We start from the raw sequence: 288,358 nt of genomic DNA, 5'->3' as shown, positions 1-288,358 counted from the left end.
TAAGAGGATCAATAGAATCCTTAAGAGACGAGAACGAAAGTATATTAATTGGTGAAAACAAAACATGGAATCGGACACGTTTAAGTATCTTAGCGAGCTGAAAACTAACAGAAGGAAAGAATGGTAAAACGACCAAATTCTTAGTGATATAAGTTCTTTTTCGAACATTACTTTGGGATCTTTTAGAAAGCTTTTTATAAATGGAATCAATCAAAGTGGGCGGATAGTCTCTATCAATTGCCACAACTCTAAGATAGTTAAGTTCAACATTAAGAAGTTCCTCTGAAGAACAAGTCTTTAAAGCACGATCAACAAGAGCATTAAAGGCAGAATATTTTTGATTAGGTGGATGAGACGATAGTCTATGAGGAGGTAAAGAAACAGCAAAAAGTTTGCGATAAACAGTAGTTTCAAAACCTGACTTAGTTCGAGAAACGAGAACATCGAGAAAGGGAAGGCTGTTATTTTGTTCTAGTTCATACGAGAACTGAATATGAGAATCTATAGAGTTTAAAATAATCAAAACCTCATCAACATTAAGATCATTATGGTTCATAAGAACAAAACAGTCATCAACATAGCGAACATAAAATTGAAACTGTAATTTTTGGAACAGCTTAACTTCAAAGTAATGCATGTAAATATCACTAAGAATGGGGCTAAGTGGGTTTCCCATAGCCAGACCATCAACCATAGTATAAAATCTACCATTAAAAACAAAAGAACATTGTTTTAAACAAATTCGAGTAAGAAAAATTAACTCATCGATTTCCTTAGAAGTAAAATGAAATTCAGAAAGTCTACTCTTAAGAACCTTCTACTCAATGAACCTTCGACTCCTAAGTGGAGAAAACACTGAGACTAAATATTTCGCAAGTTTGTAGGAAGCCGTACCAATATTGGAAACAATTGGCCTTAAAGGAATACCAGCTTTATGAACCTTAGGCAAAGCATAAAACCTAGCACAATAAGCAATAGAAGGAATAACAGAGCGCTTAACTTTCAATGGAATAGATTGGACTGACTTGACAGCCGAAGTAATAGCCTTTAACTCATTATCACAGGGATCTTTAGAAATTTCTAAATATGGACCAGAAGAAATCAAATCATTAGTTTTATCAACATAAGATGACTTGTCAAGAACAACAATTTGACCACCCTTGTCAGCTTTAGTGACAACCAAATCTGAATTAGAAACTAAATTCCTTACACAACGACTAACAGTATTGGCAAAAACAGGTTTAGAATTTTTAGAATTGAAGTCAACATTAGAAGGAATCAGATGTCGAATGGAATCTTTTTGAGTTGAAGATAAAGCACTAAATTTAAAGGCCTTCTCAATGGGAGCAATAAGCTTAGAAAAAGAAGGTTTACTAACCACAGCAAAATTATCATTGCACTTAAGAGCGTTCAATTGGGAACAAATTGAAGAAACACTGGAAAGATTAAATCCCACATTTTTATTAACTGCGGGTAAATTATCTGAAAGAACAATTTGCGAATTTTTACAGAGGTGTGTCAATTTCTTTTTTAAAGTTGCTTGATGCATCTCAGAGGAACGAAGGGTTCTAGACCAAGAATTTTTATCAATAACATCAAAATCAGAAATAGAATTGGAAACAGAAAGATGTAAATCATAAAGCTCTCGTTCGATAAACGATAGACGCTTTCTGGTATCCTGGATCGAAGCTCTAAGTAGAGCCAATTTCGACCTAAAGAGAACTTTATTAATTTTGCTCGAACTAGGTAAACTACATTTTAAAGAGATAAATTTCGGAATAATTTTCTTACGCCTACACTCTTGAAGAAATTTCAAATGGTTCAAAAAACGAAACTTTTTAATTCGGAGATTGCAAAATCTATTAACTTGAGACAATATTTGTGCTAAACAACGTTGGATATTTTCTGTTATTTCTCAGCACAAAGGTATTTATTTATTGCTTAATTTACGACTTAAACGGGCCTTACGTTTCCATTTTTCTGTATTTTTTCATTATTTTGTTGATATTTTGTTTGATTAGTGACTTTTCACATCTTTCTTTTTCTTTTTGGTCTTTTGGTGTTTTCATTTTTAACATTGGTTTTTGGTATGCTTTTCTAATTTTTACTTACGCTTGTATTATGTCTCAAGTTAATAGATTTTGCAATCTTTGAATTAAAAAGTTTCGTTTTTTGAACCATTTGAAATTTCTTCAAGAGTGTAGGCGTAAGAAAATTATTCCGAAATTTATCTCTTTAAAATGTAGTTTACCTAGTTCGAGCAAAATTAATAAAGTTCTCTTTAGGTCGAAATTGGCTCTACTTAGAGCTTCGATCCAGGATACCAGAAAGCGTCTATCGTTTATCGAACGAGAGCTTTATGATTTACATCTTTCTGTTTCCAATTCTATTTCTGATTTTGATGTTATTGATAGAAATTCTTGGTCTAGAACCTTTCGTTCCTCTGAGATGCATCAAGCAACTTTAAAAAAGAAATTGACACACCTCTGTAAAAATTCGCAAGTTGTTCTTTCAGATAATTTACCCGCAGTTAGTAAAAATGTGGTTGTTAAGCTTTCCAGTGTTTCTTTAAATTGTTCCCAATTGAACGCTCTTAAGTGCAATGATAATTTTGCTGTGGTTATTAAACCTTCTTTTTCTAAGCTTATTGCTCCCATTGAGAAGGCCTTTAAATTTAGTGCTTTATCTTCAACTCAAAAAGATTCCATTCGACATCTTATTGCTTCTAATGTTGACTTCAATTCTAAAAATTCTAAACCTGTTTTTGCCAGTACTATTAGTCGTTGTGTAAGGAATTTAGTTTCTAATTCAGATTTGGTTGTCACTAAAGCTGACAAGGGTGGTCAAATTGTTGTTCTTGACAAGTCATCTTATGTTGATAAAACTAATGATTTGATTTCTTCTGGTCCATATTTAGAAATTTCTAAAGATCCCTGTGATAATGAGTTAAAGGCTATTACTTCGGCTGTGAAGTCAGTCCACTCTATTCCATTGAAAGTTAAGCGCTCTGTTATTCCTTCTATTGCTAATTGTGCTAGATTTTATGCTTTGCCTAAGCTTCATAAAGCTGGTATTCCTTTCAGGCCAATTGTTTCCAATATTGGTACGGCTTCCTACAAACTTGCGAAATATTTAGTCTCAGTGTTTTCTCCCCTTCGGAGTCAGAATTTATTCACTGTGAAAAATTTGACTGAATTTGTCGAAAAGATTCATAATTTTGCTCCTAATAACTCTTTTATGGCTTCATTTGATGTAAATTCTTTATTTACGAACGTACCGGTGGAAGGTTCATTGTTATGCCTTAAGAGTAGACTTTCTGAATTTCATTTTACTTCTAAGGAAATTGATGAGTTTATTATTCTTACTCGGATATGTTTAAAACAATGTTCTTTTGTTTTTAATGGTAGATTTTATACTATGGTTGATGGTCTGGCTACGGGAAACCCACTTAGCCCCATTCTTAGTGATATTTACATGCAATACTTTGAAATTAAACTGTTCCAAAAATTACAGTTTCAATTTTATGTTCGCTATGTTGATGACTGTTTTGTTCTTATGAATCATAATGATCTTAATGTTGATGAGGTTTTGATTATTTTAAACTCTATAGATTCTCATATTCAGTTCTGGTATGAACTAGAACAAAATAACTGCCTTCCCTTTCTCGATGTTCTCGTTTCTCGAACTGAGTCTGGTTTTGAAACTACTGTTTATCGCAAACCTTTTGCTGTTTCTTTACCTATTCATAGACTATCGTCTCATCCACCTAATCAAAAATATTCTGCCTTTAATGCTCTTGTTGATCGTGCTTTAAAGACTTGTTCTTCAGAGGAACTTCTTAATGTTGAACTTAACTATCTTAGAGCTGTGGCAATTGATAGAGCCTCTCCACCTACTTTGATTGATTCCATTTATAAAAAGCTTTCTAAAAGATCCCAAAGTAAAATTCGAAAAAGAACTTACATCACTAAGAATTTGGTCGTTTTACCATTCTTTCCTTCTGTTAGTTTTCAGATCGCTAAGATACTTAAACGTGTCCGATTCCATGTTGTGTTTTCACCAATTAATATACTTTCGTTCTCGTCTCTTAAGGATTCTATTGATCCTCTTAATGATTGTGGAATTTATAAAATGGATTGCATTTGCGGCCTTGCCTATATTGGACAGACCCGCCGTTCTTTGAAATTTTGTTTAAAAGAGCATACAAATTATGTGAGAAAACAACAATTCAATAAGTCTAGTATTGCTCAACACTGCTGGGATTTGAATCACTCCTTTGATTTCAACTCATTTAAAATTATACAGAAATGCCCGAATTCATCAGATCTTGATTTTTGGGAGTCTTTCCACATTCTGAAGAATCATTCTAATCTAGTTAACGATCTTAAATCCATTCCATATTTTTCTGCAGTGTGGCATCCATTCATTAATTGGTAATCTTTTTTCGCCCCTCTTCCTTGATCTCATATTTTTTTCTTCGTTGCGTTGTAGGTGGTTATGGTAATGTCTTTCTTTGGAACTTTTTTTTTCTGTCTTTACGTTTCCATTTCATGTTTTATTTTGTACTTGTTTAACTTTTTGTTGTTTTCCAACCTCTTTCTGTTTTCCTGAATTATGTTTATTCTTCAATTCGCTATATTGTGGCTATTGTTTCGTAGTTAAAAAAAAATAAAAAAAATTTCGGACATAAATTTATTGCTAATTTATTAATAAGCGGTTTCATTTTGACAGCAACATGTATTTTATGGGACTTTTTACTGAAATTAATTGCTTAACGGTTTTCTCTGGGTGGGAATCATGCAATAAATCTTGACTTTGAATTCCGTTTTGTCTTGTTTTGCTTTTGTTATTGCTTATTTTGATATTAAAACTGTCTGCTGTCCATTTTCATTGCTTTTACTGGGTGTCTTTACATCTAGAAGCTCACACCTTTGAATTGAAAAAGGGGTTCCTTGAAACCTCGAAACACGTGTATTCTGAAATCTGTTTATTTGTGCTAAACAACGTTGGATATTTCCTGTTATTCCTCGGCACAAAGGTATTTATTTATTGCTATAATAGGAGGGTTTCCTACAGTCAAAAGTACGACTTTTAGTCACTGAAATTGATAGAATGAGTAAAAAAAATTACATAGATCCAGAAAATACTTTATTTTCCCAACAGTTATTTTTCAATAAATTTTCTAAAATGTCCGATTTTGAAAACAAGGCGTGTTCTTTATGACGTCACAAATGATGCAATTTGGCGCATGTTTCTACCACGTTTCCACGTTATGATGATCAAGAAGGGAATTAAATATTGCGCTCTACGCTTGCTATCAACCATATCTCTGCCAAAACACTTGAGTAAAGATGCGAACTAAATACTTTGCTCTGTGATTGGCAACACTGAATGGTATTTCATCACTTGTAATGTCACAAGACAGAAGCGTAAACAATGAAAGCGCACTGATTTAAGTATTGTTCTAAAAATATTAAACTTAAACAAATTATTTAAAAAATGATCAGATCCTGCGTTTCAAGCATGCTCATTCAGAAAAAAATACTTTTAAAATTTTGGAAACGACCCCATTTGCTCAATTTTGTTTGCGGTCACGTGTAAAGATCTTCGACAGTATCCTTTTCCACCTCTCTCTCTCTCTCTTTTTTTTTTTTTTTTTTTTTGAGGTTTTTAGTGCAGTTTTAATATTCAACATCTAGTATTATACCATATGTATTTTGATCAGGTACACTTTTGGTATATTTAATAGGGTGTTTTTTTAGCAGTATAGAGCATATTTTAACTAGGGGTTCTATTTTGATATTTATTTCAAGTCTACCAGCTGACGCAAGCAGCTAATAAGAAGATACTCTGAATATACTTATTCGTAAGTATCAACATTAGCACTCCAATGGAAAATGTAGAATAGCTCGCTTACGTCAGTTAGTTGGATGTGCCACTTAACTATAGTTTTCGAATTGACATAGAAAATAAATTTATAAATAATGCTGTGAAGGACTTTCAAATGCAAAATGAAATATGAAAAACGAAAGAATTTTTAAGGAAAAAAAATAGAACTGACTTTAAAATGTAGGGGATAGCGAGAAAATCAAATAAAAAAACTTCCCCTGTGTGTTGAATCCAACGACGAAACCGTTTAACACCAATCAAATTCAAATTTCGGACACGATTGTTTGAAGACATGTGCTGGAGATTGCAGGACACAGAGCCTACAGTGAAATAATTTTAAATGTCAACGTCTGCCTTTTCCTTGCGCAAATTAGTCGGCGTATTGAAAAACCACAAATGGCATTGGGATGATTAGAGAGAAATGAACTTTTATTACTCTCTCGGCCGGCGGAAGCATTTTACAAAAATCTTCTGACGGAGTAATGACGGATCATCAGTTAGTTTTTAAAAAACAATGCTTTGTGATTGTTACTACAACTGATTTCTCTTTGATTAATGCAGAGCGAAAAAAAGTTCCTTTTCCCCTTTCATTATAAGAGCCAAAATATTGGCACTTTTGGTGAAGTACCGTTTGAGTTTATTAATTTGGAAAATCTTGGGAAAACAATAGATGTAAAAGAGTCTCGGATCGAATAAATTTTACGTTTGGGAATAATTTAAATTTATATCTTTTAGCCTTGCGTCAAATAATATGAGGTAGTGAGAAGCAAAGGGATGCATGTGGCAAAATTAAGAATTTGGAGAAACCAGTACAAATAGTAGGTGAACCTCTCCTCTATCTTGGGACAGGAAATTGTACTAGTAGCCCTGGTAGGTGATGCTGTATAGCATGATTTAGAAAAAAAACTCAATGAAAGCCTACCTAGGATCTGATCTTTAAACGCGTTTTACTCGAAGCTTAAAATAGTCCACTTGCATCCCTTGGCTTATCACTGCCTCATATGTAAATAATGGCCTCAAATCATGGTTTATTTCAAGTTTTTTGTTGTTGGTTGTTTTAGAAAGCATATTATCTTACCTAAATGGGAAAGCAGGGGTTGGATCATGAGGGTGAGGAAACCTGATGACCATCGATGTCCCATTAAAGCTACCAAGTGTAACCTAAAATTGTGTTTTGAAGACTTCACTTACGAAAAATTATCGGCGAATGAAAAGTTCTTGTCGCCCAACTTATACTTGAAAAATCCTTATAAAATCAAAGCTTTTCCCCATTGGTTCAATAAGTGCTAAATGTATGTAAGTGGCGCTAACATCGAAAATTCAAAATAGCGTATAAGAAAGAAAAAACTACCAGCTGCGTCACGAGGGGGGTTTTAAAGGTCAACCCCCCTCTCCCTCCAAAACGTTTGGTTTTAACACATTGCCAATATTAATATGAGAGTTTATTCCCGTGTAATGACCGTTTTGGCCAAACCCTTATCCCCTAGAAGGAAAATTCTGGCTGCATGAAGTTGCAACTGGCATGAAGTTGAAAACCGAATAAGTCTTCTCGGAATTACGAAAGGTGAGCAGGAAGAAGTATATTAACAATGTAAACAAAACTTCTTGGGATAAAGATGAAAATAAAAGGTTGTGTGTGTGTGTGTGTGTGTGTGTGTTTGTTTGTTTGCTTGTGTGTGTGATTCGACATCTACTGCAAAAAAATATGCTATACGTTTGAATTAAAATATATATATATATATATATATATATATATATATATATATATATATATATATATATATATATATATATATATATATATATATATATATATATATATATATATATATATTGTTCTTCTAAAGTAAAAAAAGAAAAAAACGTTCGTTTCTAGCAGTAGGTACATTAAACGATAACGATTTAAATCTCACTGCTGTGAAAATGTCAAAAATAATTTCAAATTAATATTTCGTTGTTCCATTTTTTTTATTTAGAAACAAATTCCTTTAAATATTAAATTTAAGGATATTCTAAAAATGTCAGTGATTTAAACGGAAAAAAAAAACATTTTTTTTCCTCACAGAGTTTCTTTTTATATACATATTGAAAACTAGAATTTCTTTTCCATTTTTACGCTTGAGAAATTCTTTTCCTTGCACACAGTTTTTTTTAAGTAAAAAAAAAAAAGAAAAGAGAACCTAATATGGATTACATTTTCTACATCAAACTTTTTTGGGCATCTGAATTTAAAATAAAAGCCTTTTTTTTTATTTCAAAACGAGTTATTTTGATATATTGTACGTGTTTATTTAAGTTTCATTCTCTTTGTAATCCATTTAACTAATTTTACGCTCAGTTGCTTTCAATTTAGTTTCTAACAGATTTTTTTCCCCTCCGCAAACAATACTTTAAGTTCTTTAAATATTAAGAAAATCATTTTATCATGATACAACTACTGTCTCGTAATGAAAATAATGAATTTCCATTTCACGGTCTGTGAACATTGAATAGTTTCTTTCCTGGTAACATGGTGGCAAACTTATTCTGCCGTATAAAATTGAAGTTTTTTAATTATTTTATACTCCGAATTTAGTTTAATCGCAGCATTTGAAATTAAAGCAAAGTGATTTATTTCTTCATGCTGTTTTTTGCATTTTGGTAATCACGGTGGAAGAATTATATTTTTTCTTCTGTAACAAATATTTACGAAATAATATCGTTAAATGACTTTTAGAAAAGATGCTTTTTAAATTGACGGTTCTGAATATAAGTTATACTTCTGTACTGAATTTTGCGTAATACTTGATAGTTTCAACAATGTTTATTTTATTTTGATTTTGATTTCAAACAATATCCTCCAATAATTCCAACAATATAATAGCGAATGCTCGAGAAACGCTCCTGACGTCATCAACAATGAACCTCGTTCCACGACATGATACTTTGATAATATTTTTTCATAATGTTTGACAAGCAGGAAAACAATTTATTTTGACAAGGCTGAATTGGATCCGGTAAAAAAGCTTTTGTACTTTACAACATTCTTTTTGGCCATTTTAAGGAAAATCAAACATTTTTTCCTCTGCATGTAGTAGCTCTACATTTCACTACAAAAAGAGTAAAAACTTTTTTTTTTCTTTTTTGACCCAAATAAACATACATTTATGTGAGGTTTCGTAGGCAAAATATTTTTATTTATAACACTTTGAAAAATTTATTTTGAAAAAAAAAAAAATAGGGCTGTTAAGTGCAGGACAAAATGATTGACTTTCATAGTAATAGCTGCCTTTTGAAAAAAAAAAGAACCGCTAAAAACTAATCATTAATAAAGTAAAGTATGTGTTTACAAAATTACAGCAATGGATTCAGAGGATATTTTTCTAGAATTGAAAAAGCTAAAATTTATGGCGAAAAGTGTGTCCTGCATGTGCAAATTCATTTAAAAAAAACAATCCGAAAGATATTAGAAAAAAATTTTTTGCTTAACAAATCACGCTAGTGAAGTACTTTCATTAGTATATTCGCGATAACTGAAATTTTTCAATAACTCTATTTTTTAATCAAGTTCCATTCCCTTTGACTTCACCATATTGTAATCATTCCCCCATATCAGAATTTACATTTTTGATTCGTTTTTTTTTTAAAGCATGACTGGAAATTTGACAGCAAAAATAACACAAAAACTTACAACTCCAATAGTATATTTACTTCCCCATTTTTTTTTTTAATTTAGAATTATTGTTCGTTTAGGTTTACCCTGAAATATTGCTGAGTTAGTTTTACATTCATTGTGCTGTTCTAAATTTTGAACCCCTGGTCAAATAAGATAAATAAATACCTTTGTGCTGAACAGTAAAGTAAGACAAAATCAACGTTAGAAGAAGCACAATTTTGTAAATTACAGCAGACACGTGTTTCGGCGTTACAGGGAACGCCTTTTTCAATGCAAAAAATAATGAGCTTATGGATGAAAAGCCATCCGACAAAAGCCAAAAGCAGATAAGCATGCAGCTTAAAAGATAAAAACAACGGAGTAGCCAAACACCAATGACAAAGTTATAAACCGATCAGGAACCAATAGGAATGCAAGCAAAGGCCAAGAGCTTTTTTCTTAGGTACAAACCCAGAAAGAAAGAATTCAATTTTACAAAGATTAAGCCGAAGCTTAAACAAAAAGAAAAGAAATTGTCAGTAATCGTGAACCGCAAGAAAGGAAAAGCTGAATGGAAAACCATGAAACAAAATAAACAGAAACAAAAAATATTCGAAAAAAGGAAAAATAAAGATAAATAGAAGAAAATGGGGGGGGGGGGGTCAATTAAGACAAAAAGGTAAAAATAAACAAAGGAAGATAGATAAAAATGAATGGGAAAAAGAGGGGGGGAGGACAGTATTAAAGATATGGGAGCCAAATGTTAGAAAAATATGGAACTGCACTAAGATCGTTAACTAAGTTAGAACTGTTCCTCAAAATATAAAAGGATTCCCAAAAGTCAAGATCTAATGAATTGGGGCATTTTTCGATAATCTGATAAGAGTTAAAATCAAAAGAGTGATTCGAATCCCAACAGTGTTGAGCAATACTAGACTTATTTAATTGTTGTTTTTTCACATAATTTTGATGCTCTTTCAAGCAAATTTTTTAAGAACGCCGAGTCTGTCCAATATAGGCAAGTTTACAACTACAATTGATTCTATAAATTCCACAATAATTAAGAGGGTGAATAGGATCTTTAAGAGAAGATAATGAAAGTTTATTAATAGGAGAGAACACCACCTGGAATTGGAAACGTTTTAGAATCTTAGCAACCTGATAGCTTACAGATGGAAAGAATGGCAAAACAACCAAATTCTTTCTGATGAAGGTTCGGTTAAGAACATTAGTTTGGGATTTATTTGAAAGCTTTTTATAAATGGAATCAATCAAAGTTGGCGGATAGTCTCTATCAATTGCCACAGCTTTAAGATAATTAAGTTCCACTTGAAGAAGTTCCGACGAAGAACAAATATTAATTGCGCGATAAACAAAAGAATTGAAAGCAGAATATTTTTGATTTGGAGGATGAGACGATAGTCTATGAGGAGGTAAAGAAACAGCAAAAGGTTTGCGATAAACAGTAGTTTCAAAACCAATTTCCGTACGAGAAACAAGTACATCAAGAAATGAAATGCAATTATTCTCTTCTTTCTCACAAGAAAACTGAATATGAGGATCAATGGAGTTTAAAATAGATAAAACCTCATCACTGTCAAACTGATTCTAGTTCATTAGAACAAAACAATCATCAACATACCCAACATAAAATTGAAACTGCAGTTTTTGGAACAGCTTAACCTCAAAATAATGCATGTAAATATCACTAAGAATGGTGCTAAGTGGATTAAAACCCATTTAATTTTAAATTTACATTATTTTAATTTTTTAAAAATACTAAACTTGAACAAATTATTTAAAAAATGGTCAGATTCTATGTTTTTAAGCATACTCTTTCAGAAAAAAATACTTTTATAATTTTGGAAACGATCCCATTCTAGACACTAAGCATTCCAAAAAGAAAAAAAATTTTAATGTAAAATATGCTTGAGTGAAGCCTTGAATGAGCGCAGATGATTTGTAACCATGACGGCAAAAGTTACTCTCTCAAGATAAATATTAATAACAGTAAATATGAAGTATCTAGAAACACCAAAAACGGTCAGATGATGTAAATAAGCAATTCGTCATTGCTCAAAAAAACTATTTGAGTTTCTTTTTTTTTTTTTTTTTTTTTTTCAAGCTGTACTGTTGTAATTATTTTTTGTGAAAGTAGTAATTTAACGAACATTTTATCTTGTAAAGAAATAAATGTATACCTTTCTTGTGCAGAAAAGTAAATGGAACTCATCAATGTTTTGACGCACAAAATTAGCAAATTACTGCATACTGTCCACCTCCGACCAGTTGAGCTATGGCCCTGAGCAAATCAATTTCTTTCAAGGGAGAGCAATCACTAAGAAGAGGAATTGTTAGGTGCAAAATTGGGCTACCATTGCAACCGTTTTATTGGCGAGAAAATCCTGTATTACTTGCTACTGCTTACCTGAATTATATTGTTCGCCAAATGGGCAATAACACTGCAAACTAAATTCGCAAGTTCTTAAGCCATTTTTCCTCACTCCTATTTTCACAAATGGAATCGTTTAATCGGTCAGGCAGCGGAGATCAACTTGACAGAGGTGGACAGTACATGTCGATGTGTCACTTGGAGATTTAAAGGACGTCTTTGTATCCAAAAGCTCCCCATTTTGTATTGTAAAGGGGTTCCCCAAAAACCCTGAAACGCGTGTATGCAGAAATCTCCTCATTTTTTGCGTTTAAACGTTGTTTATTTTAATTTATTTCATATTGTTGTTGCATTTCTGAAGGCTTTTAAATTTAACTTAATATTCGTCTTCTTGTTCTAAAATATTTTTTTCACATCTTTTAAGTAATTAAATGTGAACAAACATTGGGACTTAAATTTACACAATTTAATAAAAATCAATAAACGCTTGATTATTAGGTGGTAATTATTAAAATTAATTAGAGAAATTCAAAATTGTCCAACATGATTCATACTTTTTCGTAAGAGAAACTCATGAATGTTAATTACTTTAAGTTTTACAGCATCTAAAATCAAAACGGCTACTGAACATTTGATGATTCTTTTGTATTTATTCTATTTTTCATTTTTAGAAACACGTTTCCGCATTTGAACTCTTAAACTGTAAATTGATTTATAAAATAATTCCTGAACTCTAATTTCTCTTCTTTTGAATTCCACTTAAATACAGCGAAAATGTGTCAAAACTATTTTTTCATATTTCATAGTAAAAAAAAAAAATACTTTAATACAATTTCGTTTCGAAGTTAATATGATTGTACATTTTTTTTTCACTGCAGGTGATATACCTGGACGATTAGTTTTCACCCCGGGAAAACTGATAATGACATCTAGTAACGTGCTGTAGCGTAAATGATGATTGATGAGAAATTAATTATTTTCGTTCACGATCGATATTACGAGTTCTTTCCTCAAATTGGTCAAAACCAAAACTAAAATCGTTGCAGAATGAATAATTACTGCTGCATTTGACAAGTTTGGGTTTTGATGAATAGTTAATGTATAATTTGATACTAACAATAAAGTTTGAAATACAATAAACTACGATATATAGCATGCTTTTAGCTAATTGGATGTACGAGTAAAGTTAGATTCAATCTCCTTAAAACTAAACACACTGGTTTTTTTTTATCTCAAAAAAAAAAAAAAAAAAAAGTTGAATGAATCCTGAGCTACTTTTAATTTTCAAGAAAAAAAAAAACGAAAATTTATTTTTAATGATGTGTTGACTCCGCAAAGGACTTATTATTTGCCTAAGAGCAGGTTATTTTTATTTATTCATTTAAACCAACCAATCACCACTGTACCTAACTAGGTGAATGGTTGACAGGATGTGGTGGCTAGGGATTACAGTATTAAGTTCGCGATTGCTCACCAACTCCCATTCACTGTAGGCACTTCTATTCGAATTCGCAGTTCTGAAAATTGAACTCGCCGCATGGTAGGGATTTAAGAAATTATTCATAGAGGTAAAACATTCCATGCTTCTTGATTTCTCATATCTATCTAGATAGGACAGAATGTCCATATAGCTTTAAAAAATCTCTTTCAAAAGAGTACGAATGAGAAATCCCCGTAAACAGGCAGAAAAAGTATTGTCCTTCTCAAAGCTTAAAAGCAAATCATAAGTTGTTATGATTATTTTAACTCCTTTAGCAGCCAGAGACGGCAGTGCACCCTGTAGGGTTTTTTTAATGGGGTTGTTTACTTCAGTCAAAAGTAGTACTTTTTGTCACTGAAATTCATAGAATAAGTAAAAAAAAAAAAATAACAAGGACTCAGAAAATATTTTCATTTTCCCAACAGTTATTTTTTTAATTAACTTTTTAAAATGTCCAATTCTTCAAACAAGGCATGGTCTTTATGACATCACAAATGATGCACTATGGCGCATCTTTCTACCGCATTTCCACGTTATAATAATCAAGAAGCGAATTAAAATTGCGCTCTACGCTTGCTATCAATCATATCGTTGCCAATACACGTGAGTAAAGATGCGAATTAAATATGTTGGACCGTGAATGGCAACACTGAATGGCATTTCATCATTTGTGATATCATCGGCAGAAGCGTTAAACGATGAAGGAGCACCGATTTAAGTTTTTTTTTTTTTTAATATTAAACTTAAAGAAATTATTTAAAAAATGGTCAGAATCTATGTTTTTAAGCATGTTCTTTCAGAAAAAAAAATACTTTTAAAATTTTGGAAACGACCCCATTGTAAATCGTTTCTTGATCCATGTTCGCTGTGCGCGTTTTTACATCATTACAGTCTAGCAGATAAGGGTAAAATAGTACGCTGCAAAAAAAAAAAAAAAAAAAAAATCCGAAATGTTCTTGGAAAAGAATAGGTAAGTAATAAGCTTTCCTAATTTCTTCCAGTAACATAACTGTCAAAAAAAAAAAAAAAAAAAAAAAAAACAGGAAGACTTCTTGCTAAAAGTCAGTAACTTTCCTGAAATCTGAAAGCTTTCTGTAGAATTCAGGAATTTTTCAAATAAAAGCTAGAAATGTTTCGGGAATGTATCAGGAACCTTCCGAGCAATATTATTATACGTTTATAGCAATAGTTTTGCACCTTCCCAGTTTGTCAGAAAAGCTCCTAAAGCCAGTATGGCCGAAGCTAAGAAAATATTCACGATATCGACTAGCTTATTCTCATGTAAAGCTACAGTATCCAGAGGCTACATCTCATTCTTGTTTAAGGCTCAATTAATCATGGAGGGCCGTAACTAAGCTGAAGACGAAACATCATATTAAAAGCTTAATATATTTTCACACTGATACTTAAAAATATTTTTGAGAAGTGTGCATTTATGAAACTTGTAGCGATTTGGGAATTTTTTTTTTCGTTAGTATACTAGCTTTTCACAGGGAAATGGTGGAAACCTATGAAATTCCGGAACGTTGCCCTTAAATAATCTGTGAAGTTTCGAAATTTTCTTACAATATACGTTCAAATTGGTGATACATTTCTTCGACCTTGTTAATATTAGAAGCTGATGCCAGAACGAAATAATTACCAAAAATTTGCCAAAAGTTCAAGGGTGCACTTAACTTCAATTTTTCGACAGGCGGAACTCTCAATTTGCCGAAGGGAACACCAAATTTTGCTGAATGATGATAATTTTTTCAAATGAAACTTCAAGTTTTGTCAAATGGAACTCCAAATGTATCCGTAAGATGGTTATTTTGCAGAAAAGAACTCCAAACTTTGCCGAACAATGACCTCGTTACCTCCCATTAGGGAGTCGCTGCAAACGTTGAAGACACGTGATCATTTGCTACGTCGCACATAGAAGTATTTGGCTAGTAAAACCGGACAAAACCAAAATTCAAAAGTTCGATGAAAGTTGTTTTAAACCTATTTTACTTCAAGTCATATAACTATTTTATCAGAGGATAGTAGTAAAAGTCTCACCTGATGCATTTCCGTTGGTGCACGCTAGTCGGAACTTAGACATTATTGGAATCTCTCGCTTTTGTTTTCGACGCTTTTCATGTTAAGTCTTTGTTTTCTTGTTATTGTATTTAAATGTGATGGGATGCAGAAAACAAATTTTTTAACATGGACAAGAAGTTCTTCTGTCTAGAACTAGACGAGCCTACTTTCCCGTATACCCATACTACTTTCTTGTACCTGATCAATATTCTCAAAAATAGCTAAAATCAAAAATGTTTTCAAACATATTTTTAAAATACTTTAAGCTGATTTCTAGGAATAAAATATTCCTCACTCATCTAAAAAAAATTAAATGCGTAAAAAAAAAAAAAAAAAAAAAAAAAACTGAACAAATAAAATAGCAGCAACTTTTAAACAAAGCAGCTAATACACTTCTTTCCATTAAAAAATATCTTTAACAGCTTTCAAAACGAAAAAATAATAATTAAAATTAATAAGCTCATTAAAATAAAAACATCATATTGAAAAAAAATCGTTTCTTTTTCCCTGTTGCCAAAAACAATTTTTTAAATGAATTAATGCACATACCAAAATAAATAAAAACAATAAAATGTCAACTTAAAAAAATAATTTTCATTGTCAAAAAAAAAAAAAAAAGAATCGTCTGCGCATAATTTTATGTAGAAACATAAATGACTTTATTTCACAGTTAAAATAATGGCTGCGGAGTCGGAGTCGAATATCTAAGAATCGGAGTCAGTCATTTGTCCTTCGTGTATAAATTTTTGCCAAAGATACGAAGTCAGAGTCGAAGTCGGGGAGTCGGAGTCCGATTAATTGTCGGGCACAGGAGTCGGAGTCGGAGTCAAGTGCCCCTAAATTCTCGGAGTCGAAGTCTGGAGTTTGGCGTCAAGAGCTATTTCCAACAAAATTTGTTTGAAGTAAATCCGCCTTCAAGTACGGAATCTACATTGACTTTCAGTTTCCCCGTAGGCGCTAATGTTTAAGGATTTGAACTGTTCAAAATTGAACGGAAAATTGTTCAAATCAAAAAGATATTTTATATACAAGTTTTTCATCAAAAGCTTTTTCCTACAAAGTTTGTTTGAAGCAAATGCGCCTCACAGTTCGGAATTGCCTTGAATTTCCCCGTAGGCGCTAATGTTAAGTTTTTTTGAACTGTGCAAAATTGAACAAAAAATAGTTCAAATCAAAAAGTGAAATATGGGAATGAGGTGTCCTCGCCAAGATCTTTCGAACAAAAAAAAGTTTGTTCGAATCGGACTATTCATTCGAAAGTTATTAGGGGGGGGGGGGGCAGACAGACAGACCGACAGACATTTTTCCCCATCTCAATACCCTACTTTCTAATTTTTAATTTTTCGACATTTATTTAATTTTTTATTTATTTTTGCCTTTTTTTTTTGTTTTTCGCTATATTTTTAAGATGCATTAAGCCTTCTTTCGTGCTTTTTTCTTCTTTTTCTGACTTTTACTGGGAAAGTAGGCTAAAAAGGGAAGAAGTGGCTCAATCAAAAATCTTATTTCGTTGAATTACTGTAACATTTGTCATTTTTTTTACTGTGTGAAATTAAGTCAAAATTGGGTGTTTATTTTTCACTAAAATTTTTAGATATTAAGGTTTTTGTTTAATTTCCGTGTCGAGTCGGGCTATACTTTTGCTATGGGCATAAAATTTAGGCTATTTGCTATGATATTCAGTGAAAACATCTTCCGCCTATTTCCGCCATTTTGTTTTTTAGGAGCTTGAAGTTGGTGAGTAAAAAATGCTTCATAATTTCAAGTTTGGTGTTTTTCTTATTTCTTAATAAAATCTTCTGAAACTGTGAAGTCTTTTACCAGAATAGGATTACATAATATTATGAAAGAATTCAAAGCCATGGTACTGGATAAAAAGTTTACATATTTGGAGGAAAAGCTTGAGGAATTAAAGAACTAGGCAGATTATATAGAATCGTGTTTTGAAATATTTTTAAACCGAGCTCAAATGTAAAGAGGCATCTGAATGCTATATTGAGGATCATACCTTGAAAAATAAAGAATAATGGCTGAGATATTCTTTTACTGGTCAACAAAATCTGCACTATAAGCAGAGACCATCAAAGTCCTTTCAAGAGCTAAATTGTAAAACTAAAGAACTACAAAATCAGGTACTTGTTGAAGAGATGACAAGTGCAGCTGTTATAAGCCAGTGTAAAAACATTGATGAATCCAAAATAATGAACGAACTAAATTCTTGACCAAACGGATCAACTAAACTTCGAAAAAACTATTATTTCTTCTATAATAATCTAACTGCTACTGTGAAACAAACACACCAAGAGGCTCTCACCGTCTTTGCAGACAAAGATTTGCCTAGAAGGCAGTGAGAAGTAATAAAAAGTATAACAAAAGCACTTACCCCTAGATGTTCCATTGCAGAAAATGTTTAGAAGGAATGTTATCCGGATGAGGACTCAGTACGAGTAACAGATACCTTCCCCGAAATTCAACTTCATGTACTGCTAGACCACGATGGGATGAGAGTGCATATATATATATATATATATATATATATATATATATATATATATATATATATATATATATATATATACACAACAAAGTGTAAGAACGTCGTCAGAGGTAAAAAACAAAATATGGAAATAATGGTACTGATATAAAATTAGGGCTATGATGAATACCAACAGACACAGTATAAACAAAAATTTTAAAACATTACCAAAAACGATGAAATAAACAAACAGAGCTGATTTGTTCCTTTAGTATACTAGTTGTAATTATTGATGGTGAAGGAAACAAAATTACAAACTACTTCCTTTCTCTGTTAGATTTTTTCGACCGATACGAATATGGTTATCATCTTATGCCTACAAGTATATATAATTTTTAGATGCCCGGTGCTGAAGTTTACCTCTCTAGCAATATAATCAATTGTTCAGTTTTCAGAGAAGACAGCTGTAACCCGCAATATACCATTGAAGCATCACCGATTACATTTTTCGTGATAATTTTCACTAATAGATTGTACACAGACTTGCTACACATACACTTACGAAATTCTTACCCCTAATACTTAAGAAGTGGTAGTAGACCAGGCAACTCTAAAAAACAGAGTCGTTTTCCCTAGAAACAGTAAATATTATGATCGCAAGACGCAAGTACGCAGTAATAAATACCATAACGAGCAATTGTTTAATGGCAATAAATATATAAAAGAGAAAAATAATAATAATTTTCTAAGAAACGTCTTTTTTTCTTGAAATAAACACCTTATTTTGATCGAGTAGCACGTTTCAATGCATTATAAGACAAAAAAATGCATCAAATGATTTTGTCCGGTTTTTTTATTCAAATGCTCCTCCAGGGTTCCCCGAAGGTCCCCTGTACCTATTAGGCAGCGTCTTACCAGATAAGGATTCATAGGGAGAGGTTTTGGCTACAGTTGCCTCATAGTCATCACCACTGCACTAAGCTTTTGAAGCTAACAAAATTTACTGAGAAATCATATAGACTACATAGACTACTTTTATTTAGGAAGCAGTTAAAATTTAACGCTATTTTTCCTCATTTTAAGTGTAACGAGATTTTTATTGGACTACTTTTTACAAAAACCACTTAAAACCTTAAAATAAAAAAAAAGCTTCCCAAAAAAATTCTTTTGGATTGTTTCGGTTCACTACAAGAAATCTTCTTTCTTCCATTCAAATGAACCGACAGCAGGAAGAGAGGACCGGGGATTCCGTTTTTCTCCAGTTTGTACGCGCCCTAATGACATCATCCATCGTTTCCCTTTAAACGCAGGAAGAACATTCCTTGGAGTCACTATTTAATGATGATGGAAATGGGGTGACATTGTCTGCTTTTTCTCTTTTTTTTTTTTTTTTCCTCTCTTTCGACAACTTTTAAAACGATTTTTCAGTGAGTACTCTGATAATGGAGAGTTATCCATTTTTATTACTTCCAATGAGCATGAATGGAATGCATGTAGATTCAAAAAGTGTGACCTTTTGTTTGATGAATTGAATTTAATTTTTCCTTTAAATAAAAAAGACGAGGAATTTTACGCTTGCTATGTTGTGTAAAAAATTTATAGAAACCATTCTAGCTGGTTTACTTGTTCTTAAATGTGAAACATCTTGTTTTTAAAAGAACTTATCACAGTTGAGTACATTCAAGTACATGTCTGATACGCATTATGTTTGTAAACACGCCTTAGTAGGCTTTGTTTTCTTACCTTCATTGGATAACTAGGGGGCTACGGTCTCCTTATCTGTCACTCCGAAGCAGATTGAAATCTCTGTATAGTATAAAACGCGTCTCCAAAAAGCGTCTGTTAGTTTAAACGCGCAAAACTCGAGAACTACCTGGCCGAATTCGCTGAAAGTTTCACAGTATCCTTCTTTCTGCCCCTGAAAGGTTTGCAGACCGGTTCGAAAAAAATTCGATGGGTAGTTAGTTCCCTTTTTATTCCATTTTAGGCCCGATTTTCACATAAATTCCCAAATATAGGGGTGAAAAATTACTTGCACATATTAATATTACATAACGTTGGAAAGGGTAAAATTTTCCACGTTTTACGCAATTTGTTTCAATGCTCTAACTGAGTTCTGGCGAGAATTATTCGCGTTTTTAGCTCGATGTTTTTTAGGCTTAGCTGAAATTTAGAACTGCTTTCTTCATTAAAAAAATCAATAAAATTTGAAGGAATTGTCTCACAATTTTCGTTTTGACACCATTGGAAAAAATATCAATTTTGACACCATTGGAAATCGATATTTTTTACTCCAGAGCCATCTCGACCTATGGTCGAAAAACTAAGCCTCTATTTCGAAAGGAAAAAAAAGTTACAAGCCTTTTTTAAATCACGTTCAAAAAATTTCATTTCCATTCAAATTGTTAACCATTTTCTTTCGCATTTTAGTTCCTTAAACTTATTTTATTTGTTTTTCCATGGTTACGCTTTTTAAATCCATCTTTCTCGATTTAATTTCCTAAAAGCACTTTAATATCTGTCGTCATTGTTTGGGAGGGAAATTTTGCATGACTTTTTTTTTTTTATTTATTTATTTAAGCCTGATTGTTGAATATACCGTCACTTGATGCAATTTTGATTTTCAAGGTAGACCGGACTAAGGTCCCTATATATACGAGCCGGCGTATCAGCTTAAGATTAGCCATTTTGGAACGGAGAGCGTGTTTGAGTAGTTGTCTTTTCTGGCGAGTTATCGCGTTTGGTGATTGTTCACTGATAACAATTATTAGCGACACGTGAATTGTTTATTGAATAAAATATTATTTTCAGCAAATTTAGCGGAATCTGAAACTTTGCTATGGTAACCCTAGCAGTGCAACAATGAAAAATCCGATCCAAAATGGCTGAACTTAAACTGATGCATCTGCCTACCTATATAGCGGCTCTAGACCGGGCAAAGTCGGGCAACGCAGCTAGTATCCCCTATTTGCTTCATTACTAACTGATATCTTTTGCATTATTTCGCCAGGAGGGGGGGGTAGCTTATTTCTTAATTACCCGAGCGGCAGCTTTGGTTTTCAAAATTAAATACTACGAAAGCCTTATCATTTCACATCTAAATCTTTTTTTAAAAGAAAGCTCTTTTTTTATGTAAAGATTGAAGAGTTTAATTTTTTCTCTTACCGAATGGCAACGATATTATTGCCGTCACACCCAAACCACTAACTTCTATAATGCAAATTTTTTTAAACGTGAAGAAATGTAATTATTTTCTTGCGACGTCACATTCAAAATAGTTCTCTTAATACTCAAAAAAGGAAACTGCATGAAACTTGAGAGGAAATGATGCAAAAAATATCAGTTGGTAATGAAGCAAACAGGGGATACTTCGATAATTGCAATTTTGGCGAGATAGCTGAACTTTGAACAATAACCGTTTTGCTTTAACAATATACGCTTAGCCGAAACATATATTTCTATTAGTACCCACACGGCTTTGGTCGTAGTTCAAAATTGAAAGGTCATTTGGTTCGCCTGTATGTTTATAAATAATGGATGATGAATTTCTCACCAATTTGCTATGTTCATTTGCTCGCCTCTGTAATAGTACCACGTTATGATAATTTGATCATTTACTCGTCCACGTTGTGAAAATTCGCTAGGTAAAATTTTCTTAAAATTACAATCGAAAAAGAACAAAATCAAATTTTTCAAAAATCGCTTCGAGGTGCGCATCCTCATTCTGTGCCAACTAATTCTGTGCCAAATTTCGTGAAAATCAGCAGAACGGTCTTATGTGTGTTACAGAGATCCTGACAGAGAGAGATCCAGACATCCAGGCAGAGAGATTTTCAACTTTATTATTAGTAAGGAGTATTTGGTTATTTATTAGTACCTTAGTATTTGGGGCCAAAAAAAAGCAGCATATGAAAACTTTCCAAGGATCCCAATTATCGAAATCTAGAAAGTGTTTTCGATTAGTTTAGAGGTCTTAATATGAAAAGGTTTACAGTAACTTTTTTGTACGCATGTACTTTACCGATTGATATAGCATACCGAACAAAATGGGTGTTTTAAAAAAGTTGTGGAGTTTCGAACATTTATGTTTCTAAGAATAAAAATAGCACAAAAACGGATTTTTTTTTACGCACCTAAAACATTCTAAAGATTGGTAAATAAAATATAATATTTAAATAGGCACAAATTTGCAGAGAACTAAATACACGTGCTTCGGGGTTGCAAAGGACCCACTTTTCAATGCAAACGCAGAAAGCTTGTGGATGCAAAGACAGCTGACAAAATGATATATTTATGTTATTCCTTACAAAAAAATTCACGAATTTCTTGGAAATGAATTTAATAAATTAGAACGAGACATACAACACATTAAAAGTATTCTCTAAGATTCAGAACATTCGCAAATATTTGTAACAAGTGGGTGAAAAAAGGCCCCAATTAATAGAATCGATTGAAGGAAGAAAAACATGACCTTTCTCGGATTTAATTTACGTTCGTTCCTTGGGAATTTTACGAGTGGAATAACGCCAAAATAGAGTATCAGGTGATGATCTATAATCCAAGATATGTTGCTTATGATTGAACAGTAGGGTGGAGTGAAAAAAACGAAATTGAGAAATACGTTTAGCCTGTATGTGGAAAAGTTGCCTCTTACCAAGCCTATTTATCATACAAAATTTTGGCTAAATCAAACACTATCTTTCCATTTGAGGCTCAAATTTAAGTATTTAGCCTCATTTTTCACCAAACTCGCAAAAATGAGCTGATAAAATATAATTGTCTCCCATTTGAATCTACGAATGGTTGAAATTAAACTCTGAAGGAATAAATATTTATAATGTATAGTTTCTTGAATGACCTAGGTAATTGCGAAATGGCTTTCAAATGTGCATCAAGAGCGCCCATCGCATATGCTGTCTCAGCTCTGGTTTGTCCTTTCTTTGCGTTCACCGCTATTGACTGGGTTATTTGTTCTAGTTCGTTGTCTTTCTTATTTAAAATGTTCTATTCAGTTTGAATTATTTCAAACTATTAAGTTATAATTTCAAATGTAAGTGAAAAGGCTGTTTTTACATATAAACTGTTTGAAAAAAAAAAAAAAAAAACACACACACACACACAAACACAACTACAAGTCAAGATTTTTCTTCACCAAAGTAAATGATATAAACGTCAATTTTTATAATTGCAGCTGAATTCCATTGAAATTTATTGAAGTAATCTTCAATTCTTAAACATAGTTATCGATTTTAGCCATTTACCCTCCTTTAAAACTCTTGAAGGCTCAGCTCTCTCACGCGTTTTCTATTGTTGGCCGGCATTGACCAATATAGTTTTCTCGACATGACTATACGTTATTCTATTACACTGTAAAAATATTTATTCCAATAATATGTGATGATTTAGGTTTAATATAATCAAGTATACTCTAATAATATAATCTGTTGAAACTTTCACGTTCTCTGATGGGCATTTTCTTGAAATATATAACCGAAAAGATTTATTAGCTGTCATTAGCCCTCTGCAATGACTGTATTCTTTCTTAACAAACTGATTGAAATATTTCAATTTGAAATTATATTCCATATTTCGTAGACATACCACTGATCTGTACAAAGTTTACCACAGCCATCTTTTCACATTACTCTAGTTTATCCCCAATTTCTAAACAATATCCCTTTGGCCCAGCTGTTTTTCCACCCTAATGTTATAGTATCTGGCGTAATGGTAATTCATTTGTATGTAACTAACAAAGAAACCACTGCAATGAACGTCCAATGTAAATCTCAATTTTCCTTATAACTCCATTTTCAAAAAAAAAAAACAAAAAACACGTATTGATCACTGTTTGCACTTAATCCATAGAGCGTAACTTAGAAATATCAATATTTTTCTTTCAAAATGCTGGTATGCTTATTTCAATCTTATGAGAGCTACCAGACACAGGAGGGTCAATTACATCATACTTTGATCCAGGTTATAAGAGTAAAACAACTTGATCTTATGTGATCTTCCTAGCTTTTTTTTTTTTTTTTCAGTTCATAATTTTAATCAAAGTACTGCCTCTTCGACCGTCAAAGTACATCATATTCTGCTGAAGAGTGTTATTCTTCTGTTTTCTTTTCAAGTCAATTACTTTTTTTTCTTCTTTGCCTTCTGATTTTGCTACGATCGACTACCTTGACTTAATCTTCTGTGGTAATTATTCCCATATTTTTTAAAGCAGCATTTATAACAATTGAGGCTGATCTATCGGACAGGGGAAGGTACAGACTACCACATTAGGGAGAAGGATTCATGCTGAAAATTGCCCCCCCCCCCCCCCAACACGAACATACGGTCTTGGATACGAACAATTTCTGAAACTGCTTGGATGTCAATAAAAAGCATTAAATCGGCCAGGAATAAGGCACTTAGTAGGGCACAAACGTTAGTAATTGATCTCATAAGCAATAAAAAGAAGAAATATTTCAGATATTTTATTTAAAAAATAAAAGAATGGGAAAAATTACTGAAATTGTTTTTTTTTCCCTTTAAGTTATTACATGTAAAAACAATGTCTGTATTTACATTTGAAGTAATAATTTAGAGTTAAGAAAGAATATAGTCATTGCAGAAAGTTAACGACAGCTAATAGAACTTTTCCGTCATATATTTCAAGAAACTGCCCATCAGAGAACGTGAAAGTTTCAACAGAATATGCTGTTAGAGTATACGTTATTATATTAGACCTAATTCATCGTGTATTATTGGAAGTGAATACTTTTACAGTGTAATAGTATAACGTATAGAATAGAATAGAATAAACGCCAAGAAAACATTATATTGGTCAATTCTGACCAACAATAGAAAATTGAGCACTAAAGGGGAAAAAGGCTAAACTCGATAACTATACTTAAGAATTCAAGATTACTTCAATAAATTTCAATGGAATTCCGCTGCACGTATAAAAATTGACGGTTATCTCATTTACTTTGGTGAACAAAAATCTTGACTTGTAGTTGCGTTTTTTTTTTTTTTTTTTTTTTCAAACTGTTTATGTGTAAAAATAGCCTCTTCATTTACATTTGAAGTTATAACTTAATAGTATGAAATAATTTAAACTAAATGGAACATTTTAAATGAGAAAAACAACAAACTAGAACAAAGAACCCAGTTGATAGCGGTGAACGCAAAGAAAGGACAAACCAGAGCTGAGACAGCATATGCGATGTGCGCTCTTGATGCACATTTGAAGGCCATTTCGCAATTACCCCTAGGTCATTCAACTAACTATACATGAAGTATTTATTTCTCCATAGTTTAATTTCAGCCATTCGTAGATTCAAATGGGAGATAATTATACTTTATCATCTCATTTTTGCAAGTTTGGTGAAAACTGAGGCTAAATACTGAAAATTGAGCCTCAAATGGGCAGCTAAAAATATTGTTTGATTTAGCAAAAATTTTGTATGATAAATATAGGCTTGGTAAAAGGCAACTTTTCCACATACAGGCTGTAAACGTATTTCTCAATTTCGTTTTTCTCACTCCACCCTATTGAACAGCAATAGTTATTCTGAAACATGAATTGAAAGAAAGATCTCTTGCACAAGAAAAACAGTTATTTTTCTTCGTAGACAATTATGACTTAAAAGAATTCTAAAAGGTAAATTTTCAAAAGATGAGATTCTGTGTTTGAAAGAATCCTCAGTTTTAAGATGTTTTACACAAAAAAAAAATTGAAATGACTTGGAATGGATGAATTTTTTTGATATCAGATTTCACGAACAGACCTATTTTTTCTTACCTCAAATATTTGAACAAATTTTAGAAGTTATTTCTTATAGATTATTCTCGTTAATTTAGCTATAAATCTATTCAATCTTTTAAATGGAAAGTTGAATTCATAATTTAGCTTTCGATAAAAACAGGAAAGAAAAATATTACTCAGGCCGGATGGCCATTTATCATAATTATCGAAATTTGAGAAATAATAATTGTAAAAAACCATCCAAAATTTGTTATTTATAGCGTTTACAGTTGCGACTTAAACTACACAACTGCGACTTAAGGAAACTTTAAATCATGTGATATATATATATATATATATATATATATATATATATATATATATATATATATATATATATATATATATATATATATATATATATATATATATATATATATATATATATATATATATATATATAGGGGAATCTGGGGTGCAGTGAAATGGTGAAATATTTACTCTGCTATTAGCGTCACCTATCTGGTAATATTTTGACTATATAGTATCACATGTAATCTATTTCAGTCATTAAGAAAATACAACCGAAGATTAAAAAATATGATAATAATACGCAATTTTCCAAAATGGATGCTCATTTTGTAAGTCAAAAATTATTTTTGTTATTATAAAATGATAACGTTCTTATTTTTAACATTTTAAATATTAATTGAGACCTCCTAATACTCTGAAATATTTATTTAGTTAATATTAAGCTTATTTTTATTTTAAATATTTTCTACAGTCAGTCAAGTACATGCGCGGCAAAGTGGATGGGAGCAAAGTGAAATATTTGATTTTGTTTACTCGCTCATTCATTTACTAAGTCACTTACGTATTAATTTATTAATTCATTCATTTACATTCCTCCATTTAGTAATTCTCTGCTTTATTCAAGTATTTTCTTATTTATTGTCTATTTTACATGTTCATTTATTTTTCTTCCTATGTTAATTAATTAATTTAATTTAATTTTCAGTTTAGTGTTTCAGTATATTTTCGTTTACTCATTAAATCTTTCATTTACTGATTCATTTGATCAAGAATATTTTCTATTACTGAATAAAAAATATTTCATTAAAAAAATATTTCATTTTTCACTTTGCCCCATGGAAAAAAAAGTGAAAATTTTCCCCTTCTTTTTGAAGGCGCAAATTTATTGCCAAAATCAAAAAATACTGTTTCAATCTGAGTTTTATAATGAAAAAGAATGTTCTTCTTTTATGCATTGCAATTTTCAAAATAAATATCCAATGTGCTCACTTTGAAGAAGCTCAGTACAATTTCACGTTGCCCCACATTACCCTACTAAAACTTGTTTTTGTACGGTGGATTGGGACCGCATTAAAAAAATCGACCAAAACTTCGCGTATAAAAAATCGTTTCCGCAACACAATGCGTGCCTGCTATCGCTCAGAAAGTAACAAGTGGAATGAAGCAAAATTTTGCCCATATGTTAACCCTACAGTACAGTTGATGATTTAATTTTGGTACCAATAGCTCAAACGGAGTTTGAGCAATCGACTGTTTCTTCTAAGATACTTGTAACTGCTATATATCCAGAAGAAATGAACGGAATGAAAAAAATCCATTAGTAGACCTTAGAAGATACAAGAGCTGATTCAATTTTGATGCCAATTTCTCAAAGATACGATCGAGCATCCTTTCTTGTCAATTGCGAGAGCTATATCTCAAGAAGCAATTCAATGCTTTTGATGTAATTTGGAATAAATGTAAACCTACACAGAAACAGGTGCTGATTCAATTTTGGTGCTAATCGCTGATAGGTGTAAGATTTATTTATCCTTTGCTCAAATAAAAATAGCTTAGTTAATACACAATGAGGAAAAAAAATGATATTAAATTGTTTTCTGCTCGAGAAAGAATTTCACGCGATTTAATTATTGTCAAGTTCCCTTTGTTCTGGTGAGTTTTGGCACAAAACAGTGTGCGCTGAGTCCAAGACAGCACTTTTTGAGAGTTGCGGAGTATGAAAAAGTAACTTTATGACTTTGTTTGGGAATGACACCGTGTTCCGTTTACTTGCTGTTGAGGTAATAAATCATACACAATCAGTTTAGAAGCTTGTGAAGATCTACACCAACAATACTCAATATGTGCCCTGAAGGTCACATGCGACCCGCTGAATCTTCCAATATACCTTATTTGAAATGGGAGGAAATATTATTTGCAACGAAGTGCGTTCGTGACCTATTCAATTAAGATCAAAAATTTAAGTTTGAAGCATATTTCTCATTAAAATATTCATACACTATGTTTAGAAGAAGATGAAGCATTAATACGAAAACATACATCCTTAACCTATTCAAATAAGATCAAAAATGTCCGTTTCGAACACATTTCTCATTAACACGCGACCGCAGTTCTTACCAACTGTAACAATGTATAACTCCTCTTTTAAAACTTCTTTAAAACAAACCAAACGACGTTTACCTAAACTGCTATTTAAGCATAATGTGTGCAAAAAAGAATTCGTAAACCATTTTAAAAGAAGAAATTCTCGTTTCTTTGCAAACGGTCAGCATCATTTCTAAGCTCTAAGTTTTGTCAGTAATATCGATTTAGCATTTGAGCGCAGTTAATGGAGAGATTTAGAAGATTAAATGTCGCGACTGAGCTGATAGAGCTATAGTGAGGTTAAAAGATATGGATCGGGAAGATATGTCAATAATGAGAAATGGAAAATCAATTACTTCACTGCATTTTAAGGGATAATATTATGCGCATTACGAGTGCAATTTAACGCTTTTCTTTCACTGATGATACATTAATTTGGTTATTTTGAATAACAATGTCACATTTTGCGCCACGTATGTTCATCAACTCAATATGCATGAATCCGGAGAATAAGTTCTGTCCGAAACTCGGAAATTAAGCTAAATTAAAATGTATTTTTATATTGAACTGAAAGAATATTTGTACTTGTATTGTTTTATCATTAACTGCAATGTGCTGAAAGGCCGTGGGAAGGTAAAGCGTAGTATCTGCAGAAATGCGGTTTTGAGATGTTTTTTAAGAAATGTGTTTTGGATTCCATACTAACCATAGGGAGATGTTGGACTTTGACGTTTTGATAGAGCTTTACTTTCAGTGTAAACCAAATACAATACAATATACACAAATACTTGCACAACAAAGCGAAACTATAATAGATGAGAAAAATGCAGAAAAAATGATAAACTTGTAAATACAATCAAACCCCGATTTAGTGCCCATCCTTTAAAGCGCCAATCCAGTTATATTGCGGTAATTGTGTCTAACCAAATCTTCTATATAAGAACTTTCATGTAATCTGTCTATTGAGGCTCCAACTTGTTACAACGCAAACATGCTCCGAAAATAATAATAATAATAATGATGATGATAATAATACTAAGAAGAAGAAGAAGAAGAAAAATTTCTTTTCAAAAATTTAACTTATTTTTACACTAAGCTGACCATTATTTAATTGCGAATACTGTTGCTATTCTCTTCAATATCTATGGTGCAGTAAGCATTCCCAGTTATTCGAATGTAGAGCACTCGAAAATATTTCCAGGCAAAAAAGCGCTCTGTTGAGAGTTCGTTTGTATTAAACTTGTTGTCTACTCTACTCTACCGAAAAACACTATCAGCGGTAGAACAGGAAAAAGGATGTATTGATTTGTTAACTTGCAACTGCATTTTTTACATAAATTTGGCACAACCTTTACAACGGATGGATTACAGTTGGATGAAATTACACCAGAAACTTTTCAATAGCTGGAGATATGGTTATTTAGTTGAAGGTGAAAAACAGAGAGTGCAAAGTAATCTATACATACAATAAAATAAGATGTTTGTTTGTGTGTGTGTGTGTGGCGCCCATCTGGGGAAAATGGTAAGGCCTACAAAGATGAAATTTGGTATGCAAATGTATTTTTTACCGACGGTGTGCACCTCGGGCTTCGATTTTTGATATTTTAACTAGAGAAGTGTTATTTAATGTTTTATGTGATTTTTAGCACTTTTTAGTACTTTTTACCTCACAGACCGCGAACCAATCGTGCCAGACAAATAATTTTTGTACTGTTGGGTGACGGCACCAGTAACAGACAAAAGGGTCCAGTAACAGACAGTAATAAGTTTGGATTCAAATAATAAGAATTTTAGGCAGGTTAAACTGATGTTGCTGAGGCCAATGAATACGGTACAACCATCTAGTGTTATCAGAGTGAAATTCATGAGTCAGTCGGTATTTACAAGACAGTAGTGGAAGGTTATGAACAGCTAGCACGAGGTTAGCTGATGTTTCATGCTGCAGCTAGCTGTTTATGTTAAGAAAGTGAATGTTTTCAACCATCATTTTCCATTGTAAAATGTCGATATGAGTGCATGCTGGAGGTATTTTCAATGTTTGAACTATGATCTTTTTTCGGTTTTCAAATCGTTTTTCACGTGCAATCACTTCTAATGTGAGTTTTATCTATGTATGTTACTCATCCCGAGAAAAAACGTTTTGTTAGTAACAGACACCCATGTCCGTTATTGGTCCTTGAAGCCTTTTTCATTTTTTCCTTTATTTTTACTAAATGCCTCCAACTCACTTTTAACATAAAGCAAGAATGAACTCAAAACGAGGACCAGTCAAAATTGGTACGGAGGCCACTGCCATCTATAGAAGGTATTAGAAATTAATAACAAAGAAAATAATTGCTTTATGTCTAAACTTAAAATTCGAAATTAACCGATTAATAATTTGATTTGAATTGTTTGGATCCATCGCCGCTTGGTAGCGTTGTCTTCTGTACCTGAAGTTAACTCTGGCGTTGACGGAAGTCACATTTTGAGGCAAATACGATAGGCACTTAGTATTTATTATAGTAGGGTTGGTTTATTAAATTCTTACATTATTCAAAATTTCATATGTTGACGCACGTTTTTGTTCAATTCCTCATTGAGTCACAACAGCTCAGAAAAAAAAAGAATATCTACAGTAGACATTGATGGAAATTATTAAAACGCTCTACATTTTTGTCTTCGACTTTTGCCCCTTATTTCGTCAAAACCATTATACTTTCATGAATTCGCCGATTAGGCTACTTCCATGCCATACCAAAGCAGACATTAAATATCATTACTTCGTGTCCCCGCATCCCCTTTCTTCTGCTGGGCGCATAAAGGCGGTTAAAGAGCTGTATCTCAATGTGGGCGGATGTGAATTATGCATCCAATGGCTACAAGAAACATTCCAAAAACTAAAAGAAGTTTGGTCTGATGGATCACCCATCCTTATGCTCTTTTTTCCGGATGAAATCTTAGCTCTTCCTCATGGAACTAATGTTTCGCCAGTTTGCCGGAAAGTATTCAGGAGGTGAAAGCTTGAAAGCTAGCAGCACGGGTGAATAAACCTAGAAGTTACTTTTATTACTTTCATGTATCAATCTGCACTCCCAACAAAAAAAGAACATTAATTTCATTAATCACAGATTACAAAATATTGAAAATTTGTTTCTAGTTTAAATCTTAACCACAGAAGTTAATTACACTAATAAGAATCTTCATGAGTTCCAAGATTTCCTTTTAAAATGTGCACAATATATAAAGAACATAGGGACTTTTTGGCACATTTTTTATTTCTTTATTTCTCTAATTACTTACTTATTTTTATTTTGAAGTCATAGTAGAATGGTGGCCAAATACATCTGAGATGACCGGATAGATAAAAGAACTCTGTCCCCTCTTCTCCTATACATCATTTTTTAGCCTAGTTTACCAGTAAAAGTCAGAGCAAGAAGAAAAAAGCAGGAAAGAAGGCTTAATGCATCTTGAAAATTTCGCGAAAAACCAAAAAAAAGGCAACAAAAAAATAAATAAATATCGAAAAATTAAAAACTGGAAAGTAGGGTATTGAGATGGGGGAAAATGTTTGTCGGTCGGTCTGTCTGCCCCCCCCCCCCCCTAATAACTTTTGAGTGAATAGTCCGAGTCGAACATTTTTTTTTTTTTTTTTTTTTTTGCACGAAAAATCTCGGCGAGCACACCTTATTCCTATATTTCACGTTATGATATGAATTAGTTTTCGTTCAATTTTGAACAGTTCAAATCCCTTAACATTAGCGCCTACGGGGAAATTGAAAGTCAATGTAGATTCCGCAATTGAAGGCGGATTTACTTCAAACAAATTTTGTTGGAAATAGCTCTTGACGACAAACTTCTGACTCCGACTCCGAGAATTTTGTAGCACCTGACTCCGACTCGAAAAAGTTTTGTTTGAAATAATTTGCGATTTCAGCTATTTTTGAGAATATTGATCAGGTACTAGAAAGGATATGGATATGCGAGAAAATAGGCTCGTTTAGTTCTAGACAGAACTTCTTGTTTGATCTAGAACAGGAGCCGAGCAACCAATAACTTCTCACCGCTAAATGCATTGATTTGGAATGGCAACTTGGGGTATTTTGTGATCACAACATATTTCATGTGTCCCAGTCACCATTAGCGAACACGAACTATCTTCCACCTGAAGGCATCGAACCCAGGATCCTCTAGTCACAAGTCCATAGCCTTACCGGTCAGGCCACTACTGCCCAGTTTATACCGACGTTTGGATTACTACATTCAGATACTACAGTTTCACTCATATTATAGCTCATGTCAGGAATTTTCATTAACGAGTTAGAGAAAGATGTTCTCTCAGAGTTGAGAGGAAATCTTCCTCCAGCACGTTACTGGCTAGTTTACTCTGACGATCTCTAATACGAATAAAACTGCAGTATCTGGACGTCCGTCGTAGACGAGTTTCCGGAATCCGGTTGTCTGTGAGACCTCTCAGCAAGTGATTACTGTGATCAGAATAAAAAAATAAATAAATAAAAGCGTGGAGCACATTGTAGCTCAAGAAGTGATTGCGCAGTTCTCTGATTTGGATGCTAAGGAATTGTAGCACAAGTTATTTGTAAGACTGTTATTATAATATATTTAGAATTAAATTTAAATGAAAAGACAAGTAATTTTTGTAATTATTATAAGTTAATAAAAAACATATGAAAGATCACAGAAAATTAAAAATTAATTCTGAAATTAACGTAAAAATAATCGTAAAATTTATAGGATATTACTTTATTCCTATTAATAGATATTTGATTTTATCTGATTTATTTATTCATTTTTCTAAATACAGATACTCTTTAATTGACTCAGACAAATAAACGCGGGATTAGCGGTTAAGAACCAACCACTTCCAAAACACCTTGTTTTAACACATGTTGCTAATCATTTTATACGGTAGTTTATACACCTATAAAGGCGATTATGACCAACAACCCCACCCAGATGGTTATTTCCGATTGCGTTTACTGCCCGCCTATAGATAGATTCGTGTCAATATATTATTTATTTATTTATTTATCAATGGGGAAGATTGTTTAAAAACAAAATTCCAGGCTAAATATTTCGTCTTGAATTTATTTAGAATACTTTTTAAGTAGTTAAGAAATAAATAGTTCATTTAACATTAAAGTTTAGTTTCATTAGTCATAACTTTTTTTTTTTTTTTAATAATTACTAGCTGCGTGCCCGGCGTTGCACGGGCTACTTAAAAAATGAAAGATGTCCAAATGATGTTTTTGTATTACTCTGACATCAGTTTCTAAAACGCTAAGGAGTAAATAAATACGCGTAATGCAAATTTTGTAAAACACCAGTAGAGCGTATTTTTGGCAAAAATCTCCTTAACGTTAATCATAGTTATCAATGATACAAGTTATGAGTATTTTTAATTAGCACAAAAGATGAAAATATATGCATTATCAACTATAATCTGTGCTCACGTTAAAATGAATTACATTTCATAGACTATATCTGAAATATTTAATTACAATTAGAATCAGCTTTTTACATGAAATGACACACACGTTTTGGTTGATTACCTGAAACTAAAGCACCAAGACTAAATAAGCACCAATAAGCATTAATTTAATACCAAGTCATCATATTCCAATTTAGCTTTAGTTAAAATCCTTAAAAACAATATTTTTTTTCAACGCTATTTCACTTAAAGAAATTCAAACAATCTTAATTTAACATGTTCTTTTAACGATACAAACTGCATTTCAAAAATAGAAACAGGAAGGAAAAAGAGAGTTATAACAATTCGAAAACTCACCCATGTGACGGGAAAAAGTCCAAAAAAATAAACATAATTAGTTGCACATCCTAAATGTACTAAAATATGAGGCCGGTGAACGATAAACTTACACTACAATCAATAAACATAGCTAAAGAAACAACTTTCATATGCTGAAAAGAGTTAAGAACGTTGAATGTAAAAAATAAAAAAAGGACAGACGATGAAATAAAGGCTATGTCCGAATAGAGCAACCAATTTTAAACTAATTTAAAATGAAATTCTAGATGGACACGTTGTTTTAAGATTTGGACAGCAGCCGAAAAAATCTCTTTTTAAACAATAATTAGAATTTTGCTTGCTCACCCATATGCAAAATGGCAACAGAAAAGAAATAAAAATTCCTGAATAACGTTATGTTAATTAACGTTTTAATCAATATCTCCGCTAACTAAAGTCGCACAATTACGAGAATGGTCCTATTGTTTTCTTTGGAAAATTTTGAATTGATCGGTATCTCGTTAGACTCTCGATTCGCAGCGGTTCTAAAGAAGATCGATCTTCAGACAGACAGACAGACAGACACGAACAGATTTTAATATTATAGTGGATTATTATTAGATTTAAGATGATTTACTATGGTTGGGGCAACAACCTAACCTAGCAGCGTCGTAATAGTGTGATTAGCACCTAGCGCACTAAGCAGCACAATGCTGCTTAGTGCGCTAAGTTAGGTTAGCGCACTAAGTCTATTGTTAGGTTCTCCGCAACAATAGACGAAATTGAATCTAGCAGTTATGAGAACGAAGAATTTTTTTCTTTACTACATATGAACAAAAGATTTGAGAATTTGATTTTTTTTCCTCCCAACTTCGAATGAATCATTCGCACGAATCTGCGCTCGAATCCATTCTTGGGTAAACCCCTGTGAATATTAGTGCAGTTTAATGGGGTTGTTTCCTTCAGTGAAAAGTAATCCTTTTTGTCAATGAAATTGATAGAATAAGCAAAAAAAAAAAAAATACATGGACCCAGAAAATATTTTCATTTTCCCAACAGTTTTTTAATTAATTTTTTTAAATGTCCGATTTTTCAAACAAGGCGTGGTCTTGATGACGTCACAAATGATGCATTTTGACGCATCACGTTTGAAATCAACCATATCTTTGCCAATACACGTGAGTAAAGATGCGAATTAAATATTTTGCTCTGTGAATGGCAACACAGAATGGCATTTCATCATTTGTGATGTCATCGGACAGAAGCAGAAACAATGAAAGCTCAAGTAATTTTTTAAAAACATTAAACTTAAACAAATTTTTAAAAAAATGGTCAGATCCTATGTTTTTAATCCTATGCTCTTTCGGAAAAAAACACTTTTAAAATTTTGGAAACAACCCCATTATTGTACACATAAACTGAAATGCTGTGTTCAGGGTTGAACTAAATTGACCAGACGTATTTTTATCTCTTTCACAAGCTTATTTCACGTTTAAAAAAAACATAAATACGATTTAAACATTTATTCAAGCTTATATACACGGTTTTTTTTTTTTTTTTTTTTTTTTTTTTTTTAATGCATTACAGTGAATGCTATTGTTTATAGCATACAAAATGTCAAGCATTTTAGACATTGAAAACCAAAATATTGCGCCCCTCTTTTTTATTTCATCCTTCGAAAGCTATTTTTATTGGAGAAATCACCATCGTTATCCTTTAAAAAATAGGGCAAACTTTGAAGTGTTATTGCAAGTATTTGCATTACAATATTTCAAACATATGTCAAATGCGCCGTTTCAAGTCAGAGCTTCATCGTCTTTGATGTGCCGCTTCAAGTCTCATGAGCAATCCGCAATGGGTCTTCTCTGATGACTCGTCGACCCCCGTGTCTAATGAGGGGAATTCTTAATCGATCGGGCATACGAGTCGTCGAGTGTGGAGACGCCCTTATTTTGTCCCATCTGGACGACGTTAAAGATGACTTTTACGGACTGGAGCTAAATTGCGGGTGGCCTCAAAGGGTTGATTTTTTGTTTCCTCTTTTTTTTTTAATATATAAGAAACTTCTACGTTTTTCTACTTTTTTTTTCGAGATCACATCCGAGAAATTTTTTTATCATTTACGAAAAACGCGAAAACAAACAGATTCCCTGATGAAATGCTAAATTTTCCCCGACGGGGGGCAAGGCGTTTCCGACGGAGGTGGCAATTGCCCCCCTTGCCCCTCCCTTGGAGCCACGTCTGTGTAACAATTAAGAAAGGTCCTTGTTCCAAGGATGATCGATAGTCAAATATCAGGATTACAATTGTATACTTTTTTAATTTAGTTATTTTGATTCTTCCACAACTTAAACAATATCTTGAAAAAGCAAGTTTATTTAAAACAAAATGTGAATGTGCTCAGAGATGTTCAAGTGCTTAATGTACAAATGCTAACGCATAATGTACACAAAATATGGAGCTCAACGATTTGCAAGTGCTAAGTTAATTTTCAAATACTTAAGCATAATGTAATGAATAGTAATGGAAATAAGTAACTTGCATTAAAAATATTCCAAACCAGACCAAAACAGTTACAGATGAAAATTCTGAAATCGGCATCAATGTTTACTAATACTTTTTGGGTAGCCTCGCAGAATTTGGCACACGTGATGAAATACGTTGCAATTTCGTAGCACAAAGTTCTTCAGATAAGTTTATGAGTGAGGGGATTGAAAAAATGTAACAAATTTTGCAGTAAAAATAACAGAATTTTTTTACTAGTGCATACATACAGTATATAGTACAACCAACCAATCTTTATCTAGCCATCCTCGTTGCAGCAAAGAAAGCAATGTTTTCACAAGTGTGCCCAAATGTGACCAAATATGCTTTGAAATGTGTTCACGAACCATCTGTTGTCTGGACTCGTGTATTGCCACACGAGGTTCATAGTCCAGTTGCATACTTAAGGAAAAAGACCCTCCGTGGGAAATTTCGTGAGGAAATTGTGAGATCAATTGTAATACATTCCTTATGGCCTATATAACTATGCCTAATCGGATGTTTTGCTTGAACTTGTGTTCGATGGCCTGTGCGACGTCATTAATCCAAGATGGCGGCCGCACTAGATTTTGATGAAAATCTTCCGATTTTAACTGATTTTTGGGGCATATTATGATATTTTTTCGACTTATCTTATATATTTAATATTTTAATACTATTATATTTCAAATTTGAAAGCTAATTGCCAATTCAAAATATTTTTTTTTTAGTTTTTTTTCTTTAGATGCAGATTTTTAGTAACCAATAACAGCTAAAAAATATTTTGGAAAGCTTGTCGATAAAATCAAATTTATTATTCCAAAAAACCTGCAAAATAATTTGCATACACGCGTTTCGGGGTTATGAGACGCATTTCTTTTTCAATGCAGAAAAAAATTACAACTTCCGTTACTTAATACTAGATAATAATGATAATTTTATTTATGTACTCAAATAATGAATGATTGACTTCATCATCTAAACTTAGATTTTGATTCAAAATATAGATTTAAAGGTAAACAGTTTTTACTTGAAGATCTTCATCTGAAGCGTTATCAATATCGCTTTGTTGGCTATGATTTTCAAATAAGTCCTCATTATCTTCACACACAAAGTTCAGTGCATGAAATATTTTGAGATTTGCATTTACATGAAACAATGAATTTTTCCCTTTACGCAGCTGTATCGAACTAGTTTTAAAATGGACTCAGGAGCACAAAAAATTGTACAATTAACTGAAACATAGAAGTTGTCTTTCTCTTCCCATCCGAAGTCAGACGATGATGTTATCGGGTGCTGCTGGTCAGAAAGATGCCGTTCCAATACCTGATTATGCGCTCTTAAAATGTAAGGGTACAAAGATGCTCTTGCAGGAGGCAAATTTTCATTTTGAGTCTCCTGCTTGGAAAACATGAACCGAAGAAATTCTCCAATATCAGAAATCTTTGTCAGCGGCACATATACAGAACAAATAAAGCCTTCTTTCAGTAACAATTTTATAATTTGTAATGAATTCTTCAGTTGACCCCCAGATGAGTCAGAGCGTCGAGAGTATCTTTGTCAGCCGTCTTATACATTTTTCAAAAAGAAGGTTTTCCCTTCTAAGCAAGTGAGCTTGTTCTATTACTTCCTAACAGAGCATAGAGTAATAATATTCCTCCTGTTTTATCTAGTCCTAATGCGGTCATAATGCTGGTCATTCTTCGGTTGCTACCTACCCCAGTCAAAAATGTGTATGGACAGTGAATTGATTTTAACCAGAACAATGCTAGCAAAAATACATCGGTGTCAGACGAATATATATGAGTACTGGTTGCTCTTTCTCTAGAAGCATGAAGATAGTCCAGTACTATTTTAACATCCGAGTTTCCATGACTGCTTTGCAGTACAGTCACATCAACTTTTAGTGATGATTTAGCTTCATTCCTCCAACTTACGATTAGGTTTTTTTCAATGCTGCGTGTGTATATTAACGCTTTATTTGCCAGATAAGCTGTTAAGTTATCCTTTGTTTTTACGTGAGAAAGTAGGGTCTTCATGTGTACGTTTTTAATACTAGTACAATAGGTTATTTTGAACTCAGTGGGTGTTAATGCACTTCTTTTTTCCGTATGGCAGATTTTAGCGAGTTTCAATGTATGTGTCAAACACTAATTGTGTTTCATCATAATTTAAAAGAATTTCCTTGATTTTATTATTAAATTATGCAGCTAAATCATTACATGTTTTCACTTGCTTTTTTTTTCTTCTGTGATTGTAGCTGCGCCATTTCATAAAGAACAGCAACACTGTAAGATTCTCTGTTCATTTGCTTCGATATGCTTGAGTCTTTCATGGGGTTCGGCAAAGAATCTTCGATGCTGCTGGCTACTTTTTCTGAGCCACATTCTTCTAAAACCTTCATTAACTTTGATTTGTTTTATGACAATTTTATCTACCCATCCGGATTAAACGTAGACTGTGGAACAGACTAAAATTCATATGCGGTTTTTAAATCAATATCTGCTCGACTCCTCGATACAACTAGCAGTAAGTTTAAATAACGATCGACTTTAAACTGTAGAACAGTGCCAGCTATATTTGTTGCAACTTTCTTCGTGCTATTTTTACATAGATTTAGCTTTTCTTTTTTCATTGTGGCCCAGAAATTCGTGTTTTCAGTTTTAATTCTCTCTCGTTTGAAAGTGGCGTACATTTCACGGCCTTTGTTTAAAATGCCTTAAATACATCTGTTTGTATGGCTTCAATATGTTCAGACTTTGATGTGTTAATAAGTTCACTTCCCTCATATATTATAAGGCTTGTTGGTACTCTGATGGCACTATATATACTTTGCACATCTTCATGTATAGTCGCTTTCCTCTTGAACCTGTCAAATGATAATATTTACTCTTTAACGTTAAACTATTTTTCTATTTGAGTTATGTATTTACTGTTCTACCAATTACTTTCATACTCCTTTTCTCTTGCTCCAAAGCTTCGTCTGACTCTAAAGCACAAAACGGTACAAAAGACTTTTTAACAGCCCAATTGCCTTCCATGAATTCATTCCGAAGATTTTGTTGCTTTACTTTAAGACGCTTCATATTAGTCAAGTATTATGATATCACACTTGCATAATTTGTTAAATTAAAAGCAAAGAAATAGGGAACGGAACCTTCGAATGAAGAAATGTGTAATTCCCAATTTCCTGATCTAATAGACCGTATAAAAGTAACATGGTATCCATCATATGCATGTATTACAAAGCAAGTTTAAATGTTGGTCTTCCAATTGATTCTGTGTCTTCAAATCTTTCTTTTTTTCATGTATTTTAGAATCTAGTAATATTGCACTATATTTGAGGAAAGTTCTTTTCTTTCCTCATACTTTTTTTTTGAAAGCAATTAATTTTTGCACTCTATCATCGCATTGAAATTTCATTTCTTTATTGTGTATATAAAAAACATCGAGGGTAACATTAAAATAGTGCAACCCTTAATGTAGAATGTGCTTCTGTAGCCCGTCTAACACACTTTCTTGCAAGAATTTTTGACACTACAGATTCACTGTATAACTCAGTCAAATTGTCGTCAAGACCTGTACAAGTTTTTGTTTGACAGGGCAAGTTTTAAAACTGGTTTTTATAATCCAATATCCAATCTCAATCCCTGTTGAAAAATTTTACCCTAAAATATATTTAGTTACATGTACCAGTTTCTGTATAAACTTAAACTACGTTGATGAAATGAAACGATCGTTCTAAAAGATGCAAGAAAAACTCCTAAGGCATAATTATACAGGTTATAAGGAATTCTGTTAAACGATTATACAGTCGAACCTTGTTAAAACGAACTCAAATGGACTTTAAAAGTGAATTTGTCTCTACAGTAGCTCGTTTTATTTGAAAAAAATATTTTAAGTGTAAGTACAGTAGGACGGGGATCGCAAATATAGTTCGCTTTAGCAGTAATTCGTTATAAGCGTGTCTGAGTTAACGAGGTTCGACTGTACTAATGTTTAATGATTTTATCCTGAAAATTAACAGTATTTTTTAATTGCAAAAACTCACCCGATGCACTTTTAAATTAGCTTATTCTGAATGCCAAAGTCAAAAATGAAGACTTCAGAATTATTTTTTTTAAATGAGTTAATAAACAAATAAATTAAGTATTTTACTTTCAACTTATAATAAGAAAAGTAATAGAATATTAAAAAAGCAAATTCACCAGAAAAGTATCACAAAATACCCAAAAATTGAGTTATAATTGCAAAAACTCATTACAGCCGCCATCTTGGATTGATGACGTCATACAGGCCGTCTGACACAAATTCAAGCAAAACACCCGGTGAGGCATAGTTACACAGAACACAAGGAACATAATAGAATTGGTCTTATAATTTCCTCAAGAAATTTCCAACGGAATGTAGTATGCCCCCCTACTATCAGTTTCCAGAGCACATTCGGAACACTTATGAAACATTTTCCTTCTGTCGGAGTATATTCAGAACACGTTATAGTGCATATTCACACATTAGAATCACTTTTTCTGAAACAAAGTGTACCAAATTGTAAAGATTTATTTGCAGTGTATTTTTTTACAAATTTTAAGCATTTTTTTATCTTGATTTCTACATCCCAAGTTCTCTTCGACGTCGCTGTCCGTTACTGCCATGCTAAGCGCAAACGTCGTATCTGCAGCTGAGTTTAAAACGAGAAATTGCTGTATAAAGTTGTGCGGCTCCATGTACAGTAAACCCCTTAAATGCGGACACTAAGGGGACAATCTTTTTTGTCCGCAATGGAGGGATGTTCACAGGATAGGGGTTTAATAATGTTATTTGCTTTCGAATCGGGGAATTAAAAATTGTCCGCATAAGAGGGGTGTCCGTTAGGAAGGGTTTTACTGTATTTGATTCAGATGGATTTTTCAAAAACTTTTTCTAAAAAATACTTCCCATTGGCATTTGACCATAAAGTATTGTATCTAGGTGAAATCTGTGGCAAAGAACCACCTGGTGACCATAACTCAATTTGGATTAAAAGTGCATATACTACTTTTGTGCTTAGCACGGCAGCGTGCAGCTCCGTTAAAACTTAGCAAACCGGAGAAAAATATTGTGTTTTTAACGGAGAGTATATTTTTTACAACAAATTTTGAGCACTTGAGCTTGACCAATTTTTTCCACATAAAACACAGTTCTTAGTGAATATACGAAATTCGTTTCCTTCTTTGTTTTGAAAACGAAAAAATAACTATCTCGAAATAAGAAAAAATAAGATAAGAGGTTCCCTAAAACCTCGAAACACGTGTATGCAGTAATCTGCTAATTTTGTGAGTCAAAACATTGTTAATTACCAGTTACCATTAACTATCTAGATTTGTTACTATCAATAATAAATAGTTGATTTGAATCTTGGACTTGTATCTTTGAAGGCTAGTACTATCTAACACACATGGATTTCTTATTTGTTGCACCACGTACGTAGTGTTCCTCATGGATGCAGTCAATGTCATAATGACTGGATCCAGTTTTAGTGAAAACAAAATAAAATCCCATGTAGTCAAACTTTGGTTGCTGCTGTCTCAAGCCAAGACTCGAATGCTAATCCTTAAGATTTAAGCGAAGAGATAGGTAGTTATTGGAGATAATTTAACCTTAAAAATTCTTCAACTAAATTGTACTAACTTCCTTTCTGACATTGAAACTTGAATGAATAGAAGTAAAGAGAAGATCTATTTAAATATTTTAGCCTGTATGCAATGATAATTGAATGCTTCGATCTGTATTTCTTTCTTTTAAATCAGCTGCTTGTTGATGCCAGAATTTCATTGTCCTCCAGTCTAATTTAAAGTAGCTTAAAACTTGCAGATAGTTTCGAAGAAAATGAGCAAATAAATATCTTTCGAATTTTATTTCTCTTGTTTTAGATTTTGTTCGGAATATTTTTTCAAATTGTGCGAAGACTCCAAATCCCATTATGAAACTTAATTTTTTTTTTTTTTTGCCACGCTACTTTGGCTGCAGGTGGTCATTGAGATTTCTTGTTTTTTTTGATAAAACATTTATGGAATTGAATTTTTTTTTTCAAGGTTTCTTTTCCTTTATTTTTTTTTGCAATTATTTTCATGAGATTATTTTCAATTTCGATTGTGAAACATTTCAGCTTTTAGATAACTTTCAATATTTTTAAGCACAAATAAGTTTAGAGGCGAAGTTTTCTTTTTTTTTTCCTAGTTAAACTTCGAGTTACTTAAAATTACTTTATTTTGCAGTATAAAAAAAGCCTTTTAAATGTAAGAATTTTGATTGAAAATCGATATTCCATTACCTCTTTTCCTAAAATAAAGCGTAATTTTATTAAAAATTTTTAGATTGGAAGTCATCTTTTATCCAATTTCATGTTGTACATTTCCGTGCTCATTATTTCACGCCAAACTAAAATGTTTTTTATTTAAGCAGCTCAGAACCACTTGTTTTTTAAATACTAAAGTTTTATTCTTAGTTATAACATTGAGTTATATTATTGTTTTAGGTCGTCAGAGTGGCGCAGTGGTTAGGCATTGGCTTCTTGAAGCCAAAGGCGCTAGTACAAACCCTGCTGCATTCGGTAAGTTTTTAATCTGCAGAAAATCATCAGCGGCCACGTCGTATGATTAATTACGTGGTATGTAATAGATGTCTTTAATATTCGTTTGGTTTTGAATACTTCCAGTGAAATTAAACTCCTAGTGCAGTTTCAGATCTTGAGAGCACCCTCTGGTGAGAAAACTGGTCTCAAAAAAACCTAGTGGTAATGGCTATTCACACCGATAGTAGTTAAAAATGAAGGAACCGATGCCAGCTCTTGAAAAATGTACTAGGTCTGCTAATGGTGAGGAAACAATTTGCTGCCTCATTGTAAACAAGAAAACAGCAAATCGTGGTTGTTTGTAAAAAATTGTCAACAAATTTGCATAGCTTGACCATGGAGAGATGGCGGATGATCTGGAAATGGAAACGGACCACTTCATTTCGTAACAGGTAGTATCAGCGAGAACGCGCCGAGCAGTAAGAACTTAATTGCTTGGCGCGTACTCGCTGATCTTACCTCTTCTTTACTAATAATAAAGCTGAATGTTTGGTTTTCTGTCTGTCAGGATCTCTGTGACGCGCATAGCACCTAGACCATTCGGCCGATTTTCATGAAATTTAGCACAAAGTTAGTTTGTAGCTTGGGAGTGAGCACCTCGAAGCCATTTTTCGAAAGTTCGATTTTGTTCTTTTTCTATTCCAATTTTAAGAACATTTTCCGGAGCAAAATTATCATAAGATGGACGAGTAAATTACCAAGTTTTCATAACGTGGACGCGTAACATGGGCAAGCCAATTGGCGAGGAATTCACCATACATTATTTGTTTGTAAATATACAGGCGAACCAAAACCCCTTTTAATTTTCTACTACGGGCGAAGCCGTGCGGGTGCCACTAATACAAAATAAAGTGGTCCGTTTCCGCAAAATGCGAGAAATTTTGAAAAAAATGCACAGAGGTCCTTTGATGCTCAGGGATTCACTTAGGGGTTATTTCGACCCCTATTGGGATATAGGGGTTTACTCCAGATAATGCGTAAAATGAAATGTCTACGCAAAACTAGTGGGGGAGGGGGCTACTCTCCTTGCTTTGCTCGCCAACCCCTGTGATTGCTCAATGTCGTCTGCGGCGGGTGACAATTTTTAAGGATTTTTACGCCGGGATATACAATCGCTTAAGGTTTAGAGGGGTGAGACAGAGCAGAATGGCTCCCCCTGGATGTTCTGCATCCAACAGTATTAGTATTGACAGTCCGGAAAAGATAGGATTAGACGCACAGCCACACAAACAGGCAGACGCAAACAAGTAAATAATGTTATCATCTTAGCCCTGTATCAAGTCAATCAATCTCCTCTACCACCACACATTACGTTTAGTCTCATTTTTCATGCACACACTTCTAGTAGTAAATACAGATTTTGCATAGCTTTTATGAAAAACTTCCTAAAAACCAAAAAACATGCTACTCCATAGCAGTAGTATAGCAGATGTTTGGAGAAAACTGCTCGCTGAGCATCATATGAGGCAATGAGAAGCAAAGGGGTGTAAGTGGCAAAATTAAAAATTTGGAGACAACCAGTACACAAACAAAATAAGAACATCTCCTCTGTCTTGGGGCAAGAGATAGTACCAGTAGCCCTGGTAGGGGCTGCTGTACAGCATGATTTGGAAAAATAATCCAATAAAAGCCTACCTAGGAACTTATCTTTAAACGCGTTTTACTCAAAACTTGAAAATATCCACTTACATCCCTTTGCCTTTTACTGCCTCATATGTCCATTTAGTAATTAATTTACTCTCCGATTTTTCAGCTGTTCTTGAATCTTATATCTTTAAACGAGCAATTCTTGTGGGTATGTAGGGGAGACCGGGGCAAGATGACGAGCCGGGCAAGATGACGAATGCCTTAATTTTTCCGTTTTAAACTAGGTAACAGCATCAACTGCATGCTACTGGATCTCCTATCCACTGTTCTTTCAGCAACAATATAAAGAGGCTGAAATCGCCATATTTGTGTTAGTTATGGAGCTTTGATTGTTTACCGTTGCCACGGTATTACGGTTATTATTTATGCGTGTGTAAATAAGCTCTGCTATAGATACAGATAGGATATATCGCGTCTCTTTCGTATTTATGAGTAACTTAGTTTAAATACTACCTATTACCATGAATAAATGTCAATTAATCGGCTTCTTTTATGGCTATGGAGAAGAATCCGTTCAAACAGGCAGTCCGGGGCAAGATGACAGGCCGAAACGCGGGGCAAGATGACGAGCTCTTGCCAGTGTTTTGGGATTTATTAAACTAACTATTCTGTCCATTTTATTAAATCCTGTTAACGCTTATTTGTCTGTGTGTTTGTCCACGCGACCTTGCGCTTCTCTTCTATCTCCTCTACGGCTAAAGGACGCATTGAATCAAGGATGGTATCGTTCGAAAGCGTGTGACCAGAGGCTATTGATAAACTAGTTGACCAAATGACTAGTTGAATGCATTAAACAAAGCAAAGAATTTCCTGCTCTGTTGATTATTGACAATCATAAACCTCACATAACTTTGCAGACTATCTTATATTGCAGTGAAAAACCATTATCATGGTTGGGTTGCCACCCTTCTATTGGTGAGCTTTTGAGCACCCCTTACTTCAAAGCAGCTACAATTGGAAATGCCGATAAAGGGTTTCAAGAATGAGGGATCGAGACTCTTAATTCTGTTGTTTTTAGCAGACTATGACGTTGTTGGCGTTGAAACTGAGACTAATAGTGCTAATCCTCAGACCTTGAAAGTAAAAAACCAACATATAAACCGTTCAGACGGAATGGCAGAAGTTATGGCAAATACTGATTCCGATGCACCAAAGAAGCATATTAGTGTTTCTGATTTCAGTCCTAAGGCAACACAATGTGAGAGAACAAAAAGGAAAAGCAGAAAACTGAGCTCAACATTCTTACAAGCACACCCATCAAAGAAATGTCAGAACAAGGAGCAAATCGGAAGAAAAAAGGATTATTTACAAAAAAACAGGGAAAATAATCTCATAAAGCTAAAAAGGGAGTAAAAAAACTCAAACCAAGTTCCTGTAGGCTCAAGTCTATACAAGTCATGCCAAGCAATCCAGTTGCATCAACTTCAAAGAATGGTGTTATAAGATGCCCTGCTTGGAAAATGGAATATTGTGACCCTCAGACAGAAGAATGCATCCGGTGCTGTAAAAGCCAAGATTGGTGGCATGAAGAATATTCCAATTATGAAAATGGCGTTTTTGTTTGTGACTATTGCTAGCTGCACAACTTAACACTTCAACATTACTCTTAATTTGATACTTTGTAAGATGTAAAAACACAGTTATCATTTGTAAAACTAGGTAACATATTCAAAACATAAAATATGTACAACCTTTTTCAACGTTGTCATCTTGCCCCAAGGTCAAAGTCATCTTGCCCCGGTACTGGGGCAAGATGACGATTTGTTAAGGTTATGAAAAAATAAAAATATCCATCATTATTTTTATTTGAAAAATTAAATTGTAATATATATAATACTACAAAGGACTACTCTAACAGCGCATGTAAAATTAATTTTACTATCCTTAAAAAATAAATTAATAAACCACAAAAATTGTTAACATAGTCATCTTGCCCCGGTCTCCCCTATATATATTTTATATTTCGTATCTCAGAAATGGCTCTAACGATTTGGATGAAATTTTGGATTTAATTGTGAATTAACATTCTATATATAAGTTCATCTACATCAGCGTTTTTTTCTGTAAAAATGCGATTTTTTACAAAAAAGAGTTTTTTAATATAAAGTCTAATTGAGTTCAGGCCTGAAAAAAATTGCGAATTGATACATAAGGCAGACGATTTGCAACCATAACAATGAAAATTTGTCCCTTCTCGTTATAAAATTTTAAACTTGCTTAGGGTTGCCAGGTTTGGCTGATATTAGCCACTTTGACTAATTTCAATCGCACTTGGCTAAAAACAAATTCAAAAGCATTATGTAAGTCGATGTTATCTTCTTTTTAACATTTCAAATAATTTTATAAGTTTTTTTAAATCACGCATCGAAATTTTATTTCGAAAAAACAAATGTCTTGAAACTGTTTATATTTTGTTAAGACTGTTGCTGTTATAATTTGTTGGTGTGGTTTGTGGATCATCAGTTTTTATGGATAGCATGCTGTATGTAGCATTTTCTGGCGTAAAGTGACCAACTACACTAAAAGTACTTATTCCAAGTGAAAATCTCGATTGGGATAAAATCGTGAATCGCAACGTATTATGGAAGGAGGTATTGGGTTAAAATCGATTTCACCATAGTAAAATTGGCTCCAAGTTCAAAATCTTTTAATTAATGACAGGAAAATTGTATAATGGGGAAAAAATGTAACAGATAGTTTAAAGCAAAATGTTGATTTAATTGCAAGCAAAATGTTGATTTAATTGCATTCAGAATCTTTGTTTGGTACTTTAGTGTTATAAGACGGTCGCGGCGCATTTTCAATCCTAGCAATTTTTTCATAATTATTATCGCAATATTTGGTCTTAGTTTTGGCAATACCGTGCGTTAAATGTGTATACGAAACCAGCTCAGAACTTCCCTATGTGGATGACTGTGGGGGAGAAGAAACCTATATTCAGTAGCATACTTCTTTATAGCTGAAATGATCATAATGCTGATGAAGTGATTATATGTATATCTCTCGTTTTTCGGAAGCATATCCAACGACTAGCGAGAGCCTTAATATTTCCTTAACGTGATGCTTTTCAAGCATATTTGAAAAACTATCGAACCTTAGAAAAAACACGAGTTGACAAAAAAAAAAAAAATACTTTTAAAGCCGAGCGAGGCTCGGTTGTTCAGGTACTAATAGATAAAGTTAAACAGTCAAGGTATGGCAGGTGGAAAGTTGTTTCTACATTTTAATGCATCAATTGCCTGTTTGATGATATTTCGGCAGTTGATGTTTTAACCCTAACTCCAGTAGATTAACCCTAAACTCCAGTAGATAGCGGTCATTGTTGACCATTTTTACGTTTCTTCATTCTCCTAATGACAGTCTTACCAGTAAAACAGTTAAGTAACTGTATCCTGTTCAGCCCTGTCAAAATAAAGCATCTTCCTGCATGTCAAATATTACCAAGAAATATTAATAATTTATCATGTCGCGGCCCGAGTTTCATTGTTGATGACGTCAGCGGTACTCGATCATTCGCTGTAATACATATGAGGATTCTTCTCATAAATTTTCAGTTGAAAACAAATACATGCATATATTTAAGAAATACTGTGTAGTTAAACCGCTCTTTAATATAAAACGGCTGAATATACGTTTGAGTTAAGAAACATCCAGAAAAAATTTATCCAAGAATGAGTTGTACAGAACAAATTATACTATCTTGAAAAATGGAAATCCAGACAATTTCCTAACATAATAAACTAAACAGGGAGAATTTCGTTCCCGGTATGGATCGTAGATTTGATGGAAAAAACAACTTCGTTTCTGTAACAATATAAATTGCAAGATTATGGGATGAGCAATAATTTTCAATATGTAACCTATTTCCGGAACATTTTGTTCTTTTAATGGAAAATTGCTTGCAAGCATATTTTATTCTCTTGCAAAAGGATTGCTTGCATATTTCAATTGGAGTGCAACATTATTAATGTTCAGCGCAGCACATTAAAGTTAATAATAATAATAATAATGATAATAATAATAACAGTAATCGAGGAACGCTCTGACGTCACCAACAATTCAAATAATCGTCTGCTCTGAAATTGTAAAATTAGATTCTCAATGAAAGAAAAAAAAGAGTGAAAGTTACCTCTCTCTTAATAAAATATCGTCTGTTTTGTAGTCATAGTTATTTGATGAACACACACAATGATTGAAATATTTTTTTATTTATTCAAAAAAAAGGGATTTTTTGTTCGTTTTATTTTATTTTATTTTATTTATTTATTTTTAAATATTATCTGCGCTTTCTTGCCAGTTTAATTAGCTTTTGCGGAACACAGTAGAAATTTTCTGTTTCGTTAATATACGTTAGTTCGGAAATTACTTTTACTCTACGTTTTCAAATACTTTTCTGAAATTTTAAGAATTTAATTCATTAATACGGGCTGCTGTCAACATGGGAAGATCGCGCCAGTGCTGATGTGAATTAAGTTTATCTTCATGCTTGCTGATGATATATATTTCAACTTCATTTCTGTTTTTAGCAAAGAGTAGCAAAATAAATATCGTAATCTAGGTTTATTTATTGCAATCGCGATGATACACTTTAACAATATTTTCTGAAAATGTTGACGAGCTGAGAACAAGTTTATACTGATTATGATTCCGAAAAGGAAATCCTAAAAAAATTTAAAACGTTTGATGAGTTTCTAATTTCATGATTTTATGAACAGAATGCTTATTTAACTTTGTACATACAGTTATGTATAAGGTTTTAAACATTTCTCTGTCATATATCTCTACTTTAACGTCATACTAACGTGTTCGAAAATCATTATTTTCAGGTTATTACTGCATTGCATGTAGAATACTATTCCGCATTAAACCAGAACAACGTAATTATGTTTTTTTTTTTAAAAAAAGGCTTTTATATTTCTTTATCAGCGTTTTACAAGCTTGAGTCTCAACCTTCATATACAGTAAACAAATGTTTTTATGTGAAAATGTGATTTACGCTAGTCTGGCTATGAGGCACAGATATTTTTGAAACGCGTCAAATTTGATGACCAATCTTCTTGATAAAAAGGCAATTTGCCCCGTCACGACGTGTTATTTTCTATAAATAATAATAGTAAAAAAATAAAATGAAAGAAAATGAAAAATTAATTTGAATTTTTGACATCTGGAATTCAAATCATGTTTTTTGCAATCACGAGTGTGTGCGTGTTTGTATCTGTGTGCAGGCATGAATGTGTGTATGTGTGTATGTGTGTGTATGTGTAGATGTATGTGTAGATGTATGTTTTTGTGTGTGAGTGCGTAGGAATGTGTGTAGATGTGTGTGTGTGTCTAGGATATGGACGCAACTTGGAGACTGTTTTTGCTAGAGGAACAGCATCGTGAGGCCGGTCGATGGTGGTGTTGCAGAGGAAGGCGAGGGGAAAATTAAAATCATAGGAATTCAAAACAGTCAAATAAGAACAATAAGCAATGTGATTGCTCAAAAAAAAAAAAAAAACCGCGGCTGTTGGAAACTGAAGGAGTTTAAAATGAGCAATTTGTTACTGATAACACTACGTAAAACGAATTTCGTTCCTGGGTAATCGATATCTTTTAAGGAGGGTTACTATCAGAAAAACATGAAAATACAGGATTTTTCCGGCAAGAACTGATTTTTTCGGTCCAGGACAACGAATAGAAATTTGAGTATTGTTGTTAAGCAAATGTAAAAAATTTTGGGTTTCCCCTTTATTTAAAAGCAAAAATGTTATCTTTATTCTTTGAAAAAAGATATTTAGCTGAAATGCTACAAATTGATGACTAATCTGCCGTGGCAATGTAAAGCGCAATATCTGCAAATTTTTCGTTTTACTTATTTATTTAATGTTATTTATTCTCATTTCTTCATGTATTGCCCCTTAGCTTTATAGTACAAGCTTGCTTATTTGTTTTCCATTAAAAATAAAGCAAAAAAAAAGTATATTTCCAACGTTTCCCTATTGTTAGTATAGAATCCAAACGCATTTTTTTTTTCAAATATCCCAAAGCTTCATTTTTGTAGATGCTGTGTTTTCCAATGCCCACGGTAGAATTGGTTACACTTCGAAATGCGCAATATTGTGGAATGCGCGTGCCATGTTCAAATATATAAGATTTACGAAAACTTATATCAAGTTTCCATCGATTCGATAATCGATATTTATTTTAATTAGTACTTTTCAACGAGTGTATTAAAATAATAAAAAATTCTATTAAAAAGTGCTAACAAATGAAAAAAGAAAAACAAATGTAAATTCTATCTGTGTAAATCTATGTAGATTTCACAGTTAAAGTTACAAGAGCGAAATGTCAGAAGCATAAATATTCAATTAAACTTGATATTTAATTAAACAAAAACCAATGTTGTCAAACCAAAAAAATATAACACGGTGTTATTTTTATCTTATTACTTATAAAATGCTGATGGTTGCTTATAATTAATCACGTCAATCCTATCTCTCTCTGTCTCTTTGCACTGTAGTTCAATAATATTGCAAACAACCCTTTAGAAATAAAATAAGAAATCAAAGAATATATTAATTTACTACTCCTAAAAAGGTATGTATAATTATCTACACTCTAAAAAATAAGAATTGACTATTTTTCAATATGAACAGAAAATGTGTAGCAGTCTACTATTAGATATTTTTTTGCAAATAATATTGATTATATTAATTAAGAATATATTCATAAAAAACTGACTGAAGTCTAGCACCGGCGACACAATTTGTGTAAAAAATTAATTTTAAACCGTATTAATCACAAAGATTTTATCCTGCAAAATAAAAATAAAAACATTTGACTTCTTTATTACAAAAAAATCTCAATTTATACTTCACAAATGTTTGTTTAACAAGAGTACAGATCTTCAGTTAATTTGTTTCAAATTGTTTATTTTTTTTAGCGTAAATATATTTTCATTCATTCAATTTTCAATAATAAATTGAAACCCAAAACCTTATACACTATCGATTTTTCTCAAAGTAATTTTTAAGTAAAATAATCCTAAAGTGCTCAGTTTCACAGAACATTAAACGATGGTTGAAACAGCCGATTAGATTTGTTTTCTTAGTGTCATTGAAATTCAATAGCTAGGTTTTCGATTTAATTTTAATGGTGTTAAAACCCAAAATATTTTTCGATTTCTCAGAAAATTTATGTTTATTTGCAAAAACTTCACAAAAAAGAAGTTTTTTTCTTCTTTTCAAAAAACTTCAGAAGCAAAATGATTCATGATACTTTTTATCAAAGCATAAAAATAGTTTATGCAAAATGCTAAGCATTTATATAGATGATATCAATAGTCCTTCGATCAGAAAAGTTTGAAACTGTTGCCACTCCTTTCTGAAATCTTTTCAAGATCTCCTTTCACAAAATGGTGCATAATAGATTGAATAACACTGCGAAGTATTCGTCGATCATAAATGAGCTGCCATTGCCATTTCTTGAAACGAAAAATTGAAATCAGTTCGATCATCATTTAGAAGACTGTGGACGCGTAAAAATGCAAAAAATTTTCAAACAAAAATTTTTATTTAGGGTTTCACTCCATCTGTATGTCAGAACCAGGTATGGCAGTTTATTTCAGAATTCCTCCGCCTACCTTATTAGTTATTTTGTAGATTTTTTTTTCATTTCATAATTGTAAATATTAGTTTGTCTTGCAATTGTATGTTATGAATGGTTACAATTATCTGATAGTGTTTTGACTCAAATATATAAGCTTTTGGGCTGAAAATTGGTGCATTTACTGTGCAAAAAAAAAAAAAAAAAAAAAAAAACAGTACATTCAATTAGGAATTTTGAAAAAAAAATCCTTGTTACGTACCTTATAATACAGTAAGATAAATCTCCCAGATAAGAACTGATTAAAAATTTCAACCATTAAAAAAAATCTAGATAATGCGAGAAACGTGGAAAAGAAAGGATCATCACAACTACGGTTTGCTAGTCACAAAAGCAGAATCAAGTGGAAAAACGGAAAATCTCATTTAAAGCTGTTTTTATATAGGGCAAACTGATCGAATTCTGCGAACATAACTTCACAGAGCTGTAATACCTTAAATGTAGTCACAAGCTTTTTTATTATTAATATTATTATTATTACTGTGAAAGTTACATTGTGTTAAAAATCATCTGCTTCATTTCTAAGCAGACGATTTTTTTCAAGCAGTTTTGACTTAGAAATAAGTAAATGTCAAATTTAAATTCAAGAAAGCAGACCATCTCGAAAATAACGCATGCGTAGAAAGGAGGGAGAGAGTTAAATTTCTCAATGTTTCTCACCGGAGACTCACTGTTGTGAAAAATATTTTTAGCTCCCAGTTTAAGGATTATCTGAGCGTACTTATAAAGTGCATCGGCTATAGTTCGATTACAGCCCGTCCAGACTGTTTATGCTCTCAAAGGGAGCGAATAAATCCATGGACTACTTAGCTTTGCAAGAATGACAGGCGAGCAAAATAACATACTTACGAATGGTACAACATGTGCTTATTTTTGACACATTCGTATTTTCAAACCAATTCGACATGTTTTCATTTTAGAAACAGCCCTATTCTCAGATATGGTACCGTCTGTGCTTATTTCTGAGTAGATAGTCCGGTCAATTTAGACAATGGAAATAACAAAAATTCCGGGAAAGCTAAATTTTTGTAGAGACCTTGGGTTTAGCATTACAAATAAAGTGCCAAAAGTCCCCATCGATCCCATGTGCGCTAAAAAAGTTATTCGGGGTCAAAGGTCAAAATTTTAGGTTTTTCGGATTTTTCTCAAAAACGGTAAGTTTTATCGAAAAGTACCGCAGACCAAAGTTGCAGATCTCAAAATTCTCTATAAAAATGGTCCTTGTGATTTTTTTTTCCCAAGACCAAACCTTCCCAGATATTGCGTACTCTCAAAAGACAGCCAGTCATTTACAGAATCCCCTCTATTTGCGTGGCCTTGAATAACATCTAGCTATTCTAGTCCGTGTGGCATCGTTCACGTACCCAGAGGTGCCCAACCCACGAAGAGCAAAGGCGCACCCCCCTCATTTTCGCGGAAATCCCCCCCCCCAAAAGCATGCTTCCCCCCAAATGAAAAATACCCCTCAAAACAATCCCCCTAAAAATTTCGATGGCGCAGTCTGGACCATGACCCCTCCTGGGGCGGGGCACCCCTGACGTACCTGCTTCTTTTAGAGTTAAACGTGCAGTCCGAGTAAATAAACGTATTTATCACAAGCGTCTACTGTTGTTTGTGCTGATCAATATGTAAGAAAAATGTCACAATTTCGCTTTATTTGCAATAAACTTTTGACTGAAGGTGAAACTGTTGTGCTGGGCAGTTGTGGAATGCCAACTTTAATCGATGCAAGTCTCGGGAGAAGTTATAAGAATGCTGATTATTTAAGAAGTCAAAAGTCCGTTGCAATTCGCGTGGATTGCAGAAAATCATACACCCGGAAAAGTTCAATCTCTGCAGCAACGTGAGGATGAACAGGACAGTACTTCAAAAGTAAGTCCTCCTCGTACTGTAGCGCGATTAAGTGAATTTGAATCCAGCTTTTGTTTTTAAAAACACTGCTTATTTTGTGACTGTAAAGCGGATGAGGAGGCTGAGAAGAAGAAAACGCAGAAAAATGAAAGAAAAATTCATAAAGCAGCGAATAAATCATACTCATAATTAAAACGTGCAAGAGCAGCTTTTGACCCACCTCAGAACGATCTTTAGCTAATTTTAAAAGGGATTCTTTGAATGTAAGTGTGGAAACTTTAAAAATTTTTTTGCGATAATTCTGCGTTTTGCTCTTCTCAGCCTCTTTATCCTCTTCCTCGCCACAAAATAAGCAGTGTTTTTTACAACAAAAGCTGGATTCAGATTGACTTAATCCCGCTCTTGTTCGAGGTGGACTTACTTTTGAAGTACTGGTCATGCTCATTAGGGTGGATTGAAAAAAATCAAAATCTGATAAACGCTAAGTAATAGCCCGGAAAAGTTGCCTTTTGTAGAGATATTTGGTTCAACAAAAGGAGTTCGACCGCAAAAAATATCTTGAGGTGTCGCTCGCGCCTCGAAGTTGACCATAACTGCATAAAAAGTGGAAAAAGTTATAATTTCATCAAATATCAAAACTGGAGAAATTTGATGTTTAAGAGCAGGCTTTTTGTGTAGATTACACATTGCATAAGATCATTTTAGTAATAAACTGTATTTTAAAGTTTCACACATGCGTTGAGTCTTGAATTTGACCAATATAGTCAGAATTGAATAACATCGTGTTGCTCCGTACTTATAGAAAAAATATTAGAAGTTATGATTTGTAAAAGTTTGCTTTCATATTAATTAATTCTTACATAGATACGAAAAAAAATTAGTAATAAAAGCATTTCTTATCTAGTAAAAAAATGTTTAATTCTCCACTTAGCAGATAACTTTGGCTCAAAATGTCAAATTTACCTAAGATAGAGAACAAAGGTTAAGTATAAAAATTTTAAAATAATGTGGCTTGCAACAGCCCACATCAGTCCACCTTTGAAACAAAAGACGTTGCTAAAAAAATTTTAATGGGTTTTGAGCCCTCAAACTGTAACCACATTGATTACAATAAAACATAAGTTTGGCATGCGAGTTGAACTATTTTACTTCTCATAATTTTCAGTCTTGATTGAAATTGTGGCTTGATGGTATTGTGGCTTAATATTTCTAGATTCTAATCTGACTCGAATAAAATCATCCCTTTTGGTTAGGCAGCAAACTGTATCTGACATTTATTTTTCTTATTTTACCTATCGTCTTACTGCATTAGTATGACATGTGAGGTTTTGAGTACCTGACACTTCTTTTTCTTATTTTACCTATCGCGTCGCTGCTTTAGTATGACGTGAAGTTTTGAAAACCATACTACTCAGTAGGTACGCCACCAAGCAATTTCTTTCGAAGTTTTATCGGAAGTCCCCTTTTTGAAAGAGGAAGCTGCCGAGTTTTACCAGTTCTGCTTATCGATGAGCTCATAGCAGTCTCTCTGCTTCAAAATTGAAATCTGGAATTATACATGTTCATTGTCCATCTTAGAACTGATCGTCGTAATTCGTCTTGAAACAAGTTCTCTGATGATGGTCATCCGCAATGCCTAGTGTTATATTTTTTAGATTCTCAAAGTAACCAGTTTGCATAACAAGAGCTGATGATCCAAACATAGTACGATGACAAGTTTAAAAAATTCGATTGTATAGCAAAAATTTACAATTTCAGATTTCAACTTGAGTTCTTTAATAAGCAGAAGTGGGAAAACTCGGATCATCTTCTTAAAAAAGGAATATCAGATAAAACTTTAAAAGAAATGGTGCTTGAGGGCGTAACTACTGAATTATATGATTTCCAATACCTCACGTTATACTAAAGCAGTGAGACGATGCGTAAAATTAGACAAAGAAGCGTCAAACACAGTTTGTTGTCTAACCAAGAGAGATGGATTTCTTAGAGTCAGATTAGAATCCAGAAATCTTACTCACAATGTATCACTAAGGCCAAACATTTTTAGGAGTCAAGATAATAATGCGACTCGCCTATCGAAACTTTGTTTTATTGTATGAAGTTTGAGAGCTCAAAAAACATTTAAAAGGGGTTGTTTTGAGGGGTATTTTTCTCAGTTTTTGGAGGGGGACTCTTGCTTCTTAGGGGGGGGGGCTCCGCGATATTGAGGGGTGCGCCCATGCCCTTAGTAGGTGCCCTTAGTAGGTCCGGCCCCTTTGGGTACGTGAACGATGTCACACGGACTAGAATAGCCAGATGTTATTCAAGGCCATGCAAGTAGAGGGGATTCTGTAAATGACTGGCTGTCTTTTTTTTTTTTTTTTGGGGGGGGGGGGGGTTCTGGGAAGGTTTGGTCTTGGAGAAAAAAACCATAAGGACCCTTTTTATGGAGAATTTTAAGATCTATAACTTTGGTCTGCGGTACTTTTCGATAAAACTTACCGTTTTTGAGAAAAATCCAAAAAACCTAAAATTTTGACCTTTGACCCCGAATAACTTTTTTAGCGCACATGGGATCGATGGGAACTTTTGGCACCTTATTTGTAATAGTAAGCCCAAGGTCCCTACAAAAATTTAGCTTTCCCGGAATTTTTGTTATTTGATCACTATTTTTATGTCTAAATTGACCGGGCTAAGAGCAGTATTTCAAAAATGAGAACCTGGTGAATCGATTATGAGAAGATGGTATAAGTGATGTTTTCAGAAACAAGTGATTTTCTCCCAGTTTTAAGAAATCTGTTTTAACAATGTAAGACATCCAAAATTTCCTACACAAAGCATCTGAGTAATTACTTTCATTAAAACAAATTCAGAAAGTAACAAGGAGTTCCGTCCAGAACTCAACGAGCCTATTTTTTCGTGTACCAATATCGACTTTCTAGCATTTGATCAATATTATTTTGGTTAACTAAAAGTGCGAATTATGTCAAAGGTACCTTTTTAACATTTAAAGTTGATTTCTAAAAACATATTATGCGTCTCTCATCTGATGAAGTAAATGCGTAAAAAAAAAAAAAAAAATTAAGAAAAATGGAGGAACGTCTTTCAAACGATGCATTTAATCTTTTTTTTTTTTTTTTTTTTTTTTACCGTTAAAAATTCTTTAATCGTTTTACAAAAAAAAAAAAGACGTTAACTATAAAAAAGCACATCAAAATAAATACTTTTTTTTTCAAAAAAAAAAAAAAATGTTGGTGTTTTTATTTTGGGGTAAAAATAGAAGCTCTCGGGTTTTACTTTAAGAAGAAGAAGTATACCTTAGAAAATAAGAACAATATAACCTCGATTTAACGATTCTCAAGTAATAGGGAAAAGTTATTTTTAAATCGAGGAGCATAAGGCATTCAATGCAGTCAAATCCGGACCAGTGAAATGTATCCTTAAATTGAGGAAATCGTTTATTCGGATATCGTTAAATCGAAGTTATACTGTATGCGGAATACTGTTATTTAATTTTCACACCTTGTATCTCATAAGATACGTCCATTACTGGGCCAAAAACTATCACTTAAGTTGTTTCTAAAAAATTTTCAAAATTTATAGACATTACATAGAAGTAGGTCTATATTCGTCATAAATTTTACGCATTGAAGCACTGGACTAAGTCTCTGTGAGATGTTTTGTGCAAAAATTGATACTTCTATTAAATTCGAAGGAAAAGTTTTCATGAGATCTTTTGTTAAGTGTTTTGTTATTTTATTTACTTCGTTTGCATAACCGAAAATATATAACTATATTGTAAAACCATTTTTATTAAACTTTGTTAAAAATATAAGTACCTACATACTGACCTATAAGTAGAATTTTAGTCTTAAAAGAAATGCGAATCTTATCTGAGTAAACCCAGATCTGTCAACAGACGATTCGTTACAAAAATATATCCGCTTCGGGGAGAAAAATTCTGAAATAATAAAATTTTCCCGAAATCTTTCCCAACACTAACAGCAATTTAAATTCTTTTTACTGAGAGAATGAGGATTTCCTTCTGTAGTCGTATTCTTTCAAAAGAAAATGAATCCAGGATTCAAGTTGCAAATCTATGCTAATTAGGCTTGGAAACCGAACTTCTAATGAATTCTCTGCTCAGCCCCTTGCGAAAGTTTTAAATCGCAAATTCTCTTTTCTACTATTAAAAGATGAAACCTTGAGCGTTTGCAGTCCCCGTAGGAAATTTGTTTTACTTCCGCGAAACTCATCACTAATTTCGTAGCAAAAGTTTAATTTGAAAAATATATTTCTGTACGGTTCGTATATTTGAAGTACTTAACTGTAATGAGCCTTGACAAATTAATCTGGTAATTTCGGATGGAATCCAAATATCAATTCGTCTATCCAAATTAATTCCAAGAGCTCTAAGAATGATAAAACTTTGAATCGAACTTCTCTCTTGTTGGCCAAATTAATGCCATAAATTATCACGGAAGTATTATTCATTGGCATTCATTTGTCTACTCTCACACTGAGATGTCATAGAATGGAGTTGTTTCCTTCAGTAAAAAGTACTACTGGTAGTCACTGCAATTGATAGAATAAGCAAAAAAAATAACATGGACTCAGAAAATGCTTTCGTTTTCCCAACAGCTTTTTTTGGGTAATCACGATTGCTTATTGTTCTCACTTGACTGTTTTTGACGTTCCTTTGATTTTCCCCACCACCACCCTCCGCACCATCACCGTCGACGGGCTCCTCACGATGCTGCTCCTATTGCGAAAGCCGTCTCCAGGTTGCATCCATGTCCTACACACACGCGCATACATACACAACTACACACAAACACAAACACACATACAAACACATACACACACGCATACATACAGACACCCACACATACACGCATCAAAACATACACACACACATACAACTACCCACACATTCATGACCGCACACAGACACAAACACATATGCCTACACACACATACACATACCCCCCCACACACACACATTTATACACACAACTACCCACACACTTATATCAGCACACAGACACAAACACACATGCCTACACACACATATACACATACCCCCTACACTCATACCCCCACACACAAACACACACGCCTGCATACACACACTTGTGATTGCGAAAAACATAATTTGAATTCAAGACGCCAAAATTCAAATTAATTTTTTTTAATTACTTTTTTAAAATGTCCGATTTTTCAAACAGTGCGTGGTCTTTATAACGTCATAGATGATGCACTTTGCCACATCTTTCTACCGCGATTTTACGTTATGATAATCAAGAAGCGCATATAATATTGCGCTCTACGCATGCATGCTATCAACCATATCGTTGTCAATGCATGTGAATAAAGATGCGAATTTGCTCTGTGAATGATAACAGCGAATGGCATTTCATTATTTGTGATGTCATCGGCAGAAGCGTAAACAATAAAAGCGCACCGATTAATTTCATTTTTTAAGAAAATTAAACTGAAGCAAATAATCTAAAAAGTAGTCAGATCCTATATTTTTAAGCAAGATCTTTCAGAAAAAAAAAAAAAAAAACTTTTAAAATTTTGGAAACGACCCCATTCTGTAAAACAGTTTTCTTAGCACTATTGAATATTCATACGGAAAGCAACATTTAAAGAAACATTTGCACTGAAAATTGTATATTATAGTATGTACTTTGTAAAAAAAAAGAAAAGAAAAGAAAAAGAAAAAAAGCAAATGTTCAGAACAAATCTTTTTATGAGAAAATTCAAAACTCAGTGGCGAGCAGTTAATGCTAAATATTACTAAATTGTCGACAAATGCTTACCAATTTATGACGCACTTCTGTCCCATTACCTACACGTGATCTTATTACCACTGTACGCTTTTTTAGCTTTCAGGTTTGTGAATTTCAGAACCTTTTTTTTTTTTTTTTTCGTTTATTTAACTTGGTAAGAACAATTTATCAACAAGAAAATGTAATATTTCATAAACAGTTGAGTCTTTTTATTATAACTTTGGTTAAAAGAATATGCCGGTTAATATAATGCATTCTCAATGTACCAAACCAATGTAATGTTTTACTTCGATCCCTGTTAAGGGTATATATATATAACGCTGATTAAAATAGTTTAAGTGGCGAAATGACTATTCCATTAAGCGGGCTCGGTTGTAAATGCATTCAATAATAATTACTCTAACACTAAACCGTAAATTGTATAAACTCTCAACGAAAGATAAAATAAACCTTTCCTCCTTGAATTTATCCGAACTAAAATGTTTTCATTATTTAAAAGAAATATTAACACTGTAAATTATAATCAGATATAATTCGGAACTCCAGCGCTCGAATACGCTACCTTGCGGTGATTTACAAAACTGCCGATGAAACTAAAACATTGCCACGTTGCGTTCCACGTGTGTCTGTTGACGTAAACACAGGCAGTTTGTTCTGAGTATTTATTAACGCAATCGATGAGTCTTAGTTTGCTTTCAGTTACAGAAATTAATTCGTCCCTTAGTAGTATTCTCGAGCATCTCAAAATAATGTTAGTTTTCCTTATTTCCTTCTAAAATATGAGTTAATTGAAAATGGTGAAAGCGAAAACTGGATTAACAAACTTGGATAACGTTATACAAGGTAAAAAAATTTATTGTTTTGTATGAATTTGTAAGAATATGAGTTTTTTTTAATCTTAAATTAATTTAACTAACCATCTTTTACAGCAGCATTTAGTTGGAATGGACGGTATGCAAAATATTTTCTTGAATATATTATCGTAGAACAAAATGAAAAATGTTTCACCGAGAAAGAATTTACTTTATTCCTTTTATTCTCAGCTGAAAGGTTTCGCCAAATTTGTTTAGGGTTATAGTTTTAGTATTATGCGAGCAAAGTAGCCTTGGCGAGATTTCGCGTTTTTAGTTAAACCATTTTTAATTTTTATCATGAGTGGAATACAACAGGGGCGGACTGGCCACGTGTGAGATGTGGAAAATTCCACATGGGCCGTCCTTAACTCGGGCCGTTTTCTGTGCATTCAATGTGTACGTGCCGTTTTCCTCAATTTTATTTAAAAAAAAAGTTTTTAACTAGGCCGGTCGTTCTTGTGTCGAGGGCTGCAGCCAGAACTGCTCTTTTTTGGGTGGGGGGGGCGGAGGGAGAGGAGGACAGCCGCTCCTTTTCCAACGGTCACTTTCAGGACGTTACTCGTTAATTTGTGTTCTTGCCTAACTATTACCGTATCTTGTTACGTAGGGAAAACGAAACAATGTCTTTGTTAGGTGGTCTTCGTCCGAAGCGAAGCCTTCAGGGTCCATGGGTGTCTCTCGTATTTGTTCAAGATTGATGTTTCCTGGAATTCTGGTAAGGAGTTTTATTGGGGGTGGGGATCTTTTTTTGTGGCCATCTGAGACGATCTGAGACTGTCTGGGAAAAGATTACATTGAACCTTTTTCAAATGAAATAAGAGAAAGGCGCCATCCTAAGAATAGAATGAATAGGAGCAAAACGTCTGCTAAAAAGCTTTTTTTTTTTTCCTTTTCATCCTTCGTTTTTTTTTTTTTTTTCCTTCTGTTTCCCAGCACTTTGCAATAGATAGATCCACGACTTTCTCAACCAATTAGATAATTTTGAGAACTCCACAATTTTGTCTCCGAGGAAAAAAACGAGTCATTTGTTATACACCGTGTTGACTGCTCAATGGGATTGCATGTGTTTTAAATTCAAGGGTGACAAGAATTTTTTTTAGGTAAGTTTAATATTTTTAATCATCATGTGTTTTTTTAATTTTTTTTTTTTTTTTTTTTATCATCAGCACTTTAAATAATAAGAACTTGAACTGTCTGTTATAATTATAACAAATTGACGGTGTTACACAAAAATGGGTCAACCCACTAAGCAGTACTTTTGAGTAAATTGAGTTCTAAACTAAACTTCATAGATGGCATATTAATAGAAATCGTCTTTGTATCCCCGTAGTGTATCAGTTTATCTGCCAACCTATGTGAATAACTCATTATTTTTTTGAAAATTTTTGTTGGATAACTCATTTTTGTATAACACCGTCCAATTCATCTATTTTCGTTTAGCAAAGATAAAATTTATAAAAGTACAAACAGTATAAATATTTAAAACAGTGATTTCCAACATTTTTTTATCCGTCGCCCCCTTACCTTTTTCCTTGAAAAAAGCAAATTTTAGAGGAACGTAAAATCGATATTAGGTATTTTTTGCATACAGTGAAACCTGTGTAAGTTGACCACTCGCGGTGCAGTACTTTGGTGGTCAACTTATAAAGGGCAGTAATGGTTTTTTGAAATATTTTTTGTCATTTGTCGCACCGCGTATTCATTTTTCGAGGAATTCACCCTTATTACTCTTTCTGTTCAACTAACTTTCATTGTTTAACATTATTGAAAGTGAAACCATAATTAAAAATACTATTCAAATAGTTTTATTATTTTTTCCTTGTTTTAAACTATATTAGACGCCGTAGTTTTAGAAATTCCATATGTGCCAGCTAATTTTCTCTGGCTTTCTCCTTTTTGAATTCATTTTAATATTTCATACTTTTTATTAATTTCAAGTTCAAAACTTTCTTTTTGAAGCCTTTTTATGTAACACTTACAGCCCAAAGAGCAACAAGCTGGACTCTCTCAGTTCATAAAGGCAAAATTAAAATGTCCTATATCTTAATCCCTTACACTCGAAATAAGCCAGAAGGGCTCTTTAGCAAGCCCATATCTGCGTATCTGCAGTGCGGGGGGGGGGGGGGCTCACTTCCTCAAGGGGCTGACGGCCCTAGAAATTGAAGGAAAAAAACTAGCATTGAAACTTATTAACTTTACAAATAGACACTGTGCCACTAGGGAGATGCCCTACCCATTTTGTTGCAGAGGGCCCAAAATGTACAGATCCGGGCTTTAGCTCAATTCCAGAATTGCCACAACCTATTGCAACTGGAAGAAAACACTTTGTACTTTTCTACTGATACCTATTTTTATTGAACAAAGTACAAAAAACTATCTCAAATAGAACAGCAAATGAAAACCAAGTTTGAAGAATAAAGAGCAGCATAAGCTTTATGCTGCTGTTTAGTTAGTAAATTGCTAGTCCGTCATCAAAGCATTAAAAACATTCTTAGAAAGCTATCAAATAATAATACAATAATAAATTAATAAATAATAAAATAAAATAATTTACTGAAGAAAGTTAAAAAAAAAACCAAGTGATAAACTTACAAAGGTTTTTTTTACATTTGCTCCAAACCAAATTTGGCGTACATTAGTGGTCAAGATAGACAGGTGGTCAAGTTACAGAGGTTTTCCTTCATTATATAAGATAGGACTAATTCCGTTCCTGACAAAAGAGGTCAACATAGACAGGTGGTCAACTTACAAGGGTGGTCAACTCTACAGGTTTTACTGTACTTAATTTTAATTTAAAGCCTAAATACTGTACCAATTTTATCGAATTATTGTTACACACATTTTTTATGTTTTTTTTTCAAGAGTAATTAATTTTTGAAGGAAGATAATAAACTAAGATTATTAATATACTTCTCAAAGACAGCAGAACATTTTTCTCTCCCTCCAACCCTTTTTTTTTTTTTTTGGTATGAAATTTAGGATTTGGAAGAATTAAAAACTTGTGCAGTTTAAACTTGAAGAAAAAAAAAAAAAGAAGAGAGAGAGAAGGGTTTGTTCCGGTATCCAGAACCTGCCCTGAGTACAATTCGTAGGCTTGTCCAAGATATGAGGATGTGCATGGCCCTCCTGAACTTAATTCATTTCTTTTTTACAGTCATGATTTTTTGTGTAACCCTTTCTCAAGAAAATTTAGAAGCTTTCATGTTGATGTCTGTAGAGAAGGACACTTTAAATCAAATAGATTCAGAGGATACCATTGATGCTGTTGCTCAACAAAGTAGACTTTTTGTAAGAAAGATTAATGTTGTAGAAATGTGTTTTTTTCTCCCGATTTCTTTTATTTTTATCTTTAGTACCAAGTAGTCTTTAACGGATATTCATTGTAATCTATTACTTTTAAGGAAAAAAATGTAAGTTACATGCTTTGAAAGAAATGTTTTGATAAAATTAAAAAGGAATGTTGAAAAATTTAAGTAATTATTATGTCTTAAATACTGTAAAATTTTGTTTCCCTGTCTTTTAAAGGGATACACTAAGTTACAGAAGAAGAAAAAAAATAGGTTATTTAACCATATTTTAAGTATTTAATATTTCATCAAATAATCTTTATTTTTGAAGTTTTTTTCCTGTTAACTGATTTGTAATGCTTGTTTATAGATTTTTCTTTCTTAGCTAGATTGATAAGTGTGATTGCTTTAAGTGTTTTTGCCCATTTGAATCATAAATAATGTATCTATTTTTACTTATATTTTTAATGTTACAATCTTAAAAGCAAATCTAAAATTTCCGAATCTGAAATGCAGTATTTCCAGAAACTATTAGTTTTTAATTTATTAGTAGCACTACCATATTGCAACTAGTACGAAAAGTACATTTTTAAAAATCTTATCATCATATACTTTTCAATTTTAATGTTATTATTCAGTGTCAAATTGATAAATGCAATGTTTAAATTCGTTAAATAGCATACTTTCAAATTTCGGATAAAATTTTTCCGGATAAAATGATAAGATTTAGCATTAATTTGAAATTTACAAAGTTATTATTAGATTTTTCAGTTTGACGAAATTAGGGCCTTGTATGAAAACATTTTCACTGATTCTTGAAGAGTAATATTAATTTTGTCATTTTTAGTTTATTACTCTTGAGTAACTTTTTTCAAATATTACTTCGTTTTCATTAATTTCGTTTAATTTATGTCATTAAAAAGGTTTAAGTCGGACCATTTCTGTGTTGTGCTTTCTTTCGTTACTCGATTATTATTTATTTTCAGCAAGCATGTAAACTCGTACAATAGAAGTATAAATAGTTATATTTTTGGTTTAAACGGTTGAACGGTTGAGTTTCACTTTGTTGAACATCTTCGTAGGTTAAACTCTAGTTGAACATATTTACTTACGAAAAAGAATACGGACATCTTATTGCTTTTCCCAATACATTTCTTCGTTTTCACTTTAAATCTTGGAAGCTGATAAATAAATTGTTCTTACTTGAAAACGTTGTGTCAGTGGAATATTATTATTAAAGGCAAGTTAATATGTAGCATAGGCCACACATATACCATAAAGCACAAGCGCTGCCAGAACTTGCTTTCTGTGGAGAGGGGAGGGGAGTTTGGTCATAACCATCTTTACATGCATATAAACTACCGTATTAAAATTATTGGCAATATAAATCTACGTTAAAACCAAGGGCTTTGGGAGGAGACCGCAATCTCCCCACCCCAAGTGTATATCCCATGATTTTCACTTTAGTTCTTAGAACCTGACAAATAAATTTCACTCACTAGATAACATTTTGAGAGATACCTTTGAAAATCAGTTTTTTCACTGAGACAAATGGCGACTTTTTCGGGCGAAATTCTTTTTTTTTTTTTTTTTTTTTTTATTTTTTTTTTTTTTTTTTTTTGTAGATTAATTCGAGCTTATCCGATATTTCCGATCAGTTTTCACTGTCTCATGATCTGTGATGTATTCATTCTGAACGGATATATTACGTTTGGTTTACATGAAAATTTTCATTAGTTTGAATACGTACAATACAATTTTAAGAAAAGACTTTAAGAAAAAAAAGAGTTTTTTCTGAAGGGTAAATAGTACCGCTCATGGCCAAATGAGGTAGTGAGAAGCAAGGGATGCAAGAGGAAAATTTGAAAATTTGGAGATAACCAGTACAAATGGTAGGTGGACCCCTCCTCTGTCTTGGGGCAAGAGATAGTACCAGCAGCCCTGGTAGGTGCCGCTGTACAGCATGATTTAGAAAAAATTCAATGAAAGCCTACCTAGGATGTAATCTTTATACGAATTTTACTCAAAACTTGAAAATGTCTGCTTACACCCCTTTGCTTCTCACTGCCTCAAATGTATTACGTTTTGTTTTAAATAAGATTTTTATTCACTTTTACATAAACGAAATACTCTTAAATGCGGATTTTCAAAGAAGCCACACAGTTTTCCCAGTAGTTTTTTATTGCGTAGAGCAATTTAAGCTTGCAAATATTTTTGAGAAAGTTAGATCCTTGAAATATCATCTGTATATTATGGGCGTTTGCTGTATGCTTAGTTTAAATCAATCTGCCCACTAGTTTGCTTGAAATGAAAAGTTAAATAAGGATTTCTGAAAAAAAAATCTAGGTATTTCAGCGGGGGGAGAGAGGTGAGGGCTGCTGGGGGGGGGGGGAGGAACCTTTTTTTTTTTTGAAAAAACACATTAGAAACTTTTTAGGTTTGGAAAACTACAGCCAAACGTTTTTGGATGGGGCCGGCATGAATTTTTTTTTCCACATTAAAAGTTTAGGGCCAATCCGCCCCTGGAATACAATGGTAGTAAGATTACAGAATTCGATAAGTAAAAAAAAATAATGGTCAATCAACTGAAAAGAAAACTACCACCATATATCCGTAAGAATTCTGTAGATGATTTGCATAACTTGACATAATTAAATCGTAACTCAGAAATTAGAAAAATCGAAACAGAAAAATTTTAAATTAACCGATTCGGGAATTCGAGAGAAATAACTCAGCAACAAATGCAAAACAATAAGCGCTAGCCAAGCAAGGGAAAGAAGTATCATCTTCTTCCGATAATAATTTGTAATGTCATATTGAATTTTCTAGCATTAATTGTTGTTCTTGTCAGGCCACAATTATTATTTAGTTTTATCAAGAATTGATAAATATCGAATTCAACATCGTGGAAATAGCTGCTTAGAACTACGAACTACGTAGTTTGCATTAATCTTTGACGTTTAGTAATGCTTCTTGAATTCTCATTTCTTACTACGTGGGCCAAAATATCCACAAGACTTTGAAAATTAATTTAAAAAGAATAAAGCGAAAAATATCATACATACGAACAAAAATCACAACACTTTTAGCTTTTTCTTCGTTACCACATGCGTTTGTTTTAGTTTTTAAGTCGGCCATTAGACAGTGACTGCAGTGCCCCCTATAGTTCGTTGGAGTTGCGAATAAAACGACATCGCGCAAATCAAGAATTTTCAATCATAGTTACGATTAAAGTACGATTAATTTAAAGTATAAAAGTAAGGACAAAAAATAATTAAAATTTTGTTGCCCACAGAAACATGCAGAAGCCTTGGAGCTAGCTTTCCCTAAAAAGCAAAATCCTACATTTTCCCGGAATTCAACACTTAAGGAAGAACGTTGCAATTCGCAATTCCAGTAAACTAGGGGGGGCGCTGTCTAATGGCGGATGAAAAAGGTGAAACAAACAAATGCCGTAACTTATAACTTGGTTTGACGCTTAATGAATGACAGTAATTTTTCATCGTGATTGTGGGAAGTTTTCTTTTCTATTCTTCTGAAATTACATTACACCACAAACTGTCTGAAACCTGTAATTTACCCCAAAGAAAACACGTGAAATGGAATGTTTTATCTCTTTCTTTAGTATTGGTAATCACTGCAAGGTAGCGTAATCGAGCTCTGGAGTGCGAATAGCAAATTTAATAATTTACTGAACAGGATTCGCAACTCCAATAAACTATAGGGGGCGCTGCAGCCACTGTCGTATGACGGATGAAAAAGGTAAAACAAACAAATGCCGTAACTTATAACTTGCTTTGGCGCTTAGTGAATGGCAGTAATTTTTCATCGCTTTGGTGGTAAGCTTTCTTTTCTATTCTTCTAAAATTACATTATAGCACAAACTGTCTCAAGCCTGTAATTTACCATAAAGAAAACACTTGAAATGGAATGTTTCATCTTTTTCTTTAGTATTGGTAATCACAGCAAGGGAGCGTATTCGAGCATAGACTAATAATAAGAGTAGACCGAGCTTTCTCATTCTTGCTGATAAAGAAAATTGGTTCATAGATGTATCATGTGACTAGTGGAAGGGCTTGGCAAAGACTTTGGCAGCATGGTTGCTAGATGGCAGCATTATCTATAGTTTGGCACTCGACATGTATTTTAAGACAATGTGTTTTCATTAAAAAAAACTTCCAGGTGCAGAGATTGAACTGTTTTTCTTTTAGTCATGCATTATTTTGACATTAGTAATAGTTTTTGATCAGTTTTCGGTAACTTTTATTTCATTTGGAGCTGTCAGCGTTGGCGTGAACGAAATGGCGTAAACGTTTTGCGTTAACGCAAAAATGTACTAATCGGTATCTTAAATTGAAACTGTACGTAAAAATCTTACCGTTTGCTGATTCCTCTTGGTCGCTTGCATCTTTTATTGCTTAGAGAGTTATTGAAATTGACTAAAGAAAATGCATAATACTATCTAAACGAAAAACTCACTATATTAACAAAATATTTACAACTTAGAATAACAAATTTACAAATCGGACTCCATAAAAGATCATTCTTCCGTGTTCCATCAATTCTATTTATTTTATTTCGCGCTGGCGTTGATCGTCTGCTACGATTAACGCCCGCTGTTGCTAGGATATCCACCAGTCACATGGTTTGGTTTATGAGCAGCAAAAGGGTTGCCATCATAGACTAATAATAAGAGTAGACCGAGCTATGGCAACCCTTTTGCTGCTCATAAACCAAACCATGTGACTGGTGGATATCCTAGCAACAGCGGGCGTTAATCGTAGCAGACGATCAACGCCAGCGCGAAATAAAATAAATAGAATTTATGGAACACAGAAGAATGATTTTTTATGGAGTCCGATTTGTAAATTTGTTATTCTAAGTTGTAAATATTTTGTTAATATAGTGAGTTTTTCGTTTAGATCGTATTGTGCATTTTCTTTAGTCAATTTCAATAACTCTCTAAGCAATAAAAGATGCAAGCGACCAAGAAGAATCGGCAAACGGTAAGATTTTTACCTACAGTTTCAATTTAAGATACCGATTAGTACATTTTTGCGTTAACGCAAAACGTTTACGCCATTTCGTTCACGCCAACGCTGACAGCTCCAAATGAAATAAAAGTTACCGAAAACTGATCAAAAACTATTACTAATGTCAAAATAATGCATAACTAAAAGAAAAACAGTTCAATCTCTGCACCTGGAAGTTTTTTTTAATGAAAACACATTGTCGTAAAATACATGTCGAGTGCCAAACTGTAGATAATGCTGCCATCTAGCAACCATGCTGCCAAAGTCTTCGCCAAGCCCTTCCACTAGTCACATGATACATCTATGAACCAATTTTCTTCATCAGCAAGAATGAGAAAGCTCGGTCTACTCTTATTATTAGTCTATGTATTCGAGCTCTGGATTTGCGAATTACATAAAACTGAGAAAGTAAAGCAGACGACTTTTTATACACTTAAAATATTACAATTTAATTCTTTTAATAATATAAAAAGGCTTTGGTCGCTACAAAGTAAAAAACATTTTTTTAAAAATGTTAAGAATCAAAGAACGAACAAAAGGGAGAGAATCAACAAAACGAAGAAAAGGACTAAAAGACATAACCATCGTAAAAAAGCAAAAAGTTCATTTCTGTTGCGAAAATCAATTCCATTCATCTTTAATTTCTGATTTTGATCGCAACTCCAGAGCTCGAGTACGCTACGTTGCGGTGATTAACAATACTATTGAAAAAGATAAAACATTCCATTCTACTTGTTTTCTTTGGGGTAAATAATAGGCTCTAGACAGTTTTGTGGTGCGAATTGTGATTTTAGAAAAAAAGAAAATGAAGCTTCCTACAAACACGATAAAAAAAAAATACTGTCATTCACTAAGCTTCAAAGCAAGTTTGAATTTACGGCATTTGTTTGTTTTACCTTGTTTCATCTACCATTAGACAGTGGCGACAGCGCCCCCCATATGTTACTGCAGTTGCGAATTCTTGAGTTCAATCATTAAGAATCGTCTTGAATTGTGTAAGGTAAGCCTCAGATTCTGGTTTTCTAAAAACAATTTTCCGCACTTGAGAAAAACGTCAACGGTTCAAATTTGGAGATTCTGTTCTATATATATACTAGTGGTACCCGCACTGCTTTGCTCGTAGTAGAAACTTAACAGGTCTTTTGGTTCGCCTGTATATTTACAAATAATGTATGGTGCATTTCTGGTCTGTTGGCTTGCTCATGTTACGGTTCCACGTTATAATAACTTGGTAATTTACTGGTTCATCTTATGATAATTTCGTTCGGGAAAATGTTCCTAAAATTGGAATAGAAAAAGAATAAAATCGAATTTTCGAAAAATCGCTTCGAGGAGCATATCCCCATGTTACAAACTAACTTTGTGCCAAATTTCATGCAAATTGGCAATACGGTCTAGGCGCTATGTGAATCACAGAGATCCAGACATCCTGACAGAGAGGCTTTCAGCTTTATTATTAGTAACTAGTGGTACCCGCACGGCTTTGCCCGTAATAGAAAAATTAAAAGGTCTTTTGGTTCGCCTGTATATTTACAAAAAATGTATGGTGAGTTGTCTCGCCAATTGGATTGTACCCATGTTACGGTTCCACGTTATGATAATTTCGTATCTCGCCAATTGGCTTGTGCCCATGTTACGGTTCCACGTTATGATAATTTCGTAATTTACTCGTCCATCTTATGATAATTTTTCTCGGGAAAATGTTCTTAAAATTTTAATAGAAAAAGGACATGATCGAATTTTCGAAAAATCGCTTCGAGGTGCACATCCCCATGCTACAAACTAACTTTGTGCCAAATTTCATGAAAATCGGCCGAACGGTCTAGGCGCTATGCGCGTCACAGAGATCCAAACATCCATACAGCGAGATTTTCAGATTTGTTATTTAAAAAGAAAAGAAAAGAAGAAAGATAAAGAAGTAAAGAAAAGAAAGATAAAGAACGATAATTTTCAGATCAAATTCTTTCCCATTTTATTAAATTTTTGTGAAAAATGGGCTTAAAATTGGAATAGAAAAAGAACCACATCGAATTTTTGAAAAATCGCTTCGAGGTGCACACCCCCATGCTACAAACTAACTCTGTGCCAAATTTCATGAAAATCGGCCGAACGGTCTAGGTGCTATGCGCGTCACACACATCCAGACATCCTCCAGACAGAGAGACTTTCAGCTTTATTATTAGTAACTAGTGGCACCCGCACGGCTTCGCCCGTAATAGAAAAATTAAAGGTCTTTTGGTTCGCTTGTATATTTACAAATAATGTATGGTGAATTTTCTCGCCAATTGGCTTGTACCGACGTTACAGTTCCACGTTATGATAATTTCGTATCTCGCCAATTGGTTTGTGCCCATGTTACGGTTCCACGTTATGATAATTTCGTAATTTATGATAGTTTTTTTTCTTAAATTTGGAATAAAAAAAGAACCACATCGAATTTTCGAAAAATCGCTTCGAGGTGCACACCCCCATGCTACATACTAACTTTGTGCCAAATTTCATGAAAATCGGCCGAACGGTTTAGGCGCTATGCGCGTCACAGGCATCCAGACATCCTCCGGACAGAGAGACTTTCTGCTTTATTATTAGTAAAGAAGGTAAATGTTTAAAAAAAAAAATCGCCAAAAGCTTCTAATCATTTGCAACAGAAGAAGGAATTAAATTACAACACCACACATTTTTTATGGAAATTTAATGCAACCATGTTAGCTTTGCAGCATTACTCATTATCGTAAATAGAAAAATGCTTTTTTTTCTTTTACTAATTTTGCTAAAACATCGTAAACAACATTTGGTCGAAACTTCAAAGTATTTGCGGCAGATCCAGAAATTGTCCAAAAAATGTCCTTTTTTTGGTGCACTTTGCTCTACCAATGGCACCTTTTCCCCACTACCCGATCATCGAAATTATAAAAGACGTTTATATCAGCTCACCCTGTCGTCCAGTAGCCATTTTTTGCAATTTGTCTACCTTTAATTTGACTGTGGAACAAACCTAGAAACTGATTTACAGTCGAACAAATAGCGAATTTGCCCCGAAAAAGTATGCTATTAAGTGGGGTGACTGTTTCACTGTTTGGATCTTTATTTTTGGTCTGAAACTTTTACCTTGCAGTAGAAAAGTCGAAAATTTTTGACTAAATCACCTACAGTGGCTCCCAAAAGTGTTCGTACACCTACGACTTTCAATGAAATAGGCCCTTATCCATTGGTTAGAATTAATATCTCGGAATAGGTATTTTATTATAAGATCTATGATCTATTTTTAACAAAACTACATGAAAATTTTTAATAAAACATTAAAACTTCATTTTTTAAAAATCAAAAACCAAAAAGTGCCGGAAATATTGTCTCACAAAAGTCTTCGTACACTTTGAAAAAATGTCAAAAAATTAGTAAATAATTTAACTTTTTAGCAAGTTATTATTTAGTAGAATATCATGCAGTAACAACAACAGCTTTTAAACGTCTGGGAATAGATTTCATTGTTTTTTCTTTCTTTTTTTGTGCAATTTCTGAGTTAGTGTTCAGCCGTACTACGAGTCTTACTGTTTCTAGTTCGCTTTTCGTTTCAATGGTGTATTTTCGTAATCTAGCCACCAGATATCTCTAAATATGTTCCATTAACTTTAAATCTAGCGATTGAGGAGATATTTCTAAGCTTAGGGACAAATTTTGAGGCACCAAACGCGAACGTGTGCTTCTTATTGTTATCTTGATAAAAAAACAAAGTTGTTTCCGATTACCAAATTTTGGGTTAATAGTTTAAAATTGTCTTTTAAAGTAGTTAAATGAACAGCATAATTCATTATTTCACGAAAAAATTCCAAATTTCTAAGTCCTGATGCTGAAATGCACCCTCACACAAGAACACCTTCATCGTCCTGATTAACTGATCCAACTACGTTCTTAAGATTAAATTCCTCATTTTTTTCTTCCATTTACAATTATACAACAATTTAACCCAAAATGTTGAATTTATTCTCATCTATAAGTAAGACGTTGTTCCAAAACGTTTTGAGCTTATTTATAATTGATTTTACGACGGAAAGCGTAAGCTTACTGTTTTTCGCACGAACAAGAAAATTTCTGCGGGGTGAGATCCCATTTAATCCAGCTAATCAGAAACTTTGGCGAACAATTTTTGGTAAAAATTAAACGTAAAATGTTTCATTCAATTCTGCAGAAACTTTTTCAGTTCTGAAATGTGCATTTTTCATGTTTTTTTTAACTGTAAAATTCCGATCACGCTTTGTTAACTTTGCCAGTTGACCTTTCCTTACCTTGTTTTCTATCCGATTCTTGTCTTTAAAGCATTTTATCAAGCACTTCACTATAGAATGGTATAAATTAACCAATTTAGAGACATTTCACACCAATTTACGGCTGCTGTTAGGGAAAAAATCATATTTCGAATCGTGTTTGTTGTTTTTTACGCATACCTGCCAATTTAAAATAATAAGCAGAATATTAGAAAATAAATACACAAAAAATTAAAGGCAAATGACTTTATAGTATCATTAAAATGCAAAAATAGTAAAAAAAACCACATACGATAACATTAAATAAGAATTTATTCGAAAATATTTAAGTGTACGATGACTTTCGTGGCGTATCTTTTCTCTGTCCCTTCGTTTTTTGACAAATTTCAAAAATAAAATCTGGCAATATTTTGAAAAAAACTACTGGGTTTTATTTAGAATGGCATAGGAATGGTGTGAAAAAAAATTGGACTTCATATTCGAATTCAGTTTTGCTTTATTTTGGTTTTACTACAAAATTTCAAGGTGTACGAACACTTTTGGGAGTCACTGTATATGCAAAAAAAATTGATTTCAGTTTTCCATTTTGCCGCAAAACACATACATTTGCGAGTAAATGCTGCTGCCATCTAGATTCAAAACCTCAAAATATTTTTAGGCCGCTAGAACCTGTGGATATAAAAGAGTGTTGTAAGCTAAGTTAGTCGATGTTGCGATTGCTTAAAAAAAAAATTTTTTTTAAGCAAAAACTAAGGTCTACTTTTAAGAGGAAAACAAAAGCTTCATGTTAAAGTTGTACGGAATTAGTCATGCATTTTCGAGATAAATGATTATTGTATAATTTCGCCATTGCACGATATACTGTTTTAAGTTATTCGTCATTCATCGATCAAAAAGAAGTGGTATCTTCAGTTACAGGAGGTCAATAAGTGTATAAACTGAGATATTTACTGCAAGGGCAACTTCTTTCTTTCTTCTCGGAAAAATGTAGTTTCCTTGCTATTCTATTTCAGCAATACAAATTAAATTTCGAATTCTTCTGCTTGCTTTTAATAAAACTGTGCTGCCCTCTGATGGTCAATATAACATACCAAAGCGATACGTCATTTCGTTTTGTAATGAAAAAAAAAACTAAAACTATCTTCCATTAAATAGTGTAATATTTTTTTATTTTTTCAAATCAGAACGGTCGAGATTTCTTTTTCAGCAAATAACTGTTGCTATCATTTTCATTGAACACCTTGAAATATAATTCAAAGGAATAAGCGCTGTGAAAACGCCTGCTTAACGAATGCTTATCTCAACAATTACGTGGTGTTAAAATGTAATAAAATATTAGTTTAAAATAGTGCTTTTTTTTTGTCGTAGGCGTTTGAGTGCAGAAATTTGATTTGTTCCCATTTGCTTTCATGGGAACCGAGCTGTAGGACCCGAGCATATCGATCTGAAAGTTTTGAGAAAGGGAAAAATTCTCAGTTTGTCTGATGTATTACCAAATTTTGCCGAATGTTAAAAAACGGGTACTCATACGCACATTTAATAAAAAGTGACATTCGAACATTTCAAAGTTGCGATCTTGCAATTGTGTCTCCAAATAATGTGTCTCTGCCTAATCGTCGTTTAAAATTTGCCAAGTAAGGACATTTTTTGGAGGTCACGGTGACCTCCCGTGAGCTCTTAGCAGGGCACCCTTGATTGCTATGCAATCGTCATTATTTTCTCACGTATCAAGTTCTTTCAACAGAAGGAAGTTCATGAAACTATTGACTTATGTATTGCTGAAGAATTAGCTTACTATCAACATTAATTCATTAAATTACTTTCAGTAAAACCTTGTTCATCCAGACTAACCAGGACTAGAGCCGCTACTAAAAAAAATCTTAAGTTTAGCCCTTTTGGATCGGGTTTTTCATTGTTGCACTGTTAGGGTTATTACAGTAAAGTTTCGATTTCGCCAAATTTGCCAAAATTAATATTTTATTTAATAAACAATTCACGTGCCGCTAATAATTGCTCACAGTAAGCACTAAACGCGATAACTCGCCAGAAGGACAACCACTCCAACACGCGCTCCGACCCAAAATGGCTAATCTTAAACTCATTACTCCAAAAAAATATATTTTGTAACAAAATTACAAAGAAGTAGGGGAATGTCGGGCAAAGTGAAATGGTGAGATATTTACTCTGCTTTTAGAGCAACCTATCTTGTAATATTTTAGCTATGTTGTTCTTAATGCAGTCTATTTCAGTCAAGAAAAAAGAATCTCTGCATATCAAAAAATAAAAAGATAATAAAAGAAATTTTCAAAAATTGATATTTATACAGTATTGTATAATATCAATTTTTGAAAATTTCGTTGTACGTCATATTTCGTTGTACGTCAAAAATTATTTTTGTTAAAATTCAATGATCAAGTTCTTGTCATTAACATTTTAAATATTGATTGAGACCTAGTAGTATTCGGTGCAGTATTTATTTGTTTAATATTAAGTCTATTTGTATTTTAAATGTTTTGTAGTAGAGTTAGTCAAGAGCATGCGGGGCAAAGTGTGTGGGGCAAAGAGAAATAGCGCACTTCATTCGTTTACTTATTTAATTCTTTATCAAATCACTAACGTATTCATTTATTATATACTTAATTTACATTCCTTCATTTAATGATTCATTTATTTTCTTATTTGTTCACTATTTTATTCACTCATTTATTTTTTCTTGTTTATTATTTAATTTATTTATTTATTATTTTGTTATTTCATTTTTTTATTGCTTTGTTCATTTCTTTGATCAAACATATCTTTAAAAATCGAATAGAAACTATTTCATTAGAAGTATATTTTATTTTTCACTTTAACCCATGAAAAAAGAAAAATGCAAATTTTACTTTTTTTTTCTTTTTGAGGCGCAAATTTTGTGCTAAAAATAAAAGAATGATGTTTCAGTGCAAGTTTTATTGTAAAATGTATTGTTCGTTTTTTATGTGCCGTAATTTTCAGAACAAATTTCCAACTTCCTCATTTTGAAAAAAGTAAGTTAACTTTGCCCCACATTCCTTTACTTACAAGACGTTAAACAGAATTAAACAATTTTTCACATAATTTCCTAACAAAGACTTGGTCTGATTAGTTCTTTTTTTAACACGTATGAGCGTATGATGCTTGAATAAACCACGGTCATCCAAACGTTTCTCATTATAGTTCAGCTGTAGTGGTGCTTGTTAAATTGCCACAATTTATAGCACAATCGATGCAGGAACTGTATTTGTAAACAAAATACAATTTTATCTGTCATAATTTAAAATTATTTCTGCTAACAAATTTCTTTCAAAGTTTTCAAATTTAATCCAGATAACCCGGAGATCCGGATAAGCAATGGCCGAATAAACGAGGTTATGTTGTATTTCATTTCAACAGAAGATCACATAACATCTCAGAAGAAATGAAGAGGAGATACTATGTAATCTCCCTAGAAGTAAGAGTTAAAACTAATGACTTATAATTAAAATGAAAAAATAAATAATCTTCTGAGTCTATATCATATCAATGGACATGCAAAGCTTTTTAAACACTTCACGCCATGTCCATGATTGCCAAAGTTTGATATATATATAGGAGACTCCGAACTTCGATTTTCGAAACTTTTTAACAACCATCGGTTTCGTAGAATTTTATTTTTATTACTAGTGGTACCCTCACGGCTTTGCACGTAGTAGAAAATTAAAAGGTCATTTGGTTCGCCTGTGTATTTACAAATAATGGGCGATGTATTTCTCGCCAATTGGCTATGTTCATTCGCCTCTCCCATTCCACGTCATGATAATTTCGTAATTTACTCGTCCATTTTATGATAATTTTACTCGGGCAAATGTTCTTAAAATTGGAATAGAAAAAGAACAAAATTGAATTTTCGAAAAATTGCTTCGAGGTGCACATCCTCATGCTATAAACTAACTTTCAAGAAAAAATTTCATGAAAATCGGCCAAAAGGTCTAGGCGCTATGCACGTCACAGAGATCCAGACATCCTGACAGAGACTTTGAGCTTTATTACTAGTAAAGATAAAGTTTATTGTTTTGGTCAGAAAATAATTTCACTTCAAGTTCACTGAACCAAGTTTTCCGTGCATTTCTATCATTTCTGTGTTTTTTTTTCCAAAAATCGTTTTCAATTTTGTATTTAAACTTAAAATGAAAAGCAAAACGTAGTTAGTTACATTATTAATAAACCCAGAGCATGGTGGTAAACCTCCTGGGCAACCTGTTTGTTTACATTCAGTCTATCTTTTCCGCGAAAGCAGTATACTTCCCGAGAAAAATCAACTTTTCTGTTCTTGTTTTGTCTTATGCTAACAAATTTCCTTCCATCAACTCGTGTCAAAAGTGAGAAAGTAGAGATAACTGGTGGCACCATATCTCTGGTGATTAAGGGCAAAATTACGCTATCCATTTGCAACACAACAAGAACAACGTAAGCTGTAAATAGCCGTCCCAAGTCGAGGCTTAAGCAGAGCTACAAGCATATACTGACACCACAGTACATGATTCCCCGTACCTAATACGTGGTTTAATCGATTGGACGCGGAAGAAGATAGCTCTGTTTTTTGATCCAGAACAGGAGCCGAGCAACCAATAATTTCTCACCGCTAAATGCATTGATTTGGAATGGCAACTTGGGGTATTTTGTGACCACAACATATTTTACGTGGCCCAATCACCATTAGTGAACACGGACTATCTTCTGCCTGAAGGCATCGAACCCAGGATCCTCCAGTCACAAGTCCATAGCCTTACCGGTCAGGACAGTACTGCCCAGTTTATACCAGCGTTTTGATTACGACATTCAGATACTGCAGTTTCATTCATGTTATAGCTCATCAGTGAGGAATTTTCATTAACGAACTAAAGACAGATCCTCTCTTAGAGTTGAGAGGAAATCTTCCTCCAGCTTGTTACTGACTACTCTGACGATCTCTGATACGAATCAAACTGCAGTATCTGGACGTCGTAGACGAGTTTCCGGTATCAGCGCTACCTAACAGCGCCTTACTACCTATTTCATGCTGTTTTTTTTTTTTTTCTTTTGCTTGTTTCCTTATTATTTTACAACAAATCAATCTTTTCTTTGCTAATAACAAAGCTCAAAGTTTGTCTAGATATCTGGATCTCTGTCAGGATATCTATCCAGATATCTGTCTGGATCTCTGTGACGCGCATAGCGCCTAAATCTTTCCGTCGATTTTCATGAAATTTGGTACAAAATTAGTTCGTTGTATGAGGGTGTGCACCTCAAAGTAATTTTTCGAAAATTCGATTTTGTGATTTTTCTATTCCATTTTTAAGAAAATTTTACCGAGCAAACTATCATAACTTGGACGAGTAAATTGCCATAACGTGGACGAGCAGATTACCATAACATGGGCGAGCCATTTAACATAGCGAACTGGTACGAAATTCATCATCCATTATTTGTAAATATACAGGCGAACCAAATCACCTTTTGATTTTTCTACAACGGGCAAAGCCGTGCGGGTACCGCTAGTGTATCATAAAATAATCAGTATAAATTTTTTATGTTCTAAATAGCCAACGAAACTTAGTACTTGGGTCTGTCTACAAATGATGTCATGCGTTGAGGTACAGAGAGAGAGCGTTCGTAATATTGTGACATTTTGTATCAAGGGGGGGGGGGAGAAACAAAAAGTGTAACATCACCCATTTTTTCATAATATTTTCAAGAAAACAACGTGACATGTGTCAAGGAGGGGGAGGAGGAAGAGTGCAGGGCCGAATTTAGTCCGTGCCGCCCCTAGGCAGATTAGAAATCTGCCACCCCCTTCCCCTAAAAGAAGCACAGACTCAAGAACACGCAAAAAAGTGTTCCCAAAATTTAAACTGCAAAGCTTTTGAAGAAACGTTGACGTTTCACATTCAGAGGAGCCTTGATAAGAGGTCACAACAATCTTCTAAAAAATTCCTTATTCAGCTAATTTTTCTGACGATTCGGAAAATTTGGAGATAGTATTGCAACATATTCTTTTTCTTCTTTAAAAGTTTTGAAATTCTTTTTCAATGATACCCAACGTTTCGTTTCATTTCCGCTTTTGAAAACTGCCCATTTGAAATGTATATATATATATATATATATATATATATATATATATATATATATATATATATATATATATATATATCAAGTTAAAAACATTTTTGAAGACTCTTTTTTGTTCTTCGATTTTTAATTTAACATGTTTCCTTTATTTGAAACCATTCGGCCCTTTTCACTTGTTACTCATTTTCATTTGCCTCCGAGACTTAATGTTAACATATAACAATTTTTAAATATTAATAATGTAAAAAATAAATAAACGTCAATAACTCAAAAAACCAGTTCTGAATAAACTTTAGTATAGCACTAAAAATCTTAGTCAAACTCCAATCTTGTTGCGACTTCTGGTCAAACGCAACTACACTTTCTGGAATTGCTTTTCGTCTTCACTTACTGATTTACGCTGATCAATTACCATGATTATAATATATTTGATTTTCGTAAGATGTGTGAAAGTAATCATTATTAAAGTACAAGAAAAAATTGTCTCTCAAAAATGAAAGAATGCTGATGATTTACATTCAAGAATAAAAGGTTCATTTTAAAAACGTGTGGTTAAAACAAAATTTGCCACCCCTGAAAATTTTGCCGCCCTAGGCATCTGCCTAATCTGCCTATTGGGAAATTGGGCCCTGGAAGAGTATGACACTTTGTGACAAAGGCGAAGGGGGTCAAAAATGTTGAAAAAAAGTGTGATATCATTTATGGACAGCCCCTTTGTATGAATTCATGCAAACTATTTTTGTTACTTCCAAAGAATGTTAAATAGATGAATAGAAATGCTTTCGTGACGCCTGTCGCCACAAACAAACAACCCTTTCCGTGGGGTTGACAGAAGCACACATAATGATGAATGGCTCATGAAATGAGCCAGCTTATCGATTTACTGCTCATGTTTATGCATCGCCACGTTTTCTGGTATTCATGAATAATTTCTCAAATAGCAACTAACCCAAACTACGTCGAAATAAAGAGTTCGATGCAACATTTACGCTATTATTTCTCCTCGTTTACTAAATGAAATAATTTTCTTGAATATCGGTATGAAGTATAAAAGTTATAGATAAACTGAACTACCTTCCAACATAAGGCTAAAAATATAGTTCAGCTATTCACTACCTATTCACTATTACGAAATTCTTTTGAAAATGGTTCACGAACTAATATTTCTTCACTATTTTTTTTTTTTTTTTTTTTTTTTTTTTGAATGAATACCTACTTCAGATGGTAATGAATACAAAATTTTTATGAAACTACTCAAAAGCAGTTTATGATTCAGAAAATTTAGTTTTACTCTGTCCGGTAACACTGAATCACTTTTATTGAACTAGTATGAAATGGCTATCACAAATGTTTCTTCTATATCTTTCTTATGAATTTTAGAATTTTATGTTTGCAACTAATAAACTTTGTTACAACTAAAAGTAGATTTAAATAAGGAAAATTCAAAATGCTTTTACAGTATTAACCTTCTATATGCGCAAGAACCAGTTAGATATATTTTATCTGATAATAAATAGAAAGTGACAACACAAAAAAATTTGAAGCTTTTGAGCATTCTCTAAACGCCTGCCAACATTGACAAACTACCAATCGTGTAAAAGTCTAACAATTTTAGTTCAAATTTACCAAAAAAAGGTTATAATTTTAGTTTGTTCTATATTACTTGAAACTTCCAAACAAATTGAAATTCTATCACACACGAAATAAACTCGCTATTTCGATATTTATTTTTTCAAGCGTTATTCAAGAAATCATCAAAGGTATTTACTTACTTTTAAAAAATATGTCTATAAAAGTTTGTTTTAGTTCTTTTAAAATTATTTTATTGAATATATTACTTTTTCTTTGTTTTAACTTACTTATCTATTCTAATTGTATTTTGAATGCGAACGACCTTGATGTAAAAATTGCAGTTCACGTTTTTGGAAAAGTTTTTCCTACTGCATTTAAAGTGTAAAAAATATTTAAATGTTCTAAAGTGAAGTAGCTTCATAAAATCACGCAATCTATGTTATGTATTATTGCAATGCATATTTATTTAGTATTGACGCATTATGCAATTGTATGTTATAATAGTACAATACGTTTTAAACATTTATTTTAGTTTTATGTATGTCCAAAATATTTATTAACTTTATTTTTTCAAAATTTGTGAACTATTTTTTTAAGTCTGCGAAGTTTGTAAAAGCCAGTATCCTCAGTTAAAAAGAAGTGATGTATTTATATTTCAACAAGAAACAGTTATGTGTACACAATATTCATATTTTGGTTCGCTCTAAGGTGCTGTTTAAAATAGTCATAATATATTTTTAAATTATATTCTTGATTTTATTCACATAACGTTACAAAGGGACTGCTTACAAAGCATAAACAATTAGCATACCAATGATAAGGACTTACATCCTCTGAAACTTCATGTTCACTTGTAAAAAAATTTGCAACCGAAAAGAAATTTGCAATAAAAGTGAAAAACGTCATTACAGTTATTGACAATTGATACATGTGATCTTTAAGAAAATATAAAATTCTTAGCGGTCCAAAAGCTGCATGAGCTACATCATGGCTTTTTACTACGGCATAGCACGAACACCAGACGCCATCTACTACAATGGTACCAGATTCTGTTAAAGGAGCGTAAACCCCTATCCTTTTTGTCCGTCTTATTTCTCTTACTAATGAAAGTGACGGCGAATTGTCGTGAGAAATTTTGTAGATGAAAGTACCAGTATGAACTTGATCTGCGGGAACTGCTTCGAAATTACTTGCAAGTAAAGAATGAAGTCCGAATCCGGTATGCGAATGAAATTTGTGCAGGTAATTTGAAGATCCAGAGATTCGTACTGCATTGCGAATTTTGTTTCCAACTGCATCATGCCGGCTTGCAAGTCTTTTGATTGAAGTAGTATTTTCATAACCTTTTCTTCTGATTTTTGAAACACTTACTTTTTCTCGCGTTACAGATGAATGCAGTCTTCTACCGTTTATTGCGACGCTTTGTACTGGAACTTGCTTTCGTTTAAATCTAAATCCAAAAGATCGGCACTTAAACTGTCTAACTGTTGTTTTGAAAATTTTAAAATCTTCACACTTTTTATCAGGATTAGTATAATTAGTTCCGAGTCGAAGTGAAACGTTTGACATTTGCTTTCTTGCTTTTTTATAACAGTTGATTTTCAGTTTCACACTGCCAAATCTCATTTTTCTGTTCCCTATTTCAGGTGAAGGTTTCTGCTTTTGAGGCACATTAAAAAGCTTCTCAGCATTTGACTTCTTTGGTACATAACGGAAAACTAAATGATTTCCTGTCAGTAACAAACTGTTGCCTGTTTCGTCTTCCATTTCAACGAAATCTGTTTCAAGCTTGGGATCTCTGTGCAAAAAAGCGATAACTTTACTGTAAACGGAAGTCCCATTCGGTCCAAAGCTACTCAGCACTTCGTCTCCAACTGTCAAGTTACTCATCAATTTGATGCCATCGTTTGTGATGACCTTCGAGCTTCCTTGAAAACAGCCAATAGATTTGCCTTCAGAGTTTGTTTCTGAAACAAATAAAGTCTCTCAGGAAAATATTCTAGTAAAACATAATTGCAAGATTACAGTGCAGATAGCATTTTGAGCAAAACCTTTCAACTTAGTATTAAAATTTACTTCGCGACGGCTAAGATGTAAATTGTAATGTAGCAAGGTCACCCATATAGGGGGGCAAGGGGGGTCTCGAGCCCCCCCCCCCCCCTTAGAAATTAGAACTTTCTTGTTTTAGTATTTTTTTCTTTGCAAAAATGTAAAAATATATCTGCTCCAGCCATTAATGAATAAGTAATTAAAAATGTCCAATTTTAATGACTCTAATCTATCCTGAAATCGGTTTTCATTTGGAAAATATCATGCTAAACTTTGGTTAAAATATTTGAGCCCCCCTTTACAATTTTGCATATGGGCGCCCATGTAATGTAGCAATAAACTCGATTAATTTTAAAGAGAACACTTATATTATTCCCTCTCCACTTTTTTGAAATTCTAACTCTCCTCCTAACTGAACATAAATTTCTATATATTTATTTAATTTCGTTAGTTAAATTTTTATTCCATTCTATTTCTTTCTATTTTAGTTTGCTTTATTTGGTGTTGGTCACTTTAAGTGATTCTCCTTCAATGAAAGTACCAAATGTTTTGATTGGTTTGCATAGCTAACACGTTGATTCAACTCTTCTTTTATGGACTTGAGGTCATTGTCTGATGACATTCACGTACAATATGTCTTGAACTTTAACTCACAACGCATCGTTTGCTCAAAATTTGCACGAATTTAAAATACAGGGCGCCCAGAAAAATCTTTGATACATGTAAAAATTCATAGGAAAGCAAACATCTGTCGTATGAATATGCGGTTTGCGCCATAATACTTCGCAGGTTCAAAAATTTCTTATGCTATCACATTGAATGTGATACTAGTATTGTTCAATTCACTTGCACGGGTGTGACATGTTTATATATACAGGGTGTTCCGGTTTAACCTGCAAGACCTTTATTTTCGTAGCCTTACTCCTAGATGTATACTTCCAATTGCAAAAATGTTCAAAATCAGACGCAGGGTTAAGATATTGAAAGTTTGAATCGAAAATAGAAATGGGTCAAAAAATACAAGATTCAGCTTTTTTAAGGGCTCTAGGTCCCCTTATTTATGTTTAGGGAAATAATCTCCATTGAAAAATATTACTTACACAAAAACTTGACATTTGTGCGACCAAAACTTAAGGAGATGTTCGAGTTTAAAGTTTTAAGGGATCATACAGAAAACGAGATTGGTACAGAACCAAAACAGAAAAATAACAGGTTGTCGAAGTAGAAAACAAAGTATAAATTTTATTTTTCATTGCTGTTCAATAACAAATGCAACGGTTTTCCCATCATACGCGAAAACACACTACAAAACCTCGAACAATTTGAAAAATCACACTATACGCGTATGCACTCATATAATTTTAAACCCTTGTTAACTGCTATATTTTCCCCTCAAAAGGTGCTATTGATGACGAGTGTAAAGTGTTGTAAGTCACAAAACGTTGTGTTTCATAGCTCGGTGAATATTGGTCGTATCAATATCAAATGTTTTCTGTTGGAATAATTTTTCAATGGAGAAAATTTCTCTAAATAAAAGAAAGAGGACCTATGATCCGTAAAAAAATTATATTTTGTATTTTTTTGACTACTTATTTTTTTTTTTTGCTTAAAACTTTCAATATCTTAACTCTGCATCTGATTTTGGACACTTTTGCAATTGGAAGTATGCATTTAAGACTAACGGTTGCGAAAATAGAGGTCTCGCAGGTTAAAACGAAACACCTGTATATTTGCAATTTGCTTCAGGAATTTTAAACTGTGGCTTTCAGTTTTCATTTTGTTGAATATAAACAACCATTATGTATCACAATATTAAAGCATCAACATTCTAAAAAATATTTTGAGTTTAAAAACTAATTATTCGTGCCTGTTGCGGGAGTAAATGTACAGTCCCGCCCGAAACATGTGGACATCATTATTTTTTATGTATAAAAATTTCTTTCAGAAAGTTAATACTTTATAGTAGGATACATAATGGTTCCTTCAGTTCAAATATCTGTACCTCAGAGCCAGAACAACGTAAATCACAAAATCGCTACATTACAGGAGAGAGGGAAAACGTTGATTTGGCACATTCAAAAGATGAGACGAGCGCTCTTTCAGCTCTGGTAAATAATTACAAAGGATTTTTTCTTAAATTACGTTCACATGGATCGACGCGGAATAGCGTTCTCCATACAATGCACTAATAAACTGAAAATCGCAAATTTTTGAACTTAGGTCAGCCTGGCTCTGAGATACTGATAGTTGAAAACTAAAAGCCAAAGTTTGAATCCCGGGAATAGAAGGAAAAATACATGCGTAAAAAGGTGACATTCTGGCAAATGGATCGAACAATATACAAGTAAATATTTCCTGAATAGAATACATGTGCAAATGCTCAAGCATTAACGAATTATTCATCATTTTCACCTTAAAGTGTCAAGATGTCACAGAACGATCCTGTCTGTGACCTTAAAGTCACACGAATCCCTCGACTGCTTACTGTCGAGTCGCTTACAGAGCAGTACCAGCGTCTGCTGGGTACAGTTGGTGCGTTAGAAGGTTGTTTTATTTTTAAAATACAATAATGAAGTTTTTCTTTTAAATATTTCTAACGACAAAGCAGGTTACACTTAAAACAAAAACATAAAAACATGTAGAACAGTGAATAAAAGTACAACGAAAAAAAAAGTAAAAAATATTTAATCTATCAAGAATAAAACATTTTGTTTATTGCCTAACATACCTAAACAAAAAAAAATGCTATAATGAAGGAAAAAACAACGTAATGCGCAAACTGTTTTCAGGGCTACGAAGAAATCCCTTTTTAATGTAGAAAATACAAGCTTTTGTATGAAAAAATATCCGAAAAAATCCAATCGATTTTTTGGATGTTCTTTCATGTTCTTAAATCGATCAATTAATGATTATATTCGTAAGTGAATAGTTTTTGAAATATGAAGCGAAAGCTTTAAAATCCCACCTAAAATCAAAGGTAACAGCCTTATTTTGACAGATAACTCGACAAAAATATTCGCCCAGTCATAATTACGTTTTAAAATAGTGTTTAGTTTAAGACTAGAATTACGGGATGGGTCTTTTTACCCCAAGTAAACTTTTTTTACAAACTGCTCCTCTGTATTTCCCTTTTCGATTTTTCCTAAATCATCGTGCTGAGTTATAATATTAAGTTTTCAGAAAATTATTTTAATTATTTTTTTAACCGAACTGAACGGTTATACCTAAAAATGAGGGAAGATGTCATTTTCGCCCCTTTGAGAAAACAAGCTAGTGTGTGCATCACATGACTTCCTTTTGCTCTAATTTAATGTCATTTTCTCATTCTTGGCAGTTTTAATGTGATTCAATAGTTTACTCTCTAAATACCACCAACAGTGGCCAAATTAAAACCAGATTTTTAAAAAAATTTAAAAAAACGCCAAATTTGTCGCCAAGTTGGCGTCAAACCTTGGCGACCAAAAGACTGGCGATGTATCGCCGTGTCCGTCAAATTATAACACCACTTGAGTTTACATCGAAATTAACAATGATTTCCCTCCAAAAAGGGACAAAAGACGCCTTTTGGAGCATTAGAATGCAACCAAAACGAGAGGTGCACAACTAGACCCCACTAGGAGTCTACGTACCAAATTTCAACTTTCTAGGACATTCCGTTCTTGAGTTATGCGACATACATACGCACATACATACGTACGTACAGACTTCACGAGAATACTCGTTGTTTTCTTCTCTGGATTCGTCAAAATGGTTATTTCGCGTGTCTACACGTTCGTAGGCATTTATCCACGTGTGGTCGAGTCGAAAAAAAAAACTCAACATTCATTCGGGGGTGAGCAAAATGGAAATTAAGGTCGATTTTTGAGTGAAAATTTTTTCGCGAATACAATACTTCCTTTTTTGTAAAAGGAAGTAAAAAGAAACACAAATACATTTAATGATGCTGGAACAGATCATAAACTCAAACATGCCTTTTAGAACATATCATTGCAAGGACTTGAAGCATGCATAATGCTATGGCCCATAAACGGGAGCTTTAGCAGATAGTTTCTGAAATGCAACTGGTACAGCGCTTATTATTATATGGGTATTTTAATTTTTTCTAAATACCTAATTATACCCCTGCCGTGTTTCTAGGCATCCAAAGATCGCCGTAATTCTAGTGTAAAAAAAACAGGTGGGAGCAGAAATTTATTTTGGTTTTTTGTACTCTTACACCAACCTGATTTTACAGAACAATGAATGTGCGTCCTCGCCTCGTAGTAGACCCAATCGAATCCAGCCAGCACGGCTAATTTGGCTAGCTGACCGTATTTTGCTGGATCTCTGTCGCTGGTGGTGATGTCCACTGCACGACCCTCGTAGTGCAGAGAAGAAGGGGAGTGGTGGCCTTCCTCATCCCATCCTTCTGTGACTCTTAAGCGCACCCCCGGGTATTGGTTCATCACTGAGATCGCCAACGTGTCCAACTTCTCTCGGCAACGCTGAAAGGAAACATTTATGAAAAAAGTTACGCCTCAGAAAATTACAGTTGTCGAATTTGGTAACACTTTATTTTATTCATTTACTAGCTGCGTTACTCGGCTTTGCCCGGTCTACCTTGAAAATAAAAATTGTGTAAAGTGCCGTATATTCAACAATCAGGCTTAGATAAATTGAAAAAAGTACATCATGCAAAATTTCCCTTCCAAACAATAACGACGGATATTAAAATACTTTTAAGACATTAACTCGATTCGCAACTCCAACGAACTATAGGGGGCACTGCAGTCACTGTTTAATGGCGGAATTGAAAACTAAAACAAACACATGTGGTAGCGAAGAAAATGCTAAAAGTGTTGTGATTTTTGTTCGTATGTATGATTTTTTCGCTTTATTCGTTTGAAAAGATTTTTCAAAGTCTTGTGGATATTCTGACCCATATAGAAAGAGATTAGAAACCAAAAAGTATTACGAAAGTAAACAATTAATGTAGAACACACAGTAAGTTGTTCTGAAGCAGCCATTTTCACGATGTTGAATTCGGAATTCATAAATTTTTGGTTCGCTTCGAACGGCATTTTCATTTTGTACCGTTTTTTCTATACGTTAGTACATATTAAGTTCAGTTTCGTGACATTTCCAGCAGTTGTTGACATTTTTGTCACATAGTGCACATACGTTGCGGACTGTCAAGAGTAACGTTTAACACTAGATAATTTATTTCTATGACTATATGATTGGATATCCAAAGAAATCATGCATTTAATTCATTCGTCATGGAAATAATTTACCTGATATGCGAAATCTTGTCAAGATACATTATTCTTTCACATAATTTTAAAACCATAACACTATAAACAGATTTTTGGCGAACTTTTATTTTTTATTGTTCAAATTCTTAACGTTCTTTCTGGATTTTTCAATCTGTTCTGCGATAAATATTTTCAAGAAAATTTATTTGCATACTGTCTATTTCAGTAGGATACTGTAGTAACAAATTTTATTTAAATCATTTATGTGGAATTAGGTTAAAGAAAAGTGTCCAGTCAATGTTGTTAAGTTCGTTTTTTTTTCATCGAATTGAAAAACTGATATTTATTCAAATTCACTCAGAACAAAATAAATAAAATGTGTACTCACAGTTTATATATGGTGGTAGTTTTCTTTTCAGTTGATTGACCATTATTTCTTTTTACTTATCGAATTCTGTAATCTTACTATCATTTTATTCCACTCATGATAAAAATTAAAAATGGTTTAACTAAAAACGCGAAAACTCGCCAAGGCTACTTTGCTTGCACAATACTAAAACTACTATAACCCTAAACAAATTTGGCGAAACCTTTCAGCTGAGAATAAAAGGAATAAAGTAAATTCTTTCTCGGTTATTCATTTTGTTCTACGATAATATATTCAAGAAAATATTTTGCATACTGTCCATTCCAACTAAATGCTGCTGTAAAATATGATTAGTTAAATTAATTTAAGATTAAAAAAAACTCATATTCTTACAAATTCATACAAAACAATAAAAATTTTTACCTGGTATAACGTTATCCAATTTTGTTAATCCAGAGTTTTCTTGTTTACGCTTCCACCATTTAATACTTTTTTGAAAGAAATATGGAAAACTAACATTATTTTGAGAAGCTCGAGAATACTCTTAGGGGACGAATTAATTTCTGTAGCTGAAAGCAAACTAAGACACATCGATTGCGTTAATAAATACTCAGAACAAACTGCCTGTGTTTACGTCAACAGACACACGTGATGCGCAACGTGGCAATGTTTTAGGTGCAGACGCAGTTTTATAAATCACCGCAAGGTAGCGTATTCGAGCGCTAGAGTTCCGAATAAAGATGAATTTAAAAAGCGTAACCATGGAAACACAAAATAAATAATTTTAAGGAAGTAAAATGCGAAAGAAAATGGTTAACAATTTAAGTGGAAAAGAGATTTTTTGAACTTCATTTAAAAAGGCTTGTGACTTTTCTTCCTTAAGAGATAGTTTTTCGACCATAGATCGAGATAGATCTCGAGTACAAAATGTTGCTTTTTCCAATGGTGTCAAAAAGGAAACTGTGGAACAATTCTTTCTCTTTTTATTGATAGTTTATTGAAAAAAGTAATGCCTAAATTTTAGCTAAGTCAAAACAAATTCGAGCTAAAAAAGGCAAATACTCCCCTCGTGGGTAGGTTAGAGCATTGAAACAAATTGCGTAGAACGCGAGAAATTCTACTCTTACTAGAGATATATAATATTTATATGTGCAAGTAATTTGTCACTAATTTGTCTCACCCCCATATCCGGAATTTACGTGAAAATTGCGCCAAAATTGGAATAAAAAAAGAACTATTCATAGATTTGTTTTCGAACCAGTCTGGAAACCCTTTCAGGGCTCAAAGGAACAAACTGAAAAATTCAGCGAAATCGGTCGGGTAGTTCTCAAGTTTCGCGAGTTTAAACACATAGACCGGTGATTCTCCAAATTTCTAACAATATTTTGTCCCAGTAGCCTAACACAAAAATTGTTTAACTCAGAAAGTGTTTTCATTTTTTAAGAGTTAAAAATAACCTAACTGCTATTATTCTATTATCATTAAAACAATAACTCATTTAAACGTTTCTACAAAATAATTTAAATAACCAGAAAGTCACACTTTTGGCGTGTCCGCAGCCGTATTTCAAATGGACTTAAATTGTTTAAAAATGTATATCAACATTTCACAAATTCAATTTGTAGTACGAAATTAAGCATACTTAAAGGTGTAAAATAGTGTTCTTTAAATAAATTGGATTATTTAAATCATCAATGTACATCAATTTAAACGTTGTCCCCAGATTTCATGTCATTCTCCTGTCCTAAGAATGAGTTCAATTATTATAGATTTAAAAAGGAATTTTGCTTTGCTATGCTTCAACACTTTTTATTAGCAGCATTTTGTTAGATTCCTTAAGTATTAAGTTCATATGATTTGGCTGCTGTTCTTACTAAATTTTTGAAGTTCAAAAATGGGTATGAAACATTTTTGCTGAAAATTTCTGTGTTAAAAAAAGAAAAATAATAATTCTTCTCATGGTGTGTAGTTGAATTAAGAAGTTAGAATCGAAAAATAACATTAGTTACCTTAATAATAATCCTGGGCTTACGCAACAGGCAAATTCAACGGAAAATGTCATACTCCTTTCCTAAAAAAAGTGTCATACTCCTGTCTTAAAAACGTGTCATACTCCTGTCCTAAAAAAATCACTCTCCCAGCACTATTCCTCAAGCACTGGTAATGCATCCCGTAGAATGGAAGGATTTATTTCCAATACATTAATTGGAAAATAAGATTCGCAACTCCAATAAACTATAGGGGGCGCTGCAGTCACTGTCTAATGGCGGATGAAAAAGATAAAACTAACAAATGCAGTTACTTATAACTTGATTTGACGCGAAGTGAATGACAGTAATTTTTCATCGTGTTTGTGGGAATCTTTCTTTTCTATTCTTCTCAAATTACATTACACCACAAACTGTCTGAAGCATGTAATTTACCCCAAAGAAAACGCGTGGAGTGGAATGTTTTACCTTTTTCTTTAGTATTGTTAATCACCGCAAGGTAGTGTTTTCGAGCTCTGTAGTTGCGAATTTATTGAAAAAAAGAAAGTTAAATTTGGCAATTGATAAATAAAAAATTTATCAGTAGAAGAATTCTATTCATTTATTTTATTTTTTTTTTGCTGTCATTCTCCTGGACAACATTTCTGTGTTAAATAAAAGAAAATAATAATTTTACTAATATAGTGTATGATTGAATTAAGAGGTTAGAATTGAAAAATAATATTAGTCAGGGTCACCCGAGACAATTATGGGTCACTCTCTTTCTTGGTAAATAATGGTCACCAATTTTTTACTGTTAAAAGTTTTGTTACAAAGAAACTAAATTATGCTAAGTCATCCTAGTACATTCAATTTTTCTATATCAAAGTCAAAAACAATGTAACAGTGAAGTAAATAATAGAAAAAAAAATAGTTTTCACACTTCTATAAAAACATCTTCAAAAAAGATTGTCTCGGAAAATCGTGATTTTTTTCAAGATTCGTGTAGGTGAAACACTTTTGAAGAAACAATTTTGTTGGGGCTGTTTTTTTAATAGCAAATGGGTCTTGGCTTTTCATACCAACATACATTTTTTCTTCTTTTTAAAAATAATGCGTATTAAAAGTATACTTATTTATACCTCAGTTTAGTAGGGTAATTCTGGGTCACCGGGGTAATTCTTGGTCAGTATATGTTCTGATATTTTAAATGTTTTTCTTATTCATTTCTATGTGAATAACATCAGTATTAATTTCAACTTACCCTTTCCTGTGCCAAACTTTCTTTCAAAAAGAAATTTTAATTCTCCAATTGCAGCATTGGATGATATATCATCTTCAATTGCTGCTGAAGTATGGAAGTATGCCCTATTGGCTAGCAAATCAATTAAAGCTTTGAAGATAAACTATTTCAGCATGCAATAAGGACACTTATCAAGTACCAAAATAAAGAAAAAAATTAATATGAATCCCTAGAGTACCAAATAAGGGGATAAATTCAATAGCTATAACAAATCTTGTATCTTGGAACTGCAAGAGAAAAAGAAGCAGAAGAAAAATCAAATGCAAAGCACAGATGTAGTCATCGAGAAAAACCCTGCTTGCAAATAATAATAATAATAATAATAATAATAATAATAATTAATAATAATAATAATAATAATAATACCTTAACAAGCTGATATAGACAGCCCCTAAATGCAAGATGAGTTTATTTTGGAATTGTTTATGACAACGAGAAAAAGGGGGAAGACTCTGCAAAAACGCAAGTGCAAATATATTCATTCTTTTAATGTGTTAAAAGATGGAGCTACAACCGAATTCATTCTGTACTTGAACATCAGATAGACTTTGTAATGAATGATAATAGCGACATATTCTACAATGCGGAAATTAACTTAAAATTTGGACAAGGAAAAAGCAGAAATGAATTTTCTAGAACAAGGTGTCGGAAATTTTATTCGTCCAAGCAAAACATTTTTAGAAGTAATTTGAAATAAGTGCATTTTTTCAGTCTAGTTAATTGAAATTGCAAAGAAAAAACCTTGCAGTTGACAGAAACATGATTGTTGAAGGTAGCATACAAACATTAAAGAATAATTTCTTCACGGAATCGTAGACTTAGAGCAAAGAGCAATAACTAACTGTACTCAACTAAGTAGGAGTAACATCAAATTATTTCAACTATAATGTGTTATTTCTTTAATATAAAAATTTTTACCATTAAAAAATCTCTTTATGGGCTAAGAAACAATAATTTAGAATGGTTAATTACTTTTGATAAGGATTACTTTAAAAAAAAGGGGGTGTCCCATATTTACCCCATGTGTGATCCGTAATTGCCCTGATCTGGGGTAAAACTTGGTCACTCATTTAATTTAAATAAAAAAATAATAATGTAAATTTAAATAAAGGGATTATTTGAATAATTTCTATATTATTTAAGCTTACTCCATGACAAATTAAATCATTTTATCTTTTATACTTAAGAAAATATTAAGGTGTTATGGTTTTTTAACCCATATTTCCCCCGTCTGACCCTACCTTAGTTATAATCCTGGGCTTACGCAACAGGCAAATTGTATGGAAAATGTCATGCTCCTGTCTTTAAAAAAGTGTCATACTCCTGTCCTAAAAAATCACACTCCTAGCATTGTTTCTCAAGCACTGGTAATGCATCCCGTAGAATAGAAGGATTTATTTCCAACACATTAGTTGGAAAATAAGATTGATTGAAAAAAAAAAGAAAGTTAAATTTGGCAAACGATACATAAAAAATGTATCACTGGAATAATTCTATCTATTTAACATTTTTTGGTTGTTCTTCAGACAAATCGTTCCAAAAGAGCTTTATTGGTGAGATATTTGTTCGATTACTATATTATATATATATGTATATATATTGGTTAAATATTATACAGGGTGTTTCAAAATGAATAGCGGGGTTTTAACATGTTATAATATCTATTACACCAAACTTACAGCCACAAGTGATATATCAAATGAAAGAAAAACTCAAACAGTTTTACATAATAGCCTATAAGTACATGAAATACACCGCCAGCTCAGTCAATTCCAGCCGAGGACTTCAGTTTCGTGCTTATTAGCACTCATCAGCCCGGCACAGGAAAGTGACTGAGCTGGAGATGGAAAACATCTTAAGGAAGCCAAGAGTGCCAAATAAACTGGTAGCTAATACAGAATCAGCACTGACCAGACGAGTGACCGAAGCTTGTTCGATGTGAGCACCATTCGTCACTCGGCACACGTCAAGACGATATGCAAGTTCTTCCCAAACTTTGATGATTGTCTCATTAGTAATTGCTGCAACAGCTGTTTCAATCCTGTTCCTTAATTCGGGAAGGTCGGCTGGCAGTGGAGGCACATACACACGGCCCTTAATAAGCCCCCAAAGATAGAAATAACACAGCGTTAGGTCGGGTGACCGTGGAGGCTATGGGAAACAAGCCCTGTCATTGGGCCCCTTAGGGTCAATCCAGCGGTCGGGTGCAGTTTGGTTAAGCCAATCGCGTACCTCATTACGCCAGTGAGGCGGCGCACCATCTTGCTGAAAGATGAAGTTTTCTGATTCATCTTGTGTCAGTTGAGGGAAGAGCCGTAGCTGTAAACTATCCAAATAAGAAGTACCAGTTACAGATAAGAAGTACCGGTTAGCATGCGCACTGATGCCAACAAACAAAACTGTTTGAGTTTCTCTTTCATTTGATATATCACTTGTGGCTGTAAGTTTGGTGTAATAAATATTATAACATGTTAAAACCCCGCTATTCATTTTGAAACACCCTGTATAATCTAAATGTTGCTCGCATAGGTTAGTGAAGTTGCTATAAATTTTGTAGTTGCTGTAAGTGAAACATATTTTCTTAATATTGCTTGTTCTCTTTTAGTTTTATGTTTGTATTTCTTGAAATATAAAACAATTCGCAGTTAATAAGAAGGTAACGTTTCTTTTTGTAAATTTTACCATACTGTGTATGGCTAACTTAAAGGAAGTTTTAATGTAGCAATCGATATATGTTTCATTGAAATGAATGTCCGTTAGTCGAAATGGTGCTACTTGTCATTTTCTTGCTGTATGAAAATTTGATCTCTCTTTTGAGGGTGTACCGTAGTTAAAATGAATTCCCTTTAGTTTTCTCTTAATAAGTTCCTAGCAAAGAGTAAGTATGATTTTTTTCAGATTTTTTTCACCAGTTTTATTTTTTTGAAAAATGTGATTGGAAAATGTCAGGTTTTTGGAGAATCACTCAGATGCATTTTGGTGACTTCATTTTATACTATGTGGAGAAGAGATGTTGAAAATATTTTAAGAAGATTTACAGCATCTGTAGGTATCAGGGTTTAGTTTTACAAAGTAGGGAACACCGGAGATTTCATATGAAGGGGTAAGCATGCGAATGTGCAAAATTTTCCTGTTTTTTGTTTGACAGCTCTGAATCACCTGTCACATGACCATGTAGTTGTTGCGCTGCTGTGAGTATTTTTTGGGTAGGTCTAGAGTTGGGTATGGGTTGTGAGGGAAAAAAATGAACATTTTCGTAGTATAAGTGAATTTTTATTTCCTTAGTTATTTTCTTCCACAACCTATAATAATGGAGTGAATTCCCGAAACTTTTAATATTTTGCGGCCCTTTTTATTGTCGCAACAAGTAAAGGCTTGTTTAGACTTTTTTTTATGAAACCTTTTCCTGTTATTTCTCGGCACAAAGGTATTTATTTATTGCTTAGTGTAACTTGATTTTACTTTAGCGAGGTGGGGCAAGTATGCGAACTTTTTTGGGGGTAAGTGAGAATTTGTTTACCCCAGCTGCATTTTCACTGTTAAGATACTAAACAATTGGAACATAAATTATGTAAAATGCTAATTTAGTGAAATAATATCTTTGGTTGCGTAATTGAGCTTATAATTTCTTACATATACGTTTTTTACAATCTTGCATGCGCGCCTGAAGTCTACATACGCCCTGATCTTTCAGGAAATACTAAACTCAGAAGAAAAAATACCGAGGGGTAAACTCCACCAGATGTAATGCTGAGTGCAGCAAAAATTTCATAACCATAAATTTGTGTCTTAAGCATACACGCTGTAAAAATATTCCGAAACGTTACTGAGTATTTCCGTGTAACATATCGGGATTTTAACGCTTTTTGTCCACTTCCTGGAAATATTCAGTATCATTGTCAAAAAGTTTCCTGAATCGCTACAAATTGTCTGAATGCTGACCTCTCTCTGATGTAAAAAATAATTTTAGCTCCCAGTTTAAAGATTAACTGAGAGTATTTATAAAGTGTATCGGCGTCACCTCTGTTACGGCTCGTCCATGCTGATTAAACTTCCAAAGGGAGAGAATAAGTATGGACTACGTAGGCTTTGCAAGAATTACAGGTGAGAAAAATTCTCGGTACTTACTTGCAATTCTGGTTTAGCTTTGACCGTGTTTGGAATACTGCTTATGGAACTGCCTTGATAAATCAGGAAGGTGCCAAGCTGTAATATTATACCTGAGATTACTCTGAAGTTTCAGAGACACGACTGACCTTAAACGGGAAGATATCTAGATTATTCAGGGAGGTTACTGAATTTTAGCGGAAAACGTTCCTTGTTTTTGTGAGATAAACTACTGGCAGAAATTGGGCACATCAGCTGTCTATTGTTTTCCAGGAACGTTTCTGAATCGTTTTCACAGTGAAGATCTATGGAAATTCTACAATTAGTGGTAAAGGAAACTCTTACAACATTGTAGTTATTTAAACACAGTTAGTACAATAGAAACAATATAAAACGAATCAATTTCGCCTACGATTTCTACTGATTATCTCTAAATTTTTAGTTTCGATACTTACATCCCTTTGATTCTTACTGCCTCAAATGTTGAAGTTATTTGAATGTTTTTATATTTTAAACATGATTAAAAGTTTTTTTGAAGAATAATTTTTGAACTTCATCAACATTAAAAAATATATTTTTTTAATTAGCTTTGCACAAGGGGTGTCACTGGAGGTAAATTTTAGTTTGTAAGAAAAGGAATAAATCTTCTCTCAGTTTCATGAAAACAAAGTGCATTTTAAATCCTGAATTTTATTCAGTCGACCTAAAATGTAAAAAATAGACGCTAATGATCATAAAGCTTTGTGTACATTTCTGTGTTAAATCGTTTATTTTCATATAGCGCTCAGAAGAGCGACAAAGAACTAGAAAAACAGTTGAAATAGCTCAAGTGCCTTTTTAGAAGACAACAGACTTTGTTCGAAAAGTTCCTGGTGTGAGGAAATTTTGAAGCATCATTTGCTCAAAAATATTCGAAACAGACTTTTAGTTCCTTTCTTCAACGGCTTTAACGTTTCATTTTATAATAATGGAATGAAAAGGTAATAAATAACTGTCGGTTTAAAATCGCTTCTTCTGACAGCGCCAACGATAAATTTGACCCGAAAAGCTTTTGAGGTACGTAACACGTATGTGTTGATATGAAAAAAAAATATCTCAATGCTTTTAGCCGTGTCTGCTTGCATTGGAATGTTTAGAAGGCACTTAGAAGATGATAACTTCGATAACGATGATATTTATGACGGAGCATTTGCAGATATTACATCTTTTAAATAGGTCCACCGAGACACTTTTCAAAAAAAGCATCAATCTTCTCTAATGATGTCATTAAAAGCATAAATAGATTTTAAAGTTTTGTGAATAGGATTGCGTGTTATTATGAAAGACCCAAAGCGATTTAGTTTTCTTAGTCTCTTTGTATTCTTCGCTAAGGTAGTTTCTTTAAAAGATGAGTATGGGAAAAAAGCAGAAAAGACGAAGCAGATTCCTTTTGCCTTTGCTATGGAATACACTATCGCAAAATAGGAGAATTTTTGAAATCGCTTAGTAATAACTAGTTTCTCGTTTTCAAACAGTTTCTTGTTTTTGGCCAGTAGAATATTATATGTTTCATATTTTCGATACATTACTTACAGTTGTGTAACTGATGCTGTAGCTTAAACATAGTAGGAGAATATGGGACGAGATGAAATAGTTAAAATAGCTTTCAATTTTCGTTTTTGATGAATTTTTAAATAATTTATGAGGGAACATCCCCGTGAGTCTTTTAACTTGCTACAAATGCTCATGCTTTCGAACTTTTGCCCTCTCTAGCCTCTTTGAAGAATGTTAATTTTCAATAGAGTGCTGCCCTCCCCCTCCCCAAATAAAAAAAATCTGACGTGGACCCCACACTACTTTCTTTTACGTCTATTAAATGATCGATGTGTTTTAATAACTCAAAAGATTGGGTGCCTGTACTCATGTGTTAGAAGCAATATTTCTGGAATGAATAGCTTTTGAAACATTTTTCTTTACATGCAAAAGTATAATCCGTGTATAAAACTAGCAAAAACTCATTTTCCATAAGGATCAGCAGGAAATATGTCAGAAGCATTTTGAAGTTTTTTTTTTCTTTCAGTTTCAACATTGTTAAAAAAAAAAAAAAAAAAAAAAAAAAAAAAACTGTGAATAACTAACAGCGAACAGTTGGACAGACAACCACTTCACGTGATGTCATGTTGAGGAATGACTCCTCTCCCATCCTCCCTACCCAACTCATTTGATCGACCCTAGGGTTTTGGGTACAAAAAATTCTGAAACTGCTTGGGTGATAAAAGGCGTCAAATCGGCCAGGAATAATAGGACAAAAACATTACTGGATAAATTTATATGCAATGAAATCAATCAGTAATGTTGAATATCAATGTATTGAAGTAGTATTTCAAATATTTATTTTAAAATTTGTTCAATGATTTGTAAATATTGCTGCCATCGTTTGCATTTCATTCCTAAACTGTTTGAGCACAATGTGGGTGGATAATACTGCCAACGATTTAAGGGTGGTCATGTGACCCCCCATGACTCTCCTCTTATATCCACCGCTGTTTCAAACGTGGACTTACAACTCAGTTAGGAAAGCAAATGAATAATGCCGAAAGTTGTACAATTAGTTCTATTGCTTAGTGGAAAACTCATATCAGGTTCTCAAAAAGTCGACCACTAGTGTCGTTGCACAATTGATACCGGCGATGTTGTGCCGTTTTTAAAAGACAACATTTGCTCTGATCGCTTTTCTCCGGAACCAACTAAGAGCAAAATTAAGTTTCTTCACAGCGGAAAGTTGCATGCGGTGAATTCTTGATAGTGTTTGGGTAAATATATTACGTTTGCAGGTGACGACAAAGGAAATTGCTTGTACTGCTTTATCTCGTAGAATCCGTTTCTAATTTTTCAGCCTCTCAGAATGGAATGCGGTCCTATGTTCCATGTAATTATTGGTCATTTGGATGTGTACTATCGCCCCTCTGAATTTGTAAAATCAATGTAAGAGCACTCTGTGTACATATAAAGTGTTGTAATATAGATAAAAAATTATCTAAAACGAGATGATCATATACCCAGCAAAAGAGGTGTTCCTCTGTTTTAACTCCTACATGCAGGTTCTTTAAAGTATTAACAACTTAGAAACATAAAAATGTTTAACAGAAGCAACATGAGATAAAATTTCTTCGTTTTAAATTATTGAGCTTATTGCACAATAATTACCTTTAAAATATATTTAAAAAGAATTAATGCATATTGAATGATATTTATTCCAGAGTTTAAAACATTTTTCATCAGTTTAAGCCCTTATTTTTAACTCTCAATGCATCAGTGTAACTGTTGTTTACGCTTTCTAGATCATTACCAGTTTGGAAATGCTTATCTGCCCCTACTCAATGATAAACTAAGATCGTTAAATGCTTTCAAGACCTATGTTACACGCTAAATTTCCAATTATCCCATTTTCTTTAGAAGAAGGGTGGGGGGGGGGGGGAGTGAGGAGATGATGCAGCTGAAGGCGGAAATGAATCCCCTTTGTAATCAAGTTTGTCTTTTCTGTGCACAATCATATGGAAAAATCCTATACAGATGTTTGAAAGAAAAAGATTGCCATTGTTAATTCTAAGAATTATTTCTCAGAGAGACTTCATAAGTAGGTATGGAGACTGTACGCTGTGCCCTCCAGGGATTCCCGCTACCTGTCTCGACTAGGACTTAAACGGTTTGATGAGTCTCTGCGGAGGTTTATTTAAAACTTTTGAGTTAATACAGGGCACCATACATTTTCAAAGCAATTCTGAGTGATACAAACGTAATAGATAAACAGTTGTATAGTGGGAAGTCTATTATACAGTAATATTAATTATTGTTTTAAAGTACAATGGGAAGTACAACAAAATACATGAAAGTACATGATGATCATATTTACAAAACACTCTGTTAATTAATTTAGAAATAAAAAAAAAATGCACAAAATGAAAATAGTGGACGTAAATAGAGCAAAATATTGGGGAACCACTAAGGGTTGAAAAGGAGAGATAAAATACAATTGAGAGATAAACGGAAAAACAAATAGCTTACTACTATTTGATAGACAACAGTTCTTTAGACGGCACGAAAATTTAAGTGCCCGGAACTAAAAAAAAACATCTTTAGATAAGATGTGAGTGTGTATAGACGAGTGTGTGTCTGTGTGTGGGTAGGGCATAGAAGCCACCGTCCAGAAGTGGTTCCATTCGCGGAGGGCAGTGGACCGTGGAGTTCGCAGCGTTAAGTTTCATGCTTCAGTTAAACCCTTGAATTGCACACGATTTGCAACCATGACGACGAAAATTTTTCCCCTCAATAATAAAACAACGAGCTAAACTAGTTCTCGTTGTCATGGTAATCTGAAAAATCCGAACAACTCCAACTTTGGTCAAGTTAGGCTAATAAGCAGTTCGTGATTATTCAAAAAAAAAAAAACTTAAAAAAGAACTCAAATTTTAGTAAAATTATATTTTTCAGAAAAAAGATGGAACACCTGACTGCTATTCTTGATTGCGCAGACTTTCAATTTATCAGAAGCAAATTTAAGCTTTAATATTTATTTTACGTTTAGTGTTTTTTCTAATCACCCTTTACATCATAACTACTTTCAAACTTCCATCTTCTTTTGGCATGTTTGAGGAGTTGTGTGAAATGCTGCTTTTCGCTCGCGCATAATCCTCTGCAGAAAAGGGCCCCAGCAGAAGCGTGTGCTACTGAAAGCTCGGATTATTTTAATTTGGATTGAGAAGATTAGCAAAGCGTACCGTTTATAAGAGAATGCGCTGATAAATGGAGCATTCCCCATAATTCATAATTAATTAAACTTGCTATGAGGCCAGATTCATCCTTCCAATTGGCGCTTCTGCGACACGAAGTTAATGAGGCAGAGATTAAGAATTTCTCGCTTCCTAAATATTTCATCCTCATTCATAAATTGAGGGTAATTGATAGTGCTAAGGAGTTGCCGTAATCCGCATTGTTTTAGCTTTCTTGCGCTGGAGAACTGAGAGATTATTTCGGAATTTTAAATATTCCTGCTTTAAATAAATCTGTTGATGTAAGGATTATTAAATTCCATATGCTCTGCAATTCGCATAGTACAAAAAAAAATTTTTTTGAACTCTGAAATTTTGAATTCAAATTATGTTTTTCGCAATCACGAACCGCCCTATTCATTGGAGTTATTGTTTCTAGAAACGGTTCCTGTCCCCCCAAGCCTGCCCCTCCTCCTGGGCGGTTACGTGTGTATAGTTGTGTGTGTGTGTAGGCTTGTGTGTGTGCCTAGACCTGTGTATGCACCTAGGCGTGTGTGAGTGTATGTGTGTGAAGTTGTGTGTGAGTGTTTGAGCGTGCGTGTGTGTAGGACATGGACGCCTCTGACCAGGAGAAGCGGATAGCTCAGGACCGGAGGAGCTGCGCCTGCAGAGGAAGGGGGGCGGTGGTGCTGCAGCGGCCCCTGGTCCAAGCTCAAAAAGGAACCACAACATCAAGGACGGTCAAGTGAGGACAATAAGCAATCGTGATTGTTCAAAAAAAAAAGGAAAAGTTGCAAACCAAGTAACAGAATGGAAGTAGAAGAGTTTTGCCAAAATTGCATGACCTTGTTTTCTGGTTAATTTTGTTTCTTCTTGATTCACTGTAGTGTACTACAGTGGCCGCTGCCTATATGAGTCAAGTTTGTTCTAAATAGTTTTGATTCCATAAAAGCGACTAATTCAATAAAGCGGCTAATTCAATACAGCTGATTTTTTTCCAGTTTTTGACGATTTGATTCATTAAAGCGGTTGAATTAACCTGCGTCCACTGCAGTATAAAAGAAGTTGTCAATTTTTCTTCAAAGCGCCATTTACGTTGTTTGCGAATTCGCATAAAAAAAGTCGCTGTGTGCCGTCACTTTTTCCAGTGATTTTACACAGTGAAAGTTAACTGTAGCCCAACAAAACCATAAGTCAGTTACCATGACCCAATAAAACCATAAGTTCAGTTACCAAGAAGTAATAAAAGAGTTTTGTTACTTCTTGGTGGATGCAGCGACAACACGTTTGCAAACCTACTTTGTCACAAATTTGCAATGAAAATAGCATGAACAAACTTCAAGCAATTACAATCATTAAAAAAAAAAAAGAAGAAGAAGAAAGAAAGGGAAAGAAAAGAGAGAGAGAAAAAATGAAGATTTGCAAGAAAAATAAGGTAAAAGTGCACCAAATAAGGTCACTCTAAGGTTCAGGGCCTAATATCTCGAGCATTTATGATTCAACTAGCTCCGATTTTTAGTACTTTCATCAAATGACTCATTAATAGCAAGAGAAAGAAAAAATCATTCCTTGTAAGAATTTAAATTATGTTTAAACAAAAATTTGCGAATTGGCCTTGCTAGGAACAGAGGTCCCAATAAGGCCAACTTTGAGAAAACGCCAACAATTTTTATCAAACAACAGGAAATTGAAAAAAATATTTATTTTCAATATGTTACATTCAATATGCATGTTAAATCAGGGCTGCAAAGTCGGAAAAAAAACGGCCGCCTCCGACTCCTAAATTTTGAAACGTTCGACTCCGGCTTTTTTTTTTTTTATTCATTTATTTTTATTTTTTCAAATCCCTCCACCTTATGGGAAGGGGGAATACCCCTAAACAGAGATTGAAATATTAATTTTTTTAATGAAATTTTCGCGTTATATTTTATTGTGCACCTAAGATGCGTACAAAGTTAAAAATTCAATTTGAAAATCAAATTATCCAATAGTTGCGATTTCTAAAGTGAGATTACTTAAAAATCCCATTTTTAAAAAAATTGAAAAGGATTAATTTGGTTCCCTTTAATGTTTAACAAATAGATGTTGATCAAATCCTGTGCTTTCAATTTTGGAAAGCTGAAACTTGAGAGGAAAAAAACATTTTTTGCTAAGTCAAAACACTTTTCTTGAGAAGGGCACCCCCCCTTTCCCAGAGAATACCTCAACTTAATTTCAGAGTTTATAAAAATTGCAATACTTTAACTCTAAAAAATTTCCCCAATTATAAATCTTAAATTTCATGTTAAAAATTTCAATGAAAATATTGCACTATATTGCGGGGAGAGGTCGGGTACATGTACGTCTGGAGCAATTTTTCACAAAATGCGGCGGTATACAGCTTTGTACGAATAGTTTTTCGAATAGCCTACGTTTCTTGGTTCAATTTTTAATTTTAATTTTATTGGCAGCTTTAGAAGTAACCTTAATATGAAGATTTTAGGATTAAATACAATAATTGAGTGTTGTAACCAATAAATCGTGTACTGGTTTTATTTTGTACTTTTTAGTGATAACCAAGCTTTCTTAGATAAAGTCTTCAGATTTAAAAAAACATTTATATTTTATCGGATCTTTTGGATTTGCGCTTTCGTGCCAATACTTATTTGAATTTATTTTACACAACATTTATTTGAATTTGAATTTACCAAGCACCCTCAGAAGTTTCCGACTTGCTCAAGCGATACATACATTCCTTTTACTATTTTATAACTGAGATCGAGGTAAAAGAAAAAGTATTATTTTTGTTTGAAGGTGATTACACACTTAGAAAATGTTAGACAACAAAATTGTTTGCTAACAGTTGCTATCAGTCAAATTAAGTTAAAAAATAAGCCAACTACGAGACGGCGTAGGTAGCTGTTACAGAAAGTTCGATAAACAATCAAGCCAGCTGGTTGCCACAATGACAGTTAATTTCTTATTAGTAGGCATGGATACATGTAATCAAATTAATTGGTAGGCAGTTTTTTAAAACGTACAAGGACAGTCATAGAAAATTTAAAAAAAAAAAAGAAACCTAGAGTCGGAGTCGGCATGTTTTCAAACGACTCCGACTCCTTTACCCCAAATTCAGTGCAACTCCGACTCCACATTCTTTTGTTAAACTACATTTGAAAAACCCAAAGCAACATCAAAGTTTCCATATTTCCTTTAATGAAAAGAAGTAAGATCAATAAACACCTTCTAGGCCATAAATCGTTATTTTATGTTTTTTGGTCACTTCTGTGCACAGTTTGTGCACAGATGTGCAGAATATGCAGCACAGGATCATATCCTCGACAACATTCTTCTACTTCCATTCTGTTATTACTGTTTTTACACCTTTTGCCTTCTGTCAACAGACTGCTTGTTGATAATGTTCTATCATTAGCCAGACTTTCTGATGAAGATAAAACCACGAACTAGCGAATCTTTGCTATCCTACATAGAAAAATGTTCCCACATATGTATCTTACGTAGAAGAAGTGATTTTGACTCACTGGTCTACACAACCTGATTTGACGCACCTACCTTAATAACACCATTATCATACACGAACAAATCATCAGCGAAGCTGATTTTAATAATCGTATAACGCTCTTTCGAAAATAAAATTATTATAGTTTCATCATCAAACGTATTTTTCTTTAATGATTTTTTTTTACTTGGATGTTTTTTTTTCTCTAAAGATAAGCGTACTGCATATTCATTTCGCGAAGAAAGATGTGCAAGAAATGAACAACACCATGAAGTTAATTTTTAATCAGTGTTTTGGCCCAAAGAAAAGCTAGAAATGACATTAAGGAGAATGTTTAGAGGAATACAATCAGTACTCAAAACATCTATTAAAATAAGTAGTGAGCATTTTTACCGGATTAAAAATGAAATTTTGCTACGAAAATATGGATGTGTAGAAACTAAAAGTAAATTTGTTATTAAAACGGAACTGAAATGTACATACATGAAATTTTTTTTCAAATTCTGTTTCACAATGTTGGTTAAATTTAAAAAAAAGAAGGGGAGGGAAGGGTGCGTGTACATGCCTACACGCTGTCATCGTATTATCGGGTTATATTTTGGGTATAAATCTTTTAATGACTCTCCACACTAATTTTCAAAAGCGGACTAAGATATATCTGATATTTATTCAGGAAAATGCTTGATCTCTTTGACCTATAAAATATTTCCATCCATAATTTACCAACCCGTTCTCAAACACTTTCTGCATACAGAATTTTGAGGCACGAGCCTTTTTTTTTCCCTACTTACCATTTTTTCTGCTGCTGTTTGGGACAGTTTTTTTGCATGAAAAGGCAATAAATTGGTTTTTCTTTTTCACTCTATTGTATTCAAAAGCAGTTTTTCACTTTATATGGATGAGAAAGCTCTCCTAAAACTCAAAATAGAAACTCTGCTAAGGTTACATCAAAAACCTAGCATTTTTGAACTAACTATTTTAAGGAAAATATTCTAAAGAGGGCGTAGCTTTAAAAAGTAAAATAAACATTAATTTAAATACATGAAATACGCCTTTTTGTATTTTGGAAAAATTTTCATCTCTTTTTTTTTCTCTTGTTTATATCTATTTTTAAATTCATTTTTTTAATGTACTTTCTAATTTCTTTAATTAGTTACTGCTATTATTGTTATTATTATTAATAGTAATTTTTCTGGTTTTGGGTTGCTGTAAATATTATTATTGAAAAACTTCAGCAGCAAGTACAATAAAAAAAATACAAACGAATGAAAACTAAAGAATAATTTTTAAAAAGATTTGAATAATTAAAAGAAAATAATGGCTATTTGTTTATATCTTGTTGATTTCCTTTCTGCCAATCTTGTAAGGGGTCTGCCTGCACTAAAAGGACTATTTTTACAAAAAAAATTTTTTCACTTTATTTTATTAAAAAATAATAATAATAATAACTCAGAAAAAAATTAATTTTTGTTGCTACAATAGTTATAGACGAAGTTATAGCCGATTGAGTACACCGGAAGTGGTATCGTAGGAATCGGAAGTCGAATTCAAAGACTCCAAAGGTCCCAAAAACCAGGGGGGGGGGATGCTTTGAAAATATTGGTTGACATATTGACAAATATGGACAAAAATGTAGAAACTACTAACATTGAGAACTTTGGCTTCGAAAATTGTCTAATCTAAAACATTCTTATTAAAATAAGAGAAATCTTTCAATGCCTTTTCTGAAAAACTACTTTTTCGACAGTTTCATTTGCGACAAAACTCATAGCCTGTAAAATTTTATACTTATTAACCTGAATTGTTTTACGTAATGTTTCTCACATCGCTAGATATGTTTTGTACTATAATTCAAAGCTCTATGTCAGTATTTAAAAGTTTTATGGATGTTTTACAGTGAAATATTGTGGGTTTTTCGGCATAAATTTTTGTATTTCAATGAATTTTTCTTATTTTTGGAACTGCTCTAAAACACTACTTCAGAGCACAAGTAAGTGACATAGTAAGTTACATTAAAAAGGACTTTGAATATACCTATTGAACTTACATGACAATAAAATGTGTGGCGCGAACTGCAAAATTAGCTGAAAATTTCCCATTTTTCGTCATTTGCTCCAGAAAGGGGGTTCGATTCTCCACCTCCCCCTGATTTTAGAAACAATATTATTATCTATTTTTTGTTTTTTTTTGTTTTTTTTCCTTTAAAATCCTGAGAATATAGCTCATTTGGAAGAAGAGTGCTACAATAAGAAGAAATGAAAGTTTACAGGAAAAGCGTTTGAAGTTTAACTCTTCAGAAAGAGTTTAACTCTTATTGCTGTAAGAAAAATAAATTTTCTGTGCTCTAAAGTGGTTAATATTAAAAAAAAAATCTGTCATTATTTTCCAAAGAAGATAACGTCATTTGAAGCCCTTTAAGCAAAAAAAAAAGACAAAAATTTGTATTGCGGCACTCTTTTTCCATACGAGCGATATACTCTTATGACTCCTGGAGAGGGACCCTTGAGAGCGACCGGCCGGAGAGGAGACACTTTTCTGAATTTAAACCTTTTCACGGTGTATGGGGGGGGGGGGCATGGGAAAACGCTTTTGCTAAAGAAAGAAAACAAGTTCAGCGGAGTTTGTGGAAAAGGGGAAGTGTTTATCGCTCTCTTTTACCTTGCATAACGTTACTAGTACAGCGATATTGCGACAATAAACCAACTGAATACCAATAACTTTCCCTTTTCAGCGAGCTCGCAAAGCCCTTTCCAAATATATAGCCAAGTTACAAGATCCCTAGCCGCTCGATAAGTTTAGAATTTGAATCAACCGTGTAACAGGGACTGATACAAAAAAAATTTTAGGGGGGGGGTCAAGCTGAAGAATGCCCCCCCCCCCCCACATGCACGAATCTACACTTTGGGTATGAAAAATTTCTGAAATTGTTTTTGATCAAAACAAAAGCACAAAATTGGCCAGGAATAAGGCACCTAATTGACGTTGCAAATTAATTTCATAAGCAATGAAACGAAGTAGTAGTTCAAATATTTACTTTCAAAAATAATTAACGAGTTGTAAAGATACTGTCATCGTTTACATTTTATGCATAAAGGGTTTGAACGCAATGTGGACGGATACTGTTGTCAACAATTTAAGAGGAGGTCATGAACCTCATGACCCTTCCCTAGCATCCGTAACTGTCGTCTAGCCAGTATACTTTTAAAAACTTTTGTTTTTTGATTTCGTTTGAAAAAAAAAGAAGATGGAGCAGTTGCCCTCCATTGCCACCCTTTTGATGCACCCCTGATCTGGATTCTATGTGAAAGATACTAGAATATTGATAAATCCGTGCATTTTGAGGTGAAAAGTAATCAACACGAAAATAAATAAAACAAAATTTCCAAGATAGGTTTTAAATATCACTTAGGCTGGTAAGTAATACGAGTCCGCCACTGTGCGATCAGGTGCTCCTCAAGCGGAAATATCTGTGACGTCATAGCTTGTAGACTCTATGCCAGGAAGTGTCAGATTTCATTGAAAGGTAGGCACGGCAGATGAAACTATTGCTGGAAAAGGGGATTAGAGAAAATTCAGTTATTGCCTCAGATTCAGTTTCCTCGAACTCAATTGTCTAAGCGCAGAAAATTGAATTTTCTTGTAGATGACACATTAAGTAACGATGATATTAATTTCTTATGAGATTAGAGACAATTAGGTGCCTTAGAGCTATTTTATCAAGATCGTTTACAGGAAGTTTACAGGAAACGGGTATTACTGTGAAAATTTTAAAAAATAATCTTGTTTAAAACGAGAAATCTCTTTTAAAGAATTCTTAAGAAATGAAGTAACTTCTGTTTTATTTTTGAAACGAGCAATTGAATTTTTATTAGTTGGGGGACTAAAATGCATATAATTAGATTACTGAAATGCCTTTTGGGGTTCTGAAGGGTTTTCTAGGCATCCTCTCTACCGCAAAACAATAGTTTGAGATCATTGTAGAACAGAAACTAATGAAAAATTTCACTACTTCCTTCGCAATTCACGTAGTTAGTGAATCTATTGAAAGCAGTTATGTAGGAAATACCTTAAAGAAAAATAAATGCTAAAAAGCGCAAAAATGAGCAAATATCTATAGTCGATTTGTTTTTACTACTGGTTTTAGTACTCACGCCAAAAACAGTTTTAACGGGACATAGTTGAAAATATAATCTGATAAACCTATAGCATAAACCTTTTTTTTGATATTTCAAATTTGAAATGCACTTTAACAACAGAAATTACGGTAGAATACCTTTATAACGATCACCTGTATAACGCAATTCTCTATAAACCGCACAACTTTTCAGAAGTAAACAATAAGTTTTGAAGTTTAAAAAATCCATCTGTTTTGCCTTGCAAACATAAAACTTGTTAGGAAAATTAAATTTTGAATCACTTTTTCATCTTTTCATCTTAATTCAAAGCTTTTAAATGAAAATTAGCATTCACAGTAAAATGAAAATACCAGATGGTTCTTGAAAATGCAGCTGCTTTGCAAACTATGAAGCTAGCAGAAGTGCAGGATATTTCACTTTCTTGTAATAAAGAAACATATTTATTTGTGAATGACTCATAGTATAATTAGTGCTTTAATACTCACTACAGATAAAACTCATTTTGAAGTGCTAATATATTGATATATTTTGAATATTAGTTTAAAAATTTGTGAAATGACCTATATAACACCAAAGCCTGTATAACGCAAAAACTCTGATCCCAAGGTGTGCGTTAATGGTCTTCTGCTGTACAAAAGAAAGCATAATACAAACAAATCATCAAATTTATTAATAAACCAAGTTGAAGTCAAACTACTCCATTTTCTAAGACTAGACTTCCATTCTTTATGCAGTGAAACCTCGTTGCAACGAACTTGAATGAGCCGCAAGCTCTGTTCGTTGCAACGGAAATTTCGTGGTAATGGAATTCAAGTAGTGTAGTTAAAACTAAATCAGGACTGAACATTTATAATTTGAAACAGATACTTCGTTGGATTGGTATACATTATAAAGAGATTTCACTGTAGTATATATATATATATATATATATATATATATATATATATATATATATATATATATATATATATATATATATATATATATATATATATATATATATATAGATAGATAGATAGATAGATAGATATAGATATAAATGAAATTAAAAATAAATAAAGAAGATTGAAGTAGACTGGTTGCGCTCGCAATAAAAATTCTATGCCATTTATTAAAACAAAAAATGAGCTTTAGAAACTACAAGAAGGAGTAGGGGAGAGTGTTGTACCTTGAAACGTTTATACTTTGGGACACTGCTCATTTCTAAGAATCTGTTTTTAGCAGCCATGGTTTTGAAATATCTAGTAGTAACCTGCACCATTAAATGGTGCCACAGTAAAAATCGTCATCAAATAAGTAAATTTGACAATTTTGTGAGAAAAAGAAAGTTTTTTTACTCAAAAGTGAATATTTTCTTCATTTTTATTTCATATTCTGTCTTTGTATTTGTAAATTTAATAAACTGAATTTTATTTTGTTATAAAAGAGAAGTACTTTAAATAACTTTCGTATGTGAAAATAATGATAGTGCATCTAGATTGACCATTATTTTGGTTTTTCTTAAACCACATGGTGATTGTACCTTGGGACAGCCAAACATTTTGTACCTTAGGACACGTTCTAAGGTACAACATATGCATGGTTCTTAATAATTAAGATATGTTTAGGAACATGGAACAATGTTCTAATCTTATGTAGTCTTTTAAACACATATAATGTTAGATAATAATTCATAATTAATTATTAATAATTCATTATTCATAATTCATTATTAAATACTCATGATTTTATTCAGTAACATATATTTTTTTTTTTTCTGGTGCAAAATTGGTTTAAATATATGGCTGTTTCCTGAATCATGAAGACTTTCCCATAGTACAACAGGATGTGTCCCGAGGTACAATAGGATGTTGTGCCTTGAGACAGCTTGGAACTTTTACTTTAAATGGCTGACAACATTTTATTTTCAAACTCTATGAATTTTAAAAGATGTATTGCATAGAAGTGTGTTGGGGGTATTTTAATGCGACTTTTAGAATTTAAATTTGATTCAAATAATTGACGTTAAAAATTAAAATATGAAAAGTGCCCCCAAAGTACAACACTCTCCCCTACATTTTGCTTAGAATTTTCTAAAATTTAGCTAAGTAAATGGTAAGTTCTTAAAAATACTCAACGACGTGTCTCCTCTCACAAGAGAATAGTGATGGGCATGATTGAGTTCTCATAATAGAATCACTCGATTATTCAAAATCATTCTACAACTCGATTATCATGAGTTCTTGATTATAAGATCTCGAGTCCTCAATTATCAGATCTAGAGTTCTCAATTACTCGAAATCTCGGTTTCGAAAGACCTCGATTGTCAATCCCTGCGATTATAAGAAGTATTAGATTCCCGAGATTTTGACTATCAAAAGTTCTTGATTATGCCCATCACTACAAGATACGTCCGTTACTGAGCCAAAAAATATTACTGAACTATTGTTCTTGAAAACTTTCAAAATGTGACTGCAAGTAGATAGAAATATGTGCAATGTTCTTCAAAAAGTTCATGCAATGCAACAAGGACATAACACATTTCCAGTCTTTTCAGGATGTTTGATGCAGCCATTGATACGTCCATTAAAATGGAACTGCCTTATAGCAGACTTCAATGTAAAATAGATTTACAAAATTTTGACAATGTCAAAACAATAACTCGAATTCTTTTACAGTTATCTGGAAATGTCAAAGAAATGCTTCATATACGGTTTTTATAAACTTGTTACTTTCACTATCGTAGAACGTGTTCGAGTTCAAAAATTTAAGCGCTTACAAGTTTAAATAATTCAGAAAGCACGCGCATGGATCCAGAAATCTTATTTAGCTGAGTTTTCTTTGTCTAAGCGATAAATGCAATTTCTTTTTAGAAGGCAGACTTCTAGAATTTCTTCTGCAATTTTGATGAAGGAGATCTGCAGTTCTCTCTTTTTTGGAAAATTGTTTTGTTTTTATGCTTATTCTAAAACATTTGCTTTTAATTTTCAACCATTTTAGTTGAAATTTTAATCGGTAGAGTATTAATTAACAGTATTATTTTCCCGTTTTTCAGTTACTTTAAATACGTGCACTTTAATTGGTATTACATGGGTTAAAGCTCTAAGAGACAATGATTTCCATCAACTATCTTTTTTGCTTAGGATAAATGTTGTCCCAAAATCTGTTGATGTTTTAGCAAAATATTCATTTTATTGAGAAAACTCAAAATTTTTGCATTACTAGAAAGTGAAGTTTAAATGTTTCCATCGAAAAACTGGGTATCTATGGATATGCCTAATTTTTGACTGCCGACGACTCGACGTTATTGATGAAGAAATTTTTTTATCGAGCATACTTTCAACTACGCCGGTTATGACTACCCTAAAATAGCTGGGTGACCGTGGTTCTTTTTCTTTCTTTCGCAACTTAGCTGGTGGACTCAATTGCACCGCTACGTAGTAAGAGGACGGATTATAGACATCTTTTGGAAATTTCCCGGAAGAGCAGCTTTTCTGAAATTCATTTTAAGTAATTTTAACTCGTTGTTTAAATGCAGTTAGCATTATTTAACCTCAATGTTCAATGATGATTGCGTATTAAAAAGATTACTCTGCACCACCGAAAAAAAAATGGCGGCATGTTTCAAATATTAATTCATTTTATGATAACCTTCATATGCTTGCAAGCTAAGGGGGAGGGGTGAGTCTAGTGAAACTAACATGCTTTGGACAGACATCCAACAAAGATATCAATGGGCTGCTTTCTTAGCCACCAACATTAAATAGGTTTTTGCTTGGATGTTATGTATCATTTAAACGAAGACCACCAAATTTCAATACGTATGGAAAGCCATATTTTTTACTGGGAGGGGGGGGGATGCTTTGTATAGTTGCATAACTCGGATAGAAATAATAGGGCGGACAATAGGTAAATACGCTCTATAACAAAAAAAAAAAAATCGACGTTCCAAGAAGAAGTTGTTCGAATGAAACTAAATTTTTCATTCGTAAGGACAACATATATGGTAAAGTGAATACAAAATAAAAGCAAGCCTGTTAGTTTGATCAAATTAGGAAAATCGTTTACAGTAATTGTGTAACGAGATGACTTAGAACATTGTACAAGACTTTCATGTATCATAAACTGCCTGTGTCTCCTTGTGTTCCCAAACTGGATATATGTTTTTATAAAACTAAGTGTTTTTATTGAGGGTACAGAAAAAAAGGGTACATGGGCTGGAAAAGGTGCCAAATCCCTTATTCAACATCATTTTAAAGCAGATACAAAGACTCCAAGCTCATCTCATAAAGTCTTCACTACAGCGTTTCCTTCTTTATCAGCGTTTTTAATTGCTTCCTCCTTTATCTCGGGGTGGGAAGAGTTTTCCCATTCTTACGTCGTCAAATGCGTGAGAGTTTACGGTTGGTAAATATTTACTTCGTATATCAGCGTGGAAAGTAAGACTGATATAATTAATGAAACTTTGACATTTCCCAATGTTTAGTCACATGCGAATTTGTCTGCATTCTGTCAGAAAAGTTCATTGGTTTTAATGACAATAGATGATTGGCTTTTTGGAATGCAATTTTTCGAAAGCTTTTTTTTTAAATGAAAAAGCCAGTTACGATTCTGTACCGAGGAATAACAACTCTCAAAGATCAGTTTTACAAAAATGGGTCACAAAGTCTCAATTATTTTCTAGCTCTTTCTAAGACGTATTCAAAAATCCAGAGAAATTTTGATATTGGTAGAAATTATTGTTTCCAGCTACCGTAGGAATATACGTACGTTTTTTAAACAAATTTTAACTATACATGTGTACTTGAATTGAAGTGACATTGGTCAATTTTGCTTTAAATAAAAACATTTTATTGTTGAGAAAATAATGATTATAGGACCTATGCTTAGTGATTATTATTATTCAATATTCGGGAGTGGCATCGCATTGGTTGTTGATGCACCGAGTGTTTAAAACTTCGTGGACAGATTTGCATTTTAAACTAAATTTGGTCCAGACGATTTCTTTTCTTTTCTTTTTTTTTTTTTTTTCTTGCAAAGAAAGATAAACCGAAGAAAGTATCATGAATAAATATAGCACTAACTTGAAAATTCTGATCTTGATATTATTAGTACCGTAAAACGGGGTAACTTTGGTACTGGGTGGCTAACTTAAGGAGAGTGGGTAATTTTTAGTTTACGGGGTTATCTGTGGGACACACTGCTTTGGTTTAATCTGAAATCACGTGCGTTGAGAAGACGTGCCTTGTGCTTTACCTGACGGCAATCGTACCAGAACCCTAGTCCACTACACTTACTGTGACAGCAAAGATATTTTCGCAATTTGTTTTTCGAAATTCTTGTTTTAGTTAAACGTTCGCTAGTGCCTCAAGAACTGCGCACACCAAATTACATTCAGGTCTGTATGCACAACGCATTGATGAAGATCTCTTCAAGTGATTAACATAGAAGTAACCATGTTATTATAAGTTTTATTTTTTATGACCTCTACATTGTAAATTTTCATCTTTTCACGAGGTAACTTTCGGAATGAGGAATTTTCAAAGTTAAAGAGCTGCAAGTTTACAGCAATATTTTGGCTTTGGTTGACAAAAACTAAACTTCACAACGCATTTAAATAATGTTAATTACACTACGTGTTTGTTTAGTAACATTTCAAAGCACAGTTTGAAATAATACCTGTAATTTTGAGTTTTACCCATAAAGTAGTATGTATTGTTCTTACGACCGGCTAAATATAATATTCTAAGATTGATTTAAAGTCTCTTCTCTTGTTGTTTCTAAGGTGCACCTTTATAAAAACAGTATTGACGTCCACGAACTTTCAAAATTTATTTTCTTTCACAATCTGATAAATCTAGGATTACACTATCACGCTTCAAAGCGGTTTCTAACGTTTATATATAACGGTTTTATTTCTGAACTATCTCGATCTGTTCATCCACTGAACTATCACTTAAAATTGCACGGGTAACATCAACAACATTGTTATGATAAATTGCCCAACTCACAAGTTTGGTTTTACAGGCTAGTGCATGCCATAAAAAAACGCATACATTTATATGAATTCAAAAGTTAAATAAAAAATGATTTTTTTTTAAATACTAGCTCAATCCGAACTATTTTCATCTGTAAATAAATTTATAATCTGCTAATGTGAAAAGGAAAACAGAAATGAATTCCTGTATTGAAATTTACTCAAAAAAAAAAATAATAATTCATTTGGAAAAATCTAGCGTACAGAGCGCGAAATGTTTTCTGTATCTCAGCAGTTTTAAAAAATGAATTAAGTTGCTTTTTATGCTAAACACCTTAATTGTTAACTATATGATTTTTAATATTTTACGTAATTGCAGCTCATTCAATTACTTCATCGTATAAACTTTCAACATTAGTAATAAAACAATTTGTATTACTAACTTCGTTTTTTTTTCTTTCCTTTTTTTAGAAAAAAAATTTGAATTTAAAAGAAAGTTTTTTTTTCTTTTAGAAAAGTAAAGAAAAGACGAAGTGAAATAATAATAACATAATTACTTTCTCCGAAAACTTTACATACAGTCATTAACGCATTCTTAGTGATTTTTTTTTCATAGTTGAATGAAACATTTATGAATAAAGTTAGCTTTGAAATGTGCCATAAACATCAAATATTAGAAGCTTTAAAATGCTGACTTTTGTTTCCATAACTAAACAAATAGTCCGACGGATATCCATCAAAATTTTTATCACAAACAAAGATGTCACCAAGCGATGTAAACCTATGTTCCAACACATAGAAACGAAGCCAATAAAGATAGCTATTCCAGCCAGAGTGACAAAGCTTTAAGAAATGTCAAGACGAAGGCAAATATCGACAGTAATGCGGCAAATAAAGACGGCCTCACCTGAAGAGTGTAAAGCTGAGGAATTGATAAGAATGTTATTTAATAAAACGGAAATCTGCGCAATAACGTACGATCCGTATCCGTATTGAGTTTTATGTTTATGCAGCTGGTCATAGCTATAAACGTTTTTATTTCTAAGAAAGAGAGAGAAATATAGTGTCAGAAAGGTAATCTTTCCATAGAGTTGAAAAGATATTGCTCGGTATATTCGAAAATTTTGTGCAGCATATGTTTCTTAGGTTTGTAGATAATGATGGGAAACAATACGCTTAACATGTAGAAAGCACTGTTAAAAAGAATGTAAAATGTTTTAAAGAAAGTTCTACTTCTAATGTGAAAAAAGTAAAACTTACCACGAGAAAAAAAGATGCCAAAATGAAAAAAAAAATAAAAATACAGAATAACAACATATTTTTGGTCCAGAATTAAAAAATTCTGTTTTTTTGAATTCTTAGTACTTTGTTAACGGTTTATTATGAAACAAGTAAAATATTATTTGCAAAAAATTTACTTTACTATAGAAAAAAAATAAAAAAGAAACTATTAAGCCTTAATGTAAATTTCAACATTTTGCGCGAAGGAAGTAGTAAGAGTTAAGAGTTTATTTGTAATTTCTGCAGGGAAAAGGAAAAGAAAAGAGAGAAAAGAAAACGAAACAGAGAAAAATTGCAGGAACATATCCTCAGAAACTTTTAACTGCTCATAGTTGTTTTCAAAAAGATGAACCACATAGCTGTCAAAAGGATTTTTGCACAATGTTTGCTTCAAACACAAGAAAATTATTATGCAAATAAATAACGCAAGACAATTTTCGATTTTAAAAAAATGTGTACTATGTCAACAATTTTTGGTTTTTGAACTATTTATCACATATATGCCTTAAATTTCCTTAAAACTCTTGTAAAATAGAAAGAAAAAGGTCTTTGGTTATTATCTCATTAATAAAACTTTCAACCTCCCACGCAAGCCAAACAAGCATTGGTAGGGTAGACCGGGAAACTTTTAAGTGGATTTTTTTCAATGAATTTTATATTTTTTCTGTTTTAACTTAGGAAATTTTAGACATTGCCATTTTATGGAGCAGTTAATGGAGTCAAAATTGGTATATTCAGTTGTTGCTCAGCTTGAGTTTTTAACAGTTAAAAAAAATTATTTTTGAGTCCAAGTCGGTTGCATAACTTGCCTCGGACACGGGGCACGTTTACGCAAATTTATTTTGACACCTAACTTGGTCCTGTTAGTGTTTTGAACATAATGTCTTACCATCGCTAAAATGTATTACAGACTGAATAGTGTATTAAGTTAAAGCTGAAGGGGCATGAAGACAGCCCTATAGGATTGTAAGCTATAAGATACGAATGTGTAACTTAATTAAAAATGAAATGGTAATTTTGAAAGCTTAATAGCCGGAAAATACCAAAAATGTTTGAGGCAGTTGGGAGCGAAAAAAGTGTCAGGGGCATATTTAAGTAAGATACAGTAGCAACGATCGTAAAGGTGCTCCGACGTTCAACGCGTAAACTTGCCTTGTCGCCCAGTTTGGATTTATTTTTAACGCACAAAAACATTTAATAAAATTTCAGTTCATACAAATACAGTTCTCAAAAAAAAAATTCTTCTAATTTTGATGTATTTGTTTTCTATTAAATAATTATTATTTATTCACAATAAACTTCAAAATGTTCAACGCGAAATTCACTCAACTTGGTAGAAAACAGATTATTCTTTCTGTATGCTGGACCGATGCTCGACTAAGGCTCATAAATTTGTGAGAATATTTGCTAGAGAACAGCCTCAATCTGGTATGACTGTTGGCTCTCCAGTTATAATTCGCTTTGAAAAAAGGGCCCTGCGTAAACATTCCCCGGTCTACTCTACATATTGTACAACTGACTTAAAACTACCTAAAAAGGAATAACTAATAGTTGTGTATCAGTATTTTAGTTTTATTATAAAAACAAATAGTATTAAAATAAGTAAGAGTGCTTAGTTGTAACAGTATTACTTGCAAATAAAATAAAATAGAGGAACCGCAATTTACCTAAAAATTCATTGACAGGAATAAAAAAGATAAAAGAAAAATTGTGTGAGTATCAATATCTAGACAATAGATTTAAACAATGTGGAAAAAAAAGAAATGGTTAATGGTATTTTGTCTTTGTAAGTAACGATGAAGCGACATGGAAAAGGAACGCAGTCAAGAATTAGAATTTGTTCTTTACAAAGGTCATATGCTCGGTTTAACAAAATACAAAATTATATAGCTTGAATCTATCCAGGACCAAGTTAATAAAATTACGCACTGCGGGAAAAAAAACGAAAACAGAAGTTGGTTTTAATTTTGTCTTCGCAAGTAACGATAGAGCGACATGGAAAAGGAATGCAGTCAAGAACTAGAATCTATCTTTTACAAAAGTCATATACTCGGTTTAACAAAATGCGAAATTCAATTGCTTGAATCGATCCAGTCAGTACCAAGTGAATGAAATTACGCACAGCAGAAAAAAAAAACAGAAGTTGGTTTAATTTTGTGTTCGCAAGTAACGATGAAGCGACATGGAAAAATAATGTTATCAATAACTAGAATTAGTCTTTTACAAAAGTCATATGCTCGGTTTAACAAAATACAAAATTCAATAGCTTAAACCTATCCAGTCAGTACAAAGTGAGTAGAACTACGTGCTGTAGAAAAAACAAAAACAGAAGACAGAAATGGTTTTTCTTTGTAAGAAATGGTAGGGAAACCTGGAAAAGGGAATGCAGTCACGAATTAAAAGTCTGAATCCAAGGCTTACGAGAGGCTCTCGGCGGCCCTATTTAATTGTGACAAGAATCATGCGTTTGCTTTCGTAAAATACAAAATTCAATATCTTAATTCTATCCAACAGTTGGTGAATAGATTTGAGCAACGCGAAAAAAAAAAAAAAGGAAAGGAAAGGTTCAATTTTGTCTTTTCAAGAAATGGTGGATCGACCTGGAAAATGACTGCAGGCAAGAGTTAAAAGTTAATTTTGACAAGAGTCATGAGCTCGCTTTAACAAAATACAAAATTCAGTAACTTAATTACATCCAGTTAGTGAATAGAACTAAGCAATGCAGAAAAAGCAACTATAGAAAAAAGCAGAAATGATATAATTTTGTCTTTGTAAGTAATAATGGGGAGAGCTGGAAAAGGAATGCAGTCAATTATTAAAATTTAGCTATGACAGAAGACATGTGCTAAGTTTCACAAAGTAAAAAATTCAATAGCTGGTTTCTAGCCAATACTAATGAATATAAATAAACATTAAGAAAAACGCAGAAAAAGCAGAAGTGGAATAATTTTGTTTTCGTAAATAATGATGGGGAGTCTGGAAAAGGAATGCAGTCAAGAGTTAGAATTTGATTATGACAAGAGTCATATAAACAAAATGCAAAGTTCACGCCGCGTCCATGGTAAAAATTGCTTACTGTTCAAAATAAAGAAACTCAATTAACCCCCTTTAAAAGCACAACACACCGTTAAATAATTACGCTGCCGCAGGAAATATTCTGCTAGAGAGTTGTGAATGAGATGGTGTTTGAAATAGAAGAGTAATAAGGAAAAGACATGCAAAAGGGAAAACTGTTTAACGGGTATTAAACTTAGTTAATGTAGCTGAAAAAACAATGGGCTAAGGAACATTTTTTCAATAGGTATAATGATCTGGGATCTTAGGAGCTTATGTCACTGCATTAAGAAATTACGTGTTTTTAATGTCCTATCGTTTTATAGACTTATAAATGTACTATCGTTTTATAGACTTCTAAATGCACTAATATTTATATCAGTTTTAAGTGAAGAATAGAATTTGTTAGCAAAACTGAATAGGTTTTCATTTATATGCAAGCCCCTAAACCAATAAAATTTGGTATAGTAACGTAAGTGAAAAATTCATTATATCAACAGTAGGCATTTCAAAATTATCTGCTGATATGTACAAAAGTTAAATAAAGAGAAGATGTATAAATATATTTTTAAAAACAAATATAACTTCAAAATACATACTTCAAGTATAACATTGTTCTGAACAATTCCAAAATATTTTATAATATAATATTTTATAGTATAACATATTTTATATTTGCTTTAAAATTGGCATACTTCTTTCAAACATTTTAACATTTTTGGTTTTTTCCATTTAGGTCACACAGTTTTAGCAAAACTATTTTTAAAAACATTTATGGTTTAATAAGTTTACTGATACCAACCAATAATCGGTTATAACGTTAATTAAATGCCGATGCCGGTTCATGCAGATTCCCATTGCATATCAGGATAAGTCACGGAATGAATTCATTATCTTTGTAGAATTAGTTGAAGTCAAATTGAAAGTTTTACCTAATGCTTTTCTCCGGATAGAAGTGTAAAAATTTTCTTCTAAATAATGAAATATTTTTTGCGCTTTTTTCTTAACGTACCAAAATTCCGAAAATGATATGCGCAAAAGGATCTTAGAATTATATTTACCAGAAATATCAAATTTGTATATCAATATTCGTTGTTCATGATTTTAAGATTAACCCATCCTAATAATTAGTGCTGAAGTGCGGTGGGAGGGGGGGACACCAGCTTCTAAAATATTTGGTATATTTCAAAACCAATGATACAGATTAAACATAAATTGGAAACCAGCCTTTTTTGAAATGCTTTTTTCTTTTTAATTAAAGCTGGCATAAGTAACCTGGGGTGACTTTTTTTTTTTTTTTTTTACTTTTCGTCAACAATGTAAAAATTTTCTTCTAAATAATGAAATATTTTTTGTGCTTTTTTCTTAACATACCAAAATTCCGAAAATGTTGTGCATAAATGCAAAAGGATCTTAGAATTATATTTACCAGAAATATCAAATTTGTATATCAATATTCGATGTTCATGATTTTAAGATTAACCCATCTTAATAATTAGTGCTGAAGTGCGGTGTAAGGGGGGAACAACAGCTTCTAAAATATTTGGTATATTTTAAAAACAATGATACAGATTAAACATAAATTGTAAACCAGCCTTTTTTGAAATGCTTTTTTCTTTTTAATTAAAGCTGGCATAAGTAACCTGGGGTGACTTTTTTTTTTTTTTTTTACTTTTCGTCAACAATGTAAAAATTTTCTTCTAAATAATGAAATATTTTTTGTGCTTTTTTCTTAACATACCAAAATTCCGAAAATGTTGTGCATAAATGCAAAAGGATCTTAGAATTATATTTACCAGAAATATCAAATTTGTATATCAATATTCGATGTTCATGATTTTAAGATTAACCCATCTTAATAATTAGTGCTGAAGTGCGGTGTAAGGGGGGGACAACAGCTTCTAAAATATTTGGTATATTTTAAAAACAATGATACAGATTAAACATAAATTGTAAACCAGCCTTTTTTGAAATGCTTTTTTCTTTTTAATTAAAGCTGGCATAAGTAACCTGGGGTGACTTTTTTTTTTTATACTTTTCGTCAACAATGGCAACCACCCTATAAAAATGAGGTGCGTTCCCTTTAAATATTTTTTCCAACTTCAGCATCTGCTAATAATGCTAGATAAATAAATATGGAGTTCAAAATACAGAATAAAGATAGTTTAAAAGCTATCGTTGAGGTATCTTTACTTTGTACCTTAGTTGAAATGCTCTGAAGGCTACAAAATGCTGAATTTTCATTTATTTTTATTACGCAACACAGTCAATCTTTTTTACTGCTCAGTTTAGCTAATGCTAAATAATTATGCTTCTAATAATTCCCGTAGCAAGGCTATAGTATCGAATAATGTACATCACAATTAAGAAAAAACTTGTTTTTACAAATGCAAGACTGCTCTCAAGAACTGCTCTCAAATGCATTAATACTTTTTAAAAACTTGAAAATAATCACCGATATATTTTAATCATGTGACAAATAGAAAATTATGTTGAACATGACTCAATATAATTTTCTATTACACACTCTATTTCTTATTTTCTATTATCACACTCGCTAGCGAACGCTTATTGCTAGCGAGTGTGATATATTACGATAATGCATACGGTTCTATGTTTTAAAAATAGATCCGAGCGTTGATAAACGTAAAATGTGCTCATCATGTTCATGTAGCTCTGTCATACATTTTGGAAAGTATGTTCTAATGTATCAGATAATTAACTTTGCCCACTTACTTGTGTCATCAAGCGGTCTGCTCCAGTTCCCTCTGAATCCTTAAATACAATGTCCTGATTGTAGTTAGGAATCAAATTCTTAAACCTCTCATCGTTTCTTGTGATGCGTCCGAGTGCTGGCCCACTTGCTCCATAACTATTCTCTGGTACGTTGGGCACATGTTGCTTGAATACGAGTGGAGTTATCTTCGTGCTGCTTCGTCTTCTCCCACCACCTCTCCCTGGCATACATCCCTCTGACATGTAACTGAAAATCAGCGTAAGATGCACCAACACCATGAGAATGTGATAGCAAAGTTTAAAGAGTATTCCTCTCATCGACAAGCTAGGAATTTATGTTGGAGATAGCTCTTTTTTCTGTAAATGTGCCTCATGTCTGAAAATAATTCTACCGCACCGTTTGAAGAAAGTTATTCAGCAACACTGCTGAGACATTAATATTTTTCTTAATATTTTAAAGGGATCTTGTGTTAAAAGTAGAAGAGGGTTGATAACAAAATGCTTTTTCTGTCATATCGTTCAAAATAAATAGTGGAAAAATAAATATACTTTAAATATATAATCATGTTTCAATATTGATTTTCCAGTTTACAGTCAGATATCCTTCAAAAATTCCAAAACTAAAAATAAATTCTTTTCATGGACTATAATTCACAGTCCTTAACATAAGTGATTGAAGACCTGTATAGTTTCATTTCACTGGTTGTCTTTTAAAAAAGGTCGTTTGTTTAAAATGTATCCTGCTTGATAAACTCGAATAGATTGATTCGCAGAGATTTTTTAAAGAAACGTTCCAAAAGTAAAAAGAAATTAACATGCATAAAATTAATTTTCTTCTCACACTTCTCATTTGTTTGAGCTGGGTCCAACATAGCTTGGTAAATATCAGAATCAATCTGCGACTGCCTGTATATTCTGAGGCATACTATCCAAAAGCAATTTCCATGCAGTTTTGGTCCATAACCTGATATATATTTGAAAATAAACAAATCAACTTTTAAATGAGCACCCAATCAAAGAGCAAAGAATACGATAAAACAACATTATACAAGTTCAGAACCTAGCTTTCTCTGACGACATTTAATATTTTTTTAAGTGTATAACTTAGCTATGTTTAAAAACATATTTATTTGTTTAAATGAATCTGGTAAAAATCAAGTTGCAAGTTAGACTTTCATACTAGATATTTAAAGACACAGTTCAAATAACACACATATTTTTATTTTCGACTACTTGCATGCTAATATACAGCTTTTTTAAAACACAAGGAAAATTTTCATTATTTAAATCATTAGCTTTTTATGACTTTATCCGAACAATCGTACACAAATCCGAATTGAAATTGCTTCTTAATGATAACTGGAAACTAGTTTTTTTTTTTTTTTGAATAATATCAGTGTTTTCTTCAAGAAGTGAATTATTTCCTTAAATATGATTAAACTGCACACATACCTGATCTGATTTGTCAGAATCTATATTTAAAAATCTCGCATGCCTGTAATTTGTCTGATATTCCATGCTAAAAATAAATAACACAATGCTTCACAGGTTAAATTTTTCACAAAGTACTAAAATATCCTCCTTGTCCACATCACCAACAAATCTTCATGTTCGAAAGTATTTTACTGATATTAGGTGAATTGTTAACGAATCCACTAAACGTCCAAAAGTAAATGGGAAAAAATGAGTTCTTCGATGAATTACTTCCCATAAGTAGCATTCTATGAAATTTTTAAGTCTTCTAGAATATCAGCCGTCACTTTTCATGCGGTGAATAAAATAGAAAGATTTTTTTTTTACCTCTGCATTACAGCCGTTTTAGAAACATTTGGTCGTACCTTGGTATTATCGTTCCTTAGTAATCTGTCAATCAAATATCTTACGCGTCATACAATCCGCTTCAATTGGCTGCTTTTAAGGACCGCCTCCTTTTGTTAGCTCTCCAGACGATATCCTATTTATTCGTCTGATTTCAGATAAAATGTGAGAATGTATACGGAGTGATGGAATATTATTCATTGCTTTCTAGAATTTCTTTCCCGTATTGTAATTTAGTTTTCTTTTCTTTAGGAGGAATATTCAGGTCCACCTTGTAACATGCGCCTAAGTAGAAGCTTTCTTTTCTCAGATTCAGAAGATAAGTTGAAAGTATTTCAAACTGTCACGGACAATCTTTTGTAAAAATGTTCTACAAATTTTGGAAATGACTGAAAAGTGCTTCTATTTAAACGCCGTGGTAAAAGCGTACTTTTAGTATCGAACTAGGGAACAAAGTTTATTTTAAACGAACGGATTCTAAAATCAGCGTAATGACCAACCAATGAGGTAAAACACCAATAATGACCACTTCAAGGTTTAAATTGCACAAGTAGTGGCAGCAGTGAAGTACATTTTTTAACTGTAGGTCTACAGTATAAATTGCCACTCGTAAACTCAATAAGCATTTTATAACCCAACGCTTTCCCAATTTCTAAAAATGCTAGGATTTCAATTTGTTCAATTTCTGGGTCATTCCATACAGATTCAACGGATGAGTGCGCTCGACCATTTTTAATTCTTTTGAAACTCATATCCCAAAAAGATGCATATGAATGATGTTTAAAACCACTTTTATTTTTTCTCTAACCTTAACCCTTGATTTTTCAGAGGTCATCAAAAGTCATTTTCGTAGTCACAAATGGGACTTTTAGACCTTTGCATTTTGGCCCAAATCTAACTGAATAACAATCATGGCAGAACGTTTTACATTTTGATGTTAAAGTACATTAGATAATAGTCTCACACACTGAGTTATGTAGCTGTAACCTAATAATTAAAATAATGGCAGCAGGTCAAAGTTCAAGGTCAAATATAAAAATTTTACTCATTTCAAAGGGTCATAACTCGCTTAGGGGATAAAAACACAAAGTTAAATATGGCAAAAACTAATCACTGGAGTCACACTAATGAGAAAATATTGCTGTAATTGTGTGTTTGTTTACCCTTTATAACTTACAACCCCTCAAAGATCCGAAAATTGAGAAAAATGACATTTTTAGACCCTGTAAACCAAAAGGGGATGGAATTAAAAATAAAATTTCTTGACCAATTGAATATTCCATGTAAGTACTATACATGATATATATATTGTTTTGTGTATTTGATTTTTTAAAATAAAACAGGTCTTTGAAATTGAGCAGTTTTGCTGGTTAATTCACACTCTAAAACAGAAATAAAAAGTGTGAAAACTTCATTGCACTTTCTGAAATGGCCTATATAATATATTATACTGAAAAAAAAATATTTTAATTTGATAACTTAGAAATATTTGGACATGAATGAGTAGTTCATACTTGATTGACAGCTTAAGTAGTTAATTTATAGACTGTCTACACACACACAAATTTTCAATACAAACAAACATATGCTCTGTACATTAACATATCTAAATTGCCTTAAACATATGCAAAAATACTATATATACAAAATTTAAATTTTAAAAAGTGCGTTTTTTATTTCTTGTTTGAGTGTAGTTTTGAAAAAATGAACTCACCTAGTAGTCCTATAGTTGTAATAGTGACTCAAGTATATGGCGTTTTGAAATGCTTTACCAAGGCACATTCATAATTTGATACTTTGAAAATGTACTAGGAGCAAGACAATGACAGGGGTTCTAAATTTAGTGATCAACACAAGCTATGCAATAACTTTTTTGACAATAATGGGCATTTTCTTTTAATAGTCTTTTTAGTAACACACTATTCTTCATTCCTATTGCTACGGGATAATAATTTTACAGTGAAAATATTTAAATACGGTGGCATAAAGCAGTGATTAAATGTTGTATTGGGAATTTTATTTGCAGAGTTAAACCTTTAAGCTGTCAAACATGTATGAACTACTCATTTATGTCAAAATATTTCTAAGTCATCAAATTAAAATAATTATTTTTATACTTAAAATATCTTTTTCCAGTATAATATATTACATAGAGCACATTATACGTGTAATTTAAGAAAGTGTAATAATGTTTTCATACTTTTTAATTCTGTTTTAGTGAGTGAATTAACTAGCAAAATTGCTCAATTTCAAAAACCTGTATCTTTTTTAAAAACCAAATACACAAAACAATATATATAACATGTGTAGTACTTGAATGGAATATTCAATTCGCCAAGAAATTTTATTTTTAATTCCATCCCCTTTTGGTTTACATGGGTCTAAAAATGTCATTTTTCTCAATTTTCTGATCTTTGAGAGGCTGTAATTTATAAAAGGTAAACAAACACACAATTACAGCTATATTTTCTCATTAGTGTGACTTCAGTGATTAGTTTTTGCCATATTTCACTTTGTGTTTTTATCCCCTAAGCGAGTTATGACCCTTTGAAATGAGTAAAATTTTATATTTGACCCTGAACTTTGGCCTGCTGCTATTATTTTAATTATTAAGTTACAGCTACATAACTCAGTATGTGAGACTATTATCTTATTTACTTTAACATCAAAATGTAAAATGTTCTGCCATGATTGTTATTCAATTAGATTTGGACCAAAATGCAAAGGTCTAAAAATCCCATTTTTGACTACGAAAATGACTTATGATGACCTCTTAAAAATCAAGGGTTAAGGTTAGAGAAAAAATAAAAGTGGTTTTAAACATCATTCATATGCATCTTTTTGGGATATGAGTTTCAAACAAGTTAAAAATGGTCGAGCGCACTCATCCGTAGAATCTGTATGGAATGACCCTTCTATCAATTTTTTCCCAAACCTCAAATTTGATGCAGCAGTAGCTACTCCAAAATCTGAAAATTTCTGTATTGGCCATCTGACGTTCACCCATCCGAATTATTTACATTACTTACTTTAAAGTCAAATAACTAATGAATAAAATTGATTCAATATGATAATTACATTAGGTGCCGACAAAAAATCACATTTTTAATGTTCATTTCTTTCTTCAAAGTACAAAGGTAAACTTGAAGTGACCACCACTGAAGCGCTGGCCACTGCTCGTGGTTTACCCGTCTTACTGATCAATTATTAAAATCTTTTATCACAACTTTTGTATTATTATCTTTGTATTACACTATCCAATTTTCAAGACATTTATAATTAGTGCCTAAAACTTGCCATATTCAACTATTATTTTGGTTTGTAATAGATGTGATTTTTCTCTACGCCACAGATTCTTAACCAGTGATCTGGTAGTCGTTGGGCTGGTACCATTCCTTGCACAAGATTAGCAGGTCCGCAGAGAATTACACGTGTCTTCGTCAAAAATATTTTTCTTATTCAAAATAAATAAATAAATAAACACTTCATTAGGTTTATACTGCAAAAGAAAGAGTACAAAAAATATTTTTCCATAAAGTTCAAAAAGTCGGGGGACCTTTTGGTTTTCCTCGGGTTGCCCAAATTTTTTCTGCATACTAATATTGCACATACTATTTTTTGTGCATATTATTGCAAAAAATAAAAAAATATTTATCCGAACAAAAAAAGCTGCAAGAATAGAAAAGCCATCCATGTTTTATTTCAGATGTGATTTTTTTTTTACTTTCGTGAATACAAAAAAAATTAGTGAAATTTTTTTAAATTTTTAGTGCATATTTTAGGAATTTTGGCGCACATCTTGACTTTTTATGCTGTTCATAGAATCCGGGCTCTAGTTATAGTTTTGCATACATTTTAGTTTCTCTTTCAGAGTTTTATTTATAACCAGATAAGCATAAGTTTATTTTTCGCAGCACCTTATTGCATCAATTTGATAACATTCTTTTACTCGCCTGAACTGCTTTTAGAAAAAAAAAATAAAAAGACAGAAATGATTTAGTTTTGAATTGGGAAAGTGCTCTTATTTTTAATGTGTGATTTCCTTTAAAAATAACTGCAGAACAAGTTGAGATATTTTCTTGAATCTTGAAGACGTTGATAGGCCGAAAGTTTGCAAATTTTTTGTGTTATGATATATTTTTTGGTGGTTTCGTGGTGAAAAGATATTATAGACTGAAGGGTATCTTTTGTTACAGTGGCGTTGTAGATACAGCGTATTTTTTGTTTCGTAGTTAATTTTTTCTTTCTTAGTTAGTTGGTTATATTTTTTAAATCATTTGAATTTTTTTGTGTGCAAAAACTAGGGCTAAATTCTGTAATTATTTTTGAACCTACTATTCACTGAAACTAAAAAGGTTATGAGACGAATGACCCAATCACAATGGCATGTAAAATATAAACATTAGGATATGTAGAAGTGAGAACCTTAAGCAATCTTCTTTATTGATCAATAAATAACATATTAGGTCAAAGTGAAGTCCACAGTTAGATAACTATCGATAATTATTTTTAAATGTTTTTTTTAGCAATCACGTTTGTTTATTGTTTTCACTTGGTCGTTAAATGACATTCACGTCCTTTGATTTTTGCTCAATGGTCCTGAGCAAGCACCACCGTCTCCAGGTGCAATTCCTCTGGTCCTGGGCCTCCACCAGCAGCACTATCCACCCGAATCCGCTCCTCCTGGGTGGTTGAGTCCATGTACTATGCAAAATAGCGCCTATACAATTACACACACACATACACTCCTACGCACACAACACGCTTACCTATATCACATCTACATTCACATATGCCCTTACGAACTTACACACACGACGCCTACGCGCATACACACAGGTCTACGCACACATGCCTATATACTTGCCCAACACACTTGCACACACACACACACGCACACACATACTCGTGATTACGAAAAACATCATTTGAATTCAAGATTACAATTTATTCATTTTTACTTTTTTCACTAATGGTTTGATTTATGGATCGGAAATTTAACATGTTTGTTTGAGATGAAGTCTGAAGTTCAAGCGTTTTTTGTTCATCATTTATTCATTTTTCTCATGCACATTCGATGTTCTTTGGATGCAAATGTTAGTAGGGGAATGTAGGACAAAGTAAAATGGTTAAGATGACTGAGTTTTTTCAAGTAAGAAAATCGGAAATTTGTTTTGAAAATTACAGTACATAAAGAAAGAACCTTGTATATTATAATAAAACTTGCGCTGAAACAGTACTTTTTAGTTTTGGTAGTAAATTTGAGCCTTCAAAAAAAAAAAAAAAAAAGTGGAAAATGTTCACTTTTTTTATGAAGCAAAGTGTTCAATGACAGCGAATTTGCAGCAACCGAGTTAGAAATTAAAAGTCTAGATGAGACTGCTCGCCAAAGTAAACACGCAACACGTTCGGTGTAGCTGTGCAAGATGCACAAGAACAAGGTACGGATAAAATTTATAAAAGTAGCGGGGAATCAGTGGTTAGTTCTCATCAAGTTATAATTATTGGATTTATTGATGATTTTGTTAAGGTGGCACACACATTACCTTTGCATAAAAAAATGAAAAGCAGAAAAAGGAAACTTACTTCGGCAAAACGTTCAAACGTCACCGCCGTAGAAAAAGGACACAGGACATAAAAGGCCGCAAAAGAAGGAGCAAAAAAACCGCACAAAACAGCTGAACTTGAAATATTTGCCATAGAAATGAAGTGCAAAGCATGATTTAGTGTATAAAATGCCATTAGTGGGTTCATTAACACTGCGCCAGGTTGGCACAAAGCAAAGGAAGTTCTATTGCAAATCCTGTAAAAAAACTGCACAGTTCAAATGCAAGTTATTATATCACTTACTGTTACGGTCCAAATTTATGAAACGCATGGATCAATATAGGCGCATATACTCCTAAATTGGTCTTTTGCAACTTTGTTAAAATTAATTTTTTTAAAAAAATATCGTCATATTTGTAGAAACTGTAGGGATTTATGGCGATTCCTAATTGAATATGGCTTCAGATGCATTAATTTTTGTTTTTGTTTTGCTTCACATTTAGCGACACGGGTCTCTTGTTCTTAGGGGGTCCAATATAGGCGATCTTCCTCTATATAATTAAAATAATACCAGAATAGTGAAGCTAAAAGCATATTAAATATTTCACCATTTCACTTTGCCTCGCTATTTCACTTTGTCACATGATCCCCTACATTTGCTGACTTATTTTGGAAATTTAAAGAATAAGGTCATGGGATTTTACCGTTTTCAAAAAAGTCCAACTTCTGAGTGCAATGTATTTAGATGAAACGGTTTGGTTTTCTCAATAGCCTTCTGCAGGAAATTCGATTAAACTTGATAGAAACATTACATGGAGTTATGCGAACATCTGAAACATCTTAAATCAATTTGCGATGCTTAGTTTATTTACCACTAGTGGCACCCGCACGGCTTTGCCTGTAGTAGAAAATTAAAAGCTCTTTTGGTTCGCCAGTATATTTACAAATAACATATGATGAATTTCTCGCCAATTGACTTCCCCATGTTACGGTTCCACGTTGTGATAACTTGGTAATTTATTCGTCCATCTTTTGATAATTTTGCTCGCGAAAATGTTCTTAAAATTGGAATAGAAAAAGAAGAAATTCGAATTTTCAAAAAATTGCTTCGTGGTGCACAACCCCATGCTACAAACTAATACTGGGACAAATTTCATAAAAATTGGCCGAAAGGTCTAGGCGCTATGTGCGTAACAGACATACAGAGGTCCAGAGACACAGACTTTCAGCTTTATTTTTAGTAAAGAAATCCTCCACAGTTAATTATTTCAAGACTATTTTCGTCATCTGTAATACAATTTATCTTAAACCGGGACGTGAAGTAAACCGGCCGGGACACTGGGATTTTGTCTAACAGCCGGAACTGTCCCGACCAAACCGGGACGTCTGGCAAGTCTAATTCTAGCCAGAGCCGGATTGAGCCAGAGGGGGGCCCGTAGCAAATGTTTCCAAGGGGCCCTCGTTTTTGCATGATATAGTAAACAATAGAGCTCTTCTTCATGGAGATGGGAGGTGCACTTATAACACGCATGAATACATAAATGTGGATATAGTTTTAGAGCTTTACGACGGTTAGGACCCTCTTATGTTGCACCTCGTCTTCCCGTTACTACATGTTTTCAACTTATAATTCCAAAAACGCAATTTTTGGACGATATAAAGGATCTGGGGGTTTACCCCGGGAAAATTTTCGATATTTCAACACTAAAAACTCACTTCTAACGACTCCTGGTGATATTAGGAAGAGAAGATTCGGAGGTCATCATTTGGAGAAACTGAAGTCAAAGAACGCGATTGCATCCTATCTTAAGTAAGATCAAAGGAAAAAATTTGGGTTCACAGTGACTCTCTTCAGGCAGTTTTTTAAAATTGAAACCTTAAATAAAAATGTAAATTATCTTTAATGATGCTGCAGAGAGAGGAAAGAGGGGTGTTCAATGAGGTCCCTTTGGAAAATTTTCGAGTTTATTAGGTATTATTAATCTAAAAACACAATTTTAAGAAAAATTCTCGAAATTATATAGTCTGAAAAGGTAGTTTTTTTTACCTTCTTTGGTGATTTCGGAGCGGAGTTGACGAAAGCCATCCCATGGAAATTTCTCGAATGTAAAGTTGTGAAAACGTGATAGATTGAAGGTCATCGCGGGTTACGTTTTGGTATGGGATGGGGTTCAGGCACTCTCCAAGGCAACCCGGAAAATTTTCAAAGTTGAAATCTAAAAAGTACATTTTGGACCATCGTTAACAATGTTGAAGGGGGGGGGGGGGTACACTCCCATAGAATTTTTTTTTAAATTCTAGTCCAAAATACGCACCTGTAGGCCATCTTATTAGACGACGTTATAGGACGGGATCGAGTTCGGGATTAAACCCGTGGAAATTTTTCGAAACTGAAGTTCCAGAAAGCAGTTTTAGCCGGTTTTCGATTATGTTAAACTATTTTCTTCCTGAATTTTTCTAAATATCAAGTTCGAAAAAAAAATTTTTGGCTACCTTTGGTGGTGAAAAAGAAATGGGTTAGGTTCGGGGTATGGGCGACAGCATTTTAGTTCCCTCCCACTCAGAGGAAAAAATTTAAAACGATATTTAAAGTCTTTCTTCCACCCATAATTATTTTAGTTCATCAAAACATAATATCCTCTTACCAATTTATTTATTTCGCTCAGCATAAGTGTGAAGTATCAGAATCTTTTTCTTTTCTTCTATCATGATCACTTAATTTTGCTTGTTGTTTACAGTGCCGGATCTACGGGCTCGTATCGCGGGGGGAGTTAGATTTTTGAGGGTGAAAATTGACATGAAGTTAAGTAACCAAAGAAGATTTAGAATGACTAATAATTAACTTTTCAGGACTCCAATTTCGAAAGCTTTAAGAAGAAAGACACTTTCAACCAATTTCTGGATGGTAATCCTTTCCCATCTTTTTTCTAGCATCGCCAAAGAGAGCTTGAAAATATGGTTTTAGGATTTGTGCTTTAAGAGTTTCAGCATCCTTCTTCTCCAGCTATCAACAAAAATTGCTTAAATTTTTAGACCCCAAATTCCGAAAAATTCCGGAGAAAGCCATTGAACCATCTCGATTTCAAAATTTCAAAAAAATTCCGAAGGAGAATAACACCTACTTGCCTAGCTTCTCAACATTCGGGGAAAAGGCTCCAAACCACCACTCTTTACCTAAAGCAAAAAGTAAAGATAGCCTGCGTCTCTTGAAATAAGTCAGTTTCTTATATTTTGCGAAGCAAACCCGTATCCACCCCCCCCCCCTGATAACGTCTCCAGTGAATCAAAAACCGTGTCAGAATTATTTCTGGGGGAGTTCCCTTTCTCAAATCTTCCCACATAGCTTGAAATTTTGTTTTCAGCTATACCATGGGACGATCCCTCAAACCCTTTCCTCCCAAACATAGCCTGATAATGACTTCAGTTTTGAACACAATTTCAGGAAAAAATTCCTTCCCCTATCCTCTATTGTCATCAAACAACCTAAATTTTCTTTTTTCTAGGCTTGAATAGCTGAAATTTTTAGGACCCTAACTCCCTTAAATTTCTTAAGTTACCTTAAAATTGACTTCATTTTGAAAAAGAAAAAAAAAATCTAGAGAAAACCCAATTTTCCGTTCTCCAAACATTGCCTAAAATTGTAATTTTTAGGTCAGTTTTGAAACTTTTCTGACCCAACGGAGCTTTTTCTCCTTCCACTAAGAAAGGTCAACTAAAATTGCGTTTTTAAGACTTCAATTGAGAGAAATTTCTGGAAAGCAATCCAACGAAAAAAATAAGATTTTTAATTTACCTCAGTATTTAGAAAAGCTAGATCTAAATAAAAAGAGAAAGATAGAGATAAATTTAAACGGATTAATGTGCGGAAAGTATTTTTTTTTTTCAGGAATTGTTCTCATGGCGCGAGGCCCCCAGAAGCGCGGGGCCCGTAGCATTTCCTACTTCTGCTCTATGGCTAATCCGGCCCTGATTCTAGCCCACTTATATATAACCCACTTATATGTAGCATATCCATATCTAACAACTAGATTCGTAGAACTTTTCAAGAAAATATAAATTTACAGAGCTTCCTAATTTTACTGGAGGAAAAAAAATCATTTTGTTGATCTGAAAGAGACATTTCCTCTAAAAGGTATTTTTAAAGATCATTTTTCAATCGACTTATGAGTCAGTGTTGCAAATAAATGCACTGTTGTGTCAGAAAGAGACATTTTAAGTTATATTATCCCTCTAAAGTATATATCCCTCTTAAGTTATATATCTTCCCTTAGAAAACGTTTCTATGTGAAAAATGATTTGCAGCACATAGAGATATATGCAGAAGCAACAAAAATGCTGAACCTAATGTAAGACCGAAAGTGTCGGATATTTGAGTCAAACTTTAGGCTTCTTTATTCCAGAACTATCTCATTAAAATAATTGTCAAAATTGACTGAACTTCAAAGAATTGTCATTGGGTTTGTTCTCTTGAATTTGTTTTGCAATCATTTACTAGCTATCATTTTAACCAGTAGCAATGTTTCCACTTCTATAGTTGGCAATCATTATTGTTGTCCCTGTTTCTCTTTCTCAAATTAAAAAAACACCTTCCCAAATTTGCTGTGTGTGTGTTTGTAGGCGAGGGAAGGCGGGTTGGGGGGGGGTTGTTACTTATTACTTACTTAGTGCTCAAGAAGTTCGCCAACTTTGTTCAGAGTTTGGAAAAGGTTCACAAGGGGAAACAGTTTGGAAACCACTGTAAGTTAATGAATGTAGCAGTTCTTCCATATCTAGTCAGGATTTATCCAAAAAAAGGGGGGGGGGAGGAGACCAGTTCATGGGGAAATGTTTTCAAGCTTTACTGGTCCACGGGGGGACCAGTAATACTTGAACGAGGAGGGGAAACGCTGCTATACATAATGTGCTTATCCCCCCTTCTATTTTATGAGTAAAATCAATAGTCCATTCTTAATTGTTTTACTATATCGTGCATCTAAATTACATTTCTAGTAGAGCTATTTAACGATGCATCGTGAGATTTTTTTGTCTACAGAGCTAGGCTAAATGATGCTTTATTTTTCCAGCACATTATCACTGATATAAGTATTGAAGCAAAACAGCAACATTATATAACTGAGCTGGAAATTATCTGTAAATGACAGAATTCAAATATTTTTTTAATTGAAAGGGGTTCAGGAAAGAAGGTGACGCGAGCAAAGGCATACGTCGTTGAAAGTGATTTTCGAAGTTATCTTGTATTACTTTGACTTTCAGAAAAAAAAAAGGTGAAACAAAAACTGATTTTTCCGAAGGTGTAATCGACACTCTAAACGTTTCTTTTACAGTTTTCAAATTCACTGGAGAATTTGATCTTGACATTTAAATAAGAGCGCCTGCATTTAAGGCTCCAATTTTAAAATTGCTAATGCTTGACATTAGCTATTAAAGCTACTAGGCACTGCAGGCTGTCTATTGCACAAGCTCACGATATCTAGAGAAAAATAAATACATAAAACACCAATTTACTAGCTATTATGATGCATAGGAGAAATAAATAATTATAATAACTCAGAATCTGAAATCAAACCAACTGCAAAATTTTGATTTGCTTTTTTCCGAATACATTTTTCAAATACGATGTTCTGAAACATAAAAAAAAATGCACATTCATGTAATAAATCAGACAGCAGTTATTTACCGTAATTTTTCAGCACCTTACAGTATAAAATACATGTTTAAAAGCTTATCTGTTTGTAAACACTGCAGTTCATGTTTTTAAAAAAAGTTTATCCTCTCTACCTTTTTGATGATAAAACTTCTCTTCATAAATCAAAAGCTCTGCTCTCCTTCCTAATCTAATACGTAGCTGCGATAACCCGTTCTTTCAAAAAACTAAATTTCATATGATATGTTTGCATTTTGAATGGAGTACATTGCAATTTTCAAGCTGATTAAGCTTCTTAAGGTTTACAAGAAATATGAGTAAGTATTCTTAGAGCTTTATCACAAGTTAAACTTTTCTCAAAACTTTTAAGTTAAACTTCGTTCTCCAAAAAAAAGTTTTTCTCTCACTTATTAAGTGTGCCCTGTTCTAAGGATCAGAATCTTGCATGTGCTATGTGTGTGTGTGTGTGAAATTTACTTCAACGATGTTCTTGCATTATGATCAGTTACAGTCATTCAGGTTATGTTAACTTTGCACCGCTTCAAACTTTTCGATATATTTGACTTGATAAAATAAAAACACTAGAAAGTCTAGAGCCGCATTTTGGATAATCCTCATCTATAAGTAGCCAATGATCGTGTAACGCTCCTGACGTCGTCAACAATGAAACTCGAGTCACGGCATAATAATTTGATAATATGTTTTGGTAATTTTTAAAATGCAGGGAAATGCTTTGTTGTGACAAGTCTGAACTGGATCCGGTAATTTAACTGCTTTGCTGGTAAGACTGTGTCATTTCAGGGGAGAGATGAAATGAAAACGGGTTTAACAATGAACGCTACCTACTGTAATTTGCGGTTAATCCTCGGGAGTTAGGGTTAAAACTTAAACGATAAAAATATCACCAAACAGCAATTGATTAGTTCAAATGTAGAAGCAATTTTCACCCGTCATATCTTGACGGGAGGTTTCCTAGTTCTAAAGAATTCTAGAAGTGTTCCTTCCTATTTATACCACACTAACCAAATACACTTAAACTATTGAAATATGAGTGACGTAGTTTTAAACAGAAAAATGACGCTCAAATTTAACCTAAACGACTGTAGTTAATCCGATTTCTGCTGGAGTTTTAATACTATGTCCTTTTCTACTCTAAAAAAAAAATCAAAAATGCCGAAAAAGTACTCAAATTTGAACATATCTTGAGTCAAAATGGCTCCGACTACGTGGTATTCAAATTTGAAACATTCAAATGCTCATCAAATACTAAAATCAACAAGTGTGCTCATTTTTGAGGTATTTGTGCTAATTTTTGAATGTGTAATAATTTTAAAACTGAGTATTATGTACTCATTTTTGAGTATGAAATAATTCAACATATTATTTGAAAGCACGGGCACCCATATTTGAAACAAAAGGTTTCAAGAAAACTTGAAAGCATGAGTGTACTCATTTTTGAAAACTTCATTTTTCTCAGTGTTCTATGAAGAAAGATGTTCGGCATGGATGACGTGGACATTGTTTCTCTGATGGATTTCAAGACAAAATAAAGAGCATTTTCTGGAAAAAGTTGTTTCAATGTGGATGAACCTTCGAGAAAAAACATTTAATGTAAAGCGATAGTGGAAAGTAGATACAGCGAAAAGTCTACTACGTTTTGCATGTTTTAACTATTTTACAGGAGCGTGGTTCGTGATTTTTTACACATTTTCGTAAAGTTTAAAGTGCAGCCTGATACGTTTTAGCGTTTCTCTCACGAGTATTATTTTTTTGTGTTTAAATTCTGGGAAAAAATCATACTTTGTCCCTCCCTTCCTTAATATTTTGTGAATTTCTTACAAGGCAAAAAATAAAGCAAAAACGAAAAGAAATTATATAAAAAATGACCATAAAGTAAAAATAAAAAACCTGACTGCGTAAATACCAAAAAAACTAAAAAGAAATAAGCCCAGTAGTTTAGAATGTTTTTAAATACTGCTGAACAACTACACCGTTGAAATAATTTTTTGATCGAAACACACATAAGACAAATCATAAATTCAACAGGAGAATAGAAGGATCAACAGTCGGGCCCAATTTTAATTTTACGGTATTCCTTGATTGGTCAAAACGGAATGGGCCCCGAATGTTGATCCCTGACTGTTGAGCAAGCAATAGCTTTGAAAAAAGAAATAAACTACTAGATAATGATGAAATAAAACTTTATTTATTCCATATTTAATATAATGTTCGTATATCCACAATATATACATTAGAAAATATAGCTCAACGCGTACAATAAGGACAGACAGCTTCTTATGTGCGGTTGGCTGCATTTCTGTGAAATTACTGTTGAAATATAGGCTGCAAGCTAAGTTAGCAAGAAAGAGACGGATTAAAATAGTTCCATAGAAATCTAAGAAATTTCTACCCGACTGAAATAAGCATTTTGCTGCTAGCAGAAAACTCTCAAGCATATTAAACTTCACAGGATAAAAACATAAAATGTGTATAATAAATATCCACGTACAGTAAAATAACATTACAGCAAATACTGTGTCGACTAAGTATCCCTTATAACGAAATAAATTTTCATGCCGTTTCAATTACCATTACATTGCTCGAATCCATCAAAGCGAAGTTCTCGATAGAGCGAATTAAATTGACCGCTCGCTGAAATTCGTTGTAACGGCATTTTACTGTATATGTCACAATTTTTAGGTCAAAATTTGGGAAATAAAATTTACAGTGAAGTATTTTTATTTGAAAATATTTTTCTTAAAAAAATCATCTATAGTGTGACAAGCAAACTTTCGAATTCCAATGTTTATATCTATTGATAGCAATAATTAACTTTTTAGAAAGAAAAAAAATGTCACTTTTGCGCAAGAAAAAAAACTACAATTTTTTAAAGTGGTTTTTATCGAATTTAAAAAAGGATGAATAGGGATAAAATAAACAATTTGATTTTAAGAAATCTATGTAAACGTTAAACTGTCGATTTTAAGAACGACATTAATGTTTTATATTTATTATGCTTCTTTAGAGAAGATTTTTTTAAACTTTAGTTTTTCATTATATATATATATATATATATATATATATATATATAGTACGAATAATGTAAAATTCCCTCAACTGCTAAAAGTTTGTGTTCAAATAAACAAAATTTATTTTATAAAGGTCTTTTTGTGTTATTAGATGTAGGTTACAATGGAATTCAAACGTTTGCTTTTCTTACTAAACGCGTCTTTACAATAACAAAATAATTACATTAAAGCTGTAAGAGATAGTGTTGAAAACAACATTTGGTCCATAACCCTTTGGCATAACATTTATATATTTTGAATTAGTAAAACTTGAATGTGACACGTGAAAAGTAAATTCAATAAAACAAATGAAGCAGTTTTTTTCACTTACGGGTAAATATTGAAACAACTCATATTGAGCCAATTAAATGGCTCTAGTATTAAACGTTTTTTAAAGAAAATTTTTTTTTGAACGAGTTTCATTCAGTTTTCATAAAAAGTAAGTTCTTACATAAAATTACTTTTTAATGATCAAACCGTAATTATGTATTTTAGGAATCACTAAATTAACTAATACTGCCTTTCTCAGTCATACATAAAGTAATTTCAAGATTTCGATAAGTTTTTAAATATTGATAGTGAAACAGAAAAAAATTAAACAACTACGTAGTTCATGAAATTTATTTTCATATTGATAGAAATGCGATCATTAATAGTTAAATGCTAACTTTCTTTACACTGTAAAAAAAATCCGTAAAATTTACAGAAAAAAACTGTCAGCCAGGACGCCAGTTTTCTTCCGTTTATTTTACAGAAATCTTCCGTATTTTTATTATTTATTCAAACTGATTTATTATTTTATGAAGATTAAAAAATGATACTATACTTTCATAAATCCATTTCAATATTTACTATACTACTACGAAATACATGTATACAAAGGTAAATTTCCGAATATGCCTCTGTAACAGATGACAAAAAAACATAATAATAAAATATTGATTAGGATGCAATGAAATGAAAGTTGCAAACGATTTAAGACTTACTCGCTTTAAATAAATATAAGATCAAAAACTCGAGCACGAGAACCAAAATCCAAACACGCGCTCGAAATTTCGAAGATTCGAAGAAAAACAAAGTATAACCGATTACAGATTCAAAAAAACAGAGAAATCCTGTATTTTATTACGAACAGTTTTTTTCTGTAAAAAATACGGATAACTTCTTCAAAATTTACAGTTTTTTTTTACAGTGTACCCTCATTAGAGCCCGGGTTTTGATGACCAAAAAACGCCTAACAAGGTCTCCTAAAAAGCATATTCAAAAACGTAACTTAATCAAATAAATTTATTGTTTTAAACAACGTAATTAATTTCTAAATTACCATTTCACATCCTTGTTTTACTAACTCAAATCAGAAACAAATACTATAGACAAAGTATTCACACAAACTGAAAGTAAAATATCATGTAAGCAAGCAACCAATGCAGCAACGCATGACAAGCATTGTGCAGCTCGCTTTATAGCACAGCATTGTTTTGTTCACATAGTTGATAACGTTCACAAGAAGACATATCAACTGTAACGCATGAATACAGAAGCAAACATTAACGGAAAATGTCTTGATACACATTACCCTATCGTCAGAAGAAAAGCTCTGGGCCGTAGCTACTTTTATAAAGCGTAAAAGTATATTCTATTTTAGTTTCAGAGATATACGTTCGTAGATTATTTTTTACGAAAATACTAAGGACATTGAAAAGGATTCAAAAATGTTCTTTATTATCTCGTCAGCTGAGTACCACAACTAGGTAACTACAAATTAGAGGAAAACAGAATGTTTCACTTTTGTTGAAAATTGTTTGCTTGCAAGATGGCATAAATGCTTCTTATTAAACAAAATAACTTAGAAATGGTAGTTTAAGGGGAGTCGGTACCCTGTACATAGGAAATATTGAATTGCTAAACTTTATGTATCTTTTTCTCAAATGGTTTTAATGATAGAAACTTGCAATTTCCAGTGTTTTCAAGAGATACCTAAAAGTCAACTGAAGTGACATTTTAAAGTAATTCAGTTATCCCACAGTTTATCAAATTTTAAACAATAGTCACTTTTAAAAAGGAAAAAAAATACCATTAAAACAACTGTTTAGGTAAAAGTGTGAGTCCTAAAGCAAAAGCTTCTATGAGTTGAAATACGTTTTCTTTTAAACTCATATTAGTGTATGGCGAATCACAACAATTTGTGGTCAAGCGAGCAAGGAGCGTCAAAATTTCTGAAAAAAAAAAAAAAAAAAAAAACAGAAACTATGACCCCATTTATGGACAGCCTCCAACTTAAGATACAAAATTACTTAAACTCATAGAGTGAAACATTTGTATACTTGAATCATCATTGGTGGTACTAAAGCACAAAATGCTTCTTGCTATGAATTTGAATATTTTTTGTATCTTGAGCTAGAGGCAGTTCATAAATGATATCATAGATTTTGTATGTAATCCGGGCATGTAATTTAGTGCAAATCGTTATCTGATACAACAGATTGTGACGTCACTTTCATTTTTCGTTCGCTTTCAAAAAATGAGGCACCGTTAAAGAAGAGGCACCAACTCTATCCAGAGCTCTTCTTCTAATGGTCAGATTGTAAATATATATCATTTTCGTAACACTTTTCCTTATCACAGATAGAAAAATTTTCATGTACAAGAAGAAATTATAAATTTACTTCATAGATTCATTTAGTTTTAAATGCAAGCAGGAACAGTAACGAGATTAAAGCTTCGCCATGTGCAAGCGTTTGCCACATCATTCCAAAACTTTGAGCAGCTGTATTTGCACAATTCGATGAAATCTCATGTTCTTAAAACGTTCGTGCTTTCTTCTTTAAATGACATAGTTAAATTCGATTCAAAATCAGTGCATCAAACATTTTATTTGCATTGTTTTAGTGTTTTGAAACTGCGACAATCAATATTTTTTTAACGATCTCCAAATAAGTGTCAGAAAAAGATTATTTAATTCATAAAATATTGGTCAAAAATAATACAACACGAACAAATTGCTTAAGTTTGTGAGCTAGTTTATGCAACCAAAATAACACTTAACACACAGGAATAGCAATAAAAAAATTCAGACACATGTTTTGGGGTTAAAAGAATCTCCTTTTTAAAAATGGTAATGACAATGTCCTTATTGGTGGGTTTCAGAAGATCGTGTTCCTCCAAAAATGACAAACCGGTAAAATCAGTTTTCAAAACATGGTAAACATTTTTTGAATACGTTGTTTTTATAATCTGATACAAGGCCTTATCATTCTGTCGGAAACGGAGGCATCTATTAGTTTGCAAGTACACCAGTTTCTCGAACTCGAAGCGGAGTCACATCGAAATGTACGAAACACGTGCATCAAAGCCCCATCGTTATTTTTCCTTTCCCCCTGCTGGACTCATTAAAATGGAATCGTCCTAACTATCCGTTTGACAATTTTTCTGGCAAATATAGCCAGACAGTATGTACACAGGGGAGAAAGATTGCAGTCAGCTTTAAATAATCACTCGATTGCATGAGTAAACTAAAAAAATATAGTTATAAAATGTAAATTTTTAAAGATACATTTTGACTAGACTTAAAAACAGAATGATGCACTTGGCGACACTTTTGAGCTCGTTCCACTCACTGTATACTAAAATATATCTACATTAATTAATGTTATTTCTATTATTATCTACATATACCTATAATAACAAATTCATAATATAAGTAAGGCTATTTTTAGCTTCTATATTAACATCTAAACTCTTCGTCTAACTTAAAGATAATCTATTGGAGTCAAGTATGTTTGGCTGGAATTACTGAATGACTCGAATATATAGAGTATAGAGTAATAAGCAAATCTATTATTAACTACGCACTTGTGATTCAGTTAGACCGACAGCAGACGTAGAAATATTTTAACTCTCAATTCCTGAGTGAGTATCTTTATTGTAATGAAGGAATTCAGCTTTAAAAACTAAATGAAATATCCTCCTATTCTGTTGGGATTTATGACACTTCTGAAATTTTCAAAGGACCATTTATGCTTGTTTATGTACTTGGGGCCTATACTGTAAGCACACTAGCATTATTTTGGATTAAAACATTTAGGCTTTTTATTTCAGAGTATCAACTACATTTTCTTAATAAATAAGTACTGATACTTATCAACTGTTAGAATTCAGGGGTGTCCGCCAAGTTGGGTCATAACACAGACTGCAACATTAAAACGTTTTGGGGATGCTTAGAGATTTTTTAATTTTTGGGTAGAAGAGGGCTCTTGTTCTGGGGGTCATACTGGTATTTGAGGGTGGTGCGCCACTGATCTTGGAGGGGGGTGTTTGGTTTCCCACGAAAACTAAACATCCCAACGCGTAGATACATCTAGCTTCTACCTATCACGAGTGTTCCAAAAACAACGATCCATTTCAATGAAAACACTAATGAAATTACTTCCTTCACACATGTTATAAGAAATAATCTCCATAGAAGGAAGGATATACATTGTTTCCTGGAAACTCTGTGGTAAAACATATGAAGCGGTGCTTCAGTTGTGATAGTGAAAATACGGAAAACAGCCGCCAACAAGGGTCAATAACAAACAGGGTACTTGTAAACAAGTGCAGAGGAATTGGTAGTCCAGGTTGGTCGTCCAAGACATTTTTCATCCTCCGGGTTACCGAGTCGTCAAAGGAACACAGAAATAGTCTGATGTTGACCCTTGTTGGTTACTGTTTTCCATATTTTCAATGGTGCAGCTCAGGCACCTCTTATGTTTTACCAGGGGTGCTCCCCTAGGAGGGGCCTGGCGCAGTCTGACATTGAAACTCTTAGGGAGGTGTTTTGAGGAGTTATTTTTTTTGGGTGGGGTCGTTGCTTTTAGGGGCTTCATCTCATTTGGTGGAGAGTGTCCTTGATCTTGAAGGGGGGCACTCTTGGTAGTACCACCAGCTTTACAAGACACGATAGCTATTGCTTATTTTAAGGAGATCATTTCTTCAAATACCTGTAAAATAATTCAATGTGTTAGTGTTTTTATCGAAATTGATCGTTATTTTTGGAAGAACCTGTATTGTAAAGTGTTGCTATTTACAAGCACAGGCAATCTCGTAAACAAAGGCTAGCTTAATTTTATATCATTTTCATAGTTTGTAAAGGGTTTCAACCGCATAATGTCGCCAGTAGTCCTAAAGCAACGGCCATTACATCGTCCCTAAACCCAGAAACTTGGAAATACATTTGCAGAAATGTCATAAGCATGTCATTTAACAAGCTGTCAGCTAACCGAAACCACAAGATATTTTTGGCATTTTACCTACGTGTCTGCAATACTTCAAGGGCTAAAATCTTCTTTGTTAACGAAGCAGGAGAAAAAGATTTATAAAAAGGACGTGTTATATAGAAAAAGTAGCAAAGTCGATATATTACAATTATCCATTCAGTAAACCATGATATTATTAATTCTAATCACAAAAACGCCAGCATCAGTTCATGCATATTTTAAAGTTCGATTTTCAGTATGCAATACGCAGTCAATGTTATTTGACTAAACACGGATTCGTAAGGATAAAAGTACAATATTTTGAATCCCAAACCTTTAAAAAACTACTTTCCTTTTATTTATATCTTGATTTAACTTTTAAAAAGTCAAAACAGTCTCACTAGTAGAAACATTTCGTGTTTGATTTTTAAATTTTTAGTGCAATTTTTATTTGAAGAACTGTTTAAAGAAGAAAATACATTTGGCATTTGTAACACTTCCACCAATTCTTCGTAATTCATTCTAAGTGCAATATTTTATGGAAATTAAGACAGTTCGCGGAGGAGCAATCAAATTATTAAGTTGGCGTCTTACTTACTTACTTAAGTTGGCGGTTACTTAATTTGGCGATTGAGTAAAGGTGCCAATAACTTTCTTAGTGTTGAAATAACTATATTGTTTTATTCCTTTATTCATTTCGTACTTATTTATTGTTATAACTTTAAACGATAAACACCTATACTTTTAAAACCTGTGCGCGTCTGTCTGTGTCAGTGTCTGTGTGCCTGTAACCCTATCTCCTCCGGACTGTGAATGTCTACCAGGTCGATACTGATAACGATGGATACAGAACATCCAAGAAAAGCAATTCCGCCGTGTCTCACCCCTTTGAACCTTCAGGGGCCTAACCTCCGAGTTGTTCTAAGGACATCCTGGGGTAAAAGCATCAAAATCATCAGTTGTCACCCGCCGCAGGCAGCATTGAGCCATGGCAGGTGGCAAACGAGAGATAGTGAGCGAAGCGAGTAGGAGACGAAGTTCCCTAGTTCTCTTATTATTACTTGCAATACTAAATTTAAAGAAAAAAACTTTGAAAAGTAATGTTCGAAATATTTTTAAGCGTTTCGCCTCTTTTTTTTAGGGCTCGTGATTCTCGCAGCTTATCTTAATAATATCATATTTTTAATTTAAAAAAAATGAAACTTTCTTCGATAACTTAAGCATAACTAAGCACCGAATCAAGCATAGTTAACTGAATTTTACCCTCGAGTTTAACTATTAGGATCTAGGAAAAGTAAGATAATTTTCTTTTCTTTTTTTTGTCTAGAACATGGAACATGTAAAGCAGTTAATAATTTTCGCACCTTGAAAGACATGCATCATCTATACCGAGAAAAAAGGGTCAAAAACTCGAACTTTCACAACCTTGAGCTCAATACAGTCAACTCTCGATAACTCAAAGTCTCAAGAAACTTACTAAACCCTTCGAGTTATTGGTAGCTCGAGTTATGGAAAGTTCCCACGGTCGTTTCAAGAGTTTAGGACCCAATAAAAATTCGAGACAAAGGAATATTCAAGTTGTAGGGCTTCGAGTTATCGAGACTAGACTGTTTTACATTTTTCTCACAAATATTCAAGAACGAAAAAATACTTAACAAATGAACTTAGCCTGCAATCATTTGTAACACTCAATCTTTCTTTGAGCTCAACCTGGTGAAACTCCAAGTTTTGGACATAACCCCTTTTCATGAACATAGAAGACATGTATATCATTTTTTTGGGCTGCTGAAATATGCCATGAACTGTTGCAACAAATGAAAAACACATCCATTTGTGTTAGTTCTTAGCACTATATAGTCTTCTCGCTTGCTGCACCTTACTCTTCCACTTGTAGAAGGACTGGTCTCAGAGGAGTTGAGATGCAATCAGGCTGCTCTTGGCAAAGACACTGAGGGCGGTCATGAGCAGGATCATCAGGAATGTGGGTGGCCTTAGAGATGGTACGGAATTGCAACTGTCACCTTCGCAGAAACACATGTGGCCTGTTTTGTACCCATCGTACATGCAGACGTGGTCTACCATGAATAAATTTATAACGATGTTCTTCGTGCATGTGCGTCGAATTACTTCATTTGCTAAAGAAAAAAGGGGAAAAAACATTATAAAGTTGTGGTAAAGTTCCATGGAAATTCATTCATTATTGTCAACAAATAGAGAAAAATAAATAGACTGAATAGTGGTGTACCTGGTGTGGGTTAGATTACGAACTTTTATTTATAATCAGACTGACATAAAAGAAAAAATGCATCAGCAGTTGATCGAAAAAGATTTCCATTTTAATTTGTATAAAACAGAATTCGCACTCTTTAAAACCCTGCAACGCTTATGTTTTGAAAACCGAATCTATATTTTGGAGAAATCTCTTTTTTCTCAGTATTTTTATTTTTCAAAAATGTTTCTATGCGTAACAATAAATATTTTCTTAATTTGAAAAAAAAAAAAAATCTGATCAAAATTTTTTCGTAAAATAAATTTTGAATAAGGCATTGATGTTAGAACATAAATTCAAGTGTTATCTATGCTTGTATGCAAGGTATAAGCTATCAATAGTAACACAAATACAGTTTTTTTTTCCTCGGAACAAAATACTACTTCCCTCCCTCTACGATTTGTTTCAATCAGTTTACAACTGCATTTTGGAATAAGGTCCTGTTCCGTTTCTTAGAGCTAAACTATTATAAACTGTTACAAAGTAGGGGAATATTGGGCAAAGTGAAATGGTGAAATATTTACTTGTTTTAGCGCCACCTGACTGGTAATATTTAAACTTTATACTAAAGCATGTAGTCTTTTCCAGTCAGGAAAATGGTTTCTCCGAAAATATAAAAAGCATATGACAATGTAAGAGAGTTTTAAATATTGATTCTCATATTGTAATATTTTGTTGTAACTAAAAAGATATTTTTGTTAATATAAAATGAAAAAAATCTTGTTGCTAACACTTTAAGTATTAATTGGGATTTACTAATTTTCGGGCTTTATTTAATTATTTATTACTCAGATTATTTTTAATTTTAAATGTTTTGTGCAATTAGTGAAGTGAATGCGGGGCAAAGTGGATGGTGCAAAGTAAAATAGTTCATTTCTTTTATTTATTCAATCATTTATTAAACCAGCAACATATTCATTAATTGGGGTGCCTTTGTTTAATAATCCATATTTATTCATCCATTCACTTATTTTCTTATTAATTCACTATTTTATTTATTAATTTTTTTTCTCAGCTACTAATTAATTAATTTATTTATTCATTAGTTTATTGTTTAATTATTTATTTACTACTTTATTAATTCATTATTTATTTATTTATTCTCTCCATTACTCATTATTTGATCAAAAATATTTTTTAATAATCGTTTAAAAATATTTCATAAAAAAGTTTCGTACTATTTTTTATACCCTATGGAAAAAACAAATAAAAATTTTGTACTTTTTTTTTTTTTTTTTTTTTGAAGGTACGAATTTAGTGTCAAAAATTAAAAATAATGTTTCGATGCAAGTTTTATTACAAAACACAGCATTCTTTCTTTATGTACTGTCATTTTCAAAACAAACTTCGTATTTGTCCATTTTGGAAAAAAAATGAGCTATCTTAACTATTTCACTTTGCCCGACAATTGACTTACTGACCCTACCGTATTTTACAAAAAAAATAAAAATGAAAAATCGGAGAAGTGTATCCCTTTCATTTTGAAATGCAGCAAAATCATTTCTATGTTTGAGAACTTACGCTTGCTTGAATTAGTAACAATCTTCACGCAGCAACCATCACATTGTTTTTGTTGGGGTAGTTCACTAGGCAGTGCGGTCCAATTGAATGGGTCTTTGCACCGAGGATCAGACCAAGTATCACACTCATAGCACCAATAACTTTTCCCACCTGGAAGTGGAAAGCAAGAAAAAAAATGTATATATGGGTTACCATACGCATGCACAGTGCGACTCTATTTTGAGATAATTGATCTCTGATTCTGCTTTAGTAATAATTATTAATTTTCTTCATGCGTAAAAAACTTGATCAACTTTGATTTAAGATTTCTCTTTAAATTTTTAAAATGTGTATTTGAGTTATATATAATCCTAAACCAAGTGTTTTGTATTGCTAATTTTATAAATTGAATATTATATTGATGCACGGTACGCTCGTCTAATTCCCGACGAGCTTATTGAAGAAAATTATGATGTGATTAAGAATTTTTGAGTTCGATTTTAATAATTACAGTACTTTGTTAATTGTGAGAGTCAAACTGTATCATTTTTGGAAAAGAAGTTCTGATAACTCATATATTGCTTTTGTTGTTTCTTTTTACAATAGCAAGGAAAATCATTATTTTATTTCAATCCTTAAAAAAATGTATTAAAAATACATTATACCTAAATCAAGTAAGAGATTATGCATTCCTAATTCTATGGAGTGACTATTGAAAGTGGTTGTATGGTGTGCTAGTGCAATTATGAACGAACTTTTTATTAAAGATTTTTTATTCAGAGTTTTTTAACGTATTTTTCAAGAATACTGTCCTTTGTTAATTATAATAATCAAGCTGTTTCATTTTTGAAAAAAATGTTTTTACTTGTGTGTAAGTAAAATAATAGGAAATTAATCATTATTATTCCACTTCATATTTGAAATTTAACCCTATTGGAAAAACAATTTTACAAAGAAATTCACGTAACGCCTGATTATAAATTCAGAAATGTTTGAAAGTCTCTTCAAACTGTTCGTTTTCTGCCATTGAAAAGGGGTATGTTGCTACTTAATTTAATATTTACGACACAGATTCTTCCTCCCTTAGCCCGTTGTCCCTCTCTCTTTCACTCACTTTTTTCTGTAGGTTCCGTAGTCTACGTCTATATCGATCAGTTTCCATTAAAATTATAGTAGTTACTTTAAAGATTAATTATTTATAGCTCAGTTAGTCATCCAAAAGTTTTTTTTTTTTTTTTTTGATGTAACTAGATTTTTTTTACTTGTACTTACCAAAACAAGCTTTATGTCAAGAAGCAAGAAAATTATTTTGAGCTCCACAGTCGATACAAATGTTATTGGTGCTGCCATCTAGGCTTACATCAAGTTACTACAAAATTGGTGTTAAAATTCTTTATTTGCTCCGTTTATATATTTGTGGATTATTTTTTTCTGGATTTTTGTTATGGTTATGAGTTTATCACTTTTTTTATGTTAGATTTTGACTCCATAGTTTTGACTAAAATATTTGTCCGTATAATGAAGTATGAGTGGTGTTGCTAGAGAATACTGTTTTGGGGTAAGCCCAGGCGACCAAGTGCTTACATTAAAATAACCGTCACATAATTTTTCATTAAACCGCTAATCAAATAGACTGCATGCTGATTATCGATAGCTTCCAATTATAAGTTAACGTTCAGGTATTATGGAATACCGTAGTTGATTCTAAATATTTTTAAAAGTGATAATCAACCTCAAAAAATTGGTGTATGAGTAATATAATTAAAATATTTTCTTAACTAGAAGATTTTAAACTTTCTCTATACTGAGCATTTACAAAAGCAGTTCTTGGAACTCAAACATAACCTTTTGTAATACCATTTCGTAAATGCTACGGCTGACCTTCAGTGCAGGAAGCAAGGGTTGATCAAACTAGCACGCGGAAAGGGAAAATTTGCCATGTTAGAGGCCTGATGGATCCTTTACTGACGGTGAATAAAAGTTTTCGGCAGGGGCTGACGCAGAAATTATTTTTGGAGGGGCCCAAGAAATTGAAAAGCTCATCACCCCCTCCCCCCTGCCCCTCCATGAGGGATTCCTATCCCGCGAAGAAATCAGTCCCGCGGGATTTCGGGATTGTAAGGAGTCAATACCGGGATCCCGCGCGATTGACTTTGTTCTTTTAAAAGTTAAAATTTTATGTCAAATAGAAAGTGTTGTGCTTTTTAGGAAGGACTGATTTTATTATACTTGTGTGAATCAATAGTCTTTTTGAATTCAGTACAGCAATTGTAAAGCACTTAAAAGTCAGATCCTCATTATCATTTGGTAAGCAAAAGTGTGCTGCTCGTATGTGATGTAAATGATTTTTGCTCTAAAAATTATGCGCTTGATGAAAACATGTGTTGTGGCTCAACTGTAATTGGTTTTACTAAAACTAAATAATTGTGGATATTTAGAGAATAACTTCATCACCTTCTGAAATAGATTTTACTTTCCTAATGCTGGGTTTTTGCTCAAGAACTTCAAGTTTCGGACAAAACCGATGCCTCTTCGATATGTGTTTTGCTGTATCCAGTTTAACTTGCATTGATAATACGGTTGTTGTTTCATTAACGTTGGTCATTGTATCAGTGAATTTGATTCACTACAGCAAGGGGGTGAATACTGCTTAATTTCACCATTTCACCCAGTCGTGGTCTCAGTAAAGGTGTTTAGATAATTTCGGTAATTTCACCTCTCACTTTAAAGAGGAATTCAAAAACGTGAGCAGCTTAACTTACTGCACTGCCATGCGAGTCATCCCGTGTTTCATACAACTTTCTGTCGCTTCTTTCAAAGACGTGCCGAATATGTGAATAAAGTCAGATTTTTCATTGCTTTCTTCTTTAGAGAGAACTTTTTTGTAACTTAAAGGTTTTGAGGGCATTACTAAAGCTTACAGAAGTGCTCATACATTGCATTCAGTCTACTCCAGTGGATTTTGGTATATGAGACAGTGAGAAGCAAAGGGATGCAAGTGGACTATTTTAAGTTTCGAGTAAAACGTGTTTAAAAATCAGATCCTAGATAGGCTTTCATTTAATTGCTTTTCTAAATCATGCTGTACAGCAGCACCTACCAGGGCTACTAGTAGTACAATCTCTTGCCCCAAGACAGAGGAGAGGTTCACCTACCATTTGTACTGGTTATCTCCCAATTTTTAATTTTGCCTCTTACATCCCTTTGCTTCTCACTACCTCATATGTAATAACACTTTCTCTGTTTTTTCTAAAGCGTAACTTACTGGATTTAAAATGTCAGTGATGGTTTTAGAAAATGCTTATAAGTTTTACGCATTTTCTCTATTGCTGAACGTTAGCAAACTGAAACCTCGAATGAGAATACCAATTCATTCTCAGAAAAATATACTCTATTTTTATTGTGTTCTTAAATGGTGTACTCATCGTTGGACATATGAGACAGTTTTTCTTTTTCTTCTTGCAGATATACGATTAAGAAGATTTAAACTTCAGATGATGCTTGTGAAAATAGTCTTTGTATGAGCGGCAAAAGCTGTAAAATGCTTGAATGTAAAAAAAAAAACAAATTGCGGGATTGGGAATCCCGCGGGATTTTGCTCTCAATCCCGCGGGATCAATCCCGCTAAATATCCTGCAGGATCCATCGGGATCGAGATTTCGGGATTGGGAACCCTACCCTCCATTTTCAATTTTTCATAGCGAAGTTTTTATAATTTTATCTTCAAGTGTCCCCCCCCCCCAGGTTTCATTAAGGTGAATGAATCTATACCTTTTAAGTACGTCAATACTATGCACTTTTTTACTTTGAGTGTTGATGCAAAATATCTTTAGCATTTCAAGCCAATTAAACAATAAACGCAATATAATTTCACCGAGATGCTGTAAAATGAGCAGTTTTAATTAGGAACATTTTCATAATGATTATAACAAGAGGACAAGGGTATTAAAGAAACCAATACAGTTTCCATTAATATTATGGTTTTGCCAAGAAACTATTATGTGATTTATTTCATTTTGCATTTTTCATAAGCTGAAAAAATAAACTATCTTTTATTTCGCTAACAGTTTCCTGGATTAAAATCACTTTTTTAGGCACGTCTCCAGAAATTAAAAAAAATGTTAATTATTGATTCCTCAAACAAAAAGGAATTAATAGACGGTAAAATCACGGTAACGTTCCTTTGAGGTCGAAACCAGTGTAAGTCGAAACCCTTTTGCCGCTCTGGTCTTTGACTCCAGTATAACATTTTCAGCAAACAAGAATGCTTTTATTCAAATAAGATTTGTGTCTTTTGTGTTCTTTTAAAAAACTGTAAAACATTTTTCCATGTTATGTAGAGAATTCTTTTTTTTTTTTTTTAAATGAAACAGTTAAACTGATTTTTCCTTTTCGGGGGAAGGCGAGCCCCCTCGGACCCCCCTAAAATCCGCTACTGGTTTTCGGGTATAGCTTGAGTAGCTACTCTTTATTGTTTACTTAATTAGCTCCTGAGTTTCCCTCAGTGGGAGATGAAAAATAATTGTTTTTGAACTTTAAGAAACGGGAAAATATTTTTAGTGGTCCTGTAACTTAGTGCATTGAGGGTCAATACGGATCTTGACAACTGAGGTAGTGAGAAGCGAAGGGATGTAAGTGACAATATTAAAAATTTGGAGATTACCGGTACAAATGATTGGTGAACCTCTCCTCAGTGTTAGGGGAAGAGATGATGATGATAAGAATAACAACAATAATAATAATGACAATAATAATAACAAAAATGATAAATAAATAATACAAATCATTAAAAAAATGTTCAGCTTTTGAAAATTGAAGAGGTTTGAAATAATAATTTGGTACTGATTAAACTACACAAAACGAATTTTGTTAACGGGTAATAAATGTATCATTTTCTAATTGAGGCAGTGAGAAGCAAAGGGATATAAGTGCAAAATTAAAGATTTGAAGATAACTAGTACGAATGGTAGGTGAAATTCTCCTCTGTCTTGGACCAAGAGATGGGGCTAGTAGCCCTGGTAGATTCTGTTGTACAACATGGTTTAGAAAAACGCCACTTGCGATACTCCTAGGGTCTCCATACCTACCACTATTTGTGGTTTAACCTGTTTTATGGAACCTTGAAGACAGCTCTGTTTAAAGATGACAGTTTACCCTCAGAAAATTAAAAGAGAAAAGAATAAGTTTTCCTAAATTACGCTGAAACGTCGCTATGAACTGACAATCACAAGTTTATGTATTCTTCGTTCTTAATTTTAGGTAATTAAAAAGAAGATGCTAGATTTTGTCTTTAAATATAAATTGGAAGTTGACTTACTTAGGCACTCTTCTTCTGCTTCTGAAGTAGTTAAAAAGAATATTCCTGAAATGGGAAAAGAAGAGGGAACCATTAGCTAAACGTTTTAGAATTAAAAGAATCTTTTTTAAGTAAAGAGAAGAGAAGCAACGTAAAAACATATTTCAATCTCACAAAAAGTCAAATACGAAACTTTATTAGACGCTTTAAGAAAAGTTTTTTTTTAGATCTAAAACTAAAAAAAACTTGCTATTTTTAACGTGTTTCTGTCACACATTCGAGTTTGGTTATCTGTTTCATTTTTTATTGTTATTTTTAGTTTCAGGTAAAAGTTTTACATTTAAAAAAACGTACGGTAGGGTATGGTTTCCTTTTAAGTTTATAAGCTTTTTAGTTGATACAATTTGTAAAAGCATCTTTTTTTTTCAATTATTATTTATTTATTTTTATTTTTTATTCAAAAAGCATGGCATATTTTATTTATTTTTTTTTTTTTTGTATTTCTTTTAATTTAAAAGGGAAGGTAAAGTGAGAAGAAATAATAATCTTAGAAACTCAAAACCAACTTCGATTAAGTTTAAGATTGATGTGTTTTCCAAAACAATTTCTACTTTAAACTTTGTAGTATTTACGCAGCTTGTAAAAAGTGATCATCCCTTAAATTAAGTTGGGAGTTCTACGCACCACTTATTTTACTGAAAGTTGTACTAAATGACAACTCAAATGTAAATATTTTCTAAATTAATCACGCTAAACTCCTTTTTATATTTTAAAGAAAAACTCTTTTTTTATGTTTTAAAGAAAAACTATTTAATATGAAGCATATACGTATATACTAATTTCATTGAAGAGTTTGTAACGTATCTTATACTGCGACAGTTTAAATTGTACAGCAATTGTGTCAGTATGAAAATATTTTTTTCAGAAACATTTAACTGGTCATTGTCAAATTTTAAAATCTCGTAACCTGTTCTGATTACTTGATAGACATAAAAAAAAAACTTATAAGAATACATAGCACAAAGAATTTTTCATTATGTAAAGATTATTCTAATTACACAGTCCAGTCACATTAATGTGACCATCTGTCAAAAGCCAGAATAACCACCTTTCGCAGAGCGGACTGCTGCGAGACGTGCAGGAAGAGAGTCACTTAGGTCCCTGAAGGTGTTCACTGGGATGTTGAGCCATGCCGACTCTAATGCCGTGGCCAGATGCGCTAGATGGCGCGAGCAACGCGATCGAGATGGTCCCACAAATGCTAGATTGGGTTTAAGTCAGGTGAGTTTGCTGGCTAGGGGAGGACGGCAAACTCATCCTGGTAATAATAATAGGTAACAATAAATCCACAATATAATTATAAAAAAATATTAAGAATAAATATTTATACATTTTTCAATGTTTATAATATGCATCACTAATACAGTTGGCTCTCTATTTAACGACGCTCTATTTAACGACTTTCTCTATATAACGACAGCTTTCATGGTCCATTGTAGTGTTAAAAGCATTCAATTTAAGGACGATTTTTTGTGGTCCCTTGCAAGTCGTTAAACAGAGAGTCAACTGTACTAATATTACGAAGGGGATATGGAAACTGTTCACATGTGCCCCTACATGCTGTGTTCCCGAGTACCTCACTTTTAAACTAATTAGTAAAAAATAAAATTCTTAATTTATTTTTTTTTAACAAAACTCAATAGTGCTATGAGTTTACTTGAATGTTCATATAATGATTTACAATAAAATTAGTTCAATAGTTCTTTTAAAATATCTTTTAGCTGGAAAAAAACATATAAAATTAGCAACTTTAAAACAAAGAAGTTAACACCACATAAACATAAATGGCTCATGGCTCTAAAAGTTTGTCCAAGAGTTACGACTGGAACTGCCATTAATTGAAATTTTTGCTTGAAGTAATTTTAATAAAACATACCATATTCACATGTGCCTGTCTTTTCCCAAAACATAAAAATTTCAACATTAGATTTGAAAGACTTTTTGCTTGCAGATAGCTTTGTAAACATCCCATGTACATCCCTTTCCCCTAGACAAAAAAATTTCAACGATTGATTGATAATCTGCTAGAAGTCACCTAGAGAAGTCAAAACTGATGTCCCAAAGTGTGTCCTGCATTTGACAGGTGAGCTTCATTTTAAAAAGTAACAATTAAAGATATTTTGGAAAACATTTTGCTTAAAAAATCAAACACGTAAAGTAATTTCCATAGGTCAGCAAAGTATGAACTTATAGCCCTAAAATATTTTATTCCTAATATAAAAATTTAAGGAAAAAATTAATCCCATTTGTCCCCCACGTGACGATGAAATCACCCTAAAGCGGGCATATAACAGTTCTGTGGATTACTTTTACAGAAAGAATGCTTTGACAATCAATCAACAAACGCATAAATAGAAGAAAAAAATTTATAGTTTCGCCTATGCGCAAACTTCAGCAGTGCCTGGAGCACCATTAAGAAAAATAAAAAAGATGAACACTGGCTGAAATAGAGAAAAATAAAGTGTTAGGCAACAATGCGAACAAAGTGGCAAACTAAAAGAACTGCGCTTGAATCGTATTGCTGACTTTGATAAATTGTCGAGAGAATTGCGGCTTTACGGATTTTCGCCAGAAAAGAAAGACGATATGTCAGCAAAGAGTTGTTTTACGCTTAGAAAAACTCTGCATACTGAAGAGTTATTTGTAAACGATTTAAAAAAAATTCCTAGCATCGCTTTAGCTTTGCCTTTGAGATTGAAAGATTTGCATCAAAACATTACAAAAATCATTAGAATGAATTTATACCAAAGAACTTATGCCAACAAGTAAACTCGGATGATAGAATTTCAACATATTGTTCGTATTTTAGAGAAATGATGATAAATCATGAATATATAGGTGGAATCATGGCCTCACTTAATTCTTATAGGCCGTGACAATCGCTGAAACTCATGGCAACAAAGAAGGCGCTACAAGGAACCCCTGTTTCCATTACGTTGCCATTGATTGGTGGATGCAGGGGTTCCGTTCAGCGCCTTTTACGGTCAAAAGGGGTGACGTCCAATCAAAAATGAACAAACATTGAAGCGTTGACATTGATTGGTGGATGCATGAGCTGCATTGGTTGAACACAGAAAAGTCATAAACTGTCAAGGCCCTTTAAGCGTCTGCGTCATTTAGTGAGGCCATGGTGGAATATAAACTAAAACCAGTACACATTAAACACACAAAATATTGCCGTCATGATAAATTGCGTAATTGTTTCAACTGTTTGCTTAATTTTGTGGGTGTATGTGATTTTAAACTTTGATGTTTCCCTCTAATGCCATTCCGAAACTTTAAATTGTTTGCAACTAAAGACTTCAATACAGGGTAAAAACTCCCGCTATATAAACAGTGGCGTAACTACGCTTTCTGCCGCCCGCGGCGGTTTTTCAATTTGCCGCCCTTTTTGGGAAATAGTTAATACATTTAAGAGTCAGGAGTTTTTTAATAAGATTTTAATGAAGATAAAATATTTTATTTTTCTTGCAAAAGAAAAAAAAAGAATTCAGAGTTCCACCGAAAAATCGCAAAAGTTAAATCAAAATTCGGAATTTTAAGCAATTTTTGGTTACGCTCGTAGAAAAAGGCTTTGAGCTCCTTCCAGATTTATTTATTTATTTATTTATTTATTTTTCAGAAATCTGTTTTATACTTTTTTTGTTGACGTTAGGGGGTTGCGACTTCTCAAGGAAATGTGCCGAAATTGAAGTCTTGAAAAAGCAATTTTAGGCGATCTTTTGATTCGAACTCCAGAGCTCGAATACGCTATCTTGTGGTGATTAACAATATTAAAGAAAAAGGTAAAACATTACATTCCACGTGTTTTCTTTGGGGTAAACTACAGGCTTCAGACAATTTGTGTTGTAGGGGAGACCGGGCTTAGTTGGAAGTAATTTTTCTTTCTTCTGGTAGTTTTCTATTTGTGACGAAGTGGTAGCAGATAACGAATTTATTTCTATACCATGTGAAAGCCTACATTTTCAGGTAAGTGCTAACATATTTAAAAGATTTGTACAAATACATAATACCAGTAATATGTGCCAAGAATTAAAGTGGCGTCATATGAGGCAAGTTATTATATTTTTGTTGGGGTTAGTTGTTACAAGTAACAACTTGCCCCATGCAAGTTTTAATTTAATATTATGTTTTCTTTTTAAATGTGATATGGCGGAGGACTATAAAAAAAACGGACAGGGGCAAAACACCGAAAGGAACATACCTGGATGTGGCTAAAGAAGTAATTGCAAGTAGTTCATTACGAAAGGCATCCGATGAATTTCATGACACTAGAGAGATTCTGCAGTAAGATGAAAAATGCTAGTGGTGGTAAGTAGTATTTCTGATCTGTTTTATTGCATGATTTAATTTATATAAAATACTGTTGTTGGATGACAATAGTAGTAATAATAATAATAATTCTGATCTCTTTCATTCTATGATTTAATTTATTGTTAATATGTATGGTTGAATAAATAATAATAATAATTACAACAATGATAATAATAATTAATTATGTATTATTCAAGTGTAGGTCTTTCTCCAACGCTGCAGGCAGTGCAGAAGTGAAGACGGTTCGCAAGCGGAAACCATCGGTCAGCGCCACTTTAACAAATACACCAGTAAAAAATGTTTTGCAAGCCGAAGCTGGGAAACAAAAATCCCAGGAAAAAAGGAATTTGTGTCTAACAGAGAAGAAATCAACAGACACAAAGGCAAAAAAAAGGGCGAAAAGGTGCGTCCAAACAGAGCGTCCTTCAGATGAAGATGATGAAGACTGATTCTGCATAGAGTGCTCTAAACCGTACTCGGAATACAAAAATCCAACTGAACGGCTTCAGTGACGTAATTGTGACAAATGGGCACATGACCGGTGTGCTAAGTTTGATAAATTATATGCTTGTAAAAGTTGTAATTCGTGGACAGTGATAATAATGATGATAGTTTATTAGAATAAGTCATTAATGAAGTAAATCTGTAAAGCCAAAAAGTTTTTGATTTTTAACGTGGTTAAGAATTTTTAATATTTAACAGAATAAACCACAAAATGTGTAAAATTCATTTTATTACTAAAATATACCTCATGTAACAACTAACCCATATACTGTAACAACATGCCCCGTGGTGGGGTAAGTTGTTACAATCTACATATATTCAAAAAACTTGAAATATTTTGGAGTAGTGGCTTCTAATCATTTTTTTAAAAAAATGTGCTATGAAGGTTAAACGATCTAGATGCATTTAAAAGTTTCACGCGTGTAAATAATTAAAATAGCTTAGCGTAAAAAAAATATTGAAAAAAATTGTAACAACTAACCCTGGTCTCCCCTAATGTAATTTCAGAAGAATAGAGAAGAAAGCTTCCCACAAACACGATGAAAAATTACTGTCATTCACTAAGCACCAAAGCAAGTTATAAGTTACGGCAATTGCTTGTTTTACCTTTTTCATCCGCCATTAGACAGTGGCTGCAGCGCCCCCTATAATTTATTGGAGTTGGGAATCTTATTTTCCAACTAATGTATTGGAAATAAATCCTTCTATTCTAAGGGATGCATTACCAGTGCTAGAGAAATAATGCTGGGAGAGTGTTTTTTTTAAGACAGAAGTATGACATTTTCCATAGAATTTGCCTGTTGCTAAGCCCAGGATTATTATTAAGGTAACTAATGTTATTTTTTGATTCTAACCTCTTAATTCAACTACACACTATTTATGAGAAAAACTATTATTATTTTTTCATTTAACACGGAAATTTTATCCAGGAGAATGACAGCAAAAATGTTTCGTACCTATTTTTGGACTTCAAAATTTTAGTAAGAGCAGCAGACAAGTCATATGAACTTAATACTCAAGGAATTTAGCAAAATGGAGATAATAAACAGTGTTGTAGCACAGCAAATCAAAATTTCCTTTTTTTAGTCTATAATAATTGAGCTCATTTCTAGGACAGGAGAAATACATGAAACCTGGGGACAAAGTTTAAAGCGATGTACGTTGATGATTTATATAATTTAATTTATTTAAAGAGTGCTATTTTACATCTGCAAGCATGCAAAATTTTGTACTACAAATTGAATAGGTAAAATGTTGATATGAAATTCTTAAATAATTTAAATCCCTTTGAAAAACGGCTGGGGACACGCCAAAAGTGCGACTTTCTGGTTATTTAAAAATTTTTGTAGACAAATCTAAATGAGTTATTGTTTTAATAAGAGTAGAACAACATCAGATAAGTTATTTAAAACTATTAAAAAGATGAAAACACTTTCTGAGTTAAACAATTTTTGTGTTTTAGGTTACTGGGACATAATATCGTTAGAATTTTTTAGAACCATCCAAAGGTTCTTTCTCAAAAACTTTCAAATCACAGCTGCCTTGATTAATTGAATTAATTATTTGCAATTGATATATTGATCAAATGAGTCATTTATGAACTTTAGAAATCCTGTATAGTTACCGATTGAAAGCATTCGTGTATATACTCTATTCGGTCTTCAGAAAGACGCACTGACAATCATTCACGTAACAGAAGTCTTTCGGGCGGATTTCAGACACATGAAACTGGACGAACAGTTAAGTGGGTACATTAGCGAAGACATAATTGAAAGAGGAGGAAGAGACTTAATTATGTAATTCTGCATGTGGTTAACGATGTAGATATTAAGTCACTAGTCAAAACACTGTTCCATCTAGGTGCTCGCTTTCTAATGTCCCAGAAATGCAACCACAGTTGATAATGATGATAGCTGTGCGAATTTGCTTCATGATTATGGAGAACATTAGCGCATAAGATATAGCTCATAATCCTAAAGCTCATGATTTTCTTTCTTTTTCTATTTGAATTCTTAGCCTCCTATTCAATTCTATACCAGAAACAACAAAGGTTCCTTTTGGTGGATTTTACACGTGAATGTTTCAGAAACTCGCACAAAAAAAAAAAAAAAAAAAAAAAAAAAAAAAACTTTTTTTTTGGATTCACTTTTTTTAGGGAGCTAGTAATTTCAAGTGCACTGCTTAAAGACATCAGTTTCCCATAATTCAGTACACAGTTCTTAAGTGGAAAGTCATTTCAACCTAAAACCACTTTAGTACTTGCTCGTTCTCGCTCATCTTACCTATTACAAAAAAAGTGTTCTATCCTCCTGTCTCTGCCTTTAGTTCGACCGCCATCTTTCCATGAACAACTATAGTTTTCAACAATAAAAGGTCACCGTAACAAAAAAAAACGTAAATTAATATTTGTTTTGACATAGATTTATATGTATGCCTTTTACGTAAAAAATAACTGATGATTCTTTTCGAAAGCAATATATTTAATGCAAAAGAGATTCAGAAATAATCCTCTCACAAAATATTTTTAGTGGCATACAGTAAATGTAACGAAAAATAAATTTGTGTGTGCAACAGACTAACATTTGATTCAAAACTGACAAGCAACGAATTAACTGCTAATATATATATATATATATATATATATATATATATATATATATATATATATATATATATATATATATATATATATATATATATATATATATATATATATATATATATAAACTAGAGTTTATTGTCTAGTTTATTGTTTTTAGTTTAGCAAGTAGTGCTTTTGCCCATTGTTACTCTATATTGGAGTACTGGAGCTTAAACATTCTCTTTTAGTTCATAGTTAAAATTTTGGTCTTTTGACCATAATTAATGAATCCTCCACGGCTGATGAGCTCTGGATTCATACTTCATCTTTTCCTACTTAATAGCTGTTTGCAATTTTCCTTTTTATCATCAGTAATTATTTATAATTTGTTTAATATTTAAAAGTCTGTTTGCTTAATTTTATATATATATATATATATATATATATATATATATATATATATATATATATATATATATATATATATATATATATATATATATATATATATATATATATATATATATATATATATATATATATATATATTTAATGTCTACGAACAGTTTCATATAAAAATTTCGTAATCCACATGATACAACTGTTTGTATAGTGTTTCTCACCAAAAAGGAAGAATGAAATTTACTAGTTATCAAAACGCCTTTCAAATGTCACAACGTGATCATATGTGACAACCATGAGATGGTTGTCCCATATGATACGGAGTGTTGTCGCATTCATTTTAAAAAGGCAAAAGACTTGAACATGATGCTTAGTTTCTATTCATGAAATACAGCATACAATGCCACGTGGCACATTGCACATTTGATTGCAAGTGCCTTTAAGTTAGATTTTCAATTTTGTCACATACACTGTAAAAAAAAAAGTGAAAAAGATAAAATAATTTGAAATTTGAATTTTGGCTTCTTGAATTCAAGTTACGTTTTTCGCAATCACGAGTGTGTGTATGTAGACGTGTGTGTTTGTGTCCAGACATGAGTGTGTGGGTATGTGTGTGTGTGTACATAGGTATACGTATATATGCGTGTGTTTGTGCCTGTGTGCAGGCATGAGTGTGTGTGTGTGTGTATGTGTGTGTTTGTTTGCAGGTGTGTGTATGTATGCGTGTGTGTTTGTGTCTGTGTGCAGGCATGAGTGTGTGTTTCTGTCTGTGTGCAGGCATGAGTGTGTGTATGTGTATGTGCATGTATACGAGTGTATGTTGGATATGGACGCAACCTGGAGACTTTGCTCGCTAGAGGAGCAGCATCGGGAGGGCCGGTCAACGGTGGTGCTGCAGAGGAAGGCGGGGAGAAAATAAAATCATAGGAATTCAAAACAGTCAGATTAGAGCAATAAGCAATGTGAAAAAAATCGACGCACCAAGAAAGGGCTGTGAAAATAAAACGAAATTCTCCCACTCCATAGGTAGTAGATTTCGTTAGAAGCATGAGCTTAGGAAAGAACAATCACGGTAAATAATAGCTAAAATGACAGTCCTCCAATTTAATTTGTTAACAAATGCGCATGGGAAACATTCAAGACACAATAAAAAATAATTTTTAGCTGGAATATAAATTACTCACACGTTATTTATTTATTTTTTTTTCCCCAATTGTTGCAACTACCAACTTCTTCACATCCACTCACTGACAATTCACTACTGACACTAAAATACAACTGCAAACGATACTTCAGATCCATGAGAGCTCTGTAGGTGAAAATACAAAGCATGTGAGAACCAATCCGTATGACTACCATGCCCCACCTCTCCTACAACAAAGCAGCAATGCTCAACCTAAGACACATGGGATGCATGCGGCCCGCCACGTTTTTTGATATTATGTGACGATTTTGTTGCTGCCTGACGCTAACTGCTACTGAAAAGCTGCATGTGATCCGATGGTATGTAAGAAGAAGCTTGTAGCATTTAGTTCCGAAAATGTTATGAAGATAGCACTAGCTGAAACGATTTTAAAGCTACAGTCCTAAAAACTTGCGGGGGGGGGGGCACTGTGTACGTTCCTAACTACGTTCACTCTGTCAGAAATACTACAAGAATTCCATGTGCCAAAGTAAACTGGCAGCTTTTTGCAGCCTTCCCAGTTTTGAATTAAAAAAAAAAAAAAAATATCCGGGTTGCATTTTCGCATGTTACCACAATTATGATAGATGTAATGGTAAAATATTGAATTATGTTCTTCCTTATGCGAACCCCCCAAAAACCAATATCAATGCATTAATGGTTTTTTATTACCGGAGGCAGATCACAAAAATTTTTTTGCACGTCATAAACATCATTGTTAAGGCAGCAAACTAACACACATCAGTCGTGTCCATTTAGCGAAGAACATATTTGGCACCTGCCAAATCAATAAGAAAAATACCATTCATTCTATCGAAAAGCTGGTTTGTAAACTTTTTCCAGCAGGTAAAAAGACATCAAGGAGAAAGAAATGCAATGCAGGCGTCTTAGCTTTTAGGCCAGGGAGAAAGTCTGCCACCGACATTGACAAATCGTCCGACAAGTTCCGATAACCAGGTAAATGAAAAGATATGTTAGATAACACGCGAAGGAAGCTTTCTTTTTTATGTGCATGTTTTGAAAGCTGCTCTCCCAAGAGATCTCTATCGGAAATCTTGCCATTTGACTCGGGTTGATGGCTTATGACAAGCGAGTACTAGATACCATCTTCGCGAAGAGTAAAGCATACAAAAAATGTCACGATATTTTCATTTGGAAAAATGATTTTTTGATAAAGAAAACTCTAGTTCCTGTACTGAACATTTATTTTGCGTACAACTAGCTGTACCCGCACGGCTTTGCCCGTAGTAGGAAATTAAAAGGTCATTTGGTACCCCTGTATATTTACAAGTAACGGATGATGAATTTCTCGCTAACATGCTATGTTAATTAGCTCGTCCATGTTATGGTAATTTGCTCGTCCATGTTATGGTAATTTGCTCGTCCATGTTATGGTAATTTGCTCGTCCCTGTTATGGTAATTTACTCGTCCATGTTATAGTAATTCGCTCGGTAAAATGTTCTTAAAATTGGAACAGAAAAAGAACAAAATTAAATTTTCGATAAATCGCTTCGAGGTGCTCACCATTACGCTACGAACTAACTTTGCGTCAAATTTCATAAAACTCGGTCGAGCGGTCACTATGCGCGTAAAAGACAGAAATCCAGAGATACAGGCTTTCAGCTTTATTATTAGTAAACATAACATGTATTGTTGTTTATTTCCAATAAAAAAATAAAAATCCTTTTTAATGTAAACCAGTTTATTTAGTGGCGTATTAAAGCTATTTTTATTCAGATTCTTATTATGGGAGTGTTTCGTTCAATCAAAAGTACCTACTCCTTTTAGTAACTGAAATTTGGTAGAATAAAAAAAAAGATAAAATTAATTAGAATTTTGAATCTGGAATTCAAATTAAGTTTTCCGCAATCACAAGTGTGTGTATACAGGCGTGTGTGTTTGTGTTTGTGTGCAGGCATGAGTGTGTGGGCCTGTGTGTGTATGTGTGTGTGTGTCTGTGTGCAGGCATGAGTGTATGGGTATGTGTGTGTGTATGTATGCGTCTGTGAATATGATATGGACGCAACCTGGTGTTTTCTCTGGAGGAGCAGCATTGTGAGAGGCCGGTCAACGGTGGTGCTGCAGAGGGAGACGGGGGGGGGGAAATAAAATCATAGGAACATCAAAACCGTCTAGTAAGAACAATAAACAATGTGACAGCTCAAAAAAAAAAAAGAAACCAGAAAATACTTTTATTTTAATCAACATCCAATTTTTTAAATATTTTTTTAATGTTACATTTCTAAAACAAGGTGGTTCTTCACGTGACGTCACAAGTGAAGACAACTATTATTAGCGGGACGAGATTTGTTAGTTAAATAAAATATTCATTTGGCGAAATTTGCCAATGTCTTGAAACTTCGTTCTGGTAACAATAGCGACTTGTTCACTTGATACGTCAGCAGCAAAAATGAAAACAGGAACTGAACATCTTTTCAGATCATGTTTTTAAGACTGAAAACAAGACAAATTTTTTTTAAAAAATAAGTAAGTCTTCCCATGTTTTTGACCATGCTCTTTCAAAAAAAAATTTATTTTTGAAAAGTGGGAAAAACAACTTTGGGGATGGAAACAACTTAATAGGGCAAGCTTTCTAAACGTTGCCAAAAACAGAACTGAATAACAGAAATTATAAATTTAATTTCGTTGATAAAATTAACGAATTAATTTCAAAACTGAACTTAAGCAAAAATTTCGTAACTTGTTCAAATGATACAAGTTTTTTGATGCTTTCTTTAATTCGAGTCATAATTTTGAAAGCGTTTTTATAGTTTTTTTTTTTTACCGTATAACTTTTTCACCACTGAAGCATTTGTTAATGTGTCTTTGAAAACAGTGCTATGGCACAGGTGCAATTTTTTTTTTCTAGATTTGCTTTGTTTATTTTCATTGTTTTTATTCTTTGAGGAAATATACCTCTGTTTATCAGTTTTCTGCAGAACTCATAGTAATTTATAAAAAAATATCAAAAAAATGCATTTGGCAAATTTCGGGAACATCAACTTAAAAAAGAAAAATGTTAAGGGTGACTAATTAAACGTAGGTTGACTAAATTCGCAATCATAAAATACGAAGAAAGAGCTTTCTGCAGGAATGCACAATTAATGAAATGTACGATTACGAGAATTAGATAAATAAGCTTGATGTAAAGTAATAATTCTTCCGTTTTTTCTTAAAACAATAAAATCCCTCCTTTATGAACACTAACGGGACAAATTGTTTTGTCCGCAACAGAGGGGTATCCGCAGGACAGGAGTTTAATAATGTTATTTGCCTTGGAATCGGGGAATTAAAAATTATCCGGATAAAAGGTGTGTCCACGTTTGAGGGTTATCCGTTAGAAGGGGGTTTTACTACTTTGAAAGTTAAATTTTATTTCAAACATTTTGAACTCCACTTACGTGCAAGTGTAAAACTTGTAAACCAACCCCATGCCCTGCCTATACCAACAGCCTTTGCTGTTTAACTTGGAAGGGTTTCTAAAAATTTACAGCCTGGATGTCATCATATGTTATTTACTTGTAATGTAATTTTTTGGTTCAAGAAACCATTTTGTTTAAAATTTGAAATATTTTCTAAATTACACTGGTTAAAATATATTTAAACTATCCATACCAGTTTTCTTTATTAGTTTTTAATTTTACTATCGATGTTCTAAAGTGGATTTGTTTATTTTTGAACACAAAGATTCCATAAGTGATCTAATCAAACTTGGGGGGAAAAGGTAAGCAAATATAAATCTAAATCTGTATGGGAAAACTTAGCTTCTACATTCTTTTGTGTTACATTCGACTCTGTTGCATAAAAAGGTATTTTCTTTGCGCACGGGAGAGTTGGCGAGTGAGGCTTGACTGGAGGCAATCACAAACAGCTTTTAAACTCAGTTAAAAATAAAAACGACATAGAAGAAAAAACTTTGCTTTTATTAACAACCATATCATTCGTGAAATAAACCGCCAGCTCAGTCATTTCCAGCCGAGGATTGCAGTTTCGTGCTTATTAGCACTCATCAGCCCGGCATAGGAAAGTGACTTAGCTGGAGATGGAAAACCTCTTAAGGAAGCCAAGAGTGCGAAGAAACTGCAGTCCTCGGCTGGAAATGACTGAGCTGGCGGTGTATTTCACGTATTTCTGCTTCAGCCCTGGCTAATAGGCGGTAATTTACTAAACATATCATTATTTAAACCATATTTGTCTTAACTTACTTAATTTTATACTACCTAGTGCACAAAGATTTAATAAAAATTAGGAATATATCATTTCCCATCAATGTTATTTATTTTATTTATAAAATAAAAGACTCCGTTTTAAATTTTAAGCTTTATTTGGAAATGCCAAGAAATATTTCGAAATTTTATCAAGAATTTCATTTAATAGGATCTATTTCAACTTATTTTTCTTTCTCGACGCCAAAGCATACACTTTGATATTTTCCCTCCAATTACGGAACTCTTAAATGTCTTAAGGCTAAGATTAGAAAAAACGAACAGCGAGAAGGGAATTCTTCCGAAGACTATCGATTTCTGACACTTTCTGTTTCAGATTTTTTTCAAAGAGCTGCTGTCTCAAATAGGCTGTAGGCGAAGGAAAGCAATCCCATTGGTGGTCTCTACTAGATGTTGTTACTCTACTGCTAAACTCATTTTCTGAGCTGCTTGCTTTATTTATCATAATGAATTTGTCTCTCGAACAAGCATTTTGATGTTTCCTTGTACTCTAAAAACAACAATTTCAAAAATGACGGAAAAGTACTCAAATTTAAACATATCGCACAGTCAATGACTAGAACTATGTGGTATTCAAATTTGAAACATTCAAATACTCATCAAATACTCAAATCAACATGTGCTCCATTTTGAGGTATTTGTGCACATTTTTGAACAGGTAATAATTATAAAAGTGAGTATTAACCGAGGTATGTACTCATCTTTGAGTATGAAATAATTCAGCATTCTGTTTGAAACATTGGTTACTCATATTTGAAACAAAAGGCTTCAAGAAAATTTGAAAGCATGAATGTACTCATTTTTGAAAACTTCATTTTTCGCAGTGCGCATTAGCATTGAAAAATAGTCTCAAAATTTGCCATTGGGGTACATCCTGATGTTCCGCGAGTCAAAAATTGATTGGGGAGAAAAACATAATAGAGCACTTGAACTAATTTACTCACTGCGAAAAATGAAGTTTTCAAAAATGAGTACATGCATGCTTTCGAATTTTCTTGAAACCTTTTGTTTCAAATATAACAACCCATGTTTTCAAATAATGTGCTAAATTATTTCATACTCAAAAATGAGTACATGCATGCTTTCAAATTTTCTTGAAACCTTTTGTCTCAAATATGACAACCCATGTTTTCAAAATGTGTAATAAATTATTTCATACTCAAAAGTGAGTACATAACTCGGTTAATACTCAACTTCAAATTAATTCAAAATTGAGCACAAATGCCTCAAAAATGAGCACGTGTGGAGTTGGGTATTTGATGAGTATTTAAATGTTTCAAATTGGAATATATATACATTGATTTGAACCACACATAGCAAGAGCCATTTTGACTCTACGATATGTTCAATTTTGAGTACTTTTTCGTCATTTTTGAAATTGCTGCTTTTAGAGTGCGATTGGTAATTGAAAAGGAAATGAAGAACGAATATGAAAGGAAAACAAGAGTAAAGTCACCAAATATTTTGCAAATAATGAAAAAGTAGTCTTCGGCGGTTTTTGCGGGAATGAAAACAAGACAAGTCATCAAATATAACACAAAGATAATCTTCGTTACTTTTTGTTGGATACGGAAATAAAACTAGTCATGGAACATAATGGAAAAAGTGCACAGATAATCTTTGTTACTTTTTGTTAGATATTAAAGCAAGATTAGTCATATTAATATATAAGTCATAAGTCATAATGGAAACAGTGTAAAGCTAATCTTCGTTTGTTTTTGTATGAAATGAAAACGAGACAAAAGTCACCAAATGTTATGCAAAAATTGCAATGGCAACATTCGTCAGTTTTTGTAAAAAATGAAAACAAGGCAAGTCATCCAATATAATTCTAAGATGTTGTAATACACGAAAGCGAGACTAGTTAAGGGAAACCCGGGCAACGCGAATACCTTAAGCTTTTCTTGATTATTGTCGTTTAGTTATAAGTTAAAAAAGTGAAACAAATGTTTATACTCAGTCTTCATTTAATGAACTTACGTAATGCAGTAACAGTTTTCCTTAATATTAATTACACTATTAGATATAAAGCCAGTTTTCAACAATGGCATAAATATCCGCTTTGCCCTACACCCCGGGTAAAGTGGATTCGGTACTAGTGCAAAGCGAACAACAACATTATTTGTCATGAAACTAAACATTAAAAATAAAATAACTATCGAAAATTAAAGAAACATATCCAAAAAATGTTTCTTTGCTACAATGCTAAATATTGTAGTTATTACAGACAAAGAAATTGAACTTAAAAAAGAAATAAAACTTGAAAATTAAAGGAACATATTAAAAAACATTGTTTTGCTACAATGCTAATTATTTTAGTTATTCCAACCAAAGAAATTGAGCTGAAAAATAAAATAAGCATTGAAAATTAAAGGCTCATATTAAAAAGATTTTTCTACAATACTAATTATTGCAGTAATTATTATAACAACAAAGAAATTAAACTAAAAAAAGTCAACTTCCAAAATTTAGGAGCATATTAAAAATATTTATATATATATATATATATATATATATATATATATATATATATATATATATATATATATATATATATATATATATATATATATATATATATATATATATATATATATATATATATATATATATATATATTCTGCTACAATACTAATCATTGCAGTTATCACAAACAAAATCATTACCATTTTCTAATGCTGAACACTCTTTATGACACCACTGAGAACAAATACGACACTGTTTTCCGTTGACTGATCATCTTCTTCAATGAAAATTTCACCACAGAAAATGCACCTTATACACCAAATTTCTTTACTTCCTTCCTTTTATCGTTCTTTTATACAGTCTTATGTTTTGTAACAGAGATTTTTGATTTAGTCTTTTTGGTAGTGGTCTTTTTAACAGTCTTCTAAGATGCTTTAGGTGAAGCATCATCTTACTTATGGCAGTCTTTTTTGATTTTTCAAATTTTTATTTCTGATTGTCCTTTACTGGAGTACTTGTCAGCAGTGTAGATCTCTGTAGCTTTCAATTAAGTGTTGTTATTGGTTTAACAGGCTGAGGAATAGGTTATAAAACTGAAAGACTGTAGTAGTTCTTAGAACATCCAGGTTTGGGTGAAGCGGCGGGAACATCATTACCTTGGACTTATTCTGCCGTTTCAGATCACATGGGAGTATAAGGACAGTGTTCAATGGTAGTATTGGCTTGAGATCTTAAAATTGAAGGACTTCCAGGTTCGGATGAAGGGACTTGTCATGACCGGGCATAGTGAATATGGTATCCACTTTGCCCAATCCGCTTTGCCCTTAGGAACATTTTTGAGGTTACTAAAAATTACTAAAAAACCAGAGCATCTAAACTCGTCGTCTACAGATAGTTGAAGGCTACATAACCGTACATCAAATCCTGTCACAAATAGTATTAAAGTTATAAATGGAACACTAACCTCTGTAAACTTATATTGTTTTCCTCGAAACATACTTTGTTCGGTCACTGGCGTCGCGTGACGCGAACTCGTCTTGACGTGTTTGCCGCACACGTAGCAACAACAGGCGACCGTAGCTGTGACAACGCAGATGCCGACCAACTAATTATTTGGGAGTTATAGGCAAAATTCGCTTTGCCCGGGGTATCCACTTTAGCCGGGTTTCCCCTATAGGATGTAATGTATATAGTGACAATTTAGACTTCGTCTGTTTTTGTAAGAAATGAAAATTAAGCTAGTCACCAAAGATAATGCAAAAAATGTTAAGGTAGTCTGCGTCAGTTATTTTTAAGAAACGAAAACATATTAAGTGACAGGACGTAATACAAATAATGAAAAAACAGTCTTCCTTAGTTTTTGTAAGAAATGGATGAAGGAAAAAGAAAAAAAAAAACAAGACTAATGACCAAATGCATAGGTAGGTGTGTGGAAAAATTTTACTGATCTTCCGATACCTTTACCAGATCACGCTACAAAAAAAAAAAAAAAATCTTTTGCGAAAAAAAATAGTGATAACTTTCAGATGATATTTTTTACATTAATTTTTAATTATAATTTACACAGTTTTATTTATTTATTTTTTTATTTATTGACTTATTTACTAGTTTGGAAAATTTTTCACAATTAAAAGAATTTCTTACATTTGCGTTTAACTTTTACTGTAAGTGAATCATATTTTAAGTATTTTAATTAACTTGTGTAACAATTATTTCATACCTAGTTTTTATTTTTTTCAGGTCATTTATTTATTTTATTTATTTATTTATTTATTTATTTATTTATTTATTTATTTATTTATTTATTTATTTTGTAAAAAAACTTTTACCTGAACCTAATGATACCGTTTTTAAAAATTTTTTTTATCAGTTTGTGAATTAAAAAAAAAAGAGAAACGATGTTTTAGAGCACATGGCCACAGCTTCACCGCCATTTATTGTTTCCATTGATTATTTTATCGGAAAAACACTTTATCACCGCCAAGTATATCCTTTTCTTTATCAGAAATAGAACTTTATGATATATTATTCAATTTAGCAAACATTATCGTAACTTTTTCTTTTCTCTCGCTGTCAGATTCTTAGATAATCTTTGTCTATTCTTATCCTAAGAGTCTGCTTTTTATGGATCTTTCTTTTGTGCAGGCTCAATTGTATACATCTACGTGTAACTAGTATTGTTTCCGAGTATCAAAAGAGTATCTAGAAATGTTGAAAAAGAATTCGGGTGAGAAACACCTCATGACGTCCGTGTACACATATTAAATAATCAATTATGTTTTGATAATTAAAAGAAATAAATCTGTGTTCTCCTATTTATACAAAAGTACACATATCGTGCGAACAAGAGTACACACATTCATTTCTTTTAAATTATCAAAACATTTAGATTTTTGATTATTTAAATCAATAATCTGTATACAGTAGAGTCTTGAAAATCCGAAGTAACTAGTGATGTGATGGATCGTTAAAAAAGTACATCCCCGGGTACGGATACAGACCTCAAATTCTTTTTTACCCAATTCAACTATTCAAGCGTAAAATTTGTTGTGGAAGGTATTTTCGTCAGAACAATGGCACAGTTTCTTCAAAAAATGTCATCCACGGCGAAAATATAATCAAGACTGATTCACTCTTTGAAGAAATCTCCGTTAAAATTAAGGGAAAGTTGGAAGGAATGGGTCAGCTCTGCATTAATGCTTAAATAGAATATGAAAAATTATTTCTAGCTTGCTCGGTATGTGTAGGATCCATGAGCAAGAGTGTAAATCTGCTACTGGACAGGATAGAAATAATTTTTCGCATTTTATTTCAGTATAACGTAGCGCTGACCCATTCCATCCAACTAACTCCGACCGACGAAATAACAGAGCCGGGAACACCTTTACAAACAGTAAACACAGAATTTAGTCTCACTTTTTTTGAAGGATGCCGAGAAAAACCAAATGAAGAATAACAGAAACTCCAAATCAATAACAAAAACAAATATTAAATTAAAAATTAAAAAAAAAACATGTCCCAGAGGGCCGACCTCATATTAAGATGAGTTTTGCGGGTCAGAACACACACTGTTAACAAATATGAACTGACAGCAGATAGAAATTTTAAATAATTGAGCTTTTTCTCCTTATTTTCCAAATATGAAATCGCTACAAATCACGCGTATAAAGGCTCAGAATTGAATTTGAAATTTACTTAACAAGACTATATCTCCTACTTTTATATATCTTGGAAGTTCCAAACAAATACCAAACGCAGAAAACTTCGTTCTTTCAATTAGGGCCAATATTTTTAACGTACGGGGAAGTTTTTACTATCATAATTGTGAAAAATGTTAAATCGGTTTTTAATTAATATCTCCGGTAATTAAAGTTCTACAAAAACGAGGAGAAGCTATGAACACTTTCGATCAAATCACCTTTTAAACGAAAAAAGAGCTATTCAATTCGATTCATCTGTTTCGGAGCTACGATGCCACAAATAGACGCACAGATACACTTTTAAAACTTATTACACTTTCTTTTTTGCGACGGCGGGTACAAATTGGCTTCTGAAATAATGCCTTATAATATATGATTCCTTATTATTTAATAAGGGAATAAAACCTAATTTAAATGGACTTTAAGAGTCCTTTATTCAAATATTTAAGAATTTTTAAAATAGAAAAAATCCGATTAAGATGCAGTTTCGCATCAACTAGAGCTCAAGTGCTTCCACCTGGTGGGGAAAGTAGACATCAAAATTCTCGCAGTAATTGCATTCATCGATAGTAGTGCAACATGAAACAAAAGATGCAATATCAGGGGATCACACTTGGTCTGCAAAAGGTACCGCTTCTAACGTAGCCTCATGAGAAAAAAAAATGGCTGCATGGGCTTGTCATTTCATCTCTGTGATTTCGGTGAGTTAAGTAGTACCGCCTTAAGTGATTCTTTACAGTCATAAGTCGTTATCAGAAGGAGCTCAGATTCATTTAAGAAGTAGAATTATGCCATATATTTTTAAAAGCTTATGAAAGGAATCTGACAAAATTTGGTACACAGATGTACCTTGATAAAACAAAATGAGTGAAGATTCCGTACAGAAAACACATGTGTTTCATTCATTCTGCAAAATTGATGTGCGTAATTACATTGGTCTCTTGCACAGAGGCGTGTACAGAAATTTTGGGGCCCGTCACAACTGACTTTTACGTGCCCCTTTCACATTGTTTACACCTACGCCCCTGAATATATTTCTCTAGTATACAGTTAGCGCATTTTTCTTCCTAACTCCCAATATATCAGTGAAGGCCGAAAGTAAAATTTTACTTTAAAAAAAGAACCAAATTTAAACTAGCAACTCTTTTGCTAAAAAATTCAAAAAATCGGAGAAAACAGACAAGATTTCTGGCATAAATATTAAAAGGAAGTTTGCAAGTGGTTTTAATATTTCATGACTTTTCGTGAATTTTAAAATTCTTACACTTCTCTCTAAAAACTATAGCACAAATGATTTTTCTGAGAAACAGAAAAGAATCTGTCTTTATTGAAACAAACATAAAGTATCAATGTTTTCCTCTTGTAAAAATGTCTTTTTCATGCTGAAAATTATCACTATTACTTATCCTTGTGGCTGAATTTTCAATGCACTCTTTTTAAAAATAAAGCTGAAGCTCGATTTTAAAATAAACATTTCAATCTAAGATTTCGTGTAACATAACGTATTTTAAGCGTCTCTTTTTGCTACAATAAATATGCACATTACGCATGCAGATTGCTTATTGAAGAATCTCTCATTATTAAAGATTGCGTGTTTTGATGGCTTCTTTTGCATAAAAGATTTTTTGTACGTATGAAAGATTGGAAACAGACAATTGCACATTCACAAGCAAATAATAAAGCATTGCATTCATGAAAGAAGCGAACTAGAAGCTGAAACATTGATTTTTCTCTTTAACTGTAAATACTTACAAATACAAATGCAGCCATTTTTATTTGTAAACTTGATTCTTTTCTTTTGAACGGTATGCATAATTGTCACAAAAATTATTTGTTTTCAAAGCTTAGAGCAAATTTAAAGCATCTTAGAGTATGGTACAAATGTATTAATAAGGTAATCTTTCCATAAACATTTTTTCTTAAACCTAAAGCAATTAGATTTAAAAATTACAATCACCCTTTGAGACAAAACAAGCCTTCTAGGGTCTTAATTGAATCCAAAACAATATAGGGTAACAGCTCCAGTAGTCGGTCATTTAAGAGAACGATTGCTGTTTTTTGTTAACCTATAAATTTCAGCAATCAACACAACATAAACAATGGAAGACTTTAGGCTATACCTTTCTGATAATGATTCACTAAATTGTTTCAGAAATAAAAACATTTTTATAATATAACTGATCTATTGTTAACAGGAGAAAATGCTCCAGTTGTCGGCCATAGAAATCCAGTGCTCGACCACGTATGAGCTCAGTAGTCGGCCGTTTCATTTTCATTATTCTTATGGGGTATGAGTGAACAAATTTAAACAAAATTTAATGCGAAGCTTAAAGCACAGCATTGTACGTTCAACATTAATTATTTCAATAATTACTTAAGAATTCTGCATTCTTGATGTCTTCGTAACATCTATGTTTATATTATTTTTCAATTTGCAGCCAGTTTGTATATGCATCACATGCAAAACATTTTTTATTATTTTCTTCTGCAACACGTACTAAAGTAGTATCATATACTGCAAAAATAGAAATTAAAGAATGGAAAAGACACGGGTTTTTTGGGAAAGGAATTTTTAAAACCTGAGAATGTGGATTCCCCCCCCCCTCCTGGAGCGAAAGGTTTCTGTATTAACTGTGTATGCTTAGAAAAGGACTGAATAAAAGAGTTGATAGAATTCATGATTAGATAGAGATGAAGATCATGATTAGATAAGAGTGAATTAATGATAGATATGATTGACACTTGACTGGTCCATGGTCATTAGAACGTAACTTCAACATATGTAACATAAAATTAAAATTGTAGTTTTGGAAACAATTTCACCTCAAAATAAAGCAAGTAAATATCCGTTCGAAAAGCATTTAAAATATTAAAATATCGGCAATCGTTGGCACTTCTAAAACGAAATTTATCAAAAATAAAGGGTACTTTTGTTGTGAACGAACTGGAGTAATTGGGAAATGGGGGATGTCATGAAAATAATCTTTCAGCTTTCAACAAGAGCATTAATAAACAATGAATTAACTAAACTGAAGTGGGTAGCTACGTAAGGCAACTTTGAAACCATGTTATTTAAAATCAAATTCAGCATACTTTTAAACAAAAAGTAAATTTTGATTAACAGTTGGAATAATTAGTCCAAGTAGAATATACGTTTTTTGAACCTTCGGTGAAGGAAATAGTTCAGCAAAATGACATATAGAAAGCATAATAACACGTTTAACGCTGATTGAAGTAAATTGAGGTAACGTAACTATTGAAGTATTTTAAATTAGTTCTTTACAATGAGAACGTTTATTAATTGCCGAAAAAATACTAACTGCAATCAGATCAATTGTTTTATCATTTTAATCAACGTATCATAATTTGATTTAAAAAAAAAACCTCGATAAATTACCATTTGGTAATGACAAGTTGAGTATTAGAACTTATATTCTAAACGTAACTACGGACTAAATTTACTACCTGTTTTCAGCCCTGTTTTTGAGAATTCTAAACTAGAATCAACATTAGAAGCAGTAAAATGATGAAATGACTGTTTTAATCAAAAAAAGTTAAGGCAGAAAACTTAAACATTTTCTTTAGAAGAAACCACGTTAGAAAGGGAATTTTTACTCAAAACAACTAAATTGTTGCTGTATTAATACTTTATTTTAATTACTATTTAATGAACATTAGAAAATCCATATTAAGTACGCGGTCGACTGCTGGGTAGATCAACCAAACAGTATAGAACAAGTGATCAATCTGACATGGCCGACTATTGGAAATGCATGAGAATTCTGTACCCAATGGTCGGCCAACCCTCTAAAAATAATTGAATCTTCAAAGGAGTTTATTTTTTAATTGAAACTTTATGCTATACAATCCATTAAAACATATGTAACAGCAAATTTACAGTAAAACGAAAAAAATAAGGGCACTAACATTTAAAGATGATGTGTCTTCTTAACAAAAAATAAGCAGAATCGCAAATTAGGATGATGGGCACACCATTTAAAATAAAATGACTCATTGCTACTTAATAAAGAGTACTTACAACTTGAATGTTATTGGATGATAGTTGGGGATAGGTAAAGGAATGTGAGAATGCATCATATCTGATTTTGAGTTATTCATATTCTATTTATAAGCAGTTTTATGTCCTTGTGGCCGACTACTGGAGACTAGCCGTTTACTGGAGCACTTACCCTATAAGTTATTTGTTTAGAACGTTCGTAATTTATGAATTCCATACCAATGCAGCTGTAGTTATTGTCAAAAATATTCGCAACACATAAAGTGTTCTTTTGTAATTCGTATACGTTATGTAACAGCTAGAAAGTCTTCACGATATGAGTCTTCACGATTTTTTCAAAATATTGAAATCGTTATAATAATTTTTACAACATGGTAAACAAATACCCTTTTTTGATTGAGTTTGGGTGTGCATAAACGAAGTACAAACTAAAGTCTTGGCATCCAACACCTAAACTCAATTGTTGCAGAAGACGATTTATCCGATTATTACAATTTCAACTGCCTTTTAGTACACATTAATAGTTTATCTTACTATTTGTTGTTCTTCCCCTCTTTATTCCTTTTTTTTGCATAAATTATTCTTTATCAAGTGCAATCTTCTTTCATTATGATCATTTGAATGCTATTATATTCGAGCAAGTTCTCATTTGAAACTGTTGGGCTCCTAAACGAAAAATTATTATTTTGTCCCGTACTTGAAGCTTCATACTATTCATTTGAAATAATAACTTCACAAGGTAATGAACAAAATTTTGCTGTTTAAAAAATCACAAACATATGTGTGATTTCTTAAACAAAAAACTTCGTCAATACCTTTTAAAATTATTTATTTTTTATGAAATGTAGGAACCGTCACGTGCGGGACAAAATGACCGTTTTCAGTGAAATGGCAACATACATATTTTTTTTTTCAGCGGTTTAAATTATTATTTTTGAAGAAATAAGATATGTTTCCTTTACTTGTTGGGACCTTAGCTTTCAGAACCTCATCTTGTTTTGTCATTGCTATGTTAATAGAACAAAAATATTGAGTAATCAACACACCCAACTACAAGAGGTTGACTTTGGATGTCCTGCACGTGACGCATGCAAATAAAAAAAAATGAGATAACAAAGTTATGTTACAAAATTAATACTGTGTCAGGAGCATATTTGTATTTAATGTAAAGAATAAAAATTGTGCTTACTCCTGTTTAATTAAAATATTAATATCTATAACGAAATGTTGGTGAAATTATCGAGTCGGATTGTCCAACACGTGACGGTAAAATGGCCAGTTTGTTATAACAGATACTGAATTGTTGCTTATCTAGCTCTGATTTAATGACTTCCGTTGGGGGCAGAATTAAACAATTTAATTTGTTTAAATATGAGCGAGGGATTGCGGTTTCTTTTACTAACAACGGATCTTGGGGTTGAGACAGTCTAAGAATTTCTAATTTTCCAAATCAAACATCAATGAACTAGTCCAAGGTCAAACTTCATGTTATCTGAGCCGTACTATCATCGGGTGAATCTGCAGCAAACGATTGGTTTTAGATTCACTTTCTTTATTAAATTTAATTAACAAAGCTCAATGATTAAATGATTTGTCTGTTATTTTAATTTTACTTACTTCTGTCCAAAACCCACCAACAGTTGATCAAAGAATCATAAAAATTACTAACTGATGCTTTCGGATCAGCACGGATTTCCAATGCAACATGTAAAAGAGACGAAATGAACAAAAATTAAACGAAAATACCTAAAAAAGCCTTTTTTCAGGGTCACTGTCATGACAACAAGTGGAACATTAATGTGCGTTTTGAACAAAGTTTTCTTTGGTTATGTCGCTCGATTCGTTTAACAACACTCATTTTCAAAAGGATCGATTCTATAGTTGCTGTGCAAAAAGCAAAAAAAAAAAAAATACATGCTTAACGTGAATTTGCGTGAAAATACTCTTAGTCATTTGCCCAACAAGACGTAAATATTGTCAAGGTCAAGCTGCTACTTATCAGTCACACTATGTATCGAGCTGTTTTGGAGAGAAACAGCAGGATAATATTAAGTAAAGAAATGGGTTAAAACATTAAAGGTTGTTTAAAAATGCCTAAAATATGTTTGTAAAAAAACAGTACTCCTACTCTTTTCTACAACGTGAAATTTCGACTTAAGCGAGGGGTCTTGGAATGTATCCTTCGCATAATTTCTAACTCGACTGTACTTGTACTCTTTATATCATAGAAATATGTTTTCTTTTTGGCTCACTTAGATACTACTAAATTAACTACAAGGATGATTTTGAAATTATTTTCTTCTTCCTTGTTTCAATAAGACTATACATTTTCCAAATATTTCATTCATTTTCCAGTTATTGCACAATCAGTGGGAATTTCAATAAATAATATAGTTTCTGTCCAAATCTTGCTTCTCTTTCAAAATACAAAGCGAAAATTTCTGAAAATTCCAATGAATCAATTTTGTACGCTCACAAAAGAAATAGAAATTAGGAGATTGTAAGAATATTTTGCATAATAATTTGCAATTTACTGGAAGAAGCGAATTCATTGAGAGTGTTTCTGAGAATTTAAACTCTTGAAAACTTGCTTTCAACTGATTTCACTGACATTCCGAGTGATAAGATTTTCAAAAGCATTCTTATTCTTCTTAGCTGTTTTAAACACTTTCTCTTAACTTTGAAATAGCGAAAAGAAAGTTTCATCTCCAGAGTGCATCTTCAAAATTTACTTAATTATTTTCGGCTTCCTGGACTTCGTATTTTTATTCAAAGAGTGCGATACTAAAAGCTTCCATTGATTGGAGTTGTGGAGTTAAATTCATTAATGATTTTATGTGAAGAAAAAGAACTTCTCAGCAGAATTCCTTGGAATAATTGATGTCGTCTCCCACGCAATGTGAAGAATAAGAGTGCAGCGTTCTTTGGAAAGCAGAAAGCTCTTGTCACAAAATAAATTCAACATCGTTTTAGTGATCGGAAAATGTTAGCTTTGTTTCCGACATTCTTGAATTAAACTAGCTGCAAAATATTCTTTTTTTTTTAATTAAAGGAATGAAAAATCTGTTAGAAAAACTAAGTTGGCTTAAAATCTTCCAAACTAATCCTCAGAACTTTTTTTTCTGACGAAAGTATAACTTTTGTCATTAACATTACCTTTTTTTATTTTGAGTTTACTTATTTACTTATACATAAAAGTGAAAAAAAAATACAAAATGAACAAATAAAAGCAAACATTACGTATGACAAAAAAAATAAATAAGATCATGACAGAATGTCCCTTAAAAATAATATCTAAAACTAAAGTCGTTGAAATAAAATTTGTAAAACTGTGTAATGTATAAAAGAGCTTGTCTGCATCTGTATGCATTCATATGTACTTGAATAATTTGAATAAAATTTGGCACAAAATTCAAGGTTTTCTGAAGAAAAAACGCATGCGGTTCCATTTAAAAATTCGTTTGTTTTTCTTAAATTATCAGCTTTAAGTTTTTCTTCAACAGCATTGATAGTTTTTTAAAAATCTGATTTTCTCCAATTTTAAATCATTTTGAATTGGGGAATAACATCTATATCAGATGATATTTTCTCGAAAAGTAGAATCAATAAAAGATTATTGTTGTTATTAGTTTTTTCTATTTTTAAGACAAATTACTAAAGTTCTAATATTTATGAAATTTATAAGGAATGTATTACGACTGGTGTTTAACAAATAATTTTTACTTTTTTAATTCAAACGATTCTTTGTAATTATAGTTTAAAAATACGCTCTTGAGTTCTAATTTAACCTTTATCGGCTTCATTTCAAGGATGGTACTGCTGATGCGATGTGTTTAAAAGTTTCATATCCGAATTTGGAGAGTGAAGGATTTAGCACCAATTTTTTTTTTTTTTTTTTGGCAGTAATAATGCTGCTTTGGCTAAAATTGGACGTTCGTATCGATTACACTACAAATTAAAATCACTAAACGTGGCACCCTGAATGTCAAAGATAACGTACAAATTCACTGTATGATTAGTCGATAACAGATCTGTTACTTACGTCAGCAAAAAAAATATACCTATATATATATATATATATATATATATATATATATATATATATATATATATATATATATAGTAATTTTAAATGGTTAGCACCGATTTTTTATATATACACGAATTCTTTTTTTTTTTTTAGATACTTTTGTATGAACAGCCTGCAAACATTATTGTCAGAAATTGAGGTGGAAGGCCCACCATTATTTTCCAAAATCAGATGAAGAATTAATAACTTAAAGTGACATAATTATCTTAAAAGGGAAACCTATTTAAAAAATCATTTTTCTAATTCACCAACGACATGAAATTAATACGAAAGTAATTAGTTTTCGTTAAACTAATTAATGGTACCTTTTTGCATTTCACGATTAATTGGGAAGCATGCATTGATTAATTAATTTTTCTCGCATTATTATTTCCATCCCCAGAGTCGTGGAGAAGGTTCGATAGTTTAATAAATATTACGGATCATACGGATACGGATCATGATTTTTCTTCGGTGGAGAGCGTGAGCTCTTTTGCCGGGTGTGAGGGTATAGGGTCATAGCATGGAACAGATCATTGATGGTATGAGGGGGAGGAGGAAAATATATATAAAAAGGAATCTTTTCAGGGCCACTTGTGTATATACAATATTTACAAGCACATGTGAAATAATTGACAAGTATGAAGAACGAAGGATAAATATAAGTGGATAAATAAGGATTATTTACAATATGTACAGCGAAAATCCAATGGAAGATCAGTGCGGGTAAGGCCTGTCCAAATAAATATTAAAAACAAGAAAGTCAACAAAGATTGTTCTGAGATGAGTAAATTACTGGTAGGTATCAAAATAATGGAAACACTCTGTGACAAGTTCGTTGGGAATCGCTACTTTGCCATAAATGTTCTGTTGATAAAGGTGCCTTTTGACTTTTATCACTCACACTGGTGAATCCAGATGGTAATTGAGTTCTTTGGTTATTTTTGCTGATATTGTTTGCTTTTTAGACATTAGAATCATCTTCAATACCGTCGGTTTCTTTTACTAAGCTTCTCTTTCCGTCCACTACTTTGCTTTGCCGAGCTTGTCTTACTGCGCTGCGTGTATGCTGTCATGACTTTAGATACTGTACCTCTAGAAACACCAAAAAGTTGAGATGTTTCAGTTACACTTGCTTCAGCGAGACGCACTCCATACTGTGAAACCCATAAAAATCATATACAGGAACTTCGAAATTAGTTTTAAAAACTGCCAGCAGGTGGCGCTGCAAAATGTAATTGCAGTAGGAGTCTCTATAAATAGTGCTGCGAAGAGGTTAGTTGTTTCAGCAGTAGTTTAGTCTCTCAGATATGCTTACATATACGCTACACATTATCGTCCAACCTCTTCGCAGCACTATTTATGGAGACTTCTATTGCAATTACAGTGTGCAACGCCACCTGTTGGCACTTTTTTAAACTAATTTCCAACTTTCCGTACATGATTTTTATGGGTTTCATAATAAACATACCAGTTTTTTTTATTCCAATATCGTCCTTTGTTTTCAAGATATTTAATTTTGAAACCAGGGAGTCCTTTGCTGGACACCCTGTATATCAAAAAAATAAACAAATAAAAATAAAATTTTAAAAAACAACAGATTTTTAGTTTTATTATTTATTACGTACGAAGTACATTCAAATATGTCACTTTTATTCACAGGTGTTTCCATTATTTTGATAACTACCTGTACGTAACTATGCGTCTATCAGTGCGCTCTGCTCCCTGCTCCCACGTTACGCATTTGCGGGAGAAATTCCATCAATTTTCTCTAAAAAACTAAAAAGAAAACCAAAAGTTAAATTAATACCTTTTGCAGTAATGTGCAATTTGTGCTTTTTTGATGCTGTTATTTTTAATAATTCCAAACGTTAATTTTAAGGTGACTGCTGATATTCTAAATGTTGTTTTGGTTTTTGTTTCAAGAAAGCAAAAAAAGATAAACAAAACTCAATCTAAATTTCACCGTAGATTTTCCGTTTTTGAAAATTAATGTTGGTACAAGATTGACCAGGTTTAAACTGTACTAAAGTCTTGTAGGGCTTTTTTTTCGTTTTATTTCACTTTGAATTTTTATCGACAAAATTCACATTAGAAATTTGGGCTGATGTGTAAAAACCGAAATTTAAACTAACCATCTATGTAAATTAAATTATACTAAAATCATCTGGTACAATACATGAAAAAAAAATACAGCCTTATGTTTCGAAATAATTTCGGAAAAATTAATTTAATAAAACTCATTAATGGAATTTGGACCCTTCATTATTTGTTTTCCATTTTGTATTCCATACCCAACATTCATGTGCTTTTAAGACTTCCTTTTTTTTAATTTGAATGTCATTTGAACTAATTAATAAAACTTTTCAACATCATTTTAATTAAAAGGCTAATAAAATTTCCTTTTTTTTTTTTAACAAAATTGTTTCGAAGCATTTTTTCTTTTGAGTATGTTTCCAACGCAAGAAAAAGTGGTGCAGTAAAATATTTAAAATGGAAAATGGCTTGTAGGAGTGTTCATTAATAATTAGGGAAAAAAATAGTTCTATTGCTATTCACGAAAGACATAAAACCTGAGCGAGAAAATTGAATAAGTAAAACGAAAAAAAATGGTCTCAATATTTTTTACAAGTTTGTGCTAAAAATGAAAGAAAAAAAAACAGCTTTTTCTAAAGTATTTCTTTCTGACCAAAAAATAAATAAATAAATAAATAAATAACCGCTTGGATATAGTTCGGAGGAAATGGTAAACGTTGAACTTACTAAAGTAAAGAGAGAACACTAGCGCCGACTCCATGCGGCTTGTGGGAGGCTCTCCCCCCCCCCTCAAATAATTTGTGCTTGTGTGTGTCACTTTTTAGAGAGAGTGGCGATTCCTTTTGCTTGAGGAGTGCTTTATGAGAAGCCTAGTTTCTTTTTTGTTTAATGAGTGTCATTGAGAGTTACGACATTTTTGATAAACTTGCACCGCCTTATGAAACTATGAGTCGAAAATGAGGGAAGAATTTGGCTTTCTGAAGGAGAACCTCCGTGCCCCTGTTTCTGTGCAATGTTACTTTACGTCTGAGATCTTGTTGCTAATTGAAGAGCTTGCTCCAAAAAGGAGTTAGCTCCAAATTTCAATTTTCAAAAGGTCAAATTTTAGATCATTAAATTTGAAAACACTATGTTACATGTTTCTGATTTGAAAAAAATTGCACCAGAAAATATGCCAAACTAGCTTTTTCAAGGTTCAAATATCTGATTTGTTTTTTTTTTGGGGGGGGGGGGAAAGCCCCATAGGATTACATGCCCCCTAAGACGCTTGAAAATGTCTAGCCCCCACCCCCACCCTAATAATTTTTGTAATTTGACGTCGCTGTGAGAGAGAACAACATTATGGCGCATAAACTGAAAAATGTATTGTGCATGTCTCTTTTATTTGTTTTAAGTTGGGGAAAAAAAACTTGTTTATGCGAAAAAGTTATAAGAATGGGAAGCAAAAGCATGATAAAATGTAAAAAATATAGAACTGAAGCATTTATGCTCGTAGAATGACTACAAACTTATAGAAATGACACTTACTTTTATGAACAAACAAATGCGAAATCGAATAGTACATTCATGGCGAACATTCCTTGTTTTGCTAAATAAATTACTGTTGCCACACAAATAATTTCACAAAAATAATACCGTATACTAGTGACTGAATATTTCTTGCTTCAATCCTGGGAGAAACTGATGCTGACTAATTTGGCATCCATAACTTAAAGCTATCTTAGAATGTTAACAGTGGCTATTTTAACGTTTATCTTTACTACTAAGAAAACTGAATGTCTGGATGTCGGTCGGGACGTCTGGATGTCTGTGACGCGCATAGCGCCTAGACCGTTCTACCGATTTTCGTGAAATTTGGCTCAAAATTAGTTTGTAACATGCGAGCAGGCATCTCGAAGCGATTTTTCGAAAATTCCATTTTGTACTTTTCTATTCCAATTTTAAGAACATTTTAACGAGCAAATTATCATAACATGGACGAGCAGTTTATCATAACGCGGGCGAGCAAATTATCATAACATGGTCGAGCAAGTGAACATAGCAAATTGGCGAGAAATTCATCATCCATTATTTGAAAATATAAACAAAATGACCTATCAATGCTCTACTACGGGCCAAAAGCCGTGCGGGTACCGCTAGCTCTATATAAATTTGACCGCCTTTTAAACGTCACCCTAATTACAGGCCTCGTATTTCGACAATGGAGGTACGACAGCAAACTATTCAAGTAATACACCGCCGGTTCAGTCAATTTCAGCCGAAGACTGCAGTTTCGTGCTTATTAGCACTCATCAGCCCGGCATAGGAGTGACTGAGCTGGAGGTGGAAAACCTCTTAAGGAAACCAAGAGTGCCAAACAAACTGGTAGCTAATACTGTTAACTGGTAGCTAGTGTCCACTAGTTTTCCGCCTCCAGTTCAGTTACTCCTATGCCGGGCTGATGAGTGCTAATAAGCACGAAATTGCAGTCCTCGGCTGGAACTGACTGAGCTGACGGTGTATTTCATGCATTTCGAACCTTAGCCCTGGCTATAGGGCGGTAAGTTACTGAATATAGTACTTGCCTTGTCTTCAATATTCGAGTTGAACCGAACCATTGCTTCGGTTACTCGTCGGGTCAGTGCTAATTCTTCATTAGCTACCAGTTTGTTTGGTATTCTTGGCTTCCTTAGGAGGTTTTCCACCTCCAGCTCAGTCACTCCTATGCCGGGCTGATGAGTGCTAATAAGCACGAAACTGCAGTCCTCGGCTGGAATTGACTGAGCTGGCGGTGTATTTCATGTATTTCTGCCTTAGCCCTGGCCATAGGGCGGTAGCTTACTGAATAAACTATTCATGTGTCAAAACACATGTTCCACAATTATCTTTCAACTGCTACTTTAATTTAAAAATTCATTATTGCACAAAAGCGAGGCTTCCTGATGAGTTGCAACCGATACTTTTAACACAGTTCCACTTAGCAAAAAGTAAAAAAGTTCCCCCTCTTATACACTCAAGTAGCGTTCTTTACGCAATAGGATGTCGCACTGATCCAAAAGCAATTTTGTCACTCAGTATTATGAGGCCACACGCGAATCAGCTATCATCCTGCTCCTTCGCAAGTGAACTTAAGTTTTTGTTACGAGACAAAAGTCTTATCTTGACAAACTTTTTTTCTATTTTTGATATTGATCAGTTTTGTCAAAATTTTACCTGATATTATTTTTAGCCTTTACCTACATTTTTAGAAGTTACAGGAAACTCCCGATTATCCGCGGAATAGGGTGGCACGGTAACCGCGGAAATCGCTGGTAATTCGAATAATAGATAAAAAAAAAATTACTATTTATAATAGCTGAGAAATGTGAAATACACTCCACACATGCATTTAAATTATAGCTAAAAATATTGTAACATTGAATCTACTAACACTGTATGTAAAAGATATAATTATCAGAGCAACAGTAAGACAACAGTGCCTCAAAGCAACAGTAAGATATCTAATCCTAGAAATAACACTAAGATATCTTACAGTTGCTCTGAGGCGACGATATGTGAAAGAAAATACGAGCAAAAACCCAATCATAAGTTTCAAAAACATTTAATGACCGTTAATAAAATCTTATATAATTAAAAATGGAGCGTATGTGTCTATGAATGAACCTATGTATCTATGTATGTACCTATGTATCTATGTAGTCATCTATGTATTTATGTGCAAGTTTCTTCTCCCGAACGACAGTGAACTGACCATCGAATCAAGTATCGATGCATTTGTAATCTTCCCGTCTTTATGTTTCGCTATTTAACATAATCCACCGATAATAATTAGCGGAGATATCAATTAAAAACTATTACTTACTAGCTGCGTTTCCCGGCTTTGCCCGGTCTACCTTGAAAATAAAAATTGTGTCAAGTGACGTATATTCAACAATCAGGTGTAAAAAATGAATAGAAAAAACATCATGATTTCCTTTCCAAACAATGACGACAGATATTAAAATACTTTTAAGAAATTAAATCCAGAAAGATGGATTTAAAATGCGTAACCATGGAAACACAAATAAAATAAGTTTACGGAATTAAAATGCGAAAGAAAATTATTTCTCAATTTGAATGGAATCAAGATTAAAAAGGCTTGTAACTTTTTTTTCCTTTCGAGATAAGAACTTATTTTTTCGACCATAGATCGAGTAAAATCTGGAGTAAAAAGGTCTTTTTTCAATGGCGTCAAAAAGAGAGCTGTGGAACAATTCCTTCACTTTTTATTGATTTATTTAATGAAGAAAGTAGTTCTTAAATTTCAGCTAAGCCTAAAAAAATTCGAGCTAAAAACTGAAATAACTCCCGCCGTAATAAAGTTAGAGCATTGAAACACATTTCGTAGAACGCGGAAAATTCTACTTTTTCCAACGATATGTAATATTAATATGTGCAAGTGATTTTTCAAACCCATATTCGAGAATTTATGTGAAAATTGGACGCAAATTGGAATAAAAAAAGAACTATTCATCGAATTTTATTCGAACTGGTCTGCAAACCTTTTCAGGAATTGAAGGAACAAACTGGGAAAATTTCAGCGCAATCGGCCGGGTAGTTCTCGAGTTTTGCGAGTTCAAATACACAGACGCTTTTTGGGGACTTCATTTTATACTATGTAGAGATGACACTTAGGATTCGACATAAAATCCCTATTTTTCGAGGGCTTTCCTCCATTCAAATTATTATTCTGTGCTTTATCTCAACTTTCCGCAACAATGCTTTTATTAAAATGTATAGCGTGAAGAAAATCATTGAGATGAAAGATCTGTTGCCATTTTTTTTTCTCGAATATGAACAAGTAAAATTCTTGTTTTTGTTTTAAAGGCTTTTCCTGTAATTGGGAATTAAAAATGTTTACTTTTTGGTTATTTCTCCGCAATCTGCCGCAAAATTTAACTGATTTTTTTTTTTTTTTTTCAGGCCTGAGTGTTGAACTCGCGTCACTTGACATAACTTTTATTTTCGAGGTGGACCGTGCAAAGCCAGGCGACGCAGCTAGTGAATAAATAAATTGTGAAAAGACCCGCTGATAATCCGACTGCTGGTAATCGGGAGTTTACTGTTGCGTCGAAATTTGTTAAAGTATTCAGTAAGCTTTGTCGTAAAGTGAATCACTTTGGGACACATTGGAGCACCTTGGGACATTTAAAAACAGAAGTATGCAGTAATCGAATCAGAATATGCATAGAGCTTAGTTTTCAGGAAAAAATGAATGTTTTGACATATTTCACGTTGTGTTTGAGACAAAGTAAAAATATTTACTTCAATAATAACAAGAAAAAAAAATCCGTAGTTTGAATGCACAAAAGGTTTCTTACATTTTTTATAAAATACTTTGAATAAAAGTTAGCCTGGAATATTCTAGGGTCCAACACTGCAAAAAATACTAATAATAGTTTGAATTTTTAAATCCTGAATTCAAATTATGTTTTTTCGCAATCACGAATTGCGACAGGAGCCTGTTAGTAAGGTTTCTTGTTTCTACTAATGGTATTTATCACATCCGTAATTTGAATTCAAGCCGTCGAAATTTAAATGAATACTAGGGGCTGGATGATGTATGCTGGATACTGTTTTCGCGTAAAAAGAACTGTTAAGTCGAGAAGGTCGTTTATAATGATTACGTAGGATTACGTAATTGTTATTACGTAAAGGTAAGTGATGAGGTTCAGTACAATCCTTCGAAATTTTTTAAAAATTGAAAATTTAAAAGAGCAAAGAGTAAAAAAATCGCCCCCTCCTTGAACACTATGAGGATCTGCCCTAGAACAGCTTTTAGTGACATTTCACGAACGAAAAGTGTAATTTCGCCAAATGTTGCAGGATACTCGCGCCTGATCATGTGTCTCTAAAGTATCGTTTTTACTTCCTGTTACAAAAAAGGAAGTATTGTATTCGCAAAAAAAAAATTTAACTCAAAAATCAGCCATAATTTCCATTTAGCTCACCCCCGAATGCATGTTGAGTTTATTTTTCAACTCGATCACACGTGGATATATGTCTAGGAACGTACAAACAACCGAAATTTCCATTTTGACGATCCACGAGTTAATTACAACGAGTTTCCTCGTGACGTCTGTATGTACGTATGTATGTGCGTATGTGTGTATGTATATCGCATAACTCAAGAACGGAATGTCCTAGAAAGTTGAAATTTGGTACGTAGACTCCTTGTGAGGTCTAGTTGTGCACCTTTTTTTTTATTGCATTTGGATGCTCCAAAGGGGCTCTTTTTCCTCTTTCTAAGGGGGGGAATCATTGTTAATTTCGATGTAAACTCAAGTGGTGTTATGATTTGGCGGACACTTGGCGATATATCGCCAGTCTTTTGGTCGCCGAGTTTTGTCTCCAACTTGACGACAAATTTGCCTTTTTAAAATCTGGTTTTAATTTGGCCGCTGCTGGTGATATTTAGAGAGTAAACTATTGAATCACATTAAAACTGACAATAATGAGAAAATGACATTAAGTTGGAGTAAAAGGTGTATAAATATGATAAATGTGTATTTTAGTTACAAAGATTTTTTGTCTTTCTTTTTGCATGAAGTTCAAGCCTTGCAGTTGATAAAACTCAAAAACATCTTTTTATACTCGAAATATTCTTGTTAGATTCGTGCTTTCAGAAATAGTTGAATATGAAGTTTAACAAAAGTAAGCCTTATGATTGGTTTAGGGTTGTTTCTCCAGATTTTCAGTAATCGCATCTCTGACATTCGTAAGAAAATGAACAGTCAAACCAATACATTTTTACATTGTGCTGGATTCAATAAAAACACTGGTCAGAACAGAGAGCTTTAAAGTTCAGTTTGTTTTATCCCAGAAGAACGCATTGGAATTGTTTTTATCTTTGAGAAGGATAAAAAGGCTTAGTCTTTGGGGAATCGCCTGTTTCTTAAAACAGTCTTATCTAAAAATAGTAACATAGAACAATTTCAAGCTTTCTAAAACCGTCTTTGTCTTCAGTACATGTTTTGGTACTCTGCGAAGTGATGTTCAAATAGCAACTTCCATCACAAAATGCTGCATTATACATATTCTTTATTTTATTTTTGTTAAAATGATTGTGCCTCACCGGAATGTATTCAGTTTTATCTACTGTTAATATTTCAGCTTTGAATTTCGTTCTATTTTCTTTTACTATCAGTTATTTTAATATGTTGAATACAAAGTAATTTTAAAACAAAAATTAATTCATTTCCTTATTTTATCCAATGATTGATTCTTACTTTAGTAAATAAAAATATCAATTTATTGTAAAATGCTATGCGCAATACAGAAACGTGAAGGCTTCATTAATAGCAGATAATCAGAAGAAAAACAAAATAAAATTTAACAGGATTCCGTCGGAATCGGGTAGAAATTCATTGGAATTGCACTACGATGTCTTATAAAACTATATTTATGGCAGAATCCATGTCAATACAACCAGAAGGTTACTTTAATGGTCTCAGGTTTTTTTGAATTTAATATGTGTTAAAATTCATAAAAAATAAGGAAATACGTGTTTTTTGGTTTTGCTCAAAAAAATTCCTAGGCTACATAGCGAAATTTGCATTTTGAGTCTCCACTTCCCCTATGCAATCTTTCAGCGTAAGCGTCAAAAGAATCGTTTAGCGCGGTGCCATTTTGTTTTCACTAAATTCAATATCCTAAATAAAATGGAGACTCGAAATGAAAATTTCGACAAATAACAAAATTAAAAGGGTTTCCTGATCACTTCCTGCTAAATACAATTTTGAGTTTTCAGATCTACCTTTACTTAAAGAGTTCCTTAAAAACACTCATTTTTTTCAAATGCCTCTAAAACCTGTTAAACGAAAAAGTAGGTCTCCTTTTCAGGGAATGTAGGGCTCAGTCGTACTAGTAAACAGTAAAAAATAAAAATTTAAAATTGGCAATTTTTAGAAAAATTCAAAAAATGATTTTTCCCCCCAAAAGACACAAAACTAAATCGCATATTTCAAAGTGTTGCATATTTTTTTTAAACAAGAAAACAAACTCCTTTCAAATAAAACAAACCGCAAAAAAATATATTGTACCGTTATTGAGATAAAGAACGTTAAAGGTTCTGTTGAAATTCGCAAGTGGGAAATAATGACAGAGCCGTCACCTTTGGCGGCCTGTATCTCGGCCCAGGATTTTTTTTTGGGGGGGGGGGGGCGAAACCAAAAAACACGTACTTTTTAATTTTTTATAATTTTTTAACATACGTTAAATTCAAAAAAAATCTGAGACTATCAAGCATCAACGTTACCCCCTGGTTGAATTGACATGGATTCTACCTTATGAAAAAAAAAACAATATTAGCGGCAATTTATAGGCAGATTTCAACTATTTTTTCTATGTGAAACTATAAGTAAAAACCTTTAAAAAAATTTCATAGAGAAGTTGAATAAATACCTCTGCGCATAAAAAGTAAAATAAGAAATAACAACGTCAAAAAGCACAAATTGCAGATTGCTGCTGACACGTGTTTCGGCATTACAAAGAACGCCTTTTTCAATGCAAGAGTTTATGGATAGCGCATTGAAAAAGTGTTCCTTGCAACGGCGAAACACGTGTCTGCAGTAATCTGCAATTGTGCTTTTTGACGTTGTTAGTTCTTATTTTACATTTCATAAAGAGTTTTTGGTATAGTTTAATCATACGTATGCTTATAAAATAAATTCTGGGCATTTTTAATAATTTGCTATGATATTTACGAACAAACTTTTGAATGGATGTTTAAGAATTCTGAAAATTTCTGTCAAGGATGTTATATTATTTGAACTCATTTTTGAAATTGGAGTAATTGGAGTAAAAGAATTGGACAATGTTCTGAGAAAAAGACTTCTAAAAGGTCAGGCAAAATAATTTTAAACTGTTATTCTTTGACTTTTTTTTTCTTTTGTAATGTTCAGCTGTGCGTTGTTAGAAAAAACCCCTTAATCTTGAAAATACTCCGGAGAAAAAAATGCATTTGTTTTTCATTTTTGTGTAACAGATTTAAAAAGTATTTTTCATGCACGGCATATTTACAAAGGAAATGCAAGTGTAATGCAGGAAGCAGCAAATTTCGATAATATTTATACATTACAACCTGCACTTGACCAATAGTTTTTAAATGTTTAAATGTTTAGTGAAACGGAAGACGTACGTTAACCACACTCTGCTAAAATATCTTTGAGTAAAGTGTTTTGCGTGTAAAAGCGGGAGAGAATAAGTATGTTATTACGTTAATTATATCCGATAAAAGGAAAGAAGTAAATATCTACTAAAGGAAGCCAATTTTTAAATTTTCTGACACGATCACAATCAAGCAAAATAATCTTTCCCCGGAAATTTGAGAAATTTATTGCTGCGTTATTATCTTTGAAGTGATTAATTTTTGATGAAAGCGTTGAAGGCCAAAAGAAAATTATTTATTAACTAGTCATTTTAAAGATATTTAAAAATCGTCTTTATAATAATAAAGGTTTATTAAAGTACGCATTAATTTACAGACTTAAAGCACTTCCTTTTAAAGGAGAACTATTAAGAAATAAAAAACACATTTTCAAAGTTTATTTTTAAGTAAAATCTCTCAACATATACAGTGCTGGCTAAATTATTAGACTAAGACTGTTTAAAAAGCAAATTCTTTATTGATTACTTAACTATAGACACATTAACAAACAGTGAAATAATGATCTAATATTTAGCATGCATTCCCTTGTTCTTGATGAACATTTTAATTCTTTTTGGCATACTTTTCACAAGGTTTACACCATTTCTTAACTTTTTAAAAAAGGAGGTAAAAAATTGCTTATACTCACTATTATATATACTCACATACACATACTCACTAATTACCTAAAACTAACTTTAAATATAACAGAACACACTAATAAAAAGAACTAAAGAACTATTTAAACTGATTGAGGTTATGTTCCTGGTAGGTAGATAAACAAAGAACATAAACAAAGCTGACAGTGCTGCTACCTGCAAACATTAAATTATGGTAAAATAACGTAGTAATCAGTGTACAGTATGTACTGTACTTTTACAGTAAAATAAATAGAATTTTAGTACAAATAGTGTACAAAAAACAAAAACAAAAAAACTCTAGTCTAAGAACTTGGCCGGCACTGTAAAGCGATTAATGATTGAGTAAATAAAATTAAAAAAAATAATGAATAATATGAGAAAAATATAAGAAAAAAGAGTGAGAAAAAAGTTTTAGCAGTTGTGTTACATAAATCACACTGCGATGGGGAGGTCGCGGATTCGAATCCCGGCTCGGGCATGGATGTACTTTCTCTCTGTCTTTGTCCTTTCTTTGCGAATGTGTTGTTGTGCTGTAAATGGTTACCTACTCTATAAACGGGTCCTTATGGCTTGTGTCTACAGTGGAAGTCGTACTTCACATCAAATTACGGTACAGCAGTTGGAAAAGTGAAGCAGAGACCCCAAATTACAAGACAACAACAAACTATCCAGTTCAAGTTCTTGACAAAACTTTTTACACAACTGGAACTGCAATTAAAGCATGCACCTTTCGAGAATACTTTATAATAACTATTCGAAAAGGGAATTTTTCAAGTTTGATGGTTCATGAGAAAATTTATTTTTTGAAGGAGCGAGTTAAATTACTGTAACACTTAAAAAAAAGATAATTTAGTTAAAAGTAAGACTTGCTTAATTTGATTTTTCTCAACTGTCCATGCTGACTTCGAGGTCACATCAAAATTCATCATTAAACATATCCCTATGGGGCTGTCCATACTAGGTGTCACACTTTTTTCCTAGATTTTTTAACCCCTCCCCTTTTGTAACAAACCTCACATTTCACCTCATCTTCCCCCTCCCCTCCACCTTCGTCACAAGTCTAGCTATTTTTATAAGCATATTCTGATCAAAAAATGAGTAATGACAAACTTCTTGCTACCTCCTGGCTATGCCTTGTCACAAACTGCCACTTTTTCTCGAAATCCCTTTCCCCCTCAAAACAAGGCATCATTTAAGGCTATCCCCTAAGAATGTTACTATGAGTCACAAAACTATTTTTGGAAACTTAATAAAAAATTAAAAACAAAATGCCACCTTATATGAGTTAATTACAGAGTTACAATATTCTTTAACATTCTTTAAGTATAGACTTTTATTTCATCGGGAAATAATGATTTGGGCAGAACAGAGTTAGCTCTGACGCCCATCGATATTTTACAAGATATTTTGTCTGAATATTTTACACGATATTTTACAAGAGTATAAAAATAAGATGGGATTAAGATGATGTGAGTTGGGTTTTCTCCCTTTTAATATGCCCACTAAGAAATAGTATATCGACTATGTTCAAAAAAGGCAGGAAAAAGTTACTTGGGCAATTCACACCAAATAGGTCAAGTTTAATGTCCCAAGCCAATATCTCATTAGTTTATCATTATTTTTAAAATAAATTTAACAGGCATGCATAATATGATGTTCAAAACTTATTTTGGCAGTTTTATTATTAAGATTGTTTATAAATTAATTAATTCTGTAATTAAAATTAATCATTTTTCACTCCATCATAATGTCCCCGCACATAATTTCAATTTTTAAAGTTATGTTTTTGCAATGTTGAAGTATGAAAGCATTACTCACTTTTTAATAATTGCATTTTATGCTCAAATGGAGACTATTATATGGCATTCTTATAATTTATTATAAAAAAATATTATATATTTATTAATAAATATATATATGAGAGAAATATTAGTTTTTTCATATATATATTTATTAAATAATTATTCTTACCCCACTTCCTCACTGACATATCAAAGATTCTCTAACTGCCACTAGAGGGCACATAAAGCTAGCTGACGGAATTAGAATGCTTTGGTAGCCTTCACAGCACATTCAATCAAAAAAAGGGAGGAAATTTTGACAAAGGGAAATTTTGACGGAGGGAAACTTAGGCAAAAAGTGTAATAAAAATTATTTTACCTCACCACTCCCTCATCAACCTCTATTGAAACATTAAAAATTTCTTATTAATATTTATTTATAAGTGTTTAGTTACAGTTAAAACCCACCAAGAATAATGTTTTTTCAGATAGTAATAAAAAAGTAAACGGCCATTTTGTCAAATTCGTCACTCCCTCACATTCCCTTATAAGTGAGGGAGTGATATAACTTATAAGAGAGTGATAGATTTTGCAAATTGTTTTATGGCGTTAAAATTAAATTATTGCTCTTATAAAATAAATACTTATCAACGGAATTTTTTTGTGTGTGTTTTACAAACAAAATAATACAAACAATAAAAGTTATGATAGGCCTCACTCCCTCACTGATATAAAAACAAAGAAAGAGATTTTGTGCAAAAAATAAATATGATTGATCATGGCCAATATTTTTCTTAATATAGATGAGCTCATATTAACTCATGAAAAACAAATCATGTGTTTTTGATAAAGTTGATAGAAAAAAATTTCTAAACTCTTATTTGACCTATTTGGGGAGAATCACCTATTCGTGATTTTCCTTAAATAGGCCAAATTAATGTCCCAAGCCTACATCTCATCAGTTTGTCATTGTTTTAAAAATAAATTTAACAAGCATGAATAATATGATGTTTAGAAGGGGTTTTTGATGGTTTTTACAGGGCCGATCCTAGGGTGTCGGCCGCCCTTGTGCAAAGACCTAATGTGCCGCCCCTCAAGAGTAATTTGCATATTTTGACTCATCTTTAACATCCATATAAATCTTTCTTCAAATTTCTATACCAAGTTCTAATTAAAAAAAAAAAGAACGGAAGAATGATGAACTTATAAAAAGGAAGAAATGTTTTATAATAAGAAACTCCTTAGGTACAATTTATATCTTTGAAGAAATTAATAGATACCAAAATTTACTGATCTTAAAAACGCATTTTATAGTCTGTCTTCGGTGACATCAGAGGAAAGACGATGGGGGGATCAGGGAAGGGGGGGATTACTCCGAGAAAATTATCGAAATTGGCGTATGAAAAATAGTTTTAGTTAATCTTTGGTTGTGTTCGGTTGCAAGGACAAAAGAGTCCGGTATACTCAAGGTGCATGGAGAAATTTTCGAAATTGACGTCAAATATCGCAATTTTAGGAACTTTTTCGAGACTTCAGGAGATAGTAATGTTGATGTTCTTTCCTAAAATTCTTTCCACATTGAAATCAGTCGGAAGCCTTTTTTTGTGACCGTAGCGTTGGAAGGATCGACGCTCTTTCCGAAAATTTTCCAAAACTGAAGTTTTAAGCACGCAATTTTGGGTTACCTTTGTTGACGTTGCTAGAGGGAGGGAGATTCAATCGTCTAAGGTTTTCGAAATTGAAGTTCAAAACGCAAATTTATGCTGTTTTGGTGATGGTAGGGGATCTGGCGGCTTTCCTCCGGTAATTTCTCGGCACTATTGCTTCAAAAACCCATTTTTGGCTATGTTTGAAAACGATAGGGGAAACGTGAAAATATTCCGAACCGAAATATTTTTCAGAACTAAAATACATTATAGGCTATTTTTTAGAAGGAAGGGTTTTGAGACCATAAACGGATGTTTCTAAAAGCGCAATTTCATACTATTTTTGGTGACGTTAACGATACTGGGAAGCATCGGCGGATCTTACGGATATTTTTCGATATTAATACCTGAAAAATACAACTAGTATACACCCTTTTGTCCACCTTACCTCGACGATTGATGGGTATGTACTAGCGCGGCGAAAAGTTAAATAAGCCAAGCAGTTCTCCTCCGGAACTTTTTAAAAAATTGAAGTCCCAAAAACGTATTTTAGGCATTGTTTGATAACGATGGGACTAAGAGCGGGCGGGGGTTCAGTGTGCCCTCACGAACTGTTTTTAGAAACTGAAGTCAATTTCAGGCTAGTTTAGGCAGGAAGGGTTCTGTGGCTCCACGGAACCGTCTAAAAACGAAATTTGGAGGTATAGTTGGAGAAAATTAGTTTGGAAATTAGTTCGGAAAAAATAGTTTGGAGAAAAGCGGGATACGGGGTCCTTCCCCGAAAGTTCTTGAAACTAATGTCTGAAAAACGCAATTTTAGTTTGTTTTTCAATAAATTAAGTGAGAGGGGGTGGGATTAGAGGCTTCTCTAAAGACGCTAACTGAGACTGTCTTTGCTAGTAATATCAAAAAGTCCATCGCAAAAATTTCGAAAAAGAAATCCGAAAAATGTCATTAAGCAATTTTTGATGAAATTAGGAAAGGCTATCCTCTAAAAACACATTTTAGATTTCGGAGCCAACATTTTTAGGCTATGTTTGATTAAGTTAAGATGGAAGAGGTAAATCAGAGACTTAATTGGAAGCTTAAGGTCGGTGGTTCAACCAGTGAAATGTTCCGAAATTATAGTCTTAGAAACGCAATTTTAAACTTTCTTTAGTCTCGTCAAGGAGGTCATGGCATCATTTTGGATCTTCGTTTAAACTTACTACCCGGGGCAAGAGCCCTGTCCTCCTACCTGATCTGAAACCGGGCAGTTCATTCGGGATTTTAATTAGAAAAAATTGCCGTAAAGGGGGAAAATTACAAAATTTTAGTTTGTCATTCATATATATGTTTGACTCTCAAATGAGTGGCAATTTTTTACTTTCTTCCCACGCATCCACGATTATTGAACACAGATTTTGTTGTTTGAAATGCTTATGATGAGAGTATCTAATCAGTATAGCTTTTTTTTTATATAAGTAAAAAATGTCTTCATTGTTTAGGTCTATAAACGCTTGGGAGGTAAACATTAGTGGCCGCCCTCGGTGCTCCTTTTAGAAGGCACCCTTTCATGCTTCAGGAGGGGGCCATTTTCCTCATTTTCCCTCCCCTGTATCCATGCCTGATTACCGGTTCTGTCACAAATTTTGCAACCAAATGAAGCATGTGTGCAAAGAGTAAATATTAATGGACAATGAACTAACACATTGGTCCCAAACATTCTATTTTTCTTAAACTATGCTATATGCTGTCAAGAAATCGACACTTAATTTGATAATTGAACATTTAAAATTTAGCAGATTTATTCGACTTATTATAAGTGATCTTGTGAGAAATTCTTGAGTAATTTTTCTTTATTATAAGAACTACATGATGCAGCCTGCGGCCGCCCCTTGCTTCGGCCGCCCTTGTGCGGTGCACACTCTGCACACCTGCTAGGATCGGCCCTGGGTCTTTATCAATTAGATACTTATAAATTAATTAATATTGTAATTCAAATCAATCATTTGTCACTCCCACATACTGTCCCCGCACAAGATTTCAACTTTAAAAAATATTTTTGGCAGTATTGAAGTATGAATGCATTATTTATTTTTTAATAATAATATATTATGTTGAAATAGGGACTATAATATGCCATATTATAGTTTATTATTAAAAATATTAACTCTAATATCATTATTAATTGTTGTCCCACCTTCTTACGTCACTCCCTTACTGACCTATCAAAGCTCCTCTGACTGTTACTGGAGGGCACATAAAAGTAGTTAATGGAACTTGATCGAGGGAAATGAGTGTGCAGATGCCCTAGCAAAGGAAGCACGTGACCAAGATCAACCTCTAACAGCCACCTTCACAGACGTGAATGCTGTTGCCAGGCGAAGGATCTACGATCAGCTTTTCAGCAAGGCGATAATCCCCGACCTTCACTGCCCAAGAAACCTCTCTTCTACAATAGCTAGGCTACGCACTGGACATTTCAAGGACATGAAGATATTACCAACTAATGATAAATCCTATCCCATCTGCAAGCACTGTCCCCATTTACAACTCACCCCGGATCATGTTTTTAATTGTCAGGCCATTATTCGCTCCCTCCTCCAACTTGGAGCACCACCAATTGAAATCCTGTACAGCCATCGGGCTTCAGAATTAGCAGATCTTGTTATCAAGACTTTTGTAGACATCTAAACCTTTCGCACTCTGCACGTCATCAGACACGACAACAACAACAACAACATGGAACTAGAATATTTTGGTAGTCATCACAGCACATTGCATCAACAAAAATTAACTTGATTTTTAGTTCTATTGTTCTCAGATGCAAGATTTGACACATAGCGGACGTCAAGTTTTTTTCTTACCTCATGACTCCCTTCTCAGCTCCTACTGAACACAGATATATTTTTAAAATATCTTATTACTAGAGGAAAAGTTGTAAATATGGGCACACTCTTTTGTTTTTGTTTTAAAAATACTTTTAATTTTAAAAATTCTAGATTTTTGTCTATAATTAACAACTATAACAAGTATCCTAAATGCGAGAAGGCGAAACAATAATCAATATGATTTCATTTTAAAAAAGGCGATTTACGAAAATCTTTAAAATCAGCACCAGCAAAAATGCGCTGTAAATATAGGCATCAGTGGCGTTCACAGGAATTTTACAAGGGGTGGGTCCAAGGCCAAGAGCCTCATTCTCATATCATACCCCAATATGCCGTCAAACATATTGGCTTGATTTTATCGATTATCAGGAACGAAAAACAGTAAAAATAAATTATTGAAATTAAATTAGCATTTTTAAATGAAAATACTTAAATAAATAACCAGAGAGCAAACTAATGTATGCTTTTATTTTTAACATATTTGAAAAATGGATTCAAGTTTATAGATTCTCTTTTTAATCTGTAATTACAAAACTGAAAACATGGTTATTGCAGTGTATTCATTTATAATCACCATTCTGCTTCTTACAAACAATTCGTTTTAGGAAAAGTGCACAACATTTAAAAAAATATTTTAACATGAGGATTTTATTTTTTCACATATTACAACTGAAAGTATTGTTACCTTTGTTTGAAATTATTCCATGTACAAAATAAATAGAATCATAATCAATCGGGGGGAAAAAAGCAAGATCTATGGGAGGGGTCCGGACCCCCTGGACCCCTCCCTTGTGTGCGCCACTGATAGGCATGCTTAAAGAAGTCACCAAAAATAGTTAAAAAACATGATAAAACTATACAAAATTGTAGAGAACTTTTATATTACGTGGAAAAAAATATTTAGAGAAATCGCAAATATAACTGGCTCTTTTAGCCACTGCACTAAGTGTGCCCACATTTGGCACATAACACATTTCATCCACACATCTTCCCGTCTGTCTTCAGAGAATTTTCTATCACGAAAGATGCAAGTTGCATCGTTTGAGAAATAACTTTTCTTGTTTTAAAAGAAGAGATGGTACAGTTATGGGCACTCTTTAAATAGAGGCCCATGTTTAAACAAACTACACCTAAGAAAGATGGCCACTCTCACATGCAACGTAAAAGCGTGTGTGACTAATGATGTGCTTCAAAAAGTAGCTTAAGATCTTCGCTTTCCGTATATCACTGTGAAATTGTTTTTAATTAAACTTAAGCAAATGAAAAGAAAACGATTTCACATACCTCATAAAAGTTTGTAGCCCGAAGAAACACCAATTTGAGCAATAACTCAAGGTGCATCCACACTACTTGAAAGAATGTTTCCAACTGCTCTCTGTTATCTTATATTAGAAAATGGCGCCACATACATTCCTCACCCCCAGTTTTCAGTACTTCCCTTAGCCACTAGGGAGGGGCACCCATATTTACACCCTGTGCCTATTTTTACACCTTTTCTTCTATTGATTTTTAAGTATCTAGGTAGGGGAGGGTGGCCTAAAGCTGGTAGGTTAACGAAAATCCCTCCAAAGTGGTAGTTTTTGGATTTTTATCGCAACAGTTTTGGATTTACTTCCTAGCAGGGTTCTTGAACTTCAAAGTAAAAAGTGATTTTTGCATTATTTCAAACCCAATATTTATTTATTATCAAACATTACAAACACTTGAAAAACCCGCTTTGTCCTACCAGGGGACCTAAAGCGGGTAAGCCATTCGGGTAAGGTGGGTAAGCTTAATTAACTGTGATTTGGTACATTTGCCAATCAAGTGTGAAGTTTCTAGCAAAAATACCCGGCGTTGCTTGGGTCGGTAATAATTGTGTTAATAATCACTACTTTCATTCGTTTTCTTTTTTAACTGAAAGAAATCAAAACACATCGCTTTGACGGGATTAAAAATCCAGCTTCTTCCTTACCCATAAAAGTAAAATAGCAATAAGTATAAAGAATAAAATAGTATTCAATTAACAAGAAGTTCTGTCTAGAACTAGACGAGACTACTTTCCCGTATACCCATACTACTTTCTAGTACCTGATCAATATTCTCAAAAATAGCTAAAATCGCAGATTTTTTTCAAACATATTTTTTTAATATTTTAAGCTGATTTCTAGGAATAAAATATTCCTTACTTTTCTTTAAAAAAACGAACAAATAAAATAGCAGCGTCTTTTAAACAAAGCAGCTAATACACTTCTTTCCATTAAAAAAAAATCTTTAACAGCTTTCAAAACGAAAAAATAATAATAAATTCATTAAAATAAATACATCATATCAAAAAAAAAAAAAATCGTTTCTTTTCCCCTGTTGCCAAAAATAATTTTTTAAACGAATTAATGCACTTACCAAAATAAATAAAAACAATAAAATGTCAACTTAAGGAAAACATTTTCATTGTCAAAAAAAAGAAAAAAAAAGAAAAAAATATCTATAACATAAATGACTTCGAGTTTATTCGCCGAAAACTGAATACCTAAATTAAAACTTTAGCGTGAAAATAAAAACAAGTCATATCAACAATAATTATTTCACAGTTAAAACCACAGCAGCGGAGTCGGAGTCAATCTCATTTTAGGATAAAAGTGTCGGAGTCGAATATCCAAGAATCGGAGTCAGTCATTTGTCCTCCGTGTATAAAGCGTTCGTAGCGTTTGCCAAAGCTACGAAGTCAGATTCGAAGTCGGGGAGTCGGAATCCGATTAATTGTCCCTGTCGGGCACAGGAGTCAGAGTCGGAGTCAGGTTCACCTAAATTCTCGGAGTCGGAGTCTGGAGTTTGGCGTCAAGAGCTATTTCCAACAAAATTTGCTTGAAGTAAATCCGCCTTCAAGTACGGAATCTACATTGACTTTCAGTTTCCCCGTAGGCGCTAATGTTAAGGGATTTGAACGGTTCAAAATTGAACGGAAAATTGTTCAAATCAAACAGATAATTTATATACAAGTTTTCATCAAAATTTTTTTCCTACAAAGTTTGTTTGAAGCAAATTCGCCTCACAGTTCGGAATTGCCTTGAATTTCCCAGTAGGGGCTAATGTTAAGTTCTTTTGAACTGTTCAACATTGAACAAAAAATAGTTCAAATCAATACGTGAAATATGGGAATGAGGTGTCATCGCCGAGATCTTTCGAACAAAAAAAAGTTTGTTCGAATTGGACTATTCATTCAAAAGTTATTAGGGGGGGGGGGCAGACAGACAGACCGACAGACATTTTCCCCCATCTCAATACCCTACTTTCCAATTTTTAACTTTTCAATATTTATTTAATTATTTTACTTATTTTTGATTTTTTTTTTTTTTTTTTTGTTTTTTGTTTTTTGTTTTTCGCGATATTTTTAAGATGCATTAAGCCTTCTTTCATGCTTTTTTCTTCTTTTTCTGACGTTTACTGGGAAAGTAGGCTAAAAACGAAAGCACGACATTTAAACATATCAAAATTTGAAGAATTTCCAAAATATTTCACTGGTTTAAAAAGATTTATCAGTTAATATTTCTTCCTTCCCTTTTTTTTTTTTTTTTTTTTGAACATAGTCTCAAATCACGTTGTCTATTCAAGAAATGTACCTTGTATTTTTTTTAACTTATTGAGGTGCTTCCAATGTCCATCTCACCAACCTTGCAGCCATTTTCACATAAATAAAGTTCATGGTTGGTGTCACTCCCAACTTATGTCAAAAAAGAAAGAAAACAAATTTGTGCAAAAAAAAAAAGATTGATCATGGTCAATATTTTTCCTAATATACATAGTTGAGCTCAGATTAATTCATAAAAAATATATTTTTAACAAAGTTGATTAAAAAAATTCTTAACTCTTATTTGGCCTATTTGGAGATAATCACCCGTGTAGCAACAAATTCGGGAAGAAGGGAGTAATACAATTTTACTAACGGAAAGAAGCTACTAATCAGGCAACCCTACACGAATAATGTAATAATGAAGAATGTTAAAATAGGTTGCAATCCAAAGAGCATATTGAGGCATATTTTTGGCGCAAAAAAAAAAAAAAAATGTCTTCGTCAGCCCATTATTGAGATATAAACTATTAAAGCCTGCAGAATTTTTTTGAAAAACGCTAAATTTAAAGTTTTGGCGAGAAAAATATTGCGAAATTTCACCGTATGTGAACTGTATCAACAAATCGTGTGAAGAGATGTCTTCCATTATTCCCTGAAACTTGCTAAATTTGTCAATTTTTCATAAAACTTCGGCAGACTTTTGGAGCTCATATTTCGATAATGGGGACACAAGGGCAAATAATTTATGCACACAGAAATGTTTTACATTGCTCTTCCGATTGCTTCTTATTTATTATTAATATTATTATTATTATTACACTATCGGGTGTTTTCTTGGTAAGTGAAATGAAAAAGGAATCCCGTGGTATTAATGGAAAATTACTTGTTGCTGACAGTTAAGAGCAAATAATTTATAAAAATGATAAATCAAAGAAAACAACAGCTCAGGGTAGTTTATGAAAATTAATCCTTCTCTAAGTACAAAAGCAGAAACTAAAAGAGCGCTAAAATATCAGGTAAACTAAAAATTAAGTAACACGAGTAATTCAATTCAAATGTAACAGGTTTTACTACGACCTGGGTTTCTTTCCATAGCGAGCTATTTTTAAGTGAACTTATTGAATCTATTATACCTCATTCTTAGTTTGAGCTTGCAAGGGAGTCTCGCGAAGTTGTGAAATATCCCCTAGAAACAACAAGGGCAACAGGCCGAAAAAACATTTCGTGTTTCTGCCAAGTTTTGTTGTTAGAATGCTTTCAGCCGTAGCCTTGACAACCCATAGCGTCAGGAAAGAAACATCAAATGTGACTCAGAATCTAATGTTTCAAACTTGACACGTCAATTGCGACGTTTCGGAAAAATTTTATTGCTTTTCACATTCAAGCTCTAAAATTTTTTCGTTAAAAGTCAATATTTTCCTCCCGCAAAGGTACCAGGGTCGTGTGGTCGTATATTTATACATTTGATACCTCTGGTAATAGTAGTTAAACAATATTTTAAACACGTAATATCATCTTTACTAATAATAAAGCTGAAAGTCTCTCTGTCTGTCAGGATCTCTGTCCGGATCTCTGTCTGTCTGTCAGGATCTCTGTGACAAGCACAGCGCCTGGACCGTTTGGCCGATTTTCATGAAATTTGGCACAAAGTTAGTCTATAGCATAGAGATGTGCATCTCGAAACGATTTTTAGAAAATTCGATGCGGTTCTTTTTCTATTCCAATTTTAAGAACAAAATTATCATAAGACGGACGAGTAAATTACGAAATTATCATAACGTGGAACTGTAACATGGGCACAAGCCAATTGGCGAGATACGAAATTATCATAACGTGGGACCGTAACATGGGTACAAGCCAATTGGCGAGAAAATTCACCATACATTATTTGTAAATATACAGGCGAACCAAAAGACCTTTTAATTTTTCTATTACGGGCAAAGCCGTGCGGGTACCACTAGCTCATAATACAATAATTCTTAGTGTAAAATTCAATGACAAAGTACCGAAATTTAATAATGAAAAAATATAATTTCTAGTTCTAGTAATGAAATAAATTAATTCATAAGTTAATGAGCAAGCAGTTTTGTAACCTGTAACCAAAGTTTATAGACCAATATCGGTTTAATATGACATCGTTGTGTCCAAGCCCTTATTTAGTCTAAATTGATGAATACTCCCCATTTTTTACTTTTTTGTATGAAATAAAGAAAATATTTTATTTCCAACAAACTTTAGACTTAAACTTCAACTTAAATTCATATTTTATCATCCCATCACTCAATTTTAACTAGTAAGAATAAATTTTGACTATTTTTCGAGCCGTAGAAGGTTAAAATTTCGTATGTCGATTATGTATATCGTCTAGTTGTATGCGCATTTTTTTCGTTGCTATCGTATGTTCTTTTAAAACTCTTAACTTGCTTTGTGAGAAAAACTAATATTAATTTAAAGTTATGTTTTTACATCAAGATGTTTTTTCTCAAGGCATCACTGAATCCATCTTTATAGTATAGGATCATTTGGCGAGAGTAGGCAACTAATACTTTTCACTACTTTTTTATTACTTAACTAGGGGTACCCGCACGGCTTTGCTCGTAATAGAAAAAGTAAAAGGCCTTTTGTTTCGCCTGTGTATTTACAAATAATGTATGGTGAATTTTCTCGCCAATTGGCTTATACCCATGTTACGGTTCCACGTTATGATAATTTCGTATCTCGCCAATTGGCTTGTGCCCATGTTACGGTTTCACATTATGATAATTTCGTAATTTACTCATCCATCTTATGATAATTTTGTTCTTAAAATTGGAATAAAAAAAGAACCACATCAAATTTTCAAAAATCGCTTCGAGGTGCGCACCCCCATGCTACAGACTAATTCTGTGCCAAATTTCATGAAAATCGGCCGAACGGTCTAGGCGCTATGCGCGTCACAGAGATATTGACAGACAGACAGAGATCCGGACAGAGAGAGATCCTGACAGACAAAGATCCGGACAAAGAGACTTTCAGTTTTATTATTAGTAAAGATTGTCGACAACTAAAGAAGGTCGGGAATAGTTTTAGTTCACAGATTTAAGCGGTAACCATTCTTGAAGCTATTTTCTTAAACTTCCTTCGAACAATGAAGTAAAAGTTTTAACAGAAGATGGAATAAATGAAACGAGATATAAACTAAAAGGCTTATGGAAACCAGCAAACATTTGACAATTTATCCTAAAATTGGCGCAAAATGTCTGTGTATAAGTCTGTGATGTTGTAGTTATTAAAAGGATGAACCAATTATGAAACTTTTTTTACTTGAAAGATGATAATGGTCTTAGTTAATTTGAGTCGCTGTTTTTTTTTTAAATTTAATGTTAGTTCTTGTAATAGAATAAAAAACAATAGAGGAAAATGTGTAAATATGGGCACCCTCTTTTGTTTTTTATTTAATGTTACTTTCAATTAAAAAAAAAATTCTATAGATTTATGTCTTTCATTAACAACTATAACAAGTATCCTAAATGCGAGAAGGCAAAACAATAATTTATATCAATGATTTCTTTTCAAAAACGACGCTTTACTAAAAGCTTTAAAAAAGTCACCAGAAATAGTTTTTAAAAAGTATAAAACTATACGAAATGGTAGAAAAATTATTTATTGAAGGTTTTCAAAACATATTTCAAGATATCACACACATAACTGGCTCTTTCATCCCGGGGGCAGTCTAAGTGTGTAGACATTTGGCACATAACCTATTTTATCCACGCCTCTCACCGAGTGTCTTCAGAGAACTTTAAATCACAAAAGATGCAAGTTGCATCACTTGAGAAACAATTTTTGTTGTTTAGAAAAAGAGCTGGTATGTTCATGAGCACCCCTTTAATTTTTTTTTTCCTTCCCAATGGGGCTGTATAAGAGACCCACCTCGAGGCGTCTGGGCCATAACCAGGCCTAGCGCGCTCCCCAACAATGCATCAGTCTTTAATGTGTCACCATTAAGACGCTGATACATGACACAGTAGTGTTTTTGACGCCCAGTTTCCACCAGATGGAGGCACCTGGGCTCTCATTTGATGCGAAATTGCACTAGGAATTTAATTTAGCCAAGGGATATTCTAAGCCAAATGAATACCCAAGGGATCTTTTACATGCCGCATAATCATACGACATGGGCGCTGAAGATTTTCTGCATTTTGAAAGTCTACCGACTGGCCATCCAAGTCAGAACCTGGGTCGCACCCCTTTAAATGGGGGCCCATATTTACATCAACTACACCTAAGAAAGATGGCTACTAGCACATGTAACCTAAAAGCGAGCGTTACTAAAGGTGTGCTTCAAAAAATGGATCTCTACTTTCCCGATATCACTGTGAAATTGTTTTTAACTAAACATAAGAACATGAAACGAAAACGATTTCACTTGCCTCTTAAAAGTTTGCAGTCCAAAAAAAACACCAACTTCCACAATAACTCACGCTGCATATTCACTATTTGAAAGAATAATTCCAACTGATCTCTGCTATCTATATTAGTAAATGGCACCATCTACAGTCCTCGTCGCCAGTCTTCAGTACCTCCCACACTGTAAAAAATTTTGTGTTACCTTACTCCATAAAACCGGTGGCAGCCTAGCTGCGTCTATTACTCTGGAGTTACTGAACTGATATAACTGGTGTAAAATTACACATCGCTTGTGGCAGGTTACTCCATGGTAATGTAACTCTAGCGTACTGTCTCACACGTTTTTCTGCGTAAGATTACATCAGAATTTTCTGTATGCTTAAGGGGAAATAGCTTGAAAGATAACACATTACTAAAAATTAAGCTTTCATCTGACTTTCTTAAAATCAAGTTCATGCTTTTTAACAACCAATTATTTCAATAAACGATATCCATTCATTTAATTATAAAAAACAAGACATTTTTATTGCACTAAGAGGAAATTACCTGAGTCAGGTCCGAACTCAGAACGCGAATCTCACTGACTCACAAAGCAAGAGCTTTTACCGCTCGGCTACCAAGGTCGGTATACGTTCCGCTTAATAAGAGTTTACCTTTTCTGCGCCAAATCTGATCTTTACGCATGCACTTTGAATTCTACTGAAACCATAGTGCAAGGTTCCACCAACAATTTGAGTTTTTGAAACAATGGTACTATACACTTCAGAATTCGTGTAACAATACACCCATTATTACTGGTAACCTTACACATTTTTAACAGTGCATAGCCACTAGGGAGAGGTGCCCATATTTACACCTGTGCCCGTTTTTACATTTTTTTTCCTCTGTACAATAGTCAATATTTACACTATTACATTTACAAAATTTACACAGTATAACTTTCACTCTAACATCAATAACGAGTAAAATTACTGATTGTCGAATAACTTCAATCAAACACAGGTTCATCTAAAATCAATATCATTTGATCTTCTACACTTGTGCACATCGCTTTTTTACTAAGATTAAACAGCCAGAAATGACCAATGAAAACTTAATTTCTCGGGTTAATAAAGGCTTTTATCCTTTCAGTAGTGGTACCCCCGCACGGCTTTGCCCGTAACAGAAAAATTAAAAGGTCTTTTGGTTCGCCTGTATATTTACAAATAATGTATGGTGAATTTTCTCGCCAATTGGCTTGTACCCATGTTACAGTTCCACGTTATGATAATTTCGTATCTCGCCAATTGGCTTGTGCCCATGTTACAGTTCCACGTTATGATAATTTCGTAATTTACTCGTCCGTTTTATGATAATTTTGTTCTTAAAATTGGAATAGAAAAAGAACCGCATCGAATTTTTGAAAAATCGCTTCGAGATGCACACCCCCATGCTACAAACGTTGTGCCAAATTTCATCAAAATCGACCGAACGGTCTAGGCGCTATGCGCGTCACAGAGATCCTGACAGACAGAGATCCCGATAGAGAGACTGTCTGCTTTATTATTAGTAAAGATTTATGGAAGATATAAATAGTTTGTTTCAAAGTCGCCAACTTAGCGATAAATTTCATCGTCAACAAACCCCCAGTATGTGAAATCTCAAATAAAACATGCAATTGAATTCTGTAAAAGGTTTTTCTCTGCTAGAAGAGTGTCAATGCAGGGAAAAGAGCCACAAGTGTCTTGCCGCTGAAAATCATTGAGAGTTTTTTTTTCTTATTACAAATATTCCTGATATTGTCCAACAAACACAAATATTTGTTTAGCCGAAGAACCGAAAATTTTCAGTGCTATTTTATTAATACTATTTTCATAAATCAGAAAGTGATGCAATCTGTTATCAAGTTAAAAAAAAACTAATAACGTTTACAAGATTGGTTTTTCAAAAACCAAAGAATAAAATATTCTTTCGTGACCGCCATTTACTTGAAATATAGTTTTCCTTCAACGAAAAAATCTCCAAATAATTAGGTGGATGTAACTTTCGGCGGGAAAAATATAGCTCTAAATAGCAGAGAAATTAATCAATAAACATTTTTCTTGCGTACGATGCCACTGTGACAGTAGTTTCATTGCAAGAATAAGTAAAAATAATGATTTTCCCGCAAAAAAAAAAATCTCTAATGGATTCCGATGAAACGTTCTTTTTTCCACGCCCATTTAATTTTATAATAAAAATTCCGTAGTTCATTTTTTGAAAAATGAAAGTTTTAAAACGTTTTCGAGAACGAAAAGTGAAAAGCAGAACGCAAGTAAATGGTTTCCCCTCCTTTTCGCCTACACGAAATTTACTTCCCCCTGTTTTTCAGTTTCAACCTTTCCTTTTAATAAAATTAAGGGGGAGGATTTTAAATGTCCCGCGAAAAGTAGAATAAACCAAGCTAATAGAGTGGCTCAGGTTTTAATTCTTCTGCTATCAAGTCAAAGTTCAAAAATCGATTTACTATGTGCATATTAACAATAAAAAATAACACAAAACTACTTACAAGAATATGCAGATAGTAATTTTCAATTGAAATCTTTAATAAACTGTAAATACATATTGGTTAGTTACTTTGATTTATAAAGACAAATTTATTTTTTAGTATCTTATGAATATAAGTTTAGTAGGGACGCTTCACGGGTCGCTTATTTACAACAAGCAGTAGCTTAACGCAGCTCATTGTTAACTTATAGGGGAGCATTGGAAAATATGGACCTCTCAGGGGAAAATTTTTGCAATATTTTTATGTTAAAACACACCAATACCTATTCTTGTATACATGTTGATATATAAATTATATTAAAGTGATTTTTAAAGACATAAAACAGAAAAGCAAAAATTGAATAGTATAAGACATCCCAAAAACCACAAATGTTATGCGAAACTAAGATTTTTGGAGCAGAACGTTGATCTTACTAATAAAAAGTAGGCATTTGAGATACATTTTTTTCATATTTTTCATTCCAGTTGGTAAAGTTATTTTTTCACAGAAATAAAACGATGACTATACTATAATATTTTCACAAACTTTGAATTTTCTTCAAACTTTCCCCAAAATTACAATGATTCCGGGTAAATCCACATTTTTTTGAAAACATTTTTATCAGTCCTACTCTTAGTTTTAAATTTTATGAATCTATCAGAATAAAACTTTACAGTTATCCAAAATCAATAAAAATCAATTATAAAATTCATTTAAGATATTGAAGATGCCCTTTGTCCATGATACCCTAATATGGCATGGTCTATTCCACCCAAATACAGCATGTTCCAAACTACACACAAAATAACGATTTGTGTGAATTATCGTCTGAAGCAAAGAAAATTACATCGGCAACTACACAAGCAAATAAGGACAACCAAACTTTGTAAATCGTTGAACTGAAAATAAAAAGGTTTATTTCACAGAAAACGTGGCACAAATTTCCTTTAAATGCCAAATTTGTCACTATTAAAAATTCAGGAAGATTTTCCGATAATTGTTACTGTAGAATGGCGGACTTAACGCATCGCTGATTTTTACGGTAATTTATATCGGAAAAATAAGTGATCCCAGCTCCAATTGGTTGCTGTGGCCTACCGAGGAAACCGTAAAATTTTACAGTAACATTTGATTTTTACGGTAATAGTTACTGGTAACATGGATGCCAGTAACAATTACCGTAAATTTTCCGGAAAATTTTTAACAGTGCACTGTTATGAGGTGAAACGTATAATGAACTTAAATAAAAATAAAAATGGGCAAAAGTATTTTTTTTCTCCAATGAATGCCTCTTCTTAAGTGATTTAATTGATCGTGTGATCCGCCAACTCTAAACCAAGAAACGTCCCTGTAGTTCAATCGTCTAATTAATATCCATTTTCAGTTTGCGAAATGTAGTTAATTATTTACCACTGTCCTTATCTGCAGCTACATATTACTAGGCTTGCCAGCCGTCCCGGTTTTCAGACAAAGCTCCGGTGTCCCGGCCGGTTTACTTCATGTCCCGGAAAAAGATAAATTATATTACAGATGACAAAACAAAAAATTGAAAATAATTCCCCTGGAAAGATTATTCAAGATAATTTTTTTCTCATTTGTAACATTGACTTGAAAAATTAATACCATGGATAAGGTGACAGTAAGCGGATTTTAGGGGGCAAGGGGCCCCGTCCTCCCCGCCCTCCCCCAAAAGGATGAATTAATTTAACTATTTTGTTCACTATTTTTAATTGACTTCTCTTTTGCATTTTTTATATACATGTATGTAGTTAATTAAATATAACACAAAACACACACTGCATATTTTGAATAAAAGCATTTTGGTTTGCTAAATAAGTGATACTGAAGTCAGAGGCTTAGAGTGACAGGATACATTTAACTCACTGGTTTCGAATTCAAGGGAACGTATTGTCGCGATTCGGTCACTAATTCTTCTTTGATAGAATCAATAATTAACATTTTTTTCAAAAAATATGTAGGCGCACCTAAAAGAGTCATTTTGATCCAGGAACCTATTTGCGAAATAATAGATTTCTTTTCCAGCTTGTCAAAAATGCAAAATGAAAGAAATCATATGGTAGTTTCTTGAAAAAACCATGATTATTATTGGAAACGACATGTAGTATCAATATGTTATCTGAACTGTATAATGACTTTAAAAACAAATCAGCTACTGCTTTGAAATTCACACATAAATGGTTTCCGAATTTTTCAATAAAACTTATATGTTATGAAGTTATGATTTTCTTAATCAAATAATATTTTATAGTTAAAATATAAATTAATTTGAAATAAAACTCAAATGAGGTATGGGTTTATTTAATAACCTAGCCATCGTGCTATAAACATTATGACAGTGTTCCTAATTAAAACCCCGCTCATTGTATAGCATCGCGGTGACATTATATTGGTTTTAGTATTTAATTCGCGTGAAACGTTAAAGATGTTTTCCGTCCACATTCAACATATGTTAGCGCAGCTTAATATTCATGTACTTAAAAGTAGATTCATTGACCTAAAGGATTCTTTAAAATAAATAAATAAATAAAAATAAAAAATTTAAAAAAAAATAAAATAAGGTCATGATAACTATGTTATGAAACATCAAATGTGGGGGGGGGAGGGCTATTTAATTTCCTGGGCCCCCTTCAAAAGATTTTTCTGTATCCGCCCCTGGGTGGTGAGTATTTTTATAAGATTAAAACCGAAAAAAGACTTTCTAAAAAACATCCTTGCCGATGAAAAGCATATGGGCCATTCTCCAGAAAACCTAACTTTTGAACGCAAATATTTTTCACTTTCAAAACCTTTTTTTTATTATTATTCTTGCATGAAAGTGTTACCAACTAGAAGTAACCATAAACAATGGTCTAGCTAAGTTCCAATTATTTTACTCATAAATTAAAAAAAAATAAAAATAAAAAACGCCTTGTTCGCCGAAATAAAAAAGAAGAAAAAAACTTTCAATATTTAAAAATCGAGGTCAATTTAATATCAAAGTAGTAATTTTGCTAATTGTGCAAACAATCAGCTATTTTAATGACTGGTGGGAATATACTATTAAGCTCTCTTAATTAAAGTACGGCTTAATTAGTAGTTTCAAATTTATGTTAAAAATAGTATTTAGTGAATTTGAGGGGCAATTTATAATTTTGGTAGTAAGTCTATTATTGATGTATTGCCCCTCCATCATTTATTTTCACCTCAGAAATAATGACATTTATAAGGTCTGTCACGGAGGTGAGGAATTTTCCATTAATATAGGCCTAATAGATGATTTTTTTAAGGATTTTTTTTTTCTTCGTTGCTACGATCTGCACGCGTTAAGCATATAAAAACATGTTCACTTCTTTTTTTTTACATTCATTTACATCCCTGAAATTCAAGCTCACGCTGGTGAGAAGTCAGAAGAACCACACTAAGTTTTTAAAGCAAAATCTATCTTGTTTTTTGACAATAATCTCACAACTTTAACTATGGCTAAAAATAAACAAGTATCATGGAAAATGAAATTTGATGTCATTACTGCCACGTGTTAATGAGGAATGGCATTTTGTGTTTAGGTAACGGAGGTGATAATTTATTGTGTGACATGACTTCTTGTCCTACTAAAACGAACTAAAACACAATATTAAAAAATTAAATATACTTGAACAATTGGTATTTGAGACACTTCTGAAAGGAATAATAAATAAATACGTATATACTTTTAATTAAACAAGTTATTAAGCAACATATACAGTCCAACAGGTGTGTGACATTCCACGGAGGTGAGAATTCACATGTTGTGAACCAAAAATATGCTAAAATAAATCTTATTATTAAAAAACAGTTGGCATGTTTAAATAGATATATTTTTGATGAAATTAAAAATTATTGTTAAATGAATTGTTCCTTAAAATTTTTACTGTAAAAGCCGTGTGACAGCAAAGTTACACTTTTTGAAGAATTACCCATATGTAAACATTGTCCAATTTTTTAATCCTCATTCAAAGTGTTTCTTCTTACAAAAATAACTCGTAAATACTAACATGCAAGAAGTAAAAAATTTAAACTTATCTGCTTTTGTATTTCTAATTATTCTTTCTTTAGATTCATACGTAGTAGCCATTTACTCATAGTATTGAGAATGAACGGCCCTGTAAAATACCCTAAAAACCAGCCAGGGGCGTGTACCGTTTTGAATACTCGCAACGCTGGGAGCGGAAGGACACATTCTGCTGTCCCAGTTGAACATTTCAGAAGTCTGGCATGCCTACATATAACCGATTGATGTATTTCAAATATCAAAAGTTGGTTTGGAACTGAAAACAAAAAAGCGTTATCAAGATACCTACCGAATATATACCTACATTTAGCTTTTAATACCTATGTACATGTAGGTATCTAAATATAACACCTACATATTTAGATACCTACCGAAAAATACAAATACAATTAATGTAGTTCAAATCAGCAATCATAAACAGGGTTAAATAACAATGAACGAGTCCGTTATACAATACGGATACAAGCAAATAAATTCAATTAAAATCTCTCATAACAAAACTGTATGTTATATATCATATAATATATCTTCCACTTTTATTTCAAAAAAAATAAAAGCAGCAATTCAGTCCTTTACGATCCCACTTAAACTTTCGTTAAAATCTTAGCCACAAATTAACTTCTCAAAACTTTTCTGATTTCAAAGCAAAGTAGCATTTAACAAATCGATTCTTCTTCGTTTTCACTAAAACTGATTCAATTCCAGAACTTTCTTGATACAGTCACTCCGTAACCCTAAAATCGAAGCGTGTGTCTTCTATTTCGTCGAACCCTTGCATTCTCCGCCCTTTCGCGGCAGCCAATCAGGTAATTCCCTTCCCTTAGCATTCTTCCTGAGTACATTCGCTTACATGCTCTGAATACAATTTTCGGACTCGGCTTGTGCCAACTAAACAGTTGGATTCAAGAAAAAAAAAATTCGTAAGTAAATAGATCCTTTTTTTGGGTCGTGATGGTTTTTTAAAGAACAATTATGTAAAGGGGGATTTCCTTCGTTTGGCGCATCACAAGGTATTTATAAAGCCTTGCACTGATAAGCAAAATATATTTTGCAAGAAGTTCTTAACATTTATAACTGGGTTGCTTCCGAAATTCTAAAAGTAATTTTTTCTGAAAGAGCATGCTTACAAAACATAGGATTATACCATTCTTTAATAATTTGAAAGTTTAATAATTTCTATAGATTATTTTAATTTATGCGCAATTGAAATTCACTTTTACGCTTCTGCACATGACATCACAAGTGATGAAATGCCATTCATTGATGCTATTAGCACGCAGCGCAAATTATCATAACCTTTCAATGCGATTGACAGTAAAGCGCAAACATTTAGCTCTGCAATGAAGTAGTTCGCCAGAGTACATCACTAGTGACGTCATAAAGACCCCACCTTATTTCCAAAATCGGACATCTAAAAAAAATAAGCTCTTTCTGGCTCCATTTTTTTTTTTTTTACTTGTTCTATCAATTTTACTGACTAAAAGTACTACTTTTGACCGAAGAAATCAACCCCATTAAAAAGGTGTACCAATAGTCTAGAAAATGTGGTTTGCAAAGTTTTCGCTTAGTTGGATAATATTAACACGTGCCTCAAAGAAAGCATGTTCAATGTACATGCAAGGACTGCTCTGGCAAAAAATTCTACTGTGTTGTAATTCTTCAAAATTTAACGGTATACATTACTGTAAAATGCAGTTTACAGAACAGAAAAACAGGACACTAAATTTTACCGGAAAAAGGAAACAACTGTAGCGTCAATAGGTATAGGAGTTTGAGAACCGGTCTGCAATTTAAAGGAGCCCAGGTTTAAACCCCGCTGCTTGCATCTAGTTTTTTTTTTTTTTTTTTCAGCGATCACGATTGCTTATTGCTTTTATTTGACTCTTTTGATGTCCTATGATTTTATTTTCCCACCAGCACCCTCTGCAGCACCACCGTCGGCCGAATCACGATGCTGCTCCTCTAGCGAAAACCGTCTCCAGGTTGCGTCAATATCCTGCACTTACACGCATATTTACACTTACACACACATACACATCCCCCCCACACCTACACAAACACTCATTCACACAAATACCCACACACTCATACCTGCTCACAGACGCAAACACACATGCCTACACACACATACACATACCCTTTACACACAAACACACATACCCCCCACACAAATAAACACACACGCCAACATACACACACACACACACACACCCACACACTCTCGTGATTGCGAAAAAAATAATTTGAATTCAAGAGGTCAAAATTCAAATTATTTTTTTTTTTTTTACTCAGCGCAACTAGGCACAGCACTCTGATTTTTTTACCGTCAAATTTAGAGTAAAATAGAATTTTACGGTAAAAAGGACTGGCATTATAGATGCCGCTAATTATTACAATAAAAGAAAAATTTTCAACAGTGTTCGTCCTATCAGCGGCATGGAAAACGATTTTTCACCACTTTCACCTGAAAAGCTGTTTTAGTTACTGAAGAACTTTCACGCTCTCTGAGTGGGCAATTCCTTTTTTGTAATTTTGCACCAGTAGTACACACAATTTGCTTTATTATGTGTACCAGTGGTACACATAGTAAAATAACTAATGAGGAACTAAAATTCTTATTTAACTCAATTTATACAATTTGTTTCATTATATGTACCTTTGGTACACATAATAAAAGAACCAAAGATGGAAAAAAATCCATGCTTGACTCAATTTGTACAAATGTTTTATTGCTATGTGTAAGAGTGGTACAGATAATAAACGAGCAAAATATAAAATAAATACATGCTTAACTCACACAATTTTGTTATGTGTACCACTGATGCACATAATAAAAGAGCTAAAGACGAACTAATGCCCACGTTTAACTTAATTTGTGCAACTTTTTTACATACGCCAAAATCATTCTATAACCCGTCCAAATCCGCCTATCACTTCATTGGTCTCAGGTATGAAACAGGGATATTTGTTTCCGGACGCACAGACACCTTCCCTTCAATCAACAGCTCGTTTACATGTGACAGTTTAAATAAAGAATAAAGTTAAAATATCATTACTACAAACGTGTATCTGTTTCATACAGTTTTTACAAAGCATTTTTAATAAAGTGTGATCTCCCTTTGTAGGACTCTGTTTGCTACCGTACTTTCCGCAATATTAAGTCATCAAATTGATCGTGTGATTAAGCGGTTTCATCATCCGTTTCATGACTTCTTATGAGATAGTTTGTTATACGATAAAGAATATTATTTTATCATTCTCTTAACCGATATTTGCTTTGTCAATAGTTATGCCGAAATGCAGTTTATTTAGGACTACTTTTATGATGTAACAGAAATTTATTTTTAACTACTTATAAGAACCTTTTCTGCTATTCGCATCTTAACCATTTCTAAAGATTTCAACTGTTACTGTAATAATATTGTTTATTAATTGCAGTTTTAAGAAACCAATGCGAAACATTGCTTATTTTTTGGAAACTATTTCAAAAAAAAAAAAAAAAAACAAGTATGGATATTCAGCATTTGTAATAATCCTTGCGCGAATTAACCTGAACCAGCGAAAGATCTTTCTTTCTTTCTTTCTTTTTTTTTTTTTTGGTTAGTAATGGCGTAGTCATCAGTATACCGCTTTTTCTATTATAATTTATGTCATTGTACTGTTTTTTTGGGTTGCTTGTTATGATACGCAGGACTGCGGCATTAGAGGGAAAATGACTGACTCCAGCTCAGACTTCGGCTCCAGGAACTTTAGAGATTTGACTCCGATTCCGACTTTCTTACTCTAAAATCAGTTAAACTTCAACTCCGGCTCCGCAAGCACTTGCAGAGTCACAGGCTTGATGGGAAAATGATCGACTCCGACTCCAACTCTTGGAGTTTAAAGCTTTCGACTCCCGACTCTTAACTCCACTACACCAAAATTAGCCCGATTCCAACTCTTTGATTCCTACTTCAAATTCGCACCCCTGATAATATGTTTGTTACACTCAGAGTCGTGCACAGAAATTTTGAGGCCCGTCACAAATGACTTTTCCGGGCCCACTCCATATTGTTTACTTCTATATTTCACCGCGAGTTTTGAAAATATTGGACCCCTTTCAGCTTCGGGCCCGGGCCAACAGGTGTCAATTCTCCCCCCCCCCCCCCTCCTGTGCACGCCCCTGGTTACACTGCTACAAAGTTCTTCGCCCTGCTATTGCATTTTACTATCCGTAATGCTTGTTTTTGAGCAATTTTAAACATCTTTTTAACATTCAGAAAATTATCGTCTAACATTACTTATCTCACATAACATGAAATTGCTCCAAAATGTAAATTAAGCGCTGGTAGAATGTTGTCTGAGCAGATTTGGAGAATTCATCCAGCCATGAAAGCTGGAGCTTAGACACGTGAGAAAAGTTATTTTCTAACAGCCAAGTTTCGAATTTGTGCCGGCTGGTGGCGTGATGGCTGGCCTTCTACTCCTGTGGACCTAGTTTCTGACTCAGGGTGGCCAGTCGTTGAATTTTCGAGAAGCAGAAAATCATCAGCGCTCATGTCGTATTATGCGACATGTACAAGATCCTTTGGGTAATATTTTGGCTTAGAATTCCCAATGCAAAATTAAAATTTCATGTGAAAATTTCGTATCAAATAGAGCCCAGGTGCCTCCATCTGGTGGAAACTGGGCGTCCAAATTATCCGTGCCATTGACATCCTGCGCCTCAATGGTGGCACATGAAAGACTGGATGCCGTATCAGGGATCGCACTAGATCTGCTAAATGCTGAAAAGCCTAACACGCAGCCCCTATTAGACCAAAAAAAAAGTTTCGAATTCGTTCGATCAACCAGACATTCTTCTTAAAATATCATTATAATTACAAAGACTGAAACTGTTCATGATGACCATTACTTTATTGTGATGCCTAAAATGATTTATTCTGTCTAGTAGCAATATTTGCAGCAATGAATTTCAATAAAACTAGCTATTGCATAACTGGTCTGGTAAGTATTTTTACCATAAAAAACAAACTCTCATAGTCAAAACAGAAAAGCATGAGTCCAAACAAAAGAGCTATATTTAATCTTCGATATCACAAATATCCAAACGAAGCTTTTCTTTCTGCATCGGAAAGCTGGCTTGCCGTAATGTTTCCTGAAATGAGGCTTTAAATATTGAAACTATCGGAATCCGATTCAAGGCTGACGGCTAAAAATCGATTGAACTATTTTAATGAAATCCAATAGAATAGATTTCATTCAGCTTTGGCTTTAAATGGATTTTTGCTGTTTTGGAAAATGGTTGACGGTATTTGTTAAATTTCAGACTTTTCTAGAGGAGGTAATTATAGGCTTCTAAAGACAGCAGCAGTTTGAGGGCGAAAAAGAAGCAAATTGCTGAAGATTTTAGTTTAACACTCATGTTTAGCTATGGCTGTATAGTTGCATGAGATATAGGGATAAAAATGGAGGATATTGAAAGTATCGAAAGCAAGCGTGAGAATTGTGCTAAAAAATCGTCATAGAAAGCTGTTTGCATCTTTCGAAGGGTTTCCACTTGGCTGTCGCACAGTTTCTGGCAAATAAGATGCAGTAGCGTTGCTGCAGTCGTCCGTCCTTTTTCTTGAAATAAATAACTCACACAAGCGCAGGAAGATTCAATGCCGGCTCGTGCAAGCTCACGTGATCCACATCTATCAAGCTGCGGTCGTGATGACTTGATCGGTAAGGCGTCGGACGCGAAACCGAAGGGTCCCGGGTTCGATACCAACCGGTCGAAGATCTTTCGTTAATGGTGAGTGGGGCAACTTAAATACGTCGGGGTCACAAAGTCCCCAAAATGAATCAATGCCTATGTGAGGAATCGCTCGGCTTCTGGTCGGAAAAAAAAAGCTGTCTTCAGGATCCCATCAAACAGGCCAAACCACAAATAGTGGTGGTAGTACGGATTATCCTGGAGTGTGATATCCATCAGGTTTTTACACAAAAAAAGATTGAGTGCTTTTCTAAGAACCTCGTAGATTAGGCTCTACACCTCCTTGATATCTCTAAAATTATTTTAAATTATCAATAAAACTAGAAAAGAGAACGATATCATATAGCTGTCAAAAGTTTTCAGTTCTGATATGATCCATTTCGCACAATAATTCACTCTGTACCCCGCTACTTAAAAATATGGTTACAACTGCATTCCGCAAAACTACACTACGAAATGAAACCATATACAGTCATGGCCGCCAGTTCTCCGCACTCCTTCATGTACTTGGGGGCCGCTAGCACCGAAAGGGGGCCTATATTTACACCCGTGCCTGTTTTTACACCTTTTTCCCTATTTGGAGTGAAAACGAGAGAGTAGAAGACAACAAATTCACTGCATCGAAACCATACCAAATTACATGCGTTTGAGTCCTCATCTTCTTTACTCCAAAGGACACCTTCCCACTCTTTCTTTGAACAGTCCTTGTGCATCTCAGCCTATTAAATACCTTGCGATTCTTCGTAAATATTATCGGTTTCTGGACGAGAACCGATCTCGGCTTCCATTCAATTAAGCCACTTGAACCCTGATAGTAAGAACAATGGGTCAGTTTGGGGTCAAAACTTCGCGACCAAAACTTCGCTGGACAGAACTTTGCTCGACAGAACTTCACTGGACAAAACTTTGCGGCCAAAACTTCGCCGATCCATTACTTCGCGCGGTCAAAACTTCGCGTGGACAAAACTTCGACGATTCATTGCTTCGCGTGTTTAAAACTTTGCCGATCCATAACTTCGTGTGTCTAAAACTTCGCCTATCCAGAACTTCGCGCGTAGGTAGAACTTCGCGCATTCATAACAATGAACTTCCATAAACATATCATATAAACTTAAAAAAACAAGTAAAAATGTCTTTTTTTGTGGGGGGGGGGGGGATATTGTTCAATAATTTCCATCAACGCATTGGACACACACTACATAAAAAACTAATTTTTCATAATGAATTACTTGATTGCAAGTTAATTGTGTAAATCCTAAATGAATTTAAGTATACCAAATTAATAAAGTAATAAATAGATATAAATTTGAAAATTAAATTAAGATTAATTGATCACTTTTCCAAAAACGAGTAATTGGTTTTATAATAATAATTTAATGTTCTATAGCTAACTAACTAAAACATTTTTGATGATTAAAAATTTTGTATTTCTTTTTCATTTTTTTCCATCATTTATTCCTGATCCTAATTTAAAACTAGTTTTTCAAAATTTGTCAGTAAAATTCAGAAACGATCCCCCCCGCCCATGTTATCTTAGTTTGCTCGTCCATGTTGTGGTAATTTGCTCGTAAATGTTATGATAATTTTCTCGTCCCATGTTATGATAATTTGATCGGTAAAATGTTCTTAAAATTGGAATAGAAAAGAACAAAATCGAATTTTCGAAAAATCGCTTCGAGGTGCACGCCTTCATGCTACAAACTAATTTTGTGCCAAATTTCATGAAAATCGGTCTAGCCGCTATGTGCGTCACAGACATTCAGACATCCTGACAGATACCCGGACAGAGATCCAGACTTTCAGCTTTATTATTAGTAAAGATATACACGACCTCAATTGCAGGTTGAAATAGTTTTCATTGAACTTCCCATTTGAAAGGTTATTTTTTATTGTTGAAAACTTCATGTCTACGAGTATGATTTCAGATCTGTGGCTTTTAAATAGACAACGCGAGGGCGATTAATAGTCACTCGTAAAAATATTTCTTGTTGTTATGGAGAAGAATGTATTTTAAAGTGTGTAATTATGTTTGCTACGAAAACTGTCGACTGCAAGTGTGCCTCAATTTTTCTCTATCCAGATGTCCTGATTTTATCAATATTGTCCTGATATTTGAGTTGTAATCTTGCTTTGTCCTGAACTTTTGTAAAATTTAAGACAGTAAAAAGCCTTAATTTTTTTCTGCAAGTGTAAGCAACCAGAGCATTTGATAGCTGTCTAGTTATAAGCATAGTTTACGTTTTCTGTACACATTTTTCCGTTAAGAGTCACTTTGCAATGTATGATACATACTGATGTTTTTGAACAAAAAAAAAAGACAATATTCGATTTTTGCAGCAAAATTGTGAATTTTATACCCAAAATTTATAAAAGAATGGCAAGTTCAATTTTTGTCATTGTTGAATACAAATACGATGTTTTATACGTTTCTTGGTGTAATTAAAAATCCACTAAAATTTTAATTATTCGAAATCTGACTATCCGAATCGCTGACTGTCCAAATCGCTTTCAGAATTTCAGAAAATTAAGAAGCGTTTACGCTTGTACCTTGGGACACTGCTAATTTCTAAGAATCTATTTTTAACAGCCATGTTTTTTGTAATCTCTAATAGCAACCTTCGTCACTAAATGTTGTCATCGTAACAATCAGCATCTAAAGAATTAAATTGGTGATTTTGTGAGAGAAAGACTCCAAAGTAAATACTTTCTTCAGTTTTATTTTATTTTCTGTCTTTGTATTTGTAATACTAATCAACTGAATTTTATTTTGTTATAAAACAGAAGTACTTAAGGGAAAATAATAATAGTGCATCCAGATCGACCACTATTTTGGTTTTTCTTAAACCACGTCGTGATTCTACCTCGGGACAGCCAAATATACTGTACCTTAGGATACGTCACAAGGTGCAACATATGCACGGTTCTTGATAATTAAGATATATTTAGGAACGTGGAAATGTTTTAATCTGACGTAGTCTTTTAAACACATTTAATGTCAGATAATAATTCATTATTTATTATTCATTATTCAGAATTTAATCCATTATCATGATTTTTTTTTTTTTTTTAGTGCAAAATTGGATGAAGTAGATGGCTGTTCATTGAATTGTGAAGGGTTCCTATGGTACAACAGGATGTATCCCGGCGTACAATAGAATGTTGTACCTTGGGACAATTTTAAACTCTCACTTAAAATAGCTGGAGATATTTTATTTTCAAACCGTCTAAAGTTTAAAAAATATATTGCAAAGAAATATATTAAGGTATTTTAATGCGACTTTTATATTTTAAATTTAATTCAAGTAATTGACTCAAAAATAAAATATGAAAAGTGTGCCAAGGTACAACACTCTCGCCTAACCATTGAGAATTAAATATTGTTTTCCTTTTTCCCCCCAGAGAAAATCTAATTATCCGAATTTTTGATCATCCGAATGGGGTATGGTTTTATTTGACTCGGGTAATTGGAGTACTACTATAGTTTGAGAATTCCTGAATTTTGATGAAAACCGTACTGATTTTCCATTAAAGGCATCTAAGTACTCAGGGTCACACCGATAGGAGGTCACGGGAAGTCACTGTGACCTCACAATAACTTCCTTATTCGGCAAACTTTGTCAGATGATTTGGCAAATTTGGAGACATTGTTGCAATATTGCAATATTTTAAACGCAATTTTATTATTCGGTAAATTCGGAGCTCTATTCGGTAAATTATGATTTTCCCCTCTGCGAAACGTTTGTGGGCTCCCTATCCGTGCCCAAAATGGCAGCCACGTTGACCTGCGACTCCAGTGATCGCGAGGGTGCGTGACGTCAGGCGGGTAAGTTCTGCAGTGCGGGGACGAGATGGCAACAAGCCAAACTGTTTTGCGCCCGGACGCAGAGAAAGTTGGGCCACTCGCTATCTCTCTGGGGGCAGCCTTGGCTTGTCTCAGGCGGCAGAGAGAATGGCATTGTTTTTACAACACGCATTTGGGGGGGGGGGGGGCAAAAAAGAAGGCAAAACAAAGAATTCATGAACCTGCGCTACTAAGTAGTTACAGATATTAGCAATATCTAACAAAAGTGTGAGCAAAAACCTATTTGCGTGATTAAGATTATTCTCTCCATGATATATTTGGTATCTTCAACCACGCTTCTTCCAAAAGTTCTATCTTTTTTCTTTATTGTTCAATTTAGTTTTTTGGTTTCGAAGTTTGTGCTTTGCAACCTCAAAGTTAGTTTTAATTTTCGGGTTTTGTTTTATAAAGGTTTTAGTAACTAGCGGCACTGCCACGGCAGGAGCTTTTGGAGTTTAACCTCCTACCAGGGTCCCAACAAATTCATTTTTTTTTTCACAAATTAATTCAAAAAAAAAAACAGTATTTAAACTTTTCCAAACGGAATAGGTTCTAACTAGGGATTGCAATACCGGTATTCGGTATTTTTTTTAACCTGATACCGGATTACCGGTATTAATACCAGTGTTAGAAATTTCTCAAAAAGCATGCAAAAACATAATGTTTAGTTGCCATATTTTATTATTTTGTGCAAGAAGTGCATTACTTACTAATTGTGAACAACTATGAAATGAGGAAACAAATCTCTTGATGAAAACTCAATAATAGCAAGAAACATAATGCGTCTCTTTAATTGTCACTAAACCTGAACTCATTTTAGTGAAAACAATTTCTTGCAGTTGCAAATATTCATTCTGAATTCACGCAGATCGATAGTACAGTTAATATAATGCGTGGTGCATATCCTGTAGTTACCTGGAAGTCCTTCATCTCCAAATAATTTGGTCTTTAACTTGTTAGTTCTGAAAAAAATCATTTTTGTAATTGTGGGTGCTTCTTTTGTATTGTGGGTAGTTTTTTTTTTTCTTTTCTGTCATGATTATATTTATAGCTGAACAGTTACTATTATATATATATAGTAACTTCTTCTAGCAACAATTCTTTTCCAGACGATTCTTTTCCATATTAATATCATCTTCAATGATTTCCTTTTGGTCAAAAAAAGGTATGCTTTTGCTTTTTATTAACCGTTTGGTTTGAAATTTACGATGAAATTGATCTTGTTTCTTTTTTTTTTCTTTCGCTTTCGTTTTCTTTTCAAAATTTTTTTACAATTATGTAAATTTCTGAAAATGTGCTCCAACTGATTATGCCACCTCTGCGAAAATGTTCAAGGTAAAATAAATATTATCTCGTTTGGTATAAAGCTGAATAGTTATACAGAACAGTACGATAATACCGGTGACAACAAAATACTGTTAGTTATACTAAAAGGAAAAAGGTTTTCTCAAAATTCAGTACATTTGAGACATTTTTTTTTTTTTTTTTTTGATGTATCATAAAGAACTGCTTTAATTGAGGGGTGGAATAAATTGATCATAACACAAACACATTTGTAATTACACTAAAAATTAGTTTTCACTGGAGGGTAAGTCGAAGAGGGGAAAAAATAAAAACGTGGTTCAACTCACGAGTGAGATTCATCACACCATCTGATAATTAAAATCATTTTGTAATCATTCCAATACTTTGATTCATTGATTTCTACAAATTCGTGCTTTTGAAACCAAATTTTTACTTCAATAGATTGTTTTTTGGAACTGTCTCGTCGAAAAAGAAATTTATATTTAAAATAACAGTAAACATCTAATTAGTTAAATTAAAAACTGTTTCAACAAAAAACATTAATTATTTTTAGCTAATACCGAAAATACCGGTATTCTACCTCATCAAATACCGGTATTACGAAATTGCAAAATAGCTCCAAATACCGGTATTCGGTGTACCGGTATACCGGCATTGCAATCACTAGTTCTAACAAAATAGCCTACAGCTCACAGAGCGGAAATCAATCGCAAATTACTTTCCAATTTCCATTTTCAAAATATGTCTTCAAAATGCAGCTTTAAGAAAAATTTCGTCGTTTAAGAGGGGGTTCATGACTTCCCCGGCCCCTGTTTTTTATCCTCACCCGAATCATGGTCACTCAGCAGTTCCAGCGCTACACAAATTCTTTTTAAGGAAGTCTAGAGATAGGAAACCTATCACATAGAATGTTCTGAGGCTTCTACCCAATTCTCATCGAAGGGTCTAAACTAGGGCTGGGTGATATACCGATATACCGTCATGTATCTGCTACGCGATAGCTGTATTTAGATTTCTATCCGTTCGATATATCGCTTGAAAAGAAAATACGGGACTTAATTACGGAGAAATTAAAATACTGACTTAAAAATAAACAATCTTTCATAGCTATGTGTGATGGGTGAGTGTTTGAAATTTCAAGATATTTTTTGCATTCTTCAAACAGTTATTTAATTTTTAATTATAGTAAAAGGGAAAAATTCACAAGGCCGCCGAAGGTAAATGTGGGCCTTTTGTCAGTTTGGTCTCCGAACCCCTCCCCCTATAAAGTTTTCAAAACTTATACTAGTACCATTCAGAGCGGGGTCCTTCCATGAACCCCGCTCTCTTTCTGACAAAGCTGACATGGCCTCTCGTGGCCCATAAAAGTGAACCTGTATTGGTTAATTAAGTATCCTAATGCAACAATTAAAAATTAACCAAGTGAGGTATCAACACGATTCATAGTTCAAATTAAACATAAACCATTGATACTGCGCTGAATAATTTTTAAGAAAAATACTGAACAAAATTATTTTTATTTTAAAGAAAAATGAAAATATCCTAATAAGAATATTTATGTCGTACATTTATCTCACTAGAGGAAGCGCAACTCATCTATTTCAGTTCTGAACGAATATAACTTTCATTCCGAAATTAAGAGGAAAAATACTAACGCCCTTCATAACACACGGCATCATTGAAACGGTAAGATGAAATATCACTTCGCTAGCAACCCCGAATAGAACTAAACTGAAATTTCCTAATATCGCCAGACAAGAGACACATACGAACTTCTGAGATGCATGCGCGAAAATAGGGTTTTTATGTAAGTTCTACGCATTAACGGATTTGAAGCTGTAGTTATTATGGCAATGCGAATCCAAGCATACTTACGGTTCTACGTTACTTCGGTAGTTCACTGCAGTTCTTTTGTTTGATATTTTTTGACTTCAGTTTAAGAGTCGTCATCAAATACCAGAATTGAAAAAGTGAAAAAAATTTCGTATTCGTTTTTCGGTTAAATTGCTTGCGAAATAATGACATTGATGAGATAATTGATTTACCTAATAATATTTGGATTGGATCTGCTGAAAAAAAATTAATTGCATTTCTAAAACCAATATTAAAACATGCGTGTATCGTAAAAAAAGTTTTAAATGTATTATATATTTTAATTAACCAAATAACAATTTTATTAATGCAAATTCACAGTTTACGTCAGATTTTTGCCAAATATGGCAGAGAGATCCTTTGATGCTTAAGAATTCACATTGCGCAGTTTTCGTTCGCAATAATCGCTTGGCGCAGTACAGCCCTTAATAGCTCTTGCCAAACTAAATAAACCAACCAACCATTTTCGTTCGTAATCGGAACCCCCCGCTCCATCCCATCGTGGTTTCCTTTCACAAATACACAGTTTTCGTCGGATCTTTGCCAAATTTAGATCAGCGATTCTTTGATGCTTAGGAATTTTCATAGGGAATTTTTCGCTTACCGATGAAGCAGGGGGACAGGGGGAGGGCAAAGACACCCCACGGAGGTTTCCCTTATGCAAATCCAGTTTACGTCTGATTTTTGCAAAAATTTTGCAGACAAGTCCTTTGATGCTCAAGAATTCACTTGGGATAGTTTTCGTTCGCAACGGGGGCCACCTTCCTTCTCACAGGGGATTTCTTTATACAAATCTAGAGTTTTCGTCGGATCTTTGCCAAATTTGGCACAGCGGTTTTTTGATGGTCAGGAGTTGTCATAAGGGTTTTCGCCTACCTATGAGGAAAGGGGTATGGGGAACTTTTTCCTACAATGTTTGTTTGAATCAAATTCGCCTCTGAGGACAGGATTTACATTTGCCCTGAATTTCCCAGTAGGTACCCAGTAGCCTTCTTTAATGCTTTTTTCTTCTTCCTCTGACTTTCACTGGGAAAGTAGGCTAAAAATGGACGTGGGAGCGTCCTTGAATCTTTTTCCCTTAATATTTCCGAAGTCAATCTTAAATTCCTTTTTTCAGATTACAGTTTCAAAAAATTTCCAGAGGGAGAAGCCCCCGGTTTCCCTACTTCTCAGTAGTTTCGGTTACAATTAGGTTTATGTTTCTAATACGTACTTATGTAGATCTAATGATGACTCTCTGACTCTCGCTTGAAACAGAAGTAGAAACCTCTCTTTTGCGCGACGGCCCTGCCCCTCTTTTCCAGTGGTTATCTAGACTCCCTGTTAAATTTGTAGTGGTACCCCCATTACTGAGGCTCGGCACACGCCCATACTTAGAACTAGTTTCAAAAGAATTATTTTAATGTTTCTAATAACAAATGCGTCATCTTTCCCACTTGTTGCACGTTTTCGGCAGCAATGGCCTTTCCTTACAGATGAGATTGAACCAATCTCATTTTTTAACTTAATAATTTTACTGACTGCATCAAGGCTTACTTTCCGTTTTCAAGCAATCTCACGTTGCCTAAGATCAATGGTTTCATGAAGAGTAATGTTAGGTAATCGTTTTTTGGACTTGTTAAATCCATGTTTAAAGTTGTTCAAAATTTAGCACTTATGACTCGATGATAAAAAGAACCTATAGAATGAAAACCTTTAAAATAGTTTAAGATATCATAAGAAGCAGTACACATAATCTACACAGTGACATTCATATACAATAGAAAAAGTGGTGTACTGGGACTTCGGCATCAAACTAAATAGTCAAATTTTCTCACATTAATTCGCACAAGGATAATGAATCGCCAATAACATTGAGCGAAGCCGAAGGTTCTGAGAGTGTTAACTTTTAGCTTTACAAACCCCCACTCGTTTTTCTTCTGGTATAAATAAACGGTATAATATATCTAACATAAATAAAAATCTGGTATAAATAAAAAGAGAACGCGATAGAAGAAACTCAAAAAAAAGAAAGAAAAATGGAAGGCTTGAAAACGAGCGCTTTCGAAAAAATTTTATTTGGAATTCATATGGCACTTTGGAAGTTAATGTAATTACTTCTGCGATGCTTGATAGAAGATACTGTTTTTATTGCATGAGAAGTAGTTGTAAATTTTTTTAATTCCATTTGAGACTACATTTTTATTTGACATAATCTAAAAAACGGTTCACAGGTAAAACTGTTACCCATGTTACCGTGTTTTTGGATATTAAAACAATGTAGTTAGTATATAAGCACAGGAAGGAATTAACACAAGAAATAAAGGCCAAAATGAGAAAATGCTATGCATTGATGAAATGAATCGTGGATTTAAGAGAATAAGGTGAATAATATATAAAACGAAACTGTTGAATATACAGTAGGTTCTCAAAATGTTCGCACACCTTGAAATCTTGTAGTAGAACCAAGAACCATGCAAAACTGAATTCGAATATGAAGTCCAATATTTTTTCACTTCCTTCCTATAACCTTCTAAAAAACCCTGTAGTTTTTTCAAAACACTGAAAAGTTTTCGAATAAATTCATTATTACAATTATCATATGTTGTTTTTTTTTATTATTTTTGCACTGTGCCGACCCTTAAAAGTCATTTGGCTTTAACTTCTTGTTTATTTGTTCCTTAATATTTTGCTTATTACTTTAAAATGACTGATATTCGTAAAAAAAACACAAACACCATTCGAAATTTGAATTTTTTCTCACAGTAGCAATAAATTAGTTTGAAATGTCTCTAAATTAGTTAATTTACTCCATTCTATAGTAGAGTGCTTGATAAAATGCTTTAAAGAAAAGAATCGGACAGAAAACAAGGTAAGGAAAGGTCAACCGGCAAAGTTAACAAAGCATGATCGGAGATTTACAGTTAAAAAAAATGAAAAAGAATAAACACATTTGAGTGCTGTAAAAGTTTCTGCAGAATTTAATGAGCCATTTTATGTTTAATTTTCACTTAAAATTGTTCGCCAAGTTCTCTAATTAGCTGGATCAAATGGAACCTCCTCCCGCAGAAATTTTCTTCTTCGTGCGAAAAACAGAAAGCTCAAGCTTTCCGTAGCAAAATCAATGTTAAATAAGCTCAAAACGTTTTGAAATAACGTCTTACGTACACACGAAAATAATTTCAACATTTTTGGTTAAATTGTTGTATAATTGTAAATAGATGAAAAAATGTAGAATTTAATCTTAAGAACTTAGTTGGGTCAGTTAATCAGGTCAGTGAAAGTGTTCTTATCTGAGGGTGCATATCAGCATCACGATTTGGCAGTTTGGAATTTTTTGATGAAATAACGAATCAATTAAATTGCCCAAAATTTGGTTATCAGAAGCAATTTTGTTTTTTTACCAATATAACGATAATAAGCACACGATTTTCAACGTTTGCATCTGGTGCCTCAAAAATCCATTTTCTTTGAGCTTAGAAATATCTCCTCAATCACCAGATTTAAACTTAATGTAACGAATTTAGAGATATCTGGAGGGAAGATTACAAAAGTACGGCTTTGAAACGAAACGAGAGTTAGAAACAGTAAGATTCGAAGTGTGGTTGAACACTTACTCAGAAATTGCACAAAAAAAGAAAGAAACGAGCTGATGTGTGCATCACTTGACTTCCTTTTACTGCAATTTAATGTCATTTCCCCATTACTGCCAATTTTTATGTGATTCAATACTTTACTCTCTAAATATCACCAACAGTGGCCAAATTAAAATCAGATTTAAAAAAAAAAAAATTGCTAAATTTATCGCCAAGCTGACGACAAAACTTGGCGACCAAAAGACTGGCGATATATTGCCAAGTGTACGCCAAAGTATAACACCACTTGAATTTACATCAAAATTAACAATGATTTTCCCCTCCCCCCAAAAAAAGGGGCAAAAGACCCTTTTAGAAACACCCGAATGCAACCAAAAGGGGAGATGCACAACTAGACTCTATTTTTTTTTGTTCAATGGTGTTCCATTAAATTTTTAGCACGGGCATCGCTATGCGGGTACTGCTAGGAATAGATACAGAAGAAAGTAAACACACCAAAAATACGATGAAAAATAACTGTCACTCACTAAGCATATAAGTTTTGGCATTTGTTTGTTTTACCTCTTTCAGGCGCCATTAACTAAGGATTGCAGCGCCAGTATAGTTTATCAGCATTGCGAATTAAAGTTTCATATATTACGAGGATTCCTAAATTGGGAGCCGCTGCACCCTGGGGTTCCACAGGAGAAGGTGAGGTGTGCCACGGAGGTTCCATAGTAAGAATAACGTATATTTACTAAGGGTACTATAGGGGCTCTAGTATTTACTAGAGCTAGACTAGGGTGCCGTGAGAACATTCTAATTCTTAAAAGGGTGCCGTGCAACAGAAAAGTTTGGGAATCTCTGCTATATTATGAATTATTAAATGTGTACTTAATTTTCTGGTTTGTGAGACATTTACTGAAACAATTTATTGCTTACAATTATATATAATACTACAAAGCCGTCCGTCAGGGTATTACGGGTAAAAATTGCTTCTACATTTGACCGAAACAATTGCCTGTTTGATGATATTTCGATAGTTGAAATTTTAACCCTAACTCATGTGAATATTCACTAAACTCCAGTAAATAACGTTAATTGTTGACCACTTTTTCATTTCTACACTCTCCGTAAATTACAGTTTTACCAGTAAAACAGTTAAGTTGCCGGATCAAGTTGAGCCTCGTCAAAATAAAGCATTTCCCTGCATGTCGAACATTACTAAAAAATATTATCAAATTATCATACCGTGGCGCGAGCTTCATTGTTGGTGACATCAGGAGCGTTACTCGATGAGTGAATTCGCTATTATATATATATGAGGATAATGAAACACATCACAATTAGTAGTTATTTTGCAAACATGTGTGAGTGTTAAAATTCTGAATTAACACTTCAACGGTCCCTTAACAGTGGTGGTTCGGTGCCTATCAATTTAGTTAATTGAGGAAGGTGAAAATATTTCGCTGAATAACAGTTTTTTCAAAGAACTTGAAGAAAAAAAATTTGTTTTTATATCCATGAATAATTTTGTTAACAGCACTTCAATTTCCAGTACCGAAAATAGTAATACTTCAATTACTTTGAGAGTAATTGCGTTTCAAGTGCATTTAGTTTATTTGCTAATAAACACGTAGCCGTACGCACTTTAAACACTGCAATCATTGCACGTCACTTTGAAAAAGATACTTTAACTTCCCGATTCCTCGCTTTTCGTCTATGTATATAGAGAAGTCATCTTCTTTATTGCTGAGACGAGCTAAAATGTTATTCTAAGAGTGCTACGTTTTTTTTTTTTTTTCTACGAAACTAAGAGAACGTGATAGAAGAAACTAAAAACAAAGAAAGAAAAATAGAAGGCTTGTAAACGAATGCTTTCGAAAAAATTGTTTTTGGAATAGTACATAGGGGATTCTGGAAATCAATGTAATTACTTCTGAGATGCTTGACAGAAGGTAGTTTTCATTGCACGGAAAGTACTTGCAAATATTTTATAAAACTTTTTATTTGGTAAATCTAAAAAAAATGCCTTACAGGTAAAATAGAGTTGTTTCCTTTAATCAAAAGTAGTACTTCCAGTCATTGAAATTGATAGAATAAGAAAAAAAAAAATAATAATAATAATAACATGAACCGAAAAAATTCTTTTATTTTCCCAACAGTTATTTTTTAATTATTTTTTTAAAACGTCCGATTTTGCAAACAAGGCGTGGTCTTGATGACGTCACAAATGATGATCTTGGCGCATTTTGTACCGCGTTTCCACGTTATAATAATCAAGAAGCGAATTAAAATTGCGTTCTACGCTTGCTATCAACCATATCGTTGCCAATACACGTGAGTAAAGCTGAGAATTAAATAATTCGCTATGTGAATGGCAACACAGAATGGCATTTCATCATTTGTGATGTCATCTGCAAGAAATATAAACAATGGAAGATGACCGATTTAAGTAATTTTTTTTTAAATATCAAATTTAAACAAATTATTTAAAAATGGTTAGATCCTATGTTTTTAAGTATGTTCTTTCAGAAAAAAATACTTTTAAAATTTTGGAAACTACCCCATTGTCACCCCTGTTACCGTGCTTCTGGACGTTAAAACAATGTAATTAAACCCTGGTCGCAAGCCAAAACAATACACCATTTTGCACCTTGCATTATTTTGTCGTATTTTCGAGTTAAAATTTGTGATAGTAGACACGTGATGTAGGGGAATGTGGGGTAAAGTAAAATAGTTAAGATAACTTATTTTGTTCAAAATGAAAAAAATGGAAATTTGTTCTGAAAATTACGGTCCATAAAGAAAGAACAATAGATTTTATACTAAAACTTGCATTGAAACATTGTTTTTTTATTTTTGGCTGGGTCATTCCATATAATTCAACAAATTTTCGTGCCGCCCTATTTTTGATTTTGATGAAATTTGGTAAGTAATATGTACCAATATTCTGTTCTCCCAAACTGTTATATTTTTTTATTGGAAAAATTTTATTCTTGAGATATAGCCATTTTTTTGCTCCGCGGATGAGTAAAATTTGGCATATTTGATCCTTTTTCAAAAAGGTCTAGTAAATATATTTAAATTAGTAAGAAGATCAAACACGTCTTATTTTAAACGTGAAAGAATGAACTTTTATCTCTACTAATAATAAAGTGGAAAGTCTCTCTGTCTGGATGTCTTAGGATGCCTGTGACGCGCATAGCGCCTAGACAGTTCGGCCGATTTTCATGAAATTTGGCACAAAGTTAGTTTGTAGCATAGATGTGCACCTCGAAGAGATTTTTCGAAAATTCGATTTTATTCTTTTTCTATTTCACTTTTAAGAACATTTTCCGGAGCAAAATTATAATAAGATGAACGAGTCAATTACGAAATTATCATGACGTGGAATGGGAAAGCGAATGAACATAGCCAATTGGCGAAAAATTCGTCATCCATTATTTGCAAATATACAGGCGAACCGAAGGACCTTTTAATTTTCAACTACGGGCAAAGCCGTGCGGGTACCACTAGTTTGTGCATAAAAAGAAAAGATTTAAGTTAAGCCTAATTAGAAATTTTCGGTTGTCAAATCATGGTGGAAAAAGTGCCGTTTTCGTTATTTTGTGCCGAAAAAAATAGGGTGAGGGACTTTCAGTAGAAAGCTATTTTTTTCCTCTTGTAGTTAGTTATGCATACTAGAAGCACAGAAAAAATAGATTGATACTATAGTCCTTCATGGCGAAAAAATTGCTTAAACTTGAGAAAAAATGAAAAAGGGGCTTTTTCATTCCCCAAAAACGGGATGTTTGTTAGGTGATAAAAATTTGAAAATGCTAGAGTGAGAAGCCGTTACATTGCCCCTTAAAACGAAACAAAAACTGTATTGTATTTGTTAGGTGTACTGGAGATATAAACTTTTAAGTAAAGCATTTGTGTTTGGTTAAAAAAAAAATATGTTTTGTAAATATTATTAAAAAAATTGCAAGCTTTTTGTTGTTTAAAATTACATTTTGGAAATATATTTCAATGAAACATAGTTATATGGTATTTTTAAAGGTATTTATCCAGTCTACTTGACCTATTTTAAGTAATGTGCAAAAGTAATTATTGTAATACTTTAAAGGCTTATATCTCTTCTACGCCCAAGAAAAACAAGACAGTTTTTGTTTTGTTTTAAAGTGAAATGTAACGGCTTCGTCCCTAGCATTTTCAAATTTTCATCACAAATTTTCAAATTTTCATCACTTCGTCCCTAGAGGTCACTTTTGGGAAGTGAAAAAACTCATTTTTTCAGTTTTTCTTAAGTTTAAGCAAGTTTTTCATAATAAAGGACTGCCGGTATCGGATTATTTTTATTTCTGTACTTTTCTAGTATGCACAGCCAATTGCAACAGGAAAAAAAAATTAGTTTCCTACACTAAATTCATCATCTGGTTTTTTAGGCTCGAAATGACAACCAACTACCAAATCTCAACTACCAAAATATCCCCAAACAGGCAATGGCGTCTTTCAAATGTAGAAGCAATTTTCAGCCGTCATATCTTGACGGGTGATATTCTAGTAAGCTTAATATTAAACAAATAAATATTGCATTGAATATTAGTAGTTCTCATTTAGTATATAAAATGGTAATAACCAACACTTTGTCATTTAACAATGACAGAAATACTTTTTACTTATATAAAAATATTAAAACATGAGTATTAATTTTTGAAAATTTGCTTGTCTTATCACATTCTTTGATTTTCAGAGGCATTTTTTTTTCTTGACAGGAACAGACTACATGTGTTACTACATAGTTAAAATATTACTAGACAGGTTTCGCTAAAAGCGTAATAAATTTCACTATTTTACTTTGCACCGCTATTTAACTTTGCCCCACATTCCCCTACAATATATGTTGCGTAGTTATATAAATAATATTTGAATTTAAGAGGATTTGTTTCTCTATATTTTTTCAGTTTTTGTATTCAAAATATTTAAATTATGAGCTTTGAAGCTACACTAAATTCATGTTTCTATGTAGATTAAATTTAACTCAATTTAAATATTAATCAGACAGTAATATATTAAAATGTAAGCACAATTTTACTTTTGAACGAGATTTTCTCTCAACGTCAATTTTAAAAACTCATGTTCCTTTTTTTTAGAAAACTACTTTACATATTACTTTGAAATTTTCACCACATTTTATTTATATGTTCTTAATTATACTGAAGAGGAAATGTTGCTTTAGGATGCACACGTTTTCTTAGACAGCCGTTTCTGTGGTCAAAAACTTTTTTTTTTCATTTAAAAAGGGAGTATTGGTTAAAAATTAATAAATTATGAAATAAACAGAATTGCTTTAAAATTTCATTTCAGCAGACTCTTAGATATTTCTCAAAAATACTGTGGAAATTACAAGTTTTTATCAATAAAACGTTTTGAGAAAAAGATACATTAAGTTGAGCAATTTAACATTAGCATGAAGCGTATACATGATACCGACTCCCCTTAAGTACACTTATTGAATTTAACAGCAAAAAGAACGTAACGGAGTCGTTTCTGAAATTTTAAAAGCATTTTTTTCTGAAAGAACGTGCTTAAAAACATAAGATTTGACCATTTTTTTAAATAATTTGACAAAGTTTACTATTTTTTTAAAAATACTTTATTCGGTGTGAAGATTCTATTCCCTTTTTTACGCTTCTGCACATGGCATCACAAGTGATGAAATGCCATTCACTGAGGCCATTAGCGTAGAGCGCATTATTTAATTCGCTTCTTTATTCACATGTACTGGCAACGATATGGTAGATAGCAAGCGTATAGCGCAATATTAAACTCGCTTCTGAATTACCATAATTTGGAAACGAGTAGACACTAGACAGCAAGCGTAAACATTCAGCAACCAAGTGGAGAGTGTACCAAAGTTCATCACTTCTGTTGTCATAAAGACCACACCATACTTGAAAAATCTGACATTTTAAAAAATGAATTAAAAATTAAACGTCTTGAAAAAAAAAAAGATTTTCCTTGCTTCATATTACTTTTTTTGCTCATTCCATCGACTTCAGCGACTAAATGAGTACTTTCGACTGATTGAAATAACCCCATTCAAAAGTCTTAGTGCAATTAATTCTCACACAAAAATGCTTTAAAATGAACCACTGCTAAAAATATTTGTGCATACCTTTTGTTGCATGCCAGAACATTTTTTTTACTGACTTTTGCTTTTAAATATTGATCACAATTAAATATTAACAACAAAAGCAAATCTTTGATGACGGTTCAGATGTATTTGACATTTTAATTCGTGTGCCCAGTTCGAAAAACTACACTTAAAGATATCAAGAGATTCAAATCGAATTATTTATGAACACAAAGCTTCTCAACTAAATGATATTTCTTTCTTAAACTTCGAATATTGGTAAGCACGTTTTAAATTTGATTAACTATACTCCAGTGATTGCAAAAATCTAAAGGTTTCAAAAAATGGGCCACATTGCGTTAAGTATGATGCATGTGATGCAGTGTCCGACGACTATGAAGAAAGGCTTTTTCAAATGCGTAACTACACTGGTGTGCAAAAATTAAGGACGAAGTCGAAAAATTAGCATATCAGCTGACCGAAGAGGCAGAGCGGACAGAAAGACCAATCAGGAGATTAAGTAAGGTGATGTACGGTAGCACATGCGCAGATATGCAGGCAGACGTAATGGGGGAGTGTCTGAGTAGTATAAAGCATGTTGTCGGTGTAAGATCAGTATTTCTGGCAAAGAGATTGCACGCCTTATAGCAGTTAAAATCACGCCGAGTTGCTGCCTCAGCGAGAAATGGCGAATAATCAATCTGTTAGACGACATCTGGATGCTTTTACCCGAGGTCGAATCATTGGGAAGTTGGAGGAAAGCCGCAGTGTGACAAGTGTGGCTGCAGAGTTCGGAATTGCTCACAGCATCGTTTCACGACTTTGGAGACAATTTCAAACTGCAGGAACAGCTATCCGGGGGTTCAGTAGTGGTCGTCCACGAGGGACCACACCCGCAGATGGCCGGTATATTGTCTTACAGGCCAGAAAAAACAGGCGGCAGACAGCGGGAGAAATCGCTAGACACACGACACAGGCCACTGGACGACCGATATCGCGTTTTACCGTGGCCAGAAGACTGCACGGTGGTGGTCTGTTTGTGTTACGCCCTATACGGTGTGTACCTCTAACGCCTGCCCATCGGAGAAGGCGTTCTCTGTGGTGCCGGGAACACCGGAATTGGAGAAACAATGAATGGGGACGAGTACTCTTTACAGAAGAGAGTAGATTCAGTCTGAATAGCGATTCTCATCGCATACTCATCTGGAGAGAGCGGGGAAGCCGCAATCATCCCTCGAACATCATTGAAAGGGACAGGTATGGAGGTCACGGTGTTCTCGTTTGGGGAGGCATCATGCTTGCTAGTCGTACAGACCTTCACATCTTCGACGCAGGTTCAGTCAACGGGACCCGTTATTGTAACGAGATTCTTCTTCCATATGTGCGTCTTTTTAGAGGCGCTATGGGTCCGCAGTTCCTTTTCATGGACGACAATGCACCATGTCATCGCACAGTAGCTGCCGAACAGCTCTTAGAGAATGAGGATAGTGAACGTATGGATTGGTCGGCACGATCACCGGATCTCAATCCCATCGAGCATGTATGGGATTTTCTAGGCAGAGGCTTGGCAGCTCGTACCTTACCACCAGTAACGATTCGGGAGCTTCGATTGGTGCTGCAAGACGAATGGGCAGCAATGCCTCAACAACTCATTGACACCCTCATTCTCAGCATGGGCAGACGCTGTGAAATCTGCCTAGCAGTCGGGGGAGATCATATCCCCTACTAAAGACCGGATGTTTCTTGCTGGACACCCATCACAGGGATGTTTCGAACTTCAGTCGCATTGCGCTCCAAGCTACTTTTTCAAAAAAGCTTCTTTTTATCCCTCTGATTTCTCTTTTAGTATGTGTTGCTTACATTACACATGACCTCACGTATTGGGGATCTTACGGTATTAAATGTGTTGATTTGGAAAACTTTTGTACAAAGTTATATTGAAAAAACCGTCTCGTCCTTAATTTTTGCACACTAGTGTATGTACAAAAAAAATTGTCTTCATCATTTTTTCAACTTTATCAAAGTTTGCTTTCCGAAAGCAAATGCACGAGTCACTATAAAAAAAAATTGCTTTAAGTTTAAATTTGTAAAACTGTAAATTTTAGAATTGTAATATTGTAAATTGTAATTTATGTTTCGCAATTATTGTCATGTAACTCGTGATAAAAGTCGCATGTTTCTTCACATGGTCCCACTATAGATAAAGATTAAAAATTCCACTAGAATGAATTTTATGTTTGCTACAGAGAATCCTTAATTCAAAATTTTCATTATCGTTATTCTTAATAATATATAATTTTAGTACTTTCTTTAACTATAGGTAAGGAAAGTATAAATCTTTGTTTCATGGCCTTTGTTTATCAATGGGTTTTATATTTAATCGTTTGTGAGGGAAATTGCATGAAATTTATTGTTTTACCCTTAACTTTTCCTTAAAGAACAAATTGGGTAAATCAAAGATTTGGAACCTAAGTTAGACCACCCCTAAACAAAACCACCACTAAACAAAAAAAAAAGCATAAAAACCGGTTCGCTATGTGAGACGATATACAAAGTTAATAAAGTACAAATCGATTTAAATATGAGTATGATATTTGAAGAGTTCCCTCAATTTCATCAAACCTGAACTTGATTAACATTAGACCGCCGAGGAACTATGCTGTTTCAAACAAAAAGACTTTTCCTTATTGGTACAGGCAGGGGCGTGCACAGAAATTTTGGAGCCCATCACAAATGACTTTTCCGGGCCCCTCTCCATATTGTCTACCCCTATATTTCACAGTTAGTTACAAAAATATTGGGCCCCCTCCAGGCTCGGGCCCGGACCAACAGGTGTCCCTCCCCCCTTCCTGTGTACGCCCCTGGGTACAGGTGTCTTCGAGTATTTATGGAACATTGTACAAAGGTAAAACAAACCCGACGAGTTCAGAACTTCCTTTTTTGAAGCCTGCTAATTAATGTAACCCTAATTTCAAATTGAACTGGCGGCATCGTGAAATAGTAAATCCAGAATATTGGTCAAACTTCAGAAATCATACACAGTAATAATGTATATTATTAAAGAATATAAATTAAATCGTGGGGGAGGGGTGTTCTGTATTCAATTCATCCTCAATCGAACACTAAATATATTTCAAAATTGGAATATTAAATAAAGAACTTTATATTGTAGTGCGTAAATAAAGTTATTTATTAGTAAATAAAATATTAAGGTAAATGATACAACTATTAAAGTAGCAAAATATATTTAATTTACTGCTTTGCTATGCGGTAATAAATACATTAGTATCATCTATAATAAAAAATTACCATGCGGCGCAGCGTTGAGAAAATTAATCATCAAGTGCCGCGAGAATTAAATATCGTTCAAGAGAAAGCCAAAAGCTTAGGTGGGAAAATACACCGATCACAGCAACACCACGTGATCATGACGTATGAAATTTAAAGTTTCTTGGATTTCTCCGGGACCCCTTATCAGATCCAGACCAAATTACACTGGGACCATCTGGGAAGTATACCCTTCCAAACAAAAAAAAATTTTCAAATCGGTCCAGTAGTGTTGGAATAATTCAAAAACACACATAAAAAGCCGCAATACGAAATCATAACCTCCTTTTTTGAAGTCGGTTAAAAACAGAGCAGGAAGCTTATCGAAAACTAAACATGCTAGATAGCAAATTAGACTTACTTTCTTATAAACCAACGGTTAAAAGAATAATAAACGTGCCGGGAAAATAATGGGTAGCTAATGAGCATAACTTCTGCAAGTAACACCTTTGGCAAAAAATGTTTCACGCTCAAAGTCAGTAACCTCCTGAAAGTGGAATCTTACTGAAGAATGGGGTCGTTTGCAAAACTTTAAAAGTATTTTTTTCTGAAAAAGCATGTTTAAAAACATAGGATCTGACCATTTTTAATAATTCGACTAAGTTTAATATTAAAAAAAAATTACTTTAATCGGAGCGCTTTCATTATTTACTCTTCTGCCGATGACATCACAAATGATGAAATGCCATTCACAGACCAAAATATTTAATTTGCTTTTTTACTCACGTGTATTGGCAACGATATGGTTGATAGCAAGCGTAGAGCGCAATATTTAATTCGCTTCTTGATTATCATAACGTGAAAACTCGGTAGAAAAATGCGCCGAAGTGCATCATTTGTGACGTCATCAAGACCACGCCTTGTTTGAAAAATCGGACATTTTTAAAAATTAATTAAAAAATAACTGTTCGAAAAATGAAAGTATTTTTTTTTGGGTCTTTTTTTTTTTTTTTTTTGCTTATTTTATCAATTTCAGTTCTAAAAATATTACTTTTGAAGGAAATAACCCCATTCAAAAACTTTTCCAACAAAAGCCTTTCCTGTCTTTGGAATAAACCAAGAAACATTCAAGAAAATATTCATGTGCTGAACAATACTGCCGTGTGGAGGCAGTAGCTGCAATTTTTTTTTTTTTTTTTTTTTTTTTTTTTTTTGCATTTTTGTCATCTATTGTACTTGAGCTTTATTGTACAAGCTCGTTTATTTGGATTCCGCTGGAAAAAAAAGAGTAAAAAAGACTCCTAATTCCAACATTTCCCCATTGTTAGTATTGAATCCAAAACGCGTTTCTTCAAATATCTCGAAAACTCATTTCTGCAGATACTGCCGTTTACCTCCACACCGCAGAATAATAGCGACATAATGCTGATGCATCAGGTATACTTCTAAAGCATTTTAGCAAATATGATAAAAGCTTTTAAAGAATTACAAGTAACACTGAGTACCTAATGTGCCTGCAGTTCTTACAAAGTTTGTCATCATTAGAGGCTCAGTAAATCTGGGCGCGGCGTTATCAAGCGGAAGGAGAAACGCTTATTAATAACCCTGAATGAAATTTGATACTGGTAGCTGTGATTATTTTTCACAACAGTGAGAAGTTTCTTTTATGTAGCCATTCAAGAAACTTTTTCGCAAAAATACTTGTTTTCACTGGAAACTGGAGAAAACCTAAGAAATTTCGAAACGTTGCCCGAAAGAAATCGGTTTCGAAATTTTCTTACAGTGAAAGAAAGACATAACATTAGGGTCGAATAATCTATCTCTACATAGTATAAAATGAAGTCTCCAAAAAGCGTCTGTTTGTTTGAACTCGCAAAACTCGAGAACTACCCGGCCGATTTTGCTGAAATTTTCACAGTTTGTTCCTTTATGTCCTGAGAAGGTTTGCAGACCAGTTCGAAAACAATTCGATGAATAGTTCTTATTTTATTCCAATTTAGGCCCAATTTTCACACAAATTCCCGGATATGGGGGTGAAAAATTACTCGCAAATAGTAACATTACATATCGTTGGAAAGGGAAGAATTTTCCGCGTTCTACGGAATTTGTTCCAATGCTCTAACTTAATTGCGGCGGGAGTTTTTTACGTTTTTAGCTCGAATTGTTTTAGGCTTAGCTGAAATTTAGGCACTACTTTCTTCATTTAATCCATCAATAAAAAGTGAAGGAATAGTCCCACAGTTTTCTTTTTGACAGCATTGGATAGAGCTGCTTTTTTTACTCCAGATCTAACTCGACCTAAGGTCGAAAGTTTAACCCTCTATCTCCATTAGAAAAAAAGCTACAAGCGAATTAAATGAAGTTCAAAAATCTGTTCTCTATTCAAGTTTTTAACCATTTTATTTTGCGTTTCCACGGTAACGCTTTTTGAATCCACTGTTTATTTTCATCTTTCTCATTTTCAATTCTTGAACTTATTTCATTTTGTGTTTCCATGGTTACGCCTTTTAAATCCATCTTTCTCATTTTATTTTAATTTCTTTAAAATATTTTAGTATCTGTCGTCATTGTTTGGCGAGAAAATTTTGCATGATGGTTTTTTTTTTTTTTTTTGCTTTCATTTAATCCTGGTTATTGAAGATATTTCACTTGACGCAATGGTTTTTTTTAAGGTAGACCGGGCAAAGCCGGGCAACGCAGCTAGTAGTTTATAAACTGTATATTATTTTAATTATATCATCCACGGGCTATCTAAAAAGTTAACCAGAGGCACGTTTAAAAAGTAAACATTTACATTGTTTCAATGAAAAGCAATTTCAATAATAAAAAACTCCCGTTATATTTCAAGGGAAAAATAGTGTTTCAGGAATATTAAAAGCTTTTCAAAATTATTTCACACTTTGCAATTCTTGTTTATTATTACAGACAAGAATTGAAAAGTTTAAAATGTATCAGGTATTTCCGAAGTAGGAAATGAAACACGTTTTGTGAGAATCTTATAATTCATGCAAGTAGCAATAATTGCACCTGAATGAAAGAATCAGTTATTCAGAGAAGCTTTAGCTCACAGTATCCTGGTTTAACTTCTCCACTCAAATTTTATGTGTTATTGCATTTTTTTATATAAAACTGGAGAAAAATTCCTTAAGTATTGCATAAATATCCAAGTTGGAAAATAATAATTATAAAATCTATTTTTAACCTAATTCAAAATTCTCTTATCACATATTGTAATTTTGAACTATTAAAGGATTTGAAGTTAAATAAATTTGTTTAATAAAATTAGTTCATTTTTGAAACAGAAAAATAAAACTTCTAACTATTACATTTGTTTTCATAGGACCGCGAGATGTTTATTATTTATTACAGGTGCTCCCGAGTATTCCAGAATGTATTCCAAAAAGAAAGTAAAAAAGTAAAAGTATCTATAATTTACTTAATTTAAAAGTAACATGTAAATATTTTCGACATTATCGCTAATTTTGAAAATTTTACAGCAGCTTTTATCTACATATCCCTCTGATTATGTATTTTCAGTATTGACAGGCATGAAATCAAAGAATCGAGCAATAATAGAAATTAAAAGTACGCCTTTTCGCAAGTTACTACCTATTATTCAAAAAGCTATCCAATACGAACTTCTAGTAAGGCTTTTTTTAGTACAAAAATTTTTAGTTTGTACTAATGTTAAAACTTAAGAATGCAGTTGAAGTATTTCTAAAGTATTATGTAAAAAAAATCAGTTTAAATATACAAAAAACAAAATTACACTATTTTCAAACAGTCTTCTATTGTTTTCAGTATTGTATGAAAATTTTCTTAATCGTGAAGAGCAAAAATATAAATAACTTAAGAAGCGAATCACTAAGTGCCAACATCGCAGAATTAGGAACAGAAAATACATGCCCAATTTTCTCAAGTAGAGGAGCCAACTTCCGTATTTACACCTTTTCAAACACCTAAACGGGATATTCAGTAAATTACCGCCCATTAGCCAGGGCTAAAGCAGAAATACGTGAAATACACCGCCCTGGCTAATGGGCGGTAATTTACTGAATATACCTTGCCTTGCGCTCAATCTTCGAGTTGAACCGAACCATTGCTTCGGTCACTCGTCTGGTCTGCTAATTCCATATTAGCTACCAGTTTTTTTCGCACTCTTGGCTTCCTTAATAGATTTTCCATCTCCAGCACTGTCACTTTCCTATGCCGGGCTGATGAGTGCTAATAAGCACGAAACTGCAGCCCTCGGCTGGAAATGACTGAGCTGGCGGTGTATTTCACCTAAACGGGAGTTCATTCGAACAAATCGTTCTGCCATGCCCACCAAAATGTTTCAACTGGAGGAGCTCCAATTCCTTGTTTTCACCTTTCCTTATGCCTAAATGAGTGTTCAGCCGAATAAAACGTGCTGTCGTTTTGAGTGATTGGATAAGTGACCCTATAAGCGCTTTTTAATTCCGACAGCAGAAAAAAAAATTATATTTCTTGATCGATTTTAGATATACACAGAATCTTGACTCCGAGAAGAAACGACCTATTTCGATTAGTGCAAAGATTAACTGGCATGCTTCCACATTTCGGAGAAACGCCTGTAAATTGTAAAGTTCTATTATTCCCAGAATTTGGCGCCTATATACCCAGCTGTAATTTGAGGCAAGTCGTTCTCTTCTTGGAGCATTGCCCGAGACCATGTGATATTTTGTTATAAATATTTTCCAACCGAGCTGACGCATTTTGTTTGTTTTTCTATCCAATGAATAATATAAATCTCAAAATGATGCAAAAAATGAAAAAAAAAAATGTTTTCTTTGGAAACACTTCAGGCTAAAGTTTTGATATAACTAATCACTCTGACTGATTCCATTAGTTGTATGAATAAAGTTATCCATCCTCCTCCTTACTACCCATTAATGAATTTTTCTGAGATTTTTTGAAGCTTCAACCTAATGTTTACCCACTCAGTGTGAATGCTGAGGTTATCAATACCGATTGAATCATAAGAGTTAATAAATGTTTTGGTTACCTAAGAAACTGGCTAGGTCATAGTACTACAAGTAGTTACAAAAAGCTGACTTCCATCCAAACGTGTTTCATAGTTTCTACAAGCCAATAAAACCAGCATTTCTGTTTTTCGCAAGCTAAAAAAACTAATTTTTCAGGACCATGACATGCATCTCTAAGTGAATTCTTCCCATGTGGACATCTACAGTTAGTAGACACGTTTCTTAAGGAGGGATATAATGCTATTACTCCTTTCCTATTCACCTTGCTAATTTTGAATTATTTTAAATCAAAAAAGCTTCAGACTAAAACAATGAGGTCAACACTCCCTACTCATGGCTGGTATATGAGAAGCAGACCTCTTATACGAGATAAAGGCGTCCAAACTGCTCTCTCGCATTGAAAATGGACTTAACAAATGCCTCGCGTTTCACGAGGATGAGAATTTGGTTTTTGATGAGTATATGCTAGACTGTATGGACTGGATCTTCATTATAATCCTCTTCTTGTGCTAGATTTTCTTAGAGACAACACTATTTAGGGTTTTATCGGACTTCGTCAGACATTGGAGGATTAGTATCAACAACAACAGCTTTCAGAGCTTCCCTTTTACTCTATTAATAACGTAGTATATTTTTCTGCCTACTTTTAAAGCATTGCTCACTTTCCTAGTGCTATGGCGTCATCATCTGGAACAGAACAAAGTCTGTCAATTTTCCTGCTAACTTCGGTTGAAATTTTAGAGAGTAAAACAGATTTTTTTTTTGTTACATTTTATTTTTTCATTTGAAAAGTTTACTGCTCACTAAATAATCTTTCAAAAAAAAAAAAAAACTTAACATTAGACCTTGCGGAAATTTGAATTCTTTAAAATTTTGGATGTAACAGAGATGAACTTGCTTCTCAAATAAATTTTATCCGAAAAAATACCTAATTTATGTATTCAATTATTTATTTATTTTTTTATTTTGATGGAAATTTAACCCCTTTAATCTAAAAACACAATAGCGCTAAAAATTAATTGAGTCTTTCAAAAGTCAACCGAATCCACTTTTTGATACGTTCTAGTATTAAAATCTAAAAGCTACAAATAATATATTTTTTAGTAAACTGAGTGTAACAGAAAATCAAATAATGTAAACACTGCAATCTTTTCATGCATAAGATAACAAGTTCTTACTTTTGGGATTCGGTTAATAAAATTTGAGTGGTTAAACTTAACCACCTAACAACACTTTAACACTTTATAAATGTTAAATGTTGAAAATAGTAATGTTCTCAATTTTTCACCTGGACTTAGCCATATATGTTTTGAAAGAACTCAATTAAGAATCTTATTTTAAAAAAAAACTCATCTAGAAGGCTTTTTAAAAATATATTTTACTTAAGATAGCATTAAAAAAAAAAATCAGTTTAAAAAAAAATTAATCTTGGGACACCATCTTCTAAAATGTTAATAAGTAAGAATCGATCACATGATAGCTAATGACATAAGATGAATAAAACGTATTGAAAAAATACTTATTAGTGCATGAAATACACCGCCAGCTCAGCCAATTCCAACCGAGGACTGCAGTTTCGTGCTTATTAGCACTCATCAGCCCGGCATAGCAGTGACTGAGCTGGAGGTGGAAAACTTCTAAAGGAAGCCAAGAGTGCCCAATAAACTGGTAGTTAATACAAAGAATTAGCACTGACCAGACGAGTGACCGAAGCAATGGTTCGACTCAACTCGAAGATTGAAGACAAGGCAGGTATATTCAGTAAGTTACCGCCCTATAGCCTGGGCTAAAGGAGAAATACATAAAATACACGGTCAGCTCAGTCAATTCGAGCCGAGGACTACAGTTTCGTGCTTATTAGCACTCATCAGCCCGATTTGTTTGGCACTCTTGGCTTCCTTAAGAGGTTTTCCATTTCCAGCTCAGTCACTCCTATGCCGGGCTGATGAGTGCTAATAAGCACGAAACTGCAGTCCTCGACTGGAATTGACTGAGCTTGTGGTGGTTTTCATGTATTTCTGCCTTAACCCTGGGCGGTAACTTACTGAATACTTATTATTGGTTAAAAAAGTAACGTGCTTCAATCAACCAATCAACAACTGAAATTGCGGTCGACCGGTAGATCATAGAACGCTGCGGTTAGTCACCGGTCGAACAGTCGCAATCGGTGAACGCAACCTATGATAACATTTTAAAAGCTTTTATCACGCGCAATCAGTTTCAACCTTTTTCTGGGAATTTCAAAATGAAACTTTTTTCTTGTAGTAGGGGAAACCCGGTTAAAGTGGATACCCCGGGCAAAGCGAATTTCGCCCATAACTCCCAAATAATTAGTTGGCCGGCAGCCGCGTTGTCATAGCAACGGTCGCCTGTTGCCGCTCCGTGTGGGGCAAACACGTAGGGATGAGGTCCCCTCACGCGACGCCAGTGAGCGAACAAAATATGTCTTGGGGAAAATAATATTAATTAACAGAGGTTAGTGTTGCATTTATAACTTTAATACTATTTGTGACATGTTCTTTGTTATGAGTAGGATTTGATGTACGATTATGTAGCTTTCAACTATCCGTAGACGACGAGTTTAGATGCTCTGGTTTGTTAGTAATTTTTAGTAGCCTCAAAAATGTACCTGAAGGGCAAAGCGGATTGGGCAAGTTCACTTTGCCCGGTCATGACAAGTCACTTCATCCGAACCTGGAAGTCCCTCAATATTAAGATCTCAAGACAATACTACCATTGAAGACCGTCCTTATACTTCCATGGGATCTGAAACAATAGAATAAATTCAAGGCAATGATGTTCCCGCCGCTTCACCCAAACCTGGATGTTCTACGAACTGCTACAGTCATTCAGTTTTACTACTTATTCCGCAGCCTATTAAACCAATAACAACACGTAAACAAAAGCTACAGATACCTACACTCCAGGCAAGTACTCCAGTAAAGGACAGTCAGAGACAAAAATTTGAAAAATCCAAAAAACTGTCATGAAGTAACCAGATGAAGTTTTGACTAAAGCTTCTCAGAAGACTATTAAAATGACCAATTACCAAAAAGACTAATCAAAAATCTCTGCTACAAAGCATAGGACTGCATAAGAGAATGATAAGAAAGAAATTTGATGATGTAAGGTGCATTTTCTGTGATAAAATGTTCATTGAAGAAGATGATCAGCCAACGGAAAACAGGATACAATGTGTTTGTACTCAGTGGTGTCATAAAGAGTGTTCAGCGTTCGAATATGGTAATGATTTTGTTTGTGATAACTGCAATGATTAGTATTGTAGAAGAAAAATATTTTTTTTTTCTTTTTTATATGCTCCTAAATTTTAGATATTGACTTTTTTTTAAAATTTCTTTGCTTGTTACAATAATTACTGCAATAATTAGTATTGTAGAAAAATGCTTTTTAATATGAGCCTTTAATTTTCAATGCTTATTTTATTCTTAAACTTCGTTTCTTTGTTTGTAATAACGAAAATAATTAGCACTGCAGCAAAAAAATGTTTTTAAATATGTTCCTTTTATTTTCGGCGTTTATTTTATTTTGAAATTTAATTTCTTTGTTTGCAATAACTACAATAATTACCATTGTAGCAAAAAAAATGGTTTTCGGGTATGTTCTTTTAATTTTCGATGGTTATTTTATTTTTAATGTTTAGTTTCATGACAACTAATGTTGCTGTTCGCTTTGTCCTAGTAACGAATCCACTTTACCCGGGATGTTGGGCAAAGTGGATATTTATGCCATCGTTGAAAACTGACCTTATATCTAATAGTGTAATTAATATTAAGGACAACTGTTATTGCATTACGCAAGTTCAATAAATGAAGACTGATGATAGACATTTGTTTCAGTTTCTAAAGTTATAACTAAACGACAATAATCAAGAAAAGCTTAAGTTATTCACGTTGCCCGGGTTTCCCCTACTTTCTTTAAATATATCGGCTAAAGCGGTTGCTGTGTTGTCTCAGATGATAAAACTACCCCTATAGCTTTATGTATATTTTGTTATGCCCGTTATCATTAAATTGAGCTGTGTAAAGCATTCCTAAAATTTCCCCGACTATTCAAAACACGTTAAAACCATGACAACTAAGGAAGCGCATGGTTTCCGCAAGAGAAATTAATTCTACTCTTTCGACTAAATGATATCAGGGAGAGGTTTTTGACTTTCCTTTAACAGCCATGATTTTTCTTTTCTTTCTTTTCATTTATTTATTTCTATTTTTCCTGACTTTAAAATCAGTACACGTGCATACTTATACCGACTTGGAAGAGAGTTGTTTGTTCGTATAACAATCTAAACGAGCTGATGTGTGCATCACATGACTTCCTTTCACGCCAATTTAATGATAATAATACCTTGGAGTAAGCAAGGAAACACTTTAAACATTTTCACCCCTAGTTTGCTGCAAACCGAAGCAAAAAAAAAAAGGTTTTCCACAGATCAATTCTCCCAATATTGGCAATTTTAATGTGAGTCATTGGTTAACTCTCTAAATATCGCCAATAATAGCCAAATTAGGACCAGATTTAAAATTAAAAAAACACCACATTTGTTTTCAAGTTGGTGACAAAACTTGGCGACCAAAAGCCTGGCGATATATCGCCAAGTATCCGCCAAATTATAACACCTCTTGCGTTTGCATTGACATTATCGATGATTTTGCTCCAGAAAGATGTAAAAGATCTTTCGGAACATCCGAATGCAACCAAAAATAGAGGTGCAAAACGAGACCCCACTAGGAGTCTACTTACTGAATTTCAGCTTTCTTCGGCATTTCGTTTTTAAGTTATGCAAGAAACATACGCACATGTGTAAGTCGGGTCGAAAAAAACTCAACATTAATACGGGGTGAGCAAAATTGAAATTAAAACCGATTTGTGAGTAAGCATTTTTTTGCGAATACAATGCTTCTTATGCTATATAAAAGGAAGTAAAAATAAAAGCTAAACACTCAAGAGTTTCTTTAAGTTCAATCACCCCATTCGAATTTTACTATATCACATTTCAAAACTGGATGAAGAGTACGTAAAAAGAAATCGATAAAATTACAGATTCAATTGAGTACGGGTTCGACAGAAAGTATTCATAAGTAAAACGGAATTTTTCTCATTCGAGACATTTAAAAGAGCATTTTTTTCCCTCATATATTTAAAGAATGTACCTCTGGAAACAAAATTTGCATTATGGAAGTACACGAAACAGTTTAAAACCAACAGAGTTTATTTTTCTAAGAATCACTTTATCAAAAAGAATCGTCTGAAGTATCACAAGTACCCATGTCTTGTTAAGATCTTGTGTGGTAGTTACCAAACTGCATTCTCAAAATAATTAAATCATTGCCCAATTTGGAAAAAAACTATTCCCTTTGGGACTATTCCAAGTTTTCAGCCTTTGTCCGATTTTTGTAACTCGCTTCTTGGAACCGAATTTATATAGCACTAGTGGTACCCGCACAGGAGTAGCGGATTTTAGAGGGCAGAGAGCACTTGCCCCCCCCCCCCCCCAAAAAAAGGATGAATTAATTTTACTATTTTACTTATTACTTTTTAATTAACCTTTCTTTTGCATTTTCTTACGTAGTTAATTAAAAAGAACACAAAACACATACAGCATATTTTGAATGAAAGCATTTTTGTTTGTCAAAGAAGTATTACTGGAGTCAGAGGGATAGAGTTGCAGAATACATTTAACTCACTGGTTTCGAATTCAAGGGACCGTATTATCGCGATTTGTCCACTAATTCTTCTTTGATGGAATCAATAATTAGCATTTTTTTCTTAATGTGTAGTCGCACCTAAAAGAGTCATTTCGATCCAGGAACCTATTTGCGGAACAATAGATTTTTTTTTCAGCTTATAAAAAAATGCAAAATGTAAGAAATCATATGGTAATTTCTATGAAAAACCACGACTTTTAATAGAAACGGCATGTAGTATGTATCAATATATTATATCAACTGTATCATGGCTTTAAGAACAAATCAGCAACTGTTTTGAAATTCACACAAAAATAGTTTCTGAATTCTTCAGTAAAACTCATATGTTATGAAGTTATAATTTTCTTTATAAATTAATTTTTAAAAAACTCAAGTGAGGTAAGGGTTTACTTACCCATGGGTTTATTAACCTTGCCCTCGTGTCATAATCATTATGACAATGTTCCTAAGTAAAGCCGCTCACTGTCTAGCATCTCGGTAACATTATATTGGGTCTAGTATTTAAATGGCTTGAAACGTTAAAGATGTTTTCCGTCCACATTCAAAGTTTTTTCGTGCATAATATTGCTGTACTTAGAAGTAGACTCATTGACCAAAAGGAATAGTTAAAAAATAATAATAATAATAAAATAAAAAAACGCACATTTAAAAATAAAGTCATTAAAACTTTGTTATGAAACATAGAAGGCGGCGGAAGGGGGGTTGCAATTCAATTTCCCGTTTCCCCTCCAAAAGATTTTTCTGTATCCCCCCTGCCGCACGGCTTTGCCCGTAATAGAAAATTAAAAGGTCATTTGGTTTGCCTGTATATTTACAAATAGTGGATGATGAATTTCTCGCCAATTTGCTGTATTCATTTGCTGACCCATGTTATGGTTCCATGTTACGATAATTTCGTAATTTATTTGTCCACGTTGTGATAATTTGCTCAGTAAAATTTTCTTAAAATTGGAATAGAAAAAGAACAAAATCGAATTTTCGAAAAATCGCTTCGAGTTGCACACCCCCTGCTACAAACTAATTTCGTACCAAATTTCTTGAAAATCAGCCGAACGGTCTAGGCGCTATGCGCATCGCAGTGATCCTGACACAGAGACATGCAGACAGACTTTCAGCTTTATTATTAGTAAAAATTATTTATTCCAAATTGTCCTTAAAAAAGGTAGTGCTACTATTAATAATAATAGTGCAACCGAGCCGGTATTCAGCATCTTGAACAGTTTTCGAACAAGTGATATAAAACAGCTCAAAGTAAAAACTTTGAAGGATATGTTTATAACCAAAATAAATGTTGATAAAAATTTCCCTGACTTTTATAAGATCAAAAGAGAAAAAGATGTTTAAAGAAATATTCATATTTTAGAGAAATATTTGTTAATCCTATTCGTCGATTTCGATTAAAACAAAAACTTGTAGGACCCATGAGGAACCGAAAAATATTATTTGATTTTACTTAAATTTTTGTACCTTGTAGTTGTTAGAAACATGGTATACAGCGTAGTGATTAGAAACGTTGATGTAGTTTTCTGCATGTTTCAGCGGTTTTGTGTAGCGGTTACAACTTTATTATTATGTTTAAAAATAAATACTTTAACGAAGTATTTATAAAAATCATATTGCATATAACTATTAAAAATTAAACAACAATTATCTGCGTTGGTTTTGGCTTAACCGCCACCACAATAATAATAATATTTTTTTTTTTTTAATTTTAAACGAAAGCTATATATCTGGCTTCTCTTATTTTGAACTTCGAAGTCGAAGTCATCTTAAATTAAAAGAAATTAGATGTTGTCTTCCATGGAAATATCGTTACTGTATTGGCTTGAATCAATCATACAAACAGTGCTCCCGAAAAAAAATCAAAAATGCTTAAACTATCACTTTATAAACTTTATGTAAAGATATCAAATCAATATCAAATAAGAAATATCGATAACAGTTATAATAACATCTCCAAAAGCAGCTTTCAAACCAGTTTACAAAAAAAAATCGCCATTTTCCTCATAGCTTTTTTTAAATTTATTTATTTATTTATTTATTTTATTTTATTTTATTTTATTTTTATTTTTATTTTTATTTTTATTTATTTTTATTTTTTTTTTCATTTCTTTATAAAATAGATCGGTATTTGAGACAGTGAAAAGGAAAAGGATGTTCGAGAACTTTTTTTTAACGTTTTGAGTACAACGGGTGCAAATTTCAAAGCCTAGGTAGGCTTCCATTGGAAAGTTTTTCTAAATCATGACAGCACCTACCTGAGATTCTAGTACCTTGTCTTTTGAGCCAAAATAAATGAGGGTTTCTTTTACTATCTGTATCAGTTACTCCAAGTTTTTAATTTCGGCACATGTACAACTCTGAGAGCTGAAAATTCTTTCTTTATCCATCGGAAAAAAGGATTGTTTAATTCCGGTAGAATTTCTCGGGTTCTTATCTATTAGTATATGAAAGTTAAAAAATACATAAAAAAATAATTACCTGATCTTCAACTGGTAGAGGAGGTTTAATTGTGAATCAACCGCCATTTTTTAAAATTGCACTTAAAAATACATGCTGTATTGAAGTCTCTGTAAAATTAAGTCAAATGGCTAACTAATAAGTTTCAAATAAAAGAGCTAGTCGAAAATATAAAACAAAGATGTAATAAAGTTAGAGACTAAAATTATTCAAGACATTTAACAAATTTCCCCCGGGCATTTAAAATATTTCCCTTTTAAATAAGTTTTTACGACTTTAATATTTAATTTATTGCTTACATCGCAATACTTTTTCACGGGAATTTCTGGTAAATCAAATGATTTTGGTTCTAAGAGTTAATTTAACGTTTTCTGGGACTATACTTCTATTTCAATTTCAAAGAACACAATTCCCAGTAATACTTACATTTGCTATAACCATAAACAAATCGCAAAGTCAAACTTTTCATAAAATTATCGTATAGCCACACATCCAAACTTTCTGCTTTTAAAAAAGAGAAGATATTTTTCTTTTCTTTTATTTTATTTTATTATCTACTCTGGTTTTATTACTTTTTTCTTTTTTATTTATTTAATTATTTATTTTGCAACTTATCTTTTTTTCTGCTGAGTACAAAATCAACTTTTATGAAATAATTTTTCACTCATTCATAAATGTTAATCATATCAAGGCTGCTTTCATTTTTTTCCCTAATTAAAAAAAGTCAATTTTGTATTCAATGAAAATCTTTTATTAACACATACAAATATTTATTCTGACAAGATTTTTCTCTTTTTCATCCATCGTTCCTTTCTCTATCCTTAAACTTTTATGTGCAAAAACCTTTCAAACGCCGATAAATATATATTTTACCTAAATTGCTTTCATTTTGTTTAGTTTTATAAATTAAAAATTTCAAATTTGTATGAAATCAAAATGTTTCACAATTCAAAAATTATCACTATTTTACTGATTATTTAATGCCTAACTATAGAAAAAAATTTCCTAGTAAATATCTTTTCCATCACCAATCCTTCATAATCCACAACAAAAATGCTTCTGTATATATATTTAGACCGCTATAAAATGCTCCCATACTAAGAACGCAGTTCTTTTATTTTTTTGTAGTACCAATAAAAATGTTCGAAGGGTTTATTATAGGTGTGGACTTTCTCCTTTGCATCAAATGAGCTCTTTTACGACCAACTACGCCCATCGTAAGCGCTCTTTTCTTTCTAATTCTCTAATGCTCTGGCGATCTGTCGACTAATTATTTTCAAGCATGCATTAATAAAGAAACCATTGCAGTATTTACTGAATACAAGAAACAGTGACGCACTGAATGGTGAAAAAAGTAAATAATCTAAACCCATTTTCTGTTTGAAACATTTCACACTTTCGACTTTTTTTTTTTCGTCCCATGGGAAATTCGTGTAAGAAGTTGGTCTTGGGATAGTGGGAAACCGGATTTTGAGAAGTGGATCTTGGAATAGTGGGAAACGGAATTTTAAGAAATTGTTGATCTTGGGTAGTGGGAAATAAAATTTTGAGAAGTTGATTTAAGGATAATGGGAAACGGAATTTCAAGAAGTTTAACTTGGGGTTATGGAAAACGAGATTTCAATGTTTCAACTTTAGGTTCTTCCCTTTCTTTTAGATAAAAAGAAGCTTAAAATTTTGTTCTCTCCAAGACTACGGTCTGTGAGTGTAACTGGGTATAAAAAGCTGGACTTTGATGATTATTTTTAATAATATCAATTTATCAATCCGCTCTTTTTTTTCTCTTACAACAACAAGAAGTTCTGTCTAGAACTAGACGAGTCTACTTTCCCTTATACCCATACTACTTTCTAGTACCTGATCAATATTCTCAAAAATAGCTAAAATCGCAAATGTTTTCAAACATATTTTTATAATACTATTCGCAACTCCAACGAACTGTAGGGGGCACTGAAGTCACTGTCTAATGGCGGAATTGAAAACTAAAACAAACGCACATGGTAACGAAGAAAATGCTGAAAGTGTTGTGATTTTTGTTCGTACATATGATTTTTTCGCTTTATTCTTTTTAAATTAATTTTCAAAGTTTTGTGGATATTCTGGCCCACGTAGAAAGAAATGAGAATTCAAGAAGCATTACTAAACGTCAAAGATTAATGCAAACTACGTAGTTCGTAGTTCTAAGCAGCTATTTCCATGATGTTAAATTCGATATTTATCAATTCTTGATAAAACTAAATAATAATTGTGGCCTGACAAGAACAACAATTAATGCTAGAAAATTCAATATAACATTACAAATTATTATCGAAAGAAGATGATACTTCTTTGCCTTGTTTGGCTAGCGCTTATTTTTTTTCCATTTGTAGCTGAGTTATTTCTCTCGAATTCCCGAATCGGTTCATTTAAAAATTTTCTGTTTCGATTTTTCTAATTTCTGAGTTACGATTTAATTGTGTCATGTTATGCAAATCATCAACAAAATTATCACGGATATGTGGTGGTAGTTTTCTTTTCAGTTGATTGACCATTATTTCTTTTCACTTATCGAATTCTGTAATCTTACTACCATTTTATTCCACTCATGATAAAAATTAAAAATGGTTTAACTAAAAACGCGAAATCTCGCCAAGGCTACTTTGCTCGCACAATACCAAAATTATAACCCTAAACAAATTTGGCGAAACCTTTCAGCTGAGAATAAAAGGAATAGAGTAAATTCTTTCTAGGTTAAACATTTTTCATTTTGTTCTACGATAATAAATCCAAGAAAATATTTTGCATACTGTCCATTCCAACTAAATGCTGCTGTAAAATATGATTAGTTAAATTAATTTAAGATTTAAAAAAACTCATATTCTTACAAATTCATACAATAAAAATTTTTACCTGGTATAACGTTATCCAATTTTGTTAATCCAGAGTTTTCTTGTTTACGCGTCCACCATTTAATACTTTTTTGAAAGAAATAAGGAAAACTAACATTATTTTGAGAATTTCGAGAATACTCTTAGGGGACGAATTAATTTCTGTAGCTGAAAGCAAACTAAGACACATCGATTGCGTTAATAAATACTCAGAATAAACTGCCTGTGTTTACGTCAACAGACACACATGGAACTAAAACGTGGCAATGTTTTAGTTCCATCGGCAGTTTTGTAAATCACCGCAAGGTAGCGTATTCGAGCGCTGGAGTTCCGAATAAGCTGATTTCTAGAAATAAAATATTCCTCACTCATCTAAAAAAAATTAGATGCGTAAAAAAAAAAATAGCAGCAACTTTTAAACAAAGCAGCTAATACACTTTTTGCCATTAAAAAAATCTTTAACAGCTTTCAAAACGAAAAAATAATAATTAAAATTAATAAGCTCATTTAAATAAATACATCATATCAAAAAAAAAATCGTTTCTTTTTCCCCTGTTGCCAAAAACAATTTTTAAATGAATTAATACACTTACCAAAATAAATACAAACAATAAAATGTCAAATTAAAGAAATAACTTTCATTGTCAAAAAAAAAACGTCTGCGCATATCTTTATGTAGGACGACGACTTTGGCAGCATGGTTGCTAGATGGCAGCATTATCTATAGTTTGGCACTCGACATGTATTTTAAGACAATGTATTTTCATTAAAAAAAACTTCCCGGTGCAGAGATTGAACTGTTTTTCTTTTAGTCATGCATTATTTTGACATTAGTAATAGTTTTTGGTCACAGTTTTCAGTAACTTTTATTTCATTCGGAACTACTACGTCAGCGTTGGCGTAAACGTAATGGCGTAAACGTTTTGCGTTAGCGCAAAAATGTACTAATCGGTATCTTAAATTGAAATTGTAGGTAAAAATCTTACCGTTTGTCGATTCTTTTTGGGCGTTTGCAAATTTAATTGCTTAGAGAGTTATTGAAATTGACTAAAGAAAATGCACAATACTATCTAAACGAAAAACTCACTATATTAACAAAATATTTACGACTTAGAATAACAAATTTACAAATCGGACTCCATAAAGATTCCGCGTTCCATCAATTCTATTTATTTTATTTCTCGCGGTATTTGATCGTCTGCTACGATCAACGCCCGCTGTTGCTAGGATATCCACCAGTCACATGGTTTGGTTTATGAGCAGCAAAAGGGTTGCCATAGCTTGGTCTATTCTTATTATTAGTCTATGCCGAGAACTGAATACCTAAATTAAAACTTTAGCGTGAAAATAGAAACAAGTCATATCAACAATAATTATTTCACAGTTAAAACCATAGCTGCGGAGTCGGAGTCGGAGTCAATCTCATTTTGGGATAAAAGAGTCGGAGTCGAATATCCAAGAATCGGAGTCAGTCATTTGTCCTCCAAGTATAAATGTTTGCCAAAGCTACGAATTCAGAGTCGAAGTCGGGAAGTCGGAGTCCGATTAATTGTCGAGCATAAGAGTCGGAGTCAAGTGCCCCTAAATTCTCGGAGTCGGAGTCGGGAGTAGGTCGTCAAGAGCTATTTCCAACAAAGTTTGTTTGAAGTAAATCCGCCTTTAAGTTCGGAATCTATATTGACTTTCAGTTTCCCCTTAGGCGCTAACGTTAAGGGATTTGAACTGTTCAAAATTGAACGGAAAATTGTTCAAATCAAAAAGATATTTCATATACAAGTTTTTCATCAAAAGCTTTTTCCTACAAAGTTTGTTTGACGCAAATTCGCCTCACAGTTCGGAATTACCTTGAATTTCCCCGTAGGCGCTAATGTTAAGTTTTTTTGAACTGTTCAAAATTTAACAAAAAATAGTTCAAATCAAAAAGTGAAATATGGGAATGTGGTGTCCTCGCCGAGATCTTTCGAACAAAAAAAATTTTGTTCGAATCGGACTATTCATTCAAAAGTTATTAGGGGGGGGGACAGACAGACAGACCGACAGACCTTTTTACCGCATCTCAATACCCTACTTTCCAATTTTTAATTTTTCAATATTTATCTAACTATTTTATTTATTTTTGACTCTTTTTTTTTTGTTTTTGTTTTTCTTGATATTTTTAAGATACATTAAGCCTTCTTTCATGCTTTTTTCTTCTTTCTCTGACTTTTACTGGGAAAGTAGGCTAAAAAGTTAAACCGTTTCCCGGTCTACCTCAAAAATATACGTATATTCGGCGTTCCGAGTATTTTATGTTATGACATAAATTTTCCAAGCATTTTATGTTATGAAAAAATAAATGGTATGATGTAAGTGTTCCCGTTTTCATAATATTTTTTATTGCTACTCCACTCCTATTAGTCATAGCATGATATTATGAAGCCTATAGCCTTCCTCAATTAATGGATTATTTCACACAAAAAGAATTTTTCAATTCGAACCAATTGTTCCTGAGATCAGCGCATCCAAACTAACAAACTCTTCAGCTTTATATTATTAGTTAATTAATTCCTTAATAAGAAAAATAAGACAATTATACTTATTTTTGTTTTCACAACTCATTTTTAGATAGGATTAGGATTTTCTCCAAAATTCAGGCAGAACTTAGCACGCTTTTGAGGAACCTCGAGATTTAACTCATGGCTGACTCGAACCTACACACATTGGATCGCGAAGCTCACACTTTCAGGACGAGCATCAGTGATGCGTATATTAGGTCTTCTAAGCATTTTATAATATGATATAAATTTTTTCCATTTTCATAACATTTTTTATTGCTGCTCCACACCTATCAGTCATTACGTGATGTAAATCGATGGACGATTCAACACAAAAAGAATTTTTTAGCTCGAACCAGTAGTTTCTGAAATTAGCGGGTTCAAACAAGCAAACTCTTCAACTTTATATTATTCGTATAGATGTATGTTCCATTCACAAATCCAGTTTGCGTCAGATTTCGTCCAAATTTGACAGGGATGTTCTTAACCACCCGAGAAGAAATGTGGGGAAGGAGGGGTGTCGAGCGTCAAAAAAAAACTGAACTGTTCGAACTCTAGTTTTAGGACCCGAAAATGGCATTAAATGGCTTTTTCTACCTGAAATAAGTTTCCGATTGTCTTGATTTCAGATTCAAAAGCCCGCAAAAAATACATCTTTAAAAGATTCCTTCCTTCGGATTTCAAAATCACCAAGGCCGTAAAATCACCAGAAGAAAAGTTATAAACATTTTTAAGTGAAGGAACATCAATATTAACTGGAAGTTGATCGTCTACCGCGTACTTAGTTTTAATTAGCGTGGATAAAATTTTTGAGAAGAAAGATCTGTTGCTGTTTTTTCTCAACTGTGAGCAAATAAAATTCTTGCATTCATTTTGAGGCTTTTCCTGTGATCGGGGGTTTTTTAAATGTTTTCTTTTTAGTTATTTTTCCGCCATCTGACGGAAAATTTTAGATTTTTTTTTCCAAGTCTGATTGCTGAACACGCGTCACTTGACATTTCTTTTATTTTCGAGGTAGACCGTGCAAAGCCTGGTGACGCAACAAGTTTATGAATAAGTGTTGCTTGGTTGTCATGGATATTTTATGCATCCGAGTTTCCTTCAGACAAAATATTGCGCCTGTTATTTAATTCAATCACTTGTTTAATGCAATCAAAACTTACTCCAACAAACGTTATTACAGTACCTAGCAATTAGTATTTCTAAACTCATTAATCAAGCTAAGAAACCAAACTCGACTTGCAGAGGATAAAAGAAGTGTTTAAATTTGCATGCAAAATTCAACGAATTGAAATGTTTGAATTTTTTGTGTCGAACAAAAGGATTTCGATTCCTTAGAAATCACTTAATTGCAGGGCTTTAAAATTTTTCTTTTTTCAGCAAAATAATTCGAACTTCAAATTAGCCTCTTGAGAAAATACATGTCATTTTCCGAACTAAGAAGGAAAAGGATTATAGAATGTTTTAATCCAATTAGTATAAAAGGCACTTAATCAGTGCTCAATTACGTTTACATAAGTCAGTAGAAATTGCTACTGAATGGAAGAATAAATTTTCTGTTTACGTGATTTTTCCTCGAAATTCCTTCTTTTCTGTTGTACGACTGTATTTTTCTTTTCAAATGACGGTTAAAACATGTTTCTAAACCCACTTCCAGAAATACGTAGTTTGGAAAATATGAAAATGAAAAGGCTCTCCTCATGATAAATAGATTTTCTCGTGTAGAGAGCTGAATTGAAGGCTAATTGAAAATCAATGAAATTCTTTTCGATTCAAAGGAATGAAATTTTTTTGCGCCATTTTGGATTCTGTCAAAGTAAAAAAAAGAGTTAACCCACCGAACTTCATAATCGATTACGATATCTTAAATTGTTTGCTTATCAAGCTGAGACTTTTTAATTAAATTTAAATCATACCCCATTAAGAATATTGGGCTGTTCATGCCCGATTTTCTTTTTAAATCCATAATAGTGAGAACATACAAATGTGAAATATGTTTTTTATTGTTATAATTCTTGAAAGGTTTGCGAATCCATATAAATAAACCAGAGAATATGTATGTATGTGAATAGAACATGTATAGATAGACATGTATAGAATATGAATGTGTGAACCATATTGAAGGACACTTTTACCATTTGCATCTATATAGTATAGTATGTGTGAAACTTAGTTCTCAACTTTCAAAAAAAAAAAAAAAAAAACACTCGCAACAGATTTGGTTCTAAAGCAGACATGAGAATTCAAATTTTATACTTAAATCCTAATGCTAAAGCTTAAAGTTACTTTTCGAGGTCAACGTACATTATTTGAAATAAATTTTAATTTTTTTTTTTTTTTGGCAACTTAATAAGTTTGTAAATGTTACATTTAAACTAATATTATCGAAGAGTTTCAAGGGTTCCATGAAAAAAGTAGACGCTAAAAGAGTTTCACTTATCAAAGAAATTAAGAAATACTGACATATGACATTACTTTCGGCTATGCCATGATTTATTTTTTTTTTTTAGTTTATCTTTTAAAAATAAACTTGTTATCCTTTTTTACTTCATGTATGTTTTTTTGTTCCTCACCTGCTTTCCGAAAAAAATCTAAAATTTTAGTTCCCGTAAGAATTGTACATCATTTCCAAAACTGATACCAACATAGATGTTATATAAGCATATGTACAACTCTAGCGATAGTCAATGGCAGCCACTGAACGCGCGAAACTTGAAATAGACGGGCAAAAGCGTAGCCTACATTCAGGGCCGTAGACAGGGTGGCGACCGTCGGGACAAATCTTCCCCCGAAATTGTAACCTATCTACAAAAAATAAAGAAACGAAGACTATCTACTCAAAACTCTTCCCTCTACTCCTCCTTCACTTGACCTTGTTATACAAATCTTCTTTCAGTTAAAAATAAAAAAATCAAAAAGTCCTAATTTTTTTACACCATGGTCCAACACAGAATGTTAATGACTCTTATTATGAATAACATTTTAAAAACATTCTTTGATAGACACTTCAACACGAAACGTAACAGATTCACATGATCAGAGCTACCATTTTTAATCCAATCATACTTTACCTTAAATGCTTAATTTTGTAACATTTAACAAATTATTGCTAGTTAATGCGTTTGTAGCCTTTAGGAATATTTATTTTTCGAAGAAGCGATTGTGTAGATTACTTTTCAATTGTGACTATTTTCACTTATTGGCCTGAAAGGTACTCTAAAAGCTCCCGTCGCATGCATTTGTAATTGTAAACATGTAATAAAAACTCTACGATGTATTACAGACCGTATAAGAGTAGGCAATCCTCCTATTATTTTGAGTTCAAATATAAAATGTCATTAAGAATTCTGGTGTAAGATAAATTAATTATCAAATATTAATGAACTAATTTGTTCATTAAAATAATTATTTGATACTAATTTTTAATTATAGTTTAGTTTAGTTTTTGCAAACAACGTAATAAACATAGTTTTTAAACATTATTTTCCCCCTTGATTACATGTTTGGAACCACCTTTGCCTCCGACCATGTCCTTCCCCGAAAAAATATCCTGGCTACGGCCTACCCTACATGGATGCAACGCTGTTTGCATCACATCAGGCTGAGGCAAAAGTTAGGACGTGCATGCGCTTTTAAGACATTTGCCCGTTTATACTAAAATCATTCGTTTCCCATGAAGCCAGTTTCTAGTAATGTATCTAGTTAATACTACCTCTATGGTTACAAAAGAAATGCTTATAGTAATTCTTTCTAAGCAGTAGAGGTGGAAGTGGAGGAGTGTATTTATTTACTCAGTTTCGATTTGAAAAGTTCACGGAGATGTTTAAAATGCTTATTTCAGTAGGTTCGTTGGTTAAGCCCTGCATTAAATTCACATTGCATTACGTTTTTGTTTTCGGTATTATTAAAACAGTAAGGCTTCATACTGCCGTGGTAAAATAAAGCGGAGTAACTGCATTTTTTTTTCTTTTTTTTTTTTTTTTTTTTGTCATCTACTGTATTTTAGCTTTACTGTACAAGCTTGCTTATTTGGTTTGCGCAGAAAATGAAACACGAAAAAGCGCCTATTGTTAGTATGAACAAGTCATTACAATGACCAGGAGCATTCGATATGCCGACAGTTTTTTAAAGCCATCCTCAGACTGAAGTTTTGTCTTTGTTATGGGCTTATTAGACTGGAAAAGACAATTAACGAGCTGGAGGCAGATGTCCTCCTCCTGATTTCTTAATGTCATTTTCCTAATTTCTTAAATTATTATAATTAGTGATTGCAATACCGGTATACCGAATACTGGTATTTCGAGCAATTTTGCAATTTCGTAATACCGGTATTTGATAGGGTAAAATACCGGCATTTTTGGTATTATCTGAAAACAATAAAGAGTTTCAACTAAAGAATTTTCAATTTAACTTATTAATTATCTACTTATATTTTGAATGCGCATTTCTTTTTCCATTATAAACCAATCTATTGATGTCAAAATTTGGCTTCAAAAGCTCGAACTAGTAGAATATCATTAAACAAAAATAGAAGAAAGATTGCAAAATAATACTGTCATATTACTGCAAGGGGAGATGAATCGCCTTTTCGTGTACTTTTGTGCACCAAGTTTTTATTTTTTCCATTTCCCTGATCACTCACTTTCCCTTTTGTTTGAACAATTTATTCCAACCATAAATTGCAGTAATACTTTATGATTTTTTTTTTTTTGTAAATAATTGTTTCAACTGTACTAAATTTTGACAAAACATTTTTCTTCCTAGCATAACAAATGGTACTTTACTGTCACCAGTGTCGGTTTGTAGTCCTGTCTCACTATTTGGTTTTATACTTGGCAAGAAAATAGTTAGAAATTATGTAGTGCCTTGAAAATTTGCATAGAGCTAAAGTATATTGAAATATACTGTATGATATTTACATAGTTATAATTGTAAAGAATTTTGAAAAGAAAGCGAAAATGAATAAGAGAAACTAACAAGACCAAATTTAGTCAAGTTTTTCGTAAATTTCAAACCAAAGGACTAACAAAAAGCAAACACAAACCTCTCCTGCTCGAGAGAAAATAATAAAACAGGAAAAGTATCGTCTCTCGGAAAGAAATTGCAACTTGCAATAAATTTAAATAATAATAATACACACAATACAAAAGAAACACACACACACAAAAGGATTTATCCAAAAATAACACGCAAGAGGTCGAATTATTATGCATAATGTTTTTTACTATTATTGATTTTTTATTATGACATTTATTCTTTCATTTTATATTTGTTTACACTATGTTTCTATAAATAATAAATTTTTCGTAAAAAATTATGAAATGTGGCAACAAAACAATATGCTTTCAGGCATTTTTTGAGAAACTTCAAATACCGCTATTATAACCGGTATTCCGGTATCTCGTTTTAAAAATACTGAGTACCAGTTTTGAATTTTTGGTCCGGTATTGCAATCCCTAACTGTAATAAATTGAAGCGCCTCGAAGCAAAGGGGTGTGAGTGTCAAAAATAAACTTTGAAGAGTAAATCAGTATGAATGATAAGAGAGAAAATCTCATTCTCTAAGGGGCAAAAGATAATGCTAGTAGTCCAGAAAGGTGCTGGCATGATTTAGAAAAACTTTTCATTGAATGCTTACTTCTGGTTTAAAATTTCACGTGTTTTACTCAAACTATGAAATGTATTTACAACCCGTTGCACTGCTTCACTTGGTTCAATAGTTTGATCCTAAATATTTATTTCGTTAAGAGGTGTTAATAACATTTTTGTTTCGAATCCTCATATATATATATAATAGCAAATGATCGAGTAACGCTGACGTCATCAACAATGAAACTCGCGCCACGGATTGATAATTTGATAATATTTTCTGCCAATGTTTGACATGCAGGGAAATGCTTATTTCGACATGGATCCGGTAACTTAACTGTTTTACTGGTGAGACCGTGTCATTTTAGGGGAATGAAGAAACGAAAAAGTGGTCAACCATTAACGCCATCTACTGGAGTTTAGAGTTAGTCCACAGGAGTAAGGGTTAAAAAAAACTATCAAAATATCATCAAACAGGCAATTGCTCCGTTTAAATGTAGAAGCAATTTTCACCCGTCATAACTTGACGGGAGATTTCTAGTAAATGAAGAAAAAGGGTTACATTTGTAAGAGGAGATTTTAATGATAACTCCTAAGACGGGCACAGCACGTCAATTCCATACCATAAAGCAGCTACGGTAATATTCAGTTCACAGACATTTAATTTCTAAAAAAATGGCTGTAAAATCATTTTTCGAAAGGCGTCGATGAAAATATCTATATATATAAAAATGGATGTATGTTTGTGGGTGTGTGGGTATGTGTGTATAATCCTTTTACAAATCCACAGTTTTCGTCGGATTTCTTCCAAATTTGGCACAAAGGTAAATTGTTGCTAAGGAATTCATATAGGCGGGGTTTTGAAATTTTAAAAAGACCCAAAGAGGTCTAATTTCATATTTTGATTCATAAAACTCTCTTTTCTGCACGAACAAATTTTTGTGTAGTTACGAATTTAGTCTAAATGAAATGCCCGTAAAAAACTGCCCTAGATAAAGTTTCTTCAAAGATTAACTTTAATCGTGAAATTTGTGAACCTTGGTTCAAAGCAAATGAAAACGGTTATCAACATATTACCACCAGGAGCTATTTTAAACGCAATCAACACAAAACGTATCCTGAACGCTGGCCGTCAATGCCGTTTAGCGATGAGCGTTAAAACATGTTCGGCGAGAAAGCCGTAGGTATAAAAAATGATGCTGTACATCGTTTCTTAAACTGTGACCTACGAAGCCCCAGGGGTTCATTAATTCTGCTCATGTTGCTACTTAATTTTAATGCTACCGTTAAATCATAAGTTTTAAATATTGTTTAATTATAAAATCCACAACAGTAAGGATTGCGTGTAATTTTTGATGAGTGTTTTTCCCGTTAATAGCAGAGAAAATACGAACATGAGTAAGGTAATAATATTGCATTCAATACTGACGTACAGTCTTCGACTGTTTCAGCATTAGACTACTTTTGTTAAAACTACATCTATTTCATCCTTGCAGCAAAAATTTATTTTAATGTTCTATGATCTTTATGACCTTATGAAACCAATTTGCAATATGTAAATTTTCTTTATACTATTCCTTGATTTACGTAGAATCTTTAAGTAATTCGGTTCAACTATAACCGATAACCTAATTCGGTTTAATAGAAGTCGCTTCAGGCTGTCAAAGAAAAGGAGTAAAAGTACTAATAAAGCAAATAAATTGCAAAATAATCATAGTAAATATGCATAATAGCGCGTTCGGAATTTATCTTTCAAAGGGGAGGGATGTAGTCAAGGCTTTCTTTGCATGTATCTATAAATATAAAAATGAATGTATGTTTGTGTGTGGGGGGGGGGGTATGTTCCTTATACAAATCCATAGTTTTAGTCGGATTTCTTCCAAATTTGGCACAGAGGTAAATTATTGCTCAAGACTTCATATAGGCTGGTTTTTGGAATTTAAAAAAGATCCTAAGAGATTAAAGTTTACATTTTTAATCATAAAAAGGCTGTTTTCGACATAACGAATTTTCATATTGTTATGAGTTAGGTCTGAATGAAAAGCCTGTAAAAAATGCCCTAAATGAAGTCTCTTCAAAGATTAACTGTAATCGTTAAGTTTGTGAACCTTGGTTCAAAGCAAATGAAAATGATCAGCAACATACTACCACCAGGAGATATTTTAAATGCAATCAACACAAAAAGTACACTTAACAGTGGCCGTAAAATCGATTAACGACAAGTGTAAAACATGTTGGCAAGAAAGCCGAACGGAAAAGAAATGCTGCTGTTACGCGTTTTTTGAATAGCATCCTGCAAAGCAGGAATCATTGCGGTTTCCGACGGTTCTACTTGCTTTGGTATTTCCAAAGCAGTAATGGTAAAGCGAAAATATGGGTCAGTATTCTCCATATAAACAGCCCAGAAGATTCGAAAATTGATTCGGTATCAATAATTCATTCATTATCCATGTATAAATTTCAACAATTTAATGTTGGATGGTCCTTTAAGCCAATATGCATATATTCTTTATACTAATCCATGATTTACGTCGGATCTTTACATAATTCGGTTCAACTAAGTTTAATCGCTGAAGTCTCACAAAGAACAGGGGTAAAAAATACTAATTTCTCAAATAAACTACAAAATAATCATATTCGTGCGTAGTAGCGTAGCTGGAATTTGTTTTTCAAGGGGGAGAGGGGATGGTCATGACGTTTCTTACATGCACATAAACTACCATACTAGGATTGCCAATGTGTGCTAAAATTAAAGGTTGTGCACCATTTTTATCCGGAAAACCACACGGAAATATAATTCGGCGGAATTCATACAGTTTGAGAGGGTTGGAGTTTTAAGTTTGGAAAAAATGCGAATATGTGTTAATTTAAATTTAAACTGTTTCAAACTGCAAAAAATTGCTACGTTTTTTATCTAAACAAATTTCTTCATTTAAAATTTTATATTACCTTAATGCTCGAGTAATAATTCCCCTGATGAAGCATCTTCGCCGACTAGCAATAATTTTAAATCTGTTAGCGGGTATGATGCAACTTTTGACACTCAGAGATTACTATTTAAAGGCATGATGAAATATTACTCCACAATATGAAGTTTTTTCTTCATCGTGAAATAAGTTGAAAAAAGCTGCATTTCAATTAAAAAGCTAAGTTCGAAAACTGCTATTGTAAACAATCGAAAATTATTGGAAGTTTGTATACAGTTGTAAGTACAAACAAGACATTTATTTTTCAAAAAATTTCACGGCCTACAAATGATTAAAATAACAAACTCTAACACGGATAGTGACCAAAATGCACACGCCTATTTTTTTCTCTATAGCGCAGTTTAATTGACGGTTTTTAAATAGTTCGTTCAATAACTTCGCGTCCACCTACTTCCATTTTTAATGTTTTACATACCTTAAAATAATGACTGTAATGTAGTCAGTGGACCCATTCCCACCTCTCATGATGATTGTATCCATCTAAATTAAAGTTTTGATGCTTTCTAAGGAATACTCTGTATAAAGCAACAAAACTTAAATACGTGCTCTCTCTACCTGCATCAGTGTGAGATATCATGTATAACATTTACGGCAAGTATTAGGTTTTAAAAATTTGAACTAGAACTTAAATCTTGACAAATTTCAAATCGTACAAGACATTAATATTACTGTCTAACTATCATTTTTATCTACGAAAATAGAAATTTGACGTCAATATAAGAAAATAAAATGTAGCTGACGTGCGTCTTTTTAGGTAAGTTACACTTATCCAATTTTACTCTATGGCATTGCACTAAATCAACGTGGCAAGAGCGAGCAGACACATTTGGTAAATTTTTTTTTTTATACTAAGCAAACTTTTTTTGCGAAATGTGCTTGCCTGAAAACATGCAAAATAACCAATGACTTGACACCTTCATTCTCAAAAACACCGACAAAAAATCCGTAAAACGGAGTGTTATCGTCTGTTAGCAACACTGACTGAATTCTTTATTTTCTGTACGGTGGACTATTTGTTTAGCTTTTGGACATTGAGGATGATTTTAAATTAATATGAAAATATTGTAACCATGTCCAAGAAGACTATTTTGTATATATTTGTGCCTAATAATAGGGATTGACTTTTATTTTTTGGTAAGCTCACGACTCTTTCTAAGGAAACATTCAATGATTTATTTCCGAATAAAATGTATGTGAAAAGTACTGTTGCATTTTTTGATGTATTGGGGAAAACAAAACCTACAATGGGGGCACAACGTTTTTCTTTCGAAGCATCACGTAAAAGGTTGTCCCACAAGACGTGCAAAAGACAATCATTTGTCGTTGCATTAAGACAATTTACGTACCGCCTGTGTGATTTAACCTCAGACAACGTACCAGTGGATACTACTTAGCCCAAAAAATATTCCCCATACTTTTTTGCTTTAAGTTAATGCTACCTTTTCTTCAAATGCTTGATTTTCTGTGTTATTTGAAGTGTTTTGAAGATCTGAGCCTAGAAAGGGTTATGAATGTATTTTTTTACGCTCATTTAGATGAATTCATTCAATTGATTATCCGAAAGATATGTTGCTTTAAAAAGCACCCGGGCAACGCCGGGTAGTAAGCTAGTTTAATATAAAATGTTTTAGTTTTTGAACCGTCTAATTTCGAGGAAATAAAGTTAATAATAAGCACGAGGGGAAATAGCACGTACAGGATAACGAAGAAAAAATGAAGATATTTTAGTTGTTAAAGAAAGTTTTAGAGTTATTTAGTTCCTGAAATAGATCACAAAGTTTAATTGCCAAGAGACCACTTTGAATTTAAGTTACTTAATTCCTTAGATCTTGATTCTGAAGGAATTTTTCGTTTCTTGAATATCATTTAAACAAGTTAACGAATTCGAAAAAAGAAAATCCGCCGTTTGAAAAAGTAAATGTTTTATTGAAAAGGTTAGACTCTGGAATTTTATACGTAGAGATAAATAAAGTATATTTCAAGACATACTAAAAATATCATTTACAAAAAAAAAAAGTTTATAAGATGATTTTAATCTGATTTTTTTTTAATAGTTATTATTATTTTTTTTAATTAATCGTTAGTTATATTTTTCACCCTCTTCTTTGTTCCTGGCCTAAAAGTATCGAACGAAAAAAATAAGAACACAGAAAAAATGCACCCAAAAAGTAATCGAAGTAGAAATTTAAAACAAAATAAAACATTTAACATAGAAAGAACATTTGTTATTTGCGTCCAAATAATGAACAAATTATATTCTTAAAATCTTCAGAAACTAAAAAATTATGCGCAAGTTTTTTCTTTAATTCAATGCTTTCATCTACAGAAGTTCTTGCTTGAAAAAGTTCCAACGGGTCGAATATCTCGCTGGTACAATAAATTACATATCGCCCCGATCGCTAAAAAGTTGCAAAAAAGAAACCGCAAATGCAATTAAATTGCTTAAAAATTACATATTTAATTTTTACATTAAGCATTTTACTTGCAGAAAGCATCAGACATCTCTAATAATATTGCCCTCCAAGTTCTCTAGCTATTTCTGGCCACATTGAACGACCGATAGCGAAAAAAAGGTGGAAAAGACGTGCTTATCAAATATTGCAAAGAAATATTTTAATTTAGGAGCCACTCACCTATGACTAAGGCCACGGACTGCATTGCCAGGAGTTCCCGGTAAGTGGCCATCCTGAGTCCGGTTAGACTGCCGGCGCGGGCCGGACTTTGCGTTCGCGAAATTCTCTCCTTGGACAGGCAGTGAAACTAAATTTTCCCTGTGCGTGCCTTTTCCCCTCCAAGTACCTGTGTTGGGCGGAGAAACATGTTTTCCAGAGTGGCGCCATCTTTGGACGAAATTTAATATTGCTGTCTGAGATGCCCGGAAAACAGTTTTGATGTAAAGTGTAAAAAATGTAAAAACATTCGAAAAGCTTTCGTTTGGGAAAGCCGGTAAAAACACTAACAAAGAAAAATCTTTGACAATAAATTGCAGACGATAAATTAAAATTTTATCATCTGCACGAGCTAAGATGATGACGAGAAAAAAATATTGAAAAGAAATATCTGAATAAATATCTGTAGTTATTTTTTGCTTGACAGTGAACAAATAAAATACTTTGCTTTGAGGCTTTTCTATAATAAGAGAATTCAAAATTTTCCCCCTTTTGATCATTTTCGCAAAAGTTATCTCTCTCTTTTTTTTTCTTTTTTTTTCGAATTCTAGCAGAAGATAATCAAGGATTTTAGTTGTATTCATTGCGACTTTTACTTTTTCTGTTTAGATAATATTTTAAATGCGCATTTTATTCAATGGTATATCAAACTGCATGTAAAATAATTCAATAATTTTTAAAACCGCTGTATTTGAACACATACATTTAGGAAATAAATTCGTGTGGAAAAGTGAAAGAAAATAATGCAGCGATAATGGGAACAATTTTTATAAAAACAAATCTGCAAGCACGTGTTTCAGGGTTACAAGAATCTTTTTTTTAATGCAAAAGAAGTGAGTTTATGGAGGAAAATAAACACGTGTCCGCGGTTTTTCTGAAAATTCGTACATATTACCATTGTATTATTCTCTTTTACTTACATTTAGGTTTAGTTAAATTTTTCTTTTACATCGAAGTGTGTTAACGTTAGTAATTGATTGGTTAGTACAGTCAAGATCTCTCTATTGCATTTCTTAATCCATATAAATAAAACAGGGAATATATGTGTGTGTATTAATGTGTATGTATGCTTCTTATACAAATCCAGTTTACGTTGGTCGGATCTGGACCAAATTTGGCAGTGAGGTCTTTTTGCTCCCGAGAAGGGTCGTAGGAAGGTTTTGAAAAGCCAGAAAAGAGCTGAACCGTTCGAATTTTAATTTTAGGACACAAAAATGAAATAGTTCTTTCTACTTAAAATAATTATCCTATCGTTTGGATATTACTCTCATTCAAAAGCCCGCGAAAACTATCCCTTTAAAAGATTCTCTATTTTTAGAGTTGGAAACTCCAAGTACCTAAGCTGACCAGGAAAATAGTTATAAGCATTTTTAAGTAAGTTAAAATCAATTTTAAATTGAAAATTTATCATCTGCAATGAATGAGAAAAAGACATTAAAAAGAAATATCTGAATACATATTTGTTGCTATTTTTTGCTTGACAGTAAACAAATAAAATTCTTTCTTTTGCTTTGAGGTTTTTCCTGTAATAAGGGAATTCAAAGTCTTCTTTGATTTCTTTCGCGAGTTTTTTTTTTTTTTTTTTTTTTTTTTAACTAAACGATTAGCATTCAGTGTTTTCTTCGATTAATAAGAATTAGAACTTGCACCTAGATGAAATATTCTTCGAAAGACAAAAGTCTTCCAAAAAATTCAAAAAGGTTACATAAACAAAGGATCGGAGATTAATTTACTTTAATTAATACCAAGTGTGATTATAATGACAAAAACTCTGAGTCATGCTCGATATTACACTAAAGTTTATTTATTTATTTCAATTTTACTTCCTTCCAAGAACTTTTGAAAGCTTGTACAGATTGTGTAAGAAAGACACTATTACTAACCACTCTTGTAAATTCCATGGTTTTTGAAATAATGTAAAGAAAATTGGAAAACGTTTACTTGTTGGCAGAGTAATTACTGCCTATATTTCCAACGGCTTAAGAATTGTATTGGTGGGTGTTTGCTGAGTGAATTAATTGTATATGACGTAAGTTCGAGTTAATTATTAAACTCTGTCAACACAGTCACAGCCCTCAAACAGTTAAGTAGTTGAACATACATTTATTTTCAGGTAAACAGATTTATCGAAAGCAGAACATTCTGTTTGAAAGATGACAAGAACACCGAAGGGGATATTACAGATGCTCAAAAAAAGGAAAGGTTAAAAAAAATATGCAGCATATAACTAGGCTTTGGCTTGGTTTCAGTCTCTGAACCCCTGAAAACAGGGACGGATACAGGGGAGGGGCGATCGCCCCTCCCTTGAGGGACTCTCCAGCGGTCATTTTTCGCAAATGAAGTTCACAAAAGGCAAATTTAGACGAGTTTCATCGATATTGGGAGAAGGGTGAATTGGGTTTGGGACCCTATAACAAAACAGTTTTGGAATTAAAGTCCAAAACCTTTGTGATCAATATTTTTAAATCAGTATGCATAGTAAAAAGTAAGTAATACAAATCAATCACCCCCTCCCTTGAAAAATTTCTTTGCCTGAAAACCATAAAGGGATTCAAGAATTAAAACTTGATTTTCTTATTCAAAAATAAAATGCATACAAAAATTCAAACTTAGTTTTTCTATTTCATCATATAACTCGGTTAGATTTCCATAGATGACAAAAAAATGTCTTCGACATTCGAATTAAATGCACACAATTTTCATCGCAAGTTTACTCAGAAAATGTTGCATAGTTTTACTCAAACTTTCAGCAATTTACTAAAATAATTTGAATTATCTGATTTTATTGAAAGCAATCTTATGTTTCTTCTGATACCTTGTAAACTTTCTAGTAGTATGAATCTCATGCCATCATAATTTTATATTTTAATACAGCGTATTATTTCACTATACCTTGAGCAATTTTTGTCTTTTCGCAATGTTTTTGGAAGACTGCTGTTCATGTTCCAATCTTCATTGGATTACTTAAACGATCTATTGAAGAATCTTAGCACTTTAATGTCCGCGTCAATCCCGGACAAACAGGCACAAAAAAACTTTCATCATCACGCGTCCCCTCCTTTTTTTTTTACTTCCTTTTACATAGTATACATTCCTTTTACATAGGAAGTATTGTATTCGAGAAAAAATGCTGCCTCAAATTTCGGCCTAATTTTCCATTTTACTCATCCTCGAATGAATGCTGAGTGACTCTTTCGACCTTACCGCACCTGCATATATGCCTAAGAACGTACGGACGCCTTAAATATTCATTTTGGCGATCCCCGAGTGAATTCCACGAGTCTGTATGTAGTGATGTTCGTATGTATGTATGTATAAATGTATGTATGTACGTTCGTATGACGTATGCATGTACAGTACTTATCTCGCATAGTTAAAAAACGGTATGTCGTAGAAAGCTGAAATTTGGTATGTAGACTCCTAGTAAGGTCTAGCTGTGCATCTCTCTTTTTGGTTGCATTTAGATGTCCCAAAAGGGATCTTTTATAGCTTTTTGGGGGGAAATCAGTGTTAATTTCAATGCAAACTTAAGTGATGTTATAATTTGGTGAACATTTGCGATCTACCGCCAAGTTTTGTCGCGAACAACAATATTTTACGAAGTTGGCGACATGTTTGGCGAAAGATATTTTTTGAATTTGGTTCCAATTTGGCATTATTGGTGATATTTAGAGAGTTATCCACTGAATCACGTTAAAATTGTCGATGTTGGGAAGCGTAATCTGTGCAAAACGCGTTTTTTCTTCGGTTCGCGACAAACTAGCTAATATTTCGAATGTTTTTAGATTCCTAAATGCGAGTGACGTGCTCGAATCATTTAAGGTTATGGTGTTGGTGTATTAGTGTTGATTAAAAATTATTATCTGGCATAAAAAGAAGTCATGTGGTGCACACATAAACTGTTGTTTTTTTTTTTTAAATTTCTTATGACTTTTACAATTTTTTTGCGCAAGTAGCCGTAAGCCCTTTCTCTCATAGCTCGTTCATTACCGTATAGCTCTGAATTATACTAAATTAAATTGACTGCACCTAATCTTTTAAATCAGTGCAGTATTTAAAACAACAAAGTGTAGCAGTTTCTTTCAAACGCAATTTAAAATTGACTTTTAGCTGCACTGCAAAAAAGCATACTTATTAATTCGGTTTATCCCCATAAATTTTTCCGTTTCAATGATTTAGACACATGTTTAGAAAAATCGTTTTCTGTTAACCCTTCTTTTTTCAACTTCAAAATCTTAACATTTATTGTAAAAACACCGTTTAGTTTTATTTTTCTTACATTAATTCCATATTCTTTTAAAATTTGAACCTCAATTTTGATTTATCTACCAACTGAAATCCAAAATATTGAAATTCAATAACCACAAAATAAATATTTCACCTCCACACCAAAAGTATTACTTTTAAAGTCTCGCAAAATGAAATGTTCTCAATGTTACATTCACAATCATTCCAAAACTCGAAAAAGATTTTATTTATTCTTTTAAATCGATCGTCTGTCTCGCAGATAAAATAATCCCATACGGGAAAACGTAAGAAACTAATATTTAAAAGATTATAGGATCAAAAGCTTTGGTTTGAAGTAATGATTTAAAATATTTTGTATTTTCTGCTGAGGAGACTTTGCGTATCTGTTGGTTTTCTGTTTCAGATCTAGAATATATGTAAAGGTCAAACATTTATTTGTTATTTTTCCCTTTGAAAAGAATTTGTTTTAAAGTACATTATGGTTATATATTTTTAATATATCCTTTAAAAGCATCATGAACATCAAAAAATTATGTTATTGCATTTAGCTATACCAAATATTCTACAGTTAGGATTTTGGTTATTTCTGACATTTATTTAAATGAGCAAATAAATTCAATTTTAAATAAATGATACATCTAAACCTATTTTTATGCGGTGTATAGGGACCGCATAAAAAAATCGCTTTAAAAAAAATGTTCGAAACTTCACGAGTAGCTATAAAAAGTTGGTTTTGCTTCACAGTTAAAATTTTTTTTTTTTCATGCAGTGGATAGGAGCCGCATAAAAAAAGTCTCACGTAGAAAATAACCCAAAAAGTAGTCTTTAAACGAAATCAAGATAAACCTAGCGATGATAATTTTGCCGATAAATTTCCCAAATAAGGAAATTTTTGGGAGGTCACAGTGACTTCCCATCGGCATGCCCCTGTCGTCAGTTGAAGATACTGACTCGCACTCGTTTTATAAATAATTTCCGCTCGTTTTATAAATAATTTTCATATACTGCGCAAAAAAAAAAAAAAAATCGCACAAAGAAAGACCGCACAAAAACAGGTTTGGGTGTACATTATCAAATTTAAAAAAAACAATGGCTCTAAACCGATGGTATGCGTGCATCTTGGGGAACAGCCAAACCTGTAAATACATGTAGTATGTGGTTAACAACCAAAAATAAACCAAAATTCTCGTATATTGATACTTCCGGAATTAAATGATGACAAAATAATGAATAACATCGAGTGATCCTATACTGAAACAAAAGTACTGCTGTACTTCGTTAACTTCCGGACTGGCACTGAAAACTAATACAAAGTTGAAACTGCTGTGAAATATTTTCTGGGACTACGACATCTAACTTCCACAAAAAAAAAAAAATATATATATATATATATATATATATATATATATATATATATATATATATATATATATATATATATATATATATATATATATATATATATTAATTTGAATTTTTGGCATCATGAATTCAAATTACGTTTTTCGCAATCACGAGCGTGTGTGTGTATGAATGCGCGTGTGTGTTTGTGTAAGCGCATTTCATTACATTCTGTAAACATGTTTTGGCAATGTGATAGAATTATTATTGCTTTTTAGAGTATTCGAGAGAGCGATTGTAAAATAGTAAAGAATTTTAGAAAAGTTATCATTCTTTTTTGAGGTGAGGAAATGAGTTGTTGTGGTGAGTTTTTATGGTGTACATTGTTTTAAAAATTGTTTTTTTTTTTTTAAATAAATTGTTAGTTATTTCTATGACAATTTTTACAAGATAGTAACAGAGTTTTGATCAATGTCGGAAAATAAGTTTTAACAACTGCCTTCTGTTAACACAAAGAATCTGGAATAAAAGTAAGCAATTATTTTTGAATACGTGTTTTTTGTTTTTTTAATTTATTTATCTTTTTAAGTTTCAAACTTTGAACATACGTAATACCGCAGGTTATTTACAAAAACCAGTAATGAATTTGCTGAAACTAAAAATGAATTGAGAGACAAAGAATCATTTTTATGTTTTAAAATAATGTACGAAAAGGTAAAGCTAATGATGGCGGCAGAGGATGGTGTCAGACTAGAACTATTTATTTAAGATAGTATAAACTAAAAAGTTCTTGAAAGTAAGATGAAGGATTCTGAATTTTGTTTAGATAGGTGGAGGAAATGGGAATATACAGTGGCTCCCAAAAGTGTTCGTACACCTACGACTTTCAATTAAATAGGATCCAATCCATTGGTTAGAGATAATATTTAGGAATACGTATTTAATTATAAGATCGATGATCCATTTTCGACAAAAATACATGAAATTTTTTTTTTTAATATTTAAACTTAATTTTTTGAAATCCCAAAACCAAAAAGTGCTGGAAATTTTATCTCACAAAAGTCTTCGTACACTTTAAAAAATCTCTATATTATTGAATAATCTAACTTTTTACTAAGTTATTAATTAGTGGAATATCATGTAGTATCAACAACACCTTTTAAACGTCTGGGAATAAAGTTCATTATAAGTGTTCAAGCAGACTCCGAGAGTCTTACTGTTTCTAGCTCTATTTTCGTTTCAAAGCAGTATTTTTGTAATCTAGCCTCCAGATATCTCTAAATACGTTACAATAAGTTCAAATCTGAAGATTAAAGGGGTATTTTCTAAAATTTAGGATAACTTTTGAGGCACTAGCCGCAAACATTGAAAACCATGTGCTTCTTATCGTTATCTTGATTTAAAAAAAAAAAAACAAAGTACTTTCCGATAACCAAATTTTTGGCTAAGAGTTTAAAATTGATTTTTAAAATATTTGAATGAATTGCATGATTCATTTTTTCATCAAAAAATTCCAAACTACGAAGTCCTGATGCTGATATGCACCTTCACACAAGAATATCTTCACCGTCCTGATTAACTGGTCCAACTAAGTTCTTAAGATTAAGTTCCTAATATTTTCTTCTATTTACAATTATAGAACAATTTAACCAAAAATGTTAAATTTGTTTTTATCTGTAAGTAAAACGTAATTCCAAAACGTTTTGAGCTTATTTATCATTGATTTTACGACGAAAAGCGTAAGCTTTCTGTTTTTCGCACTGCCGAAAAAATTTCTGCGGGAAGAGGTCCCATTTAATACAGCTAATCAGACAACTTGGCGAACAATTTTAGGTGTAAATTAAATGTAAAAATTTTCATTTAACTCTGCAGAAACTTTTACAGCACTCAAATGTGTATTTTTCATAAATATTTTAACTGTAAATCTCCGATCACGCTTTGTCAACTTTGCCAGTCGATCTTTTCTTATCTTGTTTCTTATCTTGTTATATTTTTAAAGCATTTTATCAAGCAATTTACTATAGAATAGACTAAATTAACTAATTTAGAGACATTTCAAACCAATTTAACGCTACTGTGAGGAAAAAAATTCAAATTTTAAATGGTGTTTGTGGTTTTTTACGAATAGCAGCCCTTTTAAAGTAATAAGCACAATATTAAGAACTTAAATAAACAAAAAATTAAAGCCAAATGACTTTTAAGGGTCAACACAATGCAAAAACAATAAAAAAACGACATATGATAATTTTAATCACGAATTCATTTGAAAATATTTGAGTGTGCGATGACCTTTGAGGCGCATTATTTCTCTGTCTCTTCGTGTTTTTCTTTTTTTTTTTTTTTTTTTTTGACCCATTTCAAAAAGAAGATCTGTCTATATTTTGGGAAAACTACAGGGTTATTAAGAATGACATAGGAATGATGTGAAAAAATATTGGACTTCATATTCGAATTCAGTTTCGCGTTATTTTGGTTTTACTAAAAAATTTCAAAGTGTACGAACACTTTTGGGAGTCACTGTATATAAGTAAAATGAGTTATTGCAAGTATCAGGAAAGAAAAAGTTTCAAATATGGAAAATACGTCAATATTGCCAATGTTGCATTATCCTAAGGTAAAATTACCAGCATTTGTTGGAGATCTTAAAAATTGGCTCAGTTTTTGAAGGACAAATTAAGAAAATTAACAGAGACTCTAATATTGACAATCAAAATAAAAATACTTATTTATCTCAAACTAATCAACATTGTTTTTTTGCAGTGGAGTTAGTGAAAAGCTAATTAGTGAAAAGTAAAAAGCTAATTAGTGAAAGTTCTGAAAAGACCGTAAAACAAATGCAGGCGTGTTTTAAACAAAATGAGATGTTAAGTACACTGTAACAAATTGCGGAAACGTTTCTAGATATATCGGAAATGTTTCCGAAATAGTAGGAATCCTTCATCCAATAGCGAACTCCTCAATATTCAGAAAGCTTTTTGTTATTTCAAGATATCTAGAAGCGGAAGTGATGACGCAACGCTTCGAAACCTATTTCATCCTTCCAACACAGGCGCCAATGAGTCGGAAATAACGAGAACTTCTTTTTTTCTTATCTATGGTTGCTGCAGTCAGCAACTGTTTAGCATTGGATTGCTTGTTATTTCATGTCTAGAGAGTAGTAAAATGTGTCGAAACTAATTTTACGCCTTTGCATTTTGGACTGCCCTTGATTTTTTAGACGATGTACGCAGCTATTAAGTTAGTTAATAACCATTTGCTTCTTTACAATTTCCAATGTGACCATAATTAGATATATATTGTGTGTTCAAGCGTGAATAGTTTCAACACCCGTGTTTATACTTAATGAAACGAAACCCTTTGGATTACTTATTCAGTTGTAATGGAGGTACTTAGATTTTCTTCCGCTCATGTTCACTTGTAAGTATTAATGAATATTTTAAAACATGTTGTTATATGCATTTATATTTTTGTTGATTTGCATTTGATGAGGCTCCAATTGTAACTGTTTTTGGGTTTATCGAATTAATTTAAAGTTATCCTACATATACCTATGTGCGCGGTGTACTATTTGTTGTAACCAACTGAAACTGATTAATTACGCAAAAGAAGTAAGATTTATATTTGAGAAGCAATCACAGAAAAGTTATTTCGAAATACTTGGATGTACATACATTTTGGTTCAAAAAGGAAAAAAAATCAATCGTTTAATTCATTAGAAATATGGTAATGCAAATATTTTCTAGTATTGTAATATGCTTCACAAAAAATGTGCCGGTATAATTTATCTTTTTTTATTATAATTTATTCATTCATTTAAAAATATTTATACCATTAGAAAATGACCATGTTATCTATTAGTAAGAACATAGTTATGAAATTAATTCATCTGCTTATTCATTTTGTTAAATGTGTTTAACAATAAAAAAATTCCTTGACATTAATTCCGAAAATAACATTTCCTTCGTGGATATACTAGTTTAATGTAGGACAGTCAGGAGGAATGAGTCAGTGGCAAAAATGGAACAGCTGCATTTACATGCTGAAATAAAAAGTAATAATATTTCATGTCATCGTTTTAAAAGTGATCAGTTTTTAAATACTATGTTATTAATATGCAATGCACATATGGTGAGAGACTGTGCCATTGACATTTTCAAGGGGTTGCTTTTTTTAAGGTGGGGGGCGCTTTATATCATTTTATGGGTGCACCATCACTCTTATGGTGTGGGGGGGGGACTCTCGTATATATGAAATGGAATAATCATGTAATAGAGTTCAATGTTTTAATAAATAAAATATATAATGCATTTTGCGCACACTCTAAAAATAAAATCAGTAACCTATTTTGATTAAGTATCTATATTTGTGATAAACTGGAAAAGGGCAAGAACAGAAGAATAAACCCGAATGGTTCCAGCAGGGGGACTTTGGTGTCATATTTAAATTCATCAATTTCTCTGTTGGTACTTTTCGGTACACTTTGTTCGTCAAAGAAATTGACTTGACGTGAACGAATTTCGGAACGCAAAGTGTAGGTAAATTCTGTCAAATTTTGTCCGAAAATAAAAGCTATCAAGTTTGATACAAGATATGTTTTTAAGTTCTGCATTAAAAATACAATTTGCTGATAATTTTGTCTTGAAAATATTGAGAGAAAAACTGAAGTTTAATATTGTTTAACAAATAATCCCACTTTTGAGAAAGTACTCCCCTTCCCTCCCCCGACGATTTTGTGATTATGAATGAAACTACTATATTATTTCATAAATTTTCAAAAATTTATAACTGTGCATATGTTATGCTGTTAACCATGCTATTTGTCATTAGAAATTCAGAAAAAAAAAATCCACAAATGATTCTAAAATTGCTTGTTTCATTGCTCTTAGATATGAAAGAATTGAAACTGATATGGCATGTAATACTATAGTAAAGAATTATTTTTTAGAAAAAATCACGGAAAAAGGATTCCGAAATTCTCAGAAACGTTTTTGAAAATTGTTTGGAGAATTCCGAAATACTCGAAACGTTTTCGAAACTTTCATGAACCACAGCTTCACAGAATACTCAGAAACATTTCTGGAAATTACGGAAAGAGGATTCCGAAATACTCAGAAACGTTTCTGAAAATTACAGAAAGAGGATTCCAAAATACTCAGAAACATTTCTGGAAATTATAGAAAGAGGATTCCGAAATACTCAGACACGTTTCTGGACATTACAGAAAGAGGATTCCGAAATACTCAGACACGTTTCCGGACATTATAGAAAGAGAATTCCGAAATACTCAGAAACGTTTTTGAAAATTTCATGAACCGCAGCTGCACGATATACTCAGAAACGTTTCCGAATTTTTTTTACAGTGTACAAGTTTATGTCCGAGATTTATTAGCTTTGGAACTGATGTGATATACCCCACCCTTGGCGACTTTTTCCTGTTGGCGCCAAGAAAGCGTCGCCAAGAAAACGATATATGACGACATATGTCATACATCGTTCTTAGCGATGCTTTTTTAGCGCCAACAGGAAAAAATCAGATAAAAAAACATGATCAAAGCACTTCAGAACACAATATATATAAAAACAACATAAAAGCACAACAAAAAACATCACGAATATATGCTTCAAAAATGTACAGGGCCGGGGTTTTTTGTAAACATATTAAAATACAATGAAATAAATTATTGTATTAATTACAAGTCGAAATTAATGCATTAATTTTTTTTTCATCATTTCTCCGGGATACGAGCCCTCGGTCTCATGCCGAGGTCTCATTACGAAAGTACTATGAGACCTCTGGCTCACCAGGACCTCGCTCCGCTCGGTCCGTTATCCCTCCGACTGTTAATATATATTACAGTCGGAGTATGGTCACAGTTATGTATATTTTCATGGAGACACCCAAGGGTGGCTCCTTCCGTTCAGTGTACAATAATCACACAGTTTTAAGTGTGAAATATGCACCATTATTGTGCAGATTTATTAATAAAATTCAGCATTTTTAAGAGTACAACCGAAAGAACTTTCAATTGTTAACATAAAATTCAGTACCTAAAGGAGGCACGTTAATAGAATGTCTAAATAATTCGTGGCATCGATAAGAATTAACTTTTAGAACAAAATAACCGTACTATTTCTGTAAAATTAATTTACATACAGTAAAAATAAAGTTAAAAACTACAAGAACCCCTCAAGGATTTGTAAAAACAAAGAATTTTGGAAGTGAGAGGTTTTTTTTGAATTCTAAAATAAAGAACTTACCTTTTTATATGGTATAAATATTCACACTTAGTCTAAAACAATACATCATATGACAATGGCACGTTACAGATACACACCACGTTGAAGTTAACTTTTAATTAACCTTCAAGTTTGAAGAAACTGGCATTTTCTAATGTTTTTACTTCAAAACACAACTACTGGATTTAAACTAACACAAAATAAGCATTCCTGTTAGGTATATTGCACGAAACAGCACCACGTATCTCTCCTGCGTGAAACCCAAACAACCCAAGTAAACAAGTTTGAACAGATCTGTAAGATTGCCTTCGGGTTGCTAAACACAGGTTAGTTTGGCCAGGGATGCCATGCATAAAAAATTATCGCCTCATTGGCGAGAAAAATATTTTAATTTTGTGCAAAAAAATCGAATGTCGTCAAACGGGAGGGTATATCACATCTGTACCTTAGCTTTAATTCGTCAAAAGAAAAATCCACCAGGGTGGTCCTTAAAAAAACTTCATGAACTTTTGAAAACTTTTTGGTTTTTCAAAACAAAATCATGTTTTATTATTGCCAATGCTGCAATGTACAGTTGAGTTGAACAGTGCTTTGTGCCGTAGTGACACTGTTAAGGATGCAATGTATCTCAAGGAATGCTAGGAAGTGTCCAGAAACATATATGATAGATACTGGAAGGAAAAAGAAAAACTGCAAGGACTTACAGACTGATTGATCTTATTAACTTCTTACTTGTTTTTACATTTTATCCTTTTGCATTATATATTTTTGCAGTATTTCAATCTTATATTTTATATTTCTACATTTTACCTTTTCACTTTTTACTTACTACATTTACCTTTTGTATTTTAACTTGTTACATTTTTACATTTTACTCTCTCTTCGTGTATTAGTAATGAGTGCACTATCTAGGTTGTCGTCAATGAACCGGTTCCATGACTGGACTTAAAGATATTTTCCCCACTAGAATTTCTCAGGCACGAAATCAGTTTTAGTGTATTCTTTTGTCTCAAAACAATTCAATGCAGAATCATCAAGAAACTTGAATAAATACATCATATTGTAAAACGTCCAAATAGGATTTATACTGTTGATTTACTAATTATTGACAGTTACATTTTGCTTTTACATGCTTTGAATATTACTAAAAAACTAAATAGGAACATTGACTTGAAAGAGTACATTTCCAAGTACAATTCCCAATATTTAAAGTTTCATCATGAATTGTCACAGCACTGACAATTGTGAGAACATTCAAAATGACGCAGTTGCTATCATTGAACCACTAAGTGTTTCTATGAATGAACCAGATAACAAAATTGCTCATTCTTGGGATTTTATAAATTTTATTGAAGATTCAGTCCAATTATCTTTAATAATTGATCAATCTTTTGAAATAAATGTGATAATGATGGGAATTTTTTTTTTAAATAAGTTCTTGAAACTTTCCTCAGTTATCCTATTTTTAACTTCAAAACTTGTGTAGTCGATTCAGTATTTGTTAGAGTAAATTTTAATACTGTTTCAAGTATGTTTGGTGTTCGAGAAAAATGCCAAAATAAACGAAATAAAGCCAGTGGATAGCTGAGGGCATGCAACGTGCTATAGCAAAAATTCTTGTTGTCAAGTAAAATCCTTGTGGATCAACGTTTTTGAACTTGGATGAAACAAGACTCCCGTTTGTTCAAAAGAGGCCGCATAAAATTTTAGCTAAGAAGAGTAAGTCACATATTGGAAAATATCAAGGGGTGAGCCAGGTGTGGTGAAAACAGCTGCGTTGTGTGAGTCCTGAGGGGTTTATGTTTCTCCTGTGATAAAAAGCAATTAAGAAAAAAAAAACAATTTTATCTTTTTGAAGAACTTACTATTATTTGTAGTATTTGTTCATCTCCATTAATAACTATTTATATTTCACGGTTTGATTTTCTTATTTCAGAATGTGATCCATCGATGGAAACTCAATGGTTCGTCCATAGCAACTGGTTCTATTAATGGACCGCATGCTAAATTATTTATTTTTAATTTTTATTCTTTAATGAATACAGTAGCATAAAAGTGAACATTTTTATTAAAGGAGAAATATAATGAATAATTATTCCTGTCGTCAATATAAATTTTGAGTCTGAACTACTTTCTAAAAGAGGTTAAAAGTGTTATGTGGTTCATTGACGGCAACCTTCCCCTAAGTGCACTCCAGTCAATGAATCCAATGTTCAAGTGCTACTGCTAAAAATATTTTTTAAATTGTTTTATTTCTGACGAGTGAACAGTAAGTAGAAATAAAGAGAACGAAACAGATAGAGAAATTAAATAATCAACTTTATTAATCTCTGTTAGTTTACAAAATACAACTGCCAGTTTGGACCTGGCTTGCAAGATTTCAACATGTTTAACATTCTCATTTAGGTGTAAGAGATCTAGCCATGTGCCTCTCATTAATTGAAGATGAAAAAGTTAAATTTTAACATTCCTGAAAGGAGAAGACGACACTCGGAAGAGAAGAGAAAGTATTCGTAATAAAAAGACTTATGTACGCCTCAGAAGTTGTATACATGGATACATATTTTGGCATATGTAAATATACATTTGTGTATGCAAGTATGCAAGTATTTATGTAAACCAAAGGGCACTTTGTTACATTGAGTGATGGGTTTTACGTTTTTAATAGTTTTTTACATATTAATATTAGTGACATCATCCTCAAAATCAATCAAGACATGTAAAATTGAGCAAGAGTTTTTGAAAGAAAAATGAAACATTATCAATGAATGAAATAAGATTGAGGACTTCAGTAAAAAAATCTACGGAAACCTTTTTTTTAAAGGACATATGACTTGAGAGAAATTATTTATTGAAATCCAACAATATAACAAGAAGTAAAATATTTGCTTGAAGTTAATTTTGTACACACAAGAAAAAAACCGATCAGTTGTAAAAATTAAATTAAATAACTAAAACAGAAAAAAGTGTAATATTTAATTGTTTAAATACAAGCATAACTTACTAATTTTGCATTTAAATAATAAAAAAGCTGTTCTCCCTTATTTAAAATTAGTGCTACGTGCTCGCGGGAGTTAATTTTTTATTTATGTAAAAAATGAGTTCACTGGTGTCGTTTCATCTGGTTTGATGATTTCTTATACCAAGAACACGAACTCAGCGCTTACATTTTTCAGTTGAGTACTTCAGAATCAAAAGATGAAAACTCATGGAAACTTTGAAAATACAATTTAAAAAAAATAACTCCTGTTTACAAGGTGTTTCATAAAGTCTCCCTAACTTTGAAATGGCATCACAGCGAAGCAGTAAGAGACAGAAAAGTGAAACAAATGGTACGCTGGGCAGAGGTCTGATATTTGGTAAGCAGCGGTTTTTAGGAATAGTTCTAAGATTAGACTTCGAGGGGCGCTGCAGTCACAAATGACTTAAATAGTTGAGATGTGATCACCTTTCACAGTAGTAAGATGGCAGTAAGATCTAAAGATACAGTTCGAAGTCACTCGCAATGCTATTAAGAAGGCATGTGCGTCCGTTTCAACAGAAACGAGAGACTTCGAACTTTGCCATTCAGTTGCGTCATGCTATTGTTGTGAAAAGAGACCATAACGAACCAAAGGGTCGTTTCCAAAATTTTAAAAGTATTTTTTTCTGCAAGAGCATGCTTAAAAACATATGATCTGACAATTTTTGAAATAATTTGATTAAGTTTAAAATTTAAAATATATATATATATATTTTAATCGGTGGGCTTTTGTTTTTTACGATTTTGCCGATGACACAACAAATGAGGAGATGCCATTCACAGAGCACAATATTTCATTCGCTTCTTTACTCACATGTGTTGGCAACGGTATGGTTGATAGCAAGCGTAGAGCGCAATATTTAATTCGCTTCTTGATTATTATAACGTGGGAACACGGTAGACAGATGTGGCAAAGTATCATTTGTGACGTCATGAAGACCATGCCTTATTTTCGAAATCGGACGTTTTAAAAAAATTAATTTTAAATAAAGCGTTTCGAAAATAAATGTTTTTTCTCGCTCCATGTTTTTTTTTTTTTTTTCCTTATTCTATTAATTTCAGTGACTAAAAGTAGTATTTTTGACTGAAGGAAACGGCCCTATTGTAATATGGTTTGACCTCCGTTTAATAAGAAGAATTTTATAGTTTAAAAGGCATTGTTCTATGACTGCAGCGCATCTGTCGGCCAATCTTGGAACTATTCATCTAAACCAGTGCATAATAAAATCTAGACCTGACCAAGAAACATTTTTCTTCACCTTTTTGCCTCTTACCGTTTCGGTGCTCTGTTATTTCGAAATTTGGGAGTCCTTTTCGAAACACTATTTTTGAGTAACTTGTTAGTCATTCTATGCTGATGACATATTAAATCCCATCACTGCTATGTATTGCCACAAATCCACTCTGTTTTAAGTGCATAGACCGATCATGATGCGCAATGAAGCGATAAAGCAACATTGCCCCATTGAGAATACAGATCAATCTAGTATTCTATGTAAGGCAACTCTAAAAGTAGAACATTTAGAAAAAACACCTAAAGGAAAATAAAGTGCGAAACAAGAATATCTATCACATACTGTATTGTATCGGCTAATTAATACTTCAGAAAAATTTATTTTAGCATGCACAGAAATTTTTATACTAACAATTAATGTAGCAACACCATACATAATGACAATGAAGCACCGCGAATACTGCAATAAAATTATATTGAGTTTTAAATCTCATATTAGAGTTCAATATAATCTGAGAGAAACATGACTTTTTACTGCAATATTCACAAAGCATTTTCTAATCGAAATTAGAGCTTCATCTTTCGGAAAATCTTAGCCTCTATTAAATACTTAGTCATACGGTTGAACAATTACAGCTTCTAAATTAATTTGCTTATCTTAAAAACCTTCTCAGGTTTTAGTGGTGAGAATAATTGAATCAGTATTTTGAAGGAGAGAACAAACGCCAAAATATGAAAATTTGAATTTTAGCGGTAAAGAAATTGTTTGAAGGTTGGTTCCTAATGTGAGGCAGAAGAAGAATACAAAAACATATCTCTTCAATTGTAGAATTGAGATTACAAAATTCATCAGTTGGAACAAGGAAACTAGTCCGGTTTTTGCTCACTTGTTCCAACTGATGAATTTTGTAAACTCAATTCAACACATGAAGAGATAAGTTTTTATATTCTCATTCTGGGCCTTAAATTGTGAGCCAATCTTCAAACAATCTTTTACCTCTAAAATTCAAATTTTCATGTTTTGGCGCTTGTTACTTTCTTCAAACTACCGATGAGAAACTTGTATGTTCTAAAAGTTGAACATAGAGTTATTCTAATAATCTATTATTCTTTCGAATGATTTCCAAATCTAATAGGTCTTTTGTATGATTTATAACTGACTGATTGGTCTTTTGAATTAATCTTTTAGATTCTTTCATCATCGACAACCATTAAATCCTTTGGCTGATTAATCATACGAAAGAGATGAATCGAATAATCAGTTATAAAATCACTCGAAAGAATTACACGAGACCGAAGTGCTACATTGAGATTCTTCAAATGAAATCTTAATTTAACATTTCGACGAAATCGAAATGTTAAGTTGAGATTTTGAACAATCGAGAGATTTGATTATATTCAGCATTAATATATTAGTGTAAAAAATTTTAAATCATGACGTAACAGTATATAGATACATTCTTTCACATAAAATATGATGAAAATTACATTATTATTCATCTTACAACAACAATATACGGTTTTTCTTGTCATCAAGTTGTTTCCTAATAAAATTTATAAAATTTCGTCTCAATGGTATCGATGCAAATTTTTAAATGCGTTTTATTTTATTGTGCAAATTGCTACCAAAAAGTATCAAGAGTGAATGCACAATTTGAAGTAATATATTCTGCTTTTTTCCCAATTAATAATATTTTTGGTGAAATTGCACTGCAAGCTCAATGTAGTAATCTTACACATTTTGATCACAACTGGCGTTTACCAGATATGTAAAACTGTACAAACAAGTTTATAGAGATATCGAATCTTATAATCTTCCACAAATGTGAAAATCAAACTTGTTTTTAATTTTTTCAATAAACGTTGTAAATTTGAAATATCTTGTATAAACTTCTAAAAATGATAAATTACTTCTAAAATTTGATATTTTTTTTCATCATGTACATTTTTAACAATGTAGATTATTACTTAAAGCTCCAACAACAACAAGCTGCAATAGTAGACATTTTTTACTCACAAAACGAACGCTCCTCGACATAGTGATCTGATAACAAGTTTGGTTAGTTAGTCTCGCCTAAACTATAGACAATAACTTATGTAAGTCTTTCAATAAAAAGCTGAGATAAAATACAAGTGTTACTTTCGTTTAAAGTCATAAACACTCTGCTTCATTTTAATTGCTTGTAGATCTATTTGCATTCATTTATTTATTTATTCCTTTGTTTTCGGTATCATATTCATATAATCTAATATTTAGGAGTTGTTAAGCTTTATGCAATTTAACAAACATGATTTATTATTTTTAGGATTGTGTTACATTAGATTGTTTAAAACTTCATTTTATAGAAATTTCATTCAGTTTAACACAACGATAATGGAAACATTTATGATTGAAAGCATACTAAGTGGAAAGACAAATGCATACTATGTCAGCTTGGAGGAAAGAGTCTTAACATTAACTTTTGTATCCATAAAGTGACAATAATTTTTCATATTACCTTTGCAATAATGAATCTGAAATTTAAATTGTTTGTTTTTAATTTAACAAACGACTAAAATTCTTTTTGTATAACAAATGCTTGCATAACAATGCTTTTGAATAGCCAAAATATCTTTTAATGATAATTTTTTCACGCACTAACACTTATAAAATATGTAATCGTTATTTTGAAATATATTTACATTTGGTATATATTTTTGTTAAGTAAAAGCATAAAAAAATAATCTAGAAATTTCTGAGTGAAATTTACTCTTTGTTTCATGCAGCAATGTTGTCCGTTAAAAACGCATATTTTTACAAAAACCTATGGGTTTTAATTTCAATTGCTGCGAATTTTACAGAAAAGTAAATTACCCTGAGCTTTTTTAAGCATCCATGTACTAGAAAGGAAATGTAAATTTATAAAATCTTTTAATGATATGAGACAATTCACTTTGAATCAAATTTTTGCAATTAAAAAAAAACTTCTTTTTTTTTCTTTTTTATAACTGTTAGGTATCGAATTCAAATTATTTTTGTTTAATCAGAGCATGTATAGTCCAAACGTAAGATATTGGCACTTGGACGCACTTCGTTTCAGAAGAGTCCATTTTTATGAAGGTTGGCTATCTAACGGGAAAATAAAGAATTGAATGGGATAAATAGGATTGCTTCAAAGAAACTCTCATTGGCTCAAGAAAATGAAACCATTTTCTTTTTTTTTCAACAAAAATCGGCTATTGTCGCGACTTGAACAGTTCAATAGAAAAGAATCCCATAACGAAAACATATTGGAAGTTATCTTTTAGTTTATTCAACACTGTCGATCAATCCTTCTTATAATTCGCAGTTCCGGAGCTTAAATACGCCACCTTGAGGTGATTTGAGAAATTAGCCAGAGAGGTAAGACATTCCTTTCATTTTTTGTTGTAAAATGTAGGCTTCAAGGCATTATATTATGCTAATGTAGTTTCAAAAGAATACAAGCTTAAAAAAAACTTAATCACGATGAAAAAAAATGCTGTTATCCACTAAGCTTAAAAGCAGGTTATAAGTTACTGGGTTTGTTCATTTTTCTTCGCTTATCAGCCGTTAGCCAAATGCTGCGGTACCTCCTACAGTTGATTTGAACAAGCTAATGAAAATAAACATCAACTAACTTTAAATAACAAATTAAAAATAAAGTTACTCCCAATACCCTAGAAATTTACAGAAATATCAATTAAAATAAATTACAGCATAGCGCAGTGTTACAGTATATAAATAGTGCAGACAATAGTTAAATAATGAATTTTCTCTTTATAAATCTTGCTTTAAAATACATTCATATCACCAAAACGTCACTAACTCATTAATATGGCAAACATCCTTTCTTTCCACTCAACCAATTTCAAGGATATGGACTCATATTTTTCCTACTTGACAAAAGCCAATTCGTCTCGGTTGCACTATACTATGTAAGAAAATATTTTCCTCACAAATTCATATTTAGGGAATGTGATCATGATTTTGAGATTGTATGTATTCTGCGATACAGTTGGAATGCCTAAAAGTTATTTCATAGCCACAAAACGTCATCTTCTTCACTACTATTAATCGTGCTTTAACATCATGCATTGTTATTTTAAGCTTGTTAGCATGCGTATTTCAAGATCAAGCATAATGCGGTTTCCACGAAGCTGAGTAAGTACCACGCAAAATATTATAGGTATTCTATTGTCTCACTCTCTTTTTCTTAAAATTCAAGGAACTATATTACCCTCAACGCAAATAATTTATTTTGGGAGTCATGTGAACTTCATGAAGAACAAAGAAATTGATATCTTAATTCGAAATTCCAAAAATTGTTGACTATTTTGAAGAAGTGTTCAAGCTCAGAACGGCTTGACGATTTCAGTGCTGCTCCGGTCGTTCCGTCATTTTTCTTCAAATAAAAAAAATCTGACGTGATCCCTACACACTAACTCAGTTGAAATCTTTGCCAGCGACTGTCCCTACTGACAGACAGGAAAAAACTCACGCATGAACCCGAAATGATCAAAATCAACTCATGCAAGCGCGCTTGATTCATATCCAACTGGTTTTCAAACAAAAAAAAAAAAAAAAGATTGGTAAACTTTTCTAACAGCCCTCCTATAGAAAAACATCCGCACTCTCAAGGGAAAGTTCTTAGGTCATCTTTGCCAATTTATACCCAAAATTCTATGTTCCTCATGAAGTTTATAACTTAAATTTTTAAAAACAACACATTTTATAAAGACTAAAAGTTCACAGGTAATGCTACATTTATTTTTATGTTCGCAAGCAATACTATGCATGCTGTGTCCGAATATGCATTAAAATCTTAGTGTAGAAGACGGTTTTATGAACACCAACATAAATTCTCTTCCATATTTTAAAATTCCTGAGGAACTTTCGTAGCAATGTCGCTGTTTCATAGGACATGCATTGCAGACGATTCAGTCGTAGCACATGATAGCAATATTCTTAGCTTTTTAAAGATGAGACAAAATATAAGAAAAAAAATCATTAATCAGTAAAAACTAAAAAAATTTACTTTGAAACAAAAGTTGAAAATTAAAAAATTCAAGCACATTTACAAAAGCAACTTTTAACGATACTTTTAAGATTTCAGAGATTTTTTTTTATCAGTGAAATGTTTCTTATTGCTCATTCAGTTCTGCATCGTAAGACAGGTGTGTACGTGATGGTCTTTGATTCAACTACCCTTTTAAACCTTCTTAAGGCTTCAAAGTGCATTAAAAGCTTACAAAACAGTGACTTTTAAAATTTTTCGGGCCAAAATCTTC

The 288,358-nt window shown here is 32.9% G+C and overlaps 2 protein-coding genes across 2 annotated transcripts; both read right to left on the bottom strand.

Moving 5' to 3' along the window:
- Positions 1–81,734: 81,734 nt before the first annotated feature.
- On the bottom strand, positions 81,735–121,917 carry LOC129216492 (sonic hedgehog protein-like). Its single transcript, XM_054850706.1, has 3 exons — positions 121,416–121,917; positions 87,250–87,511; positions 81,735–82,945 (listed from the first exon to the last, which is right to left on the bottom strand). The coding sequence occupies exons 1-3, from the start codon at positions 121,731–121,733 to the stop codon at positions 81,735–81,737; spliced, it is 1,791 nt and encodes a 596-aa protein (XP_054706681.1). The 5' UTR covers positions 121,734–121,917.
- Positions 121,918–144,445: 22,528 nt separating this feature from the next.
- On the bottom strand, positions 144,446–267,003 carry LOC129216491 (protein quiver-like). The gene is made up of 4 exons (XM_054850705.1): positions 266,952–267,003; positions 151,813–151,857; positions 146,517–146,666; positions 144,446–144,861 (listed from the first exon to the last, which is right to left on the bottom strand). The coding sequence occupies exons 1-4, from the start codon at positions 267,001–267,003 to the stop codon at positions 144,632–144,634; spliced, it is 477 nt and encodes a 158-aa protein (XP_054706680.1). The 3' UTR covers positions 144,446–144,631.
- Positions 267,004–288,358: the final 21,355 nt, after the last annotated feature.

This window comes from Uloborus diversus, chromosome 2 (genome assembly GCF_026930045.1).
Source record: "Uloborus diversus isolate 005 chromosome 2, Udiv.v.3.1, whole genome shotgun sequence".
NCBI classification, from domain to species: domain Eukaryota; kingdom Metazoa; phylum Arthropoda; class Arachnida; order Araneae; family Uloboridae; genus Uloborus; species Uloborus diversus.
The sequence above is the reverse complement of the archived record's forward strand: the minus strand, read 5'-3'. Positions and strand labels throughout refer to the sequence as shown.

Bases quoted from the DNA above. Each gene is read 5' to 3' on its own strand.
- LOC129216492 (XM_054850706.1), bottom strand. From the start codon at position 121,733: ATGAGAGGAATACTCTTTAAACTTTGCTATCACATTCTCATGGTGTTG. The intron at 87,512-121,415 runs GTAAGTGGGCAA...GTTTCCTTTCAG, and splicing joins CAGACCGCTTGATGACACAA to CGTTGCCGAGAGAAGTTGGA. The intron at 82,946-87,249 runs GTTGGTGTAAGA...TATTTGTTTCAG, and splicing joins TCATTGTTCTGTAAAATCAG to AAACAAACTCTGAAGGCAAA.
- LOC129216491 (XM_054850705.1), bottom strand. From the start codon at position 267,003: ATGGCCACTTACCGGGAACTCCTGGCAATGCAGTCCGTGGCCTTAGTC. The intron at 151,858-266,951 runs GTGAGTGGCTCC...TTCCCATTTCAG, and splicing joins GTCCGTGGCCTTAGTCATAG to GAATATTCTTTTTAACTACT. The intron at 146,667-151,812 runs GTAAGTCAACTT...TTCCACTTCCAG, and splicing joins AGCAGAAGAAGAGTGCCTAA to GTGGGAAAAGTTATTGGTGC.